The 282962-nt window shown below is 54.2% G+C and overlaps 2 protein-coding genes across 10 annotated transcripts; both read left to right on the top strand.

Moving 5' to 3' along the window:
• The first annotated feature begins 3135 nt into the window (after nt 1-3135).
• Nucleotides 3136-4462, top strand: DIO3 (iodothyronine deiodinase 3). The gene has a single exon (XM_062181602.1). It carries the CDS (start codon nt 3136-3138, stop codon nt 4048-4050), a length of 915 nt encoding a protein of 304 aa, XP_062037586.1. The 3' UTR covers nt 4051-4462.
• A 122370-nt stretch (nt 4463-126832) lies between these two features.
• PPP2R5C (protein phosphatase 2 regulatory subunit B'gamma) lies at nt 126833-282657 on the top strand. 9 transcript variants are annotated; one of them, XM_062181775.1, is made up of 17 exons: nt 126836-126911; nt 127382-127447; nt 148066-148234; nt 226374-226573; nt 245877-245987; nt 246878-246970; nt 247057-247187; nt 251194-251253; nt 252830-252938; nt 255947-256000; nt 260340-260510; nt 265877-266004; nt 268324-268425; nt 270378-270450; nt 274731-274847; nt 278235-278308; nt 280006-280035. In XM_062181775.1, the coding sequence occupies exons 1-16, from the start codon at nt 126885-126887 to the stop codon at nt 278283-278285; spliced, it is 1662 nt and encodes a 553-aa protein (XP_062037759.1). In that variant the 5' UTR covers nt 126836-126884; the 3' UTR covers nt 278286-278308; nt 280006-280035. The 9 variants fall into 9 exon arrangements, with proteins under 9 accessions (XP_062037758.1, XP_062037757.1, XP_062037759.1 ...); XM_062181776.1 differs by having other exon boundaries at nt 278238-278308; nt 280006-280033; XM_062181773.1 differs by lacking the exon at nt 278235-278308 and having other exon boundaries at nt 126835-126911; nt 280006-282657.
• The last annotated feature ends 305 nt before the right edge of the window (nt 282658-282962 follow it).

The following is a 282962-nucleotide window of genomic DNA, read 5'->3' as shown; positions in this document are numbered from 1 at the left end:
CATGCCCCCATGTACATACAAACACACATGTGCGTGTGCACACAAATTCAAATGCCCATGTACACATGCATATGTGCCCATGTACATACATGCACACATATGTGTGCACAGGTACATATGTCCACGTACACATGCGTACATACCCCATGTACATACATGCACACGTGCACGTGCACATACAGGTACATACGCCCACGCACACGTACATACATGCACACATGTTCGTGTGCACACAAATTCAAATGCCCGTGTACACATGCATACATGCCCCATATACATACATGCACACACACATATGTGTGCGCAGGTACATATGTCCATGTACACATGCATACATGCCCCATGTACATACATGCACACATGTGCACGTGCACATGCAGGTACATATGCCCATGCACACGTGCATGCATGCATGCCCCCATGTACATACATACACACATGTTCGTGTGCACACAAATTCAAATGCCCGTTTACACATGCATACATGCCCCATGTACATACATGCACACACATATGTGTGTGCAGGTACATATGCCCATGTACACATGCATACATGCCCCGTGTACATACATGCACACATATGTGTGCACAGGTACATATGTCCATGCATGCATACATGCACGCCCTGTACATAAATGCACACATGTACGTATACATGCCGTGTACATTCATGATTGCACATGCACGTGCACACACACATACCACCAATCCCAGAAGGAACAGAATACTCTCCCAGCCCAGGGTGGCTTTCTCTGAGACTAAATGTGGGAAAGGGGATTGGAGCACTGTCCCATGTCCCTGCTGCTCTAGGCCCTAGACAGGCACATCCCAGGAACCAAGGGACAAGGCTTGAGAGATTGTCCAACCAAAGGTGGGCCTCCCACCACCCTCCAGCCCCTGCCCAGCGCCCAGCACCTCAGGAAACCCCCAGCCCTCCTCTCAGAGCCTCCCCACTACAGGCTTCTCTTCCTACGCTGCCTTCCTCCCCCAGAAAGGGGCCGAGCTGCTAGCTCAGCAGTGTTCCTCTTGCGGGGGAGGGGGAGGGGCTGGGGGCAAACTGATGAGACCCCCACCTTCCCACCCCACCCCAGGGCTCAGGGAGCATCCTCCAGCCCACCAGAAGACCCCTACCCAAAGTGGTGAGGCACAGTTTGGGGGCTCAGAGTGGGAGAGATCCAGCTGCCTTGTCCTAGATGGGAGGTTCCTGGGGGCGCACCCCTGCCCCAGGCAGCAGGGACACCCTCACGCACCCCTCCCACCGCCCCGCACACTGAGGGGCTTGACCTACCGGAGCCAAGGGTCTGGCAGGGAGCTCAGGGGGCCGAAGGTCCTGCCAAGTCCGAGAAAAACAGAGGGGAGGACCCTCGCCCAGGGCGGGGCGGGTACCTGCGCGCCCCCAGGACCACTGGCCTGCGGTCGACTTCTCCCGGCGCGTTCTCTGGCCGCCCAAAGCGATCCGCCCGCGTTCCGCAGGGCTCGGCCAGCTCCCACCTCGGTCCGGGGCGCGAGCGCTGTCTTGGTCCCGAGAAGTTGTCCCCGGGGCGGGCGGCGCACGGGACGCGGGAGGCGGCGGCGGCGGCGGCGGGCTCGGGCCCCGCAGCCCCGGACAAGCGCCCGCCACCGCAAGGGCTCTCCGGGCAGCGCGGCTCCCCAGCCGAGGGGCAGACTGCGCGCCACTCGGCTCGGGCTTGCCCCGCGGGACTCGGCGGGCCGAGGAGAAGGGGGCTTGCTCCTGGCCTCGGGGGCCTCGGAGGCCTCGGGGACCCGGGGTCAAGGCACCTCCCCGCCCCGGAGCACAAGTCGCCCGCCCCGCGCCGCGCGCCGCGAGGGGCCAGAAGGTCTCAGACGCGGCGGCGGGGCCGCCCAGGGCTCCGCGGAGTTGGGGAGTTGCCCCGCACCCCTAAACGCCGCGGCACACGCTCTCGGTGGAAAGTACGCACTTGACGCGTTCGGGCGCCTCCGCGGTGAGTCGGGCCGCCGCCCTCCGGCTCCGCGAGTGGGCTCAGCTCGGGCGCTCCAGTCTCGACGCTCCCGGGGCAGAGAGCAACGTCCGGGGACGAACGGGACGGGTGCGCCCGGCGGCCAGGGCTGCGCCGGGAGAGGCAGGCGGCGGGAGGGGAGCGCTCCGGCGTTCAGGCAACAGCTACCCCTAGTGGGAGAGCCGCCCGGGGCCGGCGCCGCCCCGCGCCCGCTGCCCCACGCCCCGCGCCCGCAGCGCCCGCAGCGCCCTGCGCCCGGGGCGCTCCCGAGTCGGCTGGGGACGCAGAGCCCGCGCGGCTTCCCCAGCCCTGCGCGTCTCCCGAGCCGGGCGCTCACCCGCTCGCGGACCCTGCCCTCCGCACCTCCCGGCTGGGCCCCCGGCGGCCGCTGACCCGGGAACCGCGGGCGCCCAGAGGGAGCGCGATGGGACGGGGCGGGCGCGCCCGGCGCGGCGCTGGCTGGGGCGGCGCGCGGCAGCCGCGGGCAGCGGCGGGGGGCGCGGAGCGCGGTGTGCGTGGCGGGGCGGTGCGGGGGGCGGCCGTGTGCGAGGCGCGAGTGTGAGCGCGCGCGGGAGGCTGGCGGGCGGGCTCCGGCAGTCGGGCGAGCCGGGAGGGCGGCGGGAACCCAAAGTTGCCTCCTGGCGGGCCCGCGTCCTCTGAGGGGCGGGAGCCGGGACCACCGAAGCGGCGGCCGCGGACCCGGACTCCCACGGCACCTGGGCAGCGGCCCGCACGAGCGGCGGCGGCGTGGGCGGCGTTGGCGGCGGCGGCGGCGCGCGGGAAGCGAACCGGAGCTCCGGCGCAGCGCGGCGGCCGCCGGGGAACTCGGCTCAGGTGCGCGGCGAGAGGGGCGCGGGCCGGGGCCCTGCCTTGAGGACCGTGGGGGCCGGGGCCGCGCGCAGCGGTCGCGCCGGCCGGAGGACCGCCGCGGCGGGCGCCCGGGTGCCCCGTCCCGCTCCGGGGCCCCCGCCCCAGCCGGCCGCTCCGCCCTCGGCCTGCCTGCGCCCGCCCTCGACCCCGCGGTTCCTAGGGCATTGGCCGCGCCGCTGGGGGATCCCTCCGGGCTCAAGTTGCAAGGGGGCGGGCCCGGGCCGGAGGTGGAGTCTCCCGCCAATTGAAGGCTATAAATCGAGCTCTCGGCGCGGCCAGAACCCAGATGCCTCGCCAGGCCGCCTCGCGGCTGGTGGTCGGGGAAGGCGACAGGGCCCAGGGGGCGTCGGGGCCTGCGGCCACCATGCTCCGCTCCCTGCTGCTTCACTCCCTGCGGCTCTGCGCCCAGACCGCCTCGTGCCTCGTGCTCTTCCCGCGCTTCCTGGGCACGGCTTTCATGCTGTGGCTGCTGGACTTCCTGTGCATCCGCAAGCACGTCCTGGGCCGCCGCCGCCGGGGGCAGCCCGAGCCCGAGGTGGAGCTCAACAGCGACGGCGAGGAGGTGTCCCCCGACGACCCGCCCATCTGCGTGTCGGATGACAACCGCCTGTGCACGCTGGCGTCGCTCCGGGCCGTGTGGCACGGCCAGCAGCTGGACTTCTTCAAGCAGGCGCACGAGGGCGGCCCGGCGCCCAACTCCGAGGTGGTTCTGCCTGACGGCTTCCAGAGCCAGCGCATCCTCGACTACGCCCAGGGGAACCGCCCGCTGGTGCTCAACTTCGGCAGCTGCACCTGACCACCGTTCATGGCGCGCATGAGCGCCTTCCGACGCCTGGTCGCCAAGTACCGGCGCGACGTCGACTTCCTCATCATCTACATCGAGGAGGCGCACCCCTCCGACGGCTGGGTCACCACCGACTCCCCCTACGTCATCCCGCAGCACCGCAGCCTGGAGGACAGGGTCAGGGCGGCCAGGGTGCTGCAGCAAGGCGCGCCGGGCTGCGCCCTGGTGCTGGACACCATGGCCAACTCCAGCAGCTCGGCCTATGGCGCCTACTTCGAGCGCCTCTACGTCGTCCAGAGCGGCACCATCATGTACCAGGGCGGCCGAGGCCCCGACGGCTACCAGGTCTCGGAGCTGCGCGCTTGGCTGCGGCGCTACGACCAGCAGCTGCGTGGCGCCCGGCCCCGGCGGGTGTAAGCGACCGAGGGACAACTGGCCGGACGGGGCGGGCTGGGCCTCGGAGCCGTCGAGGCCCACGGGCAAGCGCCAGAGGAACTCAAGCTTGGCGAGGCCCCAGTGACCCGGAGGGGCTGAGACTGCGCCCTCAGCCAGGGGAAGCCCCGCTCTCCTGGGACTGCTGCTGTGGCTGCCTCTCCCCGGTACCTGCCTGGCTTGCCCGAATCCCCCTCCCCCGGCTGGGAGCGCAGAGGCGGCGCGCACCCCCGCCCGCGTGCGTGCCCCGGGCACTCGCCCGCACAGCACCGTCTCGTGCCAGCTCCGCGGCGCGCCTTCAGACCTTGGTCGCGCCCGCGCTCTGCGCGCAGCTGGGTTCCGGCGGCGCTCTCGGCAGTTGCCTGGCATCCACCTGTCGCTCTCGGAGAAGGGGAGCCCTGCTGCTTTTGTGTCTGTTTCTTGTCCCTGGTTGGAGGGGGGAGGGGCAGAGGATGGAGAAGGATGGGCAGGGTAGTGTCCCCCGTTTGCTTGGGGTGAGCGCGAGCCCCACTGCTGATGACGAGCCGCCTCTAACTGGTTTCCACCACGAGCCGGTTCTGATTTGCAGGGGGCTTGAAGCAAGCCCGAATCGAGAGGGGGAGAATGCCCTGGGTTTCCGGGAGGGGGCGTTGGGAGTGGGAGGTACGGGGTGGGGGGAGATGGCTGGAGAGGCACTCGGGAGGCTTGCTGCGCCCCGGGGAGAGGGACTCCCGGGGAGCAGGCTTTGGGTGGTGGGGTCCGGGGCAAGGGAGATTTGGGGGGAAAGCCTGGGGCCCCCGGAGTTGAGGAGACTCCCCGGCCGAGCTGCTGGCTGCGGGGCCGGGGGGCCAAGGGTCCCAGATTCAAAGGCCATTTGGTGAGCTTCGGGCTGGAGACATTCCCTGTGTGTAAACTTCTTAGGGGCTACAACAATAAAGGCTTGAAGTAAGCTGCTTTCTGGTTACCTTCGGGACCTTTCTCTCGCCTTGCCTCTGTAGAGTGGCGGGGAGTAAACACAAAGCTGCCGAACGCCCCCCTCGTGACCCTGGGGGAAAGGCGGGCGAGCGGGCGCCTCCCCGATGGGGATGCGGGATGCGGGATGCGGGTGGGGTGGGAGGGTTTCGGCGGCGGTGGGAGCGACAATCCGCGGCCACCCGCACGCGGCGGCGGGGAGCCTGGGGGCGGGAAAAGAGCGCAGAATCCCAAGGGCCCCGGAGCGAAGCCGAGGCACCGGGGTCCCCACTGGGCGCCGCGAGCGCGCCCATACACACGCACCCGCCCGTCTAACTTCCGTGCGCGCCAGCGGGGCGGTGGAGGGCTGCGGAGGCCGACGGGACTTTGGATCCCGTGAAGCCACTGTGCACCTGGCTCATACCTGGCCCCCTCCCCACACCTGCAGAATCGTCTCCCGCCAATCCCTGCCTGGCTGCTGGGGTCCCTGGGAGGCGCGACTGGCAAAGCGCATGGTGGCGGCCTCTCCAACACTCCAGCCACAGATCCTGCTGCTGAGCCGGGGGTACTGTGGGGTGCGCCCCCACCCTGCGCCCGGGTCACCCCGCCTCTGTTCGGACCCTCCTCCATGTCCCCAAACCAAGTCAAACCTCACCACCACCCCAAACCCGGTCGGGGCCGAGAAGCAGGGAAGGAGCGGGGGGGGGGGGGGGTGAGAGAGACCACCAAGAGGGGCTGGTTGGTTCCAAGAGACAGGGCCGATTCGGGGCTCCTGGCACCGGTCACGGCCAAATGCTAATCCCCCGCAGTCTGCGCTCCCTCGCTCCCCTGCTGAGTGAGGGCGACGCCGAAGCGCGCGACCCCCGAGGCGCGCACCTCCCTCCGCTGGTGACATCTTGAATAGGGAAGAAAAACTGAACAGGACGCCGGGGCGGGGGCTAAGGGGACCTTGGCTGCTCGGGGCGGGGGCGGGGTGGCGGCGCGTGCACGTGGGGGCGCGGCTTGCGGCAGTGCAGCCTGTGTCGACCCGCATTCTGCTCCCAGCCCGCACGCCGCTCCCCCTTGACGACTTTTTGGAATGGACACCCTGAACTGTGGGGTTTTCCCTTTAAATGGACTTAAGTTGAAACAAAACTTTTTAAACCATTGGCACAGGTGGTTTTTCGGAGTCTCTTCCCCGCGCCCGCGCCCTGCGCGCTCTGTCCCATCATCACCAAGCTCCGAGGAGAACACCGAGAAAGGCGGCGCCCACGCCGGACAGGGCCTGCCTGGAGCTCTCCGCCACCGGCCGGCCCCGGTCCGGACTTGATGGCGCGGGGAAGCAGCGGCAGGGTTCAGCGGGCGCCGCCGCCGTGCCAGGCCCAGCGGGTTCCGGCTGCTCCCTGCGCCGGAACGCGCTCGGAGCTGTCCCGGGGCGCGCCGGGCGGTCTCCCCTCCCGCGGAGCCGGCACACCCGGGCCGCCTCCGGCTTCCCGGGCCACAAGTCTCAAGCGCGCTCAGCGCGGCGGCGCGGGGACCTGCGGCTCCGGAGGCTGCAGGAGATCGGGGCATCCCGCCCTCACCGCCCCTCTCTGTCCCCTCTGCCCCCTCCCCCTCGTCTTTCCAATGCTGTCTCTGCCGGTTCCCTCCTCCTTTTCTTATTCCTGGGACACTGCCCTGGCTGTGAAAGCAGCGGTGTCACCGCGGAACAGAGGCGGGTCCCCAGGAGAGAGCAGACCTGCCCGCCATCCCCTCCCGCCTGTGCGCTGAAAACCCGGTGCCCCTGCGTTTCCCGCTTTCAAACAAGAGCGGGGTTCCGCTTCTGCAGCTCCGATACCTGTCCCTGCCCTGGCGCCCCTCGTCCCGAGTTGGTAAAGGAACCTTTGGGGCCTTTCGGCCCTGGGCGCGCGCTCAGAGCTGGCGGTGTCTCCACGAGGCCCCGCCAGGAGAACGCAGGCCCACACACCCCGGCGGTCACCCTGCCACTCCACTGCCTTCCAGAAAGTCGGTTGGACTTCTGTTGTTTTGCATTTTCCCAAGGCTCCCTCTCCTTTTAAGTGAAAAACACCAAGATTATACAAAACCCATTCTCGATGTAAGTTTTCAATACACAGAAAAACACAGGCATGCCAGCCTCATTCCGAGCGGGGTTCCTCACAGCAAACCAGGACCGGGCCAGGAGGTCAGGAACCATCTTACCCCATCAAGTCCAGCATCCCAGCACTCCAGGCAGGACGGGCACTGGCAAAGCTCCAGCACACACGGCACCCGGGGAGCTGCGGTCCCTGCAACTTTGGGTTCAGTTATTCATGTGTGAGCGTGTCAGTGTGTACATGGGCATGGCAGTGTGAGTGTGTCAGTGTGTGCATGGGCATGGCAGTGTGAGTGTGCCGGTGTGTGCATGGGCATGGCAGTGTATGTGTGCCGGTGTGTGCATGGGCATGGCAGTGTATGTGTGCCGGTGTGTGCATGGGCATGGCAGTGTATGTGTGCCGGTGTGTGCATGGGCATGGCAGTGTGAGCGTGTCAGTGTGTACATGGGCATGGCAGTGTGAGTGTGCCGGTGTGTGCATGGGCATGGCAGTGTGAGTGTGCCGGTGTGTGCATGGGCATGGCAGTGTGAGTGTGTCAGTGTGTGCATGGGCATGGCAGTGTATGTGTGCCGGTGTGTGCATGGGCATGGCAGTGTATGTGTGCCGGTGTGTACATGGGCATGGCAGTGTGAGTGTGCCGGTGTGTGCATGGGCATGGCAGTGTATGTGTGTTGGTGTGTGCATGGGCATGGCAGTGTGAGTGTGTCAGTGTGTGCATGGGCATGGCAGTGTGAGTGTGTCAGTGTGTGCATGGGCATGGCAGTGTATGTGTGCCGGTGTGTGCATGGGCATGGCAGTGTATGTGTGCCGGTGTGTGCATGGGCATGTCAGTGTGAGTGTGCCGGTGTGTGCATGGGCGTGGCAGTGTGAGTGTGTCAGTGTGTGCATGGGCATGGCAGTGTATGTGTGTCAGTGTGTGCATGGGCATGGCAGTGTGAGCGTGTCAGTGTGTACATGGGCATGGCAGTGTGAGTGTGCCGGTGTGTGCATGGGCATGGCAGTGTGAGTGTGCCGGTGTGTGCATGGGCATGGCAGTGTGAGTGTGTCAGTGTGTGCATGGGCATGGCAGTGTGAGTGTGTCGGTGTGTACATGGGCATGGCAGTGTATGTGTGCCGGTGTGTGCATGGGCATGGCAGTGTATGTGTGCCAGTGTGTGCATGGGCATGGCAGTGTGAGTGTGTTGGTGTGTGATGCCAGCATGTTGTCCAGGTATGTGAGCGTGTGTCCGTGTGTGTTGCCCACCTGTGTCAGTGTGTGTGGGTGTGAGTCTGTGTATGTTGAAGTGTTGTTCTTGTATGTGCGTCAGTGTGTGTGTGTGCTGTCCCTGTGCGTGTGAGCTGGTGTGCAGGCGTGTGTCAGAGTGTGCATGCCAGTGTGTTGTCCATGTGTGTGTGAGTCAGTGTGTGTGGGTGTGTCTGTGTGTGTGAGTCAGTGTATGTGCATCAGTGTGTGTGTGCTGTCTCTGTGTGAGTTGGTGTGCAAAGGTGTGTCAGAGTGTGCATGCCAGTGTGTTGTCCATGTGTGTGTGAATCAGTGTGTGTGGGTGTATGGGTGTCAGCGTGTGTGTGCCCGTGTGTTGTCTACCCTGAGGGACCACCTATTGTCACTGCTATTCACCCAGGGTGGGGCCTGTGGACCCTCGTGGGCACCATGTGTCCCAGCCTCGGAAAAGAATGAGCGCCCTCCGGGTAGGTTTCCCACAGCCCGGTCCTGCCCAGGGTTTGGTGATCGCCCCTCACCCCACATACCCAACTGCCATCCCTGTGCGGCATACTCACGTGCGCCTGGCAAAATCTGGGTGCTGGGTGTCAGAGCCCCTCCCCCCACCCAGGGAAACTCACCTGTGAGCTCAAGGAATGCTGGGATCACCGGAGGGGGGTGGTGGACAGCCGCTGTCCTTACCTGGCCAGCAACCTCCCTCATGGTCCAGCCCTGAGCGGGGAGGGGGAGGGGCATTAAAGGAGCTCACAGGGATGGTCAGGCGCCTCCCTCAGGAAGGTGTGGAGGAAGGGCGTCCTCGGCAGGGAGCACTGCAGATCCTGCTCGGGTTCAGGAAAAATGAGCTCTGGCCTGGCAGCGAAGCCTGAGAAGAGCCTGGGCCCCTCGGCTGGGGTCCTGCTGAGCCTTTGGAGACAGGAGTCCGGGGTGTGACGCTGGCACAGGGGGCCAGAGGCGGATATGGGGGGGACACCTTGGTCCACCCTAGACAGACACCTGCTTGTCCAGCTGCTATGGGGCCGTGTGGACAGTGCTCTGCCAGGGTATTTGATTAGGGTGCCCCGACGTTCCAGGATATGATCACCAGCCCACTTAGTTGGTGAGGAAGCCGAGGCCCCAGTGTGTTTAGGGGGAGCTGGGCCAAGGAGCTAGGAGGCTGCACAGTGCTCCCCTCATATTCCTGCGTTAAAGTCCGAGCCTCCAGCTCCTGGGAGCGTGGCCTTATTTGGAGACGGGGCCAGTGGAGAGGTGATTACATTAAACGAGGTCATTAGGGTGGACCTTAATCCCACTGGACTGGTGCCCTTACAGGAAGAGATCAGGAGAGGCCGTATAAGGACACAGCAGGTGGGTGCCCCCGACAGGCCCCACGCTGAGGACGACAGCCCTGTGCCTCCCAGGAGTGAGGGAGGCAGCCCTGCACTGCCCAGTATCCTTGGCGAGGGCCCCCAGGCTGTGGAACTTCCCTGTAGCCACCGAAGCCCACACATACACAGGGCAAGGAAGAGAAAGTGCCTTTTTTCATTTCTTTTTCATGATTATTTTCATCTTATTTGAAAAGCAGAGAGACACAGAGAGATCTTCCATCTGCTGGTTCACTCCCCAAATGGCCACAACAGGTCAGGGCTGGGCCAGGTTGAAGCCAGGAGCCTGGAACACAGTCCTGGTGTCCCACAGGGCGGCAGGGGCCCACACACTTTGGCCATCACCTGCTGCCTCCCAGGTGCCTTAGCCTGGAGCTGGGGGGGAAGCCGAGGAGCGAGGACTCAAACCAGGCACCCCAATAGGTGACGCAGATGTCCCAGGCTGCAGTGTCTGACCACTGTGCCCTAGAGTGTCTGACCCCCGGCCTGGCAGGGCCTGTGTGCTCCCCAGCGCCCCACCCCAAGGGGCTCCCCTCTCCCCAGGGTGCTTGAGGTCCGGGCTCCAGGCCGCTCCCTCCGTGTGGGTGGGCTGCGAGTGTTTGCTTACTTTCTTCCTGTGCTTATCTGTAGCCTGTGATTTCCCTGCTCCTACGACAGAAAAATAAAACCAAAAGCCACAGCAACCGTGGGGCAGGAGGAAGCCTGGGGGTGGGCAGGCCTCGGGGCACGGGATGGGAGGGGAGGCGCCGGGGCGGAAGAATGCTCCCTTCATTCTGAGCCTCAGCCCAACAGCAAACCAGCTTTTCACTGGTGCTGGGAAATATTTATGTAAAGAGCCATGCCACTGTTGTTTGAGAATCGCATACAACGGACATCCTGGGTTGCTGGTTTGATCTGGTTTTGATCCTGAGTTGTTGGTTTGGGCTTTGGTGGCTACAGGGCAGGAAGGGTGGACAGCATCGGAGAGGCGACCTAAGAGCTCAGAGGCCTGTGGGAGGCAGCTGGGGCTGTGGCTCTCGGCAGGGGCTGACCTCTGTGGCCGGACAAAGGTCCCCTGACTCTGCAGGGCCAGCACAGCGGCTGTGAGATCTGTGGGGCCCAGTGCAGCGTGAAGACGCAGGGCCCTTTCTCAGCGACACACAGCTTGTTCCCCTCTTCTGTGCCATCTCCTCTCATCAGGGTGTTCGTGTGCTAAACTGTCAGTACAGGTCAGGGACAAGTGACCTCAGGACCAGTGTGTAGTACAGCGGGTTCAGACCCAGCGGCTCCGCTTCTGATCCAGCTCCCTGCTAAGGTGCCTGGGAAAGCAGTGCAGGATGGCCCCCGTGCTTGGGCCCCTGCACCTGCGTGGGAGACCTGGGGGAAACTCCCGGCTCCTGGCTTTGGATGGACCCAACTCCAGCTGTTGCAGCCATCTGGGGAGTGAACCAGCAGATGGAAGACCCCTCTCTCTCTCTCTTTCTCTCTCTTTCTCTCTCTGCCTCTGCCTCTGCCTCTCTGTAACTCTGCCTTTCAAATAAATAAAAAATTCTTTAAAATTTTTAAAAATTAGATATAGCCCCCAAAGCACGGCTAGACAAACGGGGTTGCATCAACCTAAAAGTTTTCTGCACAGCAAAGGAAAGAACAGAGGAAAGAAATAATCTAGGAGGTGGGAGGAAAGGATTGCAAACTATACTCCTGACCAGGGGTTAATACCCAGAATACAAAAGGAACCCTAGCAACTCCAGAGCAAGAAAACAAAAAGCACAATTTAAAAATGGGCAAAGGACCCAGATACTGTTCAAAAGAAGATATGCAAATGGCCAGAAAGCATATGGAAAAAAAATGCTCAGGACCACTAATCCTCAACACAAGTGCAAATCCAACCACCAGGAGCTATCCGCTCAGACCTGCAAGAACAAGAACGGCTGTTTTCCGACACACAGAAGATCACACCTGTGGGCCCAGGAAGTGGAGACAAGGCTACCCTGCTGGCGGGGATGCAAACAGCACAGCCGGGATGGAAACCAGAAAGGGGCCCCTCCAAGAGTAAGAGTAGAACACAGACAACCTGCCGATGCAGCCCCACTCCCGGGGAGAGCAAGGAAGAGACACCTGCACGCCACAGCCGACGCACGGACAAGAAAACGTGCCAGAGAGAGACGTGCATAGCCTTCAGTCCAAACGTGAAAGAAATCCTGCATTGTGAAAACACGGATGAAACCTGATATACATGAAGAAAAATGAACCAGGTGCTGAAAGACTTAAGATTGCATGACCCCACCAACATTTACAATCTAAAAAGGGGGCTGGCACTGTGGCATAGCGGGTAAGCCACTGCCTGCAGTGCCAGTGTTCTCAATGGGTGCCAGTTCGAGTCCCGGCTGCTCCAGTCCTGATCCAGCTCTCTGCCATGGCCTGGGAAAGCAGTGGAAGATGGCCCAAGTGCTTGGTGTAAGGCTGCCACAAAATACACCAAACACCAGAGTAAGGGAAAGAGTTTATTGGGGGAAACCCGACAGACGGGAGGGAAGGGGCAAGAAGGAGAAAAAGAGCAGGTGTCTGGGAAACAGGTCCTAACATCCCTTTTCCAGGAGGCAGGTAGGGAGGTAGGAGCATCGAATCCCATTAGGGTGGGGGTGGAGTTTTACACCGGTGGTTGGACCAGGAGGTTTAGGGCCTACACCTATCATGCAACTGGTGACAGGGGCCAGGGCCTAAGGTGGCATCTGGGGTTAGATGGCACCACAAGACAGCATCATTTTACTAGCATTTGGGCCCTTGCCCCCGCATGGGAGACCTGGAAGAAGCTCCTGGCTCCTTGCTTCAGATTGGCCCAGCTCCAGCCATTGCAGCCATCTGGGGAGTGAAACAGCAGATGGAAGACCTCTCTCCTCTCCCCTCTCCCCTCTCCCCTCTCCCCTCTCCCCTCTCCCCTCTCCCCTCTCCCCTCTCCCCTCTCCCCTCTCCCCTCTCTCCTCCTTCTCTCTCTCTCTGCCTCTGCCTCTCTGTAACTCTGCCTTTCAAATAAATAATTCTTTTTTAAAAAGAACCTTAAAAAGTCAAACTCGTAGAAGCAGAGGGTGGAAGGTGCTTGCCGGGGGCTGGCAGTGGCAGAGGAGACGGGCGGCTGTTGTTCAAAGGGTCCCGGATTCGGCTAGGATGCATAAGTTCTGCAAACCCAACACAGAGCGTGGTGACTGCAGTGCGAAGCACTCTGGTGAGCGCCATGAGGCGTGCAAAGAGGGTAGGTCTGCCATGTTCCCGCCGCGCACGGACAGCGGCTACGTGAGGTGCTGGGGGTGCTCGTTAGCTTGCTGGGAATCATCGTGTCCGCACACTACACCACGTGCTGCACTCTACACCGCCGTACCTACAGTGTCTGTCAGTGAGGCCCCGGGGAAGCAGCGCTCACGACAGGGGAGTAACAGGAGACGCCTGAGCAACCTCGGGCATAGCTTTGGTTTCTCACCTTCCAGCCGTGGTCTCCCTGGGCTTCCACTGGTAGGATGGGGACTCTGCTATCAAAGATTTATTTGTTTGAAAGAATTAGAGAGAGGGGAGGAGCGATGGGTGGGGGGGAGATCTTCCATCTGCTGGTTCAACACACAGCCGGGGCTGGGCCAGACCAAAGCCAGGAATCTGGAGCTTCTTCTGGGTCTCCAGTGTGGGAGCAGGGACCCAAGCACTTGGGCCAACCCCCGCTGCTTTCCCAGGCCTGTAGCACGGAGCTGGATTGGAGCAGCTGGGATTCAAATCAGCATCCATATGGGATGCCAGTGCCGCAGACAGCAGCTTCACCCACTACACCGCAGCGCCGGCCCCGATTCCGCTATTTTGTACATTTTTTGGCTCTAATGCAAAGATGGGACTAAATTTAAGACCTACCCTTTGTCCATCTTCCATTGTAATAAATAGGCTTTTTTTTTTTTTAAGGAATTTGTTCATGTGATTGTGGAAGCTAAGAAGTCCAAGATCCGCGGTGGTCAGAGACCCAGGAGAGCCAGCAGTGTAGGCTCCAGTCCACGTCCAGGTTCCGGGGGGCAGCAGAAGACAGGCTCCCAGCTCAGACCAAGCCTGGAGAGTCTGTCTGACTCCACCCTGAGATCCTGACTCCACCCCTTTTTTCCACTTGGGGCATCAACCAGCTGGGAGAGGCCCCACCCTAGGGAGGGCTGTCAGCTTTCCTCCTCTGCCAACTCCAACGTCACTCTCCCCCAGAAGCCGTATTGCACCCAGTATCTCTCTGGGCAATACTCCATTGCCCAAACGCAGGCCGGACCTCAACCTCCACGAGTTATTCACCTGAATTTTACCTCTCATGCCTCCACGCTTGGGGGTCCAAGGAGAGAAAGCAAAGGAGGTGGGCACTGCTGGTGCCCCCACCAGCCATACCCCCAGAGCCCAGCTGTGGGTCCCAACAGGGACTCTCTGCCTCGGGTCCTCACGGAGCAGAGAAGTGTGGCTGAGAGACCACAGGTGACCTCCCCAGGACACGGGCTGTCAATGCAAGGCCCGTGGCCGGGCTCTTCCCACTGCACTTGGTGGCCTCTCAGGGAACAGCCTCTGCCCAGAGTCACTTGTCCCTGGGCTGGGCACCGTGAGGACGACAGGCGCTGCTCACACCAGATGCAGAACCAGGGCTGGGCAGGAAGGAACCAGGGAGAGGGGCTGCACCTGCAAAGGCCAAGAAATGGCAAAACCTGGCGTCCAGCCAGTGATGCAGGGCAGGTGTGTGCCTGTGTGCACGTGTGTACATGGAGGTGTGTAATGTGTATGTGTGCATACATGTCTGTGTGTGCCTTGTGTAATGTATGTGCACTGTGTACATGTGTGGTGTATAGTCTTACATGCTTGTGTGTCCATGTCTGTGTGTACTTGTGTGTGCATGTGTGTAATGTATGTGCACTGTGTACATGTGTGGTGTATAGTCTTACATGTTTGTGTGTCCATGTGCAGTGTGTCCGTGTCTGTGTGTACTTGTGTGTGCTTGTGTGTAATGTAGGTACCTGTGTGTACAAGTGTGTGGTGTACAGACTTATGTGTATGATGTGTGCATGTATGTGCTTAGTGTGTAATGTGTGTCCATGTCTGTGTGTACTTGTGTGTGCTTGTGTGTAATGCATATGCTTGCATGTACAAGTGTATGAAAGAGCCTTGTATACATGTGTGTACATGTGTGGTGTGTCCACGTCTGTGCGCAGTTGTGTGTAATGTACATGCAAGTGTGTGCAGGTGAGTGTGTGGTGTATAGTCTTGCGTGCTTGTGTATATATGTGTGGTGTGTCCACATCTGTGTGCACTTGTGTGTGTGCTCGTGTGTAGCATGTACTACACATGTGTAGCATGTAGGCTGGAAGGTCCTCTGTGCAGTGAGTGCTTTGCCCTGAAGGTCCTGGGGAGACAGGGAGAGCCATGTAGGTGAGCAGTGAGGGCCAGGAACAGGCCTCTCCCCAGGGTGGCCGCCCCCGGCACCTGAGAGGAGATGCGCGTTCTGGCCCCGCCCTGGCCACATCCCCCTCTCTGGCCCGAGCTTCCTTCCCACCCTTTGGGATGATGGCACCCAAGCACCTGCTCTGGCAGAGCCTAGGACTTCCAAGCCTGGGGGGAAGAGCGGCACCGGGCTCTGAGCTCCCCAAGACCCCCTCCCAGAGGAAGCAGCCGCCCACTCCATCCCCTGCTGCCCATGGGCGCACCTGATGTACACCTGGCTCTGCCCTGTGCTGGCCCCACCCCATCCCCTCTGCCCATGGGCGCACCTGATGTACACCTGGCTCTGCCCTGTGCTGGCCCCACCCCATCCCCTCTGCCCAAGTATGCACCTGATGTACACCCGGCCCTGCCCTGTGCTGACTCCTCCGCATCCCCTCTTCCCATGTGTGCACCTGATGTACACCTGGCCCTGCCCTGTGCTGACCCCTCCCCATCCCCTCTGCCCATGGGTGCACCTGATGTACACCCGGCCCTGCCCTGTGCTGACCCCTCCCCATCCCCTCTGCCCATGGGTGCACCTGATGTACACCCGGCCCTGCCCTGTGCTGACCCCTCCCCATCCCCTCTGCCCATGGGCGCACCTGATGTACACCTGGCCCTGCCCTGTGCTGGCCCCTCCCCATCCCCTCTGACAAGTGTGCACCTGATGTACACCTGGCCCTGCCCTGTGCTCACCCCTCCCCATCCCCTCTGCCCATGGGTGCACCTGATGTACACCCGGCCCTGCCCTGTGCTCACCCCTCCCCATCCCCTCTGCCCATGGGTGCACCTGATGTACACCTGGCCCTGCCCTGTGCTGGCCCCACCCCATCCCCTCTGCCCATGGGTGCACCTGATGTACACCCGGCCCTGCCCTGTGCTCACCCCTCCCCATCCCCTCTTCCCATGTGTGCACCTGATGTACACCTGGCCCTGCCCTGTGCTGACCCCTCCCCATCCCCTCTGCCCATGGGTGCACCTGATGTACACCTGGCCCTGCCCTGTGCTGACCCCACCCCATCCCCTCTGCCCATGGGTGCACCTGATGTACACCTGGCCCTGCCCTGTGCTCACCCCTCCCCATCCCCTCTGCCCATGGGTGCACCTGATGTACACCTGGCCCTGCCCTGTGCTGGCCCCTCCCCATCCCCTCTGCCCGTGGGCACACCTGATGTACACCCTGCCCTGCCCTGTGCTGACCCCACCCCATCCCCTCTGCCCATGTGTGCACCTGATGTACACCTGGCTCTGCCCTGTGCTGACCCCTCCCCTCCCCTCCGCTGCCCAGGGCCCTGCAGAGCCATAGAGCGAGGCTCTTGTGTGGCCTCCAATGGACGACCTCACTGAGGGACGAGCAGTCCTGCACGCAAGGGCCGTGGAACGGTTGGCCCAGCCCCATCTGTGAACCAGCACGACTGCCCTCAAAGTCCCCAGAGGGCGGTCACAAGCTGGCCAGCCCTGATGAGCAGGGTGGGGCCAGCAGCATCCTTGAAGAGGGAGGAACTGGGCAGCCCATGGGCACCCATCAGCTCCTCTGGCAAATGCTTCATCAAGGCCCACAGGGAGCCCGCCAGGGTTCCTGCTCCACAGGACACAAAACCCAGGCAGGCCTGAGCGGACCTCACTCGGCCCAGACCCACTTTGGTTCATAAAAACAGCAACAGATCCACAGGGAGCTTCCTCGGGGGTCCCAGGGCTGGGCTCCAAGAGAACCCATGTGGCTATCACACTCGGCTCAGACTCGCCCCGTGGGGCCAGTGCTGTGGTGTAGCCGACCAAGCCTCTGCCTGCAGCACTGGCGTCCCACACGGGTGCTGGCTCCAGGCCTCGCTGCTCCACTTTCTTTCTTTTTTTTTTTTTTTTTAGATTTATTTGTTTGAAAAGCAGTTACAGAGAGGCAGAGGCAGAGGCAGAGAGAGAGAGGTCTTCCATCCGCTGGTTCACTCCCCAGTTGGCAGCAACAGTCAGAGCTGTGTGGATCCAAAGCCAGGAGCCAGGTGCTTCCTCCTGGTCTCCCATGTGGGTGCAAGGGCCCAAGCACTTGGGCCACCCTCCACTGCCTTCCTGGGCCACAGCAGAGAGCTGGACTGGAAGAGGAGCAACCGGAACTAGAACCGGGTGCCCATATGGGATGTCGGCGCTGCAGGCAGAGGATTAACCCAGTGAGCCTCAGTGCCAGCCCCGGCTGTTCCACTTTCAATCTAGCTTCCTGCTAATGCTCCTGGGAAAGCAGTGGAAGACGGCCCAAATCCTTAGCCCCCTGCATTCATAGGGGAGACCCAGATGAAGCTCCTGGCTCCTGGCTTCAGCCCGACTCAGCCCTGGCCATTGCAGCCATTTGTGGAATGAACCAGCAGATGAAGAGCTGCCTCTCTCTCTCTCTCTCTCTCTCTCTCTCTCTCTCTCTCTCCCTCCCTCCCTCCCTCCCTCCCTTCCTTCCTCCTCCCTCTCTAACTCTTTCAAATAAAATAAATAAATCTTGAAAAAAAAAAAGTGACCCAGCACCTTCTAGAAACTTCCTGAGGCTCACCTGCTCCAGGAGCAGGAGTGTTGGCTGGAAGGCATGCCAAGGTCACACAGCGGGACGCCCCCAGGGACAGGCTGGACCGGGGCTACCATTTGGGGAGAAAACTTCCAAAGTCATAATTTATTTTTTTAAAGATTTATTTATTTATTTGAAAGTCAGAGTTACACAGAGAGAGGAGAGGCAGAGAGAGAGAGAGAGAGAGGTCTTCCATCCACTGGTTCACTCCCTAATTGGCTGCAACGGCCAGAGCTGAGCTGATCTGAAGCCAGGAGCCACGAGCTTCCTCCAGGTCTCCCATGTGGATGCAGGGGCCAAGGACATGGCCATCTTCTACTGCTTACCCAGGCCATAGTAGAGAGCTGGATCAGAAGTGGAGCAGCGGGGACTCAAACCGGCACCCATATGGGATGCCAGCACTGTGGTGGCTTTACCCGCTACACCACAGTGCCAGCCCCATAATTTATTTTTAGATTGATTATTTGAACAGCAGAGAGGGAGAGAGAGAATCTTCCAAGCACTGGGTAACTCTCCAAGCAGTCATGACGGGCTGGGCGGGAGGAAGCCAGGAGCCAGGAACTCCATTCTGGTCTCCCACGTGAGTGGCAGGAATTCAAGGACTTGGGCCACCACTGCTGCCTCCCAGTGCATTAGCAGGGAGCTGGGTCAGAAGTGGAGCAGCCAGGACTCCAACTAGCATTGCAATAAGGAATACGGGTGTCTGAAATGGAGGCTTGGCCTAACACTGTGCCACAAGGCTGGCCCTAGCCAAAGGCATAATTTAGAAGTAAGGCATGGGTAGACAGGCAGACCCCAGCACAGGGACCCCCGAGGGAGGCTGGCGAATGTGCAGGAGCCCCGCACAGGATACAGAGGCCTCAGCCCCACTGGGACCAATGAGGAGGATGTCACTGCACATCCCAGACACACTGCACACAGGCAGACGGCTGGCGGAACCAAGACCTCCTTACAAGAAGCACACCGCTGTCACCTTTTGGAGGAAGCGGTAGGAGCATCTGCCAGAAGACGCCACTTCACACCTGGGAGGACGCTGCTGTCGCGGCGGGGGGGGGGGGGGGGGGGGGGGAGGGGGGCAGGGCACAAGATCAGTGCTGCCAAGGATGTGGGCGCTGCCTGTGGGAAGGTGGAATAGAGAACAGTGTGGCGGCACCCATAAACTGAACAACAGGATTACCACGATCCAACAGGTCCGCTTCTGCGTCTACACTGAGAGGGACTGAAGTCAGGGACTCACAGAGATGTGTGCACACCCATGCTCACAGCAGCTTTATTCAAACAGCCACAACAGGGAAGGACCACCCGCACACAGATACACGAACAAAATGCGGTCTGTCCACGCGCCCGGATACCACTCAGCTTTGGAAGGGAGGGTGCCGGCGCCGGGTGCAGTGGCTAAGGTGCGTGGGGTACCTGCATCCCGTGTCAGAGGGCCTGGGGTCCTTAATGCCTCCACTACCAGGCCCAGCTCCCTGCCATGCGTGCCGTGGGAGGCAGTGGGCCTGGCCCCAGTAGTTAGCTCCCTGCCACCCACGTGGGAGGCCTGGATTGAGTTCCCGGGGCCTGGCTCAGCCCCTGCTGTTGCGGGCATTTAGGGAGTGAACCAGCAGATGGGGGCTCTCTCCGGCTCTCTCTCCCCCTCAAGTAAGTAAGTAAATAACTTCCTTCAAAGTTTGCAGAGACAGCACGTAGAGTGGCAGCCGCCACAGGGGGCAGTGGGGGCAGGAGGCAGAGGGGTGTCAGCACACAGTCTCCCCTGCGGGAGATGAAGGGGTCGGGTCGCGCCGGGCCGAGTCTGAGGGGTGGGTGTGCATGTGGCTGCACTCCTCAGTTATCTGGAATATTCCACAATGCAGGGTGAACACCCAGAGCCCGCTCCCCTGTCCTACGCGACTCCACCTCCCGCAGAGGGAAGGAAGACGCAGGAGCCCGGGCCTCACGGTCGTGGGCTCTGCCGCTGTCCCTGGGGACAGTGGGGCCAGGGTTAGCCAGGCAGGCTCAGGAGAGCTTGCCCCCCAGGGGCTGCCACTGCCCTGGGGGCTTCTTTCAACCCTGCTCGCTAGCCCCTGCCCTGAGACCAAAAGCCCCTTCCTCCCTCCTGGACCCACTGGGATCCTGGAGAGACCCCTGCCCGCTGAGCTCCTGTTCTCTCTGCTGGCCCCAAAGGCGCCGCACAGTCCCCGGGCTGGCCCTGGCTGAGCCCCTGGGGCAGGAATGCGCACAGCTCTGCCAGGCAGGATTGCTCCAGCGGGGGCTTCACGGGCAGCCCCCTTGCTCACGCTGCCAGCACGTGCAGAGGCCGCATCTGAACTCAGGGCCTGAGCTTTCCCCTCGCACGGCCACGACTGCACGTGGCTGCTGGGGCTGGCTGCGCAGACCAAGAGCTCGCCCTGGCCACCTATGAGCTGCATGCCCCAGGAAAATCACTTTCTCCCCCTGCCTTGGTTTCCCTGTCTGTAACAGGAGGGGTGAGAGGAACGGCCACATCCTTGGACTCTGGGGCACACTGCACAAGGCGCCGCTGACCATAGGGAGGACACACCAGTGCCGCCACCCACCCTGCCCTCCTCCACCCCTCAGGAGCCTCAGGCAGGGCCCAGGCCTGAAGCTTCTGTGTGTGCAGCGAGTTTGCAGGTGCCAAGACACATCTGGAAAATAAGCCATTAGAGAAGGTATCTCTCTTACCACCTTCCACTCCCCACAGCTGCACGGGCCACCTGGGGAGCAGAGGCCAAGGGCTGTCGGGCAGAAGGGCCAGCAAGTGACACCTGCTGTGAAAATTAAGCTCCAGGGCTTGGGCAGACAGGCTGGGTGGGAAATGTGCCCAAGGCCCTCATCCAACAGGGGACACCCTGATGCCTCGCGGCTGAGGGGACAGGACTGGAGCTGGGATGTGCCCCAATGCAAGGCTTCTGTCACCACGTCCCACAGCCCCGGCAGGGACAGAGCAAGGAGGCAGAGCCGTCACAGGACCGTGGTGGCCGGTGCAGGGCGATCAGGGCTTTGCTTTCCGCCCCCATCGTTTGTCTCCAAGGGAAAGTGTAGGATGGGTCTTTAAAAAGCTCATGAAAATGCATATTATTTAAAAAAAAAAAAAAACTATGCATAGATTTCAAAACTATCTTTTAATTCCGTCTTTCCACGATCTGAAGTGCAGGTGGTATATTCATGGAGGCCCGCTGTCTGGGAAGATAGGGGACTCCCAGGACCCAAGGTGAGGGGAACAGTCGTAGGTGGGCCTGGGCCCCCTCCCACCAGAGCTGGTAGTGCTGGGAGCTGCAGGCTAAAGCTCCCTGGAACCAGCAGCTGCCACTCCTGCCCCCGGCCCACGCGCCTTTCAGCTGTGCACCATGTGGCTGCTTCTTTCCAAGAAGTTTAGAAACAGTTCCTGGCTGCCCACGGCATGCAAAGAATCCTGATGATGTCGACGTACGTGGCTCTGAGGCACCTGGAGTGAGTCCAGAGCCTTGAAGAAATTCAGCTTCACACACAGCAGCCGCTGAGCGGGATGGGAGGGCACCACATCCCCAGGAGGCCTGAGGTTCGGTAGGGCTCACAGCCCACTGCTCAGGGGCACAGTCCCACTGCACACACAGAGAGACACCACACACCTCGCACACAGAAACAGACACACAAGCCAGGTGTGCATACAGAGTCAGGCACACCCACATACTCCTGCATACACACAGACCCTCATGCACACCCCAGTGCACACCACACACACACAACCTCATGTTTACACGTGCATGCACACACAGACACCAGCTCCTTTCACTCAAAGCCACAGTCCCCAGGCTGGGACCCTTCACTCTCCCCTCTTCTCCTCTCCTTCCTCCTCTGTCTTCTGAAAGAGCCGGCAATGCCTGGTTGGGCGTGTTGGGCCTTGAGTGGAATCCTCACCTGCCCCTCTTTGAGCCAGGGCTCATGGTGGTGGTGAAGGACCCGCCTTCTTTGACAAGGGTGAAACATGTTGGGATGCCTTTGGAAGAGCCAGAACCAGATCTGATCACCTGCTTCCCAAATCCAGTAACTCAGCTCAGGAAACACATCCATCATTCCATCTACCCAAATCCATCCTTCTATCCACCCAAACCCACCATCCATACACCCAAATCTACCATCCATCCATCCACCCTTCTATACGTGCAAATCCACCAACCACCCACCATCAAAATCCACCATCCATCCATCTATCCACCCACCCGTCCATCTAAACCCATCATCAACTGTCATTCTATCCATCCAGATCCATCATCCATCCGCCCATCCACCCACCCACCCATCCATCCAACCTTCTATACATGCAAATCCACCATCCACCCATCACTCCACCCATCCATCTACCCACACATCTGTCCATCACTCCATCCACCCAAATCCACTATCTGTCTGCCCAACTCGAAACCCAGTGGGTTGCAGTGGGGAAAACAATCAACAAATATTTCAATGACCTCTTGCCCTGGGCTGAGCCCTTAGACTCAAATAATTTCCCAGATGAATGTGGTAAGACCCCTTACTCTAGTCCTGACACAGCCTCACAGTCTCCCTCAGCTTGAAGACGCAGCCCTGGAGTGGCTGGGAAGGCTGCTGATTGGGAGCATCTGTGAGATCCTACAAGCGTCAGTAAAGCAATGGGATCACTTCTGCGCAAACATGACTTACACACCGTGGGGACCGCATCCAACCAAACCCGTTCTGCGCACAGGTTGTCGAGTGAGGCGGCCCGGGCAGGCACCCCGCGTAGCCTGAGGACAAGCATTGTCCTGACGTCCGGAAATACGACCGCACTGCCGAAAGCTCACGAACCCCGTTAGCAAATTGTGAAACTCACGGCTCTGCTCCGTGCCGTGCGCAGAAAACACGGCAGCTGCTCTCAATTAGGGCGGCCTCTGCCTCAAGGAGCGGCTGACTCCCATTCCAACGGGTTTCCTGGCGGATGTCGGTATTTCAGGATCGGGGGTCCCAGAAGACCCAGACTTCCCCACCCAGCCTCCCTCAGGCTGGCAGCACCCCAGGAGCAGGCAGGATGGCAGCAGCCTTTCTGGTGTGGCCTCTGGGCCTGGCAACCCAAGGAAGGAGAGGGACTCTCCAGTGGCACCCTCAGGGCAAGTGGAAACTCCTGAGAAACCTCCAACAGATGCCCTGAGCAGGTCACATGACCCTGGCTCGCCGGCCAGGACTGGGTCACGTGACTGTCCAGCCTCAATCACCGGCTAGCAAGTTAGAAGGAGCGGTCTCAGAGCAGACAGCGGTGCTGACAGATGGCCGGGAGGTGTCCAGGACATCCGAGAGGCAGACGTGCGTGGCATGGAGCAGGCAGAAGCAAAGACAGGGAAAAGGAAACATTCAATCTGCACGGTCTCAGCTACAGACAGATGGCCAGATGTGTGCCTGTGTGCGCAGGGCGCATGTGCAGAGAGCACACAGAGGAAATACGAGGACACCCGAGAAAGTGGAATTAGAGGATGCTTACTGGGTGCACAAAACGTTGAGACGTGACAGTGAGGGGTCTGCGGCAAGTTCGTGGATGAGGAAGACAAATCCAAGCATGGATTTCAGAATGTGCTGGAATGAAGTCCTCACCAGCTCCGTGAGGTCCCCTCCTACCAGGAAGTGCTAGCCAGGCCCTCGCTGGGCTGGACTGCCGGTCACTTTCATTTCCTTATTTATGCTCTTCTGTGCTTTCCAAGTTCTCCGTGATACAGCGAGTTATCACCTTAACGCTAGACAAGGCGGCGTGGCACAGCCCCTTGGGCGGCATCTGAGACCCTTTTTGTGCCCTCTGGCTCCATCCACAGCCCTGGTCCTTAGCGCCTCGTGAGCCTCACTGGCCTGTGGCTGGGGCACCTGCAGTGCCTGCTCCAGATCTCCCATCTCTCTTCCTGCCCCTGCCCCCAGCTTTCTCCATAGAAACCCCCCTTGCATCATGGTGTCAGCCACGTTGGGAAGCCGAGAGGCCCGGCCCCAGCCCTGGTGTGGTTCTCAGCCTGGTGACTGGCCTTAGGGTGAGGGGGAAGGAAGCATGGAGGAACAGGTGACATCTGAGCTGATCTGTGAAAGTGAAAGCTGAAACCGAGTTCCAGGGAAGAAGAAGACGATGAACAAAGGCCCAAAGGCCCTGGGGGTCAGAGGAGGACTGACCAGGACCGGCCTCTGCTGCATTCCAGGACCTGCTGGCCCGGAGCCCTCCAGGTACCGGGAGGGGCAGAGGGCGGCCGGGTGACAGCCTGCAGCCTGGACTTGACTATCAGGATGAAGATCTTGGATGTTTTCTTACAAGCAATGGGAGCTCAAAAACAGGCCTGGGAGAGTTCGAGGCAGGAGGCGGGCGCATCCGGGGAGCTCAACAGACCCTGCAGGAATTATCCTGATTGGGGGCTGGGCCCCTGACTCAGTAACGTGGCTGCTTTTGGTAAAGAGGATTTGCTGTTTTCCAAGAACACTAATACGATAAATGTTCTCGCTGCTGAAATCCTGCTCCACGCTGTCTAACTGTGCTTTGACGGCGCCAGAGGCCTCAGAGATGTGCCAGGCGTGTGGGGGCTGCTGGAAATGCCCGTTCTTCCTGCACCAGGAGCCGGATCTGGCAGGTGCACTGGCTGCTCAGATGCAGGGGAACACACGGCCACGCCGAGGGGCACACAGAGGACCTGGAGGCAGCAGAGCTGGTTGGGGCTCCTTGCCAGCCCTTGCCAGCCCCGGGGTGTGGGCTAGCCATGTCCTCCAGAGTCAGACACCAGGTAGAGTTCCTACTGCCACCCCAGCACCCCGACAGGTGTGTGACCTGGTGGTCTCAGCTGCTGCTGGTGGTGTACAATGGGGACAGCCGTCCCAAGAACAGCCCATCTTTTGAGAGGGGGACAGGAAGAAACACAACTGGCATGTTTGCCCGCTGCGGGCAGCAAGGCCCTCCATAGGACACAGCCAGGGGCCTCTGGGACGCCTTAGCTGCTGGCCCACTCAGACCTGGACCGAAATCCCTTCCCTGCCTCACACACGGATAGGCTGGACACTGCCCTGCCTGCCTGGTCTCGGAGCGGCCCTGGACCCCACATCGCTGGTACAAAAGCGGCTTTGCACTCGCGACAGAAGTCACCAGTCATCTCACTGCCCCTGCTCAGCATCGCCTCCACTCTTCAGCTGGGGCGACCAAGGAGGTTGGGGAGGCCTTGCCCAGGGCTCCCCACCCCCTCTCCCTTGGCACCCCCTGGGCTCCCAAGTCAGAGAACATGAGGCCTTGAAGAGACTCGGCCAAGGCCATCAGGGTGTCAGGCCCACAGGCAGGACCATCTCCACTGCTTGTCTGCCCAGGCCATTGCACCTCTTGCCAGCCTCTACCCCGGCCTGGGGGTGGAGGGGCGTCTTCTCAGACCTGGGGGAAGGGGCAGGGCAGACGTCTGTCTTAGCCATTAAGACACCACCTGGGACAGCTGCCTCCTGCATTGGACAGAGGGCCTGGGTTCAAGTTCTGGCTCCACTTCCAATCCTGCTTCCTGCCAATGCGCACCCAGGGAGGCAGCAGATAACTCAAGTACTCAGGTCCCTGCCACCCATGTAGAAGACCCAAATGGAGTTCCAGCACTCCAGGTTCCTGCAAGGCGGGCACAAGTAGAGAGGACCAAGCCCAGCACCCAGTAGCCTGGGCGGCTGAAGTTTAGAGCAGGCCAAACGCCCCTCCCATGGTGGGTCTGTCGTGACAAAGCTGGGGACCAGGGCCCTGACATGGGGGAAAGGGTAGATGTTCCATAAGATTCTGAGCCCGCAGCTCCCAGGCCCCTCAGAGCCAGCAGAGAGGCACCCACAGCCAGGGCTAGAACATGGCCAACGCTGCCCATCAGGATGGCAGGCGCCCCCTCACTTCGGGAGGGGCCCAGACCCCCCGGCTGCTGGGCCTCTGACCAGGGTTAGGCCGGGGACACTCAGGAGCACTCATGGGACTCCTGTGCACCTGTCCAGGAGGAGTTCGTGTCAGAAGTACTCCAGGTGAGGCCCTAGGAGCCAGGACAGGCTCACTCCCATGGGGCTCCTGGGGTCCTTGCATGCTGGCTCTCACAGGCCTGAGAACAAGATGGGACCTGCCCCTCTGGGACCTGCCCACTGATCTGACGGGCACTGTCTGTCCACCACACTCAGCTGTGAGCCTCACCTGGGGCTGGTGATGGTGGGACCCACACCAGAGGGTGTGGCTTTGCCACTGTCGCAGAGACCAGCAGGGTGCAGGGCGACCGCAAAAGCCCCATCCCCAGAGTGAGGCCAAGGATCAGCGCTCGGCGTTTGTGCCGACAGGAAACCAGGTGTGGATGAGCCGAACGCAGACAGAGGCCCCAGCAAGAAAAGGCCAAGGCCCCTTGCTCAACTTCCATAGCTGAGTCTGTTTTTAGACTCAGAAGTCATTGACTCCGAGGGGGAGGGGTTCGCAAGAAAGGAGGACCCCATGGTACCAAGGCAGAAGTGTGCAAGTACCTGGACAGGGCAGTCATTCCCGCCCCCTTTCTACCCTCCAAGGGGCCTGCAGCCATTTGGTCAGCTAATAATGCAATGGCTAATGTGCTAATGACTCAAAGATTTAGAGTTTGGTGTGACAGAGAGCCTGAGCTGGAACCGAGGTCACAGATGGAGCCCTGCCCACCTCTCCCCGGAGCTGCCAGGAAGAGAATGCCACTCACTGCTCCCTGAGCAAAGAGGCTCAGAGCGAGGGACCATAGCAGGCAGGGGCAGCCGGCTGGCTCTCTCCAGGAAGCCTGTGCCCTCAGGTGCAGGGCTGTGGCCGCAGGACCGTCCCCAACAGGACGCCCCCCAGGTTCTGCCTCCAAGGCCCCTTCTGACGTCAACTCAGCTGTGCAGCTCCACCTCCCCAAGCCAGGACCAAAGAGCTAATGACAGAGAGGGCAGAGGGGAGAGAGGAGAGAGGAGCAGGGGAGAGGAGAGCGGGGCAGGTGCCCTGAGCCATCAGCTCTGGCTCCAGGGAGGACTTATTGGGAGGCAGCAAGAGGGAACCCCAGAGTAGCAGCAGTGGCAAGGTGGCGGTGGCACACCCCAGCCCACTCCTTGCACCGGGCTGTACCCTCAAGCCAGGAGAGAGCCTCCACCAGTGGCCAGGCACCACGTGGACAACACTAGAGACCTGGTCCTCACTGGCACTGCACTCACCAGGGGCGACACAGGCACCCAGAGCTGAACTCGAAGGTGGGATGCAAACTGAGCAAGAAGGGCTACAATGTGAATGATGAGAAGGCCAAGGCCAAGGACAAGAAAGCTGAGGGTGCAGGTACCACAGGGAGGGTCAGCCACACTGGCCTCAGGCCTGGACACCCCAGGTTCAAAGGGGCCCAAGCGCCCAGCAGCCAGCAACACCTGCCCTGTGCTTCCTCCCTCCTAGGCCTCCAGTCACCCTCTGACCACCCCCACCTGCTCTCCAGCCTTGCTTGGAGCTCCCTGTCTGTTCTAGGCACAGACCCCTGGTCAGCTGGCCACACTGCCAATACATTCTCCTGTCTGTCACAGACTCAATATGCACGCGCCTAACAACACGGCATCAAAACTCGTAAGGCACAGACGGACAGAGCCCCACTGCAAGGCTGACAAATCCACTCACAGCACTGGAGATGCTGGCGTCCCTATTTGGCTGTCGATGGGGCGGGCAGCGTGTCTGCACGAGCGCCGTCCTGGGCAGCGTGAACAGCCAACCTGACCTGGTGGACGTGAGCGGAACACTGCGCCCTGCAGCAGAAAACGCTCCCTTTCCTCGGGCCTGCGGGACGCAGCCACCTTCGGCCCGGAACACCCACTTCAACAAGCCAGGAGAACAGGGTCACACAAGGCACCACCTCAGCCCCTGGCAAAATCAAACAAGAAATAAAGATTTTTAAAAATGTGCAGAGAGGCTGGCGCCGTGGCTTAACAGGCTAATCCTCCGCCTTGCGGCGCCGGCACACCAGGTTCTAGTCCCGGTTGGGGCGCCGGATTCTATCCCGGTTGCCCCTCTTCCAGGCCAGCTCTCTGCTATGGCCCGGGAAGGCAGTGGAGGATGGCCCAAGTCCTTGGGCCCTGCACCCCATGGAAGACCAGGAGAAGTACCTGGCTCCTGGCTCCGGATCAGCGAGATGCGCCAGCCGCAGCAGCCATTGGAGGGTGAACCAATGGCAAAAAGGAAGACCTTTCTCTCTGTCTCTCTCTCTCACTATCCACTCTGCCTGTCCAAAAAAAAAAAAAAAATGTGGAGAGTAAAGCAACAAACTTCTATAGAGCACAGGGATCGAGTAAGAAGTCTCAAGAGAAACGTGTCAATATTTTGAACTAAATTCACACGAAAATTTCAAAATTGGTAGGATCCGGGGAAAGTGGTGGTTAGAGACACAGCATGGAGCACTAAATGCTCATGTTAGACGAGCAAAGAAGCAGGAAGGAAGTGCTGGGGCCGCAGAGGGCGGGATTCCTCTTTTTCATGTCTGACTAGCATCCTGGGGTGTGTCCGTACCACAGCGCCGCCTCCGTGCATCCACCGACGGACTCCTAGATTGAGGCCCTAACTGGCCACCGTGAATCCCGCTGCGGCAATCATGGGAGCGCCGACTGTGCTCAGGGAAATCAGACGCTCTCACGACCTCACTGGCGTGTGGGGGTGAAGAAGTCGTTCCCACAGGAAGAGAGCAGAATGTGGACTGGCAGCAGCAGGGGGAAAGACTGGGCGGCAGGGGGGAAAGACTGGGCGGCAGGTGCAAGGAGGGGAGGAGCACGTTCCCACGCGCTTTTTCACAGCCAGTAGTCACGTGGCACACACTCCAACACAGCTAGGAAAGGAGAAACAGTCAGGGTCCCGGAGAGGCTCATCGCCCTCATCGGCTCACACACCACGCACACGGCAGTCAAACATCACGTTGTTCCCCAGGAGGACGTCGACGACAACTAACAGAGACTGAAAACAAGGCTATCCTGCCGTGTGGGACAGCGCGGACGAACCTGGAGGACGTGGTGCTGAGGGCAAGAAGCCAGGCACGGAAAAGCAAACCCTGCACCACCTCCTTGAGACGCGGAGTTGGAAATGCTGAGCTCCCAGAAACAGGAAAACCATGGCTTCGGGGACTGGGGGGGGGCGGGGAGGGGGCGGGGTGTCAAAGGATACAAAACTTCAGTTAAAGGGGAGGAATAAATTGGAGAGCTCCCTTGTGTGACCCAGCTGGCTGTGTGGTAACAATGTGTTAACACACTGACTGCAGCCATGACAATGATTCTGGAAACCGCTGGCTTCGGTTTGAAGTGTTCTCTCCAGGAAACCATGACAAGTTTGCAAAGTCACACATGTGCTAACTCAAGCTAAAAGTAAGCCATTCCACAAATACACATGCTTGAAAGCTACACGTTGTACCTGGTAAATATTTACATTTTTATTGATTGACTTAAAAACAGGGGCCAGCCTTGCGCTGCCCCAGATTAAGCCGCTACTTGCAATGCTGGCCTCCCATGTCAGGGCGCCAGTTTGAATTCCAGGGATCCAGCTCCCTGATAAGGCACCTGGGAAAGCAGCGGAGGACAACCCAGGTGCTCGAACCCCTGCCTCCCATGTGGGAGACACAGAGGAGGCTCCTGGCTCCTGGCTTCAGATCGGCCCAGCCCCGGCTGTTGCAGCCCTTTGGGGTGTGAACCAGCTGATGGAAGACCCCTTTCTCTCTGTCTTTCCTTCTCTCTCTCTCATTCTACCTTTCAAATTAAAGAAAGAAAAGATCAGTAAAATTGCTAAATCCCTGGCAAAGCCAACGAGAAAAGGATGCGAGAGGACACGAGCTGGCAGCATCAGAAATGGGAGCAAGTCCCTGGCTACCGAGGCCGGACAGACAGGGGAACCAGCGCCCGGTGCGCGGCGCCAGCCCCTGCGTTGCCGGCAGAGGTGAAATGCGCCAACTCCTGAAGCTCCCAGGAATCGAGGCGTCTCAGTGGGTCTCCTCCACACGCCTGGCTGTCCGAGAAACAGCGAAGTGGCGACCTTCCGAGAGAGAGCACCTCCACCAGGTGTGTGCTGGGGACTTCGGCCGGGCACGAGGGGCAGAAGCGATGCCAGCTCCCCAGAACCTCTCCCAGGAAACACAGGCAGAGGGGACACTTCCCGCCTCACTCTCCGAGGACGCCTCACCAACCCCAACACCGCGAAGCAGGCCACAAGCCAGACACCGAGCCCCGCACCCCCGCGAACCCTGGTGTGGAGACCTCCAGGGAGACATCACCGGACGGAGCCCAAACAGGAGCACAGGTGGGCGCACGCAAGCGTGGGGACGGGCACAACACCCAAACAGCAGTTAACACAGGGCACCACAGCCAGAACACAGACCTCGTACCGCACCCACTGACGGAGCACTCAGGCAAACCAAGAATAGAGGGGATCTCCATGTGCGGGGGAGCGTCTACACGGCACAGCGCTCACCAGTGAGGGCGTCTACACAGGCTGCACAGAGCTCACCAGTGAAGGCGTCTACACAGCACAGCGCTCACCAGTGAGGGCGTCTACACAGCCTGCACTCACCAGTGAGGGCGTCTACACAGCACAGCGCTCACCAGTGAGGGCGTCTACACAGCCTGCACAGCGCTCACCAGTGAAGGCGTCTACACAGCCTGCACAGCACTCATCAGTGAAGGCGTCTACACAGCACAGCGCTCACCAGTGAGGGCGTCTACACAGCCTGCACTCACCAGTGAGGGCGTCTACACAGCACAGCGCTCACCAGTGAGGGCGTCTACACAGCCTGCACAGCGCTCACCAGTGAAGGCGTCTACACAGCCTGCACAGCACTCATCAGTGAAGGCGTCTACACAGCACAGCGCTCACCAGTGAGGGCGTCTACACAGCCTGCACTCACCAGTGAGGGCATCTACACAGCACAGCACTCACCAGTGAGGGTGTCTACACAGCAAGCACTCACCCTGACGGCGTCTACACAGCAAGCACTCACCCTGAGGGCAGGGGCTTCCTCCCTAACTGGGAAGCAGCAGGGCTGTGCCCCCACCACCACCCTGTCACCCCTCCCACTCAGAGCTCCCCAGTGAGGGCGTCTACACAGCACAGCGCTCACGAATGAGGGCATCTACACAGCCTGCACAGTGCTCACCCTGAGGGCAGGGGCTTCCTCCCTAACTGGGAAGCAGCAGGGCTGTGCCCCCCCCCCCCGCCCTGCCACCCCTCCCACTCAGAGCTCCCAGTGCAACATTTCCAGTAGAAGCCCAGGCAGCTTGTGAGGGGAGGAACGGAAGTTTGTGATGTTCCCAGCTCTGTGAGGAAACCCCAGATAACTTCTCTCTCTCCTACATACACAAGTGCACACATGTGTACATGCATACAGATACACACATATGAATTGCATGTGCAAGCACACACGTGCACTTATACACATGTGCACACGTTTGCACATACTTACATACTGCACATGTTCACACAAACACACTCATACACATACACACCATCAGATGCACACATACACGTACATAGACAGGTACACACATACCTACACATGTGAACATACATGCACACATGCACACACAGCCACAGCTGGAACTATAAGCCATGAGAGCGAGGCAACAGGACACAGTGTCAACCCCCAGAAGCAGCTACTTTCCTGTAAGCCAACTATGAATAACTGATATCGAAATTTAAAAATACAATGTCATTACGATAGCACCAGAGTGAAATGCCCAGTTGTACACCTAACCAGATACCAGGATCGATATGCAGAAAACTAGAAAGAATATCTACATGACTGGAGAGCAGTCTGTGTTCAAGAACTGAACAACTGGGCATCCTGCCATGACAGCCCCTCCCAGTTTTACCTACAGACTCGACACAATCCTAAACAAAATCCCAGCAAGCTATCTTGTAGATATTGACAAACCGATTCCCACGATTGTGTGCAAAGACAAAAGGCCTAGGAAGGCCACAGCAACACCCAGGAGGAACAAAGTCAGAAAGTCACAGCCGCTGACACCAGCCGTGGCCTGTGACCGAGCTGCAGAAAGCTCAGAGCGCGGACGGACAGATGGACAGACCTGCACAGACACTGTCCCATGAGGAGCACACAGCCCAGCCACAGCAGGGCAGCGGTCTCCAGAAAGCTCCTGGGGAATGGACAACACGAGAAAAATCACACACAATTTTTACTTTTTTTGTAGCAACGTAACCTTTCGATCCTATTTTCCCGTGACAGTTTTTGATGTCCCCTCATTCACGCTTGCATCAAATGACATTGGAGCGATTGAACATCTACATGCAAAAAAAAGAATTAGAAGCAGACCTTATACATTTCCCAGTCAATTAACTATGGATTATAACCTACACATAAAATTCAACACTGTAAAACTTCTAGAAGAAAACACAGCAGAAAATCCAGGGAACAGTGAGTTTTTAGACGCAGCACAAAAGCAGACCTGTGGGCAGAAGAACAGGAAGCGGCACTTTGTTGAAATTAAAACTCCTGCTCTGTAAATGACACCACTGGAGACAAACACAAGCCACAGAACAAGAAAAAGTATTCACGGAACACATACTTGATAAAGGAAACAGGGAGAAGGGCAGGCGTCGTGCGGGGCAGCAGGTGACACGCTGCTGGGGTGGCCGTGTCCCACGGGGTGCCCGGATGGGGTCCAGCCTCCATGCCCAGCTTCCGGCTGATGCCACCCTGCGAGGCAGCAGTGATGGTCCAAGTACTAGGGGTCCTCACTCACATGGGAGGCCCCAGGGAGTTCCTGGTTCCTGGCTTCAGCTTTACAAATAAACACAAAAAATCTTTAAAACTCAACAGTAATAACTCAGTTTAAAGATGGATTAAAAATATGAACAGACTTCGCACCAAAGATGTGTATGTATGGCAAATAAAAACAGGAAAAGGTGCCCAAAGGCTTTTGTCATTACAGAATCCCAAACTCAAACAATGAGCTCACACAGGTGCCTCCCAGGATGGTAAAAACCTACAAACCTGACAACACCAAAAGCTGGGGAGGTGGTGGAGGAACCAGAACTCCCACTCACTGTGTATGGAAATGCAAAACAGCAGGACTGCTTCCGAAGGGAGCCTGGCGATTTCTTACAAACCTGGAGCCTGGTGATTTCTTACAAACCTGGAGCCTGGCGATTTCTCACAGACCCAGGGAGCCTGGCGATTTCTCACAGACCCAGGGAGCCTGGCGATTTCTCACAGACCTGGGGCCTGGTGATTTCTTACAGACCCAGGGAGCCTGGCGATTTCTCACAGACTTGGAGCCTGGCGATTTCTCACAGACCCAGGGAGCCTGGCGATTTCTCACAGACCCAGGGAGCCTGGCGATTTCTCACAGACCTGGAGCCTGGCGATTTCTCACAGACCTGGAGCCTGGCGATTTCTTACAGACCTGGGGCCCCGCCACAGGACCCCGCAGTCACACTCTCGGCATTTACACTGCTGATCTGAAAACTCAGGTCCACACAAAAACCCACACCAATGTGTGTCGTGGTTTCACCCATAACTGCTAGAAGCAGGAAGCAACCGAGCCGGCCTTCCCACAACAGGTGAACAGGTGCACAAGCTGTGGTCCCTGCTGCCATGGAGCCAAGCGACTTGTCAGCATGCCGATGCAAACGGGGAGCGCTTCACGTGCCCGCTATTCAGGAACAGAAGCCGATCTGAAAAGCCTCCTACTGCCCGATTTAATCCGACGATGCTCTAGAAGAGGCGAGGAGCAGCACTACGGACATAACAAGAGGTCACGAGTTTCCAGGGATCGAGACTGAGCCGGGAGGCCCGGGGCACGGCTGTCACCCAAGTGCTGCTTGGTGGCCAGCACCTGGCCATGCTCCTCAGACCCCACAGGACCTCCCAGCATAAACAAGGGGCCCTAAGATGCACACACTTTAAAAAGATGTATTTATCTGTGTGAAAGCCAGAGTTACACAGAAAGAGAGAGAGAGAGACAGCGAGATCCTCCATCCACCGGCTCATTCCCCAAGTGGCTGCAATAGCCATGGCTGGGCCAGGCTGAAGCCAGGAGCCAGGGGCTTCCTCTGGGGCTTCCACGGGGGAACAGGGGCCCAAGCACTTGGGCAATTCTCCACTGCTTTCCCAGGCACATTAGCGGAGAGCTGGTTCAGAAGAGGAGCAGCCAGGACCTGAACTGGCGCTCATACGGCATGCCAGCATCACGGGTGGCAGCTTTACCAGCTACACCACAGCACCGGCCCCGATGCGCACATTTTTAAAGTCCTTTGGGGGACAAGCGACTCCAGCAGGAAATGTGGACTCCACCGAGAGACTCTGACCTCAGTGCACCCCCGCAACTGCCGTCCAGGGATCTGGAAATGAGCAGAGATAAAAGGAACGGAGCACAGGCTCCAGGGCTGACCGCTGCTTCTCCCTGACAGCTGGTGACACGGCTTAATTATCCTGGCACTGCTTTACCTGGGGAACAGCACAGAACAGTAACGAAAGCGATGGCAGGGAGCAGAATCCAGGTTTTGCAGTGTTGGAGTGGAAATTTACAGATAAGCTGGGGGCAGAGGCTGGACTGACCCCGATGGTGATGCATTCGATGGCACTGGACACAGCGGAATCAGCTCATGTACAGGGAAGTGGTTCAAGACAGGTGTGGGGCCCGGCACTGTGGCATAGCAAGTAAAGCTGCCTCCTGCAGCGCTGGCATCCCATATGGGTGCTGGTTGGACTCCTGGCTGCTCCACTTCCGATCCAGCTCTCTGCTATGCTCTGAAAAGAAGAAATTAGCCAAATTTCCTTGGGCCTCTGCACCCACGTGGGAGACCCAGAGGAAGCTCCGGCTCCTGGCTTCAGGTTGACGTAACTCCGGCCATTGTAACCATCTGAGGAGTGAACCAGCGGATGGAAGACCTCTCCCTCTCTCTCTCTTGTCTGTCTGTCTGTCTGTCTCTCTCTCTCTCTACCTCTCTGTAACCCTGTCTTTCAAATAAATAAATAAATCTTATAAAGAAAAAAGACAGGTGTGTACACACAGGTCCCTGAGCATGCACACACGTACTTACACACACACACACACACACACACACCCTCCTGGTTCTAATGCTGACAGCCTGGCAGCACCCACCCCCACAGCCACAAGCACACGCGACACTCCAATCCTGGCTTCCAGGCCCTTCTGCAGCCAGAGGAACCAGGGCTCCTCGGAGAGACAGCTGAGCTGGGGCAGGAGCTAAGCAGGATGAGGCCAGAGAATCTCGGAGCGTCCGAAATGAGGGAGTGCTAGGAAAACACAAACAAACAACGAGCAACTCCAGCGATGGGGCTGCATCAAAGGGACCAGGCGCCGAGTGCAGGGGCCCCGAGGGCCCAGGCAGAAACACCCTGGGCTGGAGTCAGAGCTCAGTGCAGGCCTGCTCGCCCGTGCTGAGTCGGACAAATGACTGAATACGTAATCAACAAATGGGCCTGCAGACCCCCACACACTGGATATAAATATTCTGGCCTCACAGAGGAGGGGTAGAACTCTGCTCACGGGGCGTGGGCTGTGCCCGGAGGCCCGCTTCCAACACCGGGCATTCCAGCCAGAAGCCATGCGATCCAGGCCCGCACCAATGGGGCTGAGCCGTGTGGTGACAGTGGCAATGGCACTTGCCCTCTCTGCTCTCCCCTCCCCTCACTCCCCACCACAGGCTCACCATCTGGAAAACACCAGACATATCCCAGCCTAGGAGCATCCTACAAAACGCGTGACCAGGACTCCTCGGAAGTGCCAAGGTCATCAAAAACAAGGCAGAGTGAGAAACGGTCACGGCCCAGAGGAGCCACAGAGTCATAGAGGCACAGAGGCCGTGCGGTGGGATCCTGGAACAGAGCGGCCACTGGGTAGAAACGACAAAGCCTGACTATGCCATGTATGATCAACCCTGGTGAACAGCAGTGTGTCACTCCCGGTTCGTTCACTGCGACAGAATTGGGGTGGGGCAGGAAGCTTCGCCGCGCAGCCAGAAATGATCCAGTCTGAAGGGCACAGAGAAACGGGCTGGGGTAGAGTGACAGAGCACAGAGACCTACAGAGGAACAGCAAAAGGCAGACGCAGCCAAGGCTGGAGAACAAAAACGCAGGCCAAGAGGGGCTGGTGTGGTGGGGCAGGGGCGGGGCCCTGCTGAGCCAGCACCCTACACCACGGCGCCAGTCCAAGCCCCAGACCCCCCCCTTCCGGTCCAGCTCCCTGCTGACGCGCTGGGGAGGGCGGTGTGCGGGCCCCTGCACCCGCGTGGGAAGCAATGATGCAGTTCCTAGCTCCTGGCTTCAGCCTGGCCCCGCCCACTTAGGGAGTGAACCAGCAAATGGAAGATCGCTCTCCGTCTCTGTCCCTCTGCCTGTCAAATAAACCAATAAATTTTAAGGAAGGAAGGAAGGAAGGAAATCACACTACAAAAAGAAGAGTAGCCAAAGAGAAAGAGCAGATATTTAAAGAAATAATGTCCCAAGTTTTCCAAATGCGGTAAAGACAAAAATAGCAGCCACACCGCTGAGCGTACAGCAAACAGAATGAACTTAAGATGAAAACACAGGCCACGCACCCAGGCACACAACAGCTAAGTGGCTGAGCCCCGAGAACAGAAGGAAAACCACAAAACCACACAGCGGAGACCTCAGTCACACTCAGGTGGCCGCGGACTTCTCCTTGGAAACTATGGAGACGAGAGCATGGTCGGTCTTGGAAATGCCAAGGAAAAGGACATTCAACCCAGAACTCTATATCCAGAGAGAACTTCTCAAGAATGCAGGTGATGGGGCCTTCACTGTGGTGTAGTGGGTAAAGCTGCTGCCTGCAGTGCCGGCATCCCATAAGGGCGCCAGTTCAAGTCCCGGCTGCTCCACTTCCCATCCAGCTCCCTGCTAATGGCCTGGGAAAGCAGCGGAGGACAGCCCAAGTGCCTGGGCCCCCGCCCACACACAGGAGACCCAAAAGAAGCTCCTGGCCCCTGGCTTCAGATCGGTCCAACTCCGGCTGTTGCAGCCATCCAGGGAGTGGCCAGCAGATGGAAGACCCCTCTCTCTCTCTCTCTCTCTCTCACTCTCGTTCTCGGTCTCGCTCTCTTTCTTTCTGCCTCTGCCTCTCTAACTCTGTCTTTCAAATAAATAAACAAACCTTTTTTAAAAGATGAAAAGGAAACAACTTTTCTTGAAAAATTAAAAAAAAAAAAGGGACCGGAGCCGCGGCTCACTAGGCTAATCCTCTGCCTGTGGCACGAGCACCCCAGTTCTAGTCCCGGTTGGGGTGCCGGTTCTGTCCTGGTTGCTCCTCTTCCAGGCCAGCTCTCTGCTGTGGCCCGGGAGTGCAGTGGAGGATGGCCCAGGTGCTTGGGCCCTGCACGCCATAGGAGACCAGGAGAAGCACCTGGCTCCTGGCTTCGGACCAGCACAGTTCTGGCCATGGTGGCCATTTGGGGAGTGAACCAATGGAGGGAGGACTTTTCTCTCTGTCTCTCTCTCTCACTGTCTAACTCTATCTGTCAAATAAAAAAAAAAAAAAAGAATGAGGGCTAAATGAAGATTAAAAAGTTAAAGCATTTAAAAAAAGAAAAATTAAAAAAAAAGAATGGGGGTGAAATGAGAACACTTGGGGAGGAAAGAGAACTTGGAGCATCCGCACCCATCGCGCCTACACGGCAAGACCTAAAGTGCACTGCACACCCACAGACGGACACCAGCTCTCCAGTATGAGACATGAGCTCCCAGATGACACGCATCAAAAATATTTAAAAATTTTCCTCTCATTTCTTAAAAAGCAAACCCCATTTTCTACAGTTTATAATTACACAGAAGACCTGTAACATAAAAGGTAGCAGTGCAAGGCTGCCGGATTCCTGCACTTTACATAAAGCAGTAAAACATTCATCCTGGCCGGGAAAAGCAACTTCTAAAAAATTCTGAAATACAGAAAGGAATAGCGAAAAATGCAATTAGGTGAATTAGAACAAAACACTAAAGACACACAACTTCTCCCAAAGAAGACAGAAAACAGAATCAGAGCAAGCAAAAGCCAAGGAGATGATAAGAAAATTAATAATAAAATGGAAGACATAAGTGGTCTAAACATTAAAGTTAAAAGGCAAAGATTATCAGAATAGGCACAAGAGCAGGGCCACGTAGAAGTGTCTACAAGTGACCTGAACATGGACACAGGGCTGACAGCAGATGCCTGTGAGCAGCGAGAGGGGAATTATTCTAAAAAGCTGAAGCCAGTATCTTAATATCAGAGGAGAGACACTTCAAGACCAAGGGCTTTTTTAGAGACAATTAAAAATAATTCTTAAGGATAAAAGGTTCACGCTTCAGGAAGACCTAACAAATGCAGAGTGTTTTCATATAATAGCAAAACTTCAAAACGCAGGAAGTAAAGTTGGCAGAATTCAGGGGGGGGGGGGGGGGGGCGAGCAGACTCCGTAATCATCATTAGAGATTCTGACTCCATTCTCTCAGCAACTGATAGGATAGCGGTTTAAAATCAGTGCAGACACAGGTGACCTTGACCTGATGGACGTGCGTGGCAGCCGATACCCGATGCCTGTGCGTTTACATTGCCACACAGTGGCTAGGACAGCCTCAAAGGTTCCGAAATTAGACAGCACACGCCTACATAATCAAAGGATCAAAGAACTCACGCGAACTGAATAATGATGAAAACGCGACACGAAAGCTACAGGGTGCAGCTAAGACGGAGCTCGGAGGCAAACACCCCTTAAAATGCTCAGGTAGAAAACAATGGAGAAAATTAACAAAGCTGAAAATTGGTTCTTTGAAAAGATTAACAAAATTAATAAACCTGCAGCTAGACTTCATCATGAAGAATACAAATTATCAGTGCCAGAAATTAAAGAGATGTTCACTGTAGATCCCAAAAATAATTTTGTATCAACAAATTCAACAATTTACATGAAATGGGAAAATTCCTTGAAAAACAGGACTCACCAAAACTGACCCAAGACAAAACTGAAAATTTGAACAGCCCTAAATTTACTTCAAAAATTGAATTTGTCATCAGAATCCTGTACAAAAATAAAAAAATTCCAGGCCTAGAGGATTTCATTGATGAATTATATCAAACACTGAAGAATAAAGAATACCAGGAAAAGAAAAGAAAATTAAGTTTATGCAAACTCAGAAAACAGAAGATAAACAGAACACTTCTCAACTTACCAGGCTAAAATCATCTTAAGACCAAAAACATGATAAATTCACTGTAAGAAGACAATATCTCTTGAAAATATTGACACAATAATTTTTTTAAAAAAAAGGCTAATTGGCCGGCGCCGCGGCTCACTAGGCTAATCCTCTGCCTGCGGCACTGGCACCCTGGGTTCTAGTCCTGGTCAGAGCACCGGATTCTGTCCCGGTTGCTCCTCTTCCAGTCCAGCTCTCTGCTGTGGCCCGGGAAGGCAGTGGAGGATGGCCCAGGTGCTTGACCCTGCACCCCATGGGAGACCAGGAGAAGCACCTGGCTCCTGGCTTCGGATCAGCGCAGTGCGCTGAACGCAATGCGCCAGCCGCAGCAGCCATTGGGGGGTGAACCAACAGAAAAGGAAGACCTTTCTCTCTGTCTCTCTCTCTCTCACTGTCCACTCTGCCTGTCAACAACAACAAAAAAAAAAGCTTATTTATCTGAAGGATGGAGTGACAGAGAGACAGAAAGGAAGAGAAAGAGAGAGAAATCTGTCTGCTGGTTCACTCCCTAAGCGCCCACACTGGCCAGGGCTGGGCCAGGCAGAAGCCAGGAGCTTCATCCAGGTCTTCCATGTGGATGCAGGGACCCACCCTCCACGGCTTTTCCCAGGTGCATTAGCAGGGAGCTGGATTGGAAGCAGAGCAGCCGGGACTTGAACTGGCATCTACGTGGGAAGCCTGTGTCACAAGTTGCTGCTTACCCCTCTGCACCACAACACTGGTCCTGACACAAAGATTCTTACCAATACCAGCAAAGAGAATTCAACAATACATTACAAAGGCCAAGGGGATTTATCCCTGGGACTGTGAGAACACTGTGGCTGCGTGGGTGGGCACAGGGTGTGGCTGGGTCTCTGGGCAGTCACTGTGGGCGGCTCCACACGCTCGGGGCTCCCTGACTCCCTGGTGAGGGTCATTGCTGCAGGATCCGTGCTCACACCGAGGACTGCACAGATCCTTCACATGGTTCCTGTGGGAGTGTGGATGAAAACTGTACCCACTGGGGCTAGCGCCCAGGCATTGGTCTCCTTTGAAGAGAGGAGGTGAGCATGAGAACACACCAACAGAGCAGAACAAACCGCCCCTCTGGTTAAAAAAAAAAAAAGGAGATTTACCACGCCCGACTCGGGTGTCACCTTGGACACTCCCCTCACCCTGGAGCACTGAACGGAGCTCCCTGGCCACACCCAGCACATGCCTCCAGGTATTCACTGAAAGATCGGACACTTCACTGAGCCACGGAGGCATCACTCAAAGATAAAGGCCATCAGATGGTAGAAAACAACAAGTATCACCACACAGGCCTGCAACAACGCAGCAATTCAAGAAAGAAGAATAAGGAAGACAACATGGCGCCCCCAAACAACACAACACTTCAGCTAGAGTGTGAAGAGGAAGAGATTGACAACATGCAAGAAACGGACTTCACAAAACTGATCATAGGATTACTTAGAAGTAATAGAAGCAAATGCACAAACTAAAGAAATCTGTACATGACATGAATAAAAGTTTTTCCCACAAAATTGATATTCTAAAGAGAAATCAGAACAAAATATTGGAAATGGAGAATTCAATAGAACAGATTAAAAAAAAATGCAGCAGAAAGCCTTAACAACGGACTCGGTGAAGCAGAGGGAAGAATATCCAGGTTAGAAGACAAATCTCTGGGAAGTTTACAGTCAGACCAAAAAAAGACAAAGAAATTAGAAAACTAAAAAACAGTGTTGGAGATCTATAGGAGTCTATCAAACAACCCAACATACAGGTCTTAGGAGTTCCTGAAGGCTTAGAAAGAGAGAAAGGATTAGAAGGCCTTTTTAGTGAAATAATTACAGAAAACTTCCCTAATTTGGAGAAAGAAAGGGACGTCCAAGTACAGGAAGCGCACAGAACTCCTAATAGACGCGACCAGAAAAGATCCTGGCCATGGCACATTGCAGCCAAACTCTCCACAGTAAAACATAAAGAAAAGATTCTAAATGTGCACGAGAGAACCAGCAGATTGCTTTCAGAAGACCTCCAGTTACACTCACAACTGACTTCTCATCAGAAACCCTGCAGGCCAGGAGAGAATGGTGAGATATAGCCCAGGTACTAAGAGAAAAAACTGTCAACCCAGAATACTGTACCCCGCAAAGCTCTCATTTATGAATGAAGGTGAAATAACGCCCTTCCAGGAAAAACAGAAATTGAAAGAATTTGTCACCACCTGTCCAGTCCTGCAGAAGGTGCTTAAGGATGAGCTGCACACAGAGACACAGAGACATGGTCATCACTATGAAAGAAAGTGAAGGCAGAAAATCTCCCAGTAAAAGTACAAAGGAAATCTAAAGTAAGCAATAGGAATATTTATGAAAAAATGACAGGGCAAAGTCGTTACCAATAGTCACCTTGAATGTAAATGGCCTCAACTCTCCAGTTAAGAGATACAAACTGGCTGAATGGATTAAAAAACAAAACCCATCTATTTGCTGCCTGTAAGAAACACATCTCACCAACAAAGATAACACACAGACTGAAAGTGAATGATGGAAAAAGATATTCCACGCTAACCAAAAAAAAAAAAAAAAAATCGTATGGCCATCCTAATATCAGACAAAATAGACTTTAACACAAAACCTGTTAAAAGAGACAAAGAAGGGCACTATGCAATGATTAAGCAATCAATTCAGCAGGAAGATTTAACTATTATAAACGTATATGAACCTAATTACAGGGCACCTGGACATCTAAAAGAAATGTTAATGGATGAAAAGGGAGACATGGATTTTTTTTTTTTTTGACAGGCAGACTTAGACAGTGAGAGACAGAGAGAAAGGACTTCCTTCCGTTGGTTCATCCCCTAAATGGCTGCTACGGCTGGTGCGCTATGCCGATCTGAAGCCAGGAGCCAGGTGCTTCCTTCTGGTCTCCCATGCGGGCGCAGGGCCCAAGCACTTGGGCCATCCTCCACTGCCTTCCCAGGCTACAGCAGAGAGCTGGCCTGGAAGAGGAGCAACCAGGACAGAATCCAGCGCCCGAAGTGGGACTAGAACCAGGGGTGCCGGCGCCACAGGCGGAGGATTAACCTAGTGAGCCGCAGCGCCAGCCGAGACACGAATTCTGACAAAACAGTAATGGGGGACTTCAATACCCACTTTCAGATGGACAGATCAACCAGGCAGAAAATCAGCAAGGAAACAGCAGAGTTAATCGACACTATAGACCAAATGGACATAACAGATACCTACAGCACTTTTCATCCTACAGTTGCAGAATACACATGCTTCTCACCAGTGCATGGAACCTTCTCTAGGATTGACCGCATGCTAGGCCATAAAACAAGTCTCAGCAAATTAAAAAATCGAAATCCTACCATGCATCTTCTGCAAAAACAATGGAATGAAGCTGGAAATCAATAACTCAATCTCTAGAACATATGAAAACACATGGAGATTGAACAACATGCTCCTAAACGAACAGTGGGTCATTGAAGAAGTCAAAAGAGAAATAAGAGGCTGGCGCTGTGGCGTGGCAGGTAAAGCTGCCACCTGCAGTGCCAGCATCCCATATGGGCGCTGGTTCAAGTCCCAGCTGCCCCCCTTCCTATCCAGCTCTCTGCTTTGGCCTGGGAAAGCAGTAGAAGATGGCCTAAGTCCTTGGGCTGCTACACCAGCATGGGAGACCTGGAAGAAGCTCCTGGCTCCTGGCTTTGGATCAGCAAGCTCTAGCTGTTGCAGGATGGAAGACCTCTATATCTCTCTCTCTCTCTCTCTCTCTCTCTCTCTCTCTCTCTCTGTGTCTCTCCTTCTCTCCCTGTAAATGTGACTTTCAAATAAAATCAATAAATCTTTTTAAAAAAGAGAGTAATCAAAAAATTTCTGGAAATGAACAAAGATGATATTACAACATATCAAAACGTAGGGGATACAGCAAAAGCCGCATTAAGAGTAAAATTTATAGCAACTGGTGCCCACAATAAGAAATTGGAAAGGCACCAAATAAATGAGCTATCAATGCATCTCAATGACCTAGAAAAACAACAGCAAACCAAACCCAAAACTAGTAGGAGAAAAGAAATAATTAAAATTACAGAAGAAATAAACAAAATTGGAACCAAAAAAAAAAAAAACTACAAAAGATCAATGAAACAAAAAGTTGGTTTTTTGAAAAAAATAAACACAATTGACACACAACTGGCCCAACCAAACCCCCCCCAAAAAAAAGAAAAGATACAAATCCATAAAAGTAGAGACAAAAAAAGGAAATGTAAGAGACACCACAGAAATTTAAAAAAAAATCATCAGGGATTACTACAAAGAGCTGTATGGCAACAAATTGGGAAACCTACAGGAAATGGATAGATTCTTAGACACATACAACCAACCTAAATTGAACTATGAAGACAGAGAAAACCTAAACACACTCATAACGAAGACGGAAATTGAGTCAGTAATAAAGACTCTCCCAAAAAGAAAAACCCAGGACCACATGGCTTCACTGCTTAATCCTACCAGATGTTTAAAGAAGAAATAACTCCAATTCTTCTCAAGTTACTCAAAACAACTGAAAGAGAGGGAATCCTCCCAAATTCCTTCTTTGAAGCCAGCATCACCTTAATTCCTAAACCTGAAAAAGATACAACAGAAAGACAACTACAGACCAATTTCCCTGATGAACACAGATGCAAAAATCCTCAAAAAACACTAGCCAATCGAATCCAACAACACATCAGAAGATCATCCACCTGGACCAAGTGGGATTTATCCCTGGTATGTAGGGATGGTCCAACATTCGCAAATCAATCAATGGGATACATCACATTAACAAACTGCAGAACAAAAACCATATGATTATCTCAATAGATGCAGAGAAAGCATTTGTAAATACAACACCTTCTCATGAAGGAAACTCTAAGCAAATTGGATATAGAAGGAACATTCCTCAACACAATCAAGACAATTTTTTACAAACCCATGGCCAGCATCATATTGAACAGGGAAAAGTTGGAAGCATTCCCACTGAGATCTGATACCAGACAAGGATGCCCACTCTCACCACTGCTATTCATTACAGTCCTGGAAGTTTTAGCCAGAGCTATTAAGCAAGAAAAATAAAGAGATATAATATTGGGCTGGAGGAAGTCAAACTATCCCTATTTACAGATGACATGATTCTATATTTAGGGGATCCAAAAGACTCCACTAAAAGACTATTGGAACTCATAGAAGAGTTTGGTAAAGTGGCAGGATATAAAACGAACACACAAAAATCAATAGCTTTTGTATACACAGACAATGCCAAGGCTGAGAGTGAACTTCTAAGATCAATCCCATTCACAATAGCTACAAAAAAAATCAAATACCTTGGAATAAATTTAACCAAGGATGTCAAAGATCTCTATGATGAGAATTACAAAACATTAAAGAAAGAAACAAAAGACACAAAAAATGGAAAAATCTTCCATGTTCATGCATTGGAAGAATCAATTTCATCAAAATGCCCATACTACCAAAAGCAACTTACAGATTCAATGCGATACCAATCAAAATGCTAAGGACAATCTTCTCAGATATAGAAAAATTGATGCTAAAATTCATATGAAAACACAGGAGAGCTCAAATAGCTAGAACAATCTTATATAACAAAAACAATGCCAGAAGCATCACAATACCAGATTTCAAGACTTTTACTGGTACATAAACAGGTGGGCAGACCAATGGAACAGAATAGAAATACCAAAAATCGATCCAACCATCTACAACCAACTTATCTTTGACAAAGGAGCTAAAGTCAATCCCTGGAGCAAGGACAGTCTCTTCAACAAATGGTGCTGGGGAAACTGGATCTCCACATGTAGGGTATGAAGCAAGACCCTTATCTTACACCTTACACAAAAATCCACTCAAAATGGATTAAACACCTAAATCTATGACCCGATCCCATGAAATTATTAAAGAACATTGGGGAAACCCTGCACGATATTGGCACAGTTGGAAAAGATCCCAGAGGCACAGGCAATCAAAGCCAAAGTTGACAAATGGGATTACATCAAGATGAGAAGTTCCTTCACTGCAAAAGAAACAGGAAAGTGAAGAAGCAACCAACAGGATGGGAGAAATTATTTGCAAACTACGCAACTGATAAACAATTAATAACCAGAATTTATAAAGAGATCAAGAAACTCTACAACAACAAAACAAACAACCCAGTTAAGAAATGGGCAAAGAACTTAAACAGACCTTTTTCAAAAGAGGAAACCCAAACAGCCAACAGACACAGGAAAAAATGCTCAGGATCACTAGTCGTCAGGGAAATGCAGATCAGAACCACAATGAGGTTTCACTTCACCCCGGTCAGAATGGCTCTCATACAGAAATCAACAAACAACAAATGCTGGCGAGGATGTGAGGACAAAGGTACCCTAATCCACCGTTGTGGGAATGTAAACTGGTACAGCCACTGTGGAAGACAGTATGGAGATACTTCAGAAATCTGAATATAGACCTACAATATGACCCAGCCTTCCCACTCCTGGGAATTTACCCAAGGGAAATGAAATCAGCATATGAAAGAGTTCTCTGTACCCCATGTTTATTGCAGCTCAATTCACAACAGCTAAGATATGGATTCAACACAAATGCCCACCAACTGAAGACTGGATAAAGAAATTATGGGATATGTACACCATGGAATACCACACAGCAGTAAAAAAAATGAAATCCTGTCATTTGCAACAAAATGAATGAAACTGGACACCATCATACTTAGTGAAATAAGCCAGTCCCAAAAGGACAAATACCATATGTTCTCCCTGATCTGTGATAACTAATAGATCACCTAGAAGATAATCCATAGACATGAAATTAACCCTTTAAGATGCAACAACTTTGAACAGCCCTTGTCTCAACTGTTGAGAAAGTTTGTTTTGTGTTTTTACAATTTGTTGAACTCTTAGCGTAGAGTTAGTTGTACGTGTATAAAGTTATTTGAAAATAGATCTTAGTAAAAAATAAGAATGGGAATAGGAGCGGGAGGAGGAGGAGGGGTGAGAGAGTGGGTGGGGTGGGTATGATGGAAAGAATCACTAAGTTTTTAAAGTTGTATCTATGACATGCATAAGTTTGTACTCCTTAAAGAACAGGTTTCTGGGGGAACAAAAGAAAACCAACGCAATTGATTATGAGGAAGAAAGAATGAAGCAAACATCTGGGGCTGGCGCTGTGGCGCAGCGGGTTAACACCCTGGCCTGAAGCACCCGCATCCCATATGGACGCCAGTTCTAGCCCCAGCTGCTCCTCTTCCAGTCCAGCTCTCTGCTGTGGCCTGGGAAGGCAGTACAGGATGGCCCAAGTGCTTGGGCCCCTGCACCCACGTGGGAGACCCGGAGGAAGCTCCTGGCTCTTGGCTTCGGATCAGCCCAGCTCTGGCCATTGTGGCCATCTGGGGAGTGAACCAGTGGATGGAAGACCTCTTTTTCTCTCTGTCTCTACCTCTCTCGTCTTTCAAATAAATAAAGTAAATCTTAAAAAAAAGAAAAGAATGAAGCAAGCACTGATCACTTGCACCCGTCTGATAACTCTCAGCAAACGGGGACACAGGGACCTCCCTCAGTCCACTCCAGGGCCTCTGTGAACACCTACGCACACGTCGCACCTGACGTGCAGCCCAGGCACGGTGGGCCAAGGACAGCAGGGCTTCCACGTGAGCCAGAAGCCCCCCTGAGGTGAGCTGCACCTGCATACCGCACTCCCTGCATACAATGCACAGCATCCAGGATGTGTAGCACCGTGGGTGTCCATCAGTGGACAAATGGACAGAGAAAACGTGGTGCCTGCGCACTATGGAATACTATGTAGCTGTAAACAGGATAGATGCCCGTGAGGAGGAAGGAAGGGAGATGAACCTGGGAGGAAGGAAGGAAGTGAGCACAGGCACAGCTGAGGGTGAGGCATCCCGGGCAGACGCACAGGGACAGGGCCGAGCATCGACCGCAGTGATTCCCGGCCCCCAGGGCACTCAGCAACTCTGCCAGAACCAGAGGAACAGCCCTATTCACCTGCTGGCTGGGGCGCTGGGGGTGTGGGGTGTTAGAGAATGAGTGGGGGCCACGGCTGACGTCTGTGTGGAGCTTAACCCCGCGAGAATGGGCAGGAGGGGCCAGGCACCGTGGCAATCAGCAGGGAGCAGACACTGGCTGCCGTTACGATGGCCACTAACACCTGCGGTGGTCTCACGGCGGGCCAGGCTCCGTGCTGAGTCTGTCAAGTCCTGTATTCCTGGACCTGCCCTGCTGGGGAGGCGCAAGAGCTGGTTCCCACACAGCCAGTGGTGGGGCCTGGGAGCCCGGAGGCAGCGGTCTCAGGGCCAGAGGGCGACGCATGCTCTCCACTCTGGCCGTTGCGTGGTCTCTTACATCATACACTCAGAGAGCCAGACCTGCCCCGGACTCAGAGGATAACTCAGCCCTGTGGGACCCCAAGCCCGGCCTTCTCCAATCCAGGGAGTGTGAGACGACTTAGGGGCCCGTCATCCACACTTGCTGGGGGTAGGCAGACGTGCCCAGAACCCCACAAGGGAAGCGGGGACGCCTGGGCAGACTCTGGGTTTGAGCTGTGCAGCCTTGCACAAGTCTCTCACCCTCTCTGAGTCTCCTGTTCCCTGCTCCAAGGAATCCAAAGAGTGATACAGAGGGCAGGGCCAGGAGTGACCCTGGGGGCCTGTGGTGCCCGCTATGTTGCCCACCTGCCTTCTACTCTTCTTCTGAGCCACTGCTCTCTCTGCCCCAGAACCATCTATTCACAACACCCATCTGACCCCTGCCTGGCACCTCCCATGGCTCCCCACTGCCCCATACCCAGACCAGTCCCCAAGGCCCTGCTCCACCTGGACACTGGCCACAGGTGACCACTGCTTCCTCCTGCAGCACTGCTGTCCCCTCTAAGCCTCAGTTTTTCAATCTGTAAAATGGGAAGGTACCTGCCTCCCCTGGTGTTGCGAGGCATGAATGGGGTAACAGCCCTGCCTGGCACACCCAGCGGCTACGCATCAGTGCCAGGGATGACGCGTTCGGTTTGGCACAGGTCCTGGCCAGAGCCTGCCAGGCTTTGCACGCTCTGGGTCACAACCTGGTTGGTTTTCACCTTGGAGCAACCCAAGGGCTGCGTGTGTCCCCGGGCCTGCCCAGCCCAGCCACACAAGCCGCGGAATGTCCTGTCCCTCCCCGGCTCAAGCCCAGCAGGACAAGGGTCTGAGCCCTCCGTGGGCCTCGAGTTGGCGAGGCCGGGCTAGGGAGGGGAGCGGCCCTTGTCACCTGGCCCAGGGCCTCAGGCTCCAGGCCCAGTGCTCACCCTCAGGGGCCGGGCAGTGACCACAGGCGGCTCCTCGCGGCGTCCAACGCTCTTACTGCTCGCTGGGGATGACACAGAGCTCCCCGGAGCTCGCATGGCAGGCTCTGCCCATGGCAACACCAAAGTGGGGCCGACCCCAGAGCAGGAAGGGGAACTTGATGTCAACAAGCGGAGCGTTCTCCTATTGGCTGGAGGTAGTGTGACGTTGTCCCCATTGGCTGGAGGAGGCACAGGTGTCCTTCATTGGCTGGAAGGGGCACGGGGTTGTCCCCATTGGCTGGAGAGGGCGCGGGGTTGTCCCCATTGGCTGGAGGGGGCATGGGGTTGTCCCCATTGGCTGGAGAGGGCGCGGGGTTGTCCCCATTGGCTGGAGGGACAGCAGGGTTGTCCCCATTGGCTGGAGAGGGCACGGGGTTGTCCCCATTGGCTGGAGGGGCGCGGGGTTGTCCCCATTGGCTGGAGGGGCGCGGGGTTGTCCTCATTGGCTGGAGAGGGCACGGGGTTGTCCCCATTGGCTGGAGGGGCGCGGGGTTGTCCCCATTGGCTGGAGGGGCGCGGGGTTGTCCTCATTGGCTGGAGAGGGCACGGGGTTGTCCCCATTGGCTGGAGGGGCGCGGGGTTGTCCCCATTGGCTGGAGGGGGCGCGGGGTTGTCCCCATTGGCTGGAGGCAGGGGTGCCCAGGCGCAGCAGCCGAGCTGTGTGGCGACGCCCAGAGGCCGCGAGTGCTCTCCCAAGAGGCCCGGCGTGGCCCGCCCACCTCGGCGCCGTTGGCCTCGGGACTCGGACCGCGCGTAGCCCCGGCGGCTTCTCCTTGGTCCAGGTGAGCGACGCGCCGGCCTCCCGCGGCAGAAGGGGCAGCGCTCTGCTCCGCCAGGCCTCGGGCGGCCACCCCGGCCCGCGGGCCCCGCGCTCAGCCGGCCTGGGCGTCCAGCCGTGGGCCCAGGCCCCTGCCTCGCCCACGCCGCGCGTCACAGAACCCTGGGCGTGGGCGCCTCGGACGGGAGCCAGGGCTGCCGCGGCGGGCACTGGACCCTGGGCCCGGGGTGGCGGCCAGCGTCGGGGAGCGGACGCCTGCACCGGCGCCGGGCCCAGGGCTGGCGGTGGACCCGGGCCCTCGGGCTCGTCTTGAGTGACACGAATCGGCCCCCGACCCTAGTGCGGACAGGGTCGACGGTCCAGTCTCCCGGGGTCCCGTGAAGGAGCAGGTGTTCCGGCCGGCCCAGCCCCGGCCGCAGCCGCACAGCAGCACCGGTTCCTGGAGACGGGGCGGAGGTGGGGACAGACCCCAGTCTGGGTCTCCCACGCGCTGGGGGTGGCAGGGACCCAAGTCCTGGGGCCACGCCCTGCTGCCCCCCAGGGTGCACTGGCGGGGAGCTGGGGCCACCCCGGGCCTCATGCAGGATGCAGCCCCCCAAGGCCTGGCCCCCACTGTGCTGAGCTGGCTCCCTGTTGTCTTGTGACAGCCGTGAGGTGACGGCCCAGGGCTGGGCTTTGCGGGTCCCTGAGGGCTGGTGACGCTGGGCGTCTGGTCGTTCGCCTGTTGGCCACTTGAGCGCCTCTCCTGGCAAGGGCCTGCCCAGACCACTGCCCACTCCAATTAGCTCCCTGGGTTTGTGCCGTTGAGGTCCTCACTGTCTGAGTCCTGGCTCCTGGCAGATGTGTCGTTGGCAAACGTCGCCTCCTGTTCTGTAGGTTTTCTCCACTCTCTTTTCTTTATTTTTTTTTTTAACTTAATTGACAGGTAGAGTTATAGACAGAGAGAGAGAGAGAGAGAGAGAGAGAAAGGTCTTCCTTCCGCTGGTTCACCCCCCAATGGCCACTACGGCCACAGCTGCGCCGATCCGAAGCCAGGAGCCAGGTGCTTCTCCTGGTCTCCCATGGGGTGCAGGGCCCAAGCACTTGGGCCATCCTCCACTGCATTCCCTGGCCACAGCAGAGAGCTGGCCTGGAAGAGGGGCAACCGGGATAGAATCCGGCGCCCACATGGGATGCCGGCGCCGCAGGCGGAGGATTGACCAAGTGAGCCACGGCGCCGGCCTGCACTTTCTTGATTCTTCCCCTGGCTGGGCAGAACCTCTTCACTGTGATAAAGTCCCAGTTGTCTACTTTTGCTTCTGTTTCCTATGCTTCTGAGATCTAGAAAAAAAAAAGAAACCTGCCTAGGCCGCGTCACGGAGCATCCCCCTGTGTCCTCCTTGCCTGGTTTCGTGGTCTGAGGCCCCTGCTTCAGCCTGGGATCCGCGTGGATGTGGGGACTGGAGGGTCTGGTTCCGTCCTCCCGCACGTGGACATCCAGCTCCCCCGGCACCGTTTAGACCGCCCTCTCCAGGGTGGGGTGGGGGCAGCTTCGCCAAAGCCCAGTGGGCTCACTCTGGCTCCCCGTCTGTTCCATGGTCTGTGTGTCTGTCTGTCTGGGTGCCAGTGCCGTGCTGTTGGGGTTCCTGTAGCTGTGTAGTGCGCTTCGAAGTCAGGTAGGGTGATGACCCTATTTGATTTCTCTCAGTTTCATTTGTCCAACACTGCTCTGGCTATTTGAGGTTTTTGGTAGTTCCATAGGAATTTCAGGAGTAAATATTTATCGAGTGGGTGAGTGAGTGGGTTCCTGGGTAAATGGATGGGTGGGTGGGTGGTGGAGCGGGGCTGAGTTCCTGGGTGAACAGGCCCGGGCATGCATTCTCAGGTGGGTAGCTGGGTGCACCCCAAGATGGCCCTGCCCTGTGCCGTCCCTTGGAGCCTCTCCCACGACTGAAACACAAGGAGGCCCTGAGGCTCCTGACTGCTCAACGAGACCCTAAGATCCTCGGAACCGGATGTCCCGGGCCCGGACGGGGCTCGGTGCCGTCATACGGGAAGCAGTGAGGACCCCCAGGATGAGCCGTGAAAGGCAGCAGCCCCTGGGAGGGAGGAGGGCGCAGGTGCAGGTGAGGGCTCCGGGGAGGGGGCAGCGGTCACTGGCTTCCAGGAGCTGCCAATCAAGGGTTGCCATGGAGACCGCCACGCCACACAGGGCCTGTCTGTGCCGTGGAGCACTACACAGCGTGTGAAATGCTGAACTTTAAAAAAGAATTAGTGAAAAAAACCAAGATAGAGAAAGCCACATGTGAGGCCCCACCCCCCGCCGCCTTGGGGGAGGGGTCTCTTAGTATTTGACCCACGGGGAGGGCCTCTAAGCTGCTTAGCCCGGGGCTGCAGGGAGGGGGTCTCCTGGCAACTCTGTATTATCTAAGTCCCGTTTCTGGGGTGCAGACCGCGGGATAGCCCTGCGTGGGCGCCTGTCCCCACCCGCGGGGTGGCCCTGCGTCACCCGAGGGGTAGCCCGCTTGGGTGCCTGTCCCCACCCGCGGGGTGGCCCTGCGTCACCTGAGGGGTAGCCCTGCGTGGCCGCCTGTCCCCACCTGCGGGGTGGCCCTGCGTCACCTGAGGGGTAGCCCGCGTGGCCGCCTGTCCCCACCCGCGGGGTGGCCCTGCGTCACCCGAGGGGTAGTCCTCTGTGGCCGCCTGTCTCCACCTGCGGGGTGGCCCTGCGTCACCCGAGGGGTAGTCCTGCGTGGGCGCCTGTCTCCACCCGCGGGGTGGCCCCGCGTGGGCGCCTGTCCCCATAGGAAGAGGAGAACCAGAAAGGAGCAGCCGGAGGGGAGAGGCACGGGGTACGGGATGAGAGCTGGCCGGGAGCCGCGTGGCCTCTCCGTGCAGGTTTAACCCTTGGCATCTTCCACCCTCTGGGGCAGCAGCCAGGCACTGCAAAGCCATCCGGGCGTGGGCGGCCTCGGACAGAGCCCGGGCTGCCCTCCGCGGCTCAGGGCCTGCTCCAGTCTGCCTGCAGCCCGGGCAAGAGCCAGCGCCGTGGCCAAGGCCAGGTCTCTGCAGGGCGCCGCGGCCCTTGCCCCCAGCCCCAGTGACTGGGGTGCGGCAAACCAGGGGTCCCCCCTCTTGACTCCGGCTGGCCGGGGGCTCAGGAGGACAGGAGGTGGTGTGGCCCCCGGGCCTGCAGAAACCAGAGCAGAGCCACAGGTCCGCGGCTCCCGAGGGTGGAAGACAGAGACAAAGGCGGGCGGGGGACCCAGACCGAAGCACGGCCCCGAGAACACGCAGAAGACAAGGACTTGCTTTTGTTATTTCGGACACTCATTAGGAGAATAATAAATGTTCCTCTTTATTAAGATGGCCATGACGCACCCCGTCTTTAAAATTAAACACTAAGCCGCCAACAAATGAAATGCAAATCTGGCGGCCCGAGGCGGCGGGGAGGGCTCCGGAGAGCTGAGCCGCGCGTGGCCCTTTAACGCGCGGGGCTGGGGAGGCCGGGGTGACGCGAGGACACGGGCGGACGGCGGGCGCCTCCTGCCCCCTGGCGGCCACGCGCGGCCGTGCGGCCCGGCGCCCGCCTCCCGCGCCAAGCTGCTGCTCCCAGGGATCTTTCCAGAAGCGGCTGGGCGGCTCAGGTGCAGGTCTGGGTGCTTGGCAGGCTGCCGCCCGCGTCAGGATCGAAGGGCATGTGCGGGCGGTGTTCGGGGCCGTGCGCCCGGCCTGTGTGTTCCTCCTGCCACCCCGTTCCGAGCCCTGAAGTGACTGCCCCGGGTTGCACGGCCAGCATCCGTGGCCTGGGGATTCCGGCCCCGCCAGGCCCTTGCAGTCTGGGTCCCACGCGGCCCCCGGGGTCCCCTGGAGGCACCTGTGGGCGGCAAGAATGGGATTGCTTCTCTGGTTCTGAGTCCCACAGCAAGCCTGGCCCCGCGTGCGCTGTGTCAGGTGACGGGGGCACAGCCCCCAGAACCCATCACACAGTGAGCAGACTGAGGCAGAGCGGAGCCTTGCCCAAGTCATCAAGGACGAAGGAAGTCCTGCCCTGCCGGAGTCTGCTCCTGACCACTCCGGGGCAGCCTGCTTTCTCCTAGGAGGAGGGGGGCCGTCTGTCTGTGTCCACCCCGAGGTGGCAGCAGGGCCCAGCTTCTCCGGGGCGGCCTGGCTCACAGCAGGAAGCTGAAGCATTGCACGATGGAGCCTCCAGGGACTGGACCAGAAGACTCGGCCAGGCCGCTCCCTTGGGAAGGTCCCAGACGTCAAACTTGAGAGCCGGCGGCTGGGGCGGGCCCTCTGGGAGACTCATCTGTCAGCAGAGCTGGGCGGTGCCCCAGGGAAGGCACAGGCTAGGGGCACGTAAAACCCCGCCCATCTGCAGTCCGGCTTCTCGGCTGTCACCCTCCTCGGCACAGATGGAAAGTGACCCTTGGACCGGCGCCACCTGTCCCGCAGTGGTCAGAGAGCAACAGAAGCAGCCTCGGGTGATCTGGGAGCTCCCTCTCTACTTCCCGTGGAACCCTGGCCTGGAGCCACCGCTTAGCCGAGGACACACAACCCCAGTGGACCCTGGGGATTCAATGCAGGTGCAGCAGACTCTGCCTCTCCTGCAGAGGCCACCGAGGGCTCACCGTGAGCACTGGACACCACCCCAGGAACAGGACTTCCAGGTGGCCATGCTGCGACTTGACCCTACCCCCCACTTTCCCTCAGCTGTCACCCCCTTGTGTCTCCTGTCTGCCTAGGCCAGGGCATGGCCCCTCCGACAAGCCCAGCAAGTGTTTTGGGGAGGTGGCTACACAAAGGTGTCCCTTCCCCGCCAGGCTGGGAACCCCTTGGGTACCAGCAGGCTTTGTCATGTGCCTGGTGGAAGTCCCGGCTCCTCTGCAGATTCTTGGTCCCCACCTGGGCTGCTCCCAAGTGTCCCAGCGGGTGGCACAAATTCATCACACTTGTGTGGAAAGGGCACACGTGGCCTTCTGTTCCCCTCAGCTCCAGGGGGCCCAGGTGCCCGACCTCGACGCAGGCGCCCTTGCCCACGTCTGGATTGGGGAGCGTGTCTTTGAGCCCCATCGGGTGCTGCTCTGTGCCCCGGCCTATGCATCCTGCCCAGTGAGACGGATGAGAGTTGGTGCCCACCTCCTGCCCAGGCTCCCAGCGGGAGGGGACAGGCGGCTCTCCTGTGATGGCTGTTATCTCTCAGGGATACTCAGACACCAACTAATTTGTTTCAGTCTTCCCCCTCCCTTATTGATCAATGCCTTTGCCGAGTGGCGTGTTAAATGGCTTGTTCCCATGGCAACCATCAGATGCTGTGTCTGTCTCCGAGCCAGATCGCCTCCTAAGAGCTCGGAGGGAACAAATCTCCTTTCATATCCGTGGTCGTTTTCTGAAAAGGCACAGGATATTGTTCAGAACAAGTCATTTTTTAAAAAACAATATTAAAAAAAGAACTTAACCAGCTTTTTCAACAGATATAAAGTTGTTTCATAAGGTGCATCACTCAAGAAATATGAGATCAGATTTAAAAACCTTTGACCAAGTTAATCTTTCTTCTGAGTACTTTTTCTCTCCTTAGGAAATAAGCTGAAATATGGAAGCAGCTCTCTGCATAGAGATATCAGTCACATCATTTACACACAAAATTGAAAGCAGCCTAAAATCACAATAACAGAAGATCAAATAAACCAGGCGTCACACACCTGCACGGATATTATAGAGATGTTTAAAATGCTACTTAGAAGTGAGAGACGATCGTGTCAGTGATGCGAAGCAAAGTAAACAAGATAAAAGCCCGTGTGCATGGGCGACCGTCACCAGCGTCTCCAGACCTGAGCAGGGCAGGGGGAGTGCACAGAGCACACTGGCACACGCCGACAGAATGGCAGCGTGGTGTGGGCTCGTGACATTGTTCCCTCGCCCACTTACCCGGTGGATAGGTACTGATCACTCACTACATGAACAGCCCTGAGACACGTGTTTAATGAGAAGGTGCTACTTTCCAATGTAAAAACAGTCGTTTGCATTTAAAACCAGGGTACTTGTCTCACCTGCCAGGTTGGCAAGAAAATAAAGATCAAGCGCTCGGATCTCTGTATCCATGTTCTGCATCTGTAGCTTAAACTGAACTCAGATCAAAAGTATTTGACATTTCATTGGGTCAGCACTGTGGTGCAGCAGGTAAAGCCACCACCTGCAGTGCTGGCATCCCACAGGGCACAGTTGGAGTCCCGACTGCTCCACTCCCGATCCAGCACCCTGCTAATGCACCAGGGAAAGCAGCGGAAGATGGCCCAAGTGCTTAGCCCCTGCGCCCACGTGCGAGACCTGGATGAAGCTCCTGGCTCCTGGCTCCCATCTGGCCCAGCCGTGGCAGTTGTGGCCTTTTGGAGAGCGAACCAGTGGATGGAAGACTTCACTCTCCATACTCGCTTCTCCTTCTCTGTAGCTCTTTCAAATAAATAAGTCTTTTTTTAGTAAAAGTATGTAAACATTTTATCATCTGTACCAACACATATAGACTTTGCTCTTGACCTTATTCCCTGAAGAATACGGTGTAACACCCGTCTACAGAGTATTTGCATTATACAAGGGGTCTTCAAAAAACCTCCTGGAGGGGCCAGTGCTGTGGCGCAGCAGGTTAACACCCTGGCCTGAAGCGCTGGCATACCATATGGGCGCCAGCTCTAGTCCCGGCTGCTCTTCTTCCAATCCAGCTCTCTGCTGTGGCCCAGGAAGGCAGTGGAAGATGGCCCAAGTCCTTGGACCCCTGCACCCACATGAGACCTGGAAGAAGCTCCTGGCTCCTGGCTTCAGATTGGCGCAGCTCCGGCCGGAGTGGCCATCTGGGGAGTGAACCATTGTATGGAAAACCTCTCTCTCTCTCTGCCTCTCCTCTCTGTGTGTAACTCTGGCTTTCAAATAAATAAATAAATAAAAACCTCATAGAGGCCGGTGCCGTGGCTTAACAGGCTAATCCTCCGCCTTGCGGTGCCGGCACTCCGGGTTCTAGTCCCGGTTGGGGCACCGGATTCTATCCCGGTTGCCCCTCTTCCAGGCCAGCTCTCTGCTGTGGCCAGGGAGTGCAGTGGAGGATGGCCCAAGTGCTTAGGCCTGCACTCGCATGGGAGACCAGGAGAAGCACCTGGCTCCTGGCTTCGGATCAGCGAGATGCGCCGGCCGCAGCGGCCATTGGAGGGTGAACCAACAGCAAAAAGGAAGACCTTTCTCTCTGTCTCTCTCTCTCTCTCACGATCCATTCTGCCTGTAAAAAAAAAAAAAAAAAAAAAAAAAAAAGTGTATTTTGAAAAAAAAAAAAAAAACTTATGGATTTCAAAATCCATTCACCAAAACAAAGTTCTCATTCCATTTTCCACAAACTTTTTGAAGTGCCCTCGTGCTAGTTATTGTAAGTAACCTAGAGGTGGTTTAAAGTGTAGGTGAGGGTTGCATGGGTAATGGGCAGATACCATGCCTTTGTGTGGAAGGAACTTCAGCGTGCTAGGCTTGCTGTCCTCAGGGGAGCGGGAGTAGGCACCCAGGGACCACTGTGTGCGCCTGTGTGTGGAAGGGGCTGCGAGGACACACGCATCCTGCTGGTGGAAGGCGGAATTACAACCGCCTGCTTTGAGAGAAATTACCCACTTAAACAGACACCAGCGGTCGCGCCTGCAGCCACTTTTCCTGTTAGGTTACTCTTGCAGATTGTTGGGGGTGCTCATTAGCTTGTGTGCTGTGGTGTGAGACTGTGGATGGCCTCACGACCGTGGCTGATCCTCAGAGCAAGGGCTGGAGGCTGTGTGTGACGACAAGGGGAGGTCTCCGAGGGACAGGGCGGTGCAGAGGGCATCGGCCTGCTCTGGCTTGGGGCAGAGTTTCAAAGGACCCTGCCTTTGGCAGTGCCGCCCTGGGTCTGAAACGGGGGCAGGGTCTCCTTTCACTGTTGCCTCTTTATGATTTTCACGGCTTATCACACGCTTGCACAAGCTTCCAACTCAAAGTAGAAGCATTGTTTTAAAACTGAATCAGGTTAAAAAAAAACTTGCCTCCCCACCCCTGACTGACCATCATCCAAGCACCCAGCCCTGCATCTTTCAGGGGGACGGGCACTCGCACAGGGGCAGAGGCCGTTCACTTCCTGTCCCCAGCACTGTTGGAGCAGAGAGGCTCGGGTCCTCCAGGCTGCTTCTCTGGGGCCCAAACCCAGGGCCCCCAGCTCTGCCACGCCGGACCCTGCAGGAGCCTGAGAGCCATCAGGCCGTGGGGGCCCCCTCATGCACATTCTCGCTCATTGCCCAGTGCACCTGAAGAGCATCGTGGTGGTCTCACTTTGACAGGTGGGGGGTTGAGGGTCTGAGACAAGGCCTGTCTTATGGCTTCTGCATGCCAGTAGCGCTGGGGCACAGAGGAGCGAGCGGTGCTGACAGCCGGAACAATGCCCCAAGCCATCAGCACCGCGCTGATCTGATGGCAGGAGCCAGGTACTTATCCTGGTCTCCCATGGGGTGCAGGGCCCAAGCACTTGGGCCATCCTCCACTGCCTTCCCGGGCCACAGCAGAGAGCTGGCCTGGAAGAGGGGTAACCGGGACAGAATCTGGCACCCCGACCGGGACTAGAACCCGGAGTGCCAGCACCTGTTGAGCCACGGCGCCAGCCAGGAACTCCTGCTTACTCCTGAGGCTGCGCACTCCTCCCCAGCCCTGGATGGAGTGCCCGAGCCCCCCACCCCAGACCCTGCCAGCAGGGCCCAGGCTGGGACTATTTTGCCTCTAAGTTTGTTCAGCTGTTCCAGCCTGTTTGAAAACCTTTAAAAAAAAAAAAAAAGTTTCTTTTAAAAAATCAAATCAAAGTCCCGTCCTGAATGGGAATCCGGTGTTTTCACAGCCCCCCCCCCCCCCCCCAGCAGCTGCGCCATTCTCCAGACTCCACAGAAGAGGGAGGAAACACGGGCCATCATCACCCAGGCTTCTGATGAGACATCATAACCCCAGCCGGGCTGCAGGCGAGACACAGGGCGCAGCCTAGGGGCAGGCGAGAGTCCTGGGTTCTTCCAGAAGAGGGTTCTTCCAGAATGTTCCAGGTCTGGTGCACAGAGCTGCCCGCAGAGGACCCAGCCCTGGTGCCAGGAGTGCCAGGTGCCGGCCCAACCTGTGCTGGAGGCAATGGGGGTGGCAGCAGGGCCAGGGTGTGCCCAGCACCCCTAATCCAAAACCTCAAAAACACATCGTAACTTTTTTTTTTTTTTTGACAGGCAGAGTGGACAGTGAGAGAGAGAGAGAGAAAGGTCTTCCTTTTCCGTTGGTTCACCCTCCATTGACCGCTGTGGCCCGCGTGCCGCGCTGATCCAAAGCCAGGAGCCAGGTGTTTCTTCTGGTCTCCCATGGGGTGCAGGGCCCAAGGACTTGGGCCATCCTCCACTGCACTCCCGGGCCATAGCAGAGAGCTGGCCTGGAAGAGGGGCAACCGGACAGAATCCGGCGCCCCGACCGGGACTTGAACCCAGTGTGCCGGCACCGCAGGCAGCAGGCAGAGGATTAGCCTATTGAGCCACGGCGCCGGCCACATCCTGACTTTGGACGCAGCATCTGCACTTCTAGGAATGCGTCCCTGGAAACCAGGCAGCCCGGCTTCAGTTTTGCTGCCGGGGCGCTCGCGGACAGAGCCTTAGCGGACAGAGCAGGACCTGCCCCGCGCGCACCCCAGGGCCTGAGCAGAGCTGCCCAGCCTCAGCCTGAGAAGGAACGGAGATGTCATCCTGGGTGACGCCAGGAAAGAGCCAGGGGACAGCCGCGCCCTCTGCCGCCTGTCGGGTCACGTGGGGTCACAGCTAACCCCGGGCCCGATCGACACAGAGGCCTGCGCTCATCTCTGAATGCCGCGTCCTGTGATGCTCCCCCAAGTGAGCAGCGGCACAGACTGCAGGTGGCCCCGGGGAATTACCGAGGTGTCTCACCTGTATGGTGGGGCAGCCCCTGCCTCGCAGCAGGGCTGCATTTAGAACTAATTAGTGCAGCTTAGCTCCGCCTAGCAGGTAACAAGCAGCCAAGTGTTAGCTGTTATTGTCCACGGGATGTTCCACCCAGGCACGCGGCGCTGGGCTCTCTGTGGGCATACAGAACCGAGGGGAAAGCCACACTCGGCCGTGAGGGCTTGCACTCGGGGACACTGCGAGGAGCTACGGGGAGCACTTGGCCAGGAGCTGCTGAGAATCCTGATCTTTATCCTGAGCCTGGCACCTGTGCCTGGGCTTTGCGCATAGCCTGAGATTGGGAGTCTGTGGTGTACAACTCTGCGTGTCTACACCTGGCGTGGGGAGGGGCCCTGGGGTACCCACGCTGGTGGCCCTAAGAACCACATGGATGGGCCCCAGGAAGCGAGCGCCGAGGGTGCTCTGCTGGGGACAGGATCAGTTTATGGTGCCTGCCTGGCTGGACGCGCTGTCCTCTGCACGTGTTTCACTGGACCTGCCAGAGGTCCTGTGTCTATGACCACGGCACAGTGAAGCCCCGGGGTCTGGGGCTGCGTGGCTCAAAGCCTCAACATCCGGCACAGCCCAGAGAGTGAGGGGAGGATCTGGCGCCATGCACCGAGGGCCCCTCGGATGCAGGGGGTGGGGAGTAGGGGGTGGAACAGACACCAAGGGTATGGGTAGAGCGGGCTCCCAGCGGGCAGCGTCTGGGACACTGTGCCCCAGGGCGTCCCTGGAAAGTGGGCCTGGGGCCCCTGCGCCAGGTCTTCTTACAAAAGCTGCTGTTCCTGACCCTCCTGCAAAGGGCGCCCTTCAGCCTGGGCATCCCTGGCCCCTGCCCTGGCTCCCTGCCCCGGGAGGCCAACCCCGCAAAGCCTCCAAGGGCTCCCAGCTCCTGGAGATCCCAGCCCATCTGCCCACATGAGCAGCCCCCATCTGCCTCCCTGGCCAGGTCCCTGCACTGTGTTCACCGCCTATGGGGCAGGGAGGGAACAGGGCCTGGGACGTAGTAGGTGCTCACCAAATACCTGTGGAAGAAACAAATGTGTGAGGGCGACGCGCCCAGAGGGAGGGAGCAGGAGGAAGGGGGCCCGCTCCCGAGCCCCTCTGCCTTCTGTCGTAGCGGACGGCATTTCTGCTGGGAGTCAGAACACGGGATTTTTCCATCACCGTTTCTAAGCGTGTGCTGAATGCTGAGCAGCGAGGGTGCCTGGGAGAAGGAGCTGGGCCCAGCACGCACTCCGCTCCTCCCCTGGCCAGGCTGGGCAGTGCTGGGCTCCACAGCCCACCTGGCCCCCTGGGAGGGGAGGCAGGCTCTCCCTGTACCCCAGTTCTGTTCACAGGTGAGGCCAGGTTCAGGCTTAACCCCTCCAGGGAGCTGATCCTGCCCAGGAGAATGTTAACCTAGGACCTGTTTTTCTGACCATGGCGAGTGGGGCGTGTCTGCAGACCCAACACCAGGGCCCTGGTAGGGGGTGATGTTGCCTGGGCACGTGTGAGGGGAGAGGGCCCCTGCTGTTGGGGTGCAGTGCCCAGCCTTGCTCCTCCAAGCCTCCTCTCCTGTCCCCAGGACTCACCATGTGCAAGGACACAGCACTCGGTTGTGAAAATCAGGTACGGAGGACTTGCACACAGCGAGCCCTTGACGTGTGCAGGCCATGGTGCGCCGTGAAGTTCTAGAACACAGCCACAGGACGAGCAGCAGTGCCAGCCCTCACTGTCCCCGGCTGCCCGCCCTCTGGGCCAGTGGCTCCAGGTCAGGCCCCTGACGGGCTGCGGGATTGCGGTCACTCAGGGTGTCAGGTCTGGGCCGCCAGGCGCAAACGTTTAAAGGTGAGCCCAGAGCAGGCTGCGATCACTCCCTGAGGGCCGACTGCGGAGACACGCGGGTGACAGGGGCGCCACGTGGGCGGGAGGCCATGGCTCACTGGTTGGCCCCCCTCTGAATCCTCATCAAACCCCCGGCCTTGTCTTGGCCAGCCCCGGGCCCCTGTGGGGAGGGGCCATCAGTTAGGTGTCCCTGGCCCCCAGGCACAGGTGGCGGCGCTGGCGCCTGGACAGTGCCCCCCCACCACGCAGGGGTTCGGGTGGCAGGGGGTGCAGGGGCCCAGACCTGGCGGCTCTGGGTAGTTCCCCGCGTGGCTGCACACTGCACTCCGGTTGGCCTGGGTTACACGTGGCCCGGAAGGCTCACACCTGACCCCCAGATCTGTGTGGGGAGGAGCCCTAGAGCCGGGGCCAGGAGGCCGCCAGGTGGGCGGGGCCTTCCGGGGCCAGGCTGATGGGATGCCTGGGGGGGTCTGGATGCCGTGGACACCCGTCTCTGCCTCAGCGCTGGAGCCAAGATGGAGGCCCAGGCCTCGGGGCCGTGACTGGGCGCATATGCCCCTCGGCACGGACCGCGACCCTGGCACCCTGGCGGGGCCCCACGTCCTCTCCCTCGGGGCCCCTGTGTTCCACCTCAGACGTGGCCATGTGAAGCCGGCTTCATTTCACTCACTTGCCCGCCTGCGGTTTCTTGATTCCGTTTTAAATTTATTTTTTAAATGGATATTTACAAGGGGTCAAGATCCGCTTTTCTTAAAATTTCATGAAGAATTACTAGAAATTAGGAAGCAAAGCTTACATTTCAAAAAACAAAACAATGTACTTCAAGCAAATCACTAAAGGGAACTGGAGGCCTCAAAGGCACCAGCAACGCCGTCTTTTCAAATGTATTTTCAGTGTGTGTAGGAAATAATCGCATTTTGTGAGGTTCTCAGAAACTCAGTTCCAGGAAACATAAATCGATACTTTCACAAACCCTGTTTTGTTTATTGCATGCCTAACACTTTTATTTATGTTCTTTAAAACATTTAATATGTAGACAACCTTTTGGAAATCGGTTTTCAGAAGCTGCGAAGGCCTCAGGTCTCCTTCAGCGTTTCCTATCTAAGTGGGTGCACTTTTACAGATATTTTTACTCCATCCATAACTGACAATGTTTTAATTAAAGCTGGAAAGTTATCACAGTCACAAGACAAGCAGCAATCCCCCCCCCCAAAAAAAAAAAAAAAGTCTAAGTCGTTAATTAGGCAACAGAATGAGAAGTGTCACACGCTGGGAGGCGCGGGCCCTGCCGATTACTGGAAGTCTGACTTGGATGTGAGAATTATCCAACCAGCCGAGGGAGCCGCGCCAGCCGCGCCAGCTCTCACCACGCAGCATCCTCGCCCAGAGAACAACAGCAGCTGTGACCTCTCGTAAGCATCCCCGGGGCACACATGAGGAAACAGACTCCTCGGCTGGGGTCGATCGCCTCGCACCGGACGCAGCCCAAGGAGCCGGGCGCAAGGTCAAGCAATTAAGAGCTCAAGCCGAAATGACTCGCGTCGTTGCCGAATCGCTCATTTTAACAGCCGGATTGGAAATTGCCAACACTGTGTCTGAGACTAATGAAGCAGAGGAAATGGAAAAGGTGACATTTTCACATAGTGTTGTTAGTAAACGGATTGACGACACATCAGATGACAAAGCCAACACCGATCCCAGGGTTTATTAAGTCAAAAAAGTTCTGATGGCAGATGGATGAATCCACTTGTTAATACATCGCTAATTGGGCCCAGTTAATAGCAGCAATTAGACTCCCTGAAGGAGACACCGTTTTCTCTTCGGAGTGGCCCCCCAGACAAATTACTGGGGTTGAAACGTTCCAGCTGGTGAATTCACCCTGTGAGCCGCGTGGCTCTTGTTCACATGTGGCTGTGATGGTGGCAGGCAGCAGGCTGTCCACGAAGTTTGTTCTAGAAAACCCTGAGACCAGCATCAAGCATGGTGTCATTCGCAGCTCTTGTTCAGAGAGTTTGCACACAGAGCTGACTTCTGCCTAGAATGACACGATTCAACAGGACTGTATCGTGGTCCAAGCTGAGGCAGTACCGTCTGCCTCCACGTGCCGCAGAAAACTGGCATCAGCAGACACGGCTGGCCAAGCCAGGCCAAGGTGGCCGTCCCAAGGATGAGATTTGTCAAGAGTTTAGAAGCCAAGAGAAGACACGGAGGTGGCGAAGGGTAAACGGCTCCCACTTAGCAGGTCTCGCCTGGCTTCACAGAGCGCCATGCCACACTTGCCATCTGTGAGCCCGGAATGAACCTAACTGCAAATGGCAAGGACCGTCAGGCCACGGTGTCCCTCAGCCGTCCAGGCCATGGAAAGTAGTTTCAACTGTGCGAGAACCCAGGGAATATCACACTTGCAGGCTCTCCCAGAAGAAGCTACCCGAAGTATGTTTCAGTGAACATCTGAGGCCACTGTGAAGACAGAGACCAGAGTGGAGGAGTAAGAGTAACTTAATAATAAGTTTGGACAAAAAAGAAATAATGCTGCTTACAACACGAGGGGGAGGGAGGGAGGGAGAAGGGAGACAGAACAGCGCGTGGGTTGTCACGAAATCATTGCCGGGAGACGGAGGCTGTCACTTAATGCTGACAACCAAATAGCATTAGTTTGTACCATCTGAGACTGTCAATATCTGACCATCTTTTGCCTACAAAAATGTTAGTTCTGTGTTGCTCAAGCTAATTAAGCATTACAAAAGCTATGGAATAAAGGCAATCATCAAATAAAAACACACGCTTTCCTAAATGACAAGAAATACAGAAACAAAAACACGCTGCTGTGTAGATGAAGCTTGGAGATACTGTGCTGCGGGAAATAATCCAGACGCAATGGGGCAGGTGCTATCTGATCCCACTTCTCGGGCGCTGAGAGCAGGCAGAGCCAAAGACACAGAGAGTGAGTGAGAAGTCACAGGCAGAGGGACAGGGGACGCCTGACGGGCTCAGAGCTTCTGTCTGGGGGCATGAGAACCTTTGGACATCGTGAGGGTCACGCAACATTGTGCATGTCTGTGATGCCACTGAATCGCACACTTAGAACCATCTAAAAAGATGATTTGCATACATGCTTTACCGCAAGTTTAGAAAAATAATCATGTCATACAAAGAGCCTTCAGAAAGTTCTTGGAAAATACATACTATGGCAAAAACTATGCCTGAATTTCAAAACACGTTTGCAACAAAATAAACTCCCATTTTTCCGTGACCTCTTTGAAGTCCCCATATATATTGGAAACGGTTAAAACTGTGACTTTAAATGAGTGACTCGTACAGTGGATGACATTGATTTCAACAGGAATGGGGAGGTTGTGCGTTTGGAAAACAACACAGGAAGCAGACTGCAGGGAGCAGGAGGCAGGGGCAGTGTCCGCCGCACACAGCCGACCACAGTGGCGCTGGCCGGCTTCTCTGGCTTCTTAAGAGGGCGAGATTTGCGAATCGGCTTACAGATTACAGAGCAGCCACCAGCCCTGCAGAAAGACTGCAAATCCAGGAAATGGAAACCATGAACAAGCAGGGTTTCACTCCACTTCAGACAAGGCGGAAGCCAAGCCCCAAAGCCCCAGCTGTGGAAAAGTCCCAGCACTGCCAGGCTCGGGGGAATCGACGGTTCCAAATACCCACGCAGCAAAGAGCTCGGCGGCCGGCCGCGCGGAGCCAGACTGCGGAGCCAGCAGGAGGACCGGGCACCGGGCAGAAACCGCGCCGACAGAAGGCTTGCTTGCGGCTTTTGCTCAAGTGACCAGCAGCAACAGAAAGGGGCTGTTGCATAAACCAGAGAGTCAATAAGGGAGATCATAGGTGTGAAGTTTATATCACAATAAAAGGGACTGTTCCAACATCTATGGAACCGTCACCGAAACACACACACACGAAGCCATAATATTTTCACGACATAGTAATGCTACAAATAATCCTTGGTGATTATGACATGAGAAGTAGAAATTTTAAGCTGATCTTTTGTAAAGATTTGTTTGCTTATTTGAAAAGCAGAGTGACACAGAGAGAGATCTTCCATCCGCTGGTTCATTCCCCAAATCCCTCCAACAGCCAGTGCTAGCCCAGGCCAAAACCAGGAGCCAGAACTCCATCCGGGTCTCCAGCTGAGTGGCGGGAATCCAACTACAGGAGCCGTCTGCTGCCCCCCGGGGTGCTGGAAGGGAAGCCCATAGAACAGGCACTCGGACGTGCGAAGCAGGTGTCACAAGCTTGACTGCGCCGCACCACCCACCCTTAAAGCTAACTAATGCACACAGTCTCGGAAATGTAAAACCCTCAGCTCTCGGGTGAGAGAAGAACCCCGCACTGAAACAGCAGTTTCCTTAAACGTAACGTCACAGACGTGGCAGCCTCGTGCCATGGGGGAGCCAAGAAGGGTGTTGGGTGGGAATAAATACAGCCAGGAGATTTTTTTTTTTTTTCATAATTTCTGTGTAGCCCTGCTTTGTAACTCCACCCCTTACCTGTCAAGCTGGGACGCCCACTTTCCCTTAATCACCTGTGTCTCATCCGGGACCAGGGAGAGGAGACGCCACGATGTCCACGTGGATGCACCATGAAACTCCCAGAATCAGTTTGCATATTCAAATTCCCGTTTGCATATTCAATGAGAACACCACCCCCTATCTCAAAAGGAACGGGTCCATGTGGGAGTGGCCCCGGTTTGCACTTTGTCTTCTGGACCTTGCTTTAAGGTGCTTCTCTGGCCTCCCCCCATGATCCCTCCTCATAGGCAGCTCTCTGGACTCGCACGGCTGCCCATGCTCACATGTGAATGGGTGTTCTCTCACTTTGAAATAAATCCTGCTCTCTCTTGTGTCCCGTTTCTATGCCTCTGGTTTGAATTCCTATCTCTTTGTGGGGCCGGAACTTGGAATAAAATTCGGGATACTTAGCCCATCGCACTTGGAACACTATAAGGAGAAAAACACATAACCTCAAGGACTCACCTCAGTGAAAACTGGCGAACCGAGTTCCCAACTCAAAGAGCCAGGAGATGCACAGTGAGGAAACTATGGAGATGTGAGCGCAGAAGTCCCTGAAGTCGGGATGGGAAGTGACGGGACAGCAGGCTGGCCGCTGCTCCAGGAGCTCAACGAGAATTAAAATATGAGCCACCTTGAGGAGTCCACGCAGGACCCGTAAACACCCGCCCATGGGGAAGCCCGGGCAGAAACCACCCAGACCTGCATGGGCAGAAGGTGGCGCAGCAAAGGCAGACCCCACACAGGGACCCCGTCCAGCAGGGAGGAGCTCGACACACATGGCTGGCCTAGGCAGCACCACGCTCTTGAGAGTAACCAGACTTCATCACGGAAAGGGCCAGGTCGCATGACCCTACTCTGTGAACTATCCAGAATATGCAAGTCCAGGAGCAGAGCCTAGTGGGTACCAGGAGATAAGGCCAAAGGGGAATAAAAACACTTAGCAGGCACAGGTGTTTGTATGGGATGATAAAAAGTTACTGAAGCTAGAGGGTGGCGGTTATAAAACACTGTGAATACAGTAAGTGCCACTGATTTTTACTTTGAAATAGTTAATTGTATTGCACCTCAATTCAGAAAAAGGAAAAAGAAATTAATGAGGTAGAAAATAGAAAAGCTGTAGAACTAATTAATATCTCAAAATCCTGATCCTTTGAAAAAACAAACAAAACAGACAAGCCTGCGGTTATTAAGAAAAAAGGAATGAAACACATGTTTACGAAATAAGATAATGCACATTGAAAAAGAGACGTTTTTAAAAATCCTAATAGACTACTTTGCATAAGCCTATGCAAATAAGCGTAAACATGGAGATGGAGAGGATCATTTTCTAGAAGGTGCAATTTACCAAAATTGATTCCAGCAAAGACAAGAAGTTCAAACAGCCAAATTCCACAAAGAACAAGAGAAAATAATGACTCTCTGCAGGCATAAATGGAGTAAAACAGAAGCCAGTAAAACTGGCTAGCAGCTCTCGGAGTGGAAACCTCAAATAGATATATAACCTAAAATAATCAATATAATATATAAACATGGATGCAAAATATATATAACATGTAAACCTAAAATATCTAACTGCTCAGATTCCCTCATTGAAAAGGAAAGGAAGAGAAATAAGACTCTTGGGCTACACCTTTCTCTTCTGGATAATTCAGAGAGAAGGGCCATGCGATCTGGCCCTTTCAATTATGAAATCCGGTTACTTTCAAAAGTCTGGTGCTGCCTTGTTTTGACTTTCGGACCATTAATATATTTACATATTCATAAAATTAGCAAGGTTTGGAGGGAAACCTGACAGTTGAACCAATGGGTATCACGGTGAATCAGCTCAATAACGTAAGTACAGAAAGAACGACCCAGGGACATTCCTGAGAGCGTTCACCCCAGAACAGTGGAGCTGGAGCTCCAGTCTTCAGCCGGGCTCCACGCGCTGTAGGGCTGAGCAGAGAGGCCGTGTGTGGCTGTTCTTGTGACCAGGCTTCTCTGGCAGAGTGCGGGGACACAAAGTCAGGATAGAGGAGGAAGGGACGGCTGGGATGGAATCACGAGGCCCAGTGTGAAACAATTTCCAGATACTTACTTTGTATCTCATTCCATTAAACTGGCCTAGAAACAGGTGATAGACATGTGGGCGCCGGTTCGAGACCCGGCTGCTCCACTTCCAATCCAGCTCCCTGGGAAAGCAGTAGAAGATGGCCCAAGTCCTTGGGCCTCTGCACCTGCAAGCGAGACATGGAAGAAGCTCCTGGCTCCTGGCTTTGGATCGATGCAGCTCTGGCCGTTTTGGCCATTTTGATCCAACGGATGGAAAACCTCTCTCTCTGCCTCTACCTCTCTCTCTGACTGTCTCTCAAATAAATAAAAATAAACCTTTAAAAAAAAAAGAAAAGTAAAATTTATGCCAGAAAGGAAGCACTCAGAACAAACGTAGGCCATGTTGAAGAGGCCCCATCTGACAGATTTAAGGAAATTTTATGATCAACGTGTGACATTGAATTTTAAAAAATAAATGCTAAGGAGGGAGGTTCTGAGTCCAGCAGTGATAGACTAACATTGATAGCATGTTGGCAGGTGGATCAGTGCATGGAACAGCCATGGGGGAGCGTCAGAGAGCAGCCAAGTCAGAGGGAACCTCAGGGCTGTGGGTGTCAAGAAGAAAGATCCCACGCCGACGCCGTGGCTTAACAGGCTAATCCTCCGCCTTGCGGCGCCGGCACACCGGGTTCTTGTCCTGGTTGGGGCGCCGGATTCTATCCCGGTTGCCCCTCTTCCAGGCCAGCTCTCTGCTATGGCCAGGGAGTGCAGTGGAGGATGGCCCAAGTGCTTGGGCCCTGCACCCGCATGGGAGACCAGGAGAAGCACCTGGCTCCTGGCTTCGGATCAGCGAGATGCGCCGGCCGCAGCGGCCATTGGAGGGTGAACCAACGGCAAGAAGGAAGACCTTTCTCTCTGTCTCTCTCTCTCTCACTATCCACTCTGCTTGTCAAAAAAAATAAATACAAATTTAAAAAAAAAAAAAAAAGATCTCATATCAACAGTCTGACTTTAACACTCAGTAACTAGAAAAAGAAGAGTAAGGCCGGCACCGTGGCTCAACAGGCTAATCCTCCACCTAGCGGTGCCTGCACACCGGGTTCTAGTCCCAGTCGGGGCGTTGGATTCTGTCCCGGTTGCCCCTCTTCCAGGCCAGCTCTCTGCTGTGGCCAGGGAGTGCAGTGGAGGATGGCCCAAGTGCTTGGGCCCTGCACCTGAATGGGAGACCAGGAGAAGCACCTGGCTCCTGCCTTCGGATCAGTGCAGTGTGCTGATCGCAGTGCGCCGGCTACGGTGGCCATTGGAGGGTGAACCAACAGCAAAAGGAAGACCTTCCTGTCTCTCTCTCTCTCTCTCACTATCCACTCTGCCTGTCAAAAAATTTAAAAAAAGAAAGAAAAAAAAAAGAAAAGAAAAAGAAGAGTAAGTCCAGAGCTAGAAGAAAGAAGGAAGCAATAAAAATGAGAGCAGAGAAAATGAAAATAATTGAAAAACATCCATGAAGCAAAAGTTAGAACTTCCAAAGGATCAACTCAACTGGCTAGCCTTTAGCTAGACGGAGCAAGGAGGGAAAAATGAAAGGAGGGTTCTGTCAGTTCTGCAGCAATGGAAAGGTTTGCAACAGAGTACGTTGAGTAATGGTACCCCAGCCAGGTGAACAATGTAGATGAAATGAGCAAAATTCTAGAGACTCAAGATCTGCCAGCACTGAAACACAGAGAAATTTTGAACAGACTCTAACTGGAAAGGAGATTGAATCGGTGTTCAAAAACCTCCTGACAAAGAAAAGCCCTGGACCTGATGGCTTCACTGGTGAATTCTACAGAAAACACCAATCTTTATCCAACACATCCAAAAAACTGCAGACCACTCCTAACTCATGCTATGGGACCAGCATTCCCTATAGCAAAGCCAGTTAAACCCATTATAAGAAAGCGACAGACCAATATTCTTTATATACATTAATGCAGAAATCCTCAGCAAAATGCTAGAAAGCGGAAATCAGCAGGACTTTCAAAGGGTCATACACACGTGACCAGTGAGACTATTCCAGGAGGGAGAGCGGTCAACATGTGGAAATCAGCCAAGGTAACACACCACTTTGACAGAGTGAAGGGGGGAAACCCACGTGGTCATCTCAATTGGTAAAGAAGGAATACTGAACAGGGCTAACATGCTTTCCTAATGAGAGCACTCGGCAGAGTAGGGCTAGGAGGAAACAGCCTTGGCATAAACGGCACGTGTGGAACCCTCCCGGTGAGCAGCGTCCTCAATAGCGAGACAGGGCGGGGAGGATGCCCACTCCGCCATCTCTTTTCAATACGATACTAAAGTTCTAGCCAGAGCAATTAAACAAGAAAAAGAGGGAAAAAAGCCTCCACATTGGAAAGAAAGAAGGAAGATTCTCACTGTTCATTGATGATATGGTCTAACACAAAGAAGATTCCATCAAAAAAATTAAAAACCCGGTAGAATGGTAGAACTGGTAAGCAAATTCAGTGAAGCAGCAGGATACAAAATCAACCCACAAGACCTTCACAGTTATCTTCCTTTTATGTGTGTGAGAACAGAACCTAAAACTGGCTCTGTTAGCAAACTGCCAGTGTACAACACAAGATCGCCAACTGTAGTCCTCGCACTGGCTCTCTAGATTGATCCACCTGCAAAACTGCAACCTGTGTCGGCTCATTCCCCTGATTCCTGAACCCACGGAAACCACCTTCTATGCTCTGATTCTGTTTGCCTTTTGTTTTTTGTTTGTTTGTTTGTTTTTGTTTTTTTAAAGATTTATTTATTTATTTGAAAGTCAGAGTTACACAGAGAGAGGAGAGGCAGAGAGAGAGAGAGAGAGAGAGAGAGAGAGGTCTTCCATCTGATGGTTCACTCCCCAATTAGCCGCAACAGCCGGAGCTGCGCCGATCCAAAGTCAGGAGCCAGGAGCTTCTTCCAGGTCTCCCACATGGGTGCAGGGGCCCAAGGACTTGGGCCATCTTCTACTGCTTTCCCAGGCCATAGCAGAGAGCTGGATTGGAAGTGGAGCAGCCGGGTCTTGAACCGGCACCCATATGGGATGCCAGCACTTCAGGCCAGGGTGTTAACCCACTGAACCACAGCACCAGCCTCTGCCTTTTATTTTTTAGATTCCACACATAAATGAGATCACATAGTGTTTTTCTTTCTGTCTAGCTTACTTGACCTACCATCATGTCTCCATGTTAATCTGTGTTGTCAATAGCAAGATCCCCTTTTTGAAGGCTGAATGATTCTCCATTGTATTCAGTGTATCACAGCTTCTTTATTCATTCACTGGCAGTGGATGCTTTGGTGGACCCAGTACTTCGGCTCTTGCGAGTGGCGCTGCTATGCTGTGTTGAAGGGGCACACACGCCTTTACACGGGGTTGGGTAGGCAGAAGAGGGGTTGCTGGATCGTATGGTGCTGCCATTTCTTATTTCTTTAGGATGCTTTCTACTCTCCACAATGACTGTGCCAGTCAACATTCCCATCAACAGTGTACGAAGGTTTCTCTTTCCCCACACTCCCTGACACGTTATCGTTCATCTTGCTGATAACAGCCCTCCCACGGGTGTGGGTCAGATCTCACTGTGGTTTTTCATCACATTCCTCTGATTGGTGAGTTGAACACCTTTTCTTAAAAGACCTTCTGTAGTGTTGGGGAAACTTCCTTCCATTCCTGCCTTGCTGAGCGTTTTTACCATGAATCCGATGCCGAGCTCTGTCAAATGATTTTCTTCGTCTGTCGAGATGGTCATGTGGCTTCCATCTTTCCTTCTGTTCGTGTGCTGCTTCACACCGCTTGTTTTGCATTCCAGGTATAAATCCCACCTGCTCTTGGTATGTGATCTTTTTGACGCGCTGAATTTGGTTTGCTAGCATTTTATTGAGGATTTTTGCATCTATGTCCATCAGACATACTGGAATGAAAAAAATGATCAGTCGAAGCTAACATGACATGACACAGATGAGGGAATTAGCCACCAAAAGATTTAAAGCAGCCATCAAAATGAGCAGTTATAAACTCACATGGAAACTTAGAAGTCTCAACAAATAGTAAAAAACAAAACAAAACAAAAAAAAGTACCAAGCAGAAATTTTAGAGTTAAAAGGTAAAATGACCAAAATTTTGAGAACTTACTGAATGAGGTCCTCACCAGCATGGAGAAGACAGAGGAAGGAACCAGTGAACGTGAAGACAGAACAGTAGAAATCAGTGAAACAAAGAGGAGGTAGAAGGAAAAAATAACAGAGCCTGAAGGACCTGTCAGATGGCAACAAAACATCTAGCACTTTCATCGTCCGAGTTCTAGAAGAAAGAGCGTGTGGAACTGAAACAATAAATAAGTAATGGACAAACTTTTTCAAATTTGGCAAAAGACAGAAACCTTTAAATTCAAGAAGCTGAACAAATTCCCAATCAGACTACCACAAAGAAACCTACACCACGATGCACCATCCTCAAACTTCAGAGAACTAAAGACAAAGACAAATTCTCGAAGCCATGAGAAGTGGCACCGGACCCACGGGGACAGCATGGGAACAGCAGTAGATTTCTCATCAGAATCCAAGGAGGCTCCGCGCAAGTTACACACCATTTTTCAAGTGCAGCAAGAACTGTCAGCCTTGGATTCTACATCGAGCAAAATTGTCCTTCAGGAAACAAGAAGAAATGAAGCATCCTCACACGTAGGAAAACAGGAGAATTTGATGCCAGAAGGCCAGCCCTGAACGACTCGCCAGAGGAAGTTTTGAAAAGAGGAAGGAAATCCTAACAGGAGGCACAAGAAAAAACATGAAGACCAAAAAAGGGGAAATAAAGTTTCCTTCTCTCTCGAGTTTTCTAGATATAGTTGATGGTGGGACCAAAAGGCATAGCAGTGCCTGGTGTGGGTCTCCGTGTACAGGAAGCATTTAGGAGAATCCTACTACCTAGGGAAAGGGATTTGAATGAGGATAAAAGATACTTGTCACTCAAGCAGGAAAAATGTCAGCATTAATGATCCTTGTGGTGATGGGCGAGGTCTGCATCTTGATTACGGAGCGGCCACACATCTACACATGTGATAAAATGGCACAGAGCTGTGCACACATACCAACGTCAGTGTTCTGGCCTGGATTTTGCACTATGATTATGTACAGCGTAAATGTTGGGATAATCGGGTGAAGAGTACATGGGACCGCTCTCTGGTCTCTTTGCAGCTTCTAGTAAAATCTATAATCAGTTCAGAATAAAAAGTTGAAAAATATGAAAGTAAAATAAATACATTTACTGAAAACAAGCAAAAGCGAAGATATTCTATCACCAACATGCTGTTAACGTAAGAAATGCTTAGGCATGATTGCCCCGGGAAGCACAGAAGCATGGTAGAGAATGGGGAGAGAAAACCGGTGGTGGGTGTGTTTGCATTCTTGCTGTGTTGTGCATTGACTGGAACAAAAGCAAGGTGTTATGGGGTGACACAAAAGTAAAAACACACAGGGACAAGATAAAGAGCAGAAGGGGAAAACGCGACTTTTCTGAGGTTCTTGCAGAATCTGGGGACCTGGTGTTGGTGCAGCACGTAGGCCGTCACTTTGGGACACCTGCACCCCACGTCAGAGTGCCTGGGTTGAAGTCCTGGATCCACTCCATCCTGTTTTCTGCTGTGCACACCCTGGGAGGCAGCTGTGACGGCTCAAATGCTTGGGGTCCCAGCCATTCGCATGGGAGACCCAGACTGAGTTCTAGGCTCCTAGCTTCAGCCTGACCCAGCCCTGGCTGTTGAAGGCGTTTAGGGAGTGAACCAGTAGATGGATTGACTATTCTCTCTCCTCACCCCCTGCCCCTACCCCCCTCTCTCTCCTCTCTCCCCCTCGCTCTCTTCCTCCCTCCCTCTCCTCCCCTTTCAGTCTGTTTCAGATATATTAAGTGAACAAATAAATGTTAAGTACCAACTGGAGTTTTACTGTAAGGGGTTCAGGAGTGTCATTGACATCTCTCGCCTTTGGAAAGCACTAAAGTCGTATAAAAATGTCTAACTGAAAATCTTCTAGACGTAATGGAAAAACACTTAGTTATTCCTAAATAAGGCAGTGAAGGTCAATTAAGGAACAAAAAACAGAAGGCACACATAGAAATCACAGTAGGATGGCAGATGTAAACCCAACTAAATCAGTTAATTTTATTAAATGGAATGGAATAAACACTCCAGTTACAAGCCAGAAATGTCAGGCTGGATAGAAACCCAGGCCCACGTGGATGCTGCTCGCCAGATCCACACTGGACTCGTGAGGACAGGGAAAGGGTGGGGAGAAGCAGGAAGCTCTCTAAGCAAGAGGAAGCTGGGGTGACCGTCAGCCGCACGGCTAGCCTAGCACCAGGGCCGGAAGTACCACCAGAAACAAGACAACCACTCCATAATGACTAAACAGTCAACAGAAAAACCTAAAAAAAAAAATTAAACACCCTACATTTTTATGTACCTAGTCAGCTCCAGAAAGCAAAACTGGACAGAAATAAACAGCATCTCAGCAACCCTGGCTGAAGAATTCACTGCTCTTTTGTCAGGGACTGATGAAGCAAACAGAGAAAATAAATGGGTAAGAGGTCTGGGCAGCATGATTGGCTGACCTGACCTAGATGACATTCATAGAAGACCTTTCCAAAAACTCAAATAGATGTCCTTTTTACGGTACGTGCCACATTTCCCCGAATAGGAAATTCGCTGAACTATAAATCAAGTCTCAATAAGTTTCCAAAGACTTACATCAGACAACACATGCCATCTCATCAGAGTGAAATTAAACTTGGAAAAGTCAATGAAATAAACACGCCAAGGGGGGCCAGCATTGTGGCGTAGTGGGCTTTGCCTCCACCTGTGGCACTGGCATCCCATGTAGGTGCCGGGTTCATGTCCCGGCTGCTCCTCTTCTGATCCAGCTCTCTGCTAATGGCCTGGGAAAGCAGTAGAAGATGGCCCAAGTGCTTGGGCCCCTGCACCCACAAGGGAGACCTGGAAGAAGCTCCTGGCTCCTGGCTTTGGATAGGCTCAGCTCCAGGCATTGTGGCTGTTTGGGGAGTGAACCAGCAGTTGGAAAATCGTTCTCTCTGTCTCTCCCTCTCTCTATTTGTAACTCTACCTCTCAAATAAATAAACAAAATCTTAAAAAAAAAAAAAAAAGGAAATACACCAAGAAAACTACTAAATGTCGGGAAATGTAGCAGCACACTTCTCAATAATGCATGGATTGGTGAGTAAATCACCATGAAAATTAGAATACATTTTGAATAGGATAATAATGAGAGTGCCACACACAAAGCTTGTGGAATGCTGCTAAAACAGGGTTTGGGAGCCTAGGATCTATACTTCAGGAAAGGCGAAAATCAGTGGTCTAAGCTTCCACTTTAAGAAATAAATTAGGGGCTGGCGCTGCCGTGCAGTGGGTTAAAGCCCTGGCTTGAAGCACCAGCATCCCATATGGGGCGCCAGTTCTAGTCCCAGCTGCTCCTCTTGCAATCCAGCTCTCTGCTATGGCCTGGGAAAAAGCTGTAGAAGATGGCCCAAGTCCTTGGGCCCCTGCACCCACATGGAAGACCCAGAAGAAGCGCCTGGCTCCTGGCTTTGGATTGGCGCAGCTCTGTCCGTTGTGGCCATCTGGGGAGTGAACCAGTGGATGGAAGACCTCTTTCTTTGTCTCTACCTCTCTCTGTAACTTTGTCTTTCAAATAAATAAAAATAAATCTTTTTTAAAAAGAAGTAAAGCTATATAATTAAACCAAGAAAGTAGAGTAAAATTTATAAAAATAAAATCAAAGATCAGGAAATGTAAAACATGGGGCCAGCACTATGGCATAGTGGGCTAGGCTTCCACCTGCAGCGCCAGCATCCTATGTGGGCACCAGTTTGTGTCCCGGCTGCTCGACTTCTGATCCAGCTCTCTGCTATGGTCTGGGAAAGCAGTGGGAGATGGCCAAGTGCTTGGGCCCCTGCACCTGCATGGGAGACCTGGAAGAAGCTCCTAGCTCCTGACTTCAGATCAGCCCAGCTCTGGCCATTGCTGCCATTTGGGGAGCAAACCAGAAGATGGAAGACCTTTCTCTCTGTCTCTGTCTCTCTCTTTCTATAACTCTTCCTCTCAAATAAATAAAATCTTTTTAAAAAAGGTAAAACAAAAAAGATAAAAAAAAATTTAAAAAAAGGTAAAACAAACATAAAAAAATCAATAAAACCAGGAGTTGTTTCCTTATAAAGATGAAAAACTTGAAAAACCCTTATAAAGACCAATTTTTAAGAAAGATAAAATACAAACAATGAATTAAAGAAATTTAGAGAAGAATACTACCATAGATTCTCCACATATTAAATTGATAATAAAATATTAGGAACAATCTTATACAAATAAATATGACAATTCCAATGAAATCATGCAGTTTTTAAAGCAGAATCTTTTTTCATGTAAATACTTTTTTTCCCAAAGAAACCTTTTATTTAAGGAGTACAAATTTCATAAATACAACTTTAGGAATATGTGATTCTTCCCACCATACCTGCCCTCCCACCCCCCTAAAGCAGAATTTACCAAAAGTGGCCAAAAAAAGAAATCTAAAAGTTTAATAATCTTATGTATATTACAGAAACTGTATCCATAATGAAAATTCAAGGAAAACTTTCCCACAAAGGAAAATCCCAGCCAAGAAACTACACTAGAGAATTCTTTCAAACTTTCAGGGAAGATGAACACAGATTGGCTTAGGGGATTGTTTGACGTTCGTAGGCAGAAATGCTGCTGACTGTTAGGTGGACTTTGTATCCCGACACTTGGAGGAATTTGCTTATTTGTCCTCAAAAGCCTTTCTGTATCAAATCGTTAGGGCTTTTCTGCACATAAGGCCATAGCATTTGCAGAGACGACTTTACTTCCTTCCCAAGTTGGATGCCTTTATTTAGTTTTCTTGCCTAATTGCTCTGGCCAATACTTCCAGTACTGTGTTCGATAGAAGCAGAAGAAAGCGTCTTGCTTTCTTTTTTTTTTTTTTTTTCTTTTTTTCTTTTTGACAGGCAGAGTGGACAGTGAGAGAGAGAGAGAGATAGAGAGAAAAGTCTTCCTTTTTGCCATTGGTTCACCCTCCAATGGCCACCGCGGTTGGTGCGCTGCGGCCGGCGCACCGCGCTGATCCAATGGCAGGAGCCAGGTGCTTCTCCTGGTCTCCCATGGGGTGCAGGGCCCAAGCACTTGGGCCATCCTCCACTGCCTTCCTGGCCACAGCAGAGAGCTGGCCTGGAAGAAGGGCAACTGGGACAGGATCGGTGCCCCGACCGGGACTAGAACCCAGTGTGCCAGTGCCGCAAGGCAGAGGATTAGCCTACTGAGCCGCGGCGCCGGCCACATCTTGCTTTCTTTATCCTGCCCTCAGAGGAAACATTTTCAGCCTTTGGCTATTGTGTATGGTGCTCCCTATGTGTTTTTCATTTATGACTTTTATTATGTTGAGGTAGTCTCCTTATACACCTGGTTGGCTGAGTAGTTTTTTTTTTTTTTTTAAGATTTATCTTATTTATTTGAAAGAGTTACAGAGAGAGGTGGAGACAGAGAGAGAGGTCTTCCATCCGTGGTTCACTACCCAGATGGTTGCAATGGCCAGAGCTGCACCGATCTGAAGCCAGGATCCAGGAGCATCTTCCGGGTCTCCCACATGGGTGCAGGGGCCCAAGGACTTGGACCATCTTCTACTGCTATCCCAGGCCATAGCAGAGAGCTGGATTGGAAGAGGAGCAGCCGGGACTAGAACTGGCACCTGTATAAGATGCCGGTGCTTCAGGCCAGGGCTTTAACCCAATGCGCCATAGCACTGGCCCCTGTGAGTGTTTTTAATCACAAAAAAACTGTTGAATTTTGTTCAACCCTTTTTCTGTATCAATAGAGATGGCCATGTGGGATTTTTTTCCTTCGGGCTGTCAGTATGGTATATTATATTGATCTATTTCCTGTTTTGAAACATCCTTATATACCAGAGGAAATCCTACTTAGTCACGGTGTCTCATCCATGATGTGATGTGCTGCTGATTTCAGTTTGCTAGTGTTTTGTTGAGGAATTTCATGCTAATCTTCATCAGAGATGTTGTTCAATAGTTGTTGGTTTCTCCTTGCAATGTCTTTGCCTTTTGTATCAAGGTGAACCTGACCTCTTAAGATGATCTGGGAACGTTCTCTTCCATTTGGGGAAAGTTTGACCTAGGATTGGTGTTAGTTCTTGGTTTAATGTTCTGTAGAATTTATCAGTGACACCGCCAGGTCCAGGACTTTTCTTTGGAGATTCTTGATTACTGATCGAATCTCCTTTTGTGTGTGTCTCTCTCCTTTTAGATAAGCAAATTCATTTGGAGTCACTTTCATTCATCTAATTATATTCACACATTTCTCCCAGTTGTGAATGAGCAAGCGGATGGGGGAGAAAGAAAGTTGGGGAGGGAGGGGGAGAAGGAGCAGGAAATGAAAATTCCTTTCTAGTTGAGGTCCATTAAAATCTTACATTTCTTCATGATTCAGTTTGGTGGGTTTTGTGTTTCTAGAGATTGTGTGCTTCATCGAGGCTGTCCACTTTGTTGTTAGATCTATTCTGTCCATCTCTGCAATTGGAAAGTTTAGCCCATTTACATTTAAAGTAATTCCTGATAAGCTGAGATTTTGCTACTAGTTTCACATGATTTCAGATTTTTTATCCCTCATTTCAGCATTATTGCTTTATTTGTGTTTTTAGTTTATGTTTTTGTAGTGAATTATTTAATTTCTTTTTCATTTCCTTTTCTATATTCCTTAGCTGCTTTCTTTCTACCATGGGGATTACACTTAACATCCTAAAGTTCTAGCACACGGAGTTACGCTCACACCAGGTTAACTTCAGTAGTATACAAAGTCTCCGCTCCTGTAGTTCCATCTCCAAGCCTTCCAGTAGCTCATGTCACCAAATCGCATCTTTATACATTGTGTGACCACCTGTAAACTAATAATTGTTTTAAATGCATTCATCTCTTAAATTATATAGAAAACAAAGTGGGTAATTACAACCAAAGTTTTAGAATAATACCAAGTTTCATACAATTGGTTAATAATTTACCTCTTACATAGAAAAAAAGTAGAGTTACAAACTTCATTACAGTAATACTATCTTTTGTTTTTGCCCATGTGTTTTATATTTATTAATTATATATTAATATAAATGTAATAAAATAAATATATGTATATATGTTGGATGTATATTTATATTTCTTAAAACCTTTCTTTATTCATACGGCTTCAAGTTGCTGTCTTCTTTCCTTAAATTTCAACCTTCAGGCCTCCTTGAGCTCTTACAAGGCAGAGCTAGCGGTGACAGACTCTCTCACCGTGTACTTTAGGACATCTTAATCTCTCGATGGCTTTTTTGGTAAAGATTGACTGACTGATTGATTGATTGATTTAAAGGCAGTTCAAAGAGAGAGAGACAGAAAGATCTCCCATCTACTGGTTCACTCCCCAAATGTCTGCAATGGTCAATAGGGCCAGGTCAAAGCCAGGAGCCCAGAACTCCATCCAGGTCTCCCACATGGGTGAGGAGCCCAAGGACTGGGGCCATCACTGCTGCCTCCCAGGTGCTGGATCAGAAGTGGAGCCGCTGGGACTCCAACCAGTACCCATGTGGGATGCTGGTGTTGCAGGCTGCAGCTCAATACGCTGCACCATAGCATTGGCCCACCCTCTCTTTTTGTAAAGATTTTTTTTATTTATTTGAAATCAGAGTTACACAGAGAGAGAAGGAGAGGCAGAGAGAGGTCTTCCATCTGCTGGTTCACACCCCAGATGGCCGCAATGGCCAGAGCTTCACCAATCTGAAGCCAGAACCAGGGCTTCTTCCAGGTCTCCCACGTGGGTGCAGGGGCCCAAGCACTTGGGCCATCTTCCACTGCTTTCCCAGACCACAGCAGAGAGCTGGACAGGAAGCAGAGCAGCCGGGACTTGAACCAGCACGCATATGGGATGCCGGCACTGTTTTCCCGCTACACCACAGCGCTAGCCCCATCCCTCACTTTTAAGGATAGTTCCATCAGATACAGGATTTTGTTGACAGAAGTTTTGTTTTTGTTTTTATTCTTATTTTAGCACTTTGAATGTACTGACTACCTTCTGGCCTCCAGAGTTTTTGATGAGGGGGCCAGCTCTGTGGCGTGGCAGGTTGAGCCGCCACCTGCAGCGCCAGCATGTGGGAGGCCCTGGAAAAGCTCCTGGCTCTCAGCTCCAGCCGATTGGTAGCGAAACAGCAGATGGGTGATCTCTCTCTCTCTCTCTCTCTGTAACTCTGCCTTTCAACTGAGATAGATAAATATTTGGAACAAAGAGTGTCTGACGAGAAACGGCCTAGTAACCCATTACTTCTCTGGCTGCTTCTGGCGTTGTCTTTGGCGTTGAGAAGTTTGCTTTCTGTTTGTCGTGTGCGTCTCTGAGTTCACGGCTCCTGGAGTTCACGGAGCTTCTCGTCACGTCTTTCATAAATGTGAAGATTTTCAGCCATTATTTATTCAGATTTTCTCTTCGCTCGGATCTCTCTCCTCCCCTCCTGGGACGTGCACGATGCGTGTGTTCGTCACCTGATGGGGTCCCTCAGGGCCCTGAGCTCTGTTCACTTCTCCCCAGTGTTTTTCCTTCTCATCCTCAGAATCAGTAATTTCCATTGTTCTGCTCCCTTCAGATCCATTGACTCTTCTGCCTACTCAGTGATCCTTTAGTCACTGCGGGGCTTTTAAACTCAGCTCTACTTTTCAGCTGCACGACTCCTCTGTGGTTCCTTCCTGGGTTTTCAGTCTCATTACTGAGGTTTCTTGTTGTTCCTGCATCTTCTTTCCTGCTGCCTCCATACCTTCTCAGTTCTTTGGGAATCAGGAAGATAGTTGTTTTAAAGCCTGGTAGAGCTGGCCCCGTGGCTCAATAGGCTAATCCTCCACCTGCAGCGCCAGGACCCCAGGTTCAAGTCCCAGTCGGGGCACCGGATTCTGTCCCGGTTGCCCCTCTTCCAGGCCAGCTCTCTGCTGTGGCCCGGGAGTGCAGTGGAGGATGCCCAAGTCCTTGGGCCCTGCACCCCATGGGAGACCAGGAGAAGCACCTGGCTCCTGCCATCGGATCAGCACGGTGCGCTGGCCACAGCAGCCATTGCAGGGTGAACCAACGGAAAAGGAAGACCTTTCTCTCTGTCTCTCTCTCTCACTGTCCACTCTGCCTGTCAAAAAAAAAAAAAAAAAAAAAAAAAAAAGCCTGGTAGACACACCATCAGGTCTTTTCCAGGGAGTTTGCTTTTGGCTTTTTCTCTGAGTTGGGTCTTATTTTCCTGGTTCTTAGTAGCTCTCCGTGGTCTTTTTTTTGCTGAAAACTGGACACTTGAGTCTAATAATGTGGTAACTCTGGGAATCAGATTCTTCTCCTCCCCCAGGGCCTGCTGGTTCTTGTTAGTGTTTTGTTTATTGTCGCTTGCCTGTCTATTTGCTGTTATTTACTTTTGTTTACTTGCGTTTTCTCATTCTAGGATGTCTCAGTGCCAGGCGCCAGCCCAGGGCACGAACGTCACCCTCTGTGGGCGGTCAAGCCCCTCGTCCCCGGACACACAGGGTCACTAGTGATTTGCTCCCTGCACTCGCATTCGGGTTGAACACCCTGGTCTTTAATGTCTGCCTCCCGAAGAGGGAAAAGGAAACCACAGAGGACAGTGGGGAGGCTGCGGACCCCGAGTCTGGAGGGGGAGGGGCACGTACACTGGCAGAAGGTGCACCCCCCAGGGCCACCACCTCCTTGCCTGAACCTCTGGGTTTAGAAGCAGAACTTGTGATCTGAGCACAGGCCCTGGTGTTTGGAGTCTGTCTCCTGCTTGGTGCTCCAAGGGGACACACACGGCCTCCTGCTGCCGGGTAAGCAGGTGGCCAGCTGCTACTGTACTAGGGTTGAAACTGACAAAAACTCACCACAGTTCAGCTCATTTTAAATCCCGTTGTCCAGAGCTTCTTAAAGCCTGCGTGTCCTCGGTTCACCTGACCTTTCCTTCGACAAGGTCAGAGGTTCTGTTGAGACCGTCCAGTGTGGTGTTCATCTCACATATTCCTGCTGCACCTAGAGAAGCAATCTCCTGTCTCCCATGTCTCAATACTTAAGCTTTTTAAAATGTTTTTAAAGATTTATTTATTTGAAAGGCAGAGATACAGAGAGGCAGAGAGACACAGAGACAGAGACAGAGAGACAGAGAGGTCTTCCATCCTATGGTTCACTCCCCCAGATGGCCACAACAGCCAGAGCTGGGCCGATCTGAAGCCAGGAGCCAGGAGCTTCTTCCGGGTCTCCCTCACAGATGCAGGGGCCCAAGGACTTGAGCCATCTTCTACTGCTTTCCCAGGCCACAGCAGGGAGCTGGATCGGAAGTGGAGCAGCTGGGACTAGAACTGGCGCCATATGAGTTGCTGGCACTGCAGGCGATGGCTTTACCCGCTATCCCACAGCACCGGCCCCTCGAGACTTAACTTCTTGAACATGTAGAATATGGTTATAACTGTTTTAATAGCTGTATCTGTTAACTCTAACACTTGTGTCAGTTCTGGGTCCATTTCAATTGATTTATTACTCTCCCTATTGATTGTATTTTTCTGCTTTTATACCTGTTAATTTTTTAAATTTTTAAAAATTTATTTTTGTCTTATGTGAAAGGCAGAGCAATAGAGACAGAGATCACTCCCCCAGATGCCCACAAGAGCCAAGGCTAGGCCAGGCTGAAGCCAGGAGCCCATGGTTGGCAGGGACCCAAAGACCTGAGCCATCCTCACCTGCTGCCTCCCGGAGTGCACACTGGCAGGGAGCTGGACCACAAGCAGGGGAGCCAGGGCAGAGCCAGGCCTCTGACGTGGGACGCAGGTGTCCCAAGTGGCATCCTAACTGCTGCACCAAACACGGCCTCTGCCTGCTAAGTTCTGATTGGATTAAAGATGCTGTGAACTTTGCTGGATATATTTGTATTCCTATAATTGGCCTTGAATTCGTCCTTGGATCCTGGGGAGGTCCTCAGAAACGTGGGGATCCTTTCAGCCTTCCTGTTAAGATCCGTTAGGTAGATGAGAGCAGTCCTTAGACTAGGACTAATTGCTCCCCACTTGGGAGGCACAGCTCCTGTGGGTGCCCTACCCGGTGCTCCGTGAAGCTCGGGGGTCCAGGGTGGCTGGCTGGAACAGGCACTACTCCCGCCCAGTGTGAGCACCAAGCACTCCTACTCCAACACGCTGGGCGCTTCCTCCCTCAGACCTCACATGAGTCACGGGTCAACCCTGACCTGAACACTCAAGGGGAACCCTCATCTCTGCACCTCCCTCTCTGTGGGTCCTGAACTCTCAGCTCCACGCCAGGCTGCATGCTGGGGCGGTAGCAGGCTTGCCTCACGAGTGCCTCACCTCTCGAGGCTCACCGTCCGTTGTTGCCTGGTGCCGTGTTCTAAGTGCCGCTGTGTCACGTGTTTTATGCATTCTTTGGATGACCTGGATGGTCAGGTATATAGAATTCCAGTTTTTTCTGTGTTGTGTAGAAATGGAAGTCTCTAGCCATGCATATTGAATGGAATCATTCATACATCTAATTTTGAATATATTCATAATTACTGTCATATTTGCATTTATTAATCTCTTTACACTCTCCTGCTTGATCTGTGTTCCTCTTTCTCTCTTGCATCCTACTTTTGGATGAATTATGTTTTATTGCATTTGTCTCGTCTGTGAGCTTGGCCCTTACGCGGTCTGATTCGTTAGTAGTTACCCTAGACGCTACAACGTTCTTCCTGGACTTCACAAACTCTGACAGTGAATGAAGGTCCCTGAACAATGCAGAAACCTGAGAGGATCTTAGGCCACTCTACCGACATTTTAACCCAACAAGTGCTCAGCGTGTCGTAGCTGTGGGCATCGTGTAGAGAGAGCTGCCTCTCAAGCGCTCCGTCTCCCTGTGCCCCCAGCCTCCCCCCGGCGCGCATCCTCTGCCTGGAGAGGGCCTCCTGGTGCCGGCTGTGCTGCGCTCCTCTCCGGTCAGTTCCTGGCCTTGTCTGCAGGAGACGTCTGCATTTCACGTGCAGTCACGAAGGATATTTTCTTTGCATGGAAAAACTCCTAGTTCAGAAGCTGTTTTTCTGGCAGTACTTTAAACGTATTGTTCCAACGCCCCCAGTGTCTTTTATTCCGTTGAAAATGAGCTGGGAGCGTGAGGGCAAGGGGAGGGAACCAGAGACCCACGGCAGGGAGGCTCTGGGGCCCCGTGGGCGGCGGCGGTACCACGCGGGCTTGGTGTAAGGCAAGGTGGGGCGGTGAGCTTCCCTCCACCGCGGGGTTATGGCAACCATGGAGTTCTGGTGCCCCCTGGTGCCTGGCGGAGCAAGGCTCCATCACCCCTGGAGGGAGGCCAGGCCGGAGGGCAGGGCGTGGGCACCGCAAACAGATCTGAGTCAAGACCCGCCTCATGTGTGGACGCGAGACTTGGGGCAGAGAGGGGCAGGCAAGCAGGCCCTGGCCTAGAACCTTGGCCGTGCCCTAGGGTCCGGGTCAGAGAGGGGTAGGCAGGCCCTGGCCTAGAACCTTGGCCGTGCCCTAGGGTCCGGGTCAGAGAGGGGTAGGCAGGCCCTGGCCTAGAACCTTGGCCGTGCCCTAGGGTCCCAGTCCGAGAGGGGTAGGCAGGCCCTGGCCTAGAACCTTGGCTGCGCCCTAGGGTCCTGGTGGGTCACCGACATGGAATTCTCCCAGCTGTGGAGGTCAGAAAGTCCAAACCCCAGGCGCTGGCCGGTTCCCTTCCCGGGGGTGCCTGCCGCACCCAACCCTGCACAGAGCAGGCACGGCCTCAGCAAACCCTCCTGCCCCAGGCAGTCTGTCCCCACGGTCATGTCTGACGTGGGCACCACGTGCCTCCCCCGTGCTCCCTCACGGGACCCGACAGAGAACACCCAGCGCTCACTCGGGATGCACACGTGCGTGCTCACGCGAGAGAACCCCTGGCTTCGGACCACAGGCCATGAGCTCAGCCCTTCCTCCCCTGCAGTGGAACGCGCCAGGCTGCACGGCCTCGGGCCAGGCGCGGGTGGGAGAATGGTCACCAGCCTGTCTCTGCTGCGCCCTCCTCACCCCAGGGCCCCCGGATGTCGCTCCCACAGAAGCGCTGGCCTCTCCCTCTCGCTCCCAGCCCTCCAAGGACCTGGCCCCTGGGAGTGCTGCGACAGAACCCACCAAGCCAGGCAGCCGAAACCGCAGACACCCCGCCCACAACCTGTAAATGGAAGATTCTCTCTCTCTCTCTCTCTCTCTCTCTCTCTCTCTCTCTCTCTAAATAATAATTTGGTGACTGTTGGCTTGTCTCAGCTATGGAGCTCACAAGCACAAGACCCAGTGTCAGCCGCTGGCTAAGCCAAAGCCAAATAAAAAATCCGTAACTAAATAGCAACTGAAATGACAAACGCAGGCGATCGGCTTGAAGCAAGTCAGACTGAGCTGAAAGTGGATGGGGGACAGTGTTCAGAGCGACGCACAAGGAAAGGAAAGAATGAGATGCAGGACCGAGAGGAGAGGGAGCGGGAGGGGCGAGAGCAGAGAAAGGCCCAACGTGTTTGTAGACTCTCCTCGAACGTGGAAAGAAGAGTGTGTGTCGGGGAGACTCAGCCACTCCACAGCGCACATGGATGAGACAGAAGACTAACGGAAGGCAGAACGCTCTGAAGTCTACGGACAGTGTTGGGAAGGGCCAAGCACAGGCGCAAGAAACTCTAGGAACCCAAGCCTCCGTGGCCTACCAGGTTCAAACAGTGATGCTAACATCCTTAATGCCAAAACTGCAAGGCATTCCAAAAAATAAATCATCAGTTTTTCATTTCATAACAGAGATGGAAGATAAGAAAAACACTATATGAAACCTGTATTAAAAACCATATGCCATGATCAAGTGGTTTTTATCCCCGGAAGATAAGGACGCACTAAATCAAGGTAGAAGGAAACTTCCTGCACCTGATGGCCCGTTGACCAAGAGCCAGCAGGAAGCGCGTGACTGGCCATAAAATGCAGCGCCCGCACTGTGAGGGAGCAAAGCTTCGCTCCTGGCGTCACCTGCAGAGCTACCGCCTGCACAGGGCCCACTCTGAGGCCCAGGTGATCCCGCCAAAGGCAGGAGAGAGAGCAGCCATGGCCAACACCAACGCCTGCACATCGGGCATGTGAACGGACAGACAGTGCCCACGGCCCAGGAGTGGGTCCACGCCGGGGCAGGGAAGAAGGGCCCAGCCGGAAACCAATGCCACGGCGGCGACTGTGGCACATCCCTGAGCCACTGGTAAAAGGCAAAGCCAGTCTCTCCAGAGGACACTGTCCCCAGAGCAAGATGAGGCCAGGCACCCAGAAGGAGCAGGGCGCAGGGAGAGGGGACAGCCGGGCAAGCTGGCAAGGCGCTCTCTGCGTGGAAAACCAGTACAGGTCTCCAAGTCGGGGCTGTGGCCAGTGTCAGCCTGCGTCCCCTACAAGACACACACGTGGCAGAGATCCAGATATGGGAAGAGCCCAGAGGGGACACAGGGGCCCTGAAAGAAGTCAGCAGAGCAGAGCCGGCACAGGGGACTGTCCCCACACCAAGCCCTGGTGCACCATGCCTGAACTGCAAGGAACAGCTTGGGGTGGGGGTCACTGGTGGCCACCGCACAGCCTGCTCCATGGAGGGGCTGTCAGCCATTCCCACTAAGCAACTGAGACTGAGACGGGGCTGCAGTCCCCACCGCCACCCAAGAAGCCAGGCTGTCCAGCCTCCTGGGGAGAAGAGCCAGCTGCTCTCCCCTCCCCATGGGTCCCCACAGACCCCACATTCCAGCCTCAGGCTCCGTGGCTGCTCTGGGCTCAGCCACCAAGAGAGCCAGTCCCCAGGCCGACCCCGGGAGCACGCTGCCTGTCGCACATCCTCGGCCCCCAGCCAGCTCACAAGCATCCACTGGCCATGCGGCTGCTGGGGAGTGGGACGGCCACACTCATGGCCCTGTCGCAGCACCCAGCACACCTGGGCGCAGGTGCAGGTGAAGAGGGCCGGGCCGGCTTGTGAAAGATCCCTAGCGAGTGGGAGACAGGAGGAAACAGGGTGTTGTGTGCAGGGAGACTTGTTCAGTTCCATCTGATGCAGGGGACGAAAACGACCACCAACCCAGGGCGTGGTGAAAGGGCAGAGGCTTCCTGGGTGCCCATCTACGCCGTGTGGGGCACAGCGACAGGGAAGCGAGGCTCACAGCCCAACCTCCTGCTCTGCTGCACTCGAGCTCTGCCCGGGAGAGGCAGGGCCCCGGACCCTACGGTGCCCTTGGGAAATCAGGAATGTAAGCGGTGCCCGGCGGTCAGCTCCTGGGACCTCCCTCGGACGAAGGACCTGCCCTGGCCCCTTCCTGCAGCACAGGCTCTGCACCTCCTCCCTCCCAGCTTCCAGGACAAGAAACTGAAATCTCAGCATGGCTGCTGAGTGTGGCTCGGGCAGGGGCTAGCTCTGGCCAAGGGCAAACCAGCAGCGACATGGGCATCGCACAAAGCTGGAGGGACAAGCCCTAGACTGGGGCGGGGCGGGGGGCGCGCGTCCTCAAGGAGACCCTGGCCGGAGCAGGCGTGTGGCCCAGGGTGGAGATGCCGCCTTCCATGTCAGAGCCGAGCGCCAGCCCTGGCTCCAACTCCGTTTGCCTGCTGCTGCAGAGCCCAAGTCGGCAGTGCTGGCTCACGTGGCTGGGTCCCTGCCGCCCACGCGGGAGAGCGGGATTGCATTCCCAGCTCCCGGCTTTGACCCGGTCTGCTCCTGCTCCCCAAATACCTATTGGGGGATGAACTACTAGAGAATGGGAGGTGTTCATTCTCCCCCACCCCCCAAACAAATGAGTAACAGTAAAGACCTTGGCCGAATGCGGAACTGACCAGGCTTTGCAGCAGCGAAGTGGCCTGCCCTTCAGTGGCAGGGACGCTCACAGACAGCTGAGGCCTGAAGCCCCGGACGCGAGCTGCGGCCGCTTTGCCCTGGCTCATCTGCCCATCTGGGTGCGGCCAAGGGCTGATGAAGACACCTGCAGTCAAAGGAAGCTCGCCAGTCGCCAACGGGTCTGCAGCAAGAGAACTCGCAGGCGTGGGCATTTAGTGCAGGTGTTCAGGCTCCTGATCGGAATGCCCACGTCCCACAGCAGAGCTCCTGGTTCCAGTCCTGGCTCTGCTTCTGCTGCCAGCTTCCTGCTAATGCACACCCTGGGGACCAGCAGGTGACGGTTCCGGTACTGAGTTTCTTTGACCCACTGGGAGGCACAGGTTGGGTTCCGGGCTCCATGCATTGGAGCTGTTGCAAGTATTTGGTGAGTGAATCAGCAGATGGGAGCTCTCTTCCTCCCTCCCTCCCTTTCAAATAAATAAAACTATACATAAAAAAGGGAAGAAATAGAAAAAGAATTCTGCAGGCAGAAGGAGATGATCCAAAAGGAGTCACAGAGGTTCCAGTTGCGGTCAAGAGCAGCAGAGGGGTAAATGCACGCTCAAGTCGGAGTGGACACGGGCTGGCGTGGACACGGGCTGTCCACGCGAAGCGAGGGGTGTGCTGGGTGCTAGGGCACGCAGGGTGGAGAGGCGCTCACGTCGCACAGAGAGGCAGAAGGCGGTGGCAGACGCAGAGTCTGAGGGCTCTGGCGGCCCTGCAGTGTCGGTGAGGTGGAAGCAGTGGACACGATGTGCTCCCTCGTAGCGCGGGGGACGGGATGCTGGGATCTCAAGGGTGACCTTTGAAAGACTCTTAAGGGAATATATAACTTACAAGCAAATAGAAGGAATGGACAGAATAATTTTTAAAACCGAAGGAAGGCCAGAAAGGTTAAAAAGAACATCAAAGAGGTGAGTAAAATATAAAATGAATAATAACATCATAGACACAAACCTCAGAATATCAGAAATTACAAGAAAAAAATAGCAAGATTGTCAGGCACGATTTTTTAAAAATCAAACGTGCATCACTTAGAAGAGACGACTTGAACGTAAGATCACAAAAAGGTTAAATGAAGAAGAAATTAGAAAAGGAGTAGCAGGCAAACACAAGACAAAAAAAAGCAGCTGTAACTATGGTGATGCCAAATGAGGTACGATTTGAGACAACGATTGCTAGAGCACAAGAAAGGCCTTTTATCAAAATGCAGGGATCAATCCCCCGGGACGCACCCACAGCCTAAATCCAGATGCTCTCGATAACATCGCTTGGAAACGTGCAAAACAAAAACTGGCAGAATTAACAGGAAAAACCTGCTATCAGAGTGTAAGAATTTCAAACTTCTAGAACGATGAGACAAGCAAACCAGGAGATCAGTAAGCTGTGAGGGATCCGTACAATAAAGCCCAAATCGAGTGACACATGTGAACTCACATGACAGCCTTGCTCTCGGCACACGGAAGGTCTGTGGCCGCAGGGTGGGTGCATTGTGCTGTGCTCACGCCACGCAATTCCACGCAGCTTTGAGGGAGAACACACGAAAGCTGAGATGCGGCTTCCCACAGCGCATCAGACAAATCCCAAACCACAGTGCTGAGAGCAGGAGGCGCAGGAGCGGACACGCCAGGAGGCTTCCTGCAGGGTCCAACCAGAGGAAACCAAGCTGCAGGCTGGCCGTGTGCAGGGAGCTCACCTTTCAGAGGTGAGTAAGGACAGAATGGGTTAAGGCTTCTGGGGCACCTTAAGGCATTCGGATCTGGCTAAAAAGCCCATGAGAGTATTTCAGGCATGGAAAGCCAAGACACTGTGGGAAAAAAAATGACCTAAAGGAAAGATCTCTGTGAGATCCCAGTGGAAAGAATGGGCCATCAAAGAAGGAGGTACCTTTCTCTGAAGGGAGGCGAGAACTTCCACTTTGACTATGGCCTTGTCTAAATAAGATCAGAGTTGGCGAACTCAAGAGGCTTCCATAGCCTTGGCAGCTCATGACAAGAGCCTTGGGTGACTCCTGACGGCATAAATAAGAATGTCAATTGTTAAATCAACAACGGGAGTCACTGTGCACCTGCTCCCCATGTAGGATCTCTGTCCTTAATGTGTTGTACTATGTGAATTAACAGTAAAACTACTACTCAAACAGTACTTTATACTTTGTGTGTCTCTGTGGGTGCAAACTGTTGAAATCTTTACTTAGTATATACTAAGTTGATCTTCTGTATATAAAGATAATTTAAAATGAATCTTGATGAAGAATGGGATGGGAGAGGGAGTGGGAGATGGAATGGTTGCAGGTGGGAGGGTGGTTATGGGCGGCGGGGGGAAGCTGCTATAATCCAAAAGTTGTACTTTGGAAATTTATATTTATTAAATAAAAGTTTTAAAAATTTTTTTTTAATTTTTAAAAAGGGCTTCTGGGGCACGATTGGTGGGATTCCTCTATCTTGGTCTGGTTGCCAAAATACGTCATTTAGCGAAAATCCATCCAACAGTGGCTTATGACTAGTGTAATACTTGACCAAAAGGCTTTCTTAAGAATTATTTATTTGTTTGAAAGGCAGAGCAATAAAAGAGAGAGAGAGAGAGAGAGAGAGAGACCAACCTTCCATCTGCTGGTTCACTCTCCAAATGCCTGCAAAAGCCAGTTCTGGTCCTGGCTGAAGCTAAGAGCCAGGAACTCCATCCAGGTCTCCCATACAGAGGCAGGGGCCCGAGAACTTGGACATCTGCTCCTGCTTCTCCGGGAGCAATAGCAGGGAGCTGGATGGGAAGCAGAGCAGCCGGGACTCCAACCAGCACTCCGATGTGGAGTCATGGCTCAACCTGCTCTGCCACAGTGCCCGCCCCACGGTTTCTTCTGCTCCCTGCTGGTGTGCTGCCAGACTCTGGGAGGCATTAGATGGTGACTCAAGTACTTGGGTCCCTGACACCCATGGGGGAAACCCAGATGGACTTCCTGGCTCTTGGCTTTGGACTGGCCCAATCCCGGCTGTTGTTGGCATTTGAGAAGGGAACCAGTGGCTGGAAGATCGATCTCCTCTCTCTCTCTCTCTCTCTCTCTCTCTCTCTCTCTCTCTCTCTTTGTATCTGTCACTTTGCCTTTCATAAAAATAAACTTTGAAAAATACCTTTGAAAAAATTGCAACCCACCTGTTCTTTAAAAAAAAAATAATAAAGCATTTTAAAAACACCTAGAAGCAATTTTTTTAAAGATTTATTTGGGGGCTGGCGCTGTGGCATAGCAGGTAAAGCCACTGCCTGCAGTGCTGTGGCATCCCATATGGGTGCCAGTTCTAGTCCTGGCTGCTCCACTTCTGATCTGATCCAGCTCTCTGCTGTGGCCTGGGAAAGCAGTAGAGGATGACTCAAGTCCTAGGGCCCCTGCACCCACGTGGGAGACCCAGAGGAAGCTCCTGGCTCCTGGCTTCAGATCTGTCCAGCTCCAATCGTTGCAGCCATTTGGGAAGTGAGCCAACAGATGGAGGACTCTCTCTCTCTCTCTCTGCCTCTGCCTCTCTGTAGCTCTCTGCCTTTCAAATAAATTAATTAAAAAATTTAATAAAATATTTGTTTTTATTTGAAAGAGCTAAAGAGAAAAAAGGAAAGATAGATCTTCCAGTCCAGGTTCACTCCCGCAGATGGCCACAACAGCCAGGGCCAGGCCAGGCTGAAGCCAGAAGCCAGGAGCTGCGTCCACGTCTCCCATATGGGTGCAGCGGCCCAAACATGGAGGTATCTTCCACTGCTTTTAGAGGCCATTAGCAGGGAGCTGGATGCCAACATTGCAGGTGGCTGCTTTACCCGCTAGGTCACAACACTGGCTCCAACCTAGAAGCAAAAATAACTAAAGATGTACCAGACATCTAGACTGAAAGCTACAAAGCAGTTTTAAGTGAAATTAAATGCCTACATAAATGAAATAAGCCATGTTAGCTATGGGGAAGTCTCAATATTCTTTGTCAATTCACCCCCAAAATCATCCAAAGATCTAATACAGCCGATCAAAACCCCAGGAGCAATGCTTGTTGGCAGGAAGCCATCAGCTCCCTCTGAAACGTCTGAGAAGCCCAGGGGCAGAGAACAGACAAGGGGACCTGGGGAGGGGGGGAGAAGGGGGGCACCTGGAGGAGACTGTGACCTCAGCTGTCAGTGTGAGGACGCCGATGCTCGGCGTGCTTGGAGGGAGGGGTGGGGTGAAATGGCACAGCCCAGAAGACAGCTCAGCGGGTGTGCCCACTTAAGAGTGAGGGCAGGAACGTGGCGAGAGGTGGGGCTGTGCACCCAGGAGGGGACTTTGGGCATTCGTTTTCTGTGGATTTGAACATTTCTGACCGGGGGTCCCAGAGGGCTCCTTCCCTTGGATTCCCGCTGCCCACCTGGCCTGCAGGGTCCCAGCAAGGAGTTTGCACCATGGACCAGGCCATCCTGCTGGGCTTCCAGGGCCACCTCTGCCAGAGCTGGGAGCAGCCGGGCCCTGCTTGTGTAGCCATAGGGGGCGCATCAGGCTCAAGTGCACACAGCCAGAGAACGGGGTGGAGACGGAGTAGGGGTGGGGGCGGAAAGGGACTAGGAGGAATGTCAGGGGTCGGGGGTCCGGGGTGCTGGTTAAGCTGATCTCACAGGGTTCCTATGAGGACAAACCAGCGGGAGCAGACTCCGCCTGGGGCTGGGGCAGGGGCCGGGTGCTAAGCTGCCTGGCTGGCCTAGCAGGGGTCTTTGCCCAGCAAACAGACTCAGAGGCTCTGGGCTGGTACCCTCCTGGGACCAAGGAGAGCCGGTCCCTCTGGACGGAGCCTGGACATTTCCCTCCATCAGAGACCGGCTCGGCCGGCCCCCTGCTGGCACTCACGGACGGCTGGTGGGTGGCAGAGCTGGGGGGGCTTCAGTGAGGGGCGTTTACTTTCCAGGAAAATAATTTTTACGAATTCACCCTTGGGAGCAACGTTACCTCAGCTTCCGAGTCCTGCGTGCAGTCAGCCCAGAGCTTCTGCACTGGAGCCCCTTTGGTTTTTTTCTTTGCTTGTTTTTTAAAGATTTATTTATTTATTTAAAGTCAGAGTTACACAGAGTGAGAAGGAGAGGTGAGGGAGAGAGAGAGCCTTCCATCCACTGGTTCACTCCCCAGATGGCCACAACGGCCGGAGCCACACCGATCCGGAGCCAGGAGCTTCCTCCAGGTCTCCCACGTGGGCACAGAGGCCCAGGATTGGGCCATCTTTCACTGCTTTCCCAGGCCATAGCAGAGAGCTGGATTGGAAGTGGAGCAGCTGGGACCCGAACCATTACCCATCTGGGATGCTGGCACTGCAGGAGGCAGCCGCACCCACCACGCCACAGCGCCAGCCCCTGGAGCCCCTCTTTGTGATGTGCAGTGAGGATGGCAGGGCACTCGGGGTGCTCCCATGTCTCTGGCCACGGCCCCCGTGGCGAGGTGAGGGTGCTGCCGGGTGCCAGCCTGCGTCTCTGGCTGGCAGCAGCAGCTGTGATGTTGTGGCAAGTCGTCGAGCTTCAGTGGGCAGGGCTCTGGGGAAAGGCTGCTTTGCCCCGGAGACTCCAAGGCAGAGGGTGGGAGAGAAGCTGGAGATCGGAGTCTGCAGGTCACGGCCAGATGCTGGCGCAGCCTCCTTCCTGCAGAGATGGCCCGGGTCAGGCTGCCTTGTCTGAAAAGCTTGGTGTCTACGGAATGACAGCAAGGGTCCGACACTTGGGCTCTCAAGTCCACTTTGCTGGGGCTGTTACCAAAAGCTTGGTCCCTTGTCCTCAGTGCCAGAAGGGGATATCGGGACAAGGTCTGGGGGTGAAGGGAAGAGAAGTCCGGTAGCAGATTAGCGTCGCGAGCACCACTGCCCTCCCGAGTGAGCGCGGCTGGGTTTCCGCCCAAGCTGCAGAGACGGGGCTGGTTTTGCAGGGGCACGAGAGCACGAGGGGGCAGCACATCTCCAGGACAGCTGGTGGCCTGGCGCCGAGCTTGCCAGAGGCATGCCGCGCAGCTCTTCAGAAGGGCCTGCAGGGGACTGGGTCACCGGGCCCAGGCTGCCCGCAAAAGTCAGGATGGAAGCCGCAGCGTCCTGGCGTGGGCGGCAGGAAGCCTGATGTCCCGCAGGGCCTGGGGTCAGCAGCTGCAGCATCATGTGGCCAACTCGAGGACAGCGGTGCACCCTGGGGGTCTGCACTGGACTGCCCTGTGTCCAGCTGCAGAACTTCTCACCAGGCTGGGCTTCTAGAAGTCTCTCCAGGCTAAGGAGCAGAGCCCAGGTCTCACCGATAGACTTTGCCGGCAACACCTCTGGGCTTGGATAGATTCCTGTCTTCCTGAGGTCCCAGAAATTCCGTGCCTGCCTAGTGCTTGGGCCGTCTGCCACCCACGTGGGAGACGCAGATGGAGATCGTGGCTGCTGGCTTCAGCTTGGCCCAGCCCCAGCCGCTGTCGGCATTTAGGCAGGGAGGAAGTGAATGAATGAATGAACAGGGCTTTTCTTAAAGATTTTACTTTTATTTAGTTGAAAGGAAGAGTGACAGAGAGAGAAGGAGAGATCTTCCATACACTGGTTCACTCCCCAAATGGCTGCAAAGGCCAAAGCCAGGAGCCTGGAACTCCATCTGAATCTCCCATGTGGGTGCAGGGGCCCAAGCACAGGGCCGTCTTCCACCACTTTCCCAGGCCATGAGCAGGGAGCTGGTTTGGAAGCAGAGCAGCTGAGACTCGAGTCAGAGCTCATGTGGGACGCCGGCATCACAGGCAGCAGCTGGACCCACTGTGAGCAGCACCAGCCGTAAATGTTCTAATTTTACCAGTAATACTAAAGTTAATTTTTGTATAAAGCAATTTAAGTGAAACCATGCAATCTTAGCCAACTTTGAACACATTTTCCAAGATTCTTTTTCCATAGACACATTACATCTTTATTATTTATTAATTTTTACTTATTTAAAAGGCAATCAGGGTCCAGCACCATGGCACAGTAGGTTAATCCTCCGCCTGCGGCGCTGGCATCCCATATGGGAACCAGTTCTAGTCCAGGCTGCTCCTCTTCCAATCCAGCTCTCTGCTGTGGCCTGGGAAAGCAGTGGAAGATGGCCCAAGTGCTTCGGCTCCTGCACCCATGAGGGAGACCAGGAAGAAGCTCCTGGCTCCTGGCTTCGGATCGGCGCAGCTCAGATCATTGCAGCTCTGGAGAGCGAACCATGGGATGGAGGACATCTCTCTCTCTCTCTCTCTCTCTGCCTCGTCTCTCTCTATGTAGTTCTGACTTTCAAATAAATAAATAAATCTTTAAAAATTTAAAAAATAGGCCGGTTCCACGGCTCAATTGGCTAATCCTCCACCTGCGGCACTGGCGCCCTGGGTTCTGGTCCCGGTTGGGGCGCCAGATTCTGTCCCAGTTGCTTCTCTTCCAGGCCAGCTCTCTGCTGTAGCCCGGGAAGGCAGGGAAGGATGGCCCAGGTCCTTGGGCCCTGCACCTGCATGGGAAACCAGGAGAAGCACCTGGCTTCTGGCTTCGGATTGGTGCAGCGTGCTGGCCGTAGTGGCCATTTGGGAGGGTGAACCAACGGAAAGGAAGACCTCTCTCTCTCTCTCTCTCTCTCTCTCTCTCTCTCTAACTCTGCCTGTCAAAAAAAAAATTTAAAAATAAAATAAAAGGCAGACAAAAAGAGATCTCCCACCCAGTGGTTCCCTCTCCAAATGCCCACAATAGCCAGGGCTGGGCTAGGCCCGAGCCAGGGCTCTGTAAGTCACTCTAGGTCTCCCAGGTGGGTGACCGGGAGCCGTCACCTCCCAGGGTGCACATTAGCGGGAAGCTGGGAGCAGAGCGGAGCTGAGACTGAATCCCAGGCACCGCAGCACAGTGCAGCGTCCCAGGCAGGGGTCTACACCACTGGGCCAAACACCCACCCCCACATCTTTTTTTTTTAAATCCATCGTGGTTTTTTCTTTCTCATTCTGGAACATTCTACATTCTACTTTATTGCAGAAAAACTACTCCTTTTTCCCTTAACAACAGAATCTCTTATTTTTCTTCACCACTTTGCTCACAGAGCCGTTTCCCTTGTAATTTCCAGTCGTTTCTTTTTCTTTTCTTTTTTTTTTTTTTTTTTTGACAGGCAGAGTGGACAGTGAGAGAGAGAGAGAGAGAAAGGTCTTCCTTTTGCCGTTGGTTCACCCTCCAATGGCCGCCGCGGTAGCGCGCTGCGGCCGGCACACCGCGCTGATCCGATGGCAGGAGCCAGGTACTTATCCTGGTCTCCCATGGGGTGCAGGGCCCAAGCACTTGGGCCATCCTCCACTGCACTCCCCGGCCACAGCAGAGAGCTGGCCTGGAAGAGGGGCAACCGGGACAGGATCGGTGCCCCGACCGGGACTAGAACCCGGTGTGCCGGCGCCGCAAGGCGGAGGATTAGCCTGTTGAGCCACGGCGCCGGCAATTTCCAGTCGTTTCTATTGCATTTGTCAGTTATAACACTCAGCCCTTAGGATCCTTAAGCCGCTCATAGAATTTTCACAGAGCAGTAAATAAAGCCACGTCTTCAGTTCTTGTTGACAAATCAGGAAGTCTCCAGAATGCCTTGGGAGCAAAGACACTGAAAGGTGAAGCACACAGCCCCCTCCCGGTCTGCCCACACGTCAGCCATTCATTCTGTGCCTGGCTGAGCTGGAATCGTGTGCGCCTGGGAGAGACCCACACAGCCAGCTGGCACGAGCCGGAGCGTCCTCATGGTGCTGCGTGCTGACACCGCTGGAGGTCTTTCAGATTTAACTTTTATCAGCAACCTTGAAAACCAGTTGTGTTTACTGAAGATGACCCCGGATCATGTGACCTATTTTGAATATCTTTTTTTTAAAAGATTTACTTTGTTTATTTGAGAGAGTTACAGAAAGAAGTATAGACAGAGAGAGAGAGAGAGAGAGAGGTCTTACATCTGCTGGTTCACTTCTCAAATGGCTGCAACACCAATCTGAAGCCAAGAGCCAGGAGCTTCTTCTGAGTCTCCCCCATGGGTGCAGGGGCCCAAGGACTCTGGCCATCTTCCACTGCTCTCCCAGGTGCGCCGGTAGGGAGCTCAATCAGAAGTGGAGCAGCCAGGACTTGAACCAGCACCCGTAAGAGACTCCAGCGCTTCAGGCCGGGGCTCTAACCTGCTGCGCCACAGCACCAGCCCCAAGTGAACTCTTTTTAAAAAAATAATAAATAAACATTTGGTTACCCTGGTAGTGAAGACACCCGTGCCCCACATCAAAGTGCCAGAGCTCCACACCTGGCTCCAGCTCCTGACCTGGCTTCCTGTTGATGCAGACCGTGGCAGGCAGCAGGCGACAGCTCAGGTAGTTAGTATTGTGGGAAAACGGCAGCGGAGAAATTATTATTACCTCGGTTCGTTGTCTACATGGAAGAAGAATTTCCAAGTGGACAAGGCAAAAAGAAAAGTGAGATTTAAAGGTTTTTTTTAATTTATTTTTTAAGGAATACAAATTTCACAAGTACAACTTTAGGAATATAGTGATTCTTCCCACCATACCCACCCTCCCACCCACACTCCCACCACTCCTCCTCTTCCTCCCTCTCCCCTTGCCAGTCCCATCCTCCATTAAGATTCATTTTCAATTAACTTTGTACTAGGAAGACCAGCTCTATACTAAGTAAAGGTTTCAACAATTTGCACACACAAACACACACACACACAAAACTGCAAACTAGTTTTAGAGTTAACTCTCATAGTACAACTCATTGAGGACAGAGGTCCTGCATGAGGAGTTAGTGTACAGTGACTCCTGTTGTTATTTAACAATTAACACTCTTATGTAAGACATCAGTGATCACCCGAGGCTCTTGACATGAGCTGCCTAGGCTATGGAAGCCTTTCGAGTCCACAAGCTCCGTCAGTATTCAGTATTTGGACAAGGCCGTAAGTAAAGTGGAAGTTCTCTCCTCCTTTCAGAGAAAAGTGCATCATTCTTTGATGGTCACTTCTTTCCACTGGGGCTCACAGAGATCCTTCATGTAGGTCATTTTTTGCCACAGTGTCTTGGCTTTCCATGCCTGAAATGTTCTCATGGTCTTTTCAGCCAGACCAGGAAGCTTTAAGGGCTGATTCTGAGGTCAGAGTGTTTCTTAAAGCAATTGTCATTCTATAAGTCTGCTGTGTGGACTGCTTCCCCTGTTGGAACATCCTCTTCTTTTTAATTCTATCTATTATTGTTGCCAGGCACTTGATCCTATGTAAATGAGCACTTTAACGCTTAATCCTATCTATATATTCACTTTAACACTTAAAATGATCACAATTAAGATGGCATTTTTACCACCAAGCTTAATGAGATTTGAAGTACCATGACAAGTTTTTAAACTGTACCCTTAGAAGTCCACAGGAATGTATGCAGAACTATACAGCTTTATAGATACAAACTTCCTCTTCCCTCTTCTATTCCCGCTCTTATTTTTTACTGAGATCTATTTTCAATTGACTTTATACACATTATGATTAACTCTATGTTAAGTAAAGAGTTCAACAAATAATATAAAGAAAAAACAAGCAAACAAACAAACAAAACAAAACTCTTCCTGGACAGTCAAGACAAGGGCAGCTCAAGTCACCCCTTCTCGAAGTGTCAATTTCACTTCTACAGATTTCATTTTAGGTGCTCTATTAGTTCTCACAGATCAGGGAGAACATATGGTATTTGTGCCTTTGGGACTGGCTTATTTCATTAAGTATGATGTTTTCCAGATTCTTCCATTTTGTTGGAAGTGACCAGATTTCATTTTTTTACCACTGTGTACCACAGTATACATATCACATAATTTCTTTATCCAGTCTTCAATTGATGGGCATTTAGGTTGATTCCATGTCTTAGCTACTGTGAATTGAGCTGCGATAAACATGGAGGTGCAGATAACTCTTTTGTTTATTGATTTCATTTCCCTTGGGTAAATTCCCAGCAGTGGGATTCCTGGGTCGTATGGCAGGTCTATATCCAGATTTCTGGGGTATCTCCATGCTGTCTTCCATAATGGCTTCACCACTTTACATTCCCACCAACAGTGGATTGTGGTACCTTTTTCCCCACATCCTCGCCAGCATTTGTTGTTTGTTGATTTCTGTATGAAAGCCATTCTGATGGGGGAGAGGTGAAACCTCATTGTGGTTCTGATCTGCATTTCCCTGACGGCTAGTGATCCTGACCATTTTTTCATGTGTCTCTTGGCCATTTGGATTTCCTCTTTTGAAAAATGTCTGAGTCCTTTGCTAATCTCTTAACTGTGTTGTTTGTTTTGTTGTGGAGTTTCTTGATCTCTTTATATATTCTGGTTATTAATCCTTCACTAGTTGTATAGTTTGCAAATAATTTCTCCCATTCTGTCAGTTGCCTCTTCACTTTCCTAACTGTTTCTTTTGCCATACAGAAACTTCTGGATTTGATGTAATCCCATTTGTCAATTTTGGCTTTGACTGCCTGTGCCTCTGGGGTCTTTTCCAAGAACTCTTTGCCTGTGCCAATATCGTGGAGGGTTTCTCTAATAATTTGATGGTATCGCATTGTAGATTTAGGTCTTTAATCCATGTTGAGTGGATTTTTGTGTAAGGTATAAGGTAGGGGTCTTGCTTCATACTTCTGCATGTAGAAATCTAATTTTCCCAGCACCATTTGTTGAAAAGACTGTCCTTGCTCCAGGGATTGGTTTTGGCTCCTTGGTCAAATATAAGTTGGTTATAGATGTTTCATTGAGTTCTGGTCTTTCTATTCTGATCCATTGCTCTATCCATCTGTTTTTGTACCAGTACCAGGCTGTTTTGATTATAACTGCCTTGTAGTATGTCCTGAAACCTGGCATTGTGGGAGGCCAGCACTGTGGTGCAATAAGTTAATCCTCCACCTGCGGTGCAGGCATCCCCTATGGGCGCTGGTTCTAGTCCCAGCTGTTCCTCTTCCTATCCAGCTCTCAGTCCTTGGGCCCCTGCACCTGCATGAGAGACCTGGAAGAGGCACCTGGCTCCTGGCTTCGGATTGGTGTAGCTCCGGCCATTGCGGTCATCTAGGGAGTGAACCAGCAGAAGGAAGACCTTTCTCTTTGTCTCTCCCTCTCACTGTCTGTAATTCTATCTCCCAAATAAATAAAAATAAAATCTTAAAGAAAAAGAAATCTTGCATTGTGATGCCTCTGGCTTTGCTTTTGTTATATGAGATTACTTTAGCTATTTGTGGTACCTGTGCCTTTATATGAATTTCAGCATCATTTTTCTAGATCTGAGAAGAATGTCTTTGGTGAAATCCATTCACATGAAGAGCTTTCAAAGGGTTTGTGGCCGGCGCTATGGTATAGTGGGTAAAGCCATTGCCTGGAGTGCCGGCATCCCATATGGGCGCCAGTTCAAGTCCTGGCTGCCCCACTTCCGATCCAGCTCTCTGCTATGGTCTGGGAAAGCAGTAGAAGATGGCCCAAGTCCTTGGGACCCTGCACCCATGTGGGAGACCTGGAAGAAGCTCCTGGCTTTGGCTTCAGATCGGCCAGCTCCGGCCATTGTGGCCAATTGGGGAGTGAACCAGCGGATGGAAGACCTCGTGCTCTCTCTCTCTCTCTCTCTCTGCCTCTCCTCACTCTGTGTAACTCTGACTTTCAAATAAATAAAGGGTTTGTGGAAAACACTAATTATGAAAAACTGCGCAGTCTTCGTTGGGAAAGTTTTGCATCAGAATTATCTTTTTTTTTTTTTTTTTTTTTTTTGACAGGCAGAGCGGATAGTGAGAGAGAGAGAGACAGAGAGAAAGGTCTTCCTTTTTGCCGTTGGTTCACCCTCCAATGGCCGCTGCGGCTGGCGCATCTCGCTGATCTGAAGCCAGGAGCCAGGTGCTTCTCCTGGTCTCCCATGGGGTGCAGGGCCCAAGCACTTGGGCCATCCTCCACTGCCTTCCCGGGCCACAGCAGAGAGCTGGCCTGGAAGAGGGGCAACCGGGACAGAATCCGGCGCCCCGACTGGGACTAGAACCTGGTGTGCTGGCGCCGCAAGGCGGAGGATTAGCCTGTTAAGCCATGGCGGCGCCGGCCCAGAATTATCTTTTAATCCGGTTGTCACCGATGGCCCCCGGTGACGTCCCCGCTGCGGAGCGCGGATCTTGCTAGAATCGCGTTGGGCAAAGGCCGGCGGAGCTGCGGGCAAGGCAAGGCCTGCGGCCTTGAGCCGGGGACACTGGGCACAGCCCCGGGGTCGCCCTGGCCCTGAGATGCAAGCTCCCGGGTCTGGGGGCTCAGTTGCTGGTGAGGAAACTTCCAGCCGCGCTGTGACTTTTTGTTTTCCTCACTTACTTGAGAGGCAGAGAGAACTCCTGCGGGGCCAGCAAGCTGGGCGCTCACCCCAGGTCTCCCCGCTCGCCCGAGCCGCCCCTGCTGCCTCCCCCCACCCCACCCCGTCTCCGCCCTGCGGGGCCGGGGACGTCCCCCGGGCCCAGCCGAGAGGACGAGCCATCCACTTCTGTTTCTCCTCTCGGGCGGGGGCTGGGGGTGCCCTCCCCGGGGGGCTGGGGAGGGGTGGCCGGGGACCACCGGGCGGCGGCGCAGCTGCCAGGGGCGCCGTGGGACTCTCGGGGCACCGGCCCAGCTCCCTCCTCCACCCGCGAGCCCCGCCCGGGCCTCCTGCCTGGGAGAGACCCCCAAGCTCCTGTCTGCTCCAGGCAGCCCCCGGGACCCCTGCCCCCTGGGCCCAGAGTAGTTCTGGAGACCCTACGGGAGCCTGGGCTGAAGCCAGCGGACAGCGAGGGAGAGGGTCCCCAGGAAACTTGGGAGCGCGGGGCAGCGAGGACGCCCCCGGCCCCAGCTCAGCGCCCGCCCCCTTCGGAGAGCTCGTGGGGGTCTCCCTGGAGGAGGCCGAGTCGCCATCCCTGCCGGGACCCACAAGGGGCGTCCCGGGCGTCCCCGAGGTGCGACCACTCCTGGGGGGGGGGGGCAGGGGGCGGGCCTAGCTGCCCCGTGGTGCCCAGGCGAAGGACACCTGGGCGCAGCAGGAACCGGCTCAGAGGGGCGGCTGTGGGCTGGGGGCTTCGGGAATGACCCGCCCCCGCCGCCGCCCTAGCAGAAGTCATCCCGGGGCTGCCTCGGACCCAGCAAACGGTGAGGGATTTATTCAAGCAAAGCCACGCAAAACACGGGAGCCGCTCGGTCGGCCTATCACGCAGCCGCTGGGCGAGCGCGCGGCGGTCCCACCCCCAAACACCCCTCAATTCGAGGTGCGGTGCTGGGCTGTGGCCACCAGAGGGCGCGCGGCGACCGCCCCTGCGCGGGGCGCCCCTCGTTCGGCGGCCAGATCCCGGCGCGCGCCTGGCGCTGACCTGCCGGATCCTGGCCACCGCTGTCGCCGTTTGGCGGCTGCAGCATCTGGGGCCCAGAGAGCTCCAATGCCTCGCCTGTGTCCCCAGGGGCTGCGCGCACCCGCGGTGCTGGTTCCTGGTCCGTGCGCGTAAATGCGCATTCCCGGGAATCCTCTCCCTGGAGAGCCGACCGTGCCTTCCAGGCCGACGCCATCCTGGAGCCTCGCGCAGCACACAGCTGCCATGCTGACGTGCAGGCCGTGTCAGGACCGGAGTTGGAGAAATGCGTTTCCCAGGGTGGGCCTGGAGAGGCTGAGCACACAGCGCTGCCACCTGCCCGGGGGCCTGAGGGCCAGATCCAGAAAGATCTCTGGGCTCTTCAGCTGCTCCAGCCAGGGCCTCATGGTACCGCCCAAGGAGCCCTCCCTACTGGACTCCCAGTGGTCCTGGAGACCAAGCCCCAGAAGTGGAGCCCCAAAAACATCCCCTGGCTGGGCAAAGCCCCAGCAGGAAGAAGTGGGGTCCCTGGAGCACCGTCGGGCAAGGGCACTTGAGGGTGGCAGGGGCGGGCCTGGTTTGTGCACACGGGGGGGGGGGGGGGGTCGCCCAAGGAAGCCTCTGGGAAGAGTGGGCTTCGCTCTGGGCGGTGGTTAAGCAGGCCCACTGCTTACAAGTGAGATTACGTTAAGAGCAAAGGGGTAGCGCGCAGTCTGGCCCCGCGCCGCTTCACCTATCGCCACCTCTGCTGTTGTGATTTCTGCCTGCTCCCACCAGCCCGGAGAAGCTGGGCACAGGCTGGGTGTCCCTCATCTGCAGTGCTTGGAGTTTGGAATATTCTTGGATTCTGGAATGTTTGCAGGTACCTAGCGAGGTCCCTTGGGGGTGGGGCCCAAGTCTAAACATGGCTGTCGTTGTGTTTCGTAGACGCCTCCCCCACCTGGCCGCACAGTCTTGTCGGCGCACCTGTGTCTGGGCCCTGACCGTCACCCCAGCTCAGGGTGGCCTTTTCCACTGGCAGGGCCCTTTTGAACGGGAGAGGCTGGGATCTGCGGCCATGGGGGACGGGGAAGGTGGTCTGGGTGGGGTCAACAACCCCCCCCCCCACTCCGCGGGCGCCCGAACAGCGGCTGCATTGCTCAGTGCCGGACGGGGTGCTGGAGAGGGCAGTGCAGCTCCGGGCCATGCCGCTCCCGCCCTGGCTGCTTCAGGGACCCCCAGGGGTTGGGGAGAGGCCAGCGTTGGCCCCTAACTTCAGCCCCCAGCCCTGCGCTCCGAGTCGCTGAGGCCACAGCGGTGTTTCTGTCCTGGGTGCACTTGGAGTTGCATTCAATGTGATCTACAATAATGTCACCTGTGTCTTTTTACTGGTCAGTGTGGCTACTAGAAAACTCTAAGTCACGCGCCTGGCCCGCCTTGGTGACACGCATTCTGTCTCCAGGGCAGCGCTGGTCTAGAGTTCTGTGCCCTCCGCCTTCCTGGTGGGCACCCCCACAGGGAAGGGGCCTCCCTTGGCATTGGGGGTGACTCCACAGGGGCCGTGCTCTCTGCCGGGTCTTCAGAAGGGTCTAGAAGGTGGAGGAGTACAGACGCCAGCAGGGCTGAGCAGGGGCGGGGCCCTGCAGCCCCCACCCCTGCCCTGGCAGATGGCTCCGCCTTCTGCAGCGGCTGCCCCAGAGCAGATCCAGCAGGCAGGAGCTGGACCCTGCTGACCCGGTGGCCTGCGTGGTGTCACCAGGGCACACGGTCACCTGCTGGTTGCCATGGAATCCTAAGGGATCTGCTGGCTCAGCCTGGGGGTACAAACGTGCAGGTCACAGTGGCTGGGGGCAGGGGACCGGGCGCTGGGTGGGACTTGGCTGGCGAGGGCTTGAGGAGGGGTGGATGAGCCCCCCGAGCCTGGCCCTGTGTCCAGCAACCCCGTTATCACCTCCGCCCAGGCCAGCGGGGCCGAGCAGGGACAGCCCCTCCCTGCATGATGGCCGCCGTGTCCCCTTCTGTGCAGATTCACCCTGAGAGCTCCTGCTCCCCCTTTTCTGGCCGGGGGCGTTGAGTTCACAGAAGCCGCAGTGGAGCCCTGGACTGGTGAGGCAACCGCACCCCTCTCGTGCCCCGCCAGGGCTGCCTGCGAACGGCCACCCTAGCTGGCACCTGCCAGACGCCAGCCCTGCCCTCCTCCTGCCAGCGCCGTCCTCCCATCCCATAGCGGCTGCTTTACTCAGGCCCTCGCTGTTTCTCCCTCCAGCCCCCCAGAACCCTCTTGAACCCCAAATTCCCATGGGAGTGGCTCCATGCAGCATCCCCAGCTGAGAATCCAAGCAAGACCCAGCCCAGCACCCAGTGCTCCTCGGAAGAGCCTCCCTCAGCTTCTGGGGCACCCGGAGCAAAGACCGTGGCCCCGGGAAGAGGCGCCCTGGTGGCGCAGCACCCAGGCTTGCCGAGGGAAGGGCCGGCCCCCGCAGTGGCCACCGCACGGCTTGCATGTGCTCCTCATTTGTCCCACTCCCCTGTGGGCCGTGGGCTCCGTGAGGGCAGAGCCGGGTCTGGCTCAGCCCTCGACTGTGGCTGTGTCTCCGTGGCTGGGACTTCCAGGGTGACGCAGGGGAGTGGGCACGTGGGAGGTGCCTGAGCGAGCAGCCTGCTGGTGCTGGCGCGTACAGTGGAGGAAGGGGCCCTGGCTGGGGGGGCCACAGGCCAGGCAGCCGAGGACAGGAGGGGACAGCGTCGCCCGCGAGTCCTTGGAGTCGTGTAGCCCCCTGGGGCTGCCCTAACGAGGTCCCGAGCGCCCACTGGCTGTCGGGGACCTGACAGCATGCCCCCAAATCCGTACCTGAAGCCCTGGCCCCAAACGTGTCTGCAGGTGCTGAAGTCACAATGAGGCCACTCACCAGCCCAGCCTGGCAGGTGTCCTCACAGGGACAGGGAACCCGGGGCGCCCAGGAGACACCAGGCGAGGGGGCGCATGGAGGAGAGGCCCTGTGTGGGCCCAGCGAGGAGCGAGACCTCAGAAACCCCCACTGTCCGCCCTGAGGCCCGGACCCGGGCCCCACAGCCACGAGCTCAGGCGGCTCCACAGCGTGTGCGTGCTCCGGACAGACGCTCGCTGCCTCCCAGCCCTGGAGCCCTGGAGCCCAAGCTGGTGTGGGCGGGGCCTACCCCTCTGACAGGGCTCGGGACAGGGCTGTCCCCTGCCTCTCCTCGCCGCTGGTAGCTCTCGGCCTGGTCAGTGGGCTCTGGCCTCCCTTCTCTCTGTCCCTCTCTGTGTGTCTCCTCTGTGTGTGTCCCTCTCTGTCTCCTCTCTCTCCCTCTCTCTCTCCCTCCCTCCCTCCCTGTCTCTCTCTCAAGCGTGCACAGAGAAGAGGCTGTGTGAGGACGGGCACTGGCACCTTGATCCCGGACTGACAGCATGCGGGGCTGGAGGAAGCCATTTCCGTTGGAGGCGCCCGGTCTGTGGCATTTTCCCGTGGCAGCCGAGCAGACTGGAACATGGCGCCTCTCAGAGCCGGCACTGGCACACCCCGCAGCGGCTGCAGGCTGGCACCCGGCCCACGGCACCCCCTGGACAGGACTCGCCCCTCGGGGAGGTCCCACCCCGGGGCTGAGACCCACGGAAACTAAGCGACGCCCGCTGTGCCCGGCCGGACTCAGGACACCGCAGACATGACGTGAGGCACGCAGGAAGAGCCACGGGGGTGACACGGGGATGGGGGCGCCACCAAGAAGCCCGCAGTGGCCACAGCAGGACAAGGTAAGTGGCAAGATAACGCAGCAGGGGCCAGGGCGAGAGGAACAGAGACAGAGAGAGAAGCAGGGAGGGAGGTCTTCCGTCTGCTGGTTCACTCCCCAAATGGCCGCAGTGGCCAGGGCTGGGCCAGGCTGTGCTGGATCTTAGTCCACCCGTACAAGGATGGACTGGGTCCGAGGAAAGGTAAGTGCGCCGCTCGCCAGTTCCCCAGCCTCCCGATCCCGGAGACAATCAGATGCAGCGGGGAGCCAAGTCTAGCAAGGACTCATTTACTTTGTGTGAAACAGAACCTTTTATAGCACAAAACTGCAGAGTCATTGGGGCAGGGCTAAGGACCAACCAATCACTTAAAAATTCACCTTACAGGGGGATTTCTATAGGACTAGCCATATGTCTATACACTTGTTACTAGTTTTGTTACCTCCCCTGATGTTGCGCAGCCAATCAGTTTTAGTGGTAAACAACTTTGGATTCCGCCCACCTTACTTCCCCTGGGCTCCATCATGTAACTAATTTCCCCACAAGGCTGAAGCCAGGAGCCAGGAGCCTCTTCTGGGTCTCCCACGTGGGTGCAGGAGCCAAGCACTTGGCCATCCTCCACTGCTTTCCCAGGCAGACTAGCAGGGAGCTGGATGGGAAGTGGAGCAGCCAGGACTTGAACTGGCGCCCACATGGATGTCCTCATCACAGGCAGTGGTTTAACCCACTGTGCCACACACCAGTCCCTAAAATAAAAATTAAAAAAAAAAAACTCAAGGTCATCAAAACCACGAGTCATCTAGAAACCTGTCACAGCCAAAGGGAGCCCAGGAGCCCCCACAGCTCAGCGTCCTGGCATAGCCTGGCCAGACCCAGGGACACTAGAGGACACTTAAGGGGCTCTGAGTGAAACGCGGGCTTGAATTGTTAACAGTAAAGAAAGCCAGGTGAGCAGACACCAACCAGGTACGGTTCTACAGCTGCCGACTGCTCTGAAAGGAAACAGGACGGCAGGCGGGCAGGGGTGGGCGCTGCGGCAGGTGCCTCCCACACCCCAGGGCTGGTTTTGGTCCCAGCTCCTCTGGTTTCGCACCCAGCTCCCCACCAGGGCGCCTGGGAAGGCAGTGGATGATGGCCCAGGTGCTCGGATCCTTGCGTGGAGCTCCTGGCTCCTGGCTTCAGCCTGGTGAGGATCCGGCTATGGCAGGCATCTGAGAAGCGAATCAGCAGAGGGAAGATCTCCTTCTCCCTCTCTCCATCACTCTTCTTTTCTAATAAAAATAAACCTTTATGAGAAATGAAGACCAGTTAGGTCCATGCGGGGACGGTGGGTGCCAGCAAACAGGTCGACAGCCCCGAACTACACATCAGAATACTCACACACTGGGTGCCAGAGGGTGGAAGATTCGAATATATATAGCTAATGAAGTCATGCAAGCATTAAAATAAAATCACTGTAACTACTTCTGTAATCTTGAAACAAGGAGTTCCTCCTAAACATCGCTCCAAAGGCAAAAGCCACAAAAGCTGTTTTAACTGCTTATGATGTAACAGCGGCCACTAAGAAAAAATCAGACAGACGCCAAGAAAAGTAGCAAATGATGGTCTCATTCTCACTGACCTCCGGGCGCTGCTAACAAGCACTTTATTAACGCATTAACCCCCCAGAATAAGGCTGCCAGGCATTGCATCACCCCCAACCTCAGATGAAAACCAGAGTCTCTGGTAGGCAGGAGAGGGGCCCCAAAGTAAGGCCATTAGGGAGCCACAGGGCTGGGAGTGACAGCTGTGCTCTGTACCCCAAAAGTAGCAGACACGGCACAGCCAGTCTTTGTATGAGACACACCCTGCACTCCTGCTCAAGAGGGACCCAGAGGAAGTCACCCGCAAGGAAGCCAGCAAGGGGCGTCCATCAGGTGCCTGCCCGGCCCCCCGCCCACAGGGAAGCAGGCCCCACGGCGGCACTAGCGGCCTGACCGGGCCCAACACCTGTCAGGGGCATGGCTCCACATCAGTTCCCAGGGAGGTGAACAAGCCAGGGGGGGCCGGGAGCCTCCTCCTGAGCTGAGCAGAGACGACCCCCACCCTGGTGTGTCCTGGGGGGCGGGAAGACAAGGAAGTCCTTGCACTGCGGGTGGGAATGCAAAGCAAAACCCAAGTGGCCAGTGCGGACTTCCTCAGCAGGTGGTCAGGCTGGGAGACGCTGGTGTATCTCACCACAGCGTCGGCAACAGAGGGCTGCCCAGCCCGCGTTCCGTGCTCACGCAGGCCCCTGACCGCTGTCCTGGGAGATCTCCCTCTGAATCACTCCCGCCTTCATGCCGGTCCTCCCTGCCCCTCAACCTCACTCCTCCCATGGCGTCCTCGGCCTCCATTCCGTGCTGACTCCCTCAACCTGCGCTGGCCAATCTGGTGGCCACTTGCTACGCGGCAGGGGAGGGGCCAGTGTTGTGGCTCAGCAGGTTAAGCCCCGCCTGCAACAGCAGCCCATATGGGCACAGGTTTGAGTCCCAGCTGCTCCACTTCTGATCCAGCTCCCTGCTAATGCACCTGGGAAAGCAGCAGAAAATGACTCCAGGGTTCAGGTTAGGGTTAGGGTCAGGGTCAGGGTCAGGGCAATCAGCTGGAGCTAAGAGCTAGGAATGGAATGTAGGTCACTCCCCCAAATGCCTGCAATGACTAGAGCCAGCCTGGAGCTAAGAGCCAGGAGTGCAATCCCAGGTCTGCATTAGCAGGAAGCTGGAGTCGGGAGCCAGAGCCGGAGCTGGGGATCGAACCCCGGCCCTCCCATGTGGACACAAGCACCTTGACACTGAACGGCTGAGTGCTCATCTCAAGATCCCTCGATGCGGTTGCAAGACTCCTGCGTCCCAATGCATTCGCCCCGGAGGCCAACTCCTCCACCCGTTCCAAGTCCTTGTTCTCCACTGACGTCCAGTGGGGAGGGACAGGCTTCTCACTGCACCTGCCTGGCCACCGGCTCTGCGGTCCCCAGGCCAACACCCCACTTACACATTAGCCTCCCCCATTGCACCATCTCTCGGCCACCACCATCAACCTTCCTCTTTATCAGACTGTATTCCACTGCCTCTCATTTCAAAATCCATTGATATAATTAACTAAAAATTTGAAACCTTGACCTCTCACCCCCTGTGGCTCTCGTTCACGCCAATACTCTCTGGAGCTAGCGCGGCCTGCTGCCTCCAACTCCTCTCTTCCAATTTGCTTTTTTTTTTTTTTTTGACAGGCAGAGTGGATAGTGAGAGAGAGAGAGACAGAGAGAAAGGTCTTCCTTTGCCATTGGTTCACCCTCCAATGGCCGCTGGGGCTTGCACGCTGCGGCCAGCGCACCGCGCTGATCCGATGGCAGGAGCCAGGTGCTTCTCCTGGTCTCCCATGGGGTGCAGGGCCCAAGGACTTGGGCCATCCTCCACTGCACTCCCAGGCCATAGCAGAGAGCTGGCCTGGAAGAGGGGCAACCGGGACAGAATCCGACGCCCCGACTGGGACTAGAACCTGGTGTGCCGGTGCCGCTAGGCGGAGGATTAGCCTGTTGAGCCACGCCGGCCCCCATTTGCTCTTGAACCCGTTTCATTCAGCATCTGCCTCCTGCCATGGCATGGAAACCCTCCAGGGGTCCCCGTGCCACTTACGATGAAGCCCAAGTCCTCAGTGTGGCCTCCCAGGCCCCTCTCTAGCTGCCCCCACAGCTACCAGTCCGTGGCGCAGCTCACAGCAACGCTTTGCAGTGGAAGCTGGGGACAACCTGGGGACAACTGTGGACCAGAGCGGCCCTCCATCCTGGCCACCAAGAGGACTGGAAGTCCTGCCCCAGGGCAGGAGCTGGGAGCAGGCAGCAGGCAGGAGTCTGAGGAGCCAGATGTTTCCACATAAGAAGCACGGGAGGTGCGGCTGCAGCAGGGCGGCTGGAAAGGCCCGACTTCCCCATCTTACCGCCCAGCCGATGACGTCTCTCGAGGAAGGCCAGAGGCTCCCAGAACGTGAAGATGCCATACCGTCCGCAGCGTCGAAGCGATTCTGTGATGTGGGCACAGGAGAAAAGACGGCAGGACACAGGCCGGAACGCCGACGTTGCCCGTGGATGCCCAATGGTGTTGGAAATGGGCTTTTGTCTTCTTCCTTATGTTTTTTGTTATTTTCTCATTTTTTTTATAATGTGAACTAATTTTCTCCTTGGAAAGGTGGTATTTTCAGTTTTTAAATGAAATGGAAATTTTCACTGCGAACAAGATGTTTCTCCTGAAGCAACGCAGCTAAACTGGGCCAGGAGACACCAAACCCCACCATTCCTGAGAACAGCGAAAGCGACAGCGGCTCCCCTCCCCAGAGGCTCCCAGGGCACAGAGCGGGCACAAGGTGGGACCTGGCAGGCCCCCGGGAGAGCAGGGCGCTGGGACTCTGAGAGTGACAAGGAGGCGGGAGGCGGGAGCCATGCAGGCAGAACCCAGGGTGTGCAGAGACCCTCCTCAAGCGTGCCAAGGGACGTGGTCTCCCCACGCAGGGGGAACAGCCGCGGCTGGAGACAGAGCCTCTGAAAGGACTAGGGTGCCCGGGGCCGGGGCCAGCACCTGTGCCAGCAGCCAGATGAGAAGACTCCTCATTCCGCGAGGCATCGGGTGAAGCACCCAGGAAGACTCTGTTCCGGAGTGGCAAGTACTTAATCCTGGCCTGAAGGCCGCTAGGCGCCCCCTGGCGTCATGAAAGCAAGCCCAGGAAGAACAAGACAGTGCGTCAACCGATTCCGAAGCACAGCTCCAGGAACACAGGGTAACCAGCGCGTGGCAGGAGGAAGTGGACAATGCCCAGCACCCAGTCACGAATGCCCAGACTGCCAAGAAGCCAGCAAACATCAAATCACCTCGGATCGACATAGGTGCTAGAATCAGACAAGGGCATGGAAACCGTGCTCCACGTGTTCAAATATTGTTAGAGACGTGGAACACACATGGAGAGGCAAATAAAAAATTCTCCAAAATGAAAACTACAGTGTGTGAGATGAGAACAAGCACTGGATTTATGGTGCACACTGACCAATTGCACAGGAAAGAGCGAAGACGAGTTCAAGACTACCCAGCAGGAACTGACCGATCCAGCACAGAGGTGTCTACGATGGCCGAGTCCCGTGTGAGCCCCTCCTCCTCGTCGCTTGGCCCTCAGCAGCCTCCATCCATGGAGCAGCTCTGGCCAAGATCCAGGAAAATGTTGGGATTCAATCAATTACCTTTAAAAAATCAAATAATGAACACTATTGTTTTGCAAAGCAGAAAGAAAAGCAACACTGATTCATTCCCCCAAATATTTGCACAGCCAGGGCTGAGCCAGGCTGAAGCCGAGAGCCAAGAGCCCCATCTGGGTCTCCTATTTGATGGCAGGGACCCAAGGTCTTGGGCCACCGCCTGCTGCCTCCCAGAGTATGCGTTAGCAGGAACCTAGACTCTGACACAGAGCTGGGACTCAAACCCAGGCACTCCACTGTGGGATGCCAGTGTGCCAAGTGGCATCTTTTTTTTTTAGATTGGTTTTTTTATTTGAAAGTCAGAGCTACAGAGAAGAAGAGGCAGAGGCAGAGAGAGAGAGAGAGAGAGAGAGAGAGAGAGATCTTCATCCACTGGTTCACTCCCCAAACGAAAATTAACGTAGAGCTGTTTGTGAAAATAGGAAGAGGAAGAATCCCATGAAAAGCACGCTGCTCTTCTCCAAAGCGTGCATGCCTGACCCTCCTGTGGGACCCTGGGGTGCTCGTCCTGTGCTAAGCTCAAGGTTGGGGGGCAGCCGCTCACAGCCCACTGGGTTGAAAAGCCAGAGTTAGTTCTTTTCTTCTTCTTTTTTTGTAACTTTTATTTATTTGAAAGGCAGATTGACAGAGAGAGAGAGAGAGAGAGAGATCTGTCTGCTGGCTCATTCCTCAAGTGCCCACCAGGGCCAGGGCTGGGACAGGCCCGTCAGGAACCAGGAGCTCACGCAAACCTCCCACGTGGGTGACAGGGACCTAACTTCTCGGCTCATCACCGCTGCTCGCCCGGCTGTGTCTCAGCAGGAAGCTGTGTCGGAAGCAGAGCAGGGAGCTGCACCCAGGCACTCTGCGCTGGGATGCAGGTGTCCCTGAGCAATCCTAACCCCTGTGCCACACCCCAGGAGGTCAGGTACTGGGACTGAGTCCAGTTCTCCCAGGTGTGTGGCGGCGTCCAAGTCCCTGAGCCGTCATCTGCCGCCTCCCGGGGTGTGCATTAGCCGGAGGCCAGACCAGAAGCGGAGTAGCTGGGACTCAAACCAGGCACTTGGGTATGGAGTGTGGGTGTCCCAGGCAGCAACGAAACCACCGCGCCCCAGGCCCACTCCAGCCCAAGGGGTCTGTGTTCTTCTGCAGCTTCTGGTGACTGCACCTCCGCCTCCCCCACTCCCCTCTGGTGATTGCCCAGGTGCCCTGGTTCAGGTGTAACTTCCAGAACTCAAACCTTGTTCTTGGGCTCTCAGGGCTGGCTCCCCCAGGTCGCAGATGTTGGTGACTGCATGGGAGAGGGGGAATTTGTGACAAAGGCAGGTGTGGGGGAGGGCACATGTCACAGTGGCTAAGACAGCTTGAGATCCCCACATTCCGTATTGGAGAGAACGCTCCAAGTGCTGGCTCCGCACTTCCGATTCTGCTGCCTGCTCTGTGCACCCCAGGAAGCAGCAAGTGGTTCTTCAGGTACGTAGGTCCCTGCCACCCGTGTGGGAGACCCCGTTGAGTCTCGGGCTCCTGGCCTCAGCCTGCCCCAGCCCTGGCTATGGCAGACATTTGGAGAATGAATAAGCTGATGAAAGATACCTCTGTCTCTCTGCCTTTCAAATAAGATGAAAATAAATAAATAAATATTGTTAAATGCAAGTATCTGGGTTCCCTCCCCCTTGGGCCTCCCGACGCAAAGCTCTGGAGTAGACTCAGAATGTGTACTTTAACCAAGCATCACCAACAGATTCCAGCACCTGCCACGCTCGCAAACCCTTTGCGGGGGACCTGTATAAGCAAAGCCGTGATGTCCGGGTCCCCTGGGCGGCAACAGACTTGCCCTTCATCCTCCCCTGGGTGGCAGGGCCATGGTCAGCAGGGACAGGAAGCAGTGCTTCCCCGGCCCGAGCCACACACGGTCACGCACGCTAGGTAGAGAAGAAGGGTGGCCACAGGAGGGGCTTCCCAGCAGCCTCGGGGCCAGCAGCCACTGGTCAGGGGCCAGGTGGGACAGCGCCCTGAGGGGCCAGAGCCATCTCCCTCCCAGATTGTCTTTAAACACTCAGAAGAATGAGAAGACCACTTGTCAGCGGCAGAACCAGCGGGTTTCCCGCTTGCCAGGCGATGTGCTTTGGAGGGGCGGAGGAGGGAGCCAGGGGTGGGGACAGCGGCCTCAGCCGTCAGGGCCGGCGTCTGGCACAGCTCTTGGGATGCCTGCATCCCATATGGCAGAGCCTGGGTTCAAGTCACAGCTCCTCTCCCTATTCCAACTTCCTGCTGATGGGTCAAGCACTTGAGACAAAGCCACCCATGTGGGAGTCCTGGATTGCTTTCTGAGCTCCTGGCGTTGGCCCGTTCCAGCCCTGAACCAGCAGATAACAGATATCTCTGTCTGTCTTTCTCTGTGTCTTTTGCTTTTGAAATACGTAGTCTCCTTTGCACTCCCCTGAAAACAACATTGAGCAGCCTTGCGGGGGTGGGGTTAGGATGGAACAGACTTGGCCCCATATACCAGAGAGTCCCCACACACGTGGGGGGTGCTGCAGCCACCTGTAGTAGGGGGTGTGCTGAGAGCAGCGGTCACCTCCTTGCCAGCTGCTGTCCTGCCTCACTCCCCCAGAAAGATGGTCCCCTCAGTCCCCTCAAAGACAGACCTCGACCTTTACCTCCAGCGAAGCAGGTTCAAGTTGCAGCTCAAAGGTGGGTGGACTGGGATGCTCGCAAGCTGACCTGCAGGGCCCCCGGCCTCTCTCGTGTGTGTTCACTTCCCACTCGGGCTCCCACTCGGCCTGCATCCAGCCCCCAGGGGTGCAGGAAGCCCCTGGCAGCAGGAGGGCAATTGTGACCACCCTGTGGGGTTGTCAGGGACCAGGGGCCTGAGAACAAGGTGCCACCCATCCAGAAGAACATAAGTCCCAGGGCCTGACATGTCGCTGGGGCAGCTTTGCATCATCCTGGACCCCGAGGACCCTGACCCGTGTCACCGGGCTGCTCCCTGACCCAGCACGTCTCGGCAGCTTTGTCAAGGGCAGCATTTCTGCGTGCAGGCACAGTGCTGCCGCCAAAGCAACACAAACTCAGCGCACAAAGAGAGAGAAGAGAAGCCAGCAGGTTTCCCAGCCTGCTCCTCGCAGGTGAGCGTGCTAATAATACCTGCTTCCCTGGGCCCCCACGCTGTGCCGCATTTCTATAGCATCTACACCCACCTGACTCCGAGAGCTCACTGAACACTAAGTGGGGCAGATGTAGTCACGCAGCTAACATGCCTATTACACGTGCGTGTGGAAGCTCGCCACGTGCACGCAGCCAGACGATCAGCCGTGCTCATTCATCCTCCAGCACCATTGGCACTCCGTGGCAGGTCCTCACTGCCGCCCGATGGGCGTCCCAGGACTGAGCGTCTTACGGCAGCGCTGAGCTGCTCGCTGTCCTGGTCCTGGGGCCGACTGGGCTGCAGGGAGGCCATTCTGCCTGGGGCTTTCCCGTGCACTTGGGGTCAGTGGCCTGGGCTAGAGTTCACACAGTGGGTACAGGGGATGCCCGGCCCGGGGTTGGGGAGGTGCTAGCCAAATCCTCGCATGGCCACTGCATGTGCACGGAGCTTCCTCCTAGCGTGGTGGCTGGGTTCTGGGCACGCGTGTCCTGAGAGGGGGCGGGCGGCAGCAGCTGTATCACCTTTCATGATCTGAACTCTGGTTACGTGGCATGAGTGCCACGTGGTCCACGCCTGCAGGGTTTCAAGGGAAGGGGACAGCTGCCCCACCTCTCAGCAGGAGGGCCATCACTGGAACTTCTTCCAGTCTCCCACGTGGGTGCAGGGGCCCAAGCACTTGGGCCATCTTCTACTGCTTTCCCAGGCCACAGCAGAGAGCTGGATAGGAAGAGGAGCAGCCGGGACTCGAACCGGTGCCCTTATGGGATGCCAGCGCCGCAGGTGGTGGCTTCACCTGCCGCACCACAGCGCCAGCCCCTCCTTTGGTTTCCAGGATAGTTCTGTGTGGATTCAGTTCTCAGCACGTCTGACATAAGCTTACATGAATACTGCTCATAACCTGAAATGCTGACGGGCCTCCCCTGTTTCCCAGGAAGAGCCCTTGGGGCCGCATTTCCAGGTGGACTCGGGCCGCCTGCGCACAGCCCATGGCTCAGATTCGCATGCAGAGCCTTGGGCCGTCTGAGAGTCCAAGCCGCAGAGGTGTGGTTTGGAGCACAGGACGGGAGGGGTCAGCAGGCTCACGCCCCAGGCCACTCTGCTCCCACTGCACCCAGGCAGGGACAGCAAAGGCTCTGGGTGGTGGCACATCCGCCATGGCCCAGAGGGACCGTGAATGTTCCTTAGGCAGCATCAGGCTCTAAGCCAAGGCCACTCACGCTCAAAGGAAGCTCACGTGAGCTCGGGTCTTTAGGGTTACTTCCTGGACTTTTAGCAACTGGGCCGTCGGAATTCAGGTGACCGTTTTCCGCCCTGCTCAGCACTGAGGGGGCAGGTGGAGCAGGGGAGGGGAGAACAGGGACTAAGAGGGCCCCAGAAATTCCCGAAGCCAAGAGAAAGCCAGGGAGGCCAGGGAGACCTGGCAGAGGGGGTGGGACAGGTGGGGAAGGTGCGGCCAGGGAAGAGGAGCTCCGGAAATCCAAGACGCCCGAGTGGTTAGCGAGGCCACGTGGGCAGGGCTCGCCAGGAATAGGTGAGTGGCGGGCGTGACCCGGGCTACTGACGGCATGCAGGAGGGAGGAACACTCTCAGAATTTTTTTTAAACGAGAACCCATTCTTTATTATGATTTTTTTTTTTTTTTTGACAGGCAGAGTGGGCAGTGAGAGAGAGAGGCAGAGAGAAAGGTCTTCCTTTTGCCATTGGTTCACCCTCCAATGGCTGCTGCAGCCGGCGCACTACGCTGATCCGATGGCAGGAGCCAGGTGCTTCTCCTGGTCTCCCATGCAGGTGCAGGGCCCAAGCACTTGGGCCATCCTCCACTGCCTTCCCGGGCCACAGCAGAGAGCTGGTCTGGAAGAGGGGCAACCGGGACAGAATCCGGCACCCCGACCGGGACTAGAACCTAGGGTGCTGGGGCCGCAGGCGGAGGATTAGCCTAGTGAGCCGTGGCGCCGGCCTCTTTATTATGAATTTTAAAGTTGCTACATTCATTTGAAAGAGCAACAGAGAGAAAGAACCTTCCATCCACTGGTTCACTCGCCAAAAGGCCACAAGGTGCTTTTCATTTGCTTTGAAAGTGTTTGTGACCCATGTCACCGGCATGCAGCCGTGTGTTAGAGCAATGAGTGTGCTCACCTCCAGCTCACTGGGTGTCTATGCTCACCTCCAGCTCACTGGGTGACTGTGAGTTCGCTCACCTCCATGCTCTTCGCAGGAAGATCAGTTGTCTCTCGTCCTCCTGGTGCACCTGGCCGGAGTGCACAGAGGGGCCCGTAGTGGCCTAATGCCACAGCTCCAGGAGGCCGCAGCCAGCCTGGGACTGCAGCAGGGACGTGTGCACACACACACACACACCCACACACACACCCCGTGCCCAGTAGCCTGCACTCACCCTTAGAGCAGCAGCTGGGGATTCCTCCTGCCTCCCAGGTGCTACACTTAGCGGCCTCTGCCCCGTTTTGTCACCTCTAGTAGACCGCTCGCGGCTGCCTGCTCGTGACCATGAAGGAGCGATCCAGGGAGTGGCCTGTTTTCCCGAAGCGCTGCTGCCCTGTGCAGCCTCTGCACGCCCAGTCGACCCCCCCCCCCCTTTTCCCTTTATGTCACCCGCCCGGTTTCTCTCCCCACCCCCACATCACGCATTCGCAGCCTGAGTGTCTAGGATTGAGAGAAAGGCTTCCGTGCAGCTCTGTTTCAGAGGGCCTTGCCCTGGACCCCGGCGCCCACCCTCCAGGCAGGGCCTGTAGCACTCCCCGCCCCTCTGGCCAGACCTGGCCAGGGCACGGCAAGCGCAGGCTCCTGGAGCCAAAGACCCTGCCACAGTCCATGCCAGCCGTGTGACCCTAGACAAGCTTTTAGCTCCCTCGACCCCATGGCACAAAGGGACTGCCCCTGCTGCCATGGGTCGAGTATGTCCCCCACAAGGGGGACGTGGTATCTCGGAACATGACCTCTTTTGAGGACAGGGTCTGTAGAGGTTGTCAAGGCAAAGTGAGGTCGTGATGTTGAGCCCTCACCTGACGTGCTTGGTGTCCCCATAAAAAGGGGGAGCTGGCACCGTGGTGCAGCAGGCTAACCCACCAGAGGAGCAACCGGGACAGAACCTGGTACCCCAACCAGACTAGAACCGGGGTGCCGGCACCGCAGGCAGAGGATTAGCCAAGTGAGCCATGGCACCGGCCATAACTCTGCCTTCCAAATAAGTAAAATCTATTTTTTAAAAAGAAAGGTGCAGGGCCAGCACCGTGGCTCACTTGGTTAATCCTCCGCCTGTGGCGCTGGAATCACATATGGGCCCCAAGTTCTAGTCCCGGTTGCTCCTCTTCCAGTCCAGTTCTCTGCTATGGCCTCGGAGGGCAGTGGAGGATGGCCCAGGTGCTTGGGCCCTGCACCCGCATGGGAGACCGGGAGGAAGTACCCAGCTCCTGGCTTCGGATTGGCGCAGCGCCAGCTGTAGCGGCCATTTGGGGGGTGAACCAATGGAAAGAAGACCTTTGTCTGGCCGGCGCCGTGGCTCAACAGGCTGATCCTCCGCCTTGCGGCGCCGGCACACCGGGTTCTAGTCCCGGTCGGGGCACCGATCCTGTCCCGGTTGCCCCTCTTCCAGGCCAGCTCTCTGCTGTGGCCAGGGAGTGCAGTGGAGGATGGCCCAAGTGTTTGGGCTCTGCACCCCATGGGAGACCAGGAGAAGCACCTGGCTCCTGCCATCGGAACAGCGCAGTGCGCCGGCCGCAGCGCACTACCGCGGCGGCCATTGGAGGGTGAACCAACGGCAAAGGAAGACCTTTCTCTCTGTCTCTCTCTCACTGTCCACTCTGCCTGTCAAAAATTAAAAAAAAAAAAGAAGAAGAAGACCTTTGTCTCTCTCTCTCTCTCTCTCTCTCTCTCTCTCTCTCACTGTCTATATCTCTACCTGTCAAATAAAAATTAAAAAAAAAAAGGAAGGTGCACCTGCACTGCACACGTAGAGGCTTCTTTGCCATTATCGCTGAGCCACACCGTGTAACAGTCTGACTTAGCACTTACACGGTGTTGGGTATTACAATCCTAGATGACGTCAAGCAAACAGGAGGAGTGCATTGGGTATGCAAATACTGCACTTTCCTAAAGGGGGCTTGAGCCTCTGAGGATCCCGGTATCTGCGGAGGGTCTGGGCACCACCCCACCATGGGCTACTTCATTGCGGCAGCCCCAGGAACAACCCACTTGCTTTAAGGTCCCCAAGTGAGATGACCACGTGGACACACCGCGAAAGGGCATGTACAGCTGACTCATTCACGCAAGAGCAATCTTTGAGCGCCGACTGTGTGCCAGGAGCCAAGCCTGGGTGCTAGGGGTCTGCAGGGGCCCGTTATGGAGTTTTTTACTTTGTTTCCCTTCCGTGAGTCGTCTCCCCAGCTACTTGCAAGTGTCCTAAAAGTCCTAAAATGGTTCCAGTCCTCAGAGCCCCTGGTTAATCATTAAGTACACAGCAGGGGGCCGGCACTGTGGCATAGTAGGTGGGACTGCCGCCTGCAGTGCCGGCAACCCATATGGGCATTGGTTTGAGTCCTGGCTGTTCCACTTCCAATCCAGCTCTCTGCTATGGCCTGAGAAAGCAGCAGAGGATGGCCCAAGTCCTTAGGCCCCTGCACCCATGTGGGAGACCCGGAAGAAGCTCCTGGTTTCAGATCAACACAGTTCCGGCCGTTGCGGCCATCTGGGAAGTGAACCAGTGGATGGAAGACCTCTCTCTCTCTCTCTCTCTCTCTCTCTCTTTTTCTCTTTCTCTTTCTCTCTCTCTCTCTGCCTCTCCATCTCTCTCTATGTAGCTCTGACTTTCAAGTTAATAAATACATTTTTTTTAAAAAAGTACACAGCAGGCATTTAATAAATGCCTAAAGAATGACTTTCACATGGATTTGTGATAGCTTCAAATTATTCAACACACAAGTCTGGATGCGTGAGTGCTGAAACTGTCTTCCACAACATCGAGGAAAACCAACCATAATTTGGCCCCATTTCCTTGGCCCCACAGCAGGCCTGCCCTGTCCTGCAGGACTTAGGCTACTGAGCCCAAAGCGAGGGCACGTGGTTTGCGTCCACGGCTGCATCTCACCTCGCGTGGGGGCAGACCGTGGCTCCGGAGGCGGCTCCGAGGGAGGCTGCGCTCTGGGTGGAGGGGCAGGCCTCCTCTGCGATGCACCCTGCAGCATCTTGATAACTCCACTTTGGCCGCCGCAAACTGGCTTCTGAGATCTTGGCATTAGAGAAAGAGAGAGCCGGAGAGAGAGAGAAGCAGAGAAATGGGAAGAAGGGGCGGGGAGGGAGGGAGGAGGTTCCAGGGGAGGGAGAGAGGGCGGACAACACATTTGGGGCCGAATCCATCGCTGCAGCGTGTGTTCATCGTGTGAGGCTGGACAGAAGGGTTTTGAGCACAAGATGGAGAATGCCACGTGCAGGAGTTACAGTTCTGCCTCGTCCTGACAGTGAGCAGTTATAGATGCCAAGGGTCTTCCAGAAAGCCTGCCGGGCATATGGCCCCTTTGTGCCTTCATGCCACTTTTCTTTGCTCCTCCAGGGTCCAAAGAAACTGGCAGGAATTGGCGCCTGGCACAGCATCGTAACCTGTGAGAGAACTGAGGGCATGTATTCAAGCCCCAGGGACGCACGCTCGTGTGTTGGATTCCGCACCTGTTTACCCAGCACCTGAATACGCCAGGCCCATGGGACCACGCCGGGGTGCACCACCTGCCAGCCCAGCTCTGCAAGTGCTAATGCAGCGACTACATTTGGCAGTGATCTCTTGGGTATGACGTTGAAAGTACGGGTAGCAGAATTAAAACCTGCGTCCTAGGACCTAATCAACAGCGTGACAAGGCAGCCACCGGGTGGGTGGAGAAAATATTTGCAATCATAAATCTGATAAGGAATTAATATCCAGAACATAGAAAGAATTCTTGCAGCTCAGCAACAAGAAAGAACAGACAAAGGACCTGGACAGACATTTCTCCAGAGAGAACACACGGACGAATTGCAGACGCATGAAAGTGTTGGGCCACTGCTGCGGAGCCAGCGTCTCACATCAGAGCGCCAGTTTGTGTCCTGGGTACTCTGCTTCCAATCCAGCTTCCTGCTAATGCACCTGGAAAGCAGGTGATGGCACAGGTGCTTGGGCCCCTGCCAATCATGTCAGAGATGCACATGGAGCTCCTAGCTCCTGGCTTCAGCCTGCCCAGCCCTGGCTCTTGTGGCCATCTGAGGAGTGAGCCAGTGGATGGAAGACCTCTCTGTCTCTCTCCCTCTCTCTCTCTGTAACTCTACCTTGCAAATAAATAATCTTTCCCAAAAAAATCAGACTTACAAAAGGATGCTCAGTGCCCCCTGATCATTAGGGAAATTCATACCAAAACCACAGGAGACATCACCTCATATCCATGTAGAAAATAATCAGTGCTGGTGAGGATGTGGAGAAATCAGAACCTTTCTGTGTTGTCGGCAGGAATGGGGACCAGCACAGCCTCTGCAGGAAACACGGGGGTGAGCGCTCAGAACAGTAGGAGTGGCCACAGCAGCCAGCAGTCCCACTCTGGGTGCATACAGTTGGCCCTTCTTTTCTACCAATTCCACATCTGTGGATTCAACCGACCACGGGTGGAAAATATTCAGAAAAAAATTCATTGTGTTGAACACGCGCAGGCTTTCCTCTTCATCATTTTCTCCTGAACACACAACGTAAAAACCATTTATGTGGCATTTGTGTCACTTTAGGTAGCAGAGGTAATCTGGAGATGATTCACAGCACGGTTTTCTGTGGGGGACTGGAGCATCCTGGGCTCTGGTGCCCGTGGAGGGCTGGCTGCAGCCCCAAAGGAGCGATATTGCACACCCATGGCCACGGCGGAACTATGCCTAACAGCCGAGAGCCGGAGGCAACCCAGGTGTCTGGGAGGGATGAGCAGCCAGGCAAACTTTGGTCTGTGCACACCCTGGAGTGATTTTCAGCCTCCCAAGGAGGGAACTCCTGACACGTGCGCCCACGGGACATCAGCCCCAAAGATGCCAACCGCACCCAAATGGACCTGCACGAGGGTATCTGGAGCAAGCCAGGTCCTAGGGACAGAGCAGAACGGTGGCTGCCGGGCTGCGGAGCGGGGCCGGGAGTTTGCGATGGGGACAGAGCTCCTCTGGGAAGGTGGAAAGAGCTGTGGCGAAGGCTGTGCCCCGGCGTGGGTGTCCGCAAGGCCTCAGAACCAGAGACTTTGAGTGGTGAGCTTGGTCAGTTTCACTTTATGTGTATTTTACCGAAATTAAAGGAAATGTCAAAAGCAGGCTTATTACTCCCGCTTCTCTGCCACAGAACGGCAGCCTTTCCTAGGCATCCCTGGAGGCCAACAAGACCCAGATGAGGGCTCCACCCACCAGAGCACCTGCTCTCTCCCCCCACCCGCAGCCCAGGAAAGACAGACACAGAGCCGGGGCTGCTGAGGCCTGTGGGCACCCTTCTGCCTCTCACGCCCAGGACTTCCCGTGATACTCACACTGACCACCAGGGCGGCAGGCTGGCTGGTGTCACGTCCACCCCAGCACTGGTGACCTCTGGAGCCAGCGCATTCCCAGCTGTCAGGGTTGTCCTGTGCACTGCAGGGTGTTCAGCAGCACCTGTACCCACTGGTTGACAGCAGCACCCCCTACTGACACTGGTGCAGCGCCAAACCAGCCTTTGCCAAATGCCCCCTAGGGACACCATCAGCAGGGCTCCCGAGCCTTGGTTGGTTCAGCAGGTTGAATCTGCACACAAGCCCCAGTCTCCCCTCCGAGGCCCCCTGCGGAGCCACTGCAAGAACATCCAGGAAAAGCCTCCCGGGGCTCCCCCCCCCCCCCCGCCTCAGGCCCCAACCAGGTCAGACCTGGAGAGAGAGAGGCTGCAGAATTCACACACTCACACACATACGCCACACCACACACTCACACACATACACCACACACACACACACACACATACACCACACACACACTCACACACATACACCACACCACACACTCACACACATACACCACACACTCACACATACACCACACCACACACTCACACACACACACCACACACACACATACACCACACACTCACACACACACACACCACACACTCGCACATACACCACACCACACACTCACACACACACATACACCACACACACATACACCACACACTCACACACACACTCACACATACACCACACCACACACACACATACACCACACACACACACATACACATACACCACACACTCACACATACACCACACACACACACATACGCCACACCACACACTCACACACATACACCACACACTCACACACACACACCACACACACACACATACGCCACACCACACACTCACACACATACACCACACACACACACATACACATACACCACACACTCACACATGCACACACACCACACACATGCACACATACTCACACACTCACACACACTCACACACATACACCACACACTCACACACACACATACACCACACACACATGCACACACACCACACACTCACACACATACACCACACACACACATACACCACACCACACACTCACACACATACACCACACACTCACACACACACACTCACACACACATGCACACACACATGCACACACACACTCACACACACACTGCTCGCCGGGGTTGGAGGCAGGCCCTGGCAGCACCTTAACCTCCTTTGCCCCTACAGATGGGAACACGCCGCCTGTGGCCGTGAGCCTCCGTGTGCCTTGCTCCTCTTGTCCGTGGACTTGATCTTGCCCACCTCTATGCACGGCCCTTTCATTCATTCAGTTCCTGTTAAACCCTTTGGACTGTGCCATCTGTTACCAGCCCGCTGAAACCAACAACCCCAACGCTGGGACCAGGGCTGGGGGGAGACTTGGACGTGCCGAGGCGGCATCAGCAGGCTTTCCGCTGCCCCCACTCCAACGTGCCCGCCTGTGCCCCAGACTGCCTAATCCCGGGTCTCTAATGCTCTTAGGGTATTCCCTCTCCTCCTTGGGTTATTTCTGGCCCTCCTTATCTCCTTAGGGATTTGGGAGGAATAAAGAAATCAACATACTTCACTCCCTTACAGGAAAACGCATTCTTTTTGTGCTGCTTTGCGTTTTTCTTCAATTAGTAGTTTTCAGAACGTGTTTAAATTTGCAGAGATTCTGTTTTCAATCCACGAAATGTTCGGCCTTTCGAACTTCCTTCCATGCGGACAGTCCTCCAGGCCCACAAGCACAGCACTGGTTCATGGTTTTATCTGACCTGGGGTCTGCCTGGCCCAGCAGATCTGTGTGGGTGCCCTGGCCTCACAGTGGCAACTTCTGGGTGTTTCCCTGCGTCCTCGGAACTGAGCCATCGTCCCCTTGCGGGCGGGTGAACTCACTGGGAGCTCCTGATGTGCTGGGCACTCTGGAGATGCATAATTTTTTAAGGATTTATTTATTTATTCGAAAGTCAGAGCTACACAGAGAGAGGAGAGGGAGAGAAAGAGAGAGAGAGAGGTCTTCCATCCATCCGTTGGTTCACTCCCCAGATGGCCGCAATGGCCGGAGCTGCGCCAAACTGAAGCCAGGAGCCAGGAGCTTCTTCCAGGTCTCCTATGTGGGTGCAGGGGCCCAAGGACTTGGGCCATCTTCCACTGCTTTCCCAGGCCGTAGCAGGGGGCTGGGCTGCAAGAGGAGCAGCTGGGACCAGAACTGGCGCCCATGTGGGATGCCGGTGCTTCAGGCCAGGGTGTTAATCCACTGCGTCACAGCACTGTCCCCTCTGAAGAGAGGACATAATTAACTTAAATGTAATTTCATGTCAATGCAACCTTCACTGGCCAGCCCAAATCAGGAAGCAAATTTGTATTGGAGGGAGCTGAGTTTGTAAATCAATAGACCCACATTCCATACATCGTGGTTGTTAATGACATTTCCATGGAAACACAGTGAGGAAAGGTGGCAGGGTTGGGTGGGTGGGGAGTAGATGAACTGAACTTCCAGGCCCGCCTTAGCGGAAGTCACTGTGCAGTGCAGGCAGCCCCCCGCCAGGAGAGGTGATGAGGGGGGCGGGAGGCTCAGGAGCCCAGGGGAGCAGAAGGGGGACCTGTGGCTGTGCCACCAGGCCGGGGACAGGCAGCAGCCCACAGAAAGGCAGCATGAGGTCGGAGAACAAGTCGGGGTATTAGGCCAAGCCACAGAAGGCCAATGCTAGGGCTGAGAATCACAGGAGGCCGGAGGCATTGTCACTGCCCACCAGCAGCTCAGCGGAAAATCCAATTACACAGTCTTGATGGCCAAGGAACCCGGCCCTGCAGCAAAGGCCAGAGACACCCAAGCCCAGACTGGCACCTCGGGAGCTAGAAGAGCAGGCTTCCTGGGGCAACAGACCAAAGCCACAGTGGGGTGCTGGGACCCTCCCAAAGAGGTGACCCAGTGCGTGTGGCCACACACACACACACACACACACTCCACGAGCCCCCTTGCCTACTCTGAATGCCTTCTTTTAAGGGCAGGAGTTGTTTCTATGTGCAGAGTTCCTCTAAACACCCCAGCACCCAGTATACGGCACGACACTCAGTGTCCTCTGCTGCATTGATTATGGGATGGATCCTCTCACGTGAGCAGGTGATGGGTGACGAGTCAGGCCTTCCTGGTTACTATGGTTTCAAAGTCGTTGGGTGGTAACAAGGCAGTTTTTCTGGTCTCGCATCCCTAAGCATTCCCTGAAACCTCACGTGACACACAGCCTGGCCTCTGTGTGTCCAGTGGCCAACACGGGCGGCTCTGCTCTCCCCCAGCAGACCACGCCCCAGGCGGGAACCGCCCTGCTTCCTGCAAAACTGGCTGTCCACGCGCATCCGTGCCCCCTCGTCCACTCGAGTGTTGGACTTCACCCGGACTCTGTCCACGCGCGTCCATGCCCCCTCATCCACTTGAGTGTTGGACTTCACCCGGGCTCTGTCCACGCGCGTCCGTGCCCCCCGCCCACTCGAGTGTTGGACTTCACCCGGACTCTGTCCACGCGCGTCCGTGCCCCCCGCCCACTCGAGTGTTGGACTTCACCCGGACTCTGTCCACGCGCGTCCGTGCCCCCCGCCCACTCGAGTGTTGGACTTCACCCGGGCTCTGTCCACACGCGTCCATGCCCCCTCGTCCACTTGAGTGTTGGACTTCACCCGGGCTCTGTCCACGCGCGTCTGTGCCCCCTCGTCCACTCGAGTGTTGGACTTTACCCGGGGCTCTGCTCCTCTCTGCTTCCTCCCGCAGTGCCCGGGCAGGCGCCGGGATCACAGCTACTCCGGGTTGCTCTCTTCGCCTCCCGCCTTCACCACACCCTCAACTCCTTTTCCACGCCCGGGCCGCACATGAGCACATCACTCTCCAGCTTGACCACCTTCGGTGATCTGAACTGCATTCAGAAAAGAGTGCCACTCCTGGGCAAGCCGTGCCAGCCTTGACCAGGAGCCTCTGTTCCCTCCGGTGCATTCCTGGCTGCCCGGGGCGTCTGTCAGTGAGTCCCCAGCCTGAGCACCCTGCCCCAACCTCATCACCTGTCACCTGTCACATGTCAGGCCCTCCCAGCTGCTGGTTCCTTTCTGTGTCCATCCAAGCATGCGAATCACAGGAGGTTCAGGGCAGGACCCTGCTCACCCTGGAATCTCTAGCAGCAGCTTTGCAAACCGCAGGGCTCCCCGGAGGGTGTGCAGGCTGTGCCGCACTGGACCAGGCTGGCGGCACAGAACTGTCTTGGAAAAGCCCCTTAGCCTCCTGACAGCCGCCCTCCTTGATTCGGGTTTACAGGGGGTTGCTGAGTTGATGGGATCTACTCTATCATTTTCTAAATATCATCAAACTAGCCACCCTCTCCGGGACTCTCTCCTCGCCCGCGTTCCCATCACGGGCCGCAGAGAGCCTCGGAAAACGCTTCGCTCGCCGACCCCTACGGCGAGGCCGGCCACGCCTGGAGCGCGGGCCGTCAGCGTCCCCGCAGGTGGCGGCGGCAGCCGGACTGCGGGCAGGCAGTGCACCTCAAAGCCACACTTCGTCCCTCGAGCCTCTCGTCTCCCCAGACCGACTCGCGAGCGGAGGAAAATCAGGGGGCTCCTGATCACCACGTGGCTTATCACCGAGTCAAGTTAAAGAATAAAGTAAAATCCCACCGGCGCGCGTCCCTGGCAGCACCGCGGTGAGCGGAGCCGACGGAAAGGGGCAGGGCTTCCCTTGGGCTGTGGGCGGATCCGACCCGGTTAGACGGGGCCGCCCCTGGGCGGGCTACCGGGAAGAGGCAGTGGGCGCAGCCAACCCGGGAGAGCAGGGCCGCCCCTGGGCGGGGCTAGCGGAAAAAGGCATTGGGCGGAGCCAACCCTGGCGAGCAGGGCCGCCCCTGGGCGGAGCTAGCGGGAGCAGCGCCGGTGCACGGGGCTGGCCCGGTGGGCGGAGTCTTCCCGAGAGGGGCGGGACTACCACGGTGGGCAGAGCTCAGCTGGGCCCAGTGAAACCAACGCTTGCGCGGCCACGGGGCCTTCTCGGTGACCCCGGTGCGCCGCGTGCGGACGCCTGTCCGCGCCCTGCCCGCTGCACTTGTTAACGTGTTTCAAACACGCATTTCGCACGCCTGACCCACTCGCCGCGCTCTGTCCCCACCTCCACAGCGGCCACAGCCCGGCCACCGCTGTCACAGGCACACACCCCTCCCCCGGACCCCGGCCCGGAGCCGCCGGCCGGCCAAGCGACAGGGGCGGCCGTGTGGGCGGCAGCTCGGCGCGGGCGGGGAGGCGCGGGAGAGCGTTAGGGCACGTGACGGCGCGCTGGCCAATGGCAGGCGCCGTTGGGCCGAGGGGCGGGGCCGGCGCGGGGCGGGGCGAGCGGCGGGAGGCGCGGCGGGGCGGGGCCGGGGGAGGGGCGGAGAGACGCCGCCGCCGCCGCCGCCGCCGCCGCTGCCGCCGCCGCCGCCGCGGCTGCCGCAGCCTCTGGGAGCCTGGGAAAGGGGAAGCGAGAGCGGACGAACGACTCAGTCCCCGGGCGGCGGGGGCGGCGGCGGCGGCGGCGGTGGCCGGGCGGGCGCGACGGCCGGGGCGGCGGCGCCGCTGCTGCTGCTGCTGCTGCGGGGAGCAGGCGGCGGCGGGGGCGGCGGCGGCAGCCCGCACCAGCCATGCCGAATAAAAACAAGAAGGAGAAAGTGAGTCCCAGGGCCCGTCGCCCTGAGGGGCCGAGTGGGGCGAGCGGGCGGGCGGCGGCGAGGAACCGCCCTGAGGAGGGGGCGCGGCGGGACCCAGGGTCGTGCCTGGGCGCCTGGCCCCCCCGCTGCCTCCCGCCGCGTCCTCGCTCACGGCCGGTGGGGGCGTGCGGGCAGGTGCGGCGGCAGCGCGGGGCCGGCCTGGCCGCTGAGGGCCGCGGCTCGCCGCTGCGTGCGCCCCGGAGGCCGGCGGGGCCCTCGGCCGGGAGTCCTGCGGGGGGCGAGGGGGGCGTGCGGCGGGGCTCCCGCGGTGCCCGAGCGCCGAGTGGACGCGGGCGGACCTGTTTGTGCGCGAAGTTGGCGCCGCAGGTCCGGAGCCGGGGGGCGCGGCGTGATTGGAACGATCGGCACCGTGGGGTCGAGGGTGTCCGTGGATCTTTACGACCTGACGTTGACGTGTTTGTGTTTCCCAGGAAGTACCGAAAGCCGGGAAAAGCGGAAAAAGTTCCAAAGAGGGACAGGACACGCTGGACTCGGAGGTAACTGGCCCAAGTGCCCGCTGTGGCCGTGAACTTGTAGCTAGGGTGGGAGCGCCGAGGGCGCAGATGCCCGGGGTCTTGTGTGCGGTGGCCGTCATCACCCTGGGCTGGGCTACTGCGGTGTGTGTCCAAGCGCGTTCCCCGGGCCGGGGGCCTGGTAGCCCTCCTGCCACAGGGGTCTTGTGATGGCTCAGGCCAGCCCCCACTCCTGAGGGGTCTGTGGATGGCTCAGGCCGGCCCCCACTCCTGAGGGGTCTGTGGATGGCTCAGGCCGGCCCCCACTCCTGAGGGGTCTGTGGATGGCTCAGGCCGGCCCCCACTCCTGAGGGGTCTGTGGATGGCTCAGGCCGGCCCCCACTCCTGAGGGGTCTGTGGATGGCTCAGGCCGGGGCCTCCCCACTCCTGAGGGGTCTGTGGATGGCTCAGGCCGGCCCCCACTCCTGAGGGGTCTGTGGATGGCTCAGGCCGGGGCCTCCCCACTCCTGAGGGGTCTGTGGATGGCTCAGGCCGGCCCCCACTCCTGAGGGGTCTGTGGATGGCTCAGGCCGGCCCCCACTCCTGAGGGGTCTGTGGATGGCTCAGGCCGGCCCCCACTCCTGAGGGGTCTGTGGATGGCTCAGGCCGGGGCCTCCCCACTCCTGAGGGGTCTGTGGATGGCTCAGGCCGGCCCCCACTCCTGAGGGGTCTGTGGATGGCTCAGGCCGGCCCCCACTCCTGAGGGGTCTGTGGATGGCTCAGGCCGGCCCCCACTCCTGAGGGGTCTATGGATGGCTCAGGCCGGCCCCCACTCCTGAGGGGTCTTGTGATGGCTCAGGCCGGGGCCTCCCCACTCCTGAGGGGTCTGTGGATGGCTCAGGCCGGCCCCCACTCCTGAGGGGTCTTGTGATGGCTCAGGCCGGGGCCTCCCCACTCCTGAGGGGTCTGTGGATGGCTCAGGCCGGCCCCCACTCCTGAGGGGTCTGTGGATGGCTCAGGCCGGCCCCCACTCCTGAGGGGTCTGTGGATGGCTCAGGCCGGCCCCCACTCCTGAGGGGTCTGTGGATGGCTCAGGCCGGCCCCCACTCCTGAGGGGTCTGTGATGGCTCAGGCCGGCCCCCACTCCTGAGGGGTCTGTGATGGCTCAGGCCGGCCCCCACTCCTGAGGGGTCTGTGGATGGCTCAGGCCGGGGCCTCCCCACTCCTACAAGCCCACAGGTGGCTCCCTCAGTCCCTGCTGCTGCTTTTTTGCCCGGCACAGCCTCCGCCGCTGGTATCCCGGCCTCGCTCCTTTCTCGCTTGGTGTCTGGTTCTTCAGCCATCTCTGGGTCGTGCAGATATTCCTGATTTAAATATTCCGGACGTACCGCGCCTCGGCGTCTGTGTTCAGTGGCATCGTCGTTCCATTCTCTCTTTCACTCCCTGTCCAGTTCTGATGCTTTTACCTCCTGAGCTTGGCTGAGGAACCGGCGGGATGGGCGGCCGAGTGGGGTTGGGATTGTTCCTGGAGACGATTTGCAGTCACTGCCTTCCCTGACGCTGGGTGTTGTGCAGCCAGAGCACCTTGGGCCAAGGGGCCAAGAGCTGTGTGGGTCCAGGCAGAGCTGATGGCTCCTTTTGGGTCCATGGGCAGCGGGGAAGCTGCTTAATTTAGCACCAGTTGTCTCCACAGCTGGATCATTGAGGCCCTGGTCTTAGCACAGATGACGCTAATTTGCAAATGTCCTAGAAGCCAAACTCGAGTGAGTGAAATTCTGTCTGGAAAACGCAGTTAAACCGGTGATTCTCTGCAGTAGACTTTTTTTTTTTTCCTTTTGCTAAGGCCCAGGTTATCTTTGCCCAGTCCCTGGTGGTCCCACGCTCCCGCCTGTTCGGCAGGTGGTTTGTTCTGGCAAATCTGCTGCGCTCTCACAGCAAAAAAACAGACATCCGAAAGGTCCCTCAAATACCGGGAGTTGGCGTTCTTTGTGCCAGCCTTTCCCGGCCCTTTCTTTATAGCATGCAGTCACGTGCTGCGCTGGTGGCCTTGGATTCCACTTGCTGCTGTGCCACGCTGCTGACTCAATTACTGGAGATGAAATGTGGTCATCCTGCAGGAGTGTGTGCTGTGCACTGTCTGTTTTGATTTGATTTGGGTTTGTTGCTCTTTCATTAAAACTGCTGAGACTTCCTCCTGCTCCCCAGGCCTCTCTTGCTAACCCGTTCGGGTCACAGAGGAACATCGGTAAATGTGTGTTCCATTTATTCCTGTGCCAGTGGAAAGGACTGGCTGTAAGGATGGGTCATGTCAAGTTGGAACACGAAAAACCCTGGAATAGTTCAAAGGTACCAAAACATGACTGTCAAATTCGTGTTTCCGAGGTGGCTGGGTTTTTAGATGGTCGCTTACATGAGACCCATGGGGTGCAGAGTCTTGCGTGTGCTGGCCCACCTGTCCTTTCGTATTTTCTCTAGTGCTGCTGTCTATGAGCTGGAGCCACAGAGCTTGAAGTTGGCACTGAGAGACAGTGAAGTGTTGCCGTTCAGTACTTCTACCAGAGGCGACACGGCCTTGTACCAGGTCACTGTGCAGGAAGACACACTGGGGAGCCTCTGAACTTGGAGTCACCCCTGACTTTTCATTGTTGCTTTCCTCTGCCCAGTCTCCAGCTCGCTTCTCCACTCCTCCTTCCACCGTTTGCCACGTGACTGACACACACTCTCCCACCTCTCAGTGTCGCTCTCAACTTGAACGTCTTAACCCGAACAGTGTGCACAGGTTTCATACGCCCTTGCTGCTCTTAAGCCTTTTTGGCGATCATGACATCTTCCTGATGGCCAGTTGCTCACGTGACCCTGGGCACTCGCCTCTGCTGGGACGACTTCCCAGCCCTGACAGGTGTACAGCAGGTACCTGCCCGGGGCAGAGTAGCTGGAAGATTTGGGAGTAAGAGGCATTCCCTAAGAGGAGACATTACAGCGTGTGGCCCGTGGTTGACGTAGCCCTCGACAGCAAGTGCAGGAAAGGGCCTGTCGTGAAATCTGAGCTGGCAGTCACCGAGGCCCAGCAGGCGGCACAAGGGGCTCGCGCTGCAGGACACCGGCACGGGTTTCTAGGAAGGAAGGCGACGTCGTGGAGGATAGAGAACAGTGGAAGCAGTTTCAGCCTAGGGGTTGGAAGTCAAAATGCTGATTCCTGCTCTGCTGTAAGCGGTGTGGCTTACCTCGCTCGGCCCGGGTGAGCTGGCGATTTGGCCGTCTCTAACTGTGTCCAGCAGAGCAGGCACCGTGCAGGCCTTGCCTTACTCTTAGAGCACCTCCTCCTGAGTGACATGTTCTCTTTCGAACTCTTAAATTGGGCTTTTTGCTTATCCACACGTGTCCCAGAAATGAAAGGCTCCGCACAGCCCTTACCGCTGATTTATCTCCAAGCGTATCTTTCAGGAATGAGGCCAGGCGCGGGCCTGTGGGCCACGTGCAAGTGTGTGGCAGAGGGAGCGGACTTCTGCACAGCTGGCCTTGTGAGGGTCCACGGGTCCGGGACCGCGACAAGGCGTCTGGTGACTATTTCGAGTCCACATCATTGCTCTGAGACCCCTGCCGTCTGGAGGCTCAGACCACAGGAGGGTGTTGCTGGGTTTTTCCCAACTTGCGTACTGGGTCCTAAGTTACATTTTAAAAAGCACGAATGCCTTTTTAAAGTGATTGTTCTGAGCAAATCAGTGTTCTCTGGCCATGTGTTTTGCATGTGCGACTCCATGGCGGCTGCCGCGTCACAGCTATGGCCGCGGACAGGGCTGGACAGTCCTCATGCGGACCTGCTGGCCGCGGTGACTCCTTTAGTCACAGCCTCTTTCTTCCTGTGATCTGTTCCGGTCTGGCCTGACGTCACAGGGTGCTAGGTGGTGGTGTAATTTCTTACAAATGAAGGCTGAAATTTTGAAAGTCTGTCTAACACACCCAGGATGTGTTAACAGAAACAACATTTTAATGAAAGCTGTCCGGGTTGGTTGGTTTGTGTTTCACTTCCGGTGCTCTCTGTGGCAGTTGACCATGAATCAGCTGGAGGAGGGCCGTGGAGGTGGTTTCCACGGGGTGTGGTGGAGCCCCCACTCCTCCACGAGAGAGCAGAGCCTCTGTGGCTTCGTTCTGAGCTCTGGGCTTTCTCCTCGTCCCAACTGTGTCCATACAGCCCTGAGCTGAACTCCAGTGAACCCGAGAGAAGCAGCACTTCAGAAATCTCTTTCGAAATTCGAAATTCATGTGTAATTATTATCTAGGAAATAGGGGTCCATGCGTGTCACTGCCTGGTCTTGGTTCAGTCTTGCCAGCCTCCCCATGGGCCTTGCAGGAGCACAGTGTGCGGGAGAGGTGGCTGGGGCAGCGGGTGGAGGTGGGCGGGGCACGGGTGTGAGGAGAGGTGGGCGGGGCATGTGAGGAGAGGAGGGCGGGGCGCGGGTGTGAGGAGAGGAGGCTGGGGTGTGGGTGTGAGGAGAGGTGGGTGTGCGGGAGAGGTGGCTGGGGCGCAGGTGTGAGGAGAGGTGGGCGGGGCGTGTGAGGAGAGGTGGGAGGGGCGCGGGTGTGAGGAGAGGTGGGCGGGGCGCGGGTGTGAGGAGAGGTGGGAGGGGCATGGTGTGAGGAGAGGTGGGTGGGGCGGGTGTGAGGAGAGGTGGGCGGGGCGGGTGTGAGGAGAGGTGGGCGGGGCGTGTGAGGAGAGGTGGGTGGGGTGGGTGTGAGGAGAGGTGGGTGTGAGGAGAGCTGGCTGGGCGCGGGTGTGAGGAGAGGTGGGCGGGGCGGGTGTGAGGAGAGGTGGGCGGGGCGTGTGAGGAGAGGTGGGTGGGGTGGGTGTGAGGAGAGGTGGGTGTGAGGAGAGCTGGCTGGGCGCGGGTGTGAGGAGAGGTGGGCGGGGCGCAGGTGTGAGGAGAGGTGGGGGGGCATGGTGTGAGGAGAGGTGGGTGGGGTGGATGTGAGGAGAGGTGGGCGGGGCGCGGGTGTGAGGAGAGGTGGGTGGGGTGGGTGTGAGGAGAGGTGGGTGTGAGGAGAGCTGGCTGGGCGCGGGTGTGAGGAGAGGTGGGCGGGGCGCAGGTGTGAGGAGAGGTGGGTGTGAGGAGAACTGGCTGGGGCGCGGGTGTGAGGAGAGGTGTGCAGGGGGCGGGTGTGAGGTGCCCAGAGCAGGGTGTGAGGAGAGGTGGGCGGGGCGCGGGTGTGAGGAGAGGTGGGTGGGGCGGGTGTGAGGAGAGGTGTGCAGGGGGCAGGTGTGAGGAGAGCTGGCTGGGCGCGGGTGTGAGGTGCCCAGAGCAGGGTGTGAGGAGAGGTGGCGGCGCTGCAGGCAGGAGGGTGGCCGTGGGTCCCAGCCTTGACCTGGTCAGGAGGTGCTGCCCTGGGCCTGCTGTGCTGGGCTGCGCAGAAGCAGTGGGTTCCTCTCTCAGCCGCCCCATGCGCGCCCCCACTACTGTCCTGTGCTGGAGGCTGACCCAGCAATCCCAGGCCCAGCGTGTGCGTGTGAGGCCTGAGCCTTTTTTGTGGGGTCCAGCACTTTGTAGGGTTTTCGTCAGCATCCTTGGCCTTACCCACTAGACACCAGTAGCAACTAAGGATTCCAGACATTGGGGAATGTCTCCTGGTGGACAGAGTCGCCCCCTGCTGGGCCACCATGCTTAAAAGACGCCCCCCCCCCCCTCCCATGGTACATCTGCTTACAAAGCCTGCCTGACCCGCAGTCATCTGGATGTGGTGTCTGCTGTGGCACAGCAGCGCCCAAACCAGAGGGGATCATGCCTTTGCACTCCTCACGGTGTGGAGAGCTCCAGAGGGCTGCTGGGCAGGCTGTGTCTATGTTCTGATAGAAATCAGACCTGGAATCGTTACAATATTCATTAATTTATCTAATGATGACAATTCCCGTTACACATTAATGCAAATAATATTTATATGAAAATTAAAAACCCCACTGGGAAGAGAGGCATTGCTGCGTGTTTTGCCATGCTGTAACGTCTGGCGTGATAGGTAGAGGCTGTCCTGCCTCCTGTTCTGCTGACACAGATGGAGCCTGTGGAGAGCTCCAGGTAGTGACGGGCAGGGCAGGACGGGAAATCGTGTCTTAGTGTTAGCATAAACACACATTTGGCCCTGTGGACTCCTGAGAGGTCCCAGAGAACCCCAGCTCTGGGCCCCCAGCCCACACTTGGAGAAGCGCTGTTTGAGAATAGTCTTCTCCCCCTTTCATCTTTCAGCTCCGACTCGGGTTGTCTATTCTGAAATTTCAGGGAAGCCATATTTCTTCCGTATTTTAAGTTAAAGCACTCGCGGTGCCCGTTGTTTGCCATTTACACTGCCTCGGGCCGCCTGCTTTCACCTGTGAATTGGCTCCCCAAGCTGATGAAGCTGTTGGGGACGGCAGCTGAACCGACTCCCAGCACGGCCCGTGCGCACAGGACCTCGGCCCAGGAAGTATTTGGTTGCAGGTTCTAAAGCGCTCAGGGAAGAGGAGAGCCTCAAATCAATTAGGTTGCTGATTTTTCTGATACTGTAAATTAGCACAAAAAAATTTTCTTTCATTAAGAGGCTTATTTCCTTATCGCCTTTTTTGGTCTCCTAAGGGAATTTTAAAGCAGAATTTTCACTCAATGTAATTTAAGTAAGTAGCATTATTCTGAAGCAGAAGATTATGGTACTCAGGTCCTTCTGTAGTGTCTTAATGAAAGTTTTACAAAATAGAAGATTTTGTTTTTGGCTTTTATGTACTTAGTAGAAAAAATATAGTCTTATAAGATCTTAGTAAAAATTATAGTTTCATATGATCTTATTTTAACTTATTGCCCTTCAAAGTGGTTTTCCTTTTAAATATAAGGTTTCCGTATGATTTTGTTTTAGAAAGATTTATTTATTTATTTGAAAGGCAGAGTTACAGAGAGTCAGAGGCAGAGAGAGGGAGGTCTTGCATCTGCTGGTTCACTCCCCAGATGGCTGCAACGGCCGGAGCTACACTGATCCAGAGCCAGGAGCTTCTGCCGGGTCTCCCACACAGGTGGAAGAGCCCAAGGACTTGGCCATCTTCTACTGATTTCCTAGGCCTGGCAGAGAGCTGGATAGGAAGTGGAGCAGCCAGGACTCGAACCGGTGCCCATTATGGGATGTCGGCACTGCTACGCCACAGCGCCGGCCCCAAGTGCTCTGTATTTCTTAAAATTTAAGTTTGTTTTGGTAACATGTCCCAGCAGAACAGAGGCACATGTATGTCAGTGTTTTAGTTAGACAGCTACAGCTTTGTTTTGAGCAAGTGCTCTGCTGAGGCCTGTGATGGACACAAGAGTAAGTAGGGGTGGACATCTGGCCTAGCAGTCATGACTGACTAGGATGCTGTGTCCACTGTCAGTGAACCTGGATTCAATATCTACTCTGGCTCCCGCCTCCAGCTTCCCGCCAGCACACATCCTGAGAGGCAGCCATGATGGCGCAGGGTCTGGGTTCTACCACCATTGTAGGAGATATCCTGGCTGTTGGCTTGGCCCCAGCTGGAGGCCGTTGCAGGCACTTGGTGAGTGAACCAGTGGGTGGCTCTGTGGGTCTCTCAGTCTCTTTCCACTCCTACCCCTCACCTCTCAAATAGTGGTGGTAGTAATGGTAATAGTGACATAGTCCTAACGTGTTGCACACAGGCTGTGTGCATCACCTGTGACATGCTGGCCCCGTTCCTCCTTACTTGCTGCCACTGGATGGATGGGACAGATGTCGCCCATCTCATGGGAAGAGCAGGTGGGCACTGGGTAAGAATCAGGGGCTTCCAAGTGCCTAAGCCAAGGGTCAGGAACCTGTTTTCTGCCAGGGGCCATTTGGGTATTTAGGACATCATCTGCAGGCCATGCAAAGCCATCAGCCTCAAAGTGAGCAGACTAGATTCATTGGGTTCCGAGTCCCACCTGCAGTAGCCTTGGCAGGGCCGCACACTCCCCACCCCTGACCTGAGCAGACCCAGGCTCACCGTCAAGTCCCAGCATTCCCGAAGGCGCCTTGCTCCGGGGCTGCGTGCTGCAGTGGAAGCCAGCAGCAAGGATCACTCAGCACTCTCCGCCCCCTTTAGTGAAAACTCATTCCATGGCACGAAATTCTAGAAAGTTCCTGAGTGACTGATAGGAAGTAACTGCAGGTTTCCCAGCTGGGGAAGGCGGTGCTGTCTTGGAGCAGCCGCCAGGTGAGTGAGGCAGCCTTTCGGTCCCGCCGAGGCTGCAGCCGGAGAAGGGCGTGGGGAGCTGGGTGAGGCCCCGGCCACGGAGGAAGTCGCTGGAAGATTTCAGCCACCAGAGGCCTCCCCACTGCTGCCTTAACCACTGAGCAGCTGCCGCGGGTCGTGGTGACCCCTGGCGTGTTCCTGGCAGTGCTGGCACCCTGCCGGGTTTGAGAACCGCCATGGTGCTGCTGCCCAGGTGCAGAGAGGACTGCCATCCTCCTCCACCTGGGGGAGGCAGAGAGCAGGCCCAGAATCCAGCTCCAGGGTGGAACGCTCAGAGTTGGATTTTCCTGCATCTTGTGTACTTTTTTTTTTTTTTAATAAGGTTTATCAGTGCCCTGAAAGTTCGGTTTCGGACTCTGCAGCCTGCGAGTGTTAGCTCTGACCCAGTGCTGCTGTGCCCAGGAGCCCAGCGTACCTGGCAGCTCTGAGGGTGGTAGACCTGCCCTGGCTATTTCATTCTAATCCAAATGAATGGGAATTAACATCTAACTAAGCAAAAACCTCCAGTGCCTTGGTCACACTGGCCGCCTCTCGGCCAGGCCTGGTGGCCTGATGCCCGGATGGCATCAGATGCAGGACAGCCCAGCCTCACGGACAGGGCAGCCCCAGCCTCACGGACGGTCTTCCCGTTGTAGACCTCAGGGTGTCTTCCACATGCCAGTGTGTGTGCATTTAACTGAATTCTTAGTTGTCACTGTAAAAGGTCAGACTTCCAAGTTAAATGTAAAGGAAAAGAAGACACAAATGGACAAAAGAGAGGGAAGAAGATAAAATTAGGAGAAAGAGACAGGAGAGGGGAGCTTGGCGGCGACCCAGGAGGCAGGCCGTGTCCCCCACGCAGTCTGCTTCAGGTCCTCACCCCGGGAAAGCGCCATTTCCCAGCTGGGCGGGGCCTGGAGAGGACTCCAAGTCACACCTGTGTCCTTCCGGTCCGTCTCTTTCTAGACCCTTTCTCTTATTTTCGAGTCGAAACACATACGCTTAAAAATAAATAAAGAAGTTGCGTTTCCGCCATCAGCGCACTGCATACTCAGGCCTGCTCCAGGGGGTCAGAGTGGCCTCACCAAGGAGAGGGGTCACGCTGACCTGAGTGCCACCAGAGAGCCTCCTTCACACTTCTGACGGGGAGGGGCGCTGTGGGCTGCAAGGTGGGCTGGGCCAGGCGCCCTTTCTGCTTCCCTGATCTTGGCTGTCCTGCAGGGGGTCCATCAGGTCCATTGAGGTCCCCCCCCCCCGTGTCCTGGGCATGGTCACAGGTGCTGGGTACCTAGCGCTGAATAGAACGGAGTGCCTGCGTGGAGTGCCTTCAGTGAGGGCGTGAGAGCTGGGTCCTGGGGGCAGTCCCGCTGCAGCAAGAGGACAGCATCGCATGAGTTTGCAGAGCAGGGGCCCCAGGGTGACCGCCAGTACTGCCAGGCACCCCTGGTGGGGCTGGCCGCCTCTGGCAGCCGCTCTGCTGGACTCTGGGGGCTCCTGGGGGAGGTCTCAGTGAGGGCGTGAGGTTAGAGGTGACCCCTGAACGTCAGCGAGGAGCCGATCCTGCCAGGGACAGCAGCCGCTGCAGAGGGCTGAGGCAGGAGGAGCCGGATGTGGCCGCCAGTGCAGTCGGCTGAGAAGGGGGTGGGAGAGTGGGGAGGTGAAGTGAGAGGTGAGCGCAGGCAGGTGGCGTAGGGTCTTGTAAGCATCCGTCAGTGGGGCTTTGGGATTTGCATTCTGAGTGGGATGGGAGCTTTGGGGGCAGGGGTCTGAGCACGGAAGGAGCTGATCCGAGTGTAGAGGCCTCGGGGGCCTTGCCGGGGATTCCAGCCTGAGGACTTCGCCTTTTCTCAGATTGCCATCTTCGCTCACACAGGCAAGGCCGAGGCGCCAGCACAGCCGGCAGTGAGCTCGGTACTGACCTTGGTTTAAAAGCCTCCGCTGGTGGGGTGGGCGTTTGCGCTTGGCGTGCTTGCATCCCACATCAGAGTGCTGGTTCAAGTCCTGGCTGTTCCACTTCCAATGCAGCTTCCTGCCACGTGCGCCCTCGGAGCAGCAGGTGATGGCGCAAGTACTTGGGTCCCTGCCACCCACATGGGAGTTCAGATTGAGTTCAGGGCTCCTGGCTTCAGCTGGGCCCAGTGCTGGCTGTTCTGGACATTTTGAAGAGGGAGCCAGCAGAGGAAAGAGCTCCGCCTATCTCTAACTCTTCGACTTTCAAATAAAATGAAAATAAATAATTTTTTAATTAAAAAAAAAAAAAAACACCTTAGCTGGGAACTGGCTCCATGCCTTTTGGTGCCTAAAGGTGGATTGCAGAGAGCTTTGCTTTGAGGGGCGGCTGCTGCTGTACCAGCAGCCTTGGCTTTTCCCAGACAGTTGGGTTTCTCGGGAGAACACCTTTGTTGGCTCTGATGGACAACCAGTTTGCCAGTGTTCTGCAGGGGGGTGTGGTGACCTTGGGCGGGTCAGTATTCAGACAGAAATTAACGTCCTCCCTTCAGCCCCATGGCTCTCTCCCGCCCTCTCCTGTACCCAGTGTCCGGGCCTTAGTTTCCGGGGGACTCTGTGGGAGCTCACCTGCCTTGTCCCCTGAGCTTCTGCACAGTGCTCTTGTCGTGGGGTGCACCCGTGACTCCACGTGCCGACCTGAACCTCCTGCTGCTGGAGGCGGTAGCTCCCTTTGCTGTCACTGGTGAGGGGGGCTCCGGAGGTTTGCTGATAAATGTGGCTTCCTGGCAGCCTTGATGGGGCGGTCTGTCCTGCTCTGCCTTCTGTCTGCCTCTCAGCAGGAGTCGTTGGCCTGGCCCAGGGGTCAGCCGAGCTTTCTGCCATGGTCAGGTGGAAGACACTCCAGGCCTGGGGAGCATTCGGTTTCTGTCACAACCACTCAGCTCTGCTGCTGCAGCCAGAGAGCCGCGGTAGACAGTAGGCAAGCAAACAGACCTGGCGGTGTTCCAGTCAAACCTGACCAGCAGAACAGGCGAAGGCCCAGATGTAGCCAGAGGCTGTAGCTTCCAGCTCTGCCTGGTGGAGTCCACATCAGGGTCAGTGCTCAGAGAAACGCTGTGACAGGAGACTGACAGGTGCCACCCTAGGGGTGTCTGCCCTTGAACCTTTAACCTGAGACCAGCACTGCTTGTGCTTTGGCAGGACTTGACGCACTGTCTCGAAGCTATGGAGAGCGCAGCGCTTGCCTGCCCGACTCGTGCCAGGTTGTGAGTTTGTGGGATTGCAGCGTCCGGGTGAAGGGAAGGAGCTGCGTGTTTAGTGTGCTAATCCCTTACATGGTGAGACGTCCAGAGTGACTGACTGAACAAAATAGTTCTCTTTTTTTTTTTTTTTTTTTTTAAGTTTTGTGTATTTATTTGAGAGGCAGAGTTACAGAGAGAGGTTTTCCACCTGCTGGTTCCCTCCCCAAATGGCCATAATGGCCAGAGCTGGGCTGATCCAAAGTCTGGAGCCAGGAGCTTCTTCTGGGTCTCCCACCCAGGTGCAGGGGCCCAAGCACTTGGGCCATCTTCAGCTGCTTTCCCAGGCCACAGCAGAGAGCTGGATTGGGAAGAGGAGCAGCCAGGATGTGAACTGGCGCCCATATGGGATGCTGGTGCCACAAGTGGATACTTAGCCCACTACGCCACATCATCAACCCAACTGAATGAAATATTTCAAATTAGAGACGCTGGCAGGCAGCATGGACCAGCGTGCATCCCATGTTTGTAGGGCTGCTGTTGCCTGGCGGCACAGGAGGTTGTGGAGGGGCAGTGCCCACCAGGCACTTGGACATCCAGGTGTGACGTAGCGCATGTCAGAAGCTGCATGGTGGCACATTTTCCCAAGGGTCAGGGAAGCCTCTAGCATCTTGTTCCTTCTGTGTTGGAGGTGCAGCCATTGTGTGTTGGAAGCTGGAGAAGACGGGAGGAGAGGCCTTTGTGCCCTGCGGCAAGCAGTACCCCATACCTCTGCACCTCCACGCACCTGTCAGGCTGGGAACAGTGGCTCAGCTGCCCTGGCTGGGACCCTAATCCTCGGCCTGGGGTTGAGAGCCTGGGTGGCCCCCTCGGCTCGCCACGTGGACTGGCGCCTTCACCTGTGCTTTCCTGAGGCCCTCCTTGCCAGTGCCTGCCTCCGGGGCCTCGCATAGCCCCTTCCCTGCGGCCAGTGTCTCTGCAGTAAAGAGCCCGGGGAGGGCAGGGGAGGACCGGCCAGCAGCTGCCTCCCATAGCGCCTCAGCTCATCGCTGGGCTGCCCATGTTACCCAGAAACCCAGTGCCCACTCGGCGATCTGCGGAGCCACCAGCTCTCGGCAGCGCCTTGAAGGGAAGGGGGGCTGTCCTGGTGTGTGTTTGACAAGCTGTGCTAAACCTGCTACACAGGCTCCTGAGATTAGCCAGGCGTAAGGAAGCTGAAGTACCTCTGGGGTCTCTCTCCCTCAGTGAGTGAAAACAAAGCTCCCCAGAGCCTCCATGCCGGAGAGCGACAGCCAAGGACGAACTTCACCTTTCTTAGGTTTCACCCACGCCAGGTGGCTACACAGCATCCTACGTCTCCGTAAGGATTTCCTGTCGTTCTAAGGAAGACGCTGAGCTGAGCGTCTTGACTAAACCCCCGACCTCAGGAAGTGCTCCTGCCGTCTCACTGAAGGCTCGGCCAGCGTCGGTGCCTTCTCTGTGCCCGAGACCAGTGGACCCTCCCGAGTCCCACCCAGCTTTGGCACTCGAGGTGCCTGTGCTGTTTGGGTTTTGTTTGTTTTGTTTTTGTTTGACAGGCAGAGTGGATAGTGAGAGAGAGAGACAAAGATCTTCCTTTTTGCCGTTGGTTCACCCTCCAATGGCCGCTGTGGCTGGCACACTGCGCTGATCCGAAGCCAGGAGCCAGGTGCTTCTCCTGGTCTCCCATGCAGGTGCGGGGCCCAAGCACTTGGGCCATCCTCCACTGCCCTCCTGGGCCATAGCAGAGAGCTGGCCTGGAAGAGGGGCAACCGGGATAGAATCCGGTGCCCCAACCGGGACTAGAACCCGGTGTGCCGGCGCCACAAGGTGGAGGATGAGCCTGTTGAGCCACGGCACCGGCCCGCCTGTGCTGTTTTTAACAGTAAGCCTGGAAGAATTGAGGGGTCGGGGCAGCGCAGCCTGCAGCACCGCCTGCTTTCAGAGCACTTCCCTCACCCTGAAAGGAAGGCCTGGGCCCGTGAGGCAGTCTGTGTCTCCGCACCCCAGCCCCTGGTGGCCACCACCCTGCTCTCTCTCTGGATCTGCCTGTCCGGATAGCTCCTATAAATGGAATTGTGACGGTGGCCTTCTCTGCGTGGCTTCCCCCACGGCACAAAATGTTTTCAAGGCCCTTAGATGCTGTAGCAGGTGTCAGAACTTCATACCTTCTCGTGGCTCAATGATGCTCTGTCATTTGGATAGACCACAGTTTGTGTCCTGAGCTAACGGACGTGTGGGTTGCTTCTGCCTTCTGGTTGCTGTGGACTTCCATGCACACGTTTTTGTTTGGACGCCTACCCAGTTCTTCGGGTTACCCTGGGAGTGGGATTGCTGGCCCACACGGCAGTTTGATGTTTAACTTCCCGAAGAACCTCTGGACTTTTCCACAGTAGCTGCCTCGTTTTACGTCCCTGCTAGCCATCCACCAGCCTTCCACCAGGGTTGCCATTGCTCCACACCCTGACTCGCACTTATTTTCCATTTATTTTATTTTTTTAATTAAAGATTTTATTTATTTATTTTGAGAGGGTTACAGACAGAGAGAAAAGTACTCCATCCACTGGTTCACTCCCCAGATCGCCAGAGCTGGGCTAATCCAAAGCCAGGAGCCAGGAGCTTCTTCTGGGTCTCCCATGCAGGTGCAGGGGCCCAAGGACTTGGGCCATCTTCCGCTGCTTTCCCAGGCCATAGCAGGGAGGTAGATCAGAAGAGAAGCTGTTATCCATTTTCGTGAGTCTTTTTTTTTTTTTCACTTTCTTGATAGTGTCTTTTGATGCATGAAAATTTTTAAATTTGCAAAGTCCAATTTATATGTTTTTTCTTCAGTCATGCTTTTGGAGTCATGACTAGGAACCCACAGTCAGACCCAAGGTCAGAAAAGAGTTTGACGGTTTTAGCTCTCCTGTCCAGGTGTCCGCCGCACTTTGTGTGTTGTGTGGTGAGGGTCTGATCGCACTGTGGCCCGGGTGTCCCAGCGCTGCTGGTTGACACGGGGCTTCCCACCCCCTTGAATGCTTCTTCCACTGCTCAGGCTGCTTATCCTGGCAGCAGCGCCACACTGTTCTGGTCAAAATGCACTTTGTTCAAAGCTCTGAGGAGACACACAGAGCTCGGGTTTGTCACGGGCCAGGTGGCCCACGGCATGGAGATTCAGGGACCGTGGCTCTGTGGAGGGAGTCGGCCTGCTCTCGAGCACAGAGCGGGAGGTGGGGCAGCCCCTGCCCTGTGGAAACAGCCGCACTCAGGGGTGAGGTCGGCGCCTGGGAGATGCCTTCCCAGTGTGGAGTGGCCGTGTCCCGGTGACTGCGTGAGTGGGGAGGGTGGGAAGTGGCAGCGGCAGCCGGGCCGGGCCTGCAGGGCCTTGGGGTAGGGCAGAAGGGGAAGAAGAAGGCCTTCAGGTAAAAGCCACAGGCATCGCACAGGATGCAGCCGGCGTAGCTGGGGTGCCGCTGCTGGTGGAGGAGCTGGCTTCCGAGGGACAGTGGCCAGCCACGGAGACCACGCTCGGGCAGTAGGGAGCCACGGAGGAGGGGAGCAGTCTGTTGCAGGTTTTAGAGAGGTAGGTCTGACAGCGGCGTGAAAACACGGTGGGGGAAGGATGAGAGATGTTACCTTTTGGTCTAGAGGTGATGGGGTTAAACCAGAGCACCTGTCACGCAGGTGACACAGGAACACACATGTGATAACACGGAGACATGCAGGTGACACAGGAACACACGGGTGATAACACGGAGACATGCAGGTGACACATGGAAACATGTAGGTAACACACAGAAACACGCAGGTGATAACATGGAAACACGCAGGTGACATGGGAACACACAGATGACACACGGGAACACGGAGCAGACCTACCACTGAGGGAGAGAGCAGGTGCTGACCCGTCCACGTGGAGGAACACCACTCAGTGGACGAGCTCCTCCCCCAGGCCGCGCTGCCTGTGCTTCCCCGGGTGCGAGCGTCGCAGACGGACACCACGTGTGCCTGTCTCTCTCAGAATTGTGACAGGAACAACACGGGGAAGAGGAGACACAGCACTGCCCTCAAGAAGCAGCGTAACTGCAGCACACCGGAGCGTGCATGTGTTGAGAGCGTCACGAAGGCACACGTGAGCATTCAGGGTGCCCAGGGCAGCTTGTGACTGGCATGGCTACTGAAAGACGGGCGGCTCTGACAGCAGGGGGCGCGGCACGAAAGTTTCCTGCAAGTTGCAACCTGGGGAGCACACGGTGGGCCCAGGCCCCATCGCCCAGCCCCGCGGACATCAGTGTCCACCTGGCCTTCGCCCTCACTCCCTCCTCACACTGGGTTGTTTGAAGCAAACTCAGCCATCGTGCTTTGTTCATAAATTTCGAATTGGATATCTTTGAGCAGGGGACCCCTAAGCAGAGCCAAAGCACTAGTGCCACACCTGCAAGAGGTTTAGTGCTCCTTGCCACGCGCATACGCCGATCACTGGTCCGTTCTCGGCTGCCCACCCCGTTCTTCAGCCGGCGGGTTGGTAGCTAAGGGCCAGGTACTGCGTTCGTGGTTGTGTGTCCTGGATTCCCCATCATCGGCTTAGGGCCTGCCTTTCTTTTTTCCCCTTGCACTTCAGCTGTTAAGGAAATCAAGATCTTCACACGCGTTCGAAGGGCGCGTGAGCACTGACAGTGTCTGCAGAGGCTTCTGACTTTCCCAGCTTGAGGATGGGTGCTGCCTGCCTCTCGGGGGCAGAGGCCAGGAGGCGGCAAACGCCTCGCAGCACACAGGGTGGCCCCGCAGCAAGTCCATCCATGGGGCTGCGGCACAGAAACCCGCAGCTGCCCCCGCAGCCCAGGTTGGCAGATGGCGTCCCTGGGTGGTCCACAGGCCCCCTGTCCTTGTACTGTCTGGAAACTGGCGGTCAGACCCCGAGACTGGTCAGGTGGAGGCTGGGCTTGGAGACGGCAGCACTTAGTTCTGTGTCACGGGGTGTCACGTCGTCTGCCATGGCAGCAGTGACCATTTGGTCCATCTGCTATAAAATTGTAGACGGGGAGAAGCTTGAGAGACGCTGGCGACTGGGGTTGCTTGCCTGTTGGACATAGGGAGGAGGAGTGGGATCCACCTGGACCCCGTGAGGCTCGAGCCTGCAGCATCGCTCACTCTGAGCACTAAACCAAGGGCGCTGTGACACCATGAAGCCCTCCGAGGATGGGAGGCAGCTGCCCACCGCGTTCCGCCCTGGCCCTGCCCCCCTCCACTCCACAGGCACCCAGGACGGGGCCATGGCTGTCACTCCCTGTCAGAGGACTCGGTGTGGGGGAGAATTCTGTGTTAGCGCTGGCTGTGGGTGTGCTGTGTCGGGCGCTGAGTAGGAGCATCTGCTCATGGCTGCCGGCTGTCCAGGCAGCTTCCTCTGTCCTCCGCCTGGTGACCCTGCTGGCCTTCCTGCTGCCCCCAGGCCTGCAGCCTCCCATCAGGGTGATTCTTGGCGACTTCGTCTTTCTTTTCTTTATTGTTTTACAATTTATTTTGTTTGTTTGAAAGGCAAAATTACAGGAGAGAGAGATATTGATTGATTGCTCTTCCGTCTGCTAGTTTACTCCCTAAATGGCTGCAATAGCCTGGGGAAGCCAGAAACCTGGAACTCCATCCTGGTCTCTCATGTAGGTGGCAGGGGACTGTGCACTTGGGCCATCATCTGCTGCTTTCCCAGGCACATTAGCAAGAGCTGTATGGGAGGTGGAGCAGCCAGGACCTGAACCGGTGCCTGTATGGGATGCCAGTGCTGCTTAATCTGCCCGATGCTGGCCCCTGCAGATCTCTTTTTCACACAGATACACACAAAGCTATCAGATGGCTCAGCTCAGGGCTGTCAGACAAGCAGATGTCCTGGGCTCGTCATGCTCTCCCACAGGGGTGCCAGGGACACAGGCACTTGAGCCATCCCTGCAGCCTCCCAGGGTGACATTAGCAGGAAGCTGGAGTCAGGAGCCAGACTTGAGACTCCACCCCAGGCACTCTGATGTGGGCTGTGGGTGTCTTGAGCGAGAGGCTGAAAAGCCTACTCCCACCCAGTTTTAAAAAGCGTTGTGGGCCGGCACCGCAGCTCACTAGGCTAATCCTCTGCCTTGCAGTGCCGGCACACCAGGTTCTAGTCCTGGTCGGGGCACCGGATTCTGTCTCGGTTGCCCCTCTTCCAGGCCAGCTCTCTGCTGTGGCCAGGGAGTGCAGTGGAGGATGGCCCAAGTGCTTGGGCCCTGCACCCCATGGGAGACCAGGATAAGCACCTGGCTCCTGGCCTCAGATCAGCACGGTGCGCCGGCCGCAGCGCGCCAGCCACGGCGGCCATTGGAGGGTGAACCAACAGCAAAGGAAGACCTTTCTCTCTCTCTCTCTCTCTCTCTCTGTCCACTCTGCCTGTCAAAAAAAAAAAAGCATTGTGGATCCGGGGGTCTTCCTGCTTCCTACCCAGCCCCAGCCAGCTTCTGGGGCTGCTGCTCCGCGCGGCCGACCTCCCCAGCCAGGACCTCTCTGCTGCTGAAGCCAGTGGCGGTTTGGCCTCCGGGAGGGTTCCCACAGAGCTGACTTCCTTCCTGAATGGCACCCCCCTCCCTCGCCTGCTGCCCACGCAGGACAGTGCTGTCTCCTCTCTCTCTCGTCCCTGCCAGGCAGCGTGGTTCACTCCTGTAGCTTCAGTCACCGTTTTGATACCACGGACTCGAGTCCTGTCCTGCTCTGACGGGGGTGTCCTGGGTGCCCCTGGAGACAGGAGGTGAGGAAGGCAGGTGGCGCAGAAAGAAACCAAGAAGGCAGGGAAGGAGAGGAGCCCAGCCCCTCCTCCTTTTGCTAAGCCATGTGGACTCCATTCCAGACCGGCCTGGTGCAGGTTAGGTCACCACGTTGGACGTCAGACTCGACAGGCACGTACTTGGGCTTCCTCCAGGCCCACATCTGTCCCTCTCTCTGATGCCCTCTGCTCCCTCCTCCCCACACATCCGCTCTTGGTGTCCTCTAGTCCACAACCACCCACCATGTCCTGGTCTAAGGCGGCGTCCTTGTGTCTTGTTCAGGCTGCTGGATGGGCCCTCTGAGGACCAGCCTCTGTCTGTGGGCCACTCCTGAGGCTGGGTGATGTGTCATTGTTGCTGCCGTCACCACCACCTCACTTGGCTGCCAGAGCCTTCGAGAGGCAGCTCGGAGCTGTCGGCCTGGACTCACTGGCTCTGCCCACTGCTCCGCAGGCACAGCACAGACTTGTGGCCCTTCCGGCCTTGGAGCAGCCCTCTGCCCGCCTCCCTGGCTGCCTTCCTCAGAGAAGCTCTGCCTGGACTGTGGTGCCTCCGGGAGCTGCTGGCCCTTGTCAAGAGAAAGATGTCCGTCCCACCACTGATGGGTGCCTGAGCCTGGGACACACATAGCAGGGCAGACCAGGAGTTGGCCCAGAGCACCGTGCGGGCCCCTGGAGAGGGAGAGCAGAGCAGCCCTTCTGCCAGTGTGGGGTGAGGCCGGTGGAGCAGGAGGGAGCGGGGCCGTCACGAGTTAGCGTGGGCCAGGGACCAGGCTGGAAGTTCATTGCACACTGCTAGGGGAACGCCTTGGAGGGAGGCGGGGCAGGCGCCGTCTGAGTGGCAAGTCAGGGGCTGCAGGCACCCGTGGGGTGGGTCAGAACGTGCAGGGTCCGCGGGTCATGTCCTAGACGTCCACCTTGGCTGCTGAGAGCCAGGCTGCTTCTGTCCACCTCTGCCTGATTGTGACCAAGGCCGTCGTGTGTTCCGCGTTAGAGGAGGATGAAAAGGACACAGACTGTGACCTGGGGTCAGGTGTGCGAATACGTGCGACAGCACTGAAAGCAGGCCGACGGGAGAGAGAGCCCTAGGGTTTTTCTAGGGGCATCCAGGGGATGTTCAGTGGAGGAGCTTCAACGGGGGGGATTTCCATGGCGGAGGTGAGTTGTGGATGGGTTTTTTGAGGAAGAAAGACCCGAGCTCTCCTGGTCAGATGGAAAGAATGACAGGCGTCGAGGTCGGAGCCCACAGAGTGTGTTTTGAGGAAGAAGCTGCAGCCTGGGAGGGAAGCGGTTCTGGACCGCGGTCCCCAGGCAGCATTCTCCTGCCGCCCAGGCGCTCTTCTCGAACGCTCTGGCTGAGTGTTCTCGAGCCCCTGTCACACGGCAGCTCCTCACTGCTCAGGGAGCGCTGCCTGGAGGGGTGGCCTCTAGCCTCTGCCCTCTCGACTCGACAGCTGGCGTTTGCCAGTGCTACTGGTGACCAGCACTGCTGGGCAGTGCAGGCAGGAAACCATCGTTAGGGTGAGGGGCAGGGCATGGCTGCACTCCACAGGGTCCCCCTGGGCCTGTGTGGGTGGCAGGGGAAGGGACCCCTGGAGGCTGTACTGTGTGGTCCCTCGACTGTCGCCCGTGCTGGAGTGTTCCACGGGGCCGTGGGCAGACGAGCCATCCTGATTGTTGTGATGCAGCTTGGAGATGGACAGGTGGACCAGGAGCCAGAGGTGAATGCAAGGAGAGGAGCTAGAAGAAGAGCATCTCCTGACCCTCAGGGGGAGGTACCTGCTCAGCCTCGCCCGCGTGGTAAGAGGCAGGGCAAATCTGTAGTTTACGAGGTACTCACCTGTGTTTGTGAGTTTTCACAAACTTAGCGGCCTACAGGAAGAACACGAACTTCTCTCCTCAGTTCTGGGCATCAGAAGTCTGAGCTGGAGCCAAAAGTGGGGTCCCAGGGCAGAGTTGTGTGCCACCTGGAGGCTGTAGAGGCTCCCAGCATCTGACGCCACCTGCTCCCGCTGGCTGCTCACGGCCAGTGGCGCCGTGTCACCCTGCCTGTCTCCTCGTCCTGTTGTCCACTCTTGTCTGGCCGCCCCCATCTCCTGAGCACCTGTCTGGTGACATCCTGCCCCATCAGGACCATCTGCACCTCCCAGGAGCCTTCATTCACTCACACCCACAGAGTCCCTCTTGTCAAATCAAGGTCACGCACTCACAAGTCCCGCGAACCCCCGGGAGGCGGGGGACCCATCATTCAGCTGCCCACATCAGCCTAGGTGACCAAAGTTTAGGAATCCAAGGTTGGAGGAAGACGTGGGACTAGGTATGTCTGTGGAGCTCTCGAAAGCAAACGTCGCTCAGTTCTAAAAGGAGGGAATGTAAGCCATGCTGTGTGGCACCTCCAGGCGTGCTGGCCAGGGTCAGGCGGAGGAGACTGGCTTTCTCTCTGGGTTTCAAATCCCCCAGCTCACGTGCTCTTCTGTTTTTGTTTCGGAAGCCGATTCCCAGCAGCAGGAAAAACAGCCTTGTTGCTATCCCGTCTTCGGTGTCTACCAAGATCAAGGTGCCGGTCCTGCAGCCCATAGTGAAGAAAGACAAGCGGCAGAACTCCTCCCGGTTCAGTGCCAGCAATAACAGGGAACTTCAGAAACTGCCGTCTTTGAAAGGTAATTTCCACTTGCCTTCTAGAAGTCAGACTTGGCTGTGTGGATGGAGGGGTCGTGTTGTTGTCTGCTAGTTTCTTAAGCCCATGCTGTGTTTGTTTTGTAGGATCGTCTTTTCTTCTGTATGAGGCTTTTTGACTTTTTTTTTTTTTTTAGGTGGAATGGCTAAAAAATAAATCAATTTATTTACTCAATTAACATTTTAAATGTCAGAGCTACTTAAGATAAAAATCTAATAACTAATGTTCTATGGGTGTAACGTGCTATGAAAACAGGAAGAACTTAAAATCTCCTCCTATTCATTGTAATTGTTTTTCTTTTCAGTGCCTCTCTTGTTCTGTCTCAGGGCCCTAGTGATTCAGAAGGGGTTTGCCACAAGTAATTGAAGAGCTCAGGAGAGCCTCTTGGTTCTCAGGTTTGAGAAGCTGGGACGTAGCTGCCACAGCACTTTGTGACTTCCCCTTGTGACGGCTCCTGTGCAGCTTTGAATCTTCCCCAGTGGCATGTGCCCCTCTCCCTCTGGGTGTCCGGCCCCTGTTACAGAGGAAGATAGAACAGGAGCTTACAGTCGGTTGTGAGTCTCGGAAACCCTTTTATTAACTGAAGTAAGAAAGCTGCATGAAGGGCGTATCGGGCATCGGCGAGGGCAGGAGGTCTCTTGGTAGAGCTGTGATCCCAGAGCCCGCCCCTGGCTGCAGCTTGGTGGGGACATGGGCAGTGGGGGACAGCGGGTTCATGGATGGCTTTCCTGGAAACCCAGGCTCCCTGCCTGTGGCGAGCTTGTTGTTGGCTTTTGGTAGGTACCAGGCGTCCTCGCGCACTTCTGCTCCCGGATAGTCGGCCTCTCGTGCCGTTGGCTCACTCATCAGCATGCTGAGCACACCGGTCACCACCAACGAGCCCACTGTCACAGCAAGACCTGCCCGGGACTGCTCCCAGCAGAACCCTCCGCAGGCCCAGAGACAGACAGTTTGGCTGAGTGGCTCGGAAGAAGTTTTGCGTAACTGTTCCGGAACCTTCACGCTCGCCACAGCCCGAGAGCCAGAGCTTGGCTTGACATGTGCCGCGCCTGCTCTGTGCTCAGCCTGGGCTGGCAAGCCCCGGTGCAGGCCGGAGCGGACCTCCCGAGGAGTGTGCACAGGCTCCTGCGCGCCTCGCGGGCGGTGCCCCTCGGGGAACAGCTCGTGTGTGGCCCCGTGGCCCCCACCTCCCCTCCCTGACCCTGGCTGACAGCTCTTTGTTGGCTGCTGTAAGACGTTAACGCTCGTGTAGACACAAGCATGATTTCATCCAGTTCAGAAGAAGCAGGAATTGATTGGAATCGCATTGAAGTTACGAGTTAATTTGGGGAAGATTGACTGTGATACCCTCTGCCTGTCCTGGTGGGTGGGATAGCTCTCTCATGGTTCTGGGGTTTATTTTCTTACTTATATAAGATATTTTTTTGACTTTCTGTAAATCTCTACTTTTCCGTTAATTTTATCCCTAAGTACTTTAGTTTCTGTCACTCTTGCAACTGGGTAATACTTTTTCCATTTCTACTTCTAGTTGCGCTTTCTAATCTCATGAAAAGCTATTTATTGGATTTTGAGTATTATGCCATCGCCTTACCGAGTTTTCTTATTAATTTTGGTGAGGTGTTTTTTTTTTTTTTTTTTTCTGTACTAGCATCTGCCTGTACAGTCCTGTCATTTCTAATCAGATCTTTTCTTCCTCTTGTGCTATGTGAGCCACTGTCTACTTGTTGGGTTAACTTCGCTCCACCACCAGCCAGGACTAAGGGTGACAGAGGCACTGGAGGGCGTTCCTGTGTTCTCCCATTTTTATGTATTTATTTTTTCTCCATTTTTAGTAAGTGGCTTCAGCATGTCAGGTAGAGGGGGCTCCTGTTGCTGGCATTGGTCTTGCCCAATGGATCGCACCCCACACGTGAGTCTTACAGTCTGGCTAGGGCCCCCGCCCATCACGCTGGTTCGTCAAATGTTGTAGGGCTTTCTCCTTAGCACGTTAATGTTAGGATTGCAGTGTTTGATTCTGGTTGTAAACTGCCTTACTGTCATAGCATGCATGCTAACTGGTTTGGTTTGGGTTTTTTTTTTTTTTTTTTTTTGGCAGGCAGAATTAGTGAGAGAGAGAGACAGAGAGAAAGGTTTCCTTTTCCGTTGGTTCACCCCCAAATGGCTGCTACAGACAGCGCGCTGCGCTGATCCGAAGCCAGGAGCCAGGTGTTTCCTCCTGGTCTCCCATGTGGGTGCAGGGCCCAAGCACTTGGGCCATCCTCCACTGCCTTCCCAGGCCACAGCAGAGAGCTGGACTGGAAGAGGAGCAACCAGGACAGAATCCAGTGCCCCAACCGGGACTAGAACCTGGGGTGCCGATGCCTCAGGTGGAGCATTAGCCTAGTGAGCCGCGGTGCCAACCTGCATACTAACTTTTATATACTGCCTGCTTCGGGTTAGCAATTTTCTTCTGAATTTTTGCTTCAGTTTTTTTTTTTTTAAAGATTTATTTATTTATTTGAAAGTCAGAGTTACACAGAGAGAGGAGAGGCAGAGAGAGAGAGAGAGAGAGAGAGGTCTTCCATTTGCTGATTCACTCCCCAGTTGGTCTACAACGTTCAGAGCTGCGCCAATCAGGAGCCTCCTCCAGGTCTCCCACGAGGGTGCAGGGGCCCAAGGACTTGGGCCATCTTCCACTGCTTGCCCAGGCCATAGCAGAGAGCTGTATCAGAAGAGGAGCAGCCGGTACTGGAACCGGCACCCAGATGGGATGCCAGTACTGCAGGCGGCAGTTTAGCCTGCTAGGCCATAGCACTAGCCCCTGCTTCAGTATTTATGACAGGGAGCTGTTGGGATGTTTTCCTCTTTGTATTGCTGTATCTTTTTTTTTTTTTTAATTTATTCATTTATTTGAAGTCAGAGTTACAGACAGAGGAGAGGCAGAGGGAGAAAGGTCTTCCATCCGCTGGTTTACTCCCCAATTGGCCGCAAAGGCTGGAGCTGCACCTATCTAAAGCCAGGAGCCAGGAGCTTCTTCCAGGTCTCCCGTGTGGGTGCAGTGGCCCAAAGCCTTGGGCCATCCTCTGTCGCTTTCCCAGGCCATAGCAGAGAACTGGATCAGAAGTGGAGCAGCTGGGACTCGAACCAGCACCCATTTGGGATTGCCGGCACTGCAGGCAATAGCTTTACCCTCTACACCACAGTGCCGCCCCCCCCCCTTTTTTTTTTAAGATTTAAGAAAGAGGCTGGCACCGCAGCTCACTAGACTAATCCACTGCCTACGGCGCCGGCACCCCAAGTTCTAGTCCCGGTGTGGGCACCGGATTCTGTCCCGATTGCTCCTCTTCCAGTCTAGCTCTCTGCTGTGGCCCGGGAAGGCAGTGGAGAATGGCCCAAGTGCTTGGGCCCTGCACCCACATGGGAGACCAGGAGGAAGCACCTGGCTCCTGGCTTAGGATCAGCGCAGCACGCTGTCCGTGGCGGCCATTTGGAGGGTGAACCAACGGAAGAAAGACCTTTTTTCTCTCTGTTTCTCTCTCACTCTGTGACTCTGCCTGTCAAAAAAAAAAAAATTTTTTTAAGAAAGAAATACAGAGAGAGTGGGAGAGACAGGGAGAGGGAGAGGGAGAGAAAGATCTCCCATGCACTGGTTCACTCCCTGGATGGCTGTAATGGCCAGGGCTGTGCTTCATCCTGTCTCCCATGTGGGTGCAGGGGCCCAAACATTTAAGCCTTTCTCCAGTGCTTTCCCAGGCCACTAGCAGGGAGCTGAATTGAAAATGAAGAGGGGCCAGTGTTGTGGCATAGCGGGTAAAGTTGCCATCTGTAGTGCCAGCATCCCATATGGGCACCAGCTCAAGTCTTGACTGCTCCACTCTCTGCTCTCTGCTATGGTCTGGGAAATCAGTGGAAGATGGCCCAAGTCCTTGGGCCCCTGCACCCTCGTGGAAAGACTCTGAGGAGGCTCCTGGCTCCTAGCTTTGGATCAATACAGCTCCGGCCATTGCTGCCAATTGAGGACTAAACCAGCGGATGGAAGACCTCTCTCTCTCTCCTCTCTCTCTCTCTCTCTCTCTCTCTCTCTCTCTCTCTCTGCCTCTCCTCTATGTAACTCTTTTAAATACATACATACATAAATCTTTGAAAAAGAAAGAAAGAAAATGAAGCAACCAGGACACAGATCGGTGCCTATATGGGATGCCAGCATCACAGGCAGGGGCTTTACCCACTATGCCAGCCCCATCTTGCTGTAACTTTCCAACTCTCAGATGGATTCATCCTGGCACCTGGTGATCTTTCCCAGAGTGGGCTGCACACGGTTTCTGTGCAGCTGTCATGCTGCTATTATATGCCTGAGAGAGACTGTAAGACGTGGAGTAGCATGTGGCCATGAAATAGGGTTGAGAGGTAGCCTGTGGACTCAGTGGGCCTAGTGCCTTCCCCTGTACCAGTCCTGAGTCTGCTGACCCCTGGGGTTGGTAGAGCAGGCTTTGTGTTCCTGAGTGCACAGTGCTGTTTAATGAGTCCTTCGTCTCCTCCCCATCTGTGGTGCTGATGTTGCTTTTCCAAATCTGTAGTTGTCCTGTTTCCTTTAGTTTATCCTTTTCCTCATGTGTTAAGTTGAATGGAGTTCACTTGTTTTTAGTTTTTAAGATTTAAGATTTATTTATTTATTTGAAAGTCAGAGTTACACACACAGAGAGAGGAGAGGCAGATACAGAGAAAGAGAGAGAGAGAGAGAGGGAGGGAGGGAGGGAGAGGGAGAGGTCTTCCATCCGATGGTTCACTCCCCAATGGCCACAACGGCCTAAGCTGCACCGATCCGAAGCCAGGAGCCAGGAGCCAGGAGCCTCCTCCGGGTCTACCACGTGGGTGCAGGGGCCCAGGGACTTGGGCCATCCTCTACTGCTTTCCTAGGCCATAGCAGAGAGCCGGATCGGAAGTAGAGCAGCCGGGACTCGAACTGGTGCCCATAGGGATGCCCGCACAGCAGGCCAGGACATTAACCCACTACGCCACAGCGCCAGCCCCATAGTTTGCTTTTTAGTAATGAAACAACTTAAAGCCATGTATTCCTCTGAGAATGACCTAAGTGCCCATTCTCTCTCAGTACTTTTTTTTAAAAAAAGAAACTTTTCAAGTCATAGATTTTTTTTTTTTTTTTTTTTTTTAGAATTTTATTAAGGCATAATTTGCACACCCTAAAATTTACCCACTGTGAGCGGAAGGTCTAGTTGTCGTGGTGAATGTGTGGCGTGGTGCAGCGCCCCCTGCAGTCCGGGTTTAATCTGTTTCTAGCGTGCTCCAGGGTCCCCTGGAGCCCCTCCCACCCCAGCTGCAGGCCGCCTCAGGCCTGCCGGTTGCTGACGTTTCACATCGGTGAACCCATGTAACGTGTGGTCTCTTTGTTCTTCACTGGCTCATCCTTTCCTTTCGTGTACCAGTTTGCAAAGTAAAATGTCACCCTTAGCATCCTCCAGGGATGCGTTTCTGCGTAATTAGTCCCTAGTCCTTGCGTGTGCTTACCGCAGTGTGTTCCTTGGTGCGTTTACACGGTGTGCACGATAAAACAAACCAGAGTAACTAGCCTTTCCGTCTCCTCCGACGTTTATCATTTATTTGTGTTGGGAACCTTCAGATCGTTTTGTTCCAGTTATTTTAAAATGCATAGTAATCCCAAGTTGCAGTCACCCTGCAGTGCCGCAGGACACTAGAACGGACTCACCCTGCCTGATGGTAGTTTGAGGTCCGTTAGACCACCTCTGTCCCTCCCTCGCCCCCGCCCCCCCCCCTTCCTAGCCTGCAGCAACGCCTGTTCTGCTCTCTGCTCCTAGGAGATCAGCTTTTCTAGCTTCTGTGTGTGAGTAACCCAGCGTGTGAGCTTTGTGTTTCTGTGCCTTTTTTCACTTAAAATATTGTCCTCCGGTTCCGACCATGTTGCTGCAAGTGGTAGGATTTCAGTTTTGTACAGCGAAGTCGCATTGCATTGTGTGGGTGAGTCACCTCTCCCTCTCCTGCTCAGTGGACAGCTTCACTGACACTGTCTCTGGGCTGCTGTGAGTGGTGCTGCGAGTGAGCGTGGGGTGCAGTGTCTCACTGGTGTGCGGGCCGCGCCCCCTTGGCTCCGCACCCAGGGCTGGGCTGGCTGGGGCAGGAGGTAGCTGATGGTGGCTTTACTAACTTAGGTTGCCGTCAGCCACGGAGGAGCGTTCCCGCTGCTCTGCATCCCCATCAGCGTTTGTTCTTTCTGTCTGAAATAGACCTAACTGGAGTGAGGTGACGTGTCCCTGGTGCATTTCCCTGATGATTAGTGATGTGCATTCTCTTCATACAGTTACTGGCCGCCTTTGGAGAATCGTCTGTTCGGTTCATTTGTGCGTTTTGATTTTTCGCTGTTGTCCAAGTTCCTTGTGTATTCTTGATAATAACCCTCGCAGGACGACGTCGGCGTTGTTTCCCGTTCTCCAGCCGTCTCCTGACCCAGCCAGTTGTTTCCTTTGCTGTACAGAGGCCTCTTCATTTGTGCTACTCCCATTTATCTGCTTTTGCTTTTTGTTGGCTTTGCTTTTGGGGTTTTATCCAAAAAAAAATCTTTGCCTATACCCATGTCTTAATGTGTTTCTCCTATGTCTTTTTTGGTAGTTTCATATCTTTTGTTTAGGTCTTTGATCCAGTTTAAGTTGATTTTTTATATGACTACAGATAGGGGTCTAGTTTCATTCTTCTAAATGTGGATTTTCCTTATACCATTTCTTTTTTATTTTTATTTTTTAAAAGATTTATTTTATTTATTATTTGAAAGGCAGAGTTACAGAGAGGCAGAGGCCGAGAGAAAGAGGTCTTCCACCTGCTGGTTCACTCCCCAGATGGCCGCAGCGGTCAGAGCTGTGCCAATCCAAAGCCAGCAACCCAGGGACTTGGACCATCTTCCACTGCTTTCCCAGGCCATAGCAGAAAGCTGAATTGGAAGTGGAACAGCTGAGTCTCGAACCGGCACTCATATGGGTTGCTGGTACTGCAGGCGGTGGCTTTACCCACTACACCACAATGCCAGCCCCAGCCATTTCTTTCTCCATGGTATATGTGGTGCCTTTGTTGAAGATCAGTTGGCTGTGGATGTATGGACTTATTTCTGAGTTCTCTGTTCTTTTTTTGTTGGTGTATGTGTTGATTCTTTTGCCAGAACCATGCTGTCTGTGTTGCTGTAGTTTATACAGTGTTTTGAAATCAGATATTGAAATGTCTTGACTTTTGTCATTTTTACGGTGGCTGTTAAGGTCTTTTATGATTACATATGACTTTTATGATTGCAGTACTATTTTAATAAGGATTATGTTGAATTTGTAGGTTGTCTTGGGTAGTAGGGACATTTTAATGATATTAGTTCTTTTGGTCAATGAACAAGGGATGTCTTTCCATTTTTGTGTGTCCTTTTTAATTTCTTTCATAACTGTTTTATAATTTTCATCATAGAGATCTTTTACTTCCTTGGTTAACTTTATTCTTTGGCAGTTTTGTGTGTGTGCAGCTGTTGTGAATGAATTTTTTTTTTTTTAAGATTTATTTTATTTATTCAAAAGCCAGAGTGAGAGAGAGAGGAAAAAAAAATCTTCCATCCACTGATTCACTCCCCAAATGGCCACAACTGCTGGAACTGGGCCGATCCGAAACCAGGAGCCAGGAGCTTCTCCCAAGTCTCCCATGCTGGAGCAGAGGCCCAAGCACCTGGGCCATCCTCCACTGCCTTCCCAGGCACATTAGCAGGGAGCTGGATCGCAAGTGGAGCAGCCAGGACTTGAACTGGTGCCCATATGGGGTGCCAACACTGTAGAACCTGTTGTGCCACAGTGCCAACCCCAAAATTATCAGTTTTAATAGCTTCTTGGTGAAGTCCTTAGGTTTTCCTATATACAAAATCATGCCATCTACAGAGATAATTTGACTTCCTTCTCTCCAGTTTGGGTGCCCATTATCTCATCCTCTTGCCCGGTTGCAGACTTCCAGTACTGTGCTGAGTTAAGAGTTATGAAGACGGGGCTGGTGCTGTGGTGTAGCGGGTAAAGCCGGCACTGCAGCCAGTTCAAGTCCCGGCTGCTCCACTTCCGATCCAGCTCTCTACTATGGCCTGAGAAAGCAGTAGAAGATGACCCAAGTGCTTGGGCACCTGAACCCACATGGGAGACCTGGAAGAAGCTCCTGGCTCCTGGCTTCGGATCAGCACAGCTCCAGCCGTTGCAGCCATTTGGAGAATGAACTGGTGGATGGAAGACACCTCTCCCTCTCTCTCTGCCTTTCTGTAACTCTGCCTTTCAAATAAATAAATAAATCTTTAAAAAAAAAAGTTATGAAGACAAACATCCTTGAGTTGCTCCAGATCTTAGAGGAAATATGTTCAGCTCTCCCCCATTTAGTATGATGTTGGCTGTAGGGTTTTGTATTTAGCCTTTTGTTGTTGTTATTGAAATACGTTCCTTCTTTACTTTTGTTAAGATTTTATTGTTTTGTTTTAATCATGAAGGGCTGTTGAACAAGTCTAGGTTTATTCCGTGATGGTCCGTGATGGTCCGTGATGGTCCGTGACAGGAGTCCATGTGTTGGAGTTTGTTGAGAGCTTGGTGCATCCTGGAGAATGTGCCACGTGCTGATGAGAAGGAGTGTGTGAGTAGCTACATGAACTTCGTGGGTTCGTTTGCTCTCCAGTGTGTGTGTGGATTGTTTTTGGGTGAGCTGGCATTGATGGAATCAGCCCCAGCTGTGGCTGTAATGGAGTCTGTCTTCCCTTCAGACCCAGCGGTGTGTGTGTGACATATTTGGGCGCACCATTGTTGGGTGCCTGCACGTTTCGTTTAATTCATCTCTGCTATCAATGACCTGCTTTGTCTCTTTTTACAGTTTCCATAAAAAGCTTTTAAGTCAAAAACTCTTACATAGGAACAGCTATTCTTGCTTGCTTTTGGTTTCTGTTTGTGTGAAATATTTTTTTCCGTTCTTTTACTTTCAGTCTGGGCATCCTTACTATCTGAGGGAGTTTCTTCTAGACAATATATAGTTGAGTCTTTTGGTTTTTTAAAAATTCATTTATTTATTTGAAAGGCAGAATTACAGAGAGGCAGAGAGAGAGAGAGAGAGAGAGAGATCTTCCATCCTCTAGTTCACTCCCTAAATGGCTGCAACAGCCGGAGCTGGGCCAATCCAAAGCCAAGAGCCTGGAGCTTCTTCCTGGTCTCCCACATGGGTGCAGGGGCCCGAGAACTTGGGCCATCTTTCACTCTTTCCCAGGCCATAGCAGGGAGCTGGATAGGAAGTAGAGCAGCTGAGACTCCAACTGGCACCCATATGGGATGCTGTTACTGTAAGCGGTGGCTTTACCCGCTATGCCACAGTCTCAACCCCAAGTCTTGTTTTTTTTTTAGTACATTCAACCTGTCTATATCTGTTTTAAAAGATTTATTTATCTATTTAAAAAGCAGAGAGAGAGAAAGAAATCTCCCATCCACTGGTTCACTGTCCAAATAGCTGTAACAGCTGAGTCTGGACCAGGCTGACTGGGAAAGCAGTGGAAGATGGCCCAAGAGCTTGGGCCGCTGCACCTGCCTGGGAGACCCAGAAGAAGCTGCTGGCTCCTGGCTTCGGATCAGCTCAGCTCTGGCCGTTGCGGTCATTTAGGGAGTGAACCAGCGGATGGAAGACCTCTCTCTCTCATTCTCTCTCTCTGTCTCTGGCTCTCTGGCTCTACCTCTCTCTGTAACTCTGACTTTCAAATAAATAAAATAAATCTTTAAAAAAAAAAAAGACCAGGCTGAAGCCAGGAGCCAGGAACTCCAGCCTGGTCTCCCACATGGGGGCAGGGGCCCAAGCCCTTGGCCCATCTTCCACTGCCTTCCCAGTTGCAAGAGCAGGGAGCTGGATTGGAAGCCAAGCAGCCAGGACTCTGATGTCTGATGTGTTAGCAGCAGTGACTTAAGCCACTGCACCACCCCCGCCCCCAGCTACCCTTTATTTGGTGACTGCAATCTGTCTGCATTCAAGGTTTTTGATGACTCCTGTCGCTCTGTTAATAATTTTCCATTTTGTTTTGTAAATCTTTTGTTCCTTTCTTCTCTTATTTATTTATCTTTGTAATTTGGTGCCTTTCTGTGTTGATAAGGTTTGATTCTTTTTTCTTTCTTTTTTACCTATCTGCTGTAGCAGTGGGTTTTCTATTTTTGCCCGTTTTCATGATGGTAGTGATCCTTTGGTTTTCAGATGTAGGACTCCCTCAAACATTTCTTGTAAGGGTGGTCAGGAATCTCCTTGGTTTTTGCTTGTCCGGGAAGACTCTCCCTTATTTCTGAAGGACAGTTTCACTGGGTATCACATTCTTACTTAGCATGCAGAGGGTCTCTTCATCTGGCTCTTTGACTTGGTGTAATGTTTCTGAGGTTTATCACTGTCTAGTAGTTTGTTTCTTTTTGATGATAAATGATATTCAGTTATGGATACGCCGCATTTTGTGTATCTGTTCACCAGTTAATGGATATTTGGTTTATTTTTTAGCTGCTATGAATAATGCTACTGTGAATCTCAAGTCTGTTCATGAACTTAGATTTCTCATTTCTCTCGGGTAAATACCTAGGGGTGTGTTTGCTAACTTGTAAGTTTACATTTCACTGTTTTCCAGAGCAGGTGCACCATTTTACATTCCCACTGGCAACATACAAGAGTTCCCGGGTGCCCATATTTTGCCTGTCTGACCCGTTCCTGCCTGTCATTTTCTCTCTCCTGTGGGGGTGTGGTAGCATCTCAGTGTGGTTTTAATCTGTATTCCCTTAATGATTGGAGATGTTAAGCATCTTTACAGGTACCTGTTAGCCATTTGTATGTCTTCTTTGATAAGATGTAAATTCAAATCTTTCCTCCATTTTTAAGTTGATTTCTTATTATTTAATTGTAATAGACACTTGTGTACCTTGAACATGAGTCCTGTATTTGATCATAGGATATAACAAAAATAAATTACTGTAAAAATGAAACATGAGGGCCGGCACCGTGGCTCACTTGGTTAATCCTCCGCCTGTGGCACCAGTATCCCATATGGGCACTGGATTCTAGTCCCGGTTGCTTCTCTTCCAGTCCAGCTCTCTGCTGTGGCCCGGGAAGGCAGTGGAGGATGGCCCGAGTGCTTGGGCCCTGCACCCGCCTGGGAGACCAGGAGAAGCACCTGGCTCCTGGCTTCGGATCGGCACAGCGCCGGCCTTAGCAACCATTTAGGGGGGTGAACCAACGGGAGGAAGACCTTTCTCTCTGTCTCTCTATCTATATCTCTACCTGTCAAAAAAAAAAAGAAACATAAAATGCACTCACAACTTTTTTTTTTATGATTAAACTCATTAGACATAAAACTACCCTATTCCATTGCCGTCAGAGTTTCTAAATACTTATTCCCAATTTCTGTCTCATCGAGAATCTAGGTTTATGTACCAGTGTTAAATCCATTTGTTGAAGTTTTAATTTCAGATAATCCATTTGTTGAAGTTTTAATTTCAGATGTACCTTTTCATTTCTGAAAATTCTGTTTGGTCATTTTTTAAATCTGCAGTGTCATTTTTAAATATTTCCCGTTCTCTTGTGCATTTCATCAAACCAGCCTAGCAAAGTTAAGCACAGCCATTCAGCCGTTCTGTGACCCAGGTCGGGCAGCACTAGGGGAGCGGCTGCTACATTTGGTCAGGAAGCCTTTGTCTGATTAGCTGTTGCCCTTTGCTGGTCTTCCTACCCAGATGCTTGCAGTAAACTGAATCCTAGAGTGGAAGTATCTTCTGGAATGGGGGGTTGGTTTTGGCTCCTGCCGGACACGGTGCCCGGCCGCCCTGACTTGTTAAGTGAGCGTCTCCTGTGGTTTCCTGTACAGGGAGTGCGTCAGGGTTAGCACCGAGTCCCGCAAGGAAGATGCGCAGCCTCTGGTTGCCCTCGAAGTGCTGCTGAGTTTACCACCGTGTCAGGGGGATCACAGATTGATCTCCCCATTGCGCAGTTACAGGTTTCCCTTTGCAACAAAAACCACTGGTCGGGGGGGGGGGGGGGGGTTGGCGTCCTGTCATTTTGAGTTCCCTGTCAATCATATCCTCATGTTGATGATCTTTACCTGAGCCAGCAGTGTCACTAGAGAGGCGGGCATTGACCTGGCCTTCTCCTGAGAGCAGTGGTATTTTTTCTTTGTAACTAGAGACACTTGGTTAGCCTGAAGTATAGTTCCCACTGGGAAGTAGGGGAAGCTGAATTCTCCATCCTTTAGGTCCTGGTTGCCCTCAAGCGGTAACAACAAGCTTTTTTCGTTTCTCTGAGATGTCATTGTAAATGGTAATGTGTCGCCTTCTGTTTCGTGTGTTGTAATTCACTAAAGTCACTCTGTTCTGTGCGTGATTCCAGCCACTGGGCGAGCTCCTGTGTAGTTTTTGGCATTGCCTCACTGATTTTTGAGTTCTTGGCTTCTGAAACACTGGGATGGCCCTAGGCTCACTTTGTACCTTCCCTGCCCTGGACTTGGCGTCTGCTAGTTCCCAAAGAGCCTGAGCTCCTTCCATGGCAAGTGATGCTGGACAGCAAGCCCTGGGCACGCTGCTGGAGCGGCCTCCTTCTAAGTGCTTTCAGTGGTGGGTGCTGGGATATAAAATTCTTTAAATCATGCATTCATATTTATATTTTCTACCCAACATCTTAAAAAGATATACTTAAAAGGCAGGGAGACAGAGATTTTCCATCCACTGGTTCATTCTCCAAATGGCTGCAGTGGCCAAGGCTGGGCGAGGCCAAAGCCCGGAACCAGGACCTCTACCCAGGTCTCCCATGTGGGTGACAGGACTCTGGGACTTGGGCCATCTTCTGTATTCCCAGGCACATTAGCAGGGAGCTAGATCGGAAGCAGACCAGCGGGGACTTGAACCAGCACTCTGATAATGGATGCAGGCATCCCAAGCTGACACTGAACTTGCTCTGCCAATTTTAATAGTGTTTTCACCTGTTTCCTGGATTTTTTTATAGTTTTATTTCCCTTACACCAAAAATCTTGATTTCTTTTGTTTTTTTTAAGATTTATTTATTTAAAAGTCGGAGTTACATAGAGAGAGGAGAGGCAGAGAGAGAATCTTCCATCCACTGGTTCACTCCCCAGTTGGCCTCAATGGCCAGAGCTATGCCAGTCCAAAGCCAAGAGCCAGGAGCTTCTTCTGGGTCTCCCACATGGGTGCAGGAGCCCAAGCACTTGGGCCATCTTCTACTGCTTTCCCAGGCCACAGCAGAGAGCTGAATCGGAAGTGGAACAGCCAGGACTGGAACTGGTGCCCATATGGGATGCCAGCACTGCAGGTGGCAGCTTTACCTGCTATGCCACAGCACCGGCCCCCAATCTTGATTTCTTAAGTCATTCATGCGTCCTTGGCTATATTCTACTAAAACAATTCCCAACAGAAATGTTGGTATTGTTACAAACAGGTGGAGCTTCCAATCAGCTTCATCTCTTCTCAGAATCTCTTCTCAGAAAGAGCGTCAGCGTTTTTATTGCGATTCTATTAAATCTTAAATATCCAGGGGAGGGCTGGCTTCTCACAGCATCGCTGTCTCCTGTCTAAGAGCATACTGTGTCCTTTCTGCTTCCCCGGGCCACTTGGCTTTCCTTTGGGAATGTTTTTAAGTTTTCCTCGTTGGATTTTGCATGCTTCTTTTTAGGTTAACACCCAGATGGTCTATTAGAGTTGCTTTTTTTATTTTATTTATTTATTTATTTTTATTTTTGACAGGCAGAGTGGACAGTGAGCCAGGTGCTTCTCCTGGTCTCCCATGGGGTGCAGGGCCTAAGCACTTGGGCCATCCTCCACTGCACTCCCGGGCCATAGCAGAGAGCTGGCCTGGAAGAGAGCCAACCGGGACAGAATCCGGCACCCCAACCGGGACTAGAACCCGGTGTGCCGGCACCGCAAGGCGGAGAATTAGCCTGTTGAGCCACAGCGCCAGCCATAGAGTTTCTTTTTTAAATAGTGTCTTCCAAATAGTAGTTCATTATTTATACAGAGATGATTGGTGTGAGGTCTTGTTTCATACCAAGCTCCCTTCCTGAATTTCTTTATTGTTTGCTGTGGCTTTTCAGCTGGTGCTTGTGGGTGGGCCAGGTACCTAGTTAGATCGTCTTCACACACAGGCGCTCTGACCTCTTCTTCTGGCCCTGTCCGTCCTCGCAGGTGGCTGCTAACAGTAGGATGTCACATCATAGGGAGGTGGTGAGAGTGGGTACACCTGTCCTGTTCCCGACACCGTGGAAATGAGAGGCATAGTTTTTGACAACTGTTTATTTTTCCAGGCTGTGGGTACTCCAGCTTTTCAGCTATTCTGAAAAATTACTTTGTTGCGTTTTATTTATTTGAAAGGCAGAGAAAGTGTGTTCACATGTGCTGTTTCACTACCCAAATGATGGCAACAGCCAGGATTAGGCCAGGCCAAAGTGGACAAGGAAGGAACTCCATCCAGGTCTCTCATGTGGGTGGCTGGGTCCCAAGTCCTTGAGCCACCACCTGCTGCCTCCCACTGTGCACAGTAACAGGCCGCTGGAGTGGAGTCTGAACTCCACCACCGTGGCACTGTACTGCCAAGCCAGGTGCCTGCTCTGGCTTTGCAGCTCTTACAAACAAGCCGTTATGCAAATCTCTGATTGTTGCATCTTTGAATCTTAAGCTGATTCAAAGAAAAGAAGTTGTGAATCACAATATGAGCTTTCCAGCCCCTGTAGAGACCCTGTCCACTTTGCCGAGAGGCCACCCAGGGTGTGAGATGCCAGCCATCTTTCCCATAGGGGCACTCAGAAGCTTTAGTCATTTCTTTAGTGGAAAATAACATTTCCTATTTTGATTTTTTTTTAAGTTTTGTTTTATTTTATTTGAAAGGCAAAGTTACAGGGAGAGAGAGAGAGAGGTCTTCCATCCACTGGTTCACTCCCCAAAGACTGCAATGGCCTGAGTTGGGCTAGATGGAAGCCAGGAGGCAGGAGCTTCTTCTGGGTCTCCCACCTGGGTGCAGGGGCCCAAGCACCTGGGCCGTCTCTGCTGTTTTCCCAGGCACTTTAGCAGGGAGCTGGATCAGAACTGGGACAGCTGGGAATCAAACTGGCAGCCATATTTTTATTTTTTTAACAGTGAGATTTAATGTAGTCTTCAGACTTGCTCATTGAAAGATTTTTCTTAATTCCGTCATTTGGCATTTTTAGTCTGGAAGGTGCAAGTGTCAAATGAGGAGGCCAATCTTTTTTTTGGCAAGTGACTTACAGGAGTCGTCGGTGGGCTCTGTGTCTTGAGGCTCTTCCCCCTGCATCAGCAAAGGGAAGCCTGGGAGAAGTCAAAGCTGCAGTGCCAAACAGCCGACCCCGCGGTCCGCTCAGCAGCACAGGCCTCCTCTGAAAACTGTGGCTCTCTGAGTCTTAGGAGAATTCACTTCAGTTTTTTTTTTTTTAAATTGGCTTTTCAGTGGCAGTTAAATATTTTATATTTCTTTGCCTCCTTTTTTCCAAATACAGTACTTCACTCTGTTTCAGATCAGTTTATTTTCCGATAACAGTTGAAAGTTTGCAATAAAAGTGGGTGTTTTTCACTGCTTTAAAATGAATTATGCATTTATTTACAGAAGCTTTGGCCTCTTGCCTGTTAGTTGAAGGATAATAAAAATGGCTGTGGGAGAGACACCAGAATTCCCGCCCCTGCCAGTCAGCCTAGGAAGGCCGGCTTTCCTTTGTCCCTCGGTGTCTAGAAGCCTTGGGCCCTGGGCTTGGAGGGCAGGTGCCGATTCACAGTCCATACTGAAGGGCCACCTGAGCTGCTCAGGGCAGGAGAGGCGGGCAGGCGACAGCCCTGGGCAGGCCTCTGCCCACTGAGCACTGGGGTTTGCGTGGCTGCCATCCGTCAGCAGCTGGGTAGCCGAGGGGCTCCCAGGACCCTGCTCGTAGGTGGTAGAGAGCAGACTGCGGGCCTCACAGCCTGTGCCCAAGCCAGAGCAGCTGGCCTGCCCAGCCCTGCCCCTCCCCAACAGGGTGCGCTCCTCTCCGTTCCCCTTGGGCCACGGACACACCCTTTGAGTTATCCAGGGCCAGTATCAAGTCTCTCTGGGCTGCACCTGCTATATTCTTGCATTCACTGTTCAGCCTAGACCCTGCCCAGGCCTCACCCCTGCCTCTCCCAGCACCTGAAATTCTCTCTCCCTCCCCCTCCCTCCCCCTCCCTCCCCCTCCCTCCCTCTCTCTCTCTCTCTCTCACACACACACACACACACAGAGAGAGAGAGAGAGAGAGAGAGAGAGAGAGAGATTCCCTGAGCATTCCTGTTCCTGTCAGTCATTGCAGCAGGAGGCCAGGGCGCCCCAGTGACTACCTGGAGTGTCGCCTGAACTGCCCTGGTTCCAGCCTTCCTTATCTTTTTATTTTTAACTGTGGTCAAATACACATAGCATGTTTATTATTTTAAACATTTGTAAGTGTACAGTTCAGTGGCATTAAATTCATTCAGAGTGCTGTGTGCCCGTCACGACTGTCTGCCCAAAACTTGTCCATCATCCTCAGCAAAAACCCTTCCCCGTGAAGCACTAAGCCCCAACCCCCGACCCTGGGAACCTGTGTTCTCCCTTCTGTCTCTGGATTTGACTGCTCCGGGGTCCCTGTGGGAGTAGAACCCCACGGGAGTTGTTGTTTCCGTCTAAACACCACGCCCTCAGTCTGCCCTCAGTCTCCCCGCAGTCCTGAGCTGCCCTCCTCCTGGTTGGCGGCGTCACGTGGTGTGGACGGAGCCCCTTTTGTTCAGCGTCCATCTTGGGCTGCGGAGGCTCCGGACATGTTACCCCCCCCCCCCCGGGCTTAGCTGTTGTCTGAAGCGTCACCAAGGGCAGGGGCTGCTTGTGTTCTGGCATCTGCCAAGAACCCAGGAGATACAGAATGAAAAGCCCCCCGCCCCGTCCTCTGCCCATCCTCCCCTGCTGCTGCAGCTGTGACAGGTGACTGTGGTGTCACCTCTCTTGGGACAGCCAGACATGGCCCAGGCTCACTGCTGCTTTCACCCCACTCCACCTTGAGTCTTCTTGGAAACAAGGCTTGTTGCTCGTTTGACCTACTGCAGGGTTAGTGAGTGTGTCAGCAAGTTAAACAGCGCAGTTAGCGCGCCAGGGCTCTGACGTGAGAGCTGGGTGTGCCTTGTGTGGGTCTCACGCTCACAGGATAGGGGCTGTGAGCACTTGCTGTGGTTTGAGGTTTTGCCACGTAAGCAACAGGGAGAGTAGAACTGAGCCCCGTCTCGCGAGCCCACACTTCGGGTAAGCGTCACTGCCTCCACTCCACTTCCCCGCACTCAGCTTCCCGCTGGATGAGCCCCTCTGTCCCTTTTAAGTCGCTCGCAGGGCCCACTCAGGGCAGCCAGGCGACAGTGCCTGTCCCTTTGTCCTTGCTGTTGGCAAGCCCGAGCTCCCTGGCAACCTTTGAGCATGACTGAGTGTTAGGTGTCTTTGATCTAAGGAAAAAGTCTATTTTAAACTGTGAGTGGAGCCCGATTTTTTAGGTTGGATCTGTTACCCAACAAAACGTACATCATCCATGCTCGTGTATTTTCTAGTTTTATACAGAAATCAGGCCAGCCAGCGTGAGACCAGTGCTCTGCAGGAACAGTGCCACAGACGACAGGTTCAGAGGACCGGCTTCCTGCTCGTTACCATGAAGCTTTGGTGCTGAAATGTGGGCAGAGTTGGTTGGGGGAGAAAAAATAAAATGTTTGGCTGATTTTAGACATGAGACTTTCACAGTCTTCCTCGGAAATGCTACCTAGAAATTAGTTCAGGCAGTTGGGATTTTGTTTGTTTGTTTGTTTCAAATTTTTACGTATCTGAGAAACAGACTCCCATCCTCTGGTCCATCCTCCAAATGCCCACAGTGGCTTAAGGGTGGAAGCCAGGAACTCAGTCCAGGTCGTCCACATCCACGTGGGGAGCAGGAACACCACCCCCCCCCATCACTGCTGCCTCCCTGGGTGCTCACTAGCAGGAAGCTGGAGTCAACAGCCCAAGCCACATAGCTGAACTGAAGTGCTCCTGTGTAGACACAGCTGTCACAGCTGGGTCTTTGATTCTAGTCCAGACGCCCACCCTTGTTTTCTTTTCTGTTTCTTTTCTTTTTTAAGATTTATTTATTTATTTGAGAGGCAGAGTTAGAGAGAGAGGTCTTCCATCCGCTGGCTCACTCCCCAAATGGCCACAACAACCACAGCTGGGCCAGTCCGAAGCCAGGAGCTTCTTTCCGGTCTCCCACCTGGGTGCAGGGGCCCAAGCACTGGGGCATCCTCCACAGCTTTCCCAGGCCATGAGCAGGGAGCTGGGTTGGAAGTGGAGCAGCTGGGACTCAAACCGGCGCCCCTGTGGGATGCAGTGCTGCAGGTGTAGACTTAACATACTCTACCATGGCGTCAGTCTTGTACTCTTGTTTTTTAAATAAATAATAAAACTGAGGGAGTCACCAGAGAATAAAGAACAATCCCTTTTCATACCTTAATTTCCGTATAACACAGAGGCCAGTGTTGTGGCACAACTAGTTAAGCTATGGCCTGCAGAGGCATCCCCTATCAGAGTACCAGTTCAAGTCCCAGCTGCTTTGCTTTCTCATCCAGCTTCCTGCTAATGTGCCTGGGAAGGCAACAGATGGTCTCAGTACTTGAGCCCCTGCCATTCAAGTGGGAGACCTGGATGAAGTTCCAGGGTGGGGCTTTGGCCAGTCCTGGCCATTGTGGCCATTTGGGGAATGAACCAGTGAATGGAAGATCTTTCTCTCTCTCTCTCTCTCTTGCTCTCGCTCTCACTCTGCCTTTCTAATAAGTCCTTTTGAAAAGATTATTCTATGTGTGTGTGTGATGAGAGGCTGAAGCAGGACCTACAGGTCTGTTTGCTCACTTCACACTGTGGAGGCCACTGCCCGGCCTGGCCTTGGCTGAGCCATTGAGAGTGCAGCTGCGCCCTGGGGGTCTGGAAGCATTGCAGGGCGAGCTGCTCACAGGTGGTGGGTGTAGGGCACCTGTCCTGCAGCCGGCGGCGCTGTGGGAGCGTGAAGCCTTGTCCAGACAGGATTCACCGGCGCGTCCCTCTGAGCGAGCTGGGAAGTGTGGCAAGGCGGGGGAGGGCTCAGATCAGAGCTGGGTGTTGCTGCTTCACTTGCTCGTTCATTCAGTTCCTTTGATGGAGCGCAGCTTGGATGCCAGGCATTGTCTTGGGGCTGGGCCAAGGGCCAGAGCCTGTGGCTCCAGCTCTTGTCCGGCAGAACAGGGAGGCTAGAGGAAGGCTGCCCAAGGGGGTTGGTCTGAGCAGAGGTTCCTTAACTGGCTCTGCTGCTGCCCCAGTTTTAGCCAGGGGGGTCTTTCCAGAGCGCCATGAGTGGACAGTCCTGTTTTTAGAGTGTGTTGATGCTAACTGCTTCCCGCCTGTTCCTGGGACTGCCAGGGAAACGCTCTGTGGTAGCCTGAGCTACCCCTGCCGAGCTCTGTCCTTGTACACTGCTCCTCGTAGGCTGGGTAGAGGAAGGAGATCAGATCTACTCCCTCTTCCAGGTGAGGGAGAACCAGCCTGGGGCTGTATAGGGCTGCCTCTCCCTGTCCAGCACTGTCCACTGGCCACTGCCTGCTCTGTGATGCAGCGTGCCCAGCGCCGATGCTGTCAGGCCCATGTGCTGAGTGAGGAAAGCAGTACTAGAGCAACCACTGGCCCTGACAGCTCAGGGGCGCGAGACTGCAAAGAGTGCAGGCAGCTCATAACGGATACGGTGAGCCCGGGGCGACTCCCTGCTCCCCTGGTTCAGCCTCTCATACCTGATGCCAGCTAATTTTTGTGTGTTTTTCTGTACATAATCCCATTTATCTGTCACAATAAACCTCTCATATAAGATGTCCTCGTCACCATCATGGCCCTTTCTCTGTTCTTAGTGTAGGTCTAAGAGGCAAGCACTCATTAAGAGAGTCTCCACTGTCACTGAATCCCTGTTTCTTTTTTTTTTTTAAGACTTTATTTATTTATTTGAGAGGTAGAGTTACAGACAGTGAGAGGGAGAGACAGAAAGGTCTTCCTTCCGTTGGTTTATCAAATGGCCACAACAGCCGGAGCTGCGCTGATCCAAAGCCAGGAGCCAGGTGCTTCCTCCTGGTCTCCCATGCGGGTGCAGGGCCCAAGCACTTGGGCCATCCTCCACTGCACTCCCGGGCCACAGCAGAGAGCTGGATAGGAAGAAGAGCAACCGGGACTAGAACCGGCACCCATATGGGATGCCAGCGCTGCAGGCGGAGGATTAACCCACTGCGCCATGGTGCGGGCCCCCCATGTTTCTTTTTAAAAATTGTTACTTTTAGTTGTCCTGAAAGCAGTGTGTGTTTTGTCACTACTGAGAAATACAAGGAAGCTTCTGGAAGGAAAAGCTCCCGTAGGGGCTCTTTCTGTGCTGGGACTGTGTCTGGACGCTCATACACTGCCCTTCCTCCTGCGTTTCTCTTTTGTAAATCTGTGTGTTTTTGTGGATGTGTGCCTGTTTTATTGAGTGTGAGATAATCCTTTAACATTAGCATTTTAGAGTCATAAATAAGATGTGATGCTCTCAAAAAAAGAACAGAATATTTCAGAATAAGCTTCTCAGGAGGGGAAAGACTTATACATGGAAAACTACAAAACATTGCTGAAAGAAGTTAAAGGAGACAGCCTTTGAGAAAGCTGTCCTGTGTCCATGGATGAGAAGACTTGATACCAAGGTGCAGTTCCACCAATGTACAGTCATTGCAGTCCAATCCAAATGCCAGTGATGTTTTTTTCCAGAAATAGAAAAAGCCATCTTAAAATTTATGGGGAATTTCAAGGGACCCCAAAAGAATCTTGAAAAAGAAGACCACTGATGTTGTGACATAGTGGGTAAAGCTACCACCTGCAGTGCCGGCATCCCATGTGGGTACTGGTTTGAGTTTCAGCTGCTCCACTTCTGATCCAGCTCTCTGCTATGGCCTGGGAAACCAGTGGAGGATGGCCCAGATCCTTGGGCTCCTGCACCCATGTGGGAGACCTGGAGGAAGCACCTGGCTCCTGGCTTTGTATCAGCCCAGCTCCGGTTGTGGCAGCCATTTGGGAAATGAGCCAGCAGATGGAAGACCTCTCTCTGTCTGCCTAGCCTCTCAGTAACTCTGTCTTTCAAATAAATAAATCTTTAAAAAAAGAAGAAGACCAAAGTTGGAAGACTTGCATTTTGTGATTTTAAAACTTAAAATGACAGTAATCAAGGCAGTGTGGTAACTGCCTCCTGACAGACATACGGACCAGTGGAGCAGAACAGAGCCCGTCAGCCTTGTGGTCTGTGGTCAGATGACTAGATAAGGACACCAAGACCCCTCAGCGGGGAAGATAAGTCCCCAATGAGTGATACTTGAAAAGCTGATGTCCACATGCAAAAAAATGAAGTTGGGCCCTTATTTTATGCCAAATACAAACATTAACTCAAAATATATCAGAATCTTAAATGTAAGAGCTAAGGTGCAAACCCTGGGAAGAAAATATAAGGAAATAGAATCTCATGACTTCATGATTCAGGATAAAAAGAAAAAGCACAGGCAACAAAAGTGAAAGTAGATGAACCAGAGGACATCAGAATTAAAAACACACACACGTCAGAGGACACAGGAGAGCGCAGCCACAGGATGGAGGAGTCTGGCAAATCACACGTCTGGTGAGGGGTTAACATCCACCCTACCCAGAGCAGCCTGCAGCGCAGCCATACCCGGGCAAAATCAGCACAGTTTGTAAGAAAGCAGGAAGGACTAAGCGGGCTTTTGAACCACAGTGAGACTGCTCACAGCCATGGCTGCTCCTGGGAAACAGAAAGCGAGTGTCGTCGAGGACCTAGAGAAGTCGCAAGCCTCTGCGCAGTTGGTGGGGACGTAACATGTCGCAGCCACTGTGGGAGACAGTGGAGCGGTTCCTCAAAGCTTGGAGTAGGGGATTCCTGTGTGACCCAGCACCAGCCAGAGGTGGGAGTGGCCAGGTGTCCGTCAACAGGTGCACGTCCACACTGTGGGGTAGTACTCAGCCTTTTAGAGGAGGGGTGTCTTGACACCTGCTTCCACAGCGGTGAACCCTGAAGACGTAGTCACAAGAGGACTTGTGTGTGGTGTCTAGAGCAAGCAGATGCTGGCTGCCAGGGGCTGGGGAGAAAGGACTGGGGAGCTGGTGTCTGATGGGGACGGGGTTTCAGCGTTGCAGTTGGAGATGGTGGTGGTGATGCTGGCACAACAGTGGGAGCGGACTCAGCGCCACTGAGCCGCACACTTAAAAATGGCTGTGATGGTAAATTTTGCTGTGCATTATTTTAATACAATTTTAGAAGTGAGTGTGCTTTAATATGTGGTGCTCACTCGAGGCTATTACGTTTCCAGAATGGATTCCCAGGAATACAATTGCCTCGGCAAAGAATCTTGACCCATGTTGCCAATGATTTTCCGAAAGGATCAGAACAATTTATAAATTTGTTGGCAAAGTTACATCAGACCTCTGTAGTACTGAGTAATTACCATTCTCAACAGGCATTGCTGATTTGGAAGGTGAATAAATACTTTTTCCTACAATTATTGATCATTTATTACTCTGATGAACTGAATCATTGAAACACCAAAGGGTTCAGTGTTTCTTTCACTTATAGCACTATTCCTTGTTGATTGTCTTTATAACATTTTTTAAAGACTTATTTTATTTGAAAGGCATAGTTACAGGGAGAGACACAGAAGGAGAGAGAGAGGTCTTCCATTCGCTGGTTCACTCCCGATATGGCCACAACGGCAGGAGTTGAGCCAGGCCAAAGCAAGGAGCCAGGAGCTTCATCCAAGTCCCCAACGTGGGTGCAGGGACCCAAGCCCTTGGCCCATCTTCCACTGCTTTCCCAGGCCATAGCAGAGAGCTGGCTTGGAAAAGGAGCCACCAAGACTCCTGCTGGTACTCAGATATGGGATGCCAGCGTTGCAAGCAGTGGCTTAAACCGCTGTGCCACAATGCCAACCCAGCATTTATTTTCCTCTTTACCTGTTTCTTTGGAGTGAACATACAGAAATTTGTCATTTTTTAACACGAGGAATATCTCGTAAGGCCTGTGTTGAGCGTTTTTAATGCCCTTTTCTAGATACTCACTTTTTCCTGTAAAGCTGAGGGGAATTCGGGGTTTGAGTTCAGTTTCCTTTTTTCTTTTTGTTTAACCAACCCAGGGTTTTTATCTTGGTCTGGGATAAAAGGATTTGCATTGGGGCTGGTGCTGTGGCTCAGCAGGTTAAGCATCCACCTGAAGCACTGGCATCCCATATGGGCACCAGTTCGAGTCCTGGCTGCTCCATGTCCAATCCAGCTCCCTGCTGATGGCCAAAGAAAGCAATAGAGGTGGCCCAAGTCCTTGGGCCCCTACACCTGTATGGGAGGCCCGGAAGAAGCTCCTGGCTCCTGGCTTTGAATCAGCCCAGCTCCAGCCTTTGCAGTATTTTGGGGAGTGGACCAGCAGATGGAAGGCCTTTCTCTCTGTAACTCTGCCTCTCAAGTAAAGAAATAAATCTTTAAAAAAAAAAAGAAATTGCATTGACTTATCCCTACATAGTTAGTCCCCGTTGTCCTCCCTGGTGCTCCCTCTTCCTCTGACCCAGGCTCCAGCTCTGTCAAGATGTCCCCAGGTGTGGGCTGTGGCTCGGGGCTTCTGTCCCACTGTGGCTGCCCATGCCCAGCCTGCTGTCGTCCCTCCGTAGAGCTTTGGGGAGGTCCGGCCTGCTCCCTGGAGGTGACCTAGTTCTTGTTACTTTCCTAGGGTGAACTTTAGAATTCTTTTGTCAGTTACCTAGAAAAATGTGGAGCCCTGCATGAGTTTTGGCAGGATGCATTTTAAATCTTTAAATCACTGTGGGGAAAAATTAACAGCAGCATACTTAGAGTTATGCTTCCAATTCATTTTTGCTCAAGTTTTTTGTTTCTGCATATTCCTTGTTTACATTATAGAGTGCATTCCGTCAGTGATTTTGGGGTCACAACCTTGGAGTTCTTCAAAGAACTACTTTATATGCATAAGGTTTCAGAAGAGCATGGGGAGAATTGGTAATAAAGTTGAAATCCTTTGATCTGAGATCATTAGGAAAAATACATCAAAAAGTGTGTTCACTTCTTTGCAATCTCATCTGTATATTTTATATGCAGCTCCTCTGAGCCTCTCCCCTTTATTTCTGTGACCCAGCTCGTCTGCGCTGTGTCAGGATAGGCACGTCGCCGTCCCCTCCACGATCCGCTACAGCGCAGGTCTGCAGGGAGCCTGTGCCTCTGGACCTTTCCCAAGCCCCCAGATGCTCAGCCCCACCTGGGCCACCTGGCTGTACCCTGTGCACGAGGAGGTGCTGGTGAGTGGCTGTCGGCACAACCTTGTGGCTGAGAGCTCCTGACCAGCACAGCCCAGGGGTCAGCAGTGGAAGCCCCAAGGCCAGTGAGCAGCCGGGACCTAAGTGGGAGCCGCCTGACGCCTGACCGGAGGCACGTGCTCTCCCCACGTGCCCAGCTCTGCCATTCCGAGAGCGGGGAGCCGGGGCGTGCTCAGGTGGCACCTGGCTGCGGTCTAGGGAGAAGAGCAGTGTGGGACTTGGTTCGCTGCAGACCTGCACAGTGAGAAGCATGTCCTGCTGTGAGAAGGCTGCAGCGGGTAACGCGTGCGCGCCTGCCTCTCACTGGCGGGAGCTACGTGAAGAGCGGAGGGGCATTGTGTCTCTTCACAGGGGGAGCGTGGGGCGTTGTGGAAGGGCACTGTCGGGCGGACTTTGTCATTGTGGCGAGTGTGGAATTTTCTTCCGCTCCTCTCCCCTGAGCAGCGTCTTGTACTGCTAGGACAGTAAGGCCTGACTTAATAGCTTTTTTAAAAAAAGATTTATTTATTTATTTGAAACAGAGAGAAGGAGAGGCAGAGAGAGAGAGAGAGAGAGGTCTTCATCCACTGTTTCACTCCCCAATTGGCTGCAATGACCGGAGCTGTGCTGATCCGAAGCCAGGAGCCAGGAGCTTCCTCTAGGTCTCCCACACAGGTGCAGGGCCCAACGACTTAGGCCATCCTCCACTGCTTTCCCAGGCCACAGCAGAGAGCTGGGTTGGAAGTGGAACAGCCGGGACCCGAACCGGCACCCTTATGAGATGCCGGCGCTGCAGGTGGTGGCTTTACCCACTACACCACAGCGCCAGCCCCTGACTTAATAGCTTTTAATGCTAGTCCCATCAAAATAATTGAAATCTCTCTCTCTCTGTTTTAGCTAAGCATAAAGTACCTAATACAAAAGTAACCACACTGCATTTCATAGTATGCCTTTTCTTTCCCTCATGGCCATGTCATCTTACAACTGTAATTTGTAGCATTATCTGGCTATTGAATATCAAGAAGCTGTCATCTCCCATATTATTTTTCCAGGAAAAAAAAATAGATCGAGAAAAGTCAGCGTCTGGGGATTATAAATTCATAATTTTCTCTGTTGGTGGTAGAGGAAGTTGAATGAGAGTCCCGACTAGTGAATCAGAATTGTGTGATATTTGAATAGCCATTTGTTTAAAAAACAAAAAACAAAAACACTGGGTTGCCAGAATGCTGCACGTGATGCAGCTGTCACAGTGATCGGAACCAGAGAGTGGGGGGCAGACAGGTGGGTGTAACTCGCCCCTGAGCGTGGGTGCCGGTCAGCGAAACCTTCAGGTCCAGAGTTCGCAGAGACGTCCACATGGGAGCTTCCTCCTGGGCAGTTGTTTACTGCGGTTGTGGCCTCCGGTCTCGTCCCCCGAGAGACGGGATCTTTGCCTGAAAGTTACTGAGGAAGGCAGGCTGCAGGAAGCCGGAAAACGGCCAGGCTGCTCGTGCACACTGACAGCCAACGCGACGCTCTTCCGCTTGCAGGTTTTTTTTTTTTTTTTTTTTAGTGTCATTTTAAGTTGCAGCTTCCAGCCAATCAGCGGGCTCCGTGCCTGCTGACATCACGAACCAGCCAGTTCCCTCCAGCTGCAGAGAGCTTCAGTTTGTCTTTTTTTTTTAAACTAAAATGGAGGCTGGTTTCTCGCCTTAAGGAGTCCATTGCCTTTCCCGCTGAAGTCTAGATGTTGACATGTAATAAAGCGGGCAGCAGGATGGTGGTGGACGCGGCCAACTCCAATGGGCCTTTCCAGCCCGTGGCCCTTCTCCATATTCGAGGTAAGTAATTGTGGGTTCCGCTGAATCGGAACCTTCCGTGGGCAGTTAATAAATGGCTATTGTGCTTCAGATAAGAGCAGCAGGAAGCCCTTTCCGGCAGATTCAGCCCGTTTTCGCTGCAGACGGAACCCGAGGAGGCTGGGTGTGTCACCGCGGTTTAGCATTTCACGAACTACTTACAGAATTTGAGGCTCGAGCGAGGCCTTGCATGCATAGTTCAAAGCTGGTTTTTCTGCTTTCTGCTCGCTCTCCCATCCCCCTTTCAAAGCTGCGCTGATGTCAAAGGATGTGAAGTCACTGTCTGGGGAAGGTATTGGGTGGGGGTAGGAAGGAGGCGGGCCCGGCCGCGGAGTTTCTGTTGCATCTGTGTTGCCGAACCGGCGAGGGTTTCTCCGCGGACACCTCTCTGAGTTGACGATCAACTGCAGGCAGTAGGGGCCGAGTGGAGGAGAAGAGAACTTCCTTCAGGAAGCGCTGTTTTCACCCTTGCATGGCGCCCACAAGAAGCACGCTTGTGCTCTGAAAACATCCTAGACTGCTGTGGACCCTGGGTTCTGAGGTTCAGAGAACCTCGGGAGTATTTTGTGTTTAAGTCGGCTCTGTAGTGCGGTGCGATGACGATTTTAAGTGGCCACACGTTTTCAATGTGTGTAGATGATTACGACTTTAATAATTGCTGTTTGCCTCTTTCGTAGTTTGTGCATATTTTGGATTCAAAATGTAGCCTTGAAAACACGGTTACTGTAGTGATTAACAGCCCAGTTAAACTGGAAGGTATCAGGGTAGTAACGTACTTGTTCTTAGTTGATATTTTGAGATAGTTCTTATACAGTATTTTTTTTTTTTGCTCGTAATTGGGTGAGGTAGAAAATGGATGTTAAGCCTCATCGAATCACTCTAAAATGTATGTCTCAGCTGTGTCCTACAAAAACAGTTTTCACTGTCAGGAGCTCCTTTAAGGAGCTGGGCTGAGGAAGGGTGTGGGCAGGATCCCTGGGTGACTAGTGACCTCTGTGACTAAAATGCCGCCTGGATACTTCAGGTCCCAGGGTGCACCCAGGGAGATCCAGGCACGTGGACCCCCAAGCCGGCTCAAGTGTAACTGCCTCCTGCTGTTCTCTCCAGACCCTTTTGGACGAAGCCGGTGGAAATCGGCACCCATGGTCGGCAGGCTGTAGGACTGGCCAGGGATTTGTTGTTTGGTATTGCACCCAGTGAGAAGCAAAGGCTGACGCTAGGTAACGTTCAGGTGTTTTGGCTGCAGGAACCAAATGGGCAAGAGCCAGGTGCAGTTGTCAAGGCTTTAAATTAGTTCGGAGGCACTGACTGGGTGAGCCGTGAGATCATCGGATTGCATATAAAATGTGAATTTTTGTACTTTTGAGGTACCTGCTTATAAATCGCAAATCTTTTTAATTTGTGAGTTTTCTGTTTTTATTAGACAATTTAGAGTCATTTTTTGAATTGTAAATTTACTCTGAAATAGAATTAGTTGAATTTATATCTTAAACCACTTGTATTTACTTTAAATTCCAAGGGCTCACATTGGCCAGTTTGGGTTTTTTGCCGTTGGTTGCTTGCGGTGTAGTTGTGGAAGGAGAAAGCAGTGAAGTATTAGCCTGAAGGAGATTTGAGTTTTTAAGAAGCGGTAACCTTTAGGAACCTCAGACTGACCACTCGTCCAACGGTGGGAGTAGTTAGTCATTTCAAAACTGGACAACTCTTGATGTACGCAGAACTTTTTGAAGCAAGTGTGTTAATGTGAGGTGGAGAAAAACTCGATTTATTGATTGGGCTTTTAGAATCGCAGTCACTCTCACATCCAGCTAGCAGCTACCCTGTGCCAGCTGCTGAGGGTCATTAGAAGTCACTGGTGCCGGGGAGGGCCCGGAGAACTGGCTCCTGGGCCCAGTGCTCTGCTGGGAGGATGCAGCCCGGGCTGGCTCCCTCCCTCCCTCACAGGGATGTGGTCCCATTTAGGTTCCCCCAACGGTGGTTTTGTTTGGAAGCTTGGTGTTTTTGTTTTGTTTTGTTTTGTTTTGTTTTTTTTAAGCTCTGTTTAAAATAGACATTATGGCTGTTAGTTGAACCTTCTGCTACAGGATCACAATAGTGGTTTTTCCCCCACTGCCTGATTATCTGTTCAGTTCAGGGGCCACTTTTGTTGGCCAGTTTTGCACCCAGGACTCATTCCTTACTGATCTTAGAAATATTTGTCAGTCTGTGCCACATGCCGAGCAGGGCGCTGATGTGTGTGCAGAGCAGGGGCCCAGTTTTCACTGAGCTCAGGGCCCCTGGCGGGGGGGAGGGGTGCAGGCGGTAAAACAGGTGAACACGACCACTGGACTGAACTGTCATCCTCATTCGACTGATAGTTATCCTCTGGAGTTTGCGATCAACACACTGAAGTTAGGGGTGGGTATTTGACACGGCAGGGAACACCCCATTGGGCTGCTTGCATCCCACGTCAGGGTGCCTGATTCAAGTCCGGCTCCTCTGGGTCCGATCCAGCTTCCTGCTAATGCACACCTGGGAGGAGGGAGGTGAGGGCGCAAGTACTTGGGTCCCTGGGACCCATGTGGGAGCCCTGGGTTGAGTTCCAGGCCCCTGGCTTTGGCCTGGCCCAGCCCTGGCTGTTGTGGGCATCTGAGGAGTAAACCAGCGATGGAAGCACTCCAGCTGCCTCCCTCTCTGTGCCTTTCAGGTAAAGTGAAAATAAGTAAGTAAAAATATGGTGAGTTAGCATATCTGGAGCAGCTCAGCTCAGAAAGGGACATCTTTCTTTCTTTCTTTTTTTCTTTTCTTTTTTTTTTTTTTTTTTTTTTTTTTTTTGCCAGGCAGAGTTAGACAGTGAGAGAGAGACAGAGAGAGAAAGGTCTTCCCTCCGTTGGTTCACTCCCCTAACGGCCACCATGGCCAGCATTGCACCAATCCGAAGCCAGGAGCCGGTCTCCCATGCGGGTGCAGGGACCCAAGCACTTGGGCCATCCTCTGCTGCCCTCCCGGGCCACAGCAGAGAGCTGGACTGGAAGAGGAGCAACCAGGACTAGTACCCAGTGCCCCAACTGGGACTAGAACCTGGGGTGCAGGCGCCACAGGCGGAAGATTAGCCTAATGAGCCACAGCACCGGCCAGGGACATCTTTCTCAAGCTGCATGTAAACCTTCCAGTCTGTAGGAACTTGAGGACTTCAGCCCTCCCCGCACGGCGCCGTCCCGGCGAGCTACTGCGATGGTGGCGGTGTTTTCAGTGCTGTCCAGGTGACTACTGAGCACTTAAATGTGCAACTGAGACGCTGAGTCTTTAATGCCATCATAGTTTTAATTTAAATAGACGCATGTCTGGTGGGCACTGTACTGGACAGTTTGCACTGGGATTGGCCAACGATATCTGAAAAGGGCTGGTTTTTGGCTTTGTGGGTGAGCGCAGCCATAGACGGTAAACAAATTGGCGGGTCAGGCAGCAGGCTTTGCTCTGGCTATGGGGGACGGGTTGCCTGGCCTGCTGTACACCTTCCCTCTGGTCTTTGGACCTCCTGCGAGACCAGTAGTAGAATGCGTTTCCCGCAGGCTTCTGCGCCGTCCTCGTCCTGCGCCATTTTTTGAAAGCAGCAGAAGCGCTGGCAGGAGGGCCTGGTGGCTGGTCCCTCTCCCCACCCAAGCTCACTCTGCTTTCAGAACTGGGTTTCAGGTGTTGACAGCCCAGCCAGAAGATGCTAATGGCCAAAGCGGAAGCAGCAGTCTGGCACATCTTCTGCTGGCCTTGATTCTGGCCTCCAGAAAGTTATCAGCGGCTCTCAGCTTCTAGTCATTTGTAAACTTAACCTGTCGATGAGTCTGTCTTTGACAGTAGCTTCAACCCATACAACAAACCGTTCTCTCTATACAGAGGTGTAACTATGGGAAAAGTTAGGTTTCTTTAACAGCACTTCCCAAATCACCAATTTGTTGAATGTTGCCGCTTTGCCAGTAAAGATTTAGAGAAAATGTACAGGCAGTGCAGGAGCCAGACCCACGGCTTGTGTTTCCACTGCACTAAACCCCAGTGACCGCCTGCTGCGGTCAACAGCACATCCAGTGCACACAGCCGCTGGAGCCGGCACACACCTGCACCGTGGGCAGTCGGCAGGCACTGGAGCCGGCACACACCTGCACCGTGGGCAGTCGGCAGGCACTGGAGCCGGCACACACCTGCACCGTGGGCAGTCAGCAGGCACTGGAGCCGGCACACACCTGCACCATGGCACAGGCACTGGAGCCGGCACACACCTGCACCATGGGCAGTCGGCAGGCACTGGAGCCGGCACACACCTGCACCATGGCACAGGCACTGGAGCCGGCACACACCTGCACCATGGCACGGGCACTGGAGCCGGCACACACCTGCACCGTGGGCAGTCAGCAGGCACTAGTGAGAACGGCTACCTCCTGGTGTCCCCATCCCCCAGAACTAGGAAGGAAGAGTGTGGGAATGAGCACAAATGAGGACCCTGACAAAGATGAAGCCAGTGGTTCTGTCTCCGAGCTGCATGCAGCTCAGCTCAAGCTGTTCCCTCCATGGTGTCTGGGTCGCGGGACCGTAGCTCTGTGAGGTGCCGTCTGGAAGGGCCCCGCTAACCCTGCCTGGTGCTGTGGCGAGGGAGGTTGTCCTCTGCATTCCCGGGGTGACACAGCTCTGGAGGCAAGGCCGTGTGCAGCTGCCTGCCTGCTTGTGCCTCAGCCCCACCCCAAACGTGGGGATAGTGTCCACTCAGGAGGCTTCTGCTTTTGTTTTTAAAGATTTTATTTATTTTTTTTTTCTTTTTTTTTTTTTTTTTTTTTTTTTGACAGGCAGAGTGGATAGTGAGAGAGAGACAGAGAGAAAGGTCTTCCTTTTGCCGTTGGTTCACCCTCCAATGGCCGCCGCGGTAGCGCGCTGCGGCCGGCGCACCGCGCTGTTCCGATGGCAGGAGCCAGGTGCTTCTCCTGGTCTCCCATGGGGTGCAGGGCCCAAGCACTTGGGCCATCCTCCACTGCACTCCCTGGCCACAGCAGAGAGCTGGCCTGGAAGAGGGGCAACCGGGACAGGATCGGTGCCCCGACCGGGACTAGAACCCGGTGTGCCGGCGCCGCAAGGCGGAGGATTAGCCTAGTGAGCCGCGGCGCCGGCCTTATTTATTTATTTTAGAGTCAGAGTTGCAGAGAGAGATCTTCCATCCACTGGTTTACTCTTCAAATGGCCACAACAGCAGGAGCGGGACTGGTCCGGAGCCAGGAGCTTCCTCTGAGTCTCCCGTGGAGGTGCAGGGGCCCAAGCATTTTGGCCATCTTCCTCTGCTTTCCTAGGCCCATTAGCAGGGAGCTGAATTGGAAGTGGAGCAGCTGGGACTCAAACCGGTGCCCATGTGGGATGCTGGTGCTGCAGGCGGCGGCTTTGCCTGCTCTGCCACAGCAGTGGCCCCTGCTCAGGAGGTTTTTGCCTTGAGCAAAAGCTGTCTCCTAGATCTTGTTCATTAAAATGTTAGCTGGATAGGGGATGAGAGAAAAATAAAGGGATAAGGTTAGTAGTCAGGAAAAGGGTGTGTGTTTTTAAACCTAGGAGCGGGACAGGCAGGGCCCAGACGCGGTAGGTTTTGGCTGCCTCCTCCTGCTGCTTCCTTAGGTCAGATACGGTTGGGAGGTGGTTCTAAACCTGCAGCACCTGGCCGTGTTGATGGCCTTTCATCAACACTGGACTCCTGCCTGGGGGTGGGGGCAAGTTCCAGGGTTTCTCCTCCCCACGGCCACTGCCCCCTCTCCCCGGGGCCTGCTGCCCATGGCTGTCCCAGGAGAAGTGCACTTCCCGAGCACCTCAGTGAGCCGGGCCAGGGCCGTGTGCGGCACTTCCCGAGCACCTCAGTGAGCCGGGCCAGGGCCGTGTGCGGCACTTCCCGAGCACCTCAGTGAGCCGGGCCAGGGCCGTGTGCGGCACTTCCCGAGCACCTCAGTGAGCCGGGCCAGGGCCGTGTGCGCCTATCTCTGCTCGCTCTTAAATCCGCCAAGCACTGTGAGGCATTTTCCATTTTTTTTTTTTTTTTCCCTTAGAAGAGCAAGGGGAGCCCTTTGTCCGGGGCCACAGAGAATGGAGTGAAACGGGACCAGGGCCTCGTCGGTGCAGCCGCAGAGCCCGCGTTCTGCTCTGCGCAGCGTCGAGTGTTGAGGTGGAGTGAGGGCGTCTGGGCGGCTGTGATCCCTGTCAGTGTCTGGAGCTGAGAGCTCGCGTCAGGCTGAGCCCGCGTTCGCTGCAGGTTCACACACGTGTTCTGGGCAGGAAGGGCAGCTGGTGCTGGCGCTGCCCTCCGTTGGCTTCATGCTCCTCCACGCCACAGAATCGGAAGCGTCCTGACAGTCATGTGAACTTGACCCCTCGTGACACCTGGCATCAGTCCTGTAGTGTAGGCATCGGGCAGCGTTGCTGGGTTGAAAATAAAAAGTCCTTTCTCTGCGTGGCCGTTGGGTGTATCCCTTAGCCAGTTACCCCATCAGGTGGTGCTGTTTCCCTAGCTCCCGAGAGCCTGCCCGAGGTGACCGGCTGGAAAAGCCGGCACAGGTAGACACTGCGCTCTGGGCCGTGCTCCCACTAAATCTTTCTGCATCAGACTGGAAATACAACCACTAAGCCGAGAAGGTTAAAAAGCGGGAGACAGAGTGGATGTCACTACCGTACTTGTCTTTGCTTTTTAACTGTGGGAAGACACTGGCTAAACTGCACTACACCAGATAAAGGTCTAGCTTTACTTTGGGTCCTTCTGTTAGTCATAAGTCAAAACTCTTCCGTCTCTCAAAAAACACTCCAGGAGCCGGCGCTGTGGCATAGTGGGCTGAGCATCCACTTGCATTGCCAGCATCCCATGTGGGCGCCGATGTATCCCGGCTGCTCCTCTTCCCATCCAGCTCTCTGCTATGGCCTGGAAAAGCGGTAGAAGATGGCCCAAGTCTTTGGGCCCCTGCATCTGCATGGGAGACCTGGAAGAAGCTGCTGGCTCCTGGCTTTGGTCTGGCCCAGCCGCAGCCATTGCAGGCATTTGGGGAGCTGAAGTAGGCAAGAGCTCTCAGTTTCTGTTTCTCTCTCTCTCTCTGTTCCCTCCTCCCTCCCTTCACCGCACCCCACCTCCACCTCTCAGCCTTTCAAATAATAACTTTCTGAAAGAGACTAAAGGAGTGTGATGATTAAATACAGTGAGTAAGTCTAGATCAGGCCCTTGTTCTAGAAAATACGAAAGGAAGCCTACAGAAGACATTGCACAGACAGTCAGAGGAGGTTGAGGACAGATACTGGGTGCTGTGACATTGCTTGTTGTTCCTGGTCCAGTCAAGCTGTGACGCTGCAGGGGTTGTACTCATTGTAAGGAGTGCAGAGCAGAGCATTGCAGGTGCAGTGTCGTGTTCTCTGTAGTACGTGTTGAACGATAAAGAGAAAAATGACTATAAAACAGATGTGCTAAAGGGTAGAACCGTTGACTCTAGGGAGGTGGATCTGCAGGTCTTCACTGGATTTCTGCCTAAACTTTTTCATGTTTGAGGGCGGTATCTCTTATGAAGCACAGGGGGGGGGGGGGGGCGTAATAAGTTAGAAACTGTTTCCTGAGTTGTGAGCAGTGGTCTTTTAGGGTCGAGCCTTTGCCTGCCGGTGACAGCGCTGCGCACTCAGGGTGACTGCCCAGATGGCTGCACCGTCTGACCTAGTGGTGTCTTGGGGCTCTGGACCCCTCTGATGCTGATTGGGACTTTCATTGGTCTTTTTTAGAGTGTGACTGCCTGAAAGGCCTCCTGGGAGATAAAACCAGGGTTCCCTCTGAACTTGAGAGGCGGTGCCTAGTGGTTAAGGGTGGGGTGGGGAGCCGCCCCCACCCCTGGGCCAGCTGAGCCATCTTGGGTGGATGACTCACCCTCTGTACTGAGAAGTGGATGTGAAATGGAATACAGCTCGACCTGCCTCTTTGGGTTTTGTGAGAACTGAGTGAGCGAATGCGCGTCAGCCGCTTAAAATGGTGCCTGGAGCGCTGTGAGGCTCCCGTGCAGCTGGTGGCCGCGGTCACCTCCGTAGTGCCCTGCGGTTCAGCCACAGCGCGCTCTGGCCCTCTAAGCTACACTCCTGCCGTCTGTTCGTTTCGAAGCCTGTCCGTCTGCCTCTCTCACTTCCCGAGCCTTTTCCTTGGCATTTGGGCCCTGGAGTTGCTCCGTGTGCCTCTTGTACACTGTGTGAATTCCCTGTGAGCCAGTCGCGGCGCCGTCCCCACGGCCTCCAATCGGAATGTGCCTGTCTCTCCTGTTCAGTGTTCTCTCCATGCTCGTGGTCCAGTCTGTTGGGTATGGAGTAAAATGAGAAATGGGCATTTATCAATAACCTTTTTCTTTTCTTTTCTTTCTTTCTTTCTTTTTTTTTTTTTTTTTTTTTTTTTTTTTTTTTTTTTTTTTTTGACAGGCAGAGTGAGAGAGAGAGACAGAGAGAAAGGTCTTCCTTTTACTGTTGGTTCACCCTCCAATGGCCACTGCGGCCGGCGCGCTGCAGCTGGTGCACTGTGCTGATCTGAAGCCGGGAGCCAGGTGCTTCTCCTGGTCTCCCAAGCAGGTGCAGGTCCCAAGGACTTGGGCCATCCTCCACTGCACTCCCGGGCCACAGCAGAGAGCTGGCCTGGAAGAGGGGCAACCGGGACAGAATCCGGTGCCCCAACCGGGACTAGAACCTGGTGTGCCAGCGCTGCAAGGCGGAGGATTAGTCTATTGAGCCTTTTTCTTTTAAAGATTTTGTTTGTTTGTTTGTTTGTTTGAAAGAGTAACAGAGGCAGAGAACTTCCATCCACTGGTGCACTCTCCAAATGGCCACAAAGGCCAAGGCAGAACCAGTCAAAGCCAGAAGCTTGGACTCCATCCAGGTCTTCTATAAGTGCTTGGGCCGTCTTCAGCTGTCTTCCCAGGGGCATCAGCGTGGGATGCCAGCATTCCAAGCAGCAGCTTAACCCACTGCACCACACACTGGCCCCTGGGTACCCATTTTTAACTCTTGAAGAAAAAAGTCTTAGCAAAACATTTGTAAAACATTTTAAGTTAGAGATATCATCTGTGGTTAATCCCAAATGGGTGACTTCACCTGCCATTTCCCTTAGTTGTTTTTAAACATAGATGTTACTGGGACTGGCACTGTGGTACAAAAGCTTAAGCTGCAGGGCCGGCACCATGGCGTAGTGGGTAAAAACCGCCACCTGCAGTGCCAGCATCCCATGTGGCCACCAGTTTGAGTTCTGGCTGCTCCACTTCCGATCCAGCTCTCTGCTATGGCCTGGGAAAGCAGTAGAAGATGGCCAAGTGCTTGGGCCCCTACACCCACGTGGGAGACCCAGAAGGAGCTCCTGGTTCCTGGCTTTAGATTGGCGCAGCTCCGACCATTGCAGCTATTTCGGGAGTGAACCAGCAGATGGAAGACTTTCTCTCTTTTTTCTTTCTCTCTCTGCCTCTCTGTAAATCTGCCTTTCAAATAAATAAATAAATCTTTAAAAAAAAAAAAAAAAAAGTGAGGCCACCACCCGGGACTCTGGCATCCCTTATCGGCACTGCTTCGAGTCCCAGCTGCTCTGCTTCCTGTCCAGCTCCCTGCTGATGGCCTGGGAAAGCAGCGGAGATGGCCCAAGTGCTCGGTCTCCTATCACCCACATGGGAGAACTGGATAAAGCTCCTGGCATTGGCCTGGCCCAGCCCCAGCTGTTGGGACCATTTGGGGAGTGAGTCCCCATCCCCACCTCCACCATAACTATGTCTTTGAAATGAATAAATAAATCTTCAAATAAGTAAGTAAACATAGATGTTGCTGTCTGGTGCTTTGACAAGTTGACTTCCAAAATGAAGTCCCATCACATTAAACTCCTCTGATTTTCCTTTTGGTGCTGATTTTCTTTTCTTTTTAAAGATTTATTTATTTATTTGAGAGAGTTACACAGAGAGAGAAGGAGAGGCAGAGAGAGGTCTTCCATCTGATGGCTACTCCCCAATTGGCCGCAACAACTGGAGCTGCGCCAATCAAAGCCAGGAGCCAGGAGCTTCTTCCAGGTCGTCCACCCAAGGACTTGGGCCATCTTCTGCTGATACCCCAGGCCATAGCAGAGAGCTGGACTGGAAGTGGAAGGGACTAGAACCGGCGCCATATGGGATGCTGGCGCTTCAGGCCAGGGCGTTAACCCGCTGCGCCACAGAGCCGGCCCCAGCTGATTTTCTTTAATTTCCTTTTTTTTTTAAAAAAAATATTTATTTATTTATTTGAAAGTCAGAGTTACATAGAGGAGAGGCAGAGAGAGAGGGAGGTCTTCCATACATCAGTTCACTCCCCAATTGCCGCAACGGCCGGAGCTGCGCCGATCCAAAGCCAGGAGCCAGGAGCTTCCTCCGGGTCTCTCATGAGGTGCAGGGGCCCAAGGACTTGGGCTATCCTCTGCTTTCCCAGGCCATAGCAGAGAGCTGGGTTGGAAGAGGAGCAGCCAGGACTAGAACCAGTGCCCATATGGGATGCTGGCACTTCAGGCCAGGGCATTAACCCACTGCACAACAGCGCCAGCCCCTGATTTATTTTATTTATTTGAAAGGCAGAGTTAGACTGGTTCACTCCCCAAATGGCTGTAACAGCTGTGGTTGGGCCAGGCCAAAGCCAGGAGCTTCATCTTGGTTTCCCACGTCAGTTCACGGGCCCAAGCATGTCGACCATCTTCCGCTGCTTTCCCAGGTGCATTAGCAGGGAGCTGGATTGGCAGTGGAGCTCCCATATGGGGTGCTGGTGTTGGCAGGCAGCAGCTTTATCCACTACGCCACAAAGCCAGTCCCTGGTGCTGACTTTAAATTGGGTAGTATTTGAGCTGATACCTCAGCTGTAACCTTCTGTGTTATGTTGTTAAGTTTGAATGCTGATGCTGTGACCCCTGTCTGATGAGGGTCTCCAGTCTGCGCCCCATCGGGGTGCAGGTGAACTCTTGAATCGCCAGCAGGACTTTTGTCTCCGGCTTGTGACTCATGAGCAGTGTGCGCTGGTTATGGTGCTTCGCAGTTAGGAGAACAGCAATGTCGCACTCCAGGGAACAAGCCCGCCGCTTCCTAAGTTGCCGGTCTTTGTTCTCGGCAGGCTCCAGGGAAGAAGGCAGGGTGGGGTGTACTGGAATGTGTTGACGGTTTCTGTGCATGTGCAGCCTTATCCAGGGGCGACGTTGCCAGCCGTGTCCTCGGAGTTTAAAGCTTCAGTCTCTGTGCAGAGCAGAGCTGCATCCGTGGGGTCCACAGAGCCAGCACCTCCCCTTAGGAATGGCAGGCTGAAAGCTGCCTCTCCCGCTGTGCGACCCACCTCGTGCACACCTGTCTGACCTAAGCTGTTCCTGACGAAGCATGAGACTGTTAGCTCCTAGTCCGCAGAGCTCGCGTGAAGCCCTCCGGCATGCTGGCCTAGGACTCGCTGTGGAAGCGCACCTGTGCAGGTGTGTGCGTGGCTGCTGAACTGCCCGCTGGCTCCAGGAACATCATTTTTATTTGAAAGAACAAAAGGCAGACAATCTGGTTTTTAAGACTTGAATATTTGGCAGATACCTCCTCACAATTCTGGGAAGCGAGCTTATCAAGTCAAGGGAAACAACTGTGGCAGCATTTCTTTTTCTTCTTTCTGCCCACGATGAGATTGGAGCTTTCAAGCAGAATTTGAATTTTGGAAAACTTGCCCCCAACAGTGTGAACTTGAGGCCCCAGTGTTGATGCCTCTCCTGCCATGGTTGGGGGTGGGTATGTTAACACGTGGGATCTCCCGTACCCACAGCGCCCCAGCGTGCTGCTGGCCACCAGTAAGTGACGCTGTGAAACCCACGTGGGCAGGAGAGCGGTTCTGAGCCGTGGGACAGCCGCTGCGCCTTGGGGTAAATGAAAGATGCACTCTGCAGCAGCACAGCCTTAAGAAAAGTCGCTCACGGAGGTTCCGTGCGGGGTTAGAGGACAGCCAGCGCTTCCTGAAAGGGCAGTGAGAGAGTTCCTCCTCTCAGCTAGTATTTTTTGTGTGTTCATTTCTTAAGAAGAAAACATTTGACAGCCTGGCTCTCACAGGCTGGGAGCATCTTTGCCGCGCTCTCTGATAACAGGTGGTGCTAGTGTGATTAAGTCCGGACGTACCTGCTCAGCGGCATCTCCTGAGCCTTTCTGTGAAGGTGGTGCACACCTTCAGAGCAGAGAAGTTTCTGGAAGGAGGAGGCGGGCAGCGTCTGCTGTGCCTGTGCCCTGGCCAGTCCCCAGCATGCACCAGAGCAGAGCCACGCCCTTCCCGCTCTGCCATGCTGCTGCAGACCTGCGGTTTTGTCTCTCAGTGCTTGAGCCCCGGTCTTGAGGGGGCACTTTGCTTTAGAGAGTAGCGCTGACCATTTAAAAATGTACTTGGGGAGCGAGCATTTGCCCTAGGGATTAAGATCCTGGTGTCCCATATGAGAATACATGAGTGTGAATCCTTGCTCTGGCTACTGACTCCAGCTCCCTGGCAGTGCAGACCCTGGGAGGCTACAGGTGACGGCTCAGGTACTTGGGTCCTTGCCACTCACCTGAGACACCAAGATTGAGTTCTGGCTACTGGCTGACCCAGCCCCAGCTCTTACGGGCATTTGGAGAGTGAACCAGTAGTTGGGACTGTATTGTCTATCTGGGTGACTCTCCCTGTACCTTTCTCTCTTTAAATACATAAATAGTTTTTTGTTGCTTTTCTTTATTTTTCAAACTAGGGCAGAGGCTTGCTAAAACAGCTTAAGTTGCCTGTTGGGATACTCATGTCCCACATCAGACCAACTGATTTGAGTGAGTCCCAGCTACTCTGTTTTGATCTGACTTCCTGCTCGCGAGTGCCCTGGGAGGCAGCAGGTGATGGCACAAGTACCTGGGTCCCTGTCACCCACGTGGAAGACCTGGATTGAGTTCCAGACTCCTGGCTACAGCCTGGCCCAGCTGTCGCCATGGCGTTGCAGGCAAATGGGGAGTGAACTGGTACTGGAACATGCCTCTTTCTCTCTCTCTCTCTGTCTCTCTGTCTCCCTCTCTCCCTCCCTCCCACCTCATCAATTTTAAACTATACTGAAAAGAAACTATGAGCTTTTCTTTTTAAGCAAAGTAATTTTTAAATTGTACTAGATGTTGAAGCATTGAGGATCTGTTAATTTCATATGCTCATGTACACACACACACACATAAATGTTCATATCATATGGGAATCCAAAGCTCTAAGGTCCAGGTTTAAGACCCAGCAGTTGCCGGCACTGTGGCTCAACAGGCTAATCCTCCGCCTAGCGGCGCCGGCACACCAGGTTCTAGTCCCGGTCGGGGTGCCAGATTCTGTCCCGGTTGCCCCTCTTCCAGGCCAGCTCTCTGCTATGGCCCGGGAGTGCAGTGGAGGATGGCCCATGTGCTTGGGCCCTGCACCCATGGGAGACCAGGAGAAGCACCTGGCTCCTGCCTTTGGATCAGTGCGGTACGCGGGCCACAGCGCACCAGCCGCAGCGGCCATTGGAGGGTGAACCAACAGCAAAAGGAAGACCTTTCTCTCTGTCTCTATCTCTCTCTGTCCACTCTGCCTGTCAAAAAAGACCCAGCAGTGGGGGCTGGCACTGTGGCATAGCGGGTAAAGCCACCGCCTGCAGTGCCAGCATCCCATGTGGGCACTGGTTTGAGTCTTGTCCTCTCCGCTTCCAACCTGCCTCTCTACTGTGGCCTGGGAAAGCAGTAGAAGATGGTCCAAGTCCTTGGGTCCCTGCATCCATGTGGGAGACCTGGAAGAAGCTCCTGGCTCCTAGCTTCAGATCGGCACAGCTCCAGCCGTTGTGGCCGATTGGGGAGTGAAGCAGTGGATGGAAGACCTCTCTTTCCCTCCCCCCTCCCTGTGTGTGTGTGTGTGTGCGTGTGTAACTCTGACTTTCAAATGAATAAATTAAAGAAAAAAAAAAAACAGCAGTGTTCCTTACTGGGGCCCATGACTATGTCACTACACCTTCCTGAATTTCCAAATATGCTTAAAAGTACATTTGACTGAACTTATTTTTTTTCTTTTAGATTTATTTTATTTATTTGAAATAATTATAGAGAGAGGTAAAGACAGAGAGAGGTCTTCCACTGGTTCACTCCCCAAATGGCCACAATGGCCAGAGCTGAGCTTAGCCACAGCCAGAAGCCAGGAGCTTCTTCCAGGTCTCCCTGGGTGCAGGGGCCCAAAGACTTGCGTCATCCTCCGCTGCTTTCCCAGGTGCATCAGCAGGGAGCAGGATTGGAAGTGGAGCAGCCGGGACTCGAACCGGTGCACATATGGGATGCTGGCGCTGCAGGCCAGGGCTTTGACCTGCTGCACCACAGCGCCAACCCCGACTAAAGTTACATTCAAGAGAATTGACAGAAAAGAGCTTACTGGCATTCCAGCGTAAGATCCCTGAGGACGGCAGTACAGAGTAATGAGAGTGAGCACGTCTCTGCTTTCATTGTACCTTAGTTGAGAAAAACCTGAGCGCCTGCCTGCCCAACAGGTGGGCTGTTTTGTTTTTAAAGAATCTCATAAGTTCAGGGACTGTTTTTCTTTACAGTAGTTACGAATGGTGTTGGGTTGAAAAAGTGTTTTTGCTGCTGTTAACAGTTAAATTTATGATATTGTGACATTTTTACTCCTCTTCCTCTCCTTAAGAACCCATTCTTATTTTATATCATTTATTTTACACATGAGGCCATTGGGTATTAAAGCCAATGTTTTGTAAGGCTCATAAACTTTTGTGCTTGGTTTTTCTTATTCAAATAGTGTAGTATCAGTGGATATGAATCCTGCATTATTTTTTTTAACTTTTAAATTTCTTGCATCATGTTAACTTTCAGAATTTTGATCTTAAATTTTTGCATTCCATTCTTGAGTGGGTTGGAAGAGTCTGTAGCCAGTGAAGTGGACAGGAGTTGCCTTGCCTACATGGAGTGGAACTGTTGCTTGGAGAGTGTTAGTGTGGGCACTCACGTTTGCATAAACCAATTCACGCGCTGTGACATAGGAGCCTCGCCTTGCTTCCTTGAGCCTCTTCACTTTTTATTTTTTAAAAAGCCAGCGAGTCTTTAAGTGAAATCTAAGCTAAACTTGGAGGCCCCAGAATGATTTTTAACACTCCACATTTGAATGTTTTTTTAATATGTATTTATTAAGGTTTTTTTTATTATTATTTGAAAGGCAGAGTTAGGAGGAGAGACAGAGAGAGAGAGAGAGAGATCTTCCATCTGCTCGTCCACTCCCCTAATGGCCACAACAGCTGGGGCTGGGCCAGGCCGAAGCCAGGAGCTTCCTCCAGGTCTCCCACATGGGTGCAGTGTCCAAGCACTTGGGCCATCCTCCACTGCTTTCTCAGACCATAAGCAGGGAGCTGGATGGGAAGTGGAGCAGCTGGGTCTGGAACTGGTCCCCATATGGGATGCCAGCGCCACAGGCAGAGAGGTCTAACTGGCTACACCACAATGCCAGCTCCTCATGTGAATGTTAAAGAAAACAAAGGGAAGTTTAAGAAGCTGTTCAGTGAAGGGTTCTTTGGCAGAAAACAGGGACTTAATCAGCCAAGTTAATGGCCTTAAGTATGGCGTCCTTAGTAAGGAAAGCATGCAGCCTGTGTACATACTTACCCCGGCCAGCGCGCTGCAGACCAGAGCTGAGACGCAGCTCAGGTAGCCCCAGCCTCAGCCGTCAGCATTTGGTTTATTCTGCACTGTCCTGGTCACCAGCCATCGCTGTGGATCATTGCTTCCAGGGTTTTTCCAAAGTGTTGAGCCTGAAGAAAGAATCTGAGAAGACCGGTGCACCCGGGGCACTCAGCAACCCATCTGCAGCGTGGTGGCTCCCACGTGAGAACAGGCACACTGTTGTTGTTTGTCATTAGCACCCAGGAACCTTTTTCATCTTCAAAGCTTCTCGCAGGTGCTCATTAACCGCCGTCCTCCTTCCTATCGGGTGGTAAACAGGTATTATTAGTCCCATTTTTACAGTTGTGGAAACCAAACCAGAGAGTCCGGAACCTGCCCGAGGTCCCAAGGATCTGGGGAGAGCGAGCAGACGAGCGCCTGGCTTTTCTGACTCACGATTCTGGGGCCACCCTGCTCTGAGCCGGCCTCGGAGGCTGCTCCTGCAGGCTTCCCAAGCCCAGAGACGTAGGCACGCGACCCGGCAGTGTCCACAGTGCTGAGTGCAGCTCCGCTGGAACCGGGTTACCTGATCTTATGGTGTCACCTGGAGAAACAGGAGATGCAGATTCTGGGGCACGAAGGTAAGGCTGTTCCTTGGGGACTGCAACTATGAGTGACGCCCTCCCAGCACAGCCCTGGCTTGGCCAGCTGCTCTCAGCACCCACCTGCCTCTGGGCGGCCTGGGGCTCCATAGCTGGTTTTCCACTTGAGTCAAGGATCTCGCCCACCCTGGGCAGCTCACACTGAAGCTGTGTGAGAGTATTTCCATGCTAAACATAAGGTTACTATGGGTAGTGATTCTTAAAGAGTAATTCTTCAAATTTAGTACAAACTTAGATGTTCTTTCTGTTGGTGGTGATGCAACATGGAACCTTTGGGGTAAGAGAGCAAGGTGCTGTTTACCTGAAAACTGGCTCTTTCTTGCCGTCTGTCGAAGGGGAAGCCAGGCTGAAGCAAGAACATTTCTCGCTGTGTACAATTGAGATAATGTTCACATTGCAGTGAAAAAAATCTATGAACTCATGTTCCTGATTTTAATAACACTCCACCAGTGCTTCCTTCCTCATCGTTTGCTTTCCAGAACGCTGTGCGTATGTTGGTGTGGATTTTCAGTGTTGATACAGCAACCCTGTGTCACATCTTTGTGCCAAGTAAGGTTAAGATGAAGACTAAGATTTTGGTTAACTGGGTTCATTTCGCATGGAAGGAAAAGTGTGTGATTGCACCTAACACAGACAGGAAAAGAGCAATCACCGTGACTCTCTGCCTTTTGGCCACCCAAAACTGCACCTCATTCATGCTTAGGAATTACCAGCGTGGTGGTTGACCCTCTGCATGGTGGCAGCCATGGGCATGTTGCTGGTGCAGCAGGCACGAGTCTCTGGCAGCCCAGGAGCCTGGAGGGAAGAGCAGGCCTCCCAGGAGCAGCAACAGTGCAGCCAAGGTCCTGCAAGCTCTTTGGTGGTCCTGGCATGCAGTCGGGAAGATGAAAGGGGGGGGGGGGGGGGCCCGCACCGGGATTCAGCCCTCTGCAGTGTGTTTTGGGAGTGGGCAAGACCATGTTGTGAGAGAAATCCTGGAAAAGGGTTTATTTCAAATAAGCAGCATCCTTTTATGGACCAGTGAAAGGAGAGAGAGGCCAGGTGGGCGGAGGGCGAGATGCCAAGCGGTGGTATGGCCCAAGAGAGGTGGAGCCGAGAACACATTGGTTCCGGTTCCATGGTTAAAGCCCCAAGATGCGTGTACAAGAGAGTGAAAGTGATGGAGGGTTAGGATAAGAGGGTTCCCCTTTTGTGTGATTGAACGAGGCGAATGTATTACCCATTCATAAAAAATTATAAAGAAGGCGTAGCAGGAGACGTGGAGAGAGACATGCTCACACATCAGGACATGTGCCTTTGTGTCTCTGAAGTTCTCACTGGTTGTAGCCAGTTACCTGGCTGGAACACAGTATTGTCCGGCCAACAGGATGCATTCGGATTTGAACGTCGACAAATGTTCAGCTGCCAGGGGTGCACCCCACCCTGTCCATGAGGGCAGCAGAGCGCCGGCGGGCAGGGGGCTGCGTCAGTGCCCAGTCCCCTTCCCCACCCAGGCCTCGTTCAGGCTGGGACGTTCTGGTCCTTTAGTTGAATGAACCAGTTGTGCACAATCCCGGCCTGTCACTGTGTGCTCAGCTCTGAGCTGTGCCTGAATGGTGACGAGGCAGGCGGAACGGGCTCTCCTGAAAGCCAGGCCCCCGCTGTCGTCGTCATGGGTGAAGAGGGTTCTCAGAGCTGTCTGGGCGGCCAGGGAGGTTTAAGGATGAAGTTGGGGAAGAGAGAGTCACGCTGCTGGTGTTCCTGGTGGCATAAGAGGGGACCGTCATGGGAAGCGTGAAGGACGACGAGGGAGCGGGCCTGAGCCCGGTGAGGGAGGGGAGTGTGCTAGAGGGAGCGGGACTCAGCAAGGCCTCCGTCTGCTCTGGGCACCTGTGTTCTCCTTTCTCTGGGTTCCTTTCTCACTGCCTTGTGTCTCATTGCGGCACCCAGGTGTTCCGTTTGGATGAAGGCCAGTTGGTCTGATTTGTCACTTGTCCTCTGTGCTTTTGGTGTCTTAGCCGAAAAACCACCGCCAGATCTGAAGGTTTAGTCCTGTGCTTTCTCCCGAGAGTGGTAGAGTTTCAGCTCTTACATTCGGGTCTTTGAGCCGTAGTTTTTTTTAGGGTGTGAGGTAAGGGTCCAATTTCATTCTCAGATGTGAATCTGCAGGTCTCCCAATGCCATTTCTCAAAATAGCTGTGCCCCCCACCCCATGGTGTGGAGTTCCCATCTCGCTGAGGGTTTATCTCTGGATCCACGCTTGGGCGCCCGCGGTCTGTGTGTCTGTCCGCAGGTCAGTTCCTCGCTGTCTTGGTGATTGTAGCTTTGTAGCAGGATTTGAAATCGGGAAGCGTGAGTGTTCTACCTTTGTTCTTTCTCAGAACTCTTGGCAATGTGGGTCCCTACCATTTCCTTGGGAATTTCCGGCCCAGCTTGTTAGCACTCCTCTTCTCCATCTCGTGATTCCGTAGCCGTCCCTGAGTTAGAGTCTGACACATGAGGGCAGGCCACCCAGCCCCCGCCCCGGGAGTTCCTCCAACTTGGGGGGAACCATAGCCTGAAGAACTCCTAGGTTTTACGGCCGGCGCTGTGGCATAGCAGGTAAAGCAGCCACCTGCAGTGCCCACGTTCCATATGGGTTCCTGTTCAAGTCCCAGCTGGTCTATTTCCAGTCCCACTCTCTGCTGTGGCCTGGGAAAGCAGTAGACAATGGCCCAAGTCCTTAGACCCCTGCACCCACATGGGAGACCCGGAAGAAGCTCCTGGCTTCAGATCGACTGAGCTCTGACCATTGCAGCTATTTGGGAAATGATCCAACAGATGGAAGACACCTCTCTCTCTCTCTCTCTCCCTCCCTCTCCCTCTCCCTCTCCCTCCCTCCACTTCTGCCTTTCAAATAAATATATCTTTTTTTTTTTTTTGACAGGCAGAGTGGACAGTGAGAGAGAGACAGAGAGAAAGGTCTTCCTTTGCCGTTGGTTCACCCTCCAATGGCCGCTGCGGCCGGTGCACCATGCTGATCCGAAGGCAGGAGCCAGGTGCTTCTCCTGGTCTCCCATGGGTGCAGGGCCCAAGCACTTGGGCCATCCTCCACTGCATTCCCGGGCCACAGCAGAGAGCTGGCCTGGAAGAGGGGCAACCGGGACAGCATCTGGTGCCCCAACCGGGACTAGAACCCCATGTGCCGATGCCGCAGGCGGAGGATTAGCCTATTGAGCCGCGGCGCCGGATAAATAAATATATCTTTTTTTTTTTAAAAAAAAAAAAAGGAAAGAAAAAAGAACTCCTAGGTTTTATCATAAAAATCTACTAAATTTAGCATTTTGTTTCATAATTATTACAGCTTAGTTTAAAATGTTTATGGTTATTTAACTGCATGGAAGACGGATATTTCTGGAAGCAATCCTGTTTATCCTGTGGCTTTTTGCACAGACAGCCCCAGTTTAAAAGGCCTCCAGGGAAGAAGCCTGTGTGCTGCAGCCCTTGTATTTCCTGAACCGTTAAGTCTGCTATCCAGCCTCCCCAGACCACAGGCCACCCAGGCAGAGCCACGGGGAGAGTGCACGGGGGCGGTGGCGTCCGCGGTTCACAGGTGCCGGCTGCCCGTGCACAGCTGCTGTGCTGTGAGACAGACGGGATCCCACCAGTCATCTCCATCAAACAGATTTAACTCCGAGAGGACAAGGTCCATTTCATTCACTGGGTTAGCTTTTTGCTTTTTTTTTTTTTTTTTTTTTTTTGAAAGAATCAATTTCTTGGCCCATGAACACGCACTCTTAATCTATCCGGGTTCAGGTGTGCTAAGACGAGGGTGGTACAGTGTGGGTTCCCACAGAGCTGAACGCGCCCGTGTCCAGGGCTTTGCTTCCTGTGAGCTTGTCCTCTTTGGTAGTAAAGCGTCTTTCCTGCTGCAGCTTTTCCCGACCGTCTCTTTGTCCCGTTATACGGCGCTGCCCGGTAACAGCCCTCAGGATCCTGTGCTGTGAAATCCTGACTTCGGGGCCTTGACTCCACCTTGTTTATGTTTGAGTTACTGCATAATATTCCCAGTGCTTTTTGTAAACTAAAAGCCCATTTTTTTTCATTCCTTTTCTATGAAGTACCCAGAACAGGCGAATCCTTGGAGATAGGTCAGAAGCTCCCTGCCGGAGCCGGCACTATAACACAGTGGGTTATGCCGCCGTCTGCAGTGCCAGCATCCCATATGGGCACCAGTTCCAATCCCAGCTGCTCCACTTCCCATCCAGCTCCCTGCTGATGCACCTGGGGAAGCAGCAGAAGATGCCCCAAGTGTTTGGGCCCCTGCACCCACGTGGGAGACCTGGGGGAAGCTCCTGGCTCCAGCCTGGCCCAGCCCTGGCCATTGCAGCTATCTGGAGAGTGAACCAGTGGAAGACCTCTCCCTCTCTCTCTCTCTCTCTCCCCCTCTCTCCTTGACCTTACCCCCGTTTTCCTTCTCTGTGTAACTCTTTCAAATAAATCTTCAAAAAAGAAGTTCCCTGGGCCTGGGGGAGTGATGGCATGCAGGATCCAGGGTATTCTGAGGCAGAGAGAAGCAGCTTGGACCCTAGAGGCATGGCTATGCCGCCCCGCGACTGTGCCACCAGATTCTACTGTCACAGTGGTTCATGGTGGAAGGGAGTCTTCAGAAACTTCATGGGAAAATGCTTATAAAGGGGGAAATATGCAGGTTTAAATTTCTTGCTCCAAATGTGTACGTTGTCCAGCAGTTTCAGGTGTGTCAGTGGGGGCTGACTTCCTTCCTTTCTGCCTTGGGCCAGCAGGAAAGTTTAACACTCAGCTTTACCGCACCCCAGAAACAATTTTTTACAGACTTGCACACTAAATAGCATCTGTCCACCGCTCAGTCAGGTCTGCCCTGGCCTGGGGTATCAGCCCGGCCTGCACTTCTGAGAGCTGTGTCTGAGCGGCTCCTCCAGACCTGGAAATGGAAAGTGGGCTTTGCCCGCCCCTTCTCTTCCCAAAAAGGAAAAATCTGTATTATTTTAAAGTTACAATCCTTGTTCTAAGCAGAGACTTCTGGTGGTTTTTTTTTTTTTTTTTTTGGTTTTTGGTTTTTGCATTTTTTCTTTCCCCCCTGCTTGCTTGTGTTTGCTCAGCTTAGTCCACTCTGGGAGTTTGCACTTTGTTGTCATTTTCTCTTTCGCAGCACTGAAATGTCATCGCTAGAAACGGAACTTTGGATTTAGTGTCCATGGCGGGAGCGGGAGGGGGAGGGAGTTTCCAGAAATTGATTACTTGGCTTTCTGCATAGTGAGATCTAGACATGAAATCAGGGCCCAGGTGGTGTTTTCTGAACCCTGCATTGTGTGAAATACCATTTTTGTAAAGGAAACATCTGATTTATCCAGGCCTATATTCAAGAAAGAAGATCTTAAATATAAGCTTTGTGACTCAGAGGAAAACAAATGTAATTCCTAAATATGCAGAGTTGTTCTCCCACTCATTCCTGAAGACCCAATGCGCTGCAGTCTTTAGCAGAGAAAATTGCTAAATTCATTGATTCACGTTTCTGTTGCCAGCTGTGTTTTACAGCCCATATAAAGTTGTGTTTCGGTGAAAGCTTTAGTCTCAGGTAGAGCTTTGTAGGGCCTGTGAAGTGCTCTCTTCCTCCAGGTGAGGCGTGAGTGAGACACAGGGCCCACTTCAACCAGCGAAGCGTGATCTCGCTCTGCACGGCGAACAGGTTCCAAAGTGTGGCTCTGTGGCGTTTCTGACCTGATTCCGGTCTGCTTTGAGGGTTGACCCAAATCAGGGTAAATTGGAGCCACAGAGGGCATGTGCCCGGGGCAGGGCCGGTCTGCACCTGCGGTGAAAACCGAGGCAGGCTTAGTCTGCTCGGAACTATGTCCGTGACGTTTGAAGCAATGGTGCTGTTGTGAGTTGAGCAGGATTTCTCTCACCAAAACTCAAGCAGCTGTTTAAACTCTGATGCCTTCATGCTTAGTGGAGTCGAGGGTGGAGACTTGATACTATGGTGCTTCTGAGGGGGGCCAGTGTGAGGTCCTCGGCTACCCCTGGAGGATGGTCCTCATGGGGGTTGGAGTATTTCAGTTTGAGTTCAGCCTAGTTTCCCCCTCTCCCTCCTGGCTCCCGGTGTGACCACTGCTGCAGCGCACACCGTGACAAGCCTGCACTCCAAGTGCCAGACCACGGGGCCACCTGATCCTCTAGCCTCTTTCTAGAAGGTGAAATAAACCTCTTCTTCCCCCAGGCAGTGCCTCTCAGGTACTCCAGGTGGAGTAACAAGAAGTGGACTGCACCAGCCCCTAGTAACACCGTGAGCAAGGTGTGCTCCGTGCAGAGAGGCCTGTCCAGTCACACCACAGCTCTCCTGTAAGGCCTGAGAGAGCTGGGCATTAGATTCTGTCATGAGGAAGGACAGTAGAGCAAAGGCAGGAAACACAGAGAGAGGCAGGAGAGCCTGCGCACAGGGAGTCTGCAGTGTGGGGCTGGAGAGAACTTGGATAAGCATCTCCAATACGGAGTAAAACGCACGCGTCACTAGAGGGCCGTGGTCTGTGTGCAGGAAGTGTCCCCATCCCCAAGACAGCTGGGTGTGGGACTGGGGACATGGGAGGAGACCCAGCAGAGAAAACCACATGGGAGTGAGGAAATGGGACAGACGACGAGGGGACAGGTGGGCACGTGATAGGAAGGCAGGTGGGCACACGGCCGTGGTGGTCACTGAGGGTCAGGTGGGCACACGGCCATGGTGGTCACTGGGGGACAGGTGGGCGCACGGCCATGGTGGTCAGTGGGGGACAGGTGGGCGCACAGCCATGGTGGTCACTTGGGGACAGGTGGGTGCACGGCCATAGTGGTCAGTGGGGGACAGGTGGGCGCACATCCGTGATGGTCAGTGGGGACAGGTGGGTGCGTGGCTGTGTTGGTAATGGAAAGACAGGTGGGTGCATGGCCATAGTGGTCAGGGGGGGACAGGTGGGTGCACAGCCATGGTGGTCACTTGGGGACAGGTGGGCACACAGCCATGGTGGTCACTGGGGGACAGGTGGGCGCACATCCGTGATGGTCAGTGGGGACAGGTGGGTGTGTGGCTGTGTTGGTAATGGGAAGACAGGTGGGTGCACAGCCGTGGTGGAGAGTGGGGGACAGGGGGCGTGTGACTGTGCTGATGATGGGAAGGCAGGTAGGCATGTGGCCGTGGTGGTCACTGGGGGATGGTGGGCGCACAGCCGTGGTGGTCAGTGGGGGACAGGTGGGTGCGTGGCCATAGTGGTCAGTGGGGGACAGGTGGGCGCACAGCCATGGTGGTCACTTGGGGACAGGTGGGCGCACGGCCATAGTGGTCAGTGGGGGACAGGTGGGCGCACATCCGTGATGGTCAGTGGGGACAGGTGGGTGTGTGGCTGTGTTGGTAATGGGAAGACAGGTGGGTGCACAGCCGTGGTGGAGAGTGGGGGACAGGTGGGCGCACGGCCATGGTGGTCAGTGGGGGACAGGTGGGCGCACAGCCATGGTGGTCACTTGGGGACAGGTGGGTGCGTGGCTGTGTTGGTAATGGAAAGACAGGTGGGTGCGTGGCCATAGTGGTCAGGGGGGGACAGGTGGGCGCACAGCCATGGTGGTCACTTGGGGACAGGTGGGCGCACGGCCATAGTGGTCAGTGGGGGACAGGTGGGCGCACATCCGTGATGGTCAGTGGGGACAGGTGGGTGTGTGGCTGTGTTGGTAATGGGAAGACAGGTGGGTGCACAGCCGTGGTGGAGAGTGGGGGACAGGGGGCGTGTGACTGTGCTGATGATGGGAAGGCAGGTAGGCATGTGGCCGTGGTGGTCACTGGGGGATAGGTGGGCGCACAGCCGTGGTGGTGAGTGGGGGACAGGTGGGTGCACAGCTGTGGTGGTCACTGGGGGTCAGGCAGGCGCACAACCGTGGTGGTCACTGGGGGATGGTGGGTGCACGGCTGTGGTGGTCACTGGGGGACAGGTGGGTGCACGGCTGTGGTGGTCACTGGGGGATGGTGGGTGCACAGCCGTGGTGGTCAGTGGGGACAGGTAGGCATGTGGCCGTGGTGGTCACTGGGGGATGGTGGGTGCACAGCCGTGGTGGTGAGTGGGGGACAGGTGGGTGCACAGCCGTGGTGGTCACTGGGGGACAGGTGGGCGCACGGCCATGGTGGTCACTGGGGGACAGGTGGGTGTACAGCTGTGGTGGTCACTGGGGGTCAGGCAGGCGCACAACCGTGGTGGTCACTGGGGGATAGGTGGGTGCACGGCCGTGGTGGTCACTGGGGGACAGGTGGGCGCACAGCCATGGTGGTGGTTGGGGACAGGTGGGCACACGACCTTGATGGCGATGGGGTGCAGTTGGCTGCATGGCCGTGGTGGAGCCTTGTCATAAGTGTGGTCATGCAGCAAGATTTCCCCAGTACTTGTGTGTCCGATCCTGTCTACACTGGCGAGAATCATGGGCAAACAGCCCATCCGCAGATAGCAGCAGTGCAGTGGCTAGTTGGGGACAGTCGCAGAGCCCAGGGAGGGTCACCTCACTCAGCTTTGGGGACAGAGATGTGTGTGGGTTTGGTTCTTTTTGTTTATTTTTTACCACAAATACCATCCTTCTTTGTATCTTGGTGTTTGTCATAAGTTGGCGTTTACATCTTCAGGTGTGAAACATGCTCACGTTGATGTAGGACATTATGATATGTTTTGGCTACTCCCAGAAAAGAATTTGATATGGCTTAATCTATTAGAACACATGTAGCAGGGTACTAAAGGGAAAAATTGGCTAGCATTCAGTTTGGAGGACAAACTCAGATTTTGAAAGGAATTAAAAGTTTGAGAAAAATGTTGTGTGCCCTGATGGGCCACTGAGCAAAGCCTGTTTTTCAGCTTCTTTCTAGGTTGTGATGTGGACGCTGTTGCAGGTGCGTAAAGGACGCTGCTCACCGCCCTGTCCAGTGTGAGTCGTGCCTCCGGTCACGGCGCACTCCCTGTGTGAGTGAGAACGTTAGTCTGGCAGTGGGGAAAGCTGAGATTCATGGGTCCAGTGACATTTTAGCAGCCAGATTGTGTTGTGGATTTGAAGGCAAAGCTTAAAAACTAGCACTGGGTTCCTCCGTAGTATTTGACTTCCCGGACTGTGGGAGCACCGGCTGGCACACCACCCACAAAGGCCGTCTGTCCTCTCAGAGAAGAGACAGGACACAGCAGGAGAGGTGGAATTAGAGACTTCAAACCCTGCGCTTTGTTGAGTAGGGATAGTCCACTTAGAAACCTGTGAGTTGGATAACATTGGAGGTTCCTTGTCTTCCTCTCCTTTTTTGCGATGGGATGACTCCTCCTGTGATAAACACAGGCCACTGCCGGTGGCGTGAGATGATTTTTAAGTGATTCGGAGTAGAGCATTATTTCGGTAATTATATATTGATGAGTGTGCGAATGTATAATTAGCACATTAAATCCACGATTTCATGGGCTATAGCTTAGGACAGGGCTTAGTCAAACGTATGTCCATTTAAACCAACGCCAAGTAAGTAGTCCACAGCTGTGCACAGATGTGACGGAAACCTTGGCGGTGTCTGTGAACGGCGCAAGTGTAGGAAGCCCTGGTGGGCTGCTCTGGGCGAACTCCCAGAAGGCTCTTATGAAGAGGAGATGAGCAGCGCCTCTCGGGCTCTCAGGTACACGGCAACGTGTGCGAGGCTCACGCTACGGGAGGAACCCAGGCAGAGGAGCTGGGAGGAGCTGGACCGTGGAGCCTGCGGGTCTGGATTGCAGCAGCACAGCTGGCTCCCGGTGTTCTCGTCCACTCCTCTGCCTCTGCTTGGCGAGGCCCCTCCTTGCCCTGGCCTCGCTGTGTAGTTTCTCTGCGTGGCGCTCAGTGTCGCCCAGAGCCAGCCTGCCTTCACAAGGAAGTCGCTTAGCCTGTCGAGCGACTGCTCATCATCTGTACAGTGGGAGCATACGGCACCTCCCCGTGTGGAGTGGCCGCGGACGGTCAGTGAGACTGGGGGGTGAGCCTGGCACGGGGTCCGGAGCACACTGAAATCCCTGATGTTGGCACTGACCTTGACTGCACCCGCTGCCTGCTCCCCGTGTCCCCAGATTCAAAGGCCAGTGGCGAAGGTAGATTGTGGGTAGCTGCACTTTCTGGGAGAAAAACCTTGGCCTCACCAGAACATCACCCTTGGGTCAAGTTGTTTTGTTTTGTTTTGTTTTGTTTTTAAAGATCGATTTATCTATTTAAGAGAGAGAGTTACAGACAGAGAGGAAGAAACAGAGAAAGAGGTCTTCCATCTGCTGGTCTACACCCCAAATGGCTGCAACAGCCAGGGCTGGGCCAATCAGAAGTCAGGAGTCAGGAGCTTCCTCCAGGTCTCCCACGTGGTTGCAGGGACAAACATGGGCCGTCCTCCACTGCCTTCCCAGGCCGTTAGCAGAGAGCTGGATCGGAAGAGGAGCATCCTGGACACGAACCAGTACCCACATGGGATGCCAGCACCAAAGGTTGAGGCTTAACCTACTGTGCCACAGCGCTGGCCCCTGAATCAACTTCTTTACTCATGTCCCCGCCACCTTGGGGTGGAGTCCTGCTCTGTCCCCAGCCTGACCTGGGCTGATGGGCACTGGATACTGCCGTGGTTTCCCCCGGCCGGTGTCAGGTCTTGCACTCTGGTGGGTGGGGAGCTTCTAAGCCATTCTGGGAGGAGTCTTGGCCGGCAGTGTCCAGCTGCATCCGCCGGCTCAGCAAGGAGATTCTGAAGGTCCCTGGACTCCGTGCCTTTGGCGTGAGTTGTCGGGGGACCAGTGGCGTTACCTGAAATGACCAATGGTTTGCTAAATGACATGGTTTGCTAATTCTGCAGCTACTACCAGCCGGGTGAACCCCGATCTTATTTTGCATTCATTCGCTGCTCTAATTGTCGAGTCCAAAAGCCTCACTCACAGCTGTGTGAAGGATGCACTTCATTCTGTGGCAGTTAGTGTGCCTTAAAAGAAGTAAAAACAAAAAGAGCAGGAAAAATTAGTAAGATAAAATTCAATAAGAAATCAAATTTTAAAAAAATTATTCAGAGAGAGAGAGAGAGAGCTTTCATCACTCCCCAAATGGCTGCAACAGCCAGATCTGGGCCAGGCCAAAGCCAGGAACCCAGAACTCCATCTGGGTCTCCCACGTGAGTGTTAGAGGCCCAGAGGCCCAAGCACTCAGGCCGTTTTCCACTGCCTTCCCAGGTGCATTAGCAGGGAGCTGGACTGGAAGCAGTAGCAGGGGCTTGCACTGGCCCTCTGACGTGGGATGCCCGCCTCACAGGTGGCAACCTACATGTGCCACAACACTGGCCCCTTCCGTTTGCTTTTGGGAAAACAAAATGTGATGGGATAAGAGGGCTGAGCTGCATCCCTCCTGGTAATTGCCAGGTTAAAGAATTTCTCCAAATTGTTTCAGGATTATATGACTCAGACCACGTGATGTTTGCAGATATGCTGTCTAAAGTATCAAAGTCGTATTAATAGTGTTTTTGTTTTAAAATTTCTCCATACATAACTAGGGCTTTCTACTTCCCAACTGTCTTTATTTTATCAAAAATTTTAATGTCTGTAAAGATTTATTTTATTTGAAAGATGGGGCCTGGGCTGGGGCAGGGAGAGACAGAGATCTCCCATCTGCTGGTTCTCTCCCCAAATGGCTGCAACAGGCAGGGCTGGGCTAGGCCTAAGCCAGGAGCACAGATCCAAGCCAGATCTCCCATGTGGGTGTCAGGGGTCTGAGTGTTTGGACCATCACTGCTTTCCTAGGTGCCTTAACAAGAGCTAGATCTTTTTTTTTTTTTTTTTTTTGACAGGCAGAGTGGATAGTGAGAGAGAGAGAGACAGAAAGAAAGGTCTTCCTTTTTGCCATTGGTTCACCCTCCAATGGCCGCTGTGGCCGGCATTTCATGCTGATCTGAAGCCAGGAGTCAGGTGCTTTTCCTGGTCTCCCATGCTGGTGCAGGGCCCAAGCACTTGGGCCATCCTCCACTGCACTCCCGGGCCATAGCAGAGAGCTGGCCTGGAAGAGGGGCAACTGGGACAGAATCCGGCGCCCCGACCGGAACTAGAACCTGGTGTGCCGGCGCCGCAAGGTGGAGGATTAGCCTGTTAAGCCACGGCGCCGGCCAAGGAGCTAGATCATAAGTGGAGTAACCAAGACTTGAAGCAGTGCTCTCATATGGGATGCTGTGGGCGTTGCAAGCGGCAGCTAAACCTAGCAATATTTTTTAAATGGTCTTTTCTTCTGGTTGACCAGCTATGGTCCAGACAGGGCAGGTTATAGCCCCTGTGAAATCACTGTGAGAATTTGGTCAGGGCACTGCCGTGTGGCCCTGGGCCCCTGACTTCCCCCTGGCCCTGATCCTGTCTGCAGGAAGTTGTGCGTGCGGTCAGAAGCAGTGATGGCGGTACTGAGGATCGGTGTCAGGAGGAAGCTAAAGGAAAAGTCTCCTCAAAGCACGAGATGCAGAGTGGCACAGCGTCCCCTTGACTTTGCCCTGAGCAGCAGGTTAAGCAAGGGGTCTTTGCCTCTCCGGAGCAGGTGACTGTTGCAGCAGAAACGGCTCCAGGCGTTCCCCTCCCAGACTCCGCGCCTTGAGGTGAGGTGTCAGAGGCCCATTGCCGGCGCCGGCATCCAAACCTCTGCAGATTATGAGGTTGTCTCCCGTGTGCTCAAAGCTCCGGGCTGTCGCGTTGCTTGGGGGTGTTCATACTCAGATACCAGTTTGGCCTCGGGACGCTGGACGGGGGCCAGAGTGCGTCTTTATCCCGTGCTGGGACAGTGCCGCTCGCCTTTAGTGGACGACTTTACGCTCTCAGAGGACGTCTTCGGACCTCGGCGATGTACCACGTGGAGTCTGAGTGGAGGTGTCAGCCTCGAGAGGGTTAGGGAGCCTGACCCACCTGCTGCTCCTCCCAAGGCCTGGAGAAGCCTGCTTGCCCTGCGAGACACGCTCCCCGCGAGAAGAGCAGCCTGTCCGTCAGGGGCTTGGGGTGTCCAGTTCCAGCCGCGCCCACCACGTAGCCACCCTGGATCTGATCTGGGGGGCTAGGCTGAGGGAGTCTGGGGTGAGGGGAGTGAGGAAGCGGAGCGGCAGGCCTGGGCGGAGCGCTGGCCAGGTGTTACACCGAGGAACTGGCACAGTCTACACTCCAGGGACTTCTGCTGGGGGTGGTTTGTAGTAGCTGATAATTTGGGTATTTGGTTGGTGGCAAAGTTAGTAAGTCACACTTGCAGTTAAGGCAATGTCCTGGACGTGTGACAGTTTGTTTAGAGAGCTCCTTCTGTGACACAGGCTCACTGGGAGCCTGGTCCAGGTGAGGGTTATTAGGAGTCACTGCTGCGGGGTTTTTGTTTTGTTTTAATTTCAAAGGCAGAATTAGAAGCGGGGTGGAGCATGGAGGTCTTCATTTGCTGGTTCCCTCCCCAAATGGTCACAATGGCTGAGTCTGGGCCAGTCCAAAGCCTGGAGCCAGGAGCTTCTTCTGGGTTTCTCATGTGGGTGCAGGAGCCCAGGTACTATGGCCATCTTCCCCTGCTTTCCCAGGCACATTAGCAGGGAGCTGGGTCGGAAGTGGAGCAGCCGGGACTCGAGCCGGTGCCCCTAAGGGATGCTGGTGTCATGTGCAGCAGCTTAACCCGCTGTGTCCCAGCACCAACCCCAGAACCACTGGTTTTAGTTCAGATATATTTTACTGAGGAATTTACGGTTCTTGGAAGAAATAATTTTATTAAGGCTTCTGAGGGATCCTGGGGCATAGTCATTATGTTGACCAGGAACTGGGCAACCAATCTTTTCTCTGCCAGGGACAGATAACAGGTGTGGGACACGTTGGGAGTTCAACAGCACCAGCGAGAGGCCACCCAGAAGCTCTGTAGCCACCCTGCGTGGGTCCACACCCAGCCCTGTCACTTGTGAACTGTGCCAGCTGCACCTGTCTGTGGCTTCCTGCCGTCGTCTGTGTGGTGGGGATAGCAGTGGTCTTGCAGGTGTCGGGGGACTTGGGAAGGTTACAGCAGTGCCTGGCGCATACAAGTACTCAGTATTGGTGTGTGGTGAGGATTCCTTAAAAGGATTTAAAATGAAAATAGTAGGAAAAAATAGTAAAATTCAAAAGGAAATTCGATTGTAAGAATTGCTCAGACATGGAGAGAAATAGTGGATCCTGGTGTCCCCAGCGCAGTGTGGGACAGTGCATGAGCACGGGAGAAGAGCTAGAAGACGAGGCGGGGGTGAGGGTGAGGGGCAGGACACTGCCCGCCTGGTGGGGTCGGTTCACGCTGAGCGTCACATCTGTTGAAACTCCGCGCTGTGCCCCAGAAGCGTGCACAAGTGTCTGTTCATTAGAAGCGTTTTAAAGACTTTCACTCCTCCCCCCAAAGAAAGGAAACGCCTCAACACGTGAGCAGCAAAGCATAAGAAACCGCGTCTTCCCAGCAGCTGAAATGCTTTGTGTGTTTGCAGCCGCGCTGCGGGACAGGGTTTCAGCTGCACGGCTGGGCGGAGCTGAGGCTGGTGGAGCCCTGACCTTCGCTGTCACCACGGAGGTGAGGAGAGGGAGCCAGTGCTGAGGCCACACCCTGCCTCCCCTCTTCCTCGGCCCCTGCCCGGCCAGCCTTTCAGCTGAAATCCCCGCTGCCGGCGTCCTGCAGCGGAGCTCATCGCTGTGACGTCATCTCGCTCCTGTTGGAAATGAGTCATTGTGTGTATTTCGGGAATTTAGCTTATGCCGGGGGTCCAGAGAGATTTCTTTTTCAAAATGCCATTTAAACGAAATAATTTCTTCAAATGTCACAACTTTAAACATCTGAGGTGTCACATGTGTGTTTCTAGGCTAGCAGAGCTGAAGGGTTGTCTCTGTAATTTTAGAACTTGTGTTTACCTTTTTTTTGCATTACTCTCTATAACAGAGTAAGCAATTCTTGTAACTTTAAATCCTAAAACGAGGTAGATAATAGATAAAAGAGTATTAAAAAGAAGTAGACAGCAAAGATATGTTAGATGGAAAAAGAAAAACAGAATTCTGATACTGATGTAGGCACAGCTGAGTTGAGGCCACAAAAAACTACACAATGAAGGGTGGACATTTAGCCTCCTGGCCAAGACCCCCATGTCCTGGGTCGGGCCTGACCTGGCTGCACCTCCTGATCCAGCATCCTGGTGACGCAGACCCTGGCAGGGGCAGCGGAAATGGCTTCAGTAATTGGGCTCCTGCCACTCAAGTAAGAGACCTACACTGAGTTCTCACCTCCTGGCTTCTGTCTTAGCCCAGTCATTTGGGACATTTGGGGAGTGAACCAGCAGATGGGAGCCGTCTTCCCTATCTGTCTATTGCTGTCTGTCTCTCTCTCCCTCCCTCCCTCCCTCCTCTCTGCCTTTCCTCCCTCCCTCCTCTCTGCCTTTCCTCCCTCCCTCAGAGTTTTAATGGATTTTGAATATTAAATGCGACAGGATTACTTCATTATGATGAAGCATACAGTATATAATTAAATAGGATGATGCAACCGTCCTGGATTTGTGTGGCCTAAATGATGTGACGTGGAAACATAAAGCAACGACTAGGGGGAGTATAAGACAAAATTGATGGCTGCAGGGGTGATGGGAGATGGTGCGCAGACCTGCTGCTCATGTGCTGGAGATCTGCTCACGACAGCAGATCATGTGCTGGAGGACAGGTGGATGCTTTCAGGTTCAGTGGCTAGAAAACAAGTGCTCACAGGCATGTTTTTAAATTTAACATGCAACTGCTGCAATCTGCAAAAAGTTGAATTCCATAGAAAGCATATTCTCTCGTCATAATGCAATAAAATTACAAACACACACAGGGTGGAAATCAGGCATCCCGGGAGGCCCCAGGACCAGAGGCACCCGGCTGGCACCCACTTTCAGGGCTGAGCTGTCCCCTGACGGAGCCCCACTCTCACTCAGGAGCTTCACTCTGGCTTTTTCTTTCCTGGAATTATCTTGCTTATTGATTTTTTTTGTCTTCCCCACTCAAGTGACATCTCCATGCAAGCAGGGACTTGTGTCTGTTCTGTTGGAAGTGGTGCCCTTAGCATCTAGAATACTGGCTCTACGCAGGCTTTGGGCAGAGGCTGCTAAGTCAATAACAGCGAATAATCGCACACTGTCAGCGCTGCTGCAGCATTTTGCATTGACCACCCCCCCCCCCACCGTCCCCCTGGGAAGGAGACACTGTCATTGTCCCTTGTTATCAAAGGGGCACGTGGACATGGGCTCAACTCCCCAAGGCCGGCGCCACAGCTCAATAGGCTAATCCTCCACCTTGCGGCGCTGGCACACCGGGTTCTAGTCCCAGTCGAGGCACCGGATTCTGTCCCAGTTGCCCCTCTTCCAGTCCAGCTCTCTGCTGTGGCCCGGGAAGGCAGTGGAGGATGGCCCAAGTGCTTGGGCCCTGCACCCACATGGGAGACCAGGAGAAGCACCTGGCTCCCGGCTTCAGATCAGTGCGGTGCGCCAGCCGCAGCACACTGGCCGCAGCGGCCATTGGAGGGTGAATCCATGGTAAAGGAAGACCTTTCTCTCTGTCTCTCTCTCTCACTGTCCACTCTGCCTGTAAAAAATTTAAAAAAAAAAAAAACCTCCCCAAGCTGGCAGCCAGCTGGAGGACTGAGATGCAAGCCTGGGCTCTGAATTGAGCCTGTGCTCGCATCCTGGAATCTTGGTTGCCTCCACGAGTGAAAGAATAAGATAAGGGGACAGCGTACAGAGTCAGTGCGTAAACACCGTTATTAAATACGAATGAAAAGGAATTATTTAAACGCTAAAAATATAGGAAAAAACTAGAACCTTCACTGTGGCGTTGTAGGTTACACCTCTTCCTGTAGCACCCACATCCCATGTGGGTGCCCACTCGGGTCCCAGCTGCTACACTTCTAATCCAGTTCCCTGCTAATGGCCTGGGAAAGCAGTGGAAGATGCCCCAAGCTCTTGGGCCCCTGTACCCATGTGGGAGACCCGTAAGAAGCTCCTGGCTTCGCATTGGCCCAGCTCCAGCCGTTGTGGTCATCTGGAGACTAGGCTGATGGATGAAAGACCTTTCCTCTGTATCTCTCTCTCTCTGTGTCTGTGACTCCGCCTCTCAAATAAATACATAAATCTAAAAAAAAGAAAATAGAGGCCAGCGCTGCGGCTCAATTGGCTAATCCTCTGCCTTGCGGCGCCGGCACACCAGGTTCTAGTCCCAGTTGGGGTGCTGGATTCTGTCTCGGTTGCTCCTCTTCCAGTCCAGCTCTCTGCTGTGGCCCGGGAGGGCAGTGGAGGATGGCCCAGGTCTTTGGGCCCTGCACCCGCATGGGAGACCAGGAAGAAGCACCTGGCTCCTGGCTTTGGATCGGCGCAGTGCACCAGCCGCAGCGGCCATTTGGGGAGTGAACCAACAGAAGGAAGACCTTTCTCTCTCTCACTATCTAACTGCCTGTCAAAAAAATAGAAAAAACTAAAAGAATTGCTTCTTCAAAGAAAAGCAGAAAGGAATGAATTGGGGGAAACAAGAAGGAGACCCAGGAACTGGCTTTGGAAGGGAGGCAGGTGGCAGAGGAAGGGGAGAAAAGAAAGATAAAACAGACGGCCTCAGGCTGGCCTTGTGAGACGAGCACTTGAAGGGTGCAGCAGACGTTAATAATGGGTACAAACAGCTGAGCATCTTGGTAAATCCAGAGTTTCCATTCCTGCCTGTGGTGGTTTTGCTTATCTGCTCGGTTTTTCACTTTTTGAAGTCATTTCAAAATCAAGAAACTTCCAAGAATAGCAAAGAATTTTCTTTATGAAGATTGACCCACCTGTTGACGCTGTACCACATTTGCCGCCTCCCCCTGCTCACATATCTATCTGTAAAAGTCACGATGACTGGGGAGTCGCCAGGCCCTCCCCCTACCTCCAGGGCCGTGCACTTCTTTTTGTGTCACTGACCCCAGGAGGCTATAAAACAGTGAGGGACTCGTGTCTCACCTGGCCCCAGAGTGGGCAGGCCAAGAAGGCAGCCCAGAGACAGGACTGTCTGCCCTTTGGGTCTCTGGGGCCCCTTCTCCTGGTCCTATAAATCCGCACCATTTTCCAAACTCATTGCTACCTCTCCGTGGATTTTTCTTTTTTAACTTTCTCAAGTTTCTTGTTGCCCATTGGAGGGCAGCCTCCTGCCACTCTCCAGAGAGACCGTGCATGGTATGGTCCCAGGTGGCACAGGGAGACAGCTTTGCAGTCTTCCACCTCCCTCTTCCTGGCCCAGTACGTGCATTCCACAGGGGCCTGGCCTGGCCTGGCCTTCGAGGCCTCACCCACACACCCTCAGTCATGCCCCCGTGCCGCCTCCCCTGCCTCCCAGGTGCCCATGCCTCCGTCCCCCCTAAGACCAGTGGTCAGCTGTGTGCAGAGGCTTCTGTGTGTGCCTCCCCGTGGCGCCCACCCTTCCTCGTGAAATGCGCGCACCACACTGCTCTGCCCCTGCTTGTGTTTAGAGACCCTGTCATGTTTTCCTCCTCTCCCCTCTGCAGGATTCCTGGTCAGCTCTCCAGTGCCTGAGAGAAGCACCCTCCCGTAGTCTCGTGGGGCCAGGGCAGCCTTGTCTTTCAGACGTGGAGAGCAGGGCCCACTGGTCAAGCTGCTGCCCAGAGCTGCCTCACAGCAGTGCCTCCTGCTGCTCTGGCCTGCTTGGCTCTCTGGTTTTTACCTATCATTACCCCTGTGAGCTTCCAGCACCACCCCCAGTTACAACAAAAAGCAGCTCCATCACAACCCTTGTTAAACCTGCCGAACTTTAAGGGTATTTTGCCCTTAAATCTAGTTAAGCCACAGACTGATGCTCGTGAACCTGTCAGGGAGATCCGCTTCCCCGCTAGGTGCATCTGGAGTAGGGAGATTGGGGTTCCTTCAGCCCCTTTGAGCCAGCACTGGGGTAGCTCCTGTGGTGTTGCCCTGTCCAGCAAAACCCCAAGGCTCCGCCCTGGCGCAGGGCAGGCACCATCAAGTTGAGATCCTGCCTTTGCTTAGGTACAAATTCGTTTGCTGAGTGCCGCATACCGGTGGTGGCCTTCCTGGAAATGCCTGGGCAGGATAAACACGGTCGCTTCCATGTTCGACATGCTTGAGGAAGTGCAGAATAGCAAGATTAAGTGAAAGAAACCAGCACTCAGCGTGGATGTCTCCAAACTCACAGCAAGCCCAGTAGGTACCGTAACTCCCATTTTCAGCTTGAGGCTTAAGGTCAGACCTCAACCCACGTCTCCCAGCTTTCCACCAAGTTCCTGCTGCCTTCTCTCTCAGAGGCTTTGCTGAGCGGAGGAGTCAGTCAAAGCTGTGTCTAGTGGTGCCGGGCTCCGGTGCCCTGAACACGTAGTTGTTTTGTTTCACTATTAAAATTTGGAGCCAAGGGCAGGCTTTTGGCACAGCAGTTAAACTGCCTCTTGTACACCTGTATTTGGCATCCGAGGGCCTGGGTTCAAGTCCTGGCCCCCTCCCAATTCCAGCTTCCTGCTAATACAGAGCCTAGGAGGGAGCAGGTGCTGGCAAAAGTACCTGGGTCCTGCCACCCACTTGGGGAACCTGGGTTGACTTCTGGGCTCCCAGCTTTGGCCTTGCCCAGCCCCCTCCATTGCGGGCATTTAAGGGGTGAACCTCGCCAGTAGATGAGAGCTCATTCCTTCCCCCCCCCCCATACATAAATAAATATAGGTTTTACACATCTGGGCCATGAAGAGTAAGCCTTAGAAAGTGCTGTGTACAGCAGTGTGGACTTTGGAGGACCAGGTGTTCACCCACGGGCCCCACTGAGCTCACCGTTAGTCTGCCAGGTGCAGAGTGCCAGCAGTCAGACCTGCCCTCAGGAGCGGAGGCTGCCACCGCGAAGGTCCGGGTCACGGAGGGCTAGGTGGGCCTGTGACAGGAGACTGCTGTCACACAGGCCCGTCAGCTGCACGGCTCCGTGTGGGGAGGGCCACACCCTTCCGCCTTCCCTGAAGACCACTGAAGCTGCAGCTCTCCCACCAAACTTCTCGTGCGTGGTGGTTCTTGGTCCTGTTAGCACCTGGATGGGAGCACCTCCCACTCCTGTGGAGCGTCGGCCCTCCTTCCAGGGAGCTTCCCAGGAGTCTTCCTTATTCCAGCAGGCTCCTCCTTCACCAGCCCAGCTGTGTCCAGAGCGAGGAAAGGAATCTGTACTAGGAAGGTGTGATTCTGAGCAGATCTCGGCCTCGCCGTGCAGGTTGGGATCAGATGTGCATGTCTCCCGGCCCACCCTCCGCACGAGACGGTGCCTCGCTTTCCGGAATGGCACGGGTGGTCAAAGGCCACCTTCAGCTTCCCACCTGGAAGTAGAGCCGGCTGGGTGCTGGCGGGTTCCAGGTTGGTTACTTGCTGGTTTGCTTTCTTGCCTGGTGGGTGTCCCTGGAGAGCTTCCTGAAGAATCGGGAGTAAACGGCAGGCCCGAGGCACGGCATCCCGGCACAGTGCGCTTGTGTGTGGCCTTCCCAGGCTCTGGTCACCAGCCACAGGGGAGTGTTGCACTGAGGATCCATGTGTCACCACCAGTTTCCCCAGTGCCCTCCCCTGAAGAGGCCCATCTAAGGGAGTGTGCGGTACAGGATGAGCGTGTTCCTGCCCACAGCCTGCTTCCTGTCCTGGAATCGTCCTCCCGGTCACAGATCCGTGTCCGACCCTGCCCTGCTCAGCCACAGTGCTGACACACAGTGTAGACACACCTGACACAGTGTAGACAAACCCTCCGTCAGGGCAGTGATGGGCAGGACCTGCTCCCTGCTGGAGGAAGAATATTCTGGAATGCTCAGTGTGTCTTCCTGCATCCAGAGTTCATTAAAAGCCTTCTTGTAATTTATTACTTGAAGCAGTAACATAGCAGGCTTAAGAAGGGATGGGGCCGGCACCGTGGCTCACTTGGTTAATCCTCCGCCTGTAGTGCCAGCATCCCATATGGGCGCCAGGTTCTAGTCCCGGTTGCTCTTCTTCCTATCCAGCTCTCTGCTGTGGCCCTGAAAGGCAGTGGAGGATGGCCCAAGTGCTTGGGCCCCTGCATCTGCATGGGAGACCAGGAGGAGGCACCTGGCTCCTGGCTTCGGATCGGTGCAGTGCACCGGCTGTGGCAGCCATTTGGGGGGGTGAACCAGCGGAAGGAAGACCTTTCTCTCTGTCTCTCTCTCTCTTACTATCTAACTCTGCTTATCAAATAAAAAAAGAAGAAGAAGAGCTGACCTTTCTCCGTTAATTTACACTTCAGAACATTTGCCTGCCCCGGCACAGTGGGGTCCTGTCCTCATGGCAGCCCCTGCTGCCTGCCCAGGAGGAAAACCTGTCTCAGGGGCCTGTCCCTGCAGCTCCCCTTGTCCTTTGCAAGGCAGGAGCGTGGAGGCCGGGGGCTGTGAGCAGCCACGTGGTTTCAGCATCTTTATTGACGTGACTCAGTGGCCAAGCACCCGCTGTCTGCGGACATGGAGCTGAAGGCCGGGGATCCACAGAGGCAAAGGCAGCCGGAGCTGGAGGATCCTGCGGCTTCCTCTCCATACAGCAGCCCAGGTCACAGCAGGGAGGGCGTGGGCTGCTCCACCATCGGGAGCGCTGCTGGGAGCTGCTGGGAGCCCCTGGCTTGTGTCTCTGGCGCTGTTAGCTCCTGATCAGTGATGATGGCCAGGCAAGGTGGACACAGGAAGCCAGTTCAGCTTGGTTTAGCTTAACTTAGCATTAGCACAGAACCATTAAGTCAGCTGTTGGGGAGCAGCGCAGTGGGCATGTGGTGGTGCTCCAGGGCAGACGTCTCCATGCCTCGCTGGTCCCTGTGTGCTGTCATGGTTCTGTGTGCCAGACTGCCTCTGCTGGTGTGGACCTCCAGGTGGGAGCCCACGGCTCTCTGCGTCCCGGCCCTTGGGCTCCCAGTGCCACCTGAGGTCTCCCCTCCTAGAGCCTTCCTGCTGCCAGGCCTGGGCTGGACATCCCCTGTTAAGGGCTGCAGCAGAAGAGCTGTGTTCAGGAGGAAGCAGCACTGGCGTCTACTCTGAGATATAAAGAGAGAGGGGACGTAAGAACACGTCTGTGTGCTGTGTCCTCACCGCCCTACCCTGCTTCGTCCGCCTGTAGACGCTGGAAGGTCTAAAATCTTCCTTTGACAGCCAGTTTGTCAAGTGTTACAACCAGTACCTGTTCTGAGATGTGACCTGCCCGCAGGTGCAGTAACCTTACCAGTACTTAATACTGTGTCTCCAAAAACGCGGGTCTGAGTAGAGCAGGTGACGCCACCCCGCAGAAGTGCCCAGCGGAATCTGACTGTGCCCCCACAGGGTATCCTAGAGCAGGATGCCCGCGGAGTGAGAACTGTGTCAGCAGACCACGCCCTGCTGGACCTGTGCCTGTGTTCCGAGGCCTGTCGCTGTCATCTTTTCCTGCAGACTCACTGGCGGCTCGAGTCCCGTGATGCCTCTGTACCGGAAGGCGGGGGCTCTCCAAAGACTCACATTGTGTATACAGCTCTTACAGCCGCGGGAGCCTGCCACTTAGGACAACGTGACTTCCCTGTTCTTGTGTGGTGGACTTGAGACTGGATACCAGTTTGTTTCTTCTGAAAATTTCCTGTCCTTGACTAAGCGTTTCTGAGGAAACCAGTGTCTCCTGGCCTTTATCTTATCTCTGTCCGACCTCATGCACCTTGACCGCCCATTCCCAGTTCTCAGAGGCAAACACATGAATGAACTAGAACTTGCTTCAGCCACTGCAGTTTTGAAACGAGCATTGTTCACCCTAATACATTGGGGAGGGTCTGATGGTCGGGGGCCAGTGGCAGGAAACTGCATACCAGAGCTAAGGGGTCAGTGGAAGGAAAGCCACCGGGAGGCTCCCGCACGTTCAGGGTGGGCTCAGCTGGGATTGGTGGGCCCCCAGGAGGACATGCATTTGGTCAGGGTGTCAGCAAAGCTTCGTGAAGCGCAGAACTGGGATGTGCCAAAGGAGCATTCCTGGTGGCTTTGGGGGTAGAGGTCGTCTAAGCAGCCACGTGTCACAGCCGGGATTAGCTTAGCTCTGCCCAGACGCCACCCTCCAGGAAGAGGAGAGGATGGTTTCGGGGTCCAGATGTCAGGAAGCTGATCGCTGTGCTCCCTAGATAAAGCGTCGCTGCAGGTGGCAGCATTCCCCAGTGAGCGCCATGACAGTGGTGTGGTTTTTCCCAAGCACTGTCTGCGGCGGGAGAGGCACTGTGCTGGAAGGAAGGGAGGTCCATGGAGGAGCCTGGGCAGGGTGATGGGCACCTGCCAGGTCTCAGGAGACCTGAGGGCCTGTTGCTCGTAGGTCGGAAAGTGAGATGCAGCTTGAGTTTAGGGACTTCAATGTGGAGAACGTGTGTGCTGGGTGGAGGGGATGAGATGTTCTCTGATGCTAACAATGACGCCTTGTGAACGTGGAAGTCAAATGCAGAGTAGTCTGAAGGCACTGACCCAGTGTTGAGGTTGTGGGTGACACGCAGGCTGCCGACCCGGGCAGCAGAGCCGGGGCGCCTCGGGCCCTCGCCTCCTGCACACCTGCCTGTTATCCTGGCGTCTTCGCTGCAGCCCGGCCGTGCCCCTTCCCGGGAGGTGGGCAGTCATTGGCTCCTCTGCTCAGAGCGCCTCGGGGGCTGCAGCCACCTCTGACCACGGAGGTGCCAGGCAGGCAGCAGCCAGGAGCAGCCCCGGGCCTGCGCTCACGGCTGTGCCGTCGCACTCTGCACCGGCACACGCGGCGTCACTGGATAGGAATGCTGTAAGTTATGGCACTGCTCGGTTTCCCTCAGATCAGCCTGTTCACTCCGCATGCATGCGAGGTCCCACCAAGTACTGGGCCAGTTAGGCGCTGAAGATAAATTGTCTCCGAAAATTTGTGAGCAAGTATCTAGTGTGACGACGGGGGCTGTGTAAGACGTGGTGGGTGCCGTCCTCATGGAAGGCGCTGTCTTTGGTTTTCAGAGCATCCCCAGAGTCCTCCTGTGACATGAGCTGTGGGCGTCTCTGGGTGGTTCTCCCTGCTGAGCGGGGCCGGCCTCCCCTTCGTTGGATGGCCTCCGTCCCCAGCTCCACACGGGTCCCCACAGGTCCTTTCTGGTGCCTGTCACCTCTTGGGGTTGTTTTTCTTTCTGCTCAGATGTGTGCTGCATCTCAGTCCACGGTGCCCACCCCTACGCGTCCCATCCATCTGCAGATAGGGCCGCCCCAAGGCCTTGGTTCTCAGGTCCCCATTGGTTCACTCCGATGCTTTAGGGCTGATGAACACATCGTAGAATTTGTATTTCGGATATTTAGGATCGTAACCGCTGATCTGTTCTTAGAGAATATGTACATAGGAGAATATCGGAGATCACTTAGGTCATCTTGACTGGGAAATTTTTTTCCATTAAAGACAAGACCCAGGGCTTCCGTTCTTCTCCAGGGAATGCCCTGTAGAGGAGGGCTCCAGATGTGTCGGAAGTCCGTGCTCGGGCCGTGCTGTGAGCTCCAGTAGGTGTGGATGAGCTCAGAGTCCGTCAGCACTGACTCATCGCGGGCTCTGAGGAAGACCGCTGACGTGCAGGGCCTGGGCGGGCCCAGGGCCCACCCAGCACAGCAGCAGCTGGGAAGAGCAGCAGGTGCAGAGGCTGGCTGTGGAGGACGGAGGCTCACATGTGTGCTCATACACTTAAAAAAAGATTTATTTTATTTATTTGAAAGTCAGAGTTACAAAGAGAGAGAGACAGAGACAGAGATCTTCTATTCACCGGCTCGCTCCCCAAATGGCCACAATGGTCAGGGCTGGGCCAGGCTGAAACCAGGCGCCTGGAACTCCATCCGGGTCTGCCACATGGGTGCAGGGCCCAAGCACTTGGGCCATCCTCTGCTGCTTTCCCAGGCAATAGCAGGGAGCTGGATCAGAAGTGGATCGGAAGTGGAGCAGCCAGGACTTGAACCGGTGCTGGTATGGGATGCTGGCGTCGCAGGCTGTGGTTTAATGTGCTGCACCACAGCACCAGCCCAGTAAAGACATTTTTCATCTCCTGTTTAGAGTTCTTTGAAGAAATGCTTCAGGATCTTGCTCCCACTTGTTTAAAATTCCCATTGGAAGCTCTGCTCACGTCTGCAGCTGTTCTGGTCGCCACAGGTCTGGGACCTGGGGATCGGAAAGCCGGGATGGATCAGCTGAATCCATGTGGTGCAGGTGTGGTGCAGGTGGTGTTGGCGTTGGTCCCTTCAGTTGGGGCAGAAACAAGATGGACTTCTTCCTCGCAGGTTGATGTGGCTGGTCTGCCCTGGCGTGCATCATCTTCAGTGTCGCCTTGTCCCTTCTTCACATCACTCATCTGCATATATACCACTGGTTTCTCTGGGTCGTTGTCCCCATAAACTGTTCATCAAGCGTCAGTGATTTCGCCATTCTTCCACCCGGACTCCACCATACACTGGATATTTGTTCATTTTATTTGTTTTTGTTTTTGTTTATCTGAGGGAGAGCTCCCAACCACTAGACTCAGTCCCCCAGATGCCCGTGACTCCTGAGGCTGGGCTGAGGTGGAAGCTGGGAGCCAGGAATTCATTCAGGCCTCCCACGTGGGTGGTGGGAACCCAGTTACGTGAGCCAGGCCCACTGCTTCCCAGAGCATGCGTTAGAAGGAAACTGGAGTCAGGAGCCAGAAGTCTCCAACCCAGGTACCCGGTGGGGGACGCAGGCGTCTGGCCACAGGCCCAATGCCCAACCCCGTAGTAATTTTGTAAAAACATTCGAGTTTTGCCTTTCGCACTGAAGTCTTTGATCATCCAGGAGTTAATTTTTTACTCTTTGGACGTAATGTGATCAGTTTCTCCCTTCCTTTTTCTTGTTTCTTACGTAGCTGGCCCGTCACCATGTGTGGAAAGGCTGGCTTTCTCACTGTGTGCCCAGTCCTATGGTAAACCCTGTGTGTGTGCACGCAGGCCTGTCTGGGCTCCGTGCCTGTGGCAGCACAGCTGGGCTGCCATCGTGGGGGAAGCTGCAGGGAAGCCTTGGTTCTGGAGCAGCGTGGCCTCCGGCTTGGGTCCTTCCACAAGGGCACCTTGCGTGGTGCCTGACCTTTGCATTTGCCCACATTGCAGCATCCGCTGGTCCGGTTCCGCGAGAGCCCTTGCTGGGAAGTCAGGGCAGCATTGAGCCTCTGGTTCAATTTCTCACTCAGGTGAGCGTCGGCCGCAGACCCCGAGGGAAGGCGCCCCCTCCGTGGGGAGCAAGGGAAAGCTCCCCATGGAGGTGGGCAGAGGAGGGTGTCCTCCCGTGGCCCCGGAGGTCAGATCGGGACTTGGGGGCTCAGGGAACCTGGAGGGGTGTACAGGTGCTGATGTGGTTCACAGACACTCACCAGGTGGCCAGGTGCAGAAGTGAGACCCCAGGTCTTTGTTATTACAACACCAGTCAGAAAACCCGAGTTCTTGAAGATTCCATTTACAGTAGCATCGAAACATTTTTTAAAAATACACAAAAGTAAATCTAAAAAAAAAAATGTTTAGCAAGTTTTTAGGAAAAAATTGTCATACTTTCTTGAGAGATGTTTAAAGAGAACTTGAGTGATTGGAGAAAGGTTCTGTGTTCATGTATTGGGAGACTCAATACTGGAAAGACCTCCACTCTGCCCGGGGGCACCTGGGCAAGGCAGGGAGCTGTGGGTGGCCGAGGCATCAGCCCTGTCAGCCCTAGGGCTCGGGCTCTGTGGAGCATGCAGGGAGGTAGGGCCCTGCTTGAGCGACTGTGGTCCCAGACAGGAGACACCAAGAGCAAGGGGGGGGGGGTGCATTTTAAAAAGGATGCACGAATTTTTCTTTTTGAAAAGCAAAGGACTGTTGCCGACCTTGTTGTCTTCAGGGGAAAACTTGCCACCTGCTGAGTTTCCTCTTGTGGGAATAGTGCTGAGTGGAAGTTACTACAAACTAATCAGGAATTAATTGCTAGTAATTCAACTTCAAATTGAATTGTCAATAATTTAGTAAATCGTTAAATTTCGTAACTGCTAGTAATTCAGCCTTGCTCCTGCTCATTTCGTACTAAGAATGACGATAATAGAAAGGCAAGATGGCTCCATGGTTCGGGTTTGGCACTTGCTCTGGGGAGCTGGCTTCTTGCTTCTGTTGCGCGTGCCTTTCCCGTCATGGGGCTGGGCGACTCACAGCGCCCTTGACCTCATGGAGCAGCACTGTGCGTGCCAAGAAGACAGCATAACCCACAGTCACACTTCGCGCTCTCTGCTGGGAAAGTGGGCTACTTGAGATGCTTGTGATTAGTACGCAGGTGACTGGAAAGAGGCTCCCGCCCTTTGGAGCTGCACCTTTGGGACCTTCCGAGCCGTCATTCTTGAGAGCGGAAGTTTCAGCTGCTGCGTTTCTTTGTTCCACTGGGGTTGTTTCTTTAAAGGAAGCCACCATCCCAGGCTGGCGTTGTGGCATCATGAGCTAAGCCACCGTCTGCAGCGCCGGCATCCCCTATAGGCTCTTGTTCAGGTTCCTGCTGCTCCACTTCTGGTCCAGCTCCCTGTTAATGCACCTGGGGAAGCAACAGAAGATGGCCCGAGTCCTTGGGTCCTGTACCCGTGTAGGAGAGCCAGCTGAAACTCCCGGCTTCAACCTGTCCCAGCTCCAACCATCGTGGCCATTTGAGAAGTGAACCAGCCAATGGAAGATCTCTCTGTATCTCTCCCCTCTCTCTCTCCAACTCTACCTTTCAAATAAGTAAATGAATCTTAAAAAAAAAAAAAAAAAAAAAAGCTACCGTCTGTGTGCCAGGAAGTCCGGGTTCTGCTCTTTCTGTAGCAGCTGGACTGCACATCGCTCTCTTATTGCATTTGGGACCCTCCCTCCCTCCCCCCCCTCTCTTTCTCTCTTCCTTTCTCTCTTTCTCTCTCTCTCTCTATCTCTCTATCTAAGAGAGAGCGCGTCTATCTGCTGAATCATTTCCCAAATGCCTGCCGTGCCTGGGGCCAGGCTGGGATGAGGTGGGGGCTAGGAGATGCAGTTCAGGTTTCCTGTGGGTGGAGGAAGCCAGAGTCAGATGCTACAGCAGGAACTTGACACCAGATATCCCAATGTGACACGTGGATATGTCTTTTTAAATAATAGATTGATTTATTATTTATCTGTCTATTTGAAAGGCAGAGCGACAGAGAAAGAGGAAGAGATGGAGAGAGAGAATCTCTCATCCACTGGTTAACTCCCCAAGTGGCTGCGATGCCAGGGTGGGCCAGGAGCCAGAAACTCCGTCCTAGGCTTCACGTGGGTGGCAGGGGCCCAAGCAGTTGCACAATCATCTGTTGCTTAGAGGCAGGAAGCCGGGTCAGAAGCGGAGCAGCCAGAACTTGAACTAGCACTCTGACGTGGATGCCGACCTCTCGAGCCGTGGCCTGACTGCCCAGTGTGGGTATTTATCCACTGAGCTCAACAGCAGCTTCCGGGGCGTTTCCAGAGCATTAACCAGAGGCTTGCCTTGGGGTGGTTTTGGTTTTATTTGATTTGGGGTTTTTTTAGTCATTTTCCTGTTTGCAGAGTTCACATGGTGCCACATGGCGCATGGCTCAGTCTTACCACATTGCGTTCTGTGATTTGGTGGTTAAGATGTGGATGCCATCCTTGTCACACCTTTGTGTAATGGAGGCTCACGTTGCTAGCAGCATGTCTAAAGTGATGCTACAATGAGCTGTTTCGGACTCATGTACAAAGGCCTGCAGTGGCTCCTCTCTGCCCCGCACAGCTCCCCTGTGTGTCAGTTTGTAAAGTAGACATCAGTATGTCTTGGTGTCTCACTCTGTGTGGAAGAAACATAACGAGAGGTTCCGCTGTTTCTTCCTGCGCCCCCATGGCGCATCTCCACCGAGCTCTGGAGATCAAGTCCAGTTCCGTGGACTCTGGGGCCGTGTGCCGCACTCCTCCCCGTGGGACCACAGGGATTTGTAAAAGGAGGTGTCCCTGCCCATCCTCCTTCAAAGGAAGCCTTTGTGAAGCATCTCTGTTGGGCTTCCCTAGGTAGGTCCGGCTTTAGACGAATGAGGCACTCTTGCCCCACCGCCTTCTGTCAGTCACAGCCCTGGACTGAGGCTTCTCTCCCCACTGTGCCTCCCTACAGGCTCTGTGTGTGTGTCCAGAGGTTTTGCTCCCGGGTATCATTTGTCTGGGAATGGTTGGAAATGGTCTCAAATTCACAATAACAAATTAATGAAATAGTGGGCAGGGAGCCAGAGTTATACAAATATGTGAAAGGTGTTGACCTTAACATGTATGCTGTTAAAACTCAGAATATATAAAGATATGAAATCTGTTCTTCCAGCACCTCTGCCCACTTTTACTCCCCAGTGGTACAGTTCTGTTAACCCAGCAGAAAATGAGGTTTTAAAATATGCTAAGGATGGGGCCGGCGCCATGGCTCACTTGGTTAATCCTCCGCCTGCGGCGCCGGCATCCCATATGGGTGCTGGGTTCTAGTCCTGGTTGCTCCTCTTCCAGTCCAGCTCTCTGCTGTGGCCCGGGAAGGCAGTGGAGGATAGCCCAAGTGCTTGGGCCCTGCACCCGCATGAGAGACCAGGAAGAAGCACCTGGCTCCTGGCTTCGGATCGGCGTAGCCGCAGCCATTTGGGGAGTGAACCAACAGAAGGAAGACCTTTCTGTCTCTCCCTCTCACTGTCTGTAGCTCTACCTCTCAAATAAATAAATAAATAAATAAACTTTTTAAGAAATATGCTCAGAAGAAGCTAAATTAAATTGCACTCTCTCAAAAAATGTATATGGAACTATTTCAGATGGACTAAAGATGCATATTTTTTTCACTTTTGTACTCAAATTTGTTACAGCTTTTTTTCAAAACAGTAAATTGTAAAAGTAGCCAAATGAAATTTTTTAAATTAAACAAAGAGCTCTGAGATTATAATCACGAAACCTGTTTATAATAGCCTACAAACAGAAATACTACAGGTAGCACCTGTCTGGAGCCTTGGAAGAAATAGTCGAGATTTGCTTGCCATTTAGAAGTATTTTTGGTTTAAAAAAATTATGGTAGGGGCTGGTGCTGTGGCACAGCGGGTTAACGCCCTGGCCTGAAGCACCAGCATCTCATATGGGCACTGGTTCTAGTCCTGGCTGCTCCTCTTCCAATCCAGCTCTCTGCTATGGCCTGGGAAAGCAGTAGAAGATGGCCCAAGTCCTTGGGCCCCTGCACCTACGTGGGAGACCCGGACGGAGCTCCTGACTCCTGGCTTCAGATTGGCGCAGCTCCGGCCATTGTGGCCAATTGGGGAACCAGCGGATGGAAGACCTCTCTCTCTGTTTCTACCTCTCTCTGTAACTCTGTCTTTCAAATAAATAAAATAAATTTTTAAAAAATATGGTAAAAATGTTTTACTCCGGCCGGCGCCGCGGCTCACTAGGCTAATCCTCCGCCTTGCGGCGCCGGCACACCGGGTTCTAGTCCCGGTCGGGGCACCGATCCTGTCCCAGTTGCCCCTCTTCCAGGCCAGCTCTCTGCTGTGGCCAGGGAGTGCAGTGGAGGATGGCCCAAGTTCTTGGGCCCTGCACCCGCATGGGAGACCAGGAGAAGCACCTGGCTCCTGCCTTGGGATTAGCGCAGTGCGCCGGCCGCAGCGCACCTACCGCGGCAGCCATTGGAGGGTGAACCAACGGCAAAAGGAAGACCTTTCTCTGTCTCTCTCTCTCACTGTCCACTCTGCCTGTCAAAAATAATTTTAAAAAAAAATGTTTTACTCCATTTTTTAAAAAAGTTTTTAAATGTATTTGAGAGAGAGCTTCCAAGCACTGATTCACTCCCTAGAGCATTGCGAGAGCCCCTAGTTGAGGCTGAAGCTAGGAGCTAGGAACTTAATCCAGTTCCTTCATGGGTAGCAGGGACCAAGTGCCTGAGCCATCACACTGCTCCCCAGGATCTGCATTAGCGGGAAGCTGGGGTCAGGCACGCCAGTGGAGGACGGAGCTGTCTTAACAGCCTTTGCTCTTCCTTTACTTATTTATTTACTTATTTATTTGAAAGGCAGAGCCTCAGAGAGAAAGATCTTCCAACTGTGGGTTCACTCTCCAAATGGCCTCTATGGCTGGGGCTGGGCCAGAGCCAGAGCCAGGGGCCCGGAGTCTCATCTGAGTCTCCCACCATGGGTGCAGGGGCCCAAGTACTTGGGCCATCTTCCGCTGTTTTCCTCGGCGCATTCAGCAGGGAGCTGGGTCGGAAGTTGAGCCGGGACTCGAACCTCTGTCCACGTCTGATGCCAGCATCGCAGGCAGTGACTTAACCCATTACGCCACAGCAGTGGCCCCTCTCCCTTCTTAGGAATATCTTTTCCTCGGATTTTGGTGACAGTGTTATCTCCATTTGGAATATCGGTTATCGTGCGCTGTGTTTAAAAAGGAAACGGTGCCTTCAGGGCCTCTTGAGGTCTGTAAGACACTGCCCTGGTGACCCCAGCACCGTTTGGAGTTTGGATTTGCTGAGCGAGGAGCTGTCATGCCCGTGCTTTGTCCCTTCACCATGCCGTGGCCATCTCCTCCCCTGGCTTGACGCTGTTGTCACAAGGATCCAGTGAGGACTGGCCCCTTCCTTCGTAGAAGCTGTGCCGTGAGCAGATTCTGAATGTGGGGTGAACTTGGAGCCCATAGCTCTCTGTAGTGCCGAGTGTGAGTGCCAAACAGGTCTCAGAACAGAGGCTGTGACAACAAGCATGAACTCAGGGAGGTGCTGGCCAACTGGGATATGAGAAGTTGTAGAACTGATGAAGGTAGAAGGCCGGCAAGGAGGCAGTTTAGAAAATGAACCTTTTTTTCTTTTCTTTTTTCTTTTTTTTTTTTTTCCCAGAAAGCCTCGCTATTTGAATGTTAAGAGTCCTGAGCATTGTAATTGCAGTTACTTGTGTCAAGTGATTGAACAGTCACTGAGTTCTTGCGCGTTTAGGATTCAAGTCTCGGTTCTCATGGTCTCTTGAGAGTCTCGGGGAGGAATGTTCTGGTGCTGTCACTCTGCCTGCAGGGTAGGACAGAGGGCAGGGTCACTTGCGTGCCTGCTCTTTCGGGGCTCACTGTTGGGACCAGGGAATTCTAAGAACTAAAAACAAAATCCCATGACACCTGCCCTCAAAAAGCTTCGGTCAGCAGGTTGACGTCCAGAGTGACGGGAAGGGCTGTATGACCGGTGCAGAGCAAGTGCCTCTTATCTAACTAGGAAATGAGTAAGCTTTGTAGAAGAAACTGAACAGGAAGTTGACAGCATAGGAACGAGCCAGAGCGGCTAGGTGTGGGTTTAAGGAGAGACACACACAACTCACCAAGTCAAAGGACAGCAAATGCTGCAGGGACACTCCCTGGGGTGCGGTGGGGCACTGACTTTCCTGTCCCTCACACACCTAAAAATTATATAGGACCCCAAAGAGTTTGCTTATGCAAGCTTAGCTGTTAATATTGACCATAATTGAAACTGAATCGAGAAGAATCTTAAGCACCTATAGATCATTGAAAAATAACAAACAAGGCAGATGTTTGGCCTGGTGACTAAGAAACTGGAACACCCACATCCCATGTCCAAGTTCCTGGGTTCAAGTCCCAGCTCCACCTCCAATCCCGCTTCCTGCTAATGCACACCATGGGACGTAGCAGGTGGCGGCTCTAGTTGTTGGGTGCCTGCCCCTACGAGGGAGACCCAACCCCCAGTGTCAGCTCAGCCCAGCCCCAGCTGTTGAGGGCATTTGGAGAGAACCAGTAGGTAGAAGTTGTCTCTCTGTCTCTGTCACTGTCTGCCTCTAAATAAGTAAGCAACAGATAAATTAAAAAAAAAATTTTTTTTTTAAAGAAACCTATCATATATTAACATAATGTCTTTTATGAAAATATTTTCCGGGGGCTGGTGCCATGGCACAGTAGGTTAATCCTCCACCTACGGCGCCAGCATCCCATATGGGTGTCGGTTCTTGTCCTGGCTGCTCCTCTTCCAATCCAGCTCTCTGCTGTGGCCTGGGAAAGCAGTGGAAGATGGCACAAGTCCTTGGGCCCCTGCACCCGCATGGGAGACCAGGAAGAAGCACCTGGCTCCTGGCTTCAGATAAGCATGGCTCCGGCTGTTGCGGCCATTTGGGGAATGAACCAGTGGAAGGAAGACCTTTCTCTCTGTCTCTCCCTGTCAAGGTCTATAACTCTACCTCTCAAATAAATAAATAAAATCTTTAAAAAAAAAAAAAAAAGAAAAATATTTTCCAAAACAAGCAAATTTAGTGAAAAGAGTGGCACTGTTTAATTTTGCAAATCTCCGCGGTGCCTGTCTTACCGGGAGGTAGCTGGAGTCTTGTCTGCTTCAGCCTGTTGCCCTAGCTGGTAGCGTAGGAAGACAGGGTTACTAAAGATGACTGTATTGGGCTTTCAGGTAGTTGTGGACGTCTCTTTAGGATTACACCAAAGCTGAACAGATGGGAAGTTTCTGAAAGGAGCCTGCACTTGGAACCTGGGGTGTCTGCACACTTTATTCCGTGGAAGCCCAAGGGTCTGCTTTGCCTTGACTGAGACTGTGACCGCAGTTGTGTCTGTTCATCACTTGGAAAGTACTGGTTCACCGAGCCACGCAAGTGTTTGCGGTCTCTGGCACACTGCAGCGTGCATGTCAAGACGACCATTTCTTGATATCCCCACGTCTCATCTCCAGCCAGGACAGCTGTCGGGCCCACCCGGACACTGGGCACTCCTCCTGCGAGCTTTGTTTATCACTTGCCAGCCCTTCAGAGACCCTTTATTAACCTTCTTTGTGTGTGTGGGGGGGGGGGGGGCATGGTAGTTTTATTGTGATTTTGATTTTCTTTTTCCCAATTACAAATCTTCATCTGTCCGCAGGTTTGTGAGTTCTCTTCTCTGAAATGACTTCATGTTTACCCACTTGGACAGCAGACCCCAGACGCTCTGTGTGTCCTGCGTGTTAGTTCTTTGCCAGGTTTGAATGCTGCAAGTGCATCCTCTCAGTCTGAGGTCTGCTTTCCGTTCGCAGCCGAGGGTCTCAGAACAGAAGCTCTTATTTTAGTGTAGTTGATTTTTATCCTTCTTTCCCTTATGTTTGTTTTTCCCCTGTGCCTTGTTGAGGAAAACTATTCCCTGCTACAACGCCGTAAAAATATCCTCTAGATTGTAGTCCTTAAACAAAAGGCTTCTGGGAAAGACAAGCTTCATGCATCTCATAAATACAACTTTAGGAACGTGGTGGTTCTTCCCATTGTACCCACACTCCCACCCCTCTCCCTCCTCCCTCTCCTATTCCCATTCTTATTTTTTTACTAAGATCTATTTTCAATTAACTTTATACACATATGAGTAACTCACTAAGTAGAGAGTTCAACAAATAGTATAGGAAAAAAAAAAAACGTTCCTCAACAGTCAAGACAGGGCTGTTCAGTCACTGCATCTTAAAGTGTCAGTTTCACTTCGATTACCTGTTAGGTGCTCTATTAGTCATCAGAGTTCAGGGAGAATGTTTGGTATGTGTCCTTTTGGGACTGGCTTATTTCACTAAGTATAATGTTTTCTAGTTTTATTCCTTTTGTTGCAAACAACAAGATTTCTTTTTTCTTTTCTTTTTTTTTTCTTTTTTTTTTTTTTTACTGCTGTGTAGTATTCCATGGTGCACCTGTCCCATAATTTCTTTATCCAGTCCTCAGTTGAAGGACATCTGGGTTGATTCCATATCGTGGCTATTGTGAGTTGAGCTGCAGTAAACATGGGGTACAGATAACTCTTTCATATGCTGATTTCAATTCCCTTGGGTAAATTCCCAGGAGTGGGATGGCTGGGTCATAGGTAGGACTATATTCAGACTGCTGAGGTATCTCCATACTGTCTTCCATAGTGGCTGTACCAGTTACAGTCCCAAACCTGTTTCTTTATCTCTGTTGTGTTTTCATAGAGATAAAATGGAAGAGAAGACCAGTGTGTTTGAAGTCCTTAGTATGAGGCCTCTCGCTGTATAATCAACGGTACTTACTGATTCTGTACAGCTGTCTTTGCCGCCATCAGTCACGTGGGCGAGTAGCTTGCCGTGTCACTGTCACCACGTGAGAGGTGTTGACTGTGGAGCAAGATGAGGAGGGGGCCTGTGAGGAGCAGTGGGTTTTGGCCATCTCTGGACTGAGGCCAGTTGCTCTGTTCGTCAGCGACAGTGTGGGACCCCTCGTGCCCACACAGCTCGTGAGGAGTTCAGAGCCCACAGATGCTCACGAGGCCCCTTCCCCTCATCCTTTATCTGCCCTTGGCTCCGTCCTGCTGTTACCACGTGGTGTCAGTGTGCCCGTGCCCCATCCCTCAGGACGGGCCCTGCTGTCTGCCCCTGGGTAGCTAGTGTGTCCCACATGGCGCCGGGCGGGGGATCCTGGCGCTCGGAGAGTATTTGTTGAGTGAATCTGTGTTGAAGGGATCTAAAAGCCTAGAAACTTTGTCACACTGCCCTTGGGGTCTGAGCAGTCACTAGCTGTTTCTTTTCATTTTCTTGAGGAATGTGTCACCCCCGTTCACCGTCACCCCTCTTCTCTTAAACGTGTGGTAATGGAGAGCGCATCCCTGCGCTGCTCGGCACGGTTGCAGCCCCGTGTTTGCCCTCTGCGTTGCAGATGTTCCTCCTGCTGACCAAGAGAAGCTCTTCATCCAGAAGCTGCGGCAGTGCTGCGTCCTCTTCGACTTTGTTTCCGACCCGCTGAGCGACCTGAAGTGGAAGGAGGTGAAGCGAGCGGCGCTGAGTGAGATGGTGGAGTACATCACCCACAACCGGAACGTGATCACCGAGCCCATCTACCCCGAGGTGGTGCACATGGTGAGTGATCGCAGCACCTGCGGGCTCCGGGTCAGGGAGGACGGCACTGCCTGGGCACACCTGCAGAGAACCGTGGCCGTCGGCGTGAGGGGAGCCGGCTCCCCTAATCACACGTACCCGGTGCAGTAGAAAAGTTGGGACTTGTATTGGAACTTCTTTTATCATTAATTTATTTTTTATCTTTAATTTTTTTCATACATGACATTAATATAATAGTGCCATTGTATCATTTAGAAGTAAACATGTCCATATGTGTGCAGAAAAATCTAATGATGGGGCGGGGTTCAAATGCTAGTGGGGCCAGGCTGGTACTGGACCGTGCGTCCTGACTGGCTGCATCAGTGTCACCCTGCACTTAGTTCAGCATTCGTTTTATTTATCGAACGCTGAACTTCAATATTCTGTTGAGGTTTTTTTGAATTGCTAGAATTTTATCCTCTTTGGAATTAGTACTCCAAGTTATTGGGGAGTGATTGTTACTTAAGATAAAATTGATTTTTTAAAGATTTATTTATTTATGTATTTGAAAGGCAGAGTTACAGAAAGGCAGAAGAAGAGAGAGAGAGAGAGAGAGTCTTCCATCCGCTGGTTCACTCCCCAGATGGCTGCAACGGCCGGACCTGCACAAATCCAAAGCCAGGAGCTTCTTCTGGGTCTCCCACATGGGTGCAGGGGCACAAGCACTTGGGCCATCTTCTACTGCTTTTCCAGGCCATAGCAGAGAGCTGGATCGAAAGTGGAGTGGCAGGCCAGCGCTGTGGCTTAACAGGCTGATCCTCCACCTTGCGGCGCCGGCACACCGGGTTCTAGTCCCGGTCGGGGCGCCGCATTCTATCCCGGTTGCCCCTCTTCCAGGCCAGCTCTCTGCTGTGGCCCCAGAGTGCAGTGAGGATGGCCCAAGTGCTTGGGCCCTGCACCCGCCTGGGAGACCAGGAGAAGCACCTGGCTCCTGGCTTCGGATCAGCATGATGCGCTGGCCACAGTGGCCATTGGAGGGTGAACCAACAGCAAAAAGGAAGACCTGTCTCTCTCTCTCACTGTCCACTCTGCCTGTCAAAAAAAAAAAAAAAGCGGAGTGGCCGAGTCTCGAATCAGCGCCCATTTGGGGTGCTGGCACTGCAGGCAACGGCTTTACCCACTACACCACAGCACTGGCCCCAAGATAAAATTTTAAATACTGATTTTCATTGAAGTCTTTCTTAACCTACTGATATTTTTTTCCAGAATGACATAATTCAGAACTGCCTGTACTGTTAATCCAATTCTTTTCTAAAGATTTACTTGTGTATTTGAAAAGCAGAGTTACAGAGAAGGGGGGGCAGAGAGAGATTGCCCATCTTCGGTTTCACTTCCCAAACGGCTGGGGCTGGGCCAGCCTAATGGCAGGATCCTGGAACTCCAGCCGGGTCTCCCACGTGGGTGCAGGGGCCCAAGCCCTTGGGCCATCCTCTGCTGTTTTTCCAAGTTCGTTAACTGGATTGGAAGTGGAGCAGCTGGGACTCCAACTGGTGCTCACGTGGGACACCGGCATCCCAGAGGCTGGCGTAACCCGCTGTGTCACAGCCCCAAAATACTTTATCTGATGTCTACGTGTCAGTCTACGTGTCAGTAGTTGAGGTCTTCCTGATTGTTTTAATTTATTGTTAACTTTTTTATTTTTGACAGGCAGAGTGGACAGTGAGAGAGAGAGAGACAGAGAGAAAGGTCTTCCTTTGCCGTTGGTTCACCCTCCAATGGCCGCCGCGGCCGGCGCACTGCACTAATCCCAAGGCAGGAGCCAGGTGCTTCTCCTGGTCTCCCATGGGGTGCAGGGCCCGAGCACTTGGGCCATCCTCCTCTGCACTCCTGGGCCATAGCAGATAGCTGGCCTGGAAGAGGGGCAACCGGGACAGAATCTGGCGCCCTGACTAGGACTAGAATCCGGTGTGCCGGCGCCGCTAGGCGGAGGATTAGCCTGTTGAGCCATGGTGCCAGCTATTGTTAACTTTTTAAAATGTTGTGTTTATTTACTTTATTTATTTGAAAGGCAGCTCTTCCATCTGCTGGTTCACTCCCCAAATGTATTCTCTCCTTATACTTTAATATCTTTATTCTTCATATTACATTTTGTAATGCTCTTAAAACTTTTTTGTCTATGTGATAGAGGTTAAGAATGTAACTTCAGTTCTTATTTGATTTTCTCCTAAAATTATTGAAAAATCATTTGTCCCTAATTCATACATTAAATGTTCCATTTCCCCAATTAATTTAAAACTCTTTAGTATATATTGTTTATTTTATTTTAAACTTAATTTTTATTATATATTTGACTAAAAATTTATATATTGTATTTACACGTATGGACGATTTTTCCTTTTTTATTTTCTTTTTTTAAATTTTTGTTCACCTGAAAGGCAGAGAGACAAAGATCTTCCATCCACTGATTCACTCCCCAAATGCCCACCACAGCCAGGGCTGGGCCAGGCAAAGCCAGGAGCCTGTGACTCGTTCTGGGGCTTCCACGTGACTGCCAGAGACCCAGCAGCTTGAGCCACCCCTGCTGCCTGCCGGGCGTGCGTCAGCAGGGAGCGGAATCCGACTCAGACACAGGCACTCCAGGACGGGATGCGGGCACCCTAAGTGGGCCAGGTGCCCCCCAGGTTTTTATTTTCACAGGGTCTTGGCTGCCAGTGGTCCCCAGTTGACTCCCATCCTGTAAGTGAGTAGGAAGGAGTCTTGGGAGGATGCTGGGTGTCGGTTGGCCTGGTGCGGGTGACGCCGGAGGCCTGCGTCAGTCTCTCACAAGCGTTTCGCAGCAGCAGTTGTTTGCGGAGCCACCAGGACACGCAGAGCCCCCTGAGAGCATCCTTCCAGTTACCCTCCCCCTCGTCCCTGCTGCGTCCCGGTAGACCCCTCCCATGCCCGCCCTGCACGTGCTGGCCTTGCTCTTAGAAGCATTTCACAGATGTTTCCTGAGCGTCCACCGTGGCCAGGCACCTCTTTAGGTGCGGAAGTGGGATCGCGAACAAGATTTCTGCACCCCACCGCCACCGAAAGCTTTCATTTCCATGTGGGATGCCAGCACAAAAAGGTCTCGGGTTGTGGCGGTGCCGTGAAGTGACGCAGCCTCGGCAGCAGGTCGAGTTACAAAGCTGCACAGTGGGTCTGTCCCCTGCACGTGGCCGTGGCCAGGATGTGCAGAGAGAGCCCTTGCGTGTGCCAGGTGAGACCTCGCGCCCCCAAGATGACTCCCAGGGTGAGTGGAGAGCAGCTCATTGCTTCCCTCGCAGCCCTGACGGAGGTGAGTTCCGAAGAGACATAGCCTTTTCCTTCCCCCTCGCCTGTCTGCACCTTTGAGGGAAGAAGGGGTGGGGGCAGACTGGGTCTGGGGTTTCACTTGTGTTTTGGCCTTGATGGAAAGTCCAGTAAAAGAAGAAAGAGTGTGGCATGGTTGGCTGTAGGCAGTGGTCTGTGACCCCTCAGGCCTAGAGAGTGGGACCAGAATTCAGGTGACTGGTAGGTGACCCCCATTCCAGGCAAAGCATGAGCCTGCTGTGACAACTACGGCCTCCTTGCAGCTCTGTTTTCTTTTTCTTTTTTTTTTTTTATAAATATGTATAATTTTTTGAAGATTTTTATTTATTTATTTGAAAGGCAGAATTACAGAGAGGTGGGGGGAGGGGTCTTCCATCCGCTGGTTCACTCCCCAAATGGCCACAATGGCTGGAGCTGAGCCAGTCCGCAGCCAGGAGCCAGGAGCTTCTTCCTGGTCTCCCATGTGTGTGCAGGGGCCCAAGCACTTGGGCCATCGTCTGCTGCTTTCCCAGGCCATAGCAGGGAGCTGGATTGGAAGCAGAGCAGCGGGGACTTGAACCGGTGCCCTTATGGGATGCTGGCACTGTAGGTGACGGCTTTACCTGCTATACCACATCGACCCCTCCATTTTCACGAGAAGTTCTGCAGCCACAACCCTTGGCGTGCTTGCCTCTTAAGCTACACTTGGCCGTTGTGCTGAAACGGTCCCTGTGGCTTCCTGGGTTCTTTCTGATGTGTGTCTGTATTTTGGCCACCATGTGTGTTACAGATGGAAACGTTAACTAACAGCTGTGGTCCTTTCTGATGTGTGTCCGTATTTTGGCCACCATGTGTGTTATAGATGGAAACGTTAACTAACAGCTGTGGAGAATCCAAAGCTCTCCTAGTGCTGCTACTTCTACATGCCTTGCCTAATACTGCTGTGTGGTTTGTTACAGACTTGTTAAAATATTCATACGCCTTATAACTCACTCATTTAAGTATATGACTCGGTGATTTTTAGTACGAACATGGGATTATGCCAAGTGTCATCCCATGTAGTGTTAGAACATTCTAGTGCCCCCAGGCAGTCTTCTTTTCTCTGGCAGCCTCTGCCATTCCCCCCCACCCCCACCCGCCAGCCCGGGAACCACTGACGGGCTTTCTGTCTGTGGATTCACCTGTTCTGGGCATTTCGTGTGAAAGGACTGTGCGCCATGTGACCTCCTGTGTCTGGCTGCTTTCATGTGGCATGGCACTTTCAGGGTTCAGCCGTGTTACAGCTTGAGTCATGCAGATGGGACTCCGTCACACAGATCCACCACTTTTTGTTGACCCAGTCACCTGTTGCCGCACATTTGGGTTGTTTCTGGTTTTCTGACTGTCGTGAACGGACAAGCTATGGTGTGAACAAGGTGCGTTTCTCTTGGATCTGCACCCAGGAGAGGAGCTGCTGGGTCCCGGACTGGCCCTGGGTGTTTGAACATTCTAGGGACTGCTGGGCGGCTTTCAGGGTGGCTTCATCGTCTACTCTGCTTTCAATGGTGAATGGGGGTTCCAGTTTCCTTGTTGTCATCTCTCTTCATTGTAGCCACCCCATGGGTGATTTGTGCTCTCTGCTGACTCATGGCACTGAGCCTCTGTAGACGTGTGCTTGTTCAGACACTGGGGATGCTACACCACATTTTATTTTTATTGTTATTATTTTTTTTTAAAGATTTGTCCACTCACTCAAAAGTGAGAGCTACAGAGAGGGAGGGGGGAAGAGGGGAGAGAGAGAGAGAGAGAGAGAGTGAGTGTGTGTGTGTGTGTGTGTGTGTCAGAGAGAGAGAGTGTTTCCATTCTCTGGTCCACTCCCCAGATGACCGCAATGGCTTGGGACTGGACCAGGCTGAAGCCAGGAGCCTCCTCTAGCCATCTCACATGCGTAGCAGGGGCCCAAGCACTTGGGCCCTCCTCCATCACCTTTCCCAGGCTGTTTAGCTGGGAGCTGGATTGGAAGTGGAGCAGCTGGGAATTGAACGGGCGCCTATATGGGATGCTGGTGTCGGACACGGCAGCTCCACCTGCTACACCACAGTGCCGGCCCCTAGACCTGCATTTGAACAAACATTGCCGATCTGTAGTCTGACCTTTTTCTTTTCTAGATAAAAAAGCTCGAGTTCAGAGACCTAAGGGTGAAAAGGAGCAACGCAGGCCTGAATTACAAAACCCCATTATCTCTGTTTCAGTCATATTTTTGATACAACCAGCCATCTGGTTTTTGCTTTGTTTTGTTTTGTTTTGTTTTTTTCATTAAATTAGCTAGTTAATCTGTTGCTCAGCCAAGGGTGTTTTTCTAATCCTGAAAACAGAACCAAGTCACAGTGTGACTGGTGGAAAGGATCTGCCCTGTTCACAATGAAGTATTCACTGCTGGGGTTCGAGCCTTCCCAGTGGATGTTTGTACCAACTTGTACCTAAGATCTCAGAGGGTTCGCTCCCTGAGTTAAGAAGTGCAGAGTCTGGGGGCCGGCGCCGGCATCCCATATGGGCGCCGGGTTCTAGTCCTCTTCCAGGCCAGCTCTCTGCTGTGGCCCGGGAGGGCAGTGGAGGGTGGCCCAAGTGCTTGGGCCCTGCACCCGCATGGGAGACCAGGAGGAGGCACCTGGCTTCTGGCTTCAGATCGGCACAGCACCGGCCATGGCGGCCATTTGGGGGTGAACCAACGGAAGGAAGACCTTTCTCTCTGTCTCTCTCTCTCACTAACTCTGTCTGTCAAATTAAAAAAAAAAAAAAAGTGCAGAGCCTGAAACCACAGATTGCTGGGGCCCCTGAGGCCGTTTCAGAGGGTCTGTGAAATCCGAAGACTTTCGCAGGCGCGCTAAGGCTTGGGCCTCTCCACAGCGTTGACATTTGCAGGATGGTGCAAGAGTGGGTGAGCAGCTAGGCCGGGCTCCAGACTGACCGGGTGCCCACAGTTCTACACAGTGGTCTGCAAGAAGACAGAATCTGTTCACAACCTTGCACACTGGCCCTTGAAGCCCCCCCGCAGTGCAGTGTGCAGGGCACCTGGGCAGCCGTCCGGAGGGCAGGCACCTGCACACTTGAGCTTCAAGCCGAACTTGAACTGTTCCCACAGAATACGTCTTACCAGGAAGATGACTGGCAGACCAACCAGTGATTCAGGCTGGAATACTTAGCAGGCTTTTCTCAAAAAAATAAACGAAAGAGAGGCACGTGTTTGACACAGCAGTTCAGCTGCTGCTGGCGACGCCCACATCCCACAGCAGAGCGCCTGGGTTCAAGTTCTGCCTCCGCTCTGATGCAGCTTCCTGCTGACGGGCACCTGGGGTCAGCAGACGTTGCCTCAGGTGGTTGAGTCCCTGCCACCCACGTGGGACCCCGTTTCAGTTCTGGGCTCCTGGCTTCAGCCTGGCCTAGCCCCACCCATTGCAGCCGTTTGGGGAGTGAACCAGGGGATGGAAAATCCCTGTCTCTGTCTTTTAAATAAATAAGTCTTTTTTTAAAAAAATGTTTTTTCAATGATAAAGTGAGAACATTACTTTAAGGAAAATAACTGTTAGTGTTTGTTGTCAGTGATGAAATTTGATCTTTTTTGCCTTAAAGATTTTATTTATTTCAATATCAGAGTTACATAAAGGGGTAGGGGGGATTTACCACTGATACAGTCCCCAAATGGCCGCAACGGCCAGCACTGGGCCAGGCTGAAACCAGGAGCTTCATCCAGGTCTCCCACATGGGTGTCAGAGGTCCAAATACTTGGGCCATCTTCCACTGCTTTTCCCAGGCCATTAGCAGGGAGCTGGCTCAGAAGTGGAGCAGCCGGGACACGAGCTGTCATTCATATGGGCTGCTACTGTCGCAAGCACTGGCTTTACCCAGTACAACAACTCACTGGCCCCCTAAAATTTGAGCTCTTAAGGGAAATGTGGAATTTTGGGAAACTTGTACTTGCCAGAGCAAGCTTCAGCTTGCCGGTACTGCCGGCTCCTGCTGAGCTTGGCAGCAGCGTGACCAAATGGGATTTTTTAGTAGATGTAATGAAATGAGTAAGTGACACTTGGAAAACTGTGTGACTCAGCGAGCCAGTATTTTCCAGATGACCCAGAAATTATGTTTAAAGAAAAACCACTGATAGAAAGGTACTGAGAGTGTGAGACCTGGCTCTGGACGTGGATGGAGGAGCTCAGCACTCGGGTGAGGTCTCAGCCACGTAGCCACTCCCCTTCCCAGCGATGGGCGGGTGTTGGGTGTGTAGCAGAGGTCACAGGTTCCCTAAAGAGCTACTCATCCTCCTCCCCTGCAGCTGCATGTCTGTGTGAGACCAGATTTTGGTTATCTTTTTTTTTTAAAGATTTATTTATTTATTTGAAAGTCAGAGTTACACAGAGAGAGGAGAGGCAGAGAGAGAGAGAGGTCTTCCATCCGATGGTTCACTCCCCAAGGGGCCACAATGGCAGGATCTGTGCCGATCTGGAGTCAGGAGCTCTCCGGGTCTCCCACGCGGGTGCAGGGGCCCAAGGACTTGGGCCATCTTCCACTGCTTTCCCAGGCCACAGCAGAGAGCTGGATTGGAAGTGGAGCAGCCGGGACTAGAACCGGCGCCCATATGGGATGCCGGCGCTTCAGGCCAGGGCGTTAAGCTGCTGCGCTACAGCGCCGGCCCCCAGATTTTCTTTCTGCATTTCAGCCAGAGCCATGTTAAGACAAAAGCAGAAAGTTAGCCCAGCCTGTCTTTGGGAAGCCAGACATTGGAGAGATGTGCAGACAGTGAAGCAGTGCTGCTCTCTCACTCGGCCACGTTGGAGGACTGACTTGTCAGTGTGTTTTTTACCTTAAGATGTAATGGATTGCGCCAGCGCTTAGGGCCCTTGGCGTAGCAGGTAAAGCGACCACCTGCGGTGCCGGCATCCCATATGGGCACTGGTTCAGTACCAAGCTGCTCCACTTCCGATCCAGCTCTCTGCTGTGGCCTGGGAAAGCAGTGAAAGTTGACCCAGGACCTTGGGCCCCTGTACCCACATGAGAGACCCGGAGGAAGCTCCTGGCTCCTGGCTTCAGACTGGCCCAGCTCCAGCTGTTGTGGCCACTCGGGGAGTGAACCAGCAGATGGAAGACCTCTCTCTCTCTGCCTCTGCCTCCACCTCTCTGTAACTCTGACTTTCAAGTAAAATAAATAAATCTTTTTTAAAAATGTAATGGATTTATTTTTTTTTAATTGCTCTGCTTTAAGCTCAAATACAGTCAGTATCAGTCAGTAAGGCTCTCTTAAACAAAAGTTCTCTGGGGTCCTCAGTGATTTTCTTAGCTGAGTGGGGTCCTGAGGCCCAGAGTTTCAGAACCACGCTCCTGAAACAGCGCCGTGGCTCTGGCCGGGAACCTCGCGACGGCCTGGGCCTGCCTGTTCTCCAGCTCATCCTCAGGCAAGCCAGAAACGGGAACATCCGCTCCGAGGAGTCCCTCCGTGGTCCCCCCTCTGCGCCACAGGTTCCCCGAGAGGGAAGTCACGTTCTTTCCTTTCTTCCACTGAGCTCAGCACGCGCCTTTTCCCAGGCCCAGGAGATATCATTCGAGGGGAATTTTCTGCATAGACCTGAACATCAAGACTAGTCTTTTTTTTTTTTTTTTTTGACAGGCAGAGTGGATAGAGAGACAGAGAGAAAGGTCTTCCTTTTTGCCGTTGGTTCACCCTCCAATGGCCGCTGTGGCTGGCGCATCGTGCTGATCCGAAGCCAGGAGCCAGGTGCTTCTCCTGGTCTCCCATGTGGGTGCAGGGCCCAAGGACTTGGGCCATCCTCCACTGCCCTCCCGGGCCATAGCAGAGAGCTGGCCTGGAAGAGGGGCAACCGGGACAGAATCCGGCGCCCCGACCGGGACTAGAACCCGGTGTGCCGGCACCACAAGGTGGAGGATTAGCCTGTTAAGCCACGGCGCCGGCCCAAGACTAGTCTTGAGCCAGCACTGTGGTTTACTAGGTTAACCCTCCACCTGCAGCGCCGGCATCCCATATGGGTGCTGGGTTCTAGTCCCGGTTGCTCCTCTTCCAGTCCAGCTCTCTGCTGTGGCCCGGGAAGGCAGTGGAGGATGGCCCAAGTGCTTGGGCCCTGCACCCGCATGGGAGACCAGGAGGAGGCACCTGGCTCCTGGCTTTAGATCGGCGCAGCACTGGCCGTAACGACCATTTGGGGAGTGAACCAACAGAAGGAAGACCTTTCTCTCTGTCTCAGTGTCTGTAACTCTACATGTTAAAAAAAAAAAAGTCTACAGTTGCATGTGAATGTAACCTGGAGGGTGGTGGCTGAACAAGTCAGCTGAATGAGATGTGGAAATGGCGCTCTCTAGAATTACCCATCCTGCTGAGCGGCAGGAAACAGCCGGCTCTGCTCACCCAGTCACTCAAGAAACACGTATTCCATACCTGCTGGGTCCCGGGCACCATGACGAACATAACATACATGTGATCACAGTTCATATGTAATTACATGTATGTAGAATGCTTGTGCATTGTGTAGTATGGCTGCACACTGACAGGGCCTGTCCTTGCTTGTGTGGGAGACAGACAGCGCCAGACGGGCTGTGTACGGCTGGTGCGGGCGTGTGCCGGAAACTCAGCCCATTGCGCGGCGTCCCAGAGAGGACGCATTCCCAGCAGACAGCAGCCTCTGCAAAGGCCCCGAGGCCGAGGAGGGCAGGAGGGTTTGGGTCTGCGCAGAGCCCAGAGCTCCAATTAGATGGGGCTGGAGTCCAGGCCCTAGAGACTGCGGGACTGACATTGTGCCTGCAGACCTGGGCCCCTGCTGCCCTGACTGCAGTGTGCGGAGTGGACGGGAAGGGGCGCTGACTGGGAGCGGCAGGTGCAGTTGAAGGAGGCTGCTGAGACAGTTCCGTGGAGAAGTGGTGGTGCGGACCAAGTGACTGAGGGCCGAGAGAAACAGGCAAACGTGAGAGATGCTAAGAAGACAGAACAGGAGTCGTTGGCAGATTTGATTTAGATGTGGGGGACAGGAGCAAAGACCCGGGCTTCCAACTCCAGCCAAGTGCTGTGCTGACACAGGCCTGGGGCTGGTCGTGTCTCTGGGTTACAGGTGGCAGACGCCCACTTCAGTACTGTGCTCCCTCAAAGGAGAACACACTTCGTCCACATGGGGATGACTTCTGTTCCCATGTCCCATGTCGCCTGCTGTCTGTGCAGCCTGCCTGCTCTCAGATGCTTTACCCACTTAAAAAGACAAACCAGGGTGGGCCCTTGGTGTGGTTCAGATGCTGCGTGGGTCGCCCTCATCCCATTTCAGAGGGACTGGATTCAGCTCCAGACTCCTGCAAATGCACACCCTGGGAGGCAGCAGGCGATGGCTCAGGTGCTTTGTGTGGGATGCCTCCTGACTTCGGCGTGGCTGTGAGAGCCCCCCCCCCCACCCCGAGTCTGCCTCAGCAGGAAGCTGGAGCGAGGAATCCAGTCCAGGTACTCGTGCAGGGCCTGGGCTCCTTAAGCAGAGGGCCAGACGCCCACCCTTGAAGGCTTGGGAAACGCGGTGGTCTTATAGCTGCCAGCAGTCAGGATGCAGGCACTGTCCTTCCCCTGCAGACACTGCTGCCCCTGGCCCTGTCTGCGCCCATCACGCTGCGCTGTCCGGAGTACCGCGGGAACGGACTCAGGATAAGTGTAGCCAGCAGAGTCTCCTCGTTTAGCACCTTGGCAATGGTTGTTCCTTTTAATTGTTTGGTCTCGTCTCATCGTATGGAGGATATTTGGGTCGTTTCCTGTTTGGGGCAATAAAACTGCTACAAATGCCTGTGTGTGAGTTTAGGTGTGGGCGTTCACTTAACCTGGATAAACAAGGAGACATGAACTGCTGGGGCTGGTGGCAGGTATGTGTTTAACTTTCTGGGAAGCCAGGAGCTGTCTTCCTGTTTACACTCCCCCCAGCAGTGTGAGTTTGCTGCTCCCATCCCATTAGACCTTTTATCTTGTTCTGGGTTTCTTTTTTTTTTTTTTTTTTTTTTTTTTGACAGGCAGAGTGGATAGTGAGAGAGAGAGACAGAGAGAAAGGTCTTCCTTTTTGCCGTTGGTTCACCCTCCAATGGCCACTGCGGTCGGCGCATCGTGCTGATCCGAAGCCAGGAGCCAGGTGCTTCTCCTGGTCTCCCATGCGGGTGCAGGGCCCAAGGACTTGGGCCATCCTCCACTGCCTTCCCGGGCCATAGCAGAGAGCTGGCCTGGAAGAGGGGCAACTGGGATAGAATCCGGCACCCCAACCGGGACTAGAACCCTGTGTGCTGGTGCTACAAGGCGGAGGATTAGCCTGTTAAGCCACGGCGCCGGCCGCCCTTCCTCTTCTGATCCATCTCTCTTCTGCGGCCTACAAAAACAGCTGAAAATGGCCCATTTTGCAGATCATTTTCAGCACGTGATGTTCACTTGTCCTGTTGATGAAAACACTGGCTGTTCTGTTTAGTTGCCTTCCCGCCTTTGTCTGTTGCATTTGTGAATCTGTTTCTGGAGTCCCTGCTGTATTTTTTTCCATTCATCTATGGAACGTGTTGTTCACCAAGGCCATACCATCTTCAATATGGCCACTCTCTGGTAAAAAAAATGTTAAGATTTCTTTTTTTTTTTTTTAAGATCCAGAAGAGGCAAAGGCAGAGAGAGAGAGGTCTTCCATCCACTGGTTCTCTCCCTAGATGGCTGAAGTGGCTAGAGATTCACCATTCCAAAGCCAGTCTCCACCTAGGTGCAGGGTTCCAAGCACCTGGGCCATCTTCCACTGCTCTCCCAGGCCACAACAGAGAGCCAGATCGGAAGTAGAGCAGCCAGGACTCAAACTGGTGCCCATATAGGATGCCAGCACTGCAGATGGCAGCTTATTCCACCACGGCACAGCACCGGCCTAAATATTTCTTTATTCATTTATTTAAATATCAGAGTCACAGAGAGCAGGAGAGAGAGAGATATACACAGAGACCTTCCATCCACTGGTTCACAGAACTCCCCAGATGACCACGACAGCCAGGCTGGGCCACGCTGAAGCCAGAAGCCAGGAGCTCCATCCTGGTCTCCTACATGGGTAGCAAGGGCGCAGGTTCTTGGACCAACTCCCCCTGCCTTCCCAGTTGCATTAGCAGGGAGCTGGATTGGAAGCAGAACATCCAGGACTCGAACCAGTGCTCCAGTCTGGAACGGTGGCTTCACCCCCTGCACCACAATGCCGGCCCCTCTAGTGAATTTTAAATCAGGTTTTCTGAATTCTCCAACCTTTTGCCTCTTTTTCAGAATTGTTTTGGCCATTGTCATTATTTTACCTTTCCATGGATATTTTATTTCACTGTATCCTTTCATGGTGCACAAATGACAGCAGGATTCACTTAAAGTGAGAGTAAATATGTATTCACATGTGAGTGTGGGCACACCCAGCAGTAGAGACACCATAAGAGGGCAGAGCGGAGCCCAGAAGGGAGTGGGAGAGAAAGTTCAAGGGCAAGGCCAGAAGCCAAACTGCCCATCCCCACAAGCAGCAGTTGTCTCTGTGGGGCAGAGGTTGGTTTCCTGAGTTGTAAACAGTGTGGAGTCCGAGTGGTGTTTAGTGTACGTGAGCATTTCTGTGAGTTTCATTGTGCCTTTTTTTTTTTTTTAATCTTATTTAAGGTAAACAAGTTTCATGTATTTCATATATACAGATTTAGGAACACAGTGACACTTCCCAACCTTCCCTCCCTCCCAACCAAGCTCCAACCCTTCTTCATCCTCCCTCACCTATTCCCACTCTTAATTTTTACAAAGATCTATTTTCATCCTACTTTATACTCATGATATTACACTAAGTAAAGAGCTCTACAAATAGTATGGAAAAAAAAAAAAAAACTGTCCCTCAACAGTGGAGTCAAGGGCTGTGAACAATCATCAAATCTCAAAATGTCCATTTCACGCCAATACATTACATTTTAGGTACTCTGTTAGTTACCCCAGGTCAGGAAGAACATACGATAGCTGTCTTTTGGGGACTGGCTTATTTCAGTAAATATAATGGTTTCCAGTTGCATCCATGGATGTTTTGAAATCAGCCTGTTGGGGCTGGAATCGTGGTGCAGTGGGTTAAGCCACAACCTGCAACACCAGTATCCCATATCAGAGCACCCGAGGCCCGGCTGCTCCACTTCCAATCCAGCTCCCTGCTACTGCCCCTGGAAAAGCAGTGGAAAATGGCCCAAGCACTTGGGCCTCTGCCACCCACATGGGAGACCCTGATGAAGTTCCAGGCTCCTTGCTTCAGCTGGGCCAAGGCATTGCTGCCATTTGAGGAATGAACCAGTGGATGGAAGATTTTGTGTGTGTGTTTGCTTTTCTCTCTGTCACCCTGCCTTTCAGATACAGAAGAATAAATCCTGGGGCCAGTGTTGGGGCACACAGTAGGTTAAGCTGCCCTCTGCAGCACCAGCATCCCATATGGGCTCTGGTTTGAGTCCTGGCTGCTCCACTTCTGATCCAGCTCCCTACTAATGGTCCGGGGAAAGCAGCAAAAGATGGCCCATGTAGCCACATGGGAGAACTGGAAGAAGCTCCTGGCTCCTGACTTCTGCCTGACCCACCCCCAGCCATTGTGGCCATCTGGGGAGTGAGTGAACCAGTCAATAGTCTGTCCCTCTCACACATGCATGTGCACTCTTATTTTCAAATAAATAGCTGTACAAAGATGAAATAGGGGCCAACGCTGTGGCACAGCAGGCTAAGCCACCATCTGCAGCACGGGCATCCATATGGGCACTGTTCGAGTTCCGGCTGCTCCACTTTTGATCCAGCTCCCTGCTAATGTTCCTGAGAAAAAACAGAGGACGGCCCAAGTGCTTGGGCCCTTGCACCCACGTGGGAGACCCAGATGAAACTGGGTTATCATCTATAAAATATTTTTCAGGGGTTTTGGTGAGAATTCCACTGAATATGTAGATTTGGAAAGAATTAGCATCCTAACAGTCTGAGCCTTTCAGTCCGAATATGATGTATCCACCCGTTTGGGGCTTCCTCCTTTTGTGCTTCTCAGCGTATAGACGTTTTCCATACTTTTTTAGGCTCGTACATTAGTGTTTAACTTTTTGTGCCATTTTAAATAGGACCTTTTGTTTATTTGCCTTTTGTAATTGTTGTCATTTTTTTTCTTGCAGTTCTGCCTTGTGTTATTTGGTGCAGAGATGTTCAGTGTGTGTCCTAGTTGAGCTGACTCATTTATCCTACAGTAAACCCCCTCTATCCCCGGTAACCACATCTGCTCTGCAGTCCGCTTGCTTGATGTCAATGGAGCCATTGCTGCTCTGCTGACTAGTGCGGATGCCATGTCTTTTCCTTTTGCTTTACTTTGGACCAATTTGTATCTTTAGAGTTGAAATGGGCTCATTGTAGGCAGGATATGGTTGGATCTTGCTTTTTATCCATTCAGACAGTGTCTTCCTTTTGATTGGTTAATCAGACATTTATTTTTAGTGTTTCTTGATATAGTCAGGTTTAAACCTTTACCAACTTATTGCTGTTTCTTTCTGTTGATCTCCTTTGGTCTTTGTTCACCTTCCCTCCTCTTCTGCTTTATTTTGGGTCAGTTGAGTACTTTTTATGATTCTGTTCTTTTTTGACTTTGTAACTGTTTAGTGCTTGGATTTCATTTTTTACGCAGTTTTTCTAGAATGTGTCCTTGACTTGTGATGATCACTCTACCTACAAGTGGCAATGGCAGTTCCACTCAGTAGAGTAGAAGGACTGCCCGGCGTTGTACTCCGTTTCTTTCTTCCTGGCATTCCTGCTTTTGTTGTCATGGATTTTTTTCTTCATGTTATAAACCCCGCAGTGTATTATTATCTTTGTTTTCATCACTAATTTTCAAAGAGATTTAAATAATTGCTTTATATTCATCAAGAGAGTTGCCATTTTCTTTTTTTTTTTTTTCCTAAAGATTTTATTTATCTATTTGAGAGGTAGACTTACAGACAGTGAGAGAGAGAGAGGGCCGGTGCTACGGCTCAATAGGCTAATCCTCCGCCTGCGGCGCCAGCACACTGGGTTCTAGTCCCGGTCGGGGCACCAGGATTCTGTCCTGGTTGCCCCTCTTCCAAACCAGCTCTCTGCTGTGGCCTGGGAGTGCAGTGGAGGATGGCCCAAGTCCTTGGGCCCTGCACCCGCATGGGAGACCAGGAGAAGCACTGGCCGCGGCGGCCATTGGAGGGTGAACCAACAGCAAAGGAAGACCTTTCTCTCTGTCTCTCTCTCACTGTCCACTCTGCCTGTCAAAAAAAAAGAGAGAGAGAGAGAGAAAGGTCTTCCTTCCATTGGTTCACTCTCCAAATGGCCATAACAGCCGGAGCTATGCCAATCTGAAACCAGGAGCCAGGAGCCTCTTCCTGGTCTCCCATGTGGGTACAGGGGCTCAAGGACCTGGACCATCTTCCACTGCTTTCCCAGCCATAGCAGAGAGCTGGATTGGAAGAGGAGCAGCCGGGACTAGAACCGGCACCCACATGAGATGCAGGTGCTGCACTGGCCCCGAGAGTTGCCATTCTCAGTGATCCTCCATCCACTGGGCAGAACCAGAGGATCCAGTATCCATTTCCTTCGGCTTGAAGGACTTCATGTGGTGATTCTTCTAGTGTGAAGGTACCAGTGGTGAATTATTCGTGCTTTCATTATCTAAAAAGGCCTTTCGTCTTCAGTGATGGAAGACGTGCTTCTTGCTGGACATAGAATCCCATGCCAGCAGTTTTATCCTTTAAAAATTATGCTTACCTGGTATATTGCTTGTAGTGTTTCTGATGAGAAGTCTGCCATTCTCACCAATTTTTATAAAGATTTATTTATTTACTTATTTGAGAGGCAGAGCATCAAAGTGAGAGGGAGAGACAGAGATCTTCCATCTGCTGGTTCACCCTCCCAGATGTCCACAACAGCCAGGGCTGGGCCAGGCCAGGAGCCCGATGCTCTATCCAGGTCTCCCATGTGGGTGCAGGGCCAAGCACTACATCTCCCACTGCTTTCCCAGACACATTAGCAGGGAGCTGGATCAGAGGAACAACAACCAGGACTCAAGCCAGAACTCCTGTATAGAATGCCGGTGGCATAAGTGTGTTAACCTGCTGTGCCGTAACGCCAGCCCCTTCTCCATGTGGAATGCTTGAGTATATTGTTTTGCTCTTTTAAGCATTCCTAAACTTTCTCACGTTTTACTGCAAAAAATATAAATAAATAAAAATATGCAATTAAGCAAATATGTAAGAATGTTAATGGTAAGGTCTAGTTAATAGTCACCATAAAATTCTTTAAACTTGTTTGCATTAATATTTTTCATAATAAAATCTTCAGAATACGTCATTCAGAATCTATGTAAAACTAATCTTTGTCCCAAAGTAAATAACTTTTTAAAAAAAGATTTATTCATTTTTATTTGAAAGGCAGAGCTACATAAAGAGGGAGAGACAGAGAGATCTTCCATCCACTGGTTCACTCCCCAAATGACCGCAAAGGGCTGTTCCAATCAGAAGCCAGGAGCTAGGAGCTCCTAGGTCTCCCACTTGGTGCAGGGGCCAAGCACTTGGGCCATTTTCTTCTACTTTCCCAGGCCATTAGCAGGGAGCTGGGTCAGAAGTGGAGCAACTGGGAATCGAACCAGTGCCCATATGAGATGCTGGCACTGCAGAGGGTGGCATAACCTGCTACACCACAGCACTGCCCCCCCCCCAAATTAAATAACAGAAGCTTCCAAATCTAATGTTATCTTTAAAAAAAAAAAAAGATTTATTTATTTGAAAGGCAGAATTACAGAGAGGCAGAGAGAGAAAGAGAGAGGTCTTCCATCCACTGGCTCACTCCCCCAGCTGGCCACAACAGCCAGAACTGTGCCAATCCAAAGCCAGGAGCCAGGAGCTTCTTCCGGGTCTCCCACATGGGTGCAGGGGCCCAAGCACTTGGGCCATCTTCCTCTGCTTTCCCAGGCCACAGCAGAGAGCTGGATCGGAAGTGGAACAGCCGGAACTTGAACCAGTGCCCATGTGGGATGCTGGCACTGCAGACGGTGGCTATATCCCCTCTGCACAGCGCTGGCCCCACTCTGATGTTGTCATTAAAGGACACTAATTGAATTTATAAATACCACAAATTATTGTTGTATATACATAAATTTCTATTCTTAAACTGAAAAAATTTTTTGAAATAAACATATATACATAGGTACTGGTGATTATCATGCTTTCGTGGTTACCTGAAATAAAATGGCATTGTGCATTTAGTTATGAAATAGTCATGAAAATTATTCAGTTTGAAAAGTTGAGACTATATTTCTTTTATTAAGTATTCTACAGAAATTTTTAAGTTCTTATTTCCATATCTTTAACTGTTATGTAAGAACAAAATTGAATAGATCATAAAAAGAGCAAGTTACTTAAATTGAGGATTTTAGATGTGATCCTTACACATAGATTCTGGTAGAAGGGCATTCTCTGGAAGCGTTGCTGGCTGTGGAGGAAGGAGCATTGCAGGTTCATTCATGAGAAGGAAGGCTCCACTTTCTCAGCCTCTGTACTCACTGGGCACTCTGTCTGCACCAGGCAGGCCCTGGGGCATGAGGCCAGGAGGCGGATACTCAGAGCTCCAGCCATCCAGTTGTATTTGAGACAAATATTGCAAAGAAGATGTGCAGCATTTACAAGTAGAGAGCCAGTTAGGACCGCAGTGGCTCTACAGCAGGGGTTTAGCAGGTTAATCAGGCATAACTGAGCTGCAGTTAGTAAGGTGGCTGCGTGTACTCTTCTCCAAGAACCCATCACTCTAGGTGCCAGGCACCATGGTGGGTGCTGAGGTCAGCAGTGTGCAGTGTGGACTTCATGTTCTCCATGATGGCACCTGAGCTCTGGCGCCATGCAAGCAGATTTGAGCACACGACAGATGAGGAGAGGGACAGTTTTTTCCTCTTTAAAATTCTTGTGGTGGGAGGTGGTGAGCGTTGTGGTGTAGTGGCATGGGGGTGAAGCCGCCACCTGCATTGCCAGTAGCCAATATGGACACCGGTTCAATTCCTGGCTGCTCCACTTCTGATCCAGCCCCCGAGAAAGGCCTGGAAAAGCAGCAGAGGATGGCCCAAGTGCTTGGGTCCCTGTTCTCATGGGAGATCTGGAAGAAGCTCCTGGCTTTGGCCTGGCCCAGTCCTGGTCATTTGGGGAATAAACCAGCAGATGGAAGATCTCTCTCTCTCTCGCTCCCTCCCTCCCTCTCTCTCCCTCTCCCTCTCTCCATCTATGATGTTCTGTACTCATTGGTGGAGAGGTTATTGCTGTTCATTTATGTTTTTGTTTTTTATTTCTGATGGCCCAGCTGTGACAGTCTTCTATCTCTTGCCTCTGTTTCTAGGCATACAACTTGCAAACAAATGATTGTTTTCTATTTTAAAAAAGATATGTGCAGGGGGTTGATGTGGCACAGCAGGCTGAACCACCACTTGTGACGCCGGTGCTGGCATGCCGATTCAATTCCTGGCTTCTCTGCTCCTGATACTGTTCCCCGCTAATGCACCTGGGGAGGCAGCAGAAGTGCTTGGACCCTCGCCACCCACTTGGGAGGCCCGAATGGAGTTCCTGGCTCCTGCCTTTGTCCTGCCCAGCCCTGGCCATTGCATCTATTTAGGAAGTGAACCAGCAGATCTCTTTCTTCTTTCTCTCTCCCAGTGCCTGGGTTTGAGTCCTGCTCCACTTCCAGTCCCAGCTTCCTGCTTCCTGCACCATGGGAGGCAGCAGGTGATGGATTAAGTGCTCAAGTCTCTGCCCCCCACCTGAAAGACTAGACTGAGCTCCAGGTCCCTGGCTTCAGCCTGGCTATGTACTGGCTGCTGCCGGCATTTGGGGAGTAAATCAGTGGATTAAAGATCTTTCCATAGCTCTCTGCCTCTGTCCTTTTCAAATAGATAAAAATTCAAAAAATACAAAGAATTACTTGAACCTTTTTAAAAATGCTCTCTGTAAATATGTCTAACGTCCTGATGATAATTTTAGATTTTGTGGATTTTAGTTTGCAGTTAACATGTTTCGAACATTACCACCTTCCTCCAATCCCACGGGAGCAGAGTTTGACCCCGAGGAAGATGAGCCAACGTTAGAAGCGGCCTGGCCGCACCTGCAGGTACTGGGCTCGGGTGTGCGGCTGTGCGTGCATGCTCCTGGGGGTCTGCAGAGCAGGTGTGAGGCCGGACTGCACATCAGCTGCCACCAGTGGATCTTTGGTGCCGCAGACCTTGCAAACCTGTGAATACAACAGAAATATTTTAGCGGGACAGGGAACGTTGGGGGAGGGAGTGCGGTGTTCTCACATTTTACGTAAATGACCGAAGTGGGGGCTGTCGCTGTGTTTTCACTGCAAGTGGCCACTTTGATGACAGCCACTGGGTTTGGGCCTAGAGGACTGTGCAGACATTGTCTCCGTTCTCAGTAGGCGGGGTTAAGCTCTTGTGCTGAGCAGCACCTGTCTCAGGGCAGTTGGAAGGTGAGAGGCAGATAAGTCAGGAGGTACCATGGCCAGCGTTGGCAGAGCACGTGCCAGGCCTGCTGGAGGGAGTGGGCTCACTGTGGAGCAGGAAGTCGAGGTGGGAAACACAGGAAGGAACATGACAGCGGCACACACTGGGAGAGCGGCATCGTGGGAGGGAGCCGGACATTCCCTGCACACGGGCCCCTCGGCGATGGGTCGGTGTCTGTGTCTCAGGGCCCTCACAGTGGGTGGGCTACCAACCCCTCCCTGGGGTTGGCCGCTGCACCTGGGCTCACAACAGTGTGATTCAAGCATCAGTGACATCGACCATTTGAGGGTTCAGTCTGTAGTTCTTACTAAATAAAATAATTACCATCAATTACAATTAAAGTAAGCCATGTGGTTTCACATCGATTCTACAGCTATGTGGCTTTTTTTAGAAAGGCTATGTGCAGGCAAATAAAGCTTCAACTCCTGGTGCGTTTTCTTCTCTGGCTAAGAAAATGCTGTGCCATTTGACTTGCTGTTTTTTTTTTTTCTCCTAGCTTGTTTATGAATTTTTCTTAAGATTTTTAGAATCTCCAGATTTCCAACCTAATATAGCGAAGAAATATATTGATCAGAAGTTTGTGTTGCAGGTAAGGTACGAATCCACAGAAACCACAAGATCCCCGGCCTGTGGCACAGTAGCGCCAGGTCCCTAAGTGTCTCTTTCTTTTTGAAGCTTCTAGAACTCTTTGACAGTGAAGATCCTCGGGAGAGAGATTTTCTGAAAACCACCCTTCACAGAATCTATGGGAAGTTCTTAGGCTTGAGAGCTTACATCAGAAAACAGATTAATAATATATTTTATAGGTAAGTCCATGTGTGACCCTGCACGGCCACCCCCAATGTCCGCCCCTCTACTGCAGCCACCAGGACACCCTCCAGAGCCACTCCACTCCCCCAGTGCCTCACCCTTGTCCTGCCTTTGTTTCCATTTTTACTGGAGTGTCCAGTTGGAATGGATGGGTGGACGTGCAGATTCCTCCCCTTGTGGGTTGCCTCGTCAGCAAGCAAAGGAAGGGTTGGGGTGTGAAGCCATCGTTGTCCAGGTGGGGATGGGGTGTGAAGCCATCGTTGTCCAGGGAGGGGTGCGGTGTGAAGCCATCGTTGTCCATGTAGGGTTGAGGTGTGAAGCCATCGTTGTCCATGTAGGGTTGAGGTGTGAAGCCATCATTGTCCAGGTGGGGATGGGGTGTGAAGCCATCATTGTCCAGGTGGGGATGGGGTGTGAAGCCATCATTGTCCAGGTGGGGATGGGGTGTGAAGCCATCGTTGTTCAGGGAGGGGTGAGGTGTGAAGCCATCATTGTCCAGGTGGGGATGGGGTGTGAAGCCATCGTTGTCCAGGGAGGGGTGCGGTGTGAAGCCATCGTTGTCCAGGGAGGGGTGCGGTGTGAAGCCATCGTTGTCCAGGTGGGGATGGGGTGTGAAGCCATCATTGTCCAGGTGGGGATGGGGTGTGACGTCATCGTTGTCCAGGAAGGGATGGGGTGTGAAGCCATCGTTGTCCAGGGAGGGGTGAGGTGTGAAGCCATCGTTGTCCAGGGAGGGGTGAGGTGTGAAGCCATCGTTATCCAGGAAGGGATGGGGTGTGACGTCACCGTTGTCCAGGTGGGGATGAGGTGTGACATCATTGGTCTCCAGGAAGCCTCAGAAGGTCTGTGCATGCAAGTGAGAGGTCTGGAGGCTCCTGCCCTGCACCTGGGAAAGGAGACCTGCGGAAGCTGCAGGGGGCACAGGCCACATGGCTGTCCCTGGGCCTGCGGGAGCCCACGCAGTGGTTGTAGATGTCCTGGCGCAGCCCTGAAGCTCACGGAGAAATGCTTCTAGCATGCCAAGTGCAGGGCTCACGTGACTCCCCAGCCTCGTGGATCCTTGCAGTCCGAACGTCTCTGACCCACCGACGTCTGCCATCTGCTGCTGCCTTTGCCCCTGGAGCAGTTCCTGAATGAGCAGTGGATTCTGCACATGTTGGCTTCTCAGGTCAGCTCGCCTCTCGCAGCACGTGACTCCAGGATGGCTCACGGCAGTGATAGCTCCTAGCAGTGGCGGGGACAAGAGTGGCACCGTCGCTCTGTGACATGAGGACGAGAAGCTGCAGGGCCAGGGCATCGCCTGGACAAGGCCCAGGTATCCGCCACAGCAAACACGCAGGTCAGGCAGATCCTCCTGCCGGGGAAGAGCAAACAGGGAGCTGAGGCGGAGGGCGGTGGATCATCCACACCGCCGAGACCAGCAGCCCTCTGAGTGCATCCCATTTCATCGGTGCCATCCCAGCCTGGTCGGCAGGCTGTGCAGAAGCCCCCCTCCCACCTCGCACTGTCCAACAGCCTCGAGGCTCCAGCTCCACTCCCAGGCCTTCTCCCGTGAGATCTGCTGTGCGGCTCCACCTTGAACGCCTGCTGCATCCCCACCGTCGGTTTCCGCAGCCGAGCCCACAGCCAGCTGGGATCCGTGACATCAGCCTCCTGGGCATTGTGTTCCTGTTTCTTGTATCATGTTCTCCTGCTCTGCGAGGTCGTATTTGGCTGGTGTACTTACCTCGCAGAACGTGTCATTTACGAACATGGATAGGTACAATTGAACTTAAATTCCAGTCTTTTAGGCCTGAACTGAAACAGTACCCAGTGCTCCTGCTTTCTCGGCCCTAGTAGGATTTGTAGACGGGGAAATCACACAGCCGTTGAGCACTTGCTTGAAAGAGCTAGAAAACGTGCCACACCTTCAGGAACCTAGTTTAACAGCTGTAGGAATACCTAACTAGTTATGACTACACGCGGTTTACTTCAGCTGTCGCTCAAGGCTTGATACCACAATGTGGTTTTTTTCTGGGCTTGGGGGTTTGGGTTTTGTTTTTTTTTTTTTAATCTTTCTTTCAATTATCTTAATATATGCAGTCAAAACCAAGCGTTTTGCTTGGGTTCCGTAATTGGTCTGAGCTATCATCAATGCCACACCTTCCTCATTCCATGGGAAAAAGGAAGGCGAGCTGGGCCCTGTGTTCAGCTGCACCGTGTTGAGCTGTGTCTTGCAGCTACACCAAGTTGGGAAGAAAGTGCTTCAGACAGATTGGGTTCAACTTTCTGAAAAGGTTAATGTAAAAGTTCCTATTTATAACTAGTCGTTCATTCTGGTTGGCTGTTGAGATGCCAGTTAAACAGTGCTGCCTGCCCTGGCGAGCAGTGGAAGGCACAGGGCTCACCGGGCTGCTCCCTGCTGAGGGAGGGGCTCTGCAGAGCCTGGGACCTGCCTGGGCTGCCTCCCGCTGGGGGCAGGGCTCACTCAGCAATTTCCAGGCCCACAGCTGCTTCCAGGAGGGAAGGGAGGGAGCCGACCAGAACTGGTCTTGGTCAGAGCCGCTCACAGAACAGTCGGATTCAAAGGGAGGGGAGTCAGGCTCCGCCTCTGTGTGGGGCACACAGCACACTAGCAGGGAGGAATGGGATGGACGGTACCCAGCTTGTGGCTAAGCACCGCCCTTAGAGGTTACAGCCGAGGGGGTGACCACAGGAGCCCCGGGCCTGTGGAGGGGCTGGCGGCGTGCTGGAGCAGAGATGTGGCTCTCTGTGCTTGCACTGTTTTAGGTATTTCAGATAAAAAAGAGAAGCGAAAGGGAACCTGCAGGTGGAGCTTTCTCAGGTACAGCACTCCTTAGTGGAGACGCTGAAGAGGTCAGAGAGCAGAATCGACAGGAACCCCTCCTCTGTGACTGTCCCGCCACCGTGCTCGGCCCTGGGTTCCACCCCCATTCTCCTGTCGCAGGTTCTGCTTCCTGTGCCTGGGCGCGGGGCCTCGGTCACCCTGCTCTGGCCCTGCAGCCCCGCACGCTGCCTTGCCCACTTCAGTTCCTTTGACCCCTTCTTGAGAAGCAGCTCCCAGCTTTGGGTGTGTGACCTGCTCTTGACCTTGAGGGCACCCGTCCATTTGTTACAGACAAGGAAGAGGAGATGGCAGCGTGAATTGTGTTTAATCTTGCCAGACCTTCACCTTCGGCTTCCATCTGATAGGCAGGGACCTGTCCCCACACTGCTCTCACTTTGTGCAGGTGACTCTGCCCGTGTGGGCTTAGAGCCACTCTGGGAGCCGGGCCAGGCAGGAGCGTTGTCTCTATGGGAATCCTCTGCAGGGGGCACATCTTCCTTCTCCCGACACGTCCCCGTTCCGTCTCCTGTCCTTGGTTTATTCAACAGATGGGTTCCAAGCCTGACAGATGCTGTGTGTAATCCTAGCGCCAAGAATCCGGGACAAGTCTTGTCGCTGTGCTCAGGGTCCCATCTGGAGGGAGACAGGCTACACAGGAGGTGGGGTGCAGGGCCCAGGAGCTCCCTGCAGGCCAGGGCTACATGGGGGAGATGCTGGGGCCCAGGGCAGGGTGTGAGTGGAGAAGTAGACAAGATGTGTTCAGAAGAGACTGTCCATCCTTTGCAGGGACTGTACTAAACATGGCGGACTCCAAAACTGAGCAAGATCAGCTTACGTAGTAGGTTGCAGGACAGTGGGCGGTAAATGGACAGGTAGAGGGGAGTGTGGTGATGGAGGGGGTCTGATAAAGCCAGCCGGGCAGGGGGCATGCTTTTCTAGGTGTGTAACACATTTCAAAATGAGGCCCTTGCTCTGGAGAAAGGTGTGCAGCCGGTGAATGAGCCCTCTGCCCTCCAGGCTGTGGGGACACCTGGGTTCCTGCAGGGCCGCCTGCTGCCAGTGAGCAGCTGCCCCCAAAGGGCTTCCCATACAGGTGTGCGCTCTGCTGCCCAGCCCCCCGCCCCTCCGTCTCTCAGGTCAGTGTCTGATTCTGACCAACACTTTGTTTTCTCTAGGTTTATTTATGAAACAGAGCATCACAATGGCATAGCAGAATTACTGGAAATCCTGGGAAGGTGAGTCTGTGTGTGCCACAAGGATCTAGAAGGAGCTGCGCTTTGGAGCCCAGCTCCCCTTTCCGCAGGGCAAGGCAGCGAACACTGCTCCCTGGAAGAGAACTGTGGAGTGCCACCAGAGCATCACAGCTCGCCCCGCGACAGATCCCCACCTGTGCTCCTGTGCGTGGCTTCTCCCTCCCTCTCCTTGGCTTCATCTCTATGGAAACACCATTGAAATTACTTCCTCAAGAAGTGTTAAGAATAGTGACATAAGCAGGTTAATACTAGAAGCCTGTGAGAAGGGATTGTGCATATAGGATACTGAGTAAATCCAAATATTTCAAGTTGCTTTGATCTTAACAGATTTAAAAAAAAAAAAAACAGCATTTCAGAAGTTTTATCATCTAAACCCGAGTAAAGTTTTTGCTGGTTTTTTTTTTTTTTTTTTTTTTTACTCAACCTATAGATTTTATGTTAGAGCTCCAACTGCGTTTCCCGAGCAGAACTCCACAGGGTTCCATGGCAAGAGCCCTTGGAGCACTTCTGTCCGGGACCTTCCCAGGAACTGGGCCGCGGGGGAGCCTGCAGCAGAGGCCAGGTGGCTCCCCACGGTGTCGGGAGGATCTTTCCTCATGGGACGCGCCACCATCCGGGGATCGGTGCTGCCTGGTGGTTCTGAGATGTCCTCTCTCAGAGTCCTGGGCGTGGCTCGGGGGCTGCCCCCAGCTCCCTGACCTTGGGCAAGCTTCCCCTGTAAGTCAGGGAGACTGCACCTCCCTCGCGTGTGGCTGTCAGAGTGGCAGCACTGAGAAGTGCTCGGCGCAGGCCTCAGGGCCACTGTGCCACTCCGCCTTCTCCCAAAAGCGGGGTTCTGGTCAGCCTGTCACCGTGACGGGCCACCGTGCCTGCTGATGGATAAACTCAGAAGTTTGAGACAGAAACTTTAGTTTGGAGCTCACAGGTAGGACTTCCTTCCCTGGCAGAAGGGAACAGCTTTGACCCTTAACCAGCACCTCCTGCTGCGGCTCATTCTCCACTGCCCACGCGGGAGTGCCGAGCCTGACTTCCTCCAGGAGGCCAGTGAGCGAGGGAGGGTGCTGGGTGTGGGAGACGCCCCAGGAGGCCAGCGAGTGAGGGAGGGTGCTGGGTGTGGGAGCTGCCCCCAGGAGGCCAGCGAGTGAGGGAGGGTGCTGGGTGTGGGAGCTGCCCCCAGGAGGCCAGCGAGCGAGGGAGGGTGCTGGGTGTGGGAGCTGCCCCCAGGAGGCCAGTGAACAGGGAGAGTGCTGGGTGTGGGGGAGACGCCCCCAGGAGGCCAGTGAACAGGGAGGGTGCTGGGTGTGGGAGACGCCCCAGGAGCTCCTGCTGTTCTAGCATCGCCCTGTCAGTGCAGTGTTTAAGTGACCTCGCAGCTAGAAGGTCGACCTGGCTAAGCTTCCCTGAAGGCAGGACATTCCTCATGTCTGCTGAGGTGCTGGTTCTCTGAAACATTCCACCTGCTGGGTTCTCAGGTGGAAAACAAAACTAAGAGAAAACCCCAGCTGTAATCTGCGATTTGTAAATACTCAAACCTCAAATCCTTTTTTATTTTTTGCAGTATAATTAATGGATTTGCCTTACCACTCAAAGAAGAGCACAAGATTTTCTTACTGAAGGTGTTGTTACCTTTGCACAAAGTGAAGTCTCTGAGTGTCTACCACCCCCAGGTGAGGGCGGGCCGGGGAACCAGCTGCTGCAGCCTAGAAGGGTGTGTTTCGTGTTACGTGGTTGACTTTGGTAACGAAGCTCTGGCAGTAATTGGAAGGATAAGAAGGTAAAGCAAGGTTCCTTTTACGGAGTTCAGAGGGGAGGGCATTTGGCACAGGGGTCGAGATACCACCTGAGGGGACACACGCATCCTCATCCAAGTGCCTGGGGTCAAGTCCCAGCTCTGCCCTGGGAGGCAGCAGGTGATGGCTCCAGTGTTTGGGCCCCTGCCACCCACATGGGAGACAGGATGGAGGTCCCAGCTCCTGACTTCTTCTGGGCCCAGCCCTGGCTGTTGCAGGCATTTAGGGAATGAACTAGCAATGGAAGAATCTCAGTCTCTCTCTCTCTCTCTCTCTCTGCCTTTCAAATAAATAATTTTACTTTAATTTCAGAAGAAATCTCTAGAAGGCAGAATTTTAAATGAGTTTTAACTTCTCAAAGGAAAATTACCTAATACCTTAGAGAAAAATCTGAGAGGTCCATGCCAAATTAAATGACATAGGAAAACATCTTTTTAAAAACCTGTGGACTGGGGCCGGCGCTGTGACGTAGCAGGTAAAGCCACCACCTGCAATGCCAGCATCCCATATGGGCGCCGGTTCTAGTCCCAGCTGCTCCACTTCTGATCCAGCTCTCAGCTATGCCCTGGAAAAGCAGTGGAAGATGGCTCAAGTCCTTGGGCCCCTGCACCTACATGGGAGACCTGAAAGGAGCACCTGGCTCCTGGCTTCAGATCGGCCCATCTCCGGCCGTTGCAGTCAACTGGGGAGTGAACCACCGGATAGAAGACCTCTCCATCTCTCCCTCCCTCTCTCTGTCTCCCCCTCTCTTCTCTCTCTACCTCTCCTCTCTGTGTAACTCTGACTTTCATATAAATAAATAAATCTTAAAAAAACAAACCTGTGGATGTGGGGTGGGGCCAGTGCTGAAGGTGCCACTTGGGCCACCCACATCCCATCTCGGAGTGCCTGGGTTCAAGTCCCAGCACCACTTGCAACTCCAGCTTCTTGCTGATGTTGACCCTGGGAGGAGCATAGCTGGAGCACTAGCGTTCCTGCCACTCACATGGGGGACCCCGACGGTGCCACACCCTGGCCCAGCACTGGCTGTCGTAGGCATTGGGGGAGTGAACCAAATGGAAGGTTGATCCCTTCCTCCATCCCTCTCCCCTCTGCCTCTATGTGTCTGTGTATGTATCTGTCTTTGTCAAAGTCTGTCTTTCAAATAAATGTAAGTGAAAAAAATTCTAAAAAAGAGAGCGACTACCTGCTGTTCACTCCCCAAATACCTGCAGTGGCCAGGGCTGAAGATGGGAGCCAGAAGTCAATCCAGGTCTCTTGAGTGGATGGCAGAAATCCAATAACTTGGGGCCAGCGCTGTGGCTCAGCAGGTTAAGCTACCATCCACAGTGCCAAAATCCCATATGGACACCAGTTCAAGCCCCAGATGCTCCACTTTTTTTTTTTTTTTTTTTTTTTTTTTTTTTTTTTTGACAGGCAGAGTGGACAGTGAGAGAGAGAGAAAGGTCTTCCTTTGCCGTTGGTTCACCCTCCAATGGCCGCTGCGGCTGGCACACTGCACTGATCTGAAGCCAGGAGCTTCTCCTGGTCTCCCATGGGTGCAGGGCCCAAGCACTTGGGCCATCCTCCACTGCACTCCCGGGCCATAGCAGAGAGCTGGCCTGGAAGAGGGGCAACCGGGATAGAATCCGGCGCCCCAACTGGGACTAGAACCCGGTGTGCCTGCACCGCAAGGTGGAGGATTAGCCTATTGAGCCGTAGCGCCGGCCTTATGCTCCATTTCTAATCCAGCTCCCTGTTAACGTGCCTGGGAAGGCAGTGGAGAATGGCCCAAGTCCTTACACCCCTGCACTTGCGTGGGAGACCTGGATGAAGCTCCTGGCTCCTGTTGCAGCCATCTAGGGATTGAACCAGCAGATGGAAGATCGATCTCTCTCTCTCTCTTTCTCTCTCATTATAATAATAAAATTTTAAATTTTATTATTCAAATAAAATAAAATGAAGCTTTAAAAAAAGAAACCCAATTGCTTGAGCCACTATTGCTGCCTCCCACAGTTTGCATTTGCAGGAAGCTGGAGTCAGGAGCCAGAGGCAGGTGTCAGACTCACGTGTTTTGATATGGGATGCAGGCATCTTAACCACAAGACCAGACACCCACCCATAAGAAGCTGGGAATTTTTAGGACTGGAACTCTGCAGTTTGACTGAAGTATTGCTCAGCTATGGTTGCTAACTGACGAGTCGCTGCATTTACCTGGGAGGCTTGGTTTCCTCTCAAGTTCAGGCAGAGCTCAGGCTGCACTCACTGCAGCGTGCTGAAGGGCGAGGGAGGCCCTGCCTCGTGCGCAGTCGTTACCTTCGCCCCCTGAGCTGTCCCGGGGCTGGCACTAGCAGGCACGCCACAGTGTGCATTCCAGACGGCCTGGCACCTGTTCCGCTCTGAGTTTGTGGCAAGGAATGAATCCCAGGAAGTATATCCTTTCATTGGTTCTAATGACTTTGGCTTCCTGGGCTGTATTTGACCTCCCATCTCTGGGTGCCACTGACTAGGAATATCTTTCCATCCAGCCAGATTGTTACCATGTTCAGAGTACGAAAGAAGTTAATAGTTAATACAAGATGGAGCCAGGTTGTCAGTGTTTTTTCCCAGCTGCTAGATTACAAGTTCATTATGGTCTCCAGGTGGACCACAGGAAACCTGTCACACTGGTCTGACACGGTGCAGGCGATGGTCTAAAGGACGCGTCCTGTTCACTAGTTTGTTTTTAGCTTCCTATTGCCAGTTAACAGGGAGTATCAGTCCTGGGGTCCCTCCCTGCTGGGGGCCCACCAGGCCACAGGCGGCTTACCCTGGGGGCAGCAGCGCAGTCACGTCAGGCCCTTGCCCTGCCGAGGGCCGTGTTCATGTGAAATGCAGCACTAACGCTCTCCTCTGCTTCCTTGCAGCTGGCCTACTGTGTCGTGCAGTTTCTAGAGAAGGACAGCACCCTCACAGAACCAGTAAGCACTCGCTCTCGCTCTCGCTCTTTCTCTCCTGGGCCCGCACTGCACCGGTGCAAACTGCCCAAGTGCTCTCAGGCAGGGTTTTCCTCTGGCGTGGCAGTCGGGTGAACTCTGGCTCCATTCGTGTGTTACAGTTCACAGAGTGTGGTCATTTTAACTGTGGGGTTCCTTCATTGCAGTGCTCATTTATGTGATGACATGGCCGCCCTCCTCACCACACAGGCAGCAGCACGGTGCCTCCGGCTCTGTCGCGCCTAGCTGCAGCCGGAGTGAGAACCTGAGCTGCGTGTGGTGCTAAGGGGGCTTTTGGGTTGTTGTTTTTTTTTTGTTTGTTTGTTTTTGACAAGCAGAGTGGACAGTGAGAGAGAGACAGAGAGAAAGGTCTTCCTTTGCCATTGGTTCACCCTCCAATAGCTGCGGCTGGCGCACCACACTGATCTGAAACCAGGAGCCAGGTGCTTCTCCTGGTCTCCCATGGGGTGCAGGGCCAAGCACTTGGGCCATCCTCCACTGCACTCCCGGGCCACAGCAGAGGGCTGGCCTGGAAGAGGGGCAACCGGGACAGAATCCGGCGCCCCGACCGGGACTAGAACCCGGGGTGCCGGCGCCGCAGGTGGAGGATTAGCCTATTGAGCCACGGCGCCGGCCCGCTAAGGAGGCTTTGTAACCTTAGATTCTTGCCAGCTTAGACTGGTCAGAGTCACGGTTGTTGGATTCCAACAACCCCATTTTGGATTTCTGATTTCCTTGGTATTTTATCTATGTCAAAAATATAAGGGCTTTTTGTAGCGTAGATTAACCAAATCTGGCATTTGAATACACCTTTACTGACTTATAATTCACTTACCGTATAATTCATCTGTTTAAATTATACATTCAGAGGTCGCTGGTATATTAGGTTAACTGTTTAATTGTGATGAAAGATAACGTAAAAGTTGCCATTTTGACAATTTGGCACGTGGAATTCAGTGGCATTAATTACGTGCACAGCATCGTGTGGCCATTCCACTGTGGTCGTCCCAAATTGAAACTCTGTGGACACCAAGGTGCGCCTCCCCACCTCGCCTGCCCCCACCCCTGCCAACCTGTAATCCACTTTTTTTTTTTTTTTTTTTTTTTGACAGGCAGAGTGGACAGTGAGAGAGAGAGAGACAGAGAGAAAGGTCTTCCTTTGCCATTGGTTCACCCTCCAATGGCCGCCGCGGTTGGCGCGCCGCGGCCGGCGCACCGCGCTGATCCGATGGCAGGAGCCAGGTGCTTCTCCTGGTCTCCCATGGGGTGCAGGGCCCAAGCACTTGGGCCATCCTCCACTGCACTCCCGGGCCACAGCAGAGAGCTGGCCTGGAAGAGGGGCAACCGGGACAGGATCGGTGCCCCGACCGGGACTAGAACCCGGTGTGCCGGCGCCGCAAGGCGGAGGATTAGCCTAGTGAGCCGCGGCGCCGGCCTGTAATCCACTTCTGACGGTGACTACTTTAGGTTCCTCATACAAGTGCCGTTATAAAGTCTGTCTCCTTTTGTGCCTGACATATTTTGCTGGTGTAGCAGCTTGTAAGGCTCCTCCTTGCTGTCTCGGGGATCAGAGCTTCGTGCCCTGTTGTAGCTGAATCATGTCCCACGGTGCGGAGACTGTATCCTGTTGATCCCTGTGTCCACGGATGGACACTTGGGCTGTCCCACCTTTTAGCTTCCTGAACACTACTGCCGTGAACACGGTGTGCTCATACACACGCTGTTCAGCTTCTGACTTCAGTGCACCCAGAAGTGGGATTGCTGCATTCAGGGGCCACCGTGTGTTCAGCTCCCCAAGCAGCCCCGTCCTGCTTCCCACAGCCGCTGTGCCGTTTCGCATGCCCACCAGCAGCGTCCTGGACTTCCATTTCCTCTCCCTCCTCACCAACGCTTATTTTCCATTCCTTTTTTAAGATTCATTTTATTTTATTTGAAAGGCAGAGTTCCAGAATGAGAGAGGGAGGGACAGAGAGAGAGAGAGAGCTTCCATCTGTTGGTTCACTCCCCAAATGACTTCAACGACTGAGGCTGGGCCAGGCTGAAGTCAGGAGTCAGGAGGTTCTTCCAGGTCTCCGAGGTGGGTGCAGGGGCCCAAGGACTCGGACCATCCTCCCCTGCTCTCAGAGGCGCAATAGCAGAAGCTGGGTCAGAAGTGGAGCAGCCAGGACTGAAACCCACACCCATATGGGATGCCGGCACTGTAGGTGGCGGCTTACCACGATGCTGGAAGCCCTCCATTTTATTTATTTATTTTTTTTAAGGAAAAATGTCTCTTTAAATCCATTGCCCGTTTTATTGATTGGATTGTTTTTTTATTATCGAGTAACAAAGTAAGCAGTGGTAAGTTCCCATCTAAACGTTTGGATACTCTTGGATAGGTTATTATAAGAATAGGAAAGGGAGCCGGGGCTGTGGCATAGTAGGCTAAGCCTCGACCTGCTGTGCTGGTTCAAGTCCCAGCTGCTTTTCTGATCCAGCTCTCTGCTATGGCCTAGGAAAGCAGCAGAGGATGGCCCAAGTGCTTGGGCCCCTACACCCACATGGGAGACCAGAAAGAAGCTCCTAGCTTCAGACTGGCGCAGCTCTAGTCTCTCTCTCTCTCTCTCTCTCTCTCTCTCTCTCTGCTTCTGCCTCTCTGGAACTCTGCCTTTCAAATAATTAAATAAATAAATCTTCATTCCACTCAGTACCTGGATGAGGAAGCTGCAGATGCACACACGCCTCAACTCTTAGCTTCCTGCTGCAAAGATAACACTGGAGTGCTCTTCTAGCCATAGGGAGCAGATTTTAATTTCCTGTGCATTGAAGACATTCAGGCACTCTCCTCAACACGTTCCTTCCCGGGAATTCCTGTCTTCTGAAGGCAGGAGGGCCACTCTTCCTCCTTCAGCGTTGGGACCTGGGCGCAGGCTGCTGCACAGGGGTGCATGCCCCAGCATACCTGGGTGCTGCACCCTGGGTCCTGGCCTGGGAGCTGAGACGGTGGCTCCGTGATGCTGTGCCGAGGCTCAGGGGCACCCAGAGAAGCAGCCTGCACCTGTGCGGTGTGCGGGAGTCTGCCGGCTTTGCCCGCACCTGTGCGGTATGCAGGAGTCTGCCGGCTTTGCCCGCACCTGTGCGGTGTGTGAGCGAGGCTGCTGGCTCTGCCCGCACCTGTGCGGTGTGCGGGAGTCTGCCGGCTTTGCCCGCACCTGTGCGGTATGCAGGAGTCTGCCGGCTTTGCCCGCACCTGTGCGGTGTGTGAGCGAGGCTGCTGGCTCTGCCCACACCTGTGCGGTGTGTGAGAGAGGCTGCTGGCTTTGCCCGCACCTGTGCGGTGTGTGAGCAAGGCTGCCAGCTGTCCTTGTACCTGCTACAGATGCCTGTTTAAGGTCATTGCACTTTTTAAGCACTGTGACAGCTAAATTCTAGAGAGACTGTTAATCTACACTGCCTGAGTGAAATCCAGTACCATGTATTGACTGCTAAGTTCGGGGTCAGACATCGGGAAACTGCCACATATGAGCTCTTTCTAGCTGTCTTGGGTGAGGAATACAACATCCAGCACCCAGAACCCCCTGCAGCCTGATGGGAGGTGACCCACAGGGAGCCGGCAAGCGGTGTGCCCAGGCTGCTCCCCTGCACGCTCACTGTGCACCACACACTCCTCCACACTGTGCACTCGGGGAGCCAGGGCAGCTCCCTGGCTGTGGGTCAGGTCAGCTCGGTTCCCATCACTCCTTTCATTATGGTGAATTTTACCATAGACTTTATCACGGTACAATCACCATACACACACATGGATGCACATTTGTGTAGAAATATGTATGTGAGGTCTTCCCAAAAGTTCACGGAAACACGCATTCTCTTTTAATTCCATTTTCCCACCAACTCTGAAAGCGGTTCATTTGAGAAAGAGCCCGCAGCTGCGCGTGCGCTGCCAGCAGTTCAGACAGAGCTCACGACTCCACGCTGAAATGTGCGTGGCCCTGTGCTGGGGCTCTCACCAGGCAGAGGACTCGCCCCCTGGTAGATGGGAGTTCAGGCCCTGTTCTCACTGCTCCCATTCTCTCTCAACTCTGCTGGCTTGTTCATCTTTTTTTAAGGAACTCTTAGTGAAACTGGTGGTTGATCAGCGAGTGGAACATGCGTGATTCTAAAGTACATAAAATTTTACCTGTTTCTCATAAAAACCACTGGTGACTGACTCCGCGTTCCTTCTCCAAGGGAGACAGCCCAGCTTGCTCCGTTGCCTTGCCGTGGGGACCCCTCCCTGGAGATGCAGACCCCCCCACTCTGTAGCCGTGGGCCCGAGGCGTTCACTGCGCTGTCCTGTCTTCCCTAGGTGGTGATGGCACTCCTCAAATATTGGCCAAAGACTCACAGCCCGAAAGAAGTCATGTTCTTAAACGAACTAGAGGAAATCTTAGACGTCATCGAACCTTCCGAGTTTGTGAAAATCATGGAGCCTCTGTTCCGGCAGCTGGCCAAGTGCGTCTCCAGCCCGCACTTCCAGGTAGGCGGGGCTCGGGAGGGAGAACCAGGCTGTTCCGCTTTGGCCATGAGAGGACTCAGCGCGCAGCCGGGCGTGGCGTGCTGCTGTGTAACCGACAGGTGGAGATCCGAGTTTTCCCCTCAGTTGGCCCTCGAGGTCGAGGTGCTGAGAGATGCACTTGAACATCGTGTCCCCGTCAGGGAAAACGCCATTCTCTGTAAGACATGAAAAACGGCTTCTCTGCCCAGCGTCTTTGCCTTCAAGGCAGTGCACGCCCCAGTCCGTAAAACCTTACTTTCCGAAAGTGAGTAATCAACAGGTAACGGAATGGTCTCCCTTCCTGAGCCGTTCACGCCTGACAGCACGTAAACTCATCCACCTCTTGACCCTTTAAAAACTTCATCAGATTTGGTCTCTACTGCATTGCTGTCTGAGGACGACTGTGACCCCCTTCCCCGTCCTCTTCCTGACTTCCTGTGCAGCCCCCCGCAGGTCCCAGCCCCCCTCCCGAGGCGTTCCCTGGGCCTCTGCAGCCTGCCTGCTCCTCTGACTCCAGCCCCCAGCCTCTGGCTTCCGGTGCTCTGTGATCAAGGTAAAGGTGTAGAAGACAAGCAAGACCTAGAGGTGTCCTGGGAGGCAGTGACGGCTGCAGCCCCAGGCTCCGAGAAACCCTTGCAGAGGCAGGTAGCAAACCATCGGAAGGAGGTCCTCACGACCAACAGAAGTAAGACAGGGACGCACAGCCGATGGCAGAGCTCGGTGGAGCATGGGCTCCAACAGGTCCAGCTTAGGCTGAGGAAGGGCACGGCTTATAGCGTCGTCTCCTCCATTGCCAAGAGTTCTTAGGTTAGAGGTGTCTGAGCTCCCACCCAAGGAACCAGGCAAGGGAGCTTGTGTCTGGCAAGCTTGTGTCTGGTGTGAGGTGTGTCTCATTTCCTAGACACGCTCCAGGGCACGGCCAAGCGGCAGCCCACAGCAGCAGGCGCCCACCAGGCCTCTGCCCAGGTGAACAGGTAGCCATTGGCACAAGTGGTGTGTCCTTCCGAAGGCCACAACCAAGGACACAGCCACACCACGCTTCTTTTTTTTTTTAAGATTTATTTATTTATTTATTTGAAAGGCAGAGTTACAGAGAGACAGAGGCAGAGAGCTCTTCATCCGCTGGTTCACTCCCCAGATGGTGACAGTGGCTGGAGCTGGGCTGATCTGAAGCCAGGAGCCAGGAGCTTCATACAGTTTTCACTCATGGGTGCAGGACTCAAACACATGGGCCGTCTTCTGCTGCTTTCCCAGGCCATTAGCAAGGCGCTGGATTGGAAGTGGAGCAGCCGGGACAAGAACTGGTGCCCATGTAGAATGCCGGCGCTGCAGGCAGTGGCTTTACCCACTGCGCTACAGTGTCAGCCCCCACACCTCGCTTCTTTTTATTTTTTTTTATTATTTATTTTTTTTTTTGACAGGCAGAATGGGCAGTGAGAGAGAGACAGAGAGAAAGGTCTTCCTTTTCCGTTGGTTCACCCTTCAATGGCCGCTGCAGCCGGCACGCTGTGGCCGGCGCATCACGCTGATCCGAAGGCAGGAGCCAGGTGCTTCTCGTGGTCTCCCATGGGGTGCAGAGCCCAAACACTTGGGCCATCCTCCACTGCACTCCCTGGCCACAGCAGAGAGCTGGCCTGGAAGAGGGGCAACCGGGACAGAATCCGGCGCCCCGACCGGGACTAGAACCCGGTGTGCCAGCGCCACAGGCGGAGGATTAGCCTATTGAGCCGTGGCGCTGTGGCGCCACACCTCGCTTCTAATCAAGCATGTAACAGGAGAGAACTCCAGGTGGGGAAGAGGGCAGCCAGGTGGTCCTGTTGCTGCCAAGATGAGAGTGAGTCAAAGCCCTGCCCCCATGGGCCCCCTGCACCCAGAACAGAGCAAACAGGGAGCCTGGGACAGGCCAGCGCCTGGCTGGATGCTCTAAGGACAGCCTGGCTGTACTGCACTCCCTGCCGCTGCTCTGCCTCTTCTCTGGTGAGCACAGGGTGGTGTCCACTTCCGGAAGACCCAGGTCAGTCCCGGGGATATTCCAGGAAGTCTTGCAGATTCGTGCACATGAGGCCAGCTCTACCTTCATCGCAGGTTATGCTCTCACCAAACAAAAGAGGCTGAGAACATCTCAAAGCATTAAGCATCTGAAGTGTTATTTCTTTTTTTTAAATTGTCTTGGGTACCATCAGAAGCCATGGTCCATCACTTTTTTAAAGATTTATTTTATTTATTTGAGAAGAAGAGTTACAGACAGAGAGGGAGAGACAGAAGGGTCTTCACTCCCCAAATGGCCACAACAGCCAGAGCTGGGCCAATCCAAAACCAGGAGCCAAGAGCCGGGAACCTCTTCTGGGTCTCCCACACGCATGCAGGGCCCAAGCACTGGGGCACCTTCCACTTCCAGGCCAGAGCAGAGAGCTGGATCAGGAAGAGGAGCAGCTGGAACACAAACTGGCACCCACACGGGATGTCGGCACCACAGGCGGAAGCTTACCTACTCTGCCATGGTGCCATCCCCTATATTTCTTTATTTTAGTCTAGTTGTGCATGTTTCGGGGTACAGTGTGATAACTTGATACAGGCATATGATGTGAAGTGATCAGATCAGGGTTTGGTTGACAGGTAGTGCCTGTGCACATCTAAGGTGTACAGTGAAATTTTAGTACGTGTGTACTGATCGATGCCGTCGGCTCAACATTCGCATCTCCTGTGCCATTGCCTTGTTCCTCTACCAGTTCATAAACTGTGTAATAGGTCATTGTGCACTGGGCCATGGGCTGTGCTGCAGCAAGTAGAATGCACTCCTTCCCGGCCGGCTTCCTAACCCTGCCTCCAGCTCCCCCCCTCCACCTGCCAACCCCAGGAACCACCGCCGTGTCTTCAAGTTGGGCTTTTCCTTCAGCTTCCCCATGGGAGATCGCGCAGCGCCTGTCGCTTCATTTACTACAGTGTCCTCCATTTCATCCACGTTCCTGGGAGTGACGGGATGTCTTTCCTTCTTATGGCTGACGAGTGTCCCGTGTATATTTGCACCACACTTCACCCAGGTGTCCATTGGTGGACTCCGAGGGTGACCGCGTGTGGTAACTGTTGCTAGCAGTGCAGCAGTGAGTGTGGGTCTGCGTGGGCACCCAGTCGTCAGCCTGCTGAGTCATAGCATAGCTCTATTGTTAGTGTCTTGGGAAAACTCCAGCACTATTCTCCATAATGGCTGTACTAATGACTCCCTCTCAACAGTGCACCATGCCCCTCCCCCCACAGGGCCAGTGCACATCCCCCCCAACAGTGTACCACGCCCCTCCCCCCATGTGGACAGCGCACATACCCCAACAGTGCACCACGTCCCTCCCCTATGTGGCCAGTGCACATCCCACCAACATGCACCACGCCCCTCCCCCCACGTGGCCAGTGCACATCCCCCTACAGGGCACCACTTCAATTTCTTCTTTTGAGAAGTATCTATTTGATTTGTATCACTTGCCTATTTTTAATTGGGTTGTGTTTGTGTTACTGAGTTTTTTAATTTCTTATTTTTTTTTGACTGGCAGATTTAGACAGAGAGAGAGAGAGAGAGACAGAGAAAGGTCTTCCTTTTCTGCTGGTTCATCCCACAAATGGCTGCTGCGGCCGGCGTGCTGCACCGATCTGAAGCCGGGAGCCAGGTGCTTCTCCTGGTCTCCCATGCGGGTGCAGGGCCCAAGGACTTGGGCCATCCTCCACTGCCTTCCCGGGCCACATTAGAGAGCTGGACTGGAAGAGGAGCAACTGAGACAGAATCCAGTGCCCCAGCTGGGACTAGAACCCAGGGTGCCGGCGCCACAGGTGGAGGATTAGCCAAGTGAGCCGCAGCACCGGCCTTAATTTCTTATATATTCTTGATTTAAACTTTTATTTTCTAATTAAGGCTTAAAAGGATTACTCCAAAATATATTTATGGCTAGATGGATAGATGCTTTTTTTATTATTATTATTATTATTATTATTATTATTATTTAAAAGAGTTACACAGAGAAAGAAAAGGCAGAGAGAGAGAGAGAGGTCTTCCATTCGCTGGTTCACTCCCCAAATGGCCACAAAGGCTGGAGCTGGGCCAATCCGAAGCTAGGAACCAGGAGCTTCTTCCAGGTCTCCCACATGGCTTCAGGGGCCCAAGGACTTGGGCCATCTTCCACGTCTTTCCCAGGCCATAGCAGAGAGCTGGATTGGAAGAGGAGCAGCTGCAACTCAAACCGGCGCCTATATGGAATGCTGGCACTGCAGGCAGCAGCTTTACCCACTACGCCACAGCACCAGCCCCAATAGATGCTTTTTAAAAGGCAATGTATCTGAGTGGGCATTTGCTAGTGGTTAAGACACCAGGTAGGACCTGTATCCCATTTTGAAGCGCCGGGGTCCAAGTGCCAGCTTCTTGCCAGTGCACTCCCTGCAAGGCAGGGGTGAAGCTATAGTGCTGGGGCTCCCGCCACCTGCCCTGGAGACCCGGATTGCAGGTCCAGCAGGGCCCTGACCATCGCAGCCATTTGGGGAGTGAGCTGGTAAATGGGAGCTCTCTGTCTCTCTTTCTTTTTAAAAAAAAAGAAACACATATTTATTTGAAAGACAGAGTTAGAGCAAAATTTCTTCTATCCACGGTTCACTCCCCAAATGGCTACACATCCAGGGTTGTGCCAGGTTGAAGCCAGGAGCTTCTTCTAGGTCTCCCACGTGGGTGCAGGGGCCCAAGCACGCAGGCCATCTTCCGCTGCTTTCCCAAGCACATTAACAGGGAGCTGGATCAGAAGTAGAACAGCCGGAACTCAAACCAGCACCCGCGTGGGATGCCGGCGTCACAGCAGCTTAACCCACTATACCACAGTGCCAGCCCCTGCCTTTCAAAAAAGTATATAAAAATAAATGTCTTCCCTCCCTGCTCAGAGCGTCGGGCTGCTGTTGGACGCACGCAGCACAGGCGGGGAATGGCCTGAGCTGGTGGAGAGAGCCTGCCTGGTCCGGCCGTGCCAGCTGTGGCAGGGACACACTAGGTGCCCTGGAGACAGCAGCACTCCCATCTGGTTCCTTCAGCGCCCTCACGTGTGCTCGTCAGCGGAGGAGGGAGAAGCAAGGCAGAGAGGTGCACAGTGGCCAAACCTGGGAGGAAGGGTGTGGGCACCCCTCGCGTCAGTCATCGAGCGAGACCCCCCCTGTCTTCCACCCCACTGACGCTGCGCGGCGGCCCTGGGCGGCCCTGTGTCCTCCCTGTGGTCTCCTGGAGTAGCACGAGTGTAACTCAGATCTCGTGTGCATGTGGGACACTCGTGTCTGCCTCGGCATTTGAATGTGATTGCCGACCATGTTGCATGCTTGCTGTGTTGCAGGTGGCAGAGCGAGCGCTGTACTACTGGAATAATGAGTACATTATGAGTCTAATCAGTGACAACGCAGCCAAGATCCTGCCCATCATGTTCCCATCCTTGTACCGCAACTCCAAGACCCACTGGAACAAGTAAGAGAACCAGCAAGTGTTGCATGTTTGGATTAGAATTTAAATCCGAGTTTTAGACAGCAGCTGAAAAACGAAAACTCGCGGTTCTTTGTAAGTTTGTAGATTAAGTAGCGGTGTACATGGTATCCGTAGCCATTTTATTTTGCCTCCTTACCCCTGAGCCTAACCAATGGAGAGGTCCGTTGCCTGCACCTGCCTGCCAGCAGTGTCTCTGAGGCCTTGTCCCCAGTTCCCTCCGCAAAGGTGACTGCAGAGCTCACGGGGGTTCATCCCAGTGGGAACACAGCAGCCGCCCCGTTCTCAGGGCAGCCCCTCCAGCCAATCTGACGTAGGCCCAAGGTGAGCTCCTCTGTGGGCCCTACTGGGGTCACTCCCTAGAGAATCAGAAACGTGGACCTCACCTCTCACCTTTGTCTCTACACTTCGTGAGGACAAGTCAGTTCTTTTGCCAAGCAGTTCTCTTCTGAGACCTTACCAAGAAACTTAATAAGGGGCCATGTTATTTTTTATACTGAATTTAATACTCGTGTTACTTACATGAATGCAAGCATCAGCTGTAAGAACCCTGCCTTTCCTTTCTCTCCTTTGTGTACTACATTCAAATAAAAACTTAACGCACAAAGACCAGAGCTCGCTTATGTTACAGACGAGGAAAACAAACCCGAGAGGCACTGGGCAGTGCATCCTGCTACCACCAGCAGGTCAGCGGCTCCGTCCTGGGCAGCCCTGCTCTCTGCCCAGTGAGGCCTCCTTCCAGAACTAAGCCCCCGGGCAGCCTGACAGCTGTTTCCCGTGTGGAACCCTGGCCCCCGGGCCAGGCCCCGGATGAGCGGAGAGTGGCAGGTGGCTGAGCCTGGCAGACTTGGTTGTCGTCCCTGTTCCACTGGGACCGGCTGTCTGGCCGAGGCAGAGGGGCCACTCCAGCTGTTTCTCAGTCTTGCAAAGTGCACTGCTGCTCTGGCTAAGAGCTGCTCGGTAGAAAGTGCTTCGCTTTGCAGCGACCTTCGCTAACAGCGAAGTGTAGCGAGGCTGACGTGTATACAAGTCCCTGGCACACACAGGGCGCTGGGCCAGTGTTCGCCACTGGTTCTGTGGCTGCTGGGCTGGCCTGGGCACTGAGGATACAACCACCACTGTCGCCACGGCAGCAACGACAGGAGTCACGGCGATCAGGGCATCCGCTTCCGACAGCCCTCTTTCTTTTTTTAAGATTTATTTATTTATTTGAAAGGCAGAGTTACAGAAAGAGGGGGAGGCATAAAGAAAGAGAGATTTTCCATTCGCTGATTCATTGCTCAAACGGCCACAAAGGCTGGGGCTGGGCCAGGCTGAAACCAGGAGCCAGGAGCTTCTTCCAGGTCTTCCGTGTGGGTGCAGGGGCCCAAGGATGTGTGCCATCTTCTACTGCTTTCCCAGGCCACAGCAGGGAGCTGGATCAGAAGTGGAGCAGTTGAGACTCCACCCTGTGCTCATATGCCACTCAGGTGACAGTTTTACCCACTGCACCACAGTGCCATCCCTGAGAGCTAAGCTTTGATGAAGCCGTTTTATTATCATGTTATTTTGGGGGCTAGCGCTGTGGCGTAGTGGGTAAAGCTGCCACCTGCAGTGCTGGCATCCTATATGGGCACCGGTTTGAGTCCCAGCTGCTCCAGTTCCAATCCAGCTCTCTGCTTTGGCTTGGGAAAGCGGTGGAGGATGGCCAAGTCCTTGGGCCCCTGCAGCCGCATGGGAGAGCCAGAAGAGGCTCCTGGCTCCTGGCTTCAGATTGGCACAGCTCCAGCTGTTGTGGCCAATTGGGGAGTGAACCAATTGATGGAAGATCTCTCTCTCTCTGCCTCTCCTCTCTCTTTCAAATAAATAAATAAATCTTTTTTTAAAAAATCATGTTATTTTCAATCGGCTGAAGCTGCACTTTGGCATTATTAAAACTTCTTTTTCTGTCCTCAGTGAGTAAGTTTGACAGAAAGCCAACATTCAGAGCAAATAAAGTGTTTGTCGCCACCCTCTGTGTAATTTTATCCTGATGGTATTTGTTCGCGTGCCAGCACTCTGTATTCCGTCTCCAAGCAAGGGGGCCTCTGATTGCCATCCAGCTGGGACAGTGAACAGAGCAGCCTGGCTCACACAGGGCAGATAGAAGGGCGAAGCTCGGGACTGTGTGGCTGGCACCAGGAGAGCAGAAGCACATGAGTGAGGGCCAGCGACACTCCCTGCAGAAGGCCGGCACCCTGTGCACAGGGAAGCAGCCAGGGGGCTGTGGCTGGGGGAGGAGGAGGAGGGTGGAGCATGCGCATCTCACCATGAGGTTCCCCGCAGGACAATACATGGCTTGATATACAACGCCCTGAAACTCTTCATGGAGATGAACCAAAAGCTGTTTGACGACTGCACCCAGCAGTTTAAGGCGGAGAAGCTGAAGTAAGTTCCCCTCGCAGGGTCCCTTGGCGCCGAACCACCTCATCCCGTTCGGGCTTGAGTTGGCCCTCCTGAGAGGCAGAGCCCGCCTCTCTCACGTGGCCAGCCGACGGGCTTGGCGCACTAACGGTTTCCAAGGAGCCGGTGATGGAGGCAGCTCTCCTTCCCTCCTGCTGCCTGCGCGGCTGTTTGCTTGGCAGCTCAGCCTCGAGAGCTTTGGCTTCTCCGGGGGACACGTGGAGGCTGCCGCTTGCCCTGGTTTGAGTGCCATCCTGAGCTCCACAGGAGGGGCGAGCACCTGCCATGGAGGGGAGCTTCCCTGCGCACCATGGCGGCCACCACAGACGTGGGCACTTTCTGGACTCTGACCTGCCCTCCCCAAAGTCAGGGTCCTGCCCTGGTGCCTCTGACCCAGGCACCATCCGGGGGACGAGGCACTCTTGTCCCTCAGCTGGGCACGTCATCCTGGGGTTGGTTAGTGTTCCGGAGTCCCTCCTAAAGTCCCAGTGTGGAGTGTTGGCACTTGTTGTTTTTTGCTTGTTTAAAACTGGCCAGGGGCCAGCACTGTGCTGAAGCAGGTAAAGCCACCGCCTGCAGTGCACCCCATTATAGGCGCCTGTTCGAGTCCCAGCTGCTCCACTTCTGATCCAGCTCTTGCTATGGCCTGGGAAAGCAGTGGAAGATGGCCTAAGTCCTTGGGCCCAGCATCCACGTAGGAGACCCGGAGGAAGCTCCTGGCTCCTGGCTTTGGACCAGCCCACTTCTGGCTGTAGCAGCCATTTGGGGAGTGAACCAGCAGATGGAAGACCTCTCTTTGTCTTTCTCTCTCTGCCTCTGCCGCTCTGTAACTCTGCCTTTCAAATAAACAGATAAATCTTAAACTGGCCAAAGCAGATAAACTCTGGCTGTAGTTCAGAATACAGTGTGTCTGTGTAAGCACCGTCACTCACTCTTCCAACACGCACGTGAGCGCTCACTTCAGGGCCGGGCCCTGGTGATGCCGCCGTAAATGCAACAGAAACCCTCGCCTGTCGGGCTTACACCCTGGACAGTGTGGAACGGGAAGGAGCAGAATACCAGGCAGCGAAATGACCACAAGCAAAGCCGCGCTGCCCCCGGAGGCGTGCCAGACCGGTGGTTACACCTTCAGCCACGTGGTCCACGCTTCACTTAGCACTCACCACGGAGCTCACGCAGGGGACACATAAGCGCCGGAGCCTTGTGCTGGGAACCCCCTCCCACAGACACAGACAGGAGAGCCGGTAGTGCATTTCCTGCCTTAGAAAATCAAGCTAAGTCCAAGCTCAAAAAGGTCATGTGACCTTTCTTTTGTTTGCTTTTTAAGATTTATTTGAAAGGCAGAGTGACAGTGATATCTTCTGTCTGCTGGTTCACTTGCCAAGTGGCTGCCAACAGCTGGAGCTGGGGCTAGGCCAGGCTGAAGCCAGGAGCCAGGACTCCTCCTGGGTCTCCTACACAGGTGGCAGGAACTCGATATTTGGGCCATCGTCCACACTGCTTCCCAGGCACGTTAGCGGGGAACTGGATCCAAAGTGGAGTAGCTGGGACCGAAATGGCGCTCCAGTACAGGGTGTGGGCCTTGTAAGCATCGGCAAAGCCCACTTGTGCCAGGACCCCTGCCTCAGGCCTCCTGTTTGTCCACAGCACCGTCAGGGTGGGGAGGCCGGCACCTGGCCTTGCTTCCTTTAAGAATCCTCATTCTTGGGCAGGGTAAATTTTTAGCAGTTTATTTTTGTTAAAATCTTTATTTCTGAATCTCGATTTGGTTCTTAATTTCATTCTTCCCGCCACTCGCATTGTGGTCGGCATGCATGGTTTGTGGAACAAGACCAGAAAGGGGCAGAGGCACGCGGAGGCGGTGTTGCTGGGTGGTCCAAGGGTGCCGTCTGGAATGCAGCGCACTCTGACACAAGTGATGTTTTCCTGTTTTTCAGAGAGAAGCTAAAAATGAAAGAACGAGAAGAAGCATGGGTTAAAATAGAAAATCTAGCCAAAGCCAATCCCCAGGTACTGAAAAAGAGAGCAATATGAAATTGTATAGGGTGTGTTACTTGAATATTTTTATAAGATAGGAGTGTGGCTTAATCATGGGGGGAGGGAGACCAGTCCCACCCACGCTGTACGTGAAAATGTCTACAATAAAAAGTGGTGTTTGCCTTTGTAGCCCTCCGCTTGTACAAGTGCTTATTTGGTCCCTCAGTGTTTCTGCCATAGAATGGACTGTTTTTTCCTCTGCTTTGTAACTAACGTGTGGATCTTACAAATACGCTGTGGAAAAAAGAAAACCAGGATGCAGGCTCTGTTTTAGACCGAGGTCATAATTTGCTTGTGCTCTCAAACGCCGTTGATGCTGCCGTTGAAGTGGTCCCTTCTTAATACCCAGTAACTGTAAAAGAAAGGAAGTTGGATTTGAAGTCGTTGAAGTACGAAGTTGATGTCTTTTCCCAATATTGAGTTTCCAGAGTTAACCGAATTCTGCCAGTGGTAGTGACGAATCCCTCCCTCCTCCCTCGTGCCTGAGTGCGCTGTGTGAGGGACCAGCAGTTAAAGCCGAGTCCCGGGGGCGTCTCCCAGTTGTGGGCTTTGGCCTAGAGGATTAGGGCCCTGCCGGTGAGGGCGCCCTCCTGCCCTGCGTGCCTGTGTGATGGGAACAGCGCCTCATGGTGAAAGCCACTGTCTGACTGTGGCCGTGCCAAGCGTGCTCCGGCTTCCTCCACTCCCCAGGGAAGGCGATAACTGCTACACGATGCATTTCTGTTGGCGAGAGGTGTGCATATGTCATTATTATCCAAGTTGGTATTTCTTAATTCTCTGACATCTATTGAAAAACAAAATGTGGAGATACAGTTAAAAGTGTATGTTTCAGCTACATAATGACACATTGGCCTGTATTCCCTTGGAGGGAACTCTAACCAGAGACTTAAACTGTGGCAGAATCGAACGGCATTCTTAACCGATGTCCTTGAGCCCACCAGCCTGTTCTAACCCCTTCTCTCCCTGCTGTCACGTGAGAATGGCGTTTTAAGATGATCCTGTAGAACGGCAGCACCTGACTGAGGTGGATAGCTACAGATACCTCCCGCAGTGATACCTCCGTCAATGTCCAAATGTCGTAAATCATAAACCTGGGGTGGTTCTAGGGGTTCAGCCCCCAGGGATCCTGCTCTGGGCTGAGGGCCCCTGGCCAGGGGTGCAGGCAGGTGTGCGTGAGGGTTGTCGAGGAGCCTGGCACACACAGCTGAAATCAGCAGCCTGGAAAAACGTGGACTACGTACAGATCAGAGGTTCTGATTCTTTTGGTTTTTAAGGATTGATTGATTGATTGGAAAGGCACAGTTACAGGGAGTGAGCCCTTCCACTGCTGGTTCACTTCCCAAATGGCTACAATGGCCGGGGCTGGCCCAGGCTGAAGCCGGGAGCCTGGAAATCCACTGTGTGTCCCACCTGGTGACAGGAGCCCAAGGCCATCTGCTGCTGCTCTCCCAGGTGGGTTAGCAGGGAGCGGCTAGGACTTGAACCTGTGCTCATGTGGGATGCCACGGCCCCACAGCGTCTGGTTTTATGCACCTTACCTAGAGTGGAGAAGTGACCTCTCGAGTGACGGCGAGCTGGCTGGCTGTCCCTGCGGCGCTGTGACAGGTGGCACTCTCTTCGCCCTTTACCTGAGCTTTCTCAAGTAACTTTCTGTGCTGCTTCTGGTTGCTGTCTCTAGTGCTGTCTGTGATGGTGGCGTAAGCGCGGCGGACGTCCCGTAACGCTGTCGCCCATCCTCCTCTCTGCGGAATCGGCTGTGACTCGGACCCTGCGTGTGTCTGCTGCGGAGGATGCCTCTCGGCTGGCACCTCAGAGCCCCCCGCCTGCTCCCCTTTCTCTCCAGGGGCTCCTTCCTAAATTCTGCTCACCGCTTGCCTTTGCAGCAGCAAGTAGACCGCTGGTGGGTGACATGGTCCGCTTCCTCTGCTGGCTGCCACGGTTCGCTTTTCTGTCTGAAATCAGCCTTGACGAGACGGGTGAAGGGAGGCCGCCTCCTCGCGTGGACTCCCAGGAGGCCCCTCCGTCCCCCGTCTGCCCTCGGCCGCACAGGCAGGCTGGCGGGCGTCCGGGCAGGCCGTGGAGCCGTGGTCATTCTGTCTCGCTTGTCCCAGTTGTGACAGCACCAGGGCTTTCTGCCGTCACGCACAGCGTGATCCCGCGCAGTCAGGAGGCGCTGCCGGAAGGCGTCTACAGTAAACTCTGAGAGGCCACCTGCTTCCCTCTGACGTGAACCCAGGTGCCGCTGCGGTTCAGGGCCTCTGTCTCCTCGCGATGACGAGCCCAGGGCCTGGGGTCTGGCTGAGCTTCCCGGGCAAGGGCGCCCTCTTCGTCTTTGTCGCTGGCGAGAGCCCTTTCCTTCCAGTGCCTGCCGTGTGGCGTTTTTTAGTAGCAGCCATGTGTGAGTGCCGCGAGGGCCGGGAGGACCGGAAGTCCTGTGCAAGGCACTGTTTTGTTCTTGGAGTGGCCGAAAGCAGAAATGTGGGTTTGAAAGCCCCCGCCTCCGGCTCACAGCCTCGCGATACTGCCGTTGCGTACGTTTTGTGTCTTCCCGCCCAGCCATGAGCCCCTCAGGGATGGCCGCTGTGACATGGAAATTTCCAGGCATGCAGTGATGAGAATGAGACACAGGGCCCCTCCCCCATGGCCCCACCTCAAGGAGCTCACGGCCTGTGAGGGGAACCAGGTGGGAGCAGAAAACTGGGTTCAGTGCCAGAGAGGAGCGTGGCTCCCGTCTTTAAAGGGAGATGCACCAAGAACCCTGGGCACGGCTCAGGGATGGTTGCAGGTGCCCAGGGCACCGGGCCTCGGGGTCTCGGCACTGCAGGGCAGGTACTGGGGTGGGCACGGAGAGCAGCGAGGAAGCCGCAAGGCGCCCTCCCCGTGGGGTGTTGGTCACGGGGCGGGGCCGGCAGTCTGTGCTGGGGTGAAGGTGCGGAGGAAGCTCTCTTCCCAAGACCATAAGCAGGTGCCAAAGGGGCACAAAAGCGAAGCTGTGGAAGGGGTAGGGACGGGGTGCTGGAGGCCGGGCTGGGCACCACGGGGTGGGCACCCACTGGTGTTGGAGGCAAGCAGCGGCAGATGTGGCTCCAGCCAGTGAGCAGATGGCTGCTGGAGCACAGATCGCCACGCAGGCCCCAGCCGAGAGAGGGACGGCCCAGGAGGCTTGGAAGCCCCTTGTGAGCCAGGAGGGCTTGAGGGCTGGGCGTGAGGAAATGGGTGGAAGGGGCAGGCAGAGGAAAGAGGAGAGAAACAGGACAGGCTGGGGCCCCGGAGCCGCAGGGCAGATGTCTGTCACCACATAGAGACCCAGTGAGAAAAAGGACGAAGTGGCTGAGCACGAGGTTATGACGAGCCAGGGCAGGGAGAGCTTGGCCCGGCCCCTGTGGAGCCGAGTGACCACAGGAACGGGATGGAGCTGGAGGGACGCCCACCGAGGCTGACAGACCGGGGCTGGGGTGCACCTGTTGAGCAGAGGGTAGAGGGCAGCCTGGGCGTGAGTCCCAGCGTCCACTCTCGCTGTGAGACCCCAAGCAAGGTCTGCATGCTTCAGTCCCGGGACAGCAGCCATGCACACTGCCCCACAGACACAGGCACCTCCTCTCCCGGCCTCCCCGCGCAGGGAAGGCAGGCAGTAAACTGGCCAGCACCCCAGCTCGTGAGCTTGTTCTGCTGTCCCACAGCCCTTGGGGGCCATCTGAGCAGGCACTGGCTGGTGGCGGCAGTGTGGGGACAGTGGAGAAACCCCAGGCCAGCCACGCAGAGGAGCAAAGGAGCAGTGGGAGTAGGAAGCCGGGCCCAGGAGGAGAGACAGGCTAGCAAGCAGGGCCCCGGTTCTGTGCTGGGAAGAGCCGAGACGGGACAGTGCAGAGAAAAGGAGCGGAAGGGTTGAGCACCGCAGGGTCAGTGGGCAGAGGGTGGGGCTTGGCGGAGCCATGGCGGCAAAACAGCCCCATGACCAAAGCCAGGGTGTGGGCTGTTGGGCTCCTGAGGACCCTGGGAGGGAAGGGTGTGGAAGTGACCTCGGTGCCCCACAGCGCAGCCCCCGACCACAGGACAATGAGTGGCTCCAGGTTTTCAGAAGAGGCAGGGCGCAGGGGCTGCAACTGTCTCCCTCCAGGGGGTCTTGCCAAAGAGGGCCCCCCACCCCGGGAGGTAGGCAGAGAGGGGCGAGACCCCCCACCCCGCCAGGACGAGAGACCTGGAGTTCCGAAGCCAGGGCCTAACGCAGAGTGCCTCCCCACCTTGCATTGCAGTACTCACTGTGTAGTCACGCGAGCACCGTGAGCATGCCGCTTGCCATGGAGACGGACGGGCCCTTGTTTGAAGATGTGCAGATGCTGAGAAAGACCGTTTCCGACGAGGCGCGGCAGGTAAACGTGCCTGGCTGAACACGCGCTTTGCTTAGCAGGTGCTGTGGTGCGCAGGGTGCTTCTGAAAGCTCATGGAAACGGGACTGCTGCGGGACCATTGTGAGCTCCGTGGTGTGTGCTCACGAGCCACGTTTTCCGTAAACTTTGTGAAGAGCCCTTGTGTATCAATGCCTTGTACTTGAGCGAATTCAGGGTTTTGGTAGTCTTGTAGGAAACACGCTACCCATAGTTCTCAGTGATCAGCTGCCTGGGAGCAGTTTTTCAGGATCGTGTATGTGCCTGAGACCGGCCGCTCTGTTTACTTCAACAGTAGTGATCCCAACGCTTCGTGTCTAAGTGTTCACCTGAGCAAAGTCAAACGCTTGGCAGTACTGTCCCAGCGTGCTCTGCCCTCACATCCCCTGCCTCCTGCCCCAAACACTGCCTTCGCAGCCCTGACACAGGGCGGACCCCTCGGGTAGCACCTGCCACGGTCACTGTTTCCCTGGCCGTGGACAAGAAACATTCAGCTCCCTGCTGGTCCAAAGAGAGCCTCTCACCAGATCGGCGCTATGTGCAGTTAGGTGTCACCGAGGGCGACTCGCTGAGCCCGGGGCAGGGTCTCGGGAGCAGCAGGGGCTGTTTCCTGAGCCCCCCTCGCTGTTTCAAATACATGTAAGTGGATGCCAGCCTCTGGGGTCGGGGGGGACCCTGGGCTTTCCAGCCCTGAAACCTGAACCTCCTTCAGCCAGGGCAAGAATTTCTGAAAATACCCAGCACTAACGTTCTGCACTGTGGAAGCCAGGAGGGCGACAGTCCCCCCACGGCTGTGTGCCCTGTGCTGCACACACATGGTCCACGAATGCCAGTGTCCTTCGGAGCGCAATGACACAGATTTTTTTGGTAATCTATGTGAGTACTTTCAAAAGTTCATGCAATGTGGAATTAAAAGATGTTTATTTTGGTGGAAAAAGATTCGTGAAATTCACGCACCCAGGAGATCTTCAGAAGTTTCATAGAAAATGCACATTATGAGAAACTGTGCATGGATTTAAAAGACATCTTTTGCACCAAAGTAAGCTTATCTTAATTGCATTTTTCCATGAATTTGCTGAGTACCCACATGTTTGCATTTGGTTCAAGTAAGCTGTATTTCCCTCGTTAAGGCAAGAGGAGGCATTACCAAAAGCACACAGTGTGGACAGCCCCAGCCCTCACAGTGGAGCAGGTCCCAGTCAGCGTAAACGTGCGCGTGGGAGCCTGAAGACAGACCATGTGTCATTTTTACTGACACACCTTGAAGTGCTCATGCTTTGGCTATACGGGGTTAGGTAAGGCGTATCACTAAAATTGATGCCACCCATTTCTCTCTGCTTTTCTAACGTGACTACTAGAGGGTCTGGAACTCTGCCTGTGTGGCTGCCCTTGTGTTTTGTGGGACAGCCTGGCCGAGGCACTGTCCGCACAGCACCACTGTGCAAGGAGAAGGCTCCAGGCCCTGAGCACGTGCGTTTGCATGTTGATCTGCCTGCTCCTGGCAGGAGGCCCCTCGTCCTGGGCGACTAGGTCGGCATGAGAAGCAGGTGCAGGAACAGCTCCTCGGAGGTGGAAGACAGAAAGGCCCATAGCACCATGCGCTGATCGTTTATGGCAGCAGGTGCATCTCCCGCGTTCCTCACCGCTGCTATTCTGACTGAGCAGGTGTCCGCACAGTCAGGAAAGTCCGCACAGCACCCTGTTCTGTTCGTGGGAGTGCTCACTTTCCTCATTGCTGTTTCAATGGGAAAGGAGTAGAAGGTTGTCTTTCTGAGGACCACGAAGGCTTCCAGTTGGCTGAAGACACGCGTGAGGCCTCGTTAGCTACAGACAGGGTGCGCCAGAACCTCGGTCCTGCAGGGGGAGCTCACCACTGTGCCTCCGTACGCTGCACGCGGTTGGAAAGGAAGTTGACGTTGTACAAGCCAGTTGTCACACAGTAACTTCTAAGACTGGGGCATTTTTCTTTCTGGTATAATCTCTGACTTGGGTCAGAATTACAGTGAGGTAAAGAATTAACTGTGTTCTAACTATAACGAACCTGGAAGTCACAGACATACTTAGGACTTGGGCTCTGTGCTGTCGGCAGCCAGGAACATGATCCCACAAACCACAGCAGCATTCTCATCGTGAGCAGCACGGTCCCCGGGAGTCGCCCCAGTGGCCCGCCGTGCGGTGAGCTCCGAGGGGGCTCCTGGCAGCGAGGCCCAGGAGGTCGAGTGGCTTCCTTGTTTGTTTTCATGTTCTGGAAGTCAGGTTGCGTGACTGGATCCTCTCAGTAATCGGTGCTCCCACAAGACTTACTCTCCCGCCTCCTGGCTACCACTGGGATGCAGCTCTCGCACGTTAACGTAGTCTCAGATTCCCAGCAGGCCTCTTACTAAGTCAACAAGCGGATTCTAAAATTCACACAGAAATGCAGAAGGGCCTCGAACGGCCAAATCAACTCAGAAGATGGACTGAACCGGAAGACCAGCAACATGACCTGACCTCAAAGCTCACCACGGATTTCTGTGGCTCGCTTGAACTTCAGTGAGTCAGCCAAGCTCAGTTGCATCTCGAGCAAGCCACAGGAATGTATTTCTGCAGTGCAGTGTCCTAGATCTAATATTTGAAATGATGGGCTCTTCCCTGTACCAAGGGACTTGGAGGGGCTGGCGTCGTGGTTTAGTGGGTAAAGCCACTGCCTGCAACGCCCACATCCCCTGTGGGTGCCGGTTCAAGTGCCAACTGCTCCGATTCTGATCCAGCCCCTGCTTTGGGGCCTGGGAAAGCAGTGGAAGATGTCCCAGGTGCTTAGGCCCTGTACCCACGTGGAAGACCTGGGAAAAGCTCCTTCCGCCTGGCCCAACCCTGGTCTCTGTGGCCATATGGGAGTGAACCAGCAGATGGAAGACTCTCTCTCTCTCCCCCCTCCTCCTCCTCTCTGTAACGGTCTTTCAAATAAATAAGTCTTTTTTTAAAAAGTGCTTTGAGTCATTTTTCTGAAATTCTGAAAAATCACTGCTGTTAAGGCAAAGGAGGCGCACGATGCAGGAAAACGTGTGCACAACTTTGTGATCAGATCGACCCTCGATGTTTTAGCTTAAAATGAGGCTTTTTGGTCTCCATGTTTGGTCAGTTGACTGCTTCCAGCACCCCTTTAACTCTGCTTCAGCCAGCTTCACTTTCCCAGAACGATTCCACATTCCTTTAAAGTGGGTTGAAGCCTGGGTGAGGACGGTGTGGGGTGAGCAGGGGGTGTTTCAGGAGGTGGGTGGGGACACTGTGGTGGGGTGCCCCTGGGGGTGAAGCCTCCCACGCACGCTCTGGACCTCCTGGGAGGGCGTGGCTGACAGAGACCTTTCAAATGTTTGCAATTCTGCTTTTCAGCAGCTGGTCGGGAGAAAGGCAGTGTCAAGCACGCAAGTAAGGAAGGTGTAGGACCCGGCAGGTGGGCAGTGCAGGTACTGGCGATTCCGTACGTAGAGCATATGTAAGGCTGTATGTCTGGGGCAGGAGCCGGCGCGGGCGCCCGCGCACACCAAGTTCTTCCTTCCACGCCACGCCCGCTCGTGATGGTGAAGACGCGGGGAAAGGCTTCTTGCCCCTCATTACATTTCCATCCGTCCTGCCCCGAACTAAGCAGTGACGTTTGAACACGCACCTCTGTGGGAGAGCGAAAAGCTGCCCCATCACGTGCACCAGCCTCGGGTGCTCTCGCCCACCCACTGCTGGTGGGGCTGCAGGTGCGCCCGCCGGCCCCCCGCCCCACGCCAGCCGCTGGCAGCAGCACACCCCACCGCCAGGTTCGGCCACCTGCATGGCCCTCGCTCTTGGCTGCCACCTGCCTGTTTTCCTCGTTCCCCCCTCGCGGTTTGTAAGATGACTCCGCGTCACACTCCAGCCTGAGCGGAGAGGCCCATGCGTGTCCACTGCTTCCCACGCTGCCAGAACCCCACACGGTGTCTCCCCCAGCTCACCCACTGCCCGTCTGTAACCGTGTCTTCTCGGGAGAGCCTGTTGCAGCCCTAACTGCAGATTTCCATGTGCGTAAGAATCGCGGTGTAGTCTTGTTTCGCTTTGCTTTGTTAAACAGATCAAACTAGAATGGCGTACGACGCAGGCTCCGGGCTGGAGGCGAACCCCAGCCTGCCTTCGCCATGGCTGAATGCCAGACTCATTTCCGGAACTACTCCTGGGATGACGGCACACAAAGCTCTTTTTGATCCCTATCACGTTAGCTGTTTTCTGAATAAGCTGACCTTACAGACACGTGAAGTTTCATGTTATGGCTGCCGCAGGTCTCCGGGCTCGGCTCGACAGCCAGAGACGCGTCTTCCAGGCGCTGCCCCAAAGCCAGACACCCAGGCACCAGGAGCTCCCCAGCTTCCGCCCCTCTTGCTGACCAGTGAGGGAGAACAGTCTCTTCCGGTAGACGTCCATGAGAGCGTTTCCGGGGACGCTGACAGGAGGAACGTGGACCCCAAGGGGCGCCCCGCGTTGGAGCGGTCCGGGCGGCGTCCTGCCTGGGCGCGGTGCGCAGCAGGGGCTGAGCTGGAACGCTGAGCTGCGGAAGGGGCAGCCTCTGCTTCCCGGCCAGGGGACGGCCCCGCGCGGCGCCCGTGCCCTGCCGCCAGTGAGCCAGACCCTCTTGCCAGAATGGCATTCACTTAATTTTTTTTTTTTTTAAAGTAAAACCAGAATTTTCAAAACAAGAACAGAGAGTCTTGTTTCCCGGCCCTGATTCAAGGAGTTTGTGATGCGAGCAGTCGCGGATGGCTTCTCCACGTGCTAGGGGTTTGCCCTGTTAGCGCCACCGCCTCCCCCGCGTGTGTGGCAGCAGTGTTCGGTCTCCTGCTTTAAATCCAGTCTCAGCGTTTTCCCCTCGTTCCTCTCATTTGCCCCAGAGGAGCTGTCTCTCGTGAAATGCTCCTCTCACAGGCCACAGAACGGCCCTGGGGACGTGTCGGGAAGCAGGAGGGCACTGTGTCTGGGACTCACCGCAGCTGGCGAGTCCTGTGCAGCCAAGGTGCCCGCGTGGCACACACGGCGCCCCCACAGTCCCAGAGGAGGTGCGGCCAGCCCGGGAGGGGTGCTCGCTCGCGCCTCGCCCCTCAGCCGGCGTGGCCTGTAGCCAACCGCACTGCCTTTTTCATTCCAGGCACAGAAAGACCCGAAGAAGGAGCGTCCTCTTGCGCGTCGCAAGTCCGAGCTGCCTCAGGACCCCCACACCAAGAAAGCCTTGGAAGCTCACTGCAGAGCCGACGAGCTGGTCCCCCAGGACGGGCGCTAGCTCCCTGGCCCCGCGGCGCGGCCGCCCCGCCGCTGCCAGCCCGGAGTCTGTAGAAGATAACTCCCTTCTGTGTGCCATACCAATCAGTTACACTCAAACCCCACGCTTTCTCCGACCCGGTCCGTAGGCAGTCGCACGTGTCCGCCTCAGCTCCTGATGAGGGGTTCAAACAATGGTGGCTTCTCCCACCCCGCAGGCGGAGCCGAGGGCTGGTGGCCATGTCCCCACCCCGGCGGAGCCCCCGGGGTCCGTGTCCCGGAAGCAGAGCTGTAGGGAAGCACCCTGGGCACCCTCCTCACGCTCAGCCCTGACGGAAGTTGGGAGCCTTCCAGACAGGTGGTTCTGGGGAAACACTGATGCTCTTCCAATCCGAGGGACGCTTTAAGGGTATTGCCTGCTCTTGGAAAGACTTCACGGCCTTTGGAATGGTTTCTGCGTGATTGTGGTGCGAGCGGTTTTTCGTGTGTTTGTGGTTTGAATCTCACGGAGACAGCCCTTGCTCTCGCGTTCTGACGTCCTCAGCCACTGGGCCCGGCCGGGGTGTTCACTGGATTCACACGTGCAGCCCGTGTCCTGCTTCCCCTGTGTACACCTGAAGCCATATTTTCAAGTCTGTGGTACAGCACCAGGGTTCCAGGAGTAAGCTGTGGGAGAGAGCTTGCTCTGTCTACCTGGGATGCAGGTGGAATGTTTAAATTATGTGTTCATATTTCGTATTTGCAGAATTATTTTCTTCATCAGCTCGTACACCGTGGCCCTTCATCAAAGCTCTTGAGTGAATGAAGTGGCAGTCCCTAAGACCTGCACGTCGTGTAGAAAGTTAGCCGGTCTCGGGCTAAGCCAGCTCCTGGGCTGATGCGGGCTGCCGCTGCCTGCGGGCACAGCCACGGGGGACACGCGACGCCGGGCACACCAGGGCCCCTTGCAGTTGTGTGGTTCTGAGAGTGAGGAAGCCGTCCCCAAGGCCTGGTGAAGACGGCCGTGTCCGAGCTGTCCCCGGTCTCCACGCCTGGGTGTGTCCTGGGCTCCCCGGCACGCCCGGCGCCTCGGCTGGAGATGCAGCAGCTTCGTCTGTCCTTCCTTGCTCTCAGGGTGGCTGCTGTTTGGACGGACTCCTGCCGCCCAAAAGCTGCTGGAGGAGTGTGCTAGTGACGCTAGCTTGTTCTGTCTCTGGCGTGAGATTGTATAGCTCAGTGGTCAGTGTCCGGATGTGTGCAAGAGATGAGACGAGGCTTCTTTCAGGGTCTGGTGTTTAGACCGAGGTGTCTGGTGTCCGCTGAACGACAGCTGTGCGGGCAGACACGGTGCCCTGTGCAGCCACAGCGCGGGGCCGGCTGCCCGTGGCTTCCCCAAGCTGTGTGTCGGAGGGGAGCCCCTGCCCAGAGGGGACTGCCCGTGTTCCCGAGCAGGTGCAGGGATGACACCCGAGGCTGCCCCAGCTGGGAGTGGCCACTTAGCTCCGAGGGACTTGATAAGTATCTGTCCGCTCCACCATTATAAAATCTACCCTTTACAAAAACCAACAAGTTTAGATGCCTTCTCCTTTTGAGGGAAAAAGGGTGCTTTTTACTGTACAAAGCGTATTTTGATAAACCATTGTTTGAACTGCCGTCCGTAGCTGATAGCTGCTCCAATGTCCTTGACCCTGGGTGCTGGGGGTGTCGCGGGGACAGGGTTCCGGGAAGACGTCCTTCTCGCCCCAGGGGAAAGCAGAGCACCTGTGGCCGGGCGCCCGTGTGAGGCTCAATCTGTGAGAACACCTTTCTGTCCAGGTTTTATTTCTGCTCCTCACTGAAGACAGGTTCACCAGGAAGGAAGGGGGGAGTTTTGAGGCCCGTCGTGGCCTGGTAGAGTCCCCCAGAGCTCTCGGTCCCCGCGCTCCGTCATCGGCGTGCCTGGCGGGGCCTGGTAGAGTCCCCCCAGAGCTCTCGGTCCCCGCGCTCCGTCAACGGCGTGCCTGGCGGGGCCTGGTAGAGTCCCCCCAGAGCTCTCGGTCCCCGCGCTCCGTCATCGGCGTGCCCGGCGTGAGCTGGTGACTGTTTTCTTCATCAAGTTCTGCATTCGGGCATCTTTGCTCTTCCCAAAATGCATCTGTGCATCAGAAATGTCACTATTCCGAGTGTCTTTTTAGTGTGGCTTTAGTATGGCTTCCTTTTAATATTGTACATACATTGTATCTTTGTTTTATGGTAATAAGTAATAAAAATGTAGACTTCATATTTTGTACAAAATGTCCTATGTACAGAATAAAAAAAGTTCATAGAAACAGCAAAAATAGGTAAGTGGCACAATTATTTTTCTTTAGAAAATATCTGTAACTTTATGCTTTAGTGAAATGTTAATTAAGTACCTACATATTTTTTAACATTTTGTAATTCAAAGCTTTTTGTTTTGACATTGTTTATGAAGAGAAACTTCATACACTCGCCATTTAATATGCTCTTTTATCTAATTTAAAAAAAAACTAAAAAATGGTGTATGATATGGACTAAATAAAAAACATGTGACTTTTACTGCTCATCAGGACACTAAATGCAGCCACGGTGTCGGGCACGCCGTCGCCGACGTGATCGGTGCTGGTTCGGCAGGGCCAGGGCCGCCGGCCTCCCAAGCTGCTGGGACGCTTTCTGAACGCAGGCGGCGGAAGCGGCTCTGTCTCTCGCGGAGGAAAGTGTGAATCAACGTAATTTTACAGAATTCAAACTACTGGAGCTCCAAGTACATTTTTCAGAAAATTCTTGCAGAGCAGAGAAACCCAAGTCTTGAAAACAGGGTGGAAGGGCTGAGGATGGGAGTGTGGGGTCCTCTTAACCCAGCCCCTCCCT

The sequence above is a fragment of the Lepus europaeus genome, chromosome 22 (genome assembly GCF_033115175.1).
Source record: "Lepus europaeus isolate LE1 chromosome 22, mLepTim1.pri, whole genome shotgun sequence".
Taxonomy (NCBI): domain Eukaryota; kingdom Metazoa; phylum Chordata; class Mammalia; order Lagomorpha; family Leporidae; genus Lepus; species Lepus europaeus.
The sequence above is the reverse complement of the archived record's forward strand: the minus strand, read 5'-3'. Positions and strand labels throughout refer to the sequence as shown.

Coding starts and splice junctions, on each gene's coding strand:
- PPP2R5C (XM_062181773.1), top strand. CDS start 126,885: ATGCCGAATAAAAACAAGAAGGAGAAA. Junction 127,448..148,065: donor AGGACACGCTGGACTCGGAG/GTAACTGGCCCA, acceptor TTGTTTCGGAAG/CCGATTCCCAGCAGCAGGAA. Junction 274,848..280,005: donor TTTCCGACGAGGCGCGGCAG/GTAAACGTGCCT, acceptor TTTTCATTCCAG/GCACAGAAAGACCCGAAGAA.